Here is a 241274-nt window from a genome sequence, read left to right on the forward strand (position 1 = left end):
GTATCCCCTGCATCGGCAGGCGGACTCTCAACCACTGCGCCACCAGGGAGGCCCACTGCAGTCTATTAACTGTGCAATAACATGACATCTAATGCTGCAACGAAGATCCTGAATGCGGCAACGAAGATCCCGCGTGCTACAACTAAGACCCGGCACAGCTAAATAAATAAATAAATAAATAATTTTAAAAATTGTACATACCTTAATTAAAAAGTACTTTATTGTCAAAAGATGCCAACCATCATCTGAGCCTTCAGCGAGTTGTAATCTTCTTGCAATAGTAACATCAAAGATCACTGATCATAGATCATAATAACAAATAGAAAAAGTTTGAAATATTGCGAGAATTACCAAAATGTGACACAGAGACACAAAGTGAGCAAATGTTGTTGGAAAAATGGTGCCAGTAGATTCGTCTGAAGCAAACAAAACTTCAATTGATAAAACATGCAGTATATGCAAAGCACAATAAAAGCAGGTCTGCCTGTATATAGATTTCATGTTGAAATGATAGCATTTTGGGTCAAAGAAAATACACCATTAAAATTAATTTCACCACCTTCTTTTTACTGAATTTTAATGTGGCTGCTAGTAAATTTAAAATTACATATGTGGCTTGTATTGTATTTCTATTGGACAGTGCTGCCCTAAGCACTGAAGCTAGAACAGTGAACAAAGCAGACAAAATGTCCTGCCCTCATGGAACTTAAATTTTAATGTAGAAGACAGACGACAAACAAAATAACTATGTAAATACATATATAGCACATCAAATGGTGATAGTGCTTTGGAGAAAAATAAAGAAGGGTAAGTTAGATAGGAGGGAGGGTTACCGTTTTAAACAAGGAGGTCAAGGGAGGCCTAACTGAGAAGGTGACGCTGGGCACGATCCAAAGGAGTGAGGGAGTAAAGCAATGAAGCTATGTGGGGAGGAGCCTTCCAGGTAGAGGGAATAATAAGTGATGAAGCTCTGATGATGGGCAATGCCTGCCATTTCAAGAAATCACAAGGAGGCCTGGCTCCATCATAGAGTACAAGGGGGAGGATTAGCAGGAGATGAGATCAGAGAGTTATGGGAAAGGAGATGTAGTAGGACAGGTGGTCTAGACTGTGACAGGCAGCTTCTGACATGGCCCCCAATGGTCCCCACCTCCTGGTGCTAACGCCCTTGTGTAACCCTTTCCCTTGATTGTGGGCTGGATCTAATGAATAGAAGCCAGCAAAACTGAAGGTGTGTCACTTCCAAGATTAGGTTCTTAAAGGCTGTGGCTTCTACTTGCTGGTAGTCTCTTGTTCTCTCATTGGCTCACTTTGATGAAGCCAGCTTCCATGTTATAAATGCCCTATGGACAAGCCCATGTGGCAAGGAGCTGAAGGCAGCCTGTGGCCAACTGCCAGCGAGGAACTGAGGCCTTCAGTCAAGCAACTTGTGAGGATCCAGATCCTGCAAATAACCACTGATCGAGCTTAGCAAGAGATCCTGACCCACTTGAACCTTGAGATGAGTGAGACCTCAACCAATGCCCCGATCACAGCCTAGTGAGAGATCCTGATCTGGGGGACCCAGCTAAGCCATGCTCAGATTTCTGATCCACAGAAAATGTGAGATAACAAGTGTGTGTTATCTTAAGGGGCCACACTTGGGGGTAATTTGTTACACGGCAAGAGATAAGTAATACTTTGGATCTTGTAGGTCACTCTAACCACAAACTGGGCGGGGGGACTGATTAGAATCACTGGCTGGTATGTTACAAATAGATTGTAGCAGGGCAAGGGGGAATGCGGGGGTGGGGGTGGGGTGTCAATTGAGAGGCCACTGAAATAATCTAGGCAAGAGATGCTGGTGGCTGGGACTAGGGTGGTATTGGTAGAGATGGGAGAAGTCTTTGGACCTTGAAAGTTTTTTTTTTTTTTTTTTTGGCCACACTGCGGGGCATGCAGGATTTTAGTTCCCCGACCAGGGATCAAACCCGTGTCCCCTGCAGTGGAAGCGCAGAGCCCTAACCACTGGACTGCCAGGGAATTCCCTCTTGAATGTATTTGGAAGGCAGAGTCAACAGGATTCACTGTTAGATTAGATGTGGGGTGTGTAAGAAATAAGAGACGACTCTAAGGTTTTTGGCCTGAGCAACTAGAAAAGAACTATCATATACTGAGATAGAGGAAATTATAGAAGGAGTAGATTTGCAGAGAAAGAATAGGAGTTAGGTTTTGGGCATGCTTAATTGAGGTATCTATTAGACATCCATGTAGGGATGATGAATTAGATATACAAGTCTGGGGTTGAAGCTGGAAATATAAATTTGAGAGTCTGCAGCATTTAGATGATAAAATGTGAAAGTCCTCTTGCTCTCCACTCCCATGTCCCACCCATAAGCCCCCTCCCCCCGGTTAGCTCATGTGTAGGGATATAGATACACATACACAAATATTATTTTTTTCCACAAGTAGAATTGTTCTGCAACTTGCTTTTTATCAGTATTTTTTGGAGTTTTTCCATGTAAGTACATCCATATATATCTCATTCTTTCTTAATAGCTGTAGAGAATTCCTTAATATGAATGAATCATGTTATATCCATGCATTCATTCATTCACTCACAAATATTTTTTGAGCACCTACTATGTGCCAGGCACTGATCTAGAAATTGAGGATAAAGTAGTCCCTTATGGATGGTATTTAGGTTGTTTCTAATAGTTTGCTATTATTAACATTGCTACAATGAGTATCTTTATGCAGGCATCTCAGTTCACATGTGAGAGTTTTTATTTGGCATTGATTCACAGAAGTGGAATTTCTAGGTCAAAGAGCTCTATGGCATTTCTAATACTTGAATCTCAAGTTCAATTAGGATAGGGTTAACATTAAATTAAATTAAATTAAACATTAGGATAGGTAAATTTGTGATGAAATCAAAGATATTTAACAAATGTGGAAAAGAAATCACCCAATAAAATGCTCTGTTGGAAGCTGTAGGATTGCCTCTACAATTTCCCTTTACTATGTGAGTGTAGTCATGTCCAAATCCCACTCAGCTTCAAGGTCAAACTCAAACGCCCCCTCCTACAGGAAGCCTTCAGTAGGCCCTAATCAGATGTGATTTTGTGATCTCCCACTTTACCTCAAGTATGGTCTTTATCACATACTTCCTTGTATCATAAATACATTCTCTATAGGACTCTTTTTTTCCTGAAGGGAATGGACAGTGTATTTAATTCATCCTACATCGTCCCTCGGTGCATAGCACAACGCTCAATGTTTATGTAATTAAACAGAAGCCTTAAAGCAAAAAAAGTGAAACCTACAGTCTCAAGAATAAGCATGGAGCCTACTAATGACCAGATGGTGTTTGCATACCATCCGTGTGACATGTGCTTCCGATGGCTCACAAGGCTCTGTAGAAATTGCCTTCTTCTCCGATTCCATCTCCTACTACTTCTCTTCCCTCTATGCTTCAACCATGCTGGCCCTTTTTTTTTTTTCTGGCTTTGAACACACTAAGTCTGCCCCCATCTCCACACCTTTGTACCTGTCATTCCTTCTACCTGGAGTGCACTACCTCCTGATCTCTGCTGGCTGCTTCTTTTCCTTCAAGACTCACTCAATTTTCACCTCCTCCAAGAAGACTTCCTTGACCTTCTCTTCTAAATTAGGTCTCCAACTCCAAGTACTCTCTATCCTATCACCCTAACTTAATCCTCCACATAGTATTTCTCGCTTTCTGAAATTAACATGTTCATTTGCTTGCACTAGAACGTAAGCTCCACCAGATGAGCGACCTTGCCTGTCTTGTTCAACCCTGTGTACTTTTAATGGCTACAATAGAGTATGTAGTAGTAAAGATGCTTTTGGCTGAAAGAAACAGAATATTCAACTAAAAGTTGCATAAACTATAAGGGTTTACTTTTCTCAGAGGTAGGCAGTACTAGGTAGGGTTGGTTCAATGGTTCAATGCTGTCTGAATTCTGGATTGGCCCCTCTGCGATGGTCCTGGACTTCCCTTGTGGTTGCAAAATGGCTGCCAAGGGCAGATGCGTCACCAGAAAAGACCCCTCTCAGGGAGGAGGGGGAGCAGAGGTCTCTCTGCACAGCTCTTTTTTAAAAGGTGGAGAAACTCAGGAGCTCTCCTCCCACACTTCTCTTTTCTATCGCATGGGCCCAAACTGAATGGAGTTAAGACCATTCCTCTAGTAGAGTGAGATTATCATGATTTTCTTTTTAACCAGTCATAATTCATCACCTGCAGCTGGGTCTGTCTTCCCTAAGCCCCCTGGCTCTGCTCCATGCCAGAAGCAAATCTGGGCTCTCTTAGCAAGGAAAAAGTGTTATGGCTTTTCTGGAGGTAACCAACAGGGCGGGCCACACAGGCACTCATGGAAGTGAGGCGTGAATTCGGGCTGATCCACCTACATTCAACAATTAACACATTTTATATACATACGCTCTGTGCAGAGCCAAGATGGGTGATACATGGCTTCTGCCTTCAGAGGACTTCCGGGTCCCAAGCCCTCTGGAACCTTTGTCTGTGCTTTACTGGGATTAATGTGATGGCTGCTGAAATAGACATGCTGCTAAGAGATTTGGCCTTTTCTGGATTCACAGAAACCATCAACCATGCCCTTGTTTTCATAACAAAGTCCTATACATAGGTGTGACTGCTTGGTCTTTGAAGATGGTAAAAAGTGGGCAAAGTGCCCTCATGGCAGTGGTAGGAACCCGCTTAGAAGGGCTGCATGGCTCCCCAGAAATTTTTGGCCATTTTCAAACTCTTAACACATTAAGTAACCAGACAGAAAATTCCCGCGGTTAGCAGAGCCTCTCACTTTGCACTTGGGGAGGTTTTACAGGGTCACTAGTACTTCAAGATTCACATCCTTATTTCTGTCTTAAGCACGTTTATTTTACATCTAGTTAGAAGATGTTCTTTGATTCTTGGGAAACAATTTCTTGGAAGGTGAAGAGGATAAGGAAAGGAGTAGGAAATGGAGAGGCGATAGCAGGATGTGTAAAAGCTTCTAGAAGACCGGTAAATCCTCCAGACTCCAGGTAATGGCCTTCCCAACCCGCCTGCCCCCGCCCCGCCCAGTCTCTACAGAACTAGACAACCTGCCACAGGCTCAGGCCCCACCACCCAGCTCTCTCCTGCCCTGCTGGGGGTGGAGGGGTGGGCTCGCCCACAGCAAGTTTCCAGTCCCAGAAGCCCGCTCCCTCCTGGGGTTTCCCCCCCCGACCCTTCCCACGTGAGGAGGATCGATGGGTAAGAAAACAGTGTGGGCAGCAGAGGACCCAGGCGAGTCGCTTCGGCCGGAAAACCCGCTCTCCCTCCTTCGACAGTGACATCGGCTCGACCCCTCGCGGGCGGAGCACACAATAGGCGGCTGCTCCACGTTGTTGCGCAGCCCCTCGCCGCCCCGGTCCTGGGGGCTTGCGGGGTCGGGGGACGCGAGAGTTCCCCAGCCCTCCTGCGGGCACTGCAGCCTCCGGGGCGGGAAAGGAGCGCTGGGGTAGAGCGCGCCGCACACTTGGAGACATTTCGTGTCGTTCCCCCCTCCCCGCCCCCAAATACACACAAACGAAAATGAAGCAACCAGACCTCCCCTCCCGGAGGCGGCTGCACCAGCAATATCAGCTGCGGGCGGAGCCCGAGCGGTTGCCACTTCCCCCCTCTTCCCTCGTGACCCTCGTCCCCCCTCCAGTGCTCCCTCCCCCTCCACACACCCTTCCTCGCCAGACACACCCTCCTCCTCGGGCTGCTCGCGAACGGAGCACGGGCTCTCTAGGGGAGGGAGCGGCCGCCGCCGTGGGGCTGGACGGCGAGCGAGCGAGGAAGGGAAGGAGGGAAAGAGGGAGGGGCAGCGGAGGGCGGGAGGGAGGAGCAGCGGGAGACGCGCCGCCGCCAAGCTGCGATGTGGCCGGCCGGCGTGTAAACACTTGGAGCAGCAGCGGCCGCGGCCGCCCCGGCCCGGGGCAGTGAACACGCCAGCCGAGACCTTCCCGCCGCTGCCATGGCCGAAGTGCGCAAATTCACCAAGCGGCTCAGCAAGCCCGGCACGGCGGCCGAGCTCCGGCAGAGCGTGTCGGAGGCCGTGCGGGGCTCCGTAGTGCTGGTGAGTGGCCGGGGGACGGGGCGTCCCGGGGGACGCGCTCCGGGCGAGAGCGACCGGGTGGCTTCCCGCGCGCGCGTGCGCGGGGCCGGGACGGGGACGGCGTCGGCGGCGGCCGGCCGGTGCGCTCCGCGCTCTTTCTCCGTTTCAGTAAGTTTTCGCCTCGGCCGCCGCTCGCCGGGGTCCGAGTCCCAGGCGCCCGCTGACAGCGCCGCGGCTGCCCAGCTGCCCCGCACGGGCTGGACGCCGACGGGCCGTCGGGGGCTCGGAACCGGGGCCCCGGCCGGGGGTGTGAGTTCGGGAGCGGCCCCGCGCTGCCCTAGACCCGGCACAAAGAGCCGGCGACCCGGGCGCGACGAGCTCCAGAGTCCCCGCTGCCCGCACCTGAGGCAGCCTAGGCGGAAGGATGCGATGCCCGTTTCGCACATACACACAATCGCGCGCGCACACACACACACCGTGTACACAAAAAAAGAACCCCACCCAAAAAGCCCCGGGTGCCCAAGCTCCGGCGGGCGGTGAGAACAGAGGAAGCACAGCGACTTCCTCCTGCTACTGGGGAGAGGGTGGTGATGGGTGTAGAAAGGGGTGCAGCTGCCGCCGCCGCCGCGCTGCTGCTGCGGAGGGAGGGTATTGGAGACAACGGGTTTCCGGGGCGTGTGGGCGCGGGGTCTGCAGCCGCAGGGCGAGGGTGTCCCCTGCGACCCGAGAGCGCCCCAGAGGCAAGGAGATGGGGCTATGGGGGTTTGGGGGAAGATGGTGTGCACCAGTCCAGGGATGGAGGACCTGGGCTCAGAGCCCCACCGCTCACGGCTGGGGGATGGGCATTGGAAAGCGCGCTGACCTCCTGGGAGCCTTTCCATCGCACCCTCAGCCTCATTCGGATTGTCTGACTCTGGAGCGCAACGGACGGGTCCTAACGGGCACTTGCCCCTTCTCCTGTTTCCAAGACACTCGTTGCCAATTTCCTGGACCAGTAGTCAAAACCTAAATAAGCAGTCAGACTGGTTAATTAGCATTTGTTTTGTTGCTTTGGTTTTTTTGTTTGTTCGTTTTTGTCTCTCTCCATGCTCTCTACCTTACGGCGAGTCGTCTGCTGCGTTTAAATTTCACCATTAAGAGTGAGCTCTTTTTGTTAAAACAACTTATCATCGGAAGGGAACTTCACAGCTTTTCCTTGTAATTTTTCTGTTGATCTTGTAGAATCTGCGATAAAACCAACATTAAAGGGAGGCCAGGGGCCTGATCTCAACAGTGGAGAAAGTTGACATTAGTGGGAGTTCTGGAGGAGGATCAAAGGTAAAATATGTACCTTTGAGATAAAGACCTGATCCCTAATAGCTACAACTGTGCAAAGCCAAATGACTTTAAAGAAATCTCTCTATCGTAGCTGGACCCTTGGAAGTTTAATCCTGCTGTTTAGCAGAGCTAAAACCCCAGACCTTTAATGTTGTTTTAATGGACTTGGCTTATTGTGTGTCTCACTGATTTTAGAATGAGGTCCTGTTGGGGTCAGATTGGAATCTCGATTGTCATCACAGCCAGTTAGGAGAGGAAGGCAAGCTGTGGGTAGGGAATTTATACCAGGGCTCTCATCTCGGGTGATTGTTAACAACTGATTCAGTCTCCCTAGCACAGGAAACACTTTCCTAAATTCAGGAAGAAAGAAAACCTCGCTTAGCAGGGGTGCCTGGCCCTCCCTCTACCACCTCGTGTGAAGGGAGCCTGTGAATTGGACAGATGGTCTCAAGAGAATAAATGGGACTCAGCAAACCTCCACTGGGATTTGACCAGCATTTGACCTGCCACCCTCAGCAGCGTAAAGTTGACAGTAGCGTTCTTGTCCAGGGTTTTGGGTTTGAAAAAGAATTTGGGGTAACACAGGTGCCTTCCTAATCATTGACTCTCTGGCACAAAAAAATGTTAGTGGGAGGAGACTCTTCTGAGAGATACCGCCAACCTAGCTTACTTGGGACCAAGGCCACAGATTTTTTTTACCAGGCAAGGCACAGGAATGATATTTATTTACTACTCTGGTATGTAGTCCACACTGAGATTTTGGGAGGTGGGGAGAACCGATTCTAGGAATCTGAATCTATATCTGTTGAGCCCCTGCAACGTGCAAGGCACAATCCTAGATGCCCTAAAATTATGAGTGAGTGTGGATGACTTTATCTTCATTTGTTTCCATTAGTTCCAACCTGGGTTGGGTCTGTGTGTATGTGTTTGTCAAGAGGACTCCCAGATTATGTACATAAATCAGTTTTAGCTTATTCATAGCACCTTACTGAATGCTATTTTGAAGCAGTTCAGTCAATTAAGAGATAAGGAAATAGTCTTAAATGGAGTGTACTCTCCTAAATGGCTCTCTTTCTTGGCCCCTGCTTTTCTGAGAGCTCGTCAACCAAAGTTAGCAAAGCCATGGGTGGCTGGAGAGTGAGTGGACCACATCGCAGCTGCCATCATAACGTCTGATTCAAGACCCAAAATGTTTATTAGGGACAGCTGAGGTAGGATTTACACTTGCTGCTGTAAACCCAGGACATTCAAGTTAGAGCTTCAATATGGAGTCGCATTTTCATTAGATTTCAATATGGAGTCATTCCTGCCACAGAGCAAGCTTTCCTGTGGTGTATCTTTCACTAGAACTTGGAAAACCCACCAAGCTGAACAAATATACAGAATTTCCTGTTTAGGTGGTTTCTTTTTTAACAATATACCCTTTTTGGCATGTTGCTAACATCATTCAGTTTTGTTCACTGTTTGAAAAATTCAGAAGGCCTGGGCTATATATAGCATGTAGTTGTGTATTCAAACCTTCATTCAGCTATCAGTACTTCCTCAAATCTATTAACTATATAATGGAGCAGATAGAGAAAGACCGTTTTGTTGCTGCATTTTTTTTTAATGAAAGACAGTTTTAACCCAGGCAAAGGGGTAATTACAGAATTAACCACTGGCAGAGATTTCTCAAGAGAGACTTGGGGAGGAATATTATAACCTGAGAGTGTCTGTGATTAACTGAGAAGTGCTTACATCTATACGCATTTTAAAATGCAGAGTTTCAGCGCTGTTTTTGTTATAATTCAGGATGTAGCTCTTCGTGCCTCTGGGGGAACAAAGGCATTTGATAAACCCGTTGTATTCTGGCTGCCCTTGGGAGGAGTCCTTGTGTCAGCCTGGGAAGGTCGCCTAGTAGGTGTTTAAATACCGTTGGCTTGCTGCTGCTGAATTTACCCTCAATTCCTTGTGCGCCAAAGGATCAGGAAAGAGTGGCTAGATATTACGGGTTGTAGCCCCTTGAGGCAGGGCGATGCATGCACGGCCCCCTGGCTGGCGCCTGGCCAGACGGCATATAACAAAGCCAGTGGAGAAAAGCTCTCCAAGAGCTGAGAATGGCCGAACAGGGTCTTCAGCTGTTGACACCCCCCCACCCCGCAACACTACCACCTCTGCAAGGAGTGTTCCTTAGGTTTGCATTTCGGGAAGGCCTGAAAATGAATCGGCTCCCCTGCTCCCACTTCGCAGGGGAATTTGTGGAAAGTACTTAATGGAGGACAAAACAACTTACACGGTAGAATAAAGCCAGTTGCAACGGGCTTTGCCCGCGAGTCTGCAGTTCAGAGACTTAGCTGGGCTCTGCATGCACTGACCCAGAGTGTGGGCGACTAAGCATGAAATAGTCTTACTGCTCCCGTTGGCTCCTCCAGGTTTGGAGAAGGAAGGATCTGTCAGCCAGCCCAGTGCAGAGGTTGCTGTGAAGCCGGAGAGGCCTCCTTGCCCAACCCTCTTTGAAGCACCAAATAGTACTGAATAGAATTTGTTTTCCAAGCCGAGCATGTTAAACAAATTTATCATACAAACTTGTAAATAATTATTTCACTTAGCCATATCTTATGAACATTTCTTCACGTCAGTGATACAAATCTGCATAATCATGTTTAACGACTGCCAAAAGTTCCACTGTGGGTGGACCATAGGTTAATCATCCTTTATTGTTTGATGTCTTGAGAAGTTCTAATTTTGAGGAGTTATAAACATGAGCTCTCCAGTACAGTAGCTACTGGCCACCTGTGGCTATTTACATTTACGTTTGAATTAATTAAAAATTAAAATTAATTTAAAAAATTTAAAAATCAGCTCCTAAATTGCCCTTGCCACAGTTCAAGTGCCCAAGAGCCACGTGTGCCTAGTGGCTGGCCCGCATAGGACAGCCCAGAGACAACATTTCCATCACTGCAGAAAGTTCTTCAGGACAGCTCTGGTATAAACATGAATTTGAATGAACATCTCTGAGCAGGCGTTTTCAAACATGCTAGACTGTCCCTCTAGGATAAATTTCTAGCATTGGAATTGCTTTGCTCAAACATTAGACACATTCTTAGCATTAACAGTTCCTTTAAACCTGCTGTTAAATTGCTCTGCAGAAAGTTATTGACATTTGCCCTTCCGTCACCAGAAAGTGTGAGTGTTCCTTTTGCCCCCTCCCATGCCAACACCGGTAATTAATATTTTTTAACCTTTGCAATCTGGTAGGCAGTAAACGGCATATCACCGTTCTAATTTGCATTCCTTTGATTAGTCTTGAAGTTGACCAGGTTGGCATACGTTGATTAGCCATTTGTATTTCTTCTTTTGAGGATTTGAGTGAACCTTCTTACAGACTTATTTCCTGGTTTGTAATTCTCACACTAACGGTCTCTACCCCTAAGATTCTGTTTCGATAAGTCTGGGTTGGGGCCAGGCATCTGTATTTTTAAAAACAACCCAAGGTGACTTTGATGTGCACAGAAACGCAGATCTAGACCACTTGCCTACTCAAGGCAGGAATGTCCCCCCTACCAGCCCTGACAAACGATGCCTAGCTTCTCCTTAAACGCTCTCCGCCCAATAGAGGGCTGGGTTAGAAACGGCTCTTGCGCTGAAATTTGTTCTCTCTAAGTTCCACCACTAGGCTAGGCCAAGCTCTGCCATTTGGAGCCGCACAGAATATGTTTGCTTCCTCTTTCACATGGCAACCCTTCAAATATTTGGAGACAGCCACCATGGCATTTTAAAATGCACTCTTCCCAAAGCCAAAGAGCCTTCATTTCTTTCCTTCCTTCCTCATGTGACTTGGTTTCAAGATGCTTCACCATCACGATCATCTTGTTTGGGCTCCTTGCCAAGGTTTCAGTGTCCTCCTTAAAATGTGGGAGCCAGAGCCCAGGCTCAAGAGTCAGACCTGGGCTTGACTCCGCCCTCTGTCACCGGCTTGCATTGTGAACCGAAGCAAGTAACGAGATCTTGTTTTCCCCATCTGTGAAATGGGGATAATAAATAGTTGTACTGACCTTGTGGAGTTCTCGTGGGGGTCAAAGAAGGTAATATTTGGAAAGCGTCTGATGTATAAGTGATTCATAAAAGTTAAGGAGAGATCTAGTAAAAAAAAAAGTATTCTAGAAGGGTCTATCACAGATTACAGTGAAGAAGGGGGCAATATTTCATACCCATTCTGAATATGAGCCAAGAAGGCAGGGGCTGTGTGTTCCTGTCTATTCCCAGTGCCGCTCACAGCGGGAAATACATGGAAACAATATATAGGATGGACCAGGTGTTGGGTGCCTGGAGACCAGGTAACTGGGTAAAATATAGCTATATGGTTCCGGAGAGGGACAACAGTGGCTTAGCTGAGTCAGTGACAATGGAGATAAGGCGGAAGAAGTAGGAGAAGTGATAAAATCAGCAGGATTTAGTGATCCTTGAAGAGGGAGTAGAGGGGGGAAGGAAGAATTGGGAGGAAGGTGGGGGGAGGTGGAGTCAAGATGACTGAGGTTTGTCAGCCCAGGTGACCAGGAGGGTCAGTGTGTTCCACGAGAGGGGAAGGGAGAAGCAAATGGACGGCCTCTCCTAGAGAGGGTCGTCAGGGCAAAGCCAAGTTACAGTTAGGGCGGTGGAGAGAACATTCCGGGGAAAGGCTGAGCCCCTAGTGTTGTGTTTTGGCAAAAGACTAGGGTTCTTGAGGGCAGAGAAGAAAGCGTTCCAGATGGGATCAGGAGGGGGCGGAAGAGCCAGGGCTGAGCAGCCGGGCAGGCGAGGCGAGATTAGCTGATTGAAGAGCTTTGCACCTTTGGGGGTCGTTAGGGAAGTGGGAGGCAGGGCGGGGGGTGGGGGTGGGGGAGGAACGGCCTCCCCAGGCAGGCTTCATGGGAAGTTAGGTCACCCCCTGGGCAGCTTCCCGTCCCAGGGTTCAGCCTGACCAGCCTCCTTCCCCAGGTGCCTGAAGAGGCTGGCTAGCGTGTTTCCTGCCCTTGAGGGACTCACAAGCCTGGAAGGGAGATGGGATGTATGCAAATGAGTGTGAAATAGAGACGATGGGAGCGGCAGGAGGCTAGTGATTGGTGCTGCTTCTATCTTCAGTTAGTTACATCATTTCTGCCCGGCCCCCGCCCCCTCATGGTCTTTTTTGTGGTCCTTAACGTTTTCTCAAGACGTTGGTCCTTTCTGGGTTCAACAATGTTAAATGAGGCCTTTGGCATTTCCCTCATTTACTGGGCTACAGAGGCCTTTTTTTTTTTTTTATGGGAATGGGGAAAGTAAATGACAGCGCCTGACACTCTGAGAAATTCACATACAGTGTACATGTGTAACTCCCCTTGACATTCCTTGACCTGACCTCTGTGGGCTGCTGCCTTCCCAGACCCCCAGAGCTGCACCTCGGGAGCCGCCCCGCCCCCCAGGCTTGTTTGCAGGAATTCCGTTCAGAGGAGTCATTCACCTCCCTGCTTTTGCTTTCTTCTGAGACATAAAATGATCAGTAGGCATGTTGAAAAATTATTAGTTTTTTTGTTTGTTTTCTTTTTTCTTTTCTTCCTTTTTTTTTTTTTTTTAAACACAGAGGGAAGGGCCAGAAACCACAGGCGGGAGAAAGCACGAGAGCTGTTTCCCCTTTTCTGTAAATCCTAATGGTAGTTTTATGATACCTCTCTGGGGTTTAGATATCTTAGTTTCCTTTAGCTTTTGTCAGGAGTGCAGAGGGGTCCATGCGTAATGTTGACCTGTCGCTTATATCAACCCAGAGCCAGATGCCTTTCTGATTCTTGCAGGGCCACACCCTGGAGGCTCCCAGAGCAGGAACTGGGGCAAAGGGACAGTCTCATTCAGCTCCGTTGTCTGTGACTCGAGCTTGGTAGAGCACACTGGGCTCTGGAAACTCACTGCCCGGGTTCAAAGTCCAGCTCAGCTGCTTACTAACTGGGTGACCTTGGGCCAGTTATTTCACCTTCTGTGCCTCGATAACCCTCTCGTGGGTTTGCGGAAAGGCTTCCACGAGTTGCATGCAAAGCACTGGGGACCGGGGCTTGGCCCGCGGAAGGCACTGGACAACTGTTAGCTCGTATGCTTATTCCCGGGCTTGATGGTGTGCAGAAGTCTTCTGTGTATGTGTGACACATCAACCGACAAAAGTAGACGGGTAGAAGGGAAGCAGGTACCATTGCTTTTTTATTTCCCTGCTCCAGATCATGCCCCAAGTGGGGAGCCACATACATGGCTGAGCCAAGAATCATACCCTTCTTGGCAGAATAAGCTGGCTGCCCATGAGGTCCTGGGGAGCAGCCATTCCCAGGCGGACTGGATCATATCGAAGAGCCCAGTGGATGTGAGCTGGGGCTCTGGGTCTTTGGCAGTTCTTGCCTTCAGACTAGTCAGATGAGTGAGTGGGAAGACTAGTCGTCTAGTGGGGAGGAACACCCCATCCTGTGCCTGGGAGGAGGTCCTCTGGTCTGGGGAACTTATGACAGTCTGTTCAGCGTGGTTTCTCCAAAAGCATGCATAGAGGAGCATTGGGCTCTGTATGGAAGAATAGAACTTGAACGCTCTTTCTTTTCCCTCTCAAAACTTTATTGACATGCCTTTTACTCATTAATCCTTCCTTTAAAAAGAATCAAATGACTGTTGACATTCAAGTGCCTTTTTAAAGATGTATTTTGGAAACATGTATTTTAGTGGGAACATTTTGAGCTTACAGGTCTTCTAAGAAATTAATATACTTCTCTGTCCAGCTATCCTGGTTTTGTGGTAGCAGGATGAGTCCAATTAGGAATAGTGTGTGCAGGTTTCCAGTGTAGTTAGTACCGTGGAAAATATGCCAACTGTTCCAGGGACATGAGGTTGACCTACTATCTACGCACAGCGTCGCACAATCACGCCAAAATTTGCTATTAATGATTTCCTGCCATTCTTTAACACCTTATTTTTATTGCTCATCGAGTTTATTGTTGACAGGAAGTTGTATTTTGGCCTTTCTCGACAGCTTATGTTGGACTGTATATGTTTCAAGCTGCAGAGAAATGTTTGAAGGTATTCTGATACTTCAGCTTTCCCCTCCTGTTGCTTTCCATAGTGACTAAAAGATTTGACTGGGTGAGATTTAACTAAGAAGTCAAATGTTCTTCTGAGCTTCTGAGACAGAACATCTTTATTTGAAGTGCTTCAACAAAGTGTGTCAGGAGGCTGGGGAATGCCTTTGTACGAAATGGTGGTTGGACAATGACAAGACCTTGTATTTTTACAGCCCCGATCTTATGATGAGTTAAAGATGCTGTTATGCCTCTGACCTCGCATGTTCTACCAGGTCACTGTGAAACGCATCCTGCATTGTCATCACCTGTCTCCCTTCAGTGGGGAAACAGAGGCACGGTTTCAAGTGAGGCAGGCTGTAGACCACCCAAGTTTGCTAAATGACAGAACAGGTAATGAACTCCGGGTGTCTCAATTTCTTTGGCATAATCAGGTAAAGAAGCACTAGCTCCTGGGCTAGATTCCACAATAGAAGGAGGAAGCTCTCTTTGTGTGGTTTTGGTGATGATCTCCTCCTATTGGGAAACAGTGTTTATTTCTAAACAAGCTTAGGTCTCTGTAGCGGGAAAGTAGGAGGTGAGGACAGAAGAAAAGAGGGGTGGGGTTGTCATTGAGAAATGTGGGCAAGATCAGTATAGATTCTTCCTTGCCAAAGTCAGCCTAAGGATTTTGAGAACTGTTGGCAATTGGCCGTCCTTCCTTTCTTTGCTATTTGACTAGCTATATGGGGGAAAAAGTCTCCAGAACACTGGCTCTGCCAAGGTACCTGGGATCATTTTCAGGGAACTGTTTTTATGATTTTTTTCAAGCAGGTTAGTGCCGTCCAAAAATAACAACATATATATTTCTCTCCATGCCTTTTATATTAGCCGTGTAGTTTTCCCACTTGAGAAACTGCCAGCTTTATGTCTTACAGGACCTGTTGTCAATGTTCATGGCGTGAGTGGAACAGTGTGGTTGGCAAAACCAGTTTATTTTCATAGGTTAACAAGTTCCGAGGGCTTCGGTCCATTAAATGGTTTCCTAGAGACCAGAAGGAGGGAATACCACCTTCTAAGTTGACTAACTTACCACCAAGAAAGCACTTAAATCCAGGAGGGCTCTCAATCAACTGTTGCGAAAGTTGAACAAAACGGTTATTTGAAAGCTCATAGGCGCCCGCAGCTCTCCTTCTGGCCAGAAGAGTGTTTAGATCATGCTCTATTGCCTGTGGAGCTAAGAAGGTTCTCCCTGCTAACCTGACCCCAAGGGAGAATCGCTCCTCCACTGCTAGTGACCTGCGTGACTGCTTACAGAGGAGCTCTGCCTCTGTCTTCGCCTTCCAAACAAAGTGAAACGGGGTCTGGCAGAATTCTCACCGGGAGAGCCGGAGGAGAATTCCATAGGGCTTTGTCACCTCAGTTCTGCGATAGAGACCCAGCTCCCCCCCCCCGCCCCCCCACCGGCTTCCTCTGCTAGCCCGGCACCGCCCCAGGCCCAGAGACTAGTCAGGGCCTAAGCAGGGGACATCAGAAGACTCGTATTCAGAGCTGCGGATCTGGGCCTTAAGTCCCCTAGGCTACTGGTTCTGCCCGGTCTGTAAAATCCATTTCCGGTCACTGGGTTTTATCTTCTTCCTTGTCCCCTCGTGTCACTGTCCCAGTCACTGTGTCCTTGTCTTGACCCCCTACCCCATATCTAACCCTCTGCCTTGGTTTGCCGGCCAATTGCCCAGCTCCTTTAGGAGAGTTCTCGTCTTGTTGCTGGTCCTGAGGAGGACTGTCCTACACTCACCATGACTGCACAGCAGCTTGAGCTTAACACGCTGGGTGTCTGCTTAGAGAACTCAGAAAAGGCAGAGTACTTGAGATGAGGAGTTCCAGCAGTGACCCTGCTGAGAATTGCACTAGATGCATGGCCTGTTAGTTTCCTGTGGCCACTATAACACATTGCCGCAAACTTAGTGTCTCAAAACAACACAGATTTACTAAACTCACAGTTCTGGAGGTTGGAAGTCTGAAACGGTTTTAAGTGGGCTAACGCCAAGGTGTCTGTAAGTCCTCACTCCCTCCCAGAAGCTCTAGGGGAGAATCTGTTACCGTGCATTTTACAGCTTCTAGAGGCTGCCTGCATTCCTTGGCCTGTGGCCCCTTCCTCCATCTTCAAGCCAGCAATGTCTGGTCAAGTCTTTCTCACATCGTATCATACTGACACTGCTTCTGTCATCACATCTCCTTCTCTGATTCTGACTCTTCTGCCTTCCTTCCTTCCTCCCTCCCTCACTTAGAAGGACTCTTATGATTGATTACCTTGGTCCCACCAGGATAATTAGTTAGGATAATCTCCCCATCTCAAAATCCTTAACTTGATTACATCTGCAAAATCCCTTTGCTATGTAATATAACGTAGTCACAAATTCCAGGGATTAAGAAGTGGACAGCTTTGGGAAACCATTGCTGGAGGTTGAAGAACGGTGGAATTCTAGGGTCACATGGCTTTCCAGCATGGATACTGACCTTGTGGTGGAGGAGGAACACGGGTCTGATAGACTGGCAAACTGTGAGCCAGGTGCAAAAGTCTTCACAGAATAAGAATGAGGAAGCACAAACCCTTTTGAGAATTTTGGCTGAAAGAAAGCAATATAAGTTTGCAGTCTGCAGTTTCAATTTGGATGTTTTCTTAAATTCTTCATGATTAAAAAAATTTTTTCCCACACAAAAGTCCCTCAGTCTGGAGTTCTTGTAAGTGGGCACTGCTTTCAGACTTGAGGTGTTTCAAGATACAAGCTGGCCAGACACTTGGCAGGCACTTAGCCAGTTCAGGCCTATGGAATTTTCCACCCTCAGCTAAAGAGTAAAGAGGTAAGGGGGTGGGTGTGTGTATTGAAAAGAGAAAAGGATGGTTTCACATCAGAGAGGATAACTCTTTGGCTGACAAGCCCCAAGACACCTCTCATGTGTCCTGTGTGAGAGACACTTCACCCATCCTGAAGGTCAGGTTAGACTGGGCATGGCCCTCCTGCATTTTCAAGGTAATTGGCAGACCCTTTCCCAGAAATGGGTTTCTAAAACACATGATTCAAGAAGCAGAGAGAAGGACTGGAAAAGCTCTCTGATTCCTTCTGTCTTCATGATGATTTCAATTGAGAGAGAAATTGAAACTTCCTGTCTCATTCACCAAGTTCAGTCACTGCCATCTTAGAGACACACACCACAAAAGCTTGCTGGCTGATCACATCTGCACCAGCCCTCCTCACGCTGGCCATGACAATATCCATGATAAGCTGATGGCACAGAGCCTACTGCCCTGAAGAAGCACTCTATCATCGATGTGGATTGCATTTTCTATTTTTACATCACTTCTAATTGGCCATGGCTATATTTCTCCGAGGCCGGGCGTATCTTTTTCCGGACCCTTGGATAACTGGCTGAAATGTAGTGAAAAACATTTTGTAAAAGGTTGGGAACTCCCCAGATTTTGTTTAAAAATCTGTACTGACAAAATATACATTAACCATCTTCACTTTCTCCTGTTCCAGTCTTCCTTTCTTTTCTCCTCAATAGGAAAATAGTTCCAATTCTCCTTATAAGCCAACTCAATTAAAAAATTCAGATGTTTGCAGTGGAATTATCTTAAAATTTTTTCTAATGTATTTAGATACTACTAATCTCTAGGATGTGAAAAGGTATTAACTGTAATCCTATTTAAATCTTCTTTAGAAACTGATGTTCATTTTCTTTAAAAAATTTTTTTAAATATTTTTTACATCTTTATTGGAGTATAATTGCTTCACAATGGTGTGTTAGCTTCTGCTTTATTACAAAGTGAATCAGTTATACATATACATATGTCCCCATATCTCTTCCCTCTTGCGTCTCCCTCTCACCCACCCTCCCTATCCCACCCCTCTAGGTGGTCACAAAGCACCAAGCTGCATTTTCTTTATGTTACAGGCTCTTGCCCTTCAACCTGGCTTATTTTGTTACAGTTTATTTCATATTATTTTACTGAGTTACTCCTTTCTGGTTTGAGGTTTTTCCTTTTTCACTGGCCCTCATCTGAACTTCATGGCTCAGGGATAGTAGGCATTGGATCAATGACCTTCGTGACAGAGTTGATGCCTCAGGACTCTGGAACCTCTGGGAGTGTGGTATATACCAGAAGAAACTAGAAAGCAAATGTCTTTGAGAGTGAGCTAGAAGAGAGAGAGAGAGAGAGAGAGAGAGAGAGAGAGAGAGAGAGAGAGAGAGGTGGGGGGAGGGGAGAGGCATGCTGAGCTATGGGAGATAGCAAGCTGCCTTAGCTGAAGGAAAAGAGAAATACTTTCCTTCGGGTCATGCTAAAATCCCAAGGGAAATGCTTTTAGAACTGTTGCTTGAATTGAAGCAAAGAATCTATTTCTACTGATTTCTTTTTAATACATTGGATCTACTTAGGGCAAGGATGGGGGTGGGGTGGGGGAAGGGAAGACAAGGACTTAATCTGAGGAAACTAAAGGATAAAAATAAGTTAAGATGGAAGGAAGGGATTTTTCCCCCTCATTATAATAGACCAAGAGACCAGAGATGAAAACATTAACAGTATTTAATGAGGGTAGCAGTATAGTTTTAGATTCAGACAGGAAGAAATCCACCCCTGTAGAAATTGTGCTAGGTAAATGGAACAGTTTTGTGTGGGATGGTGGCAGTGCACCCTGTCAACTCGCATAACTCAAGACCCCAAATTAATTAGTTAAGGAATGTGGAGGACACTTCTGTGTAGTTCTCTACCATATGTGTTAGTTGGAACCCAATTCTCCGACTTGGGGGTTTAAGACTTGGGACCACCGGAAACCTGTAGAGGCCAGATTTCTTTTGGGACTCAAGGGTTGGCCAGCCCTCACTTCTTCCATCTTTCTGGTAGAAGAAGGGCAACAGTTCACACCTATTCCAGATCCGTATTTCTCAAGGCAGCAAACCCTGCTAGACAGGCATGGGGGCCGTGGAGGCTGCCCCTCCAAGGCCTCAAGACTTGCTCTGAGCAAGGCACCCACTGGGGCAGGATTCCTTTAGCTGACTTTGTGCTCTCCCTACCAAATTTCTTTCTTTCTCTTTCCACCTTCCACTGACCCCTGACTGTTCTCCCCTCATTCTGATCGTCCTCACCTGCTGCCCCTGGTGGCCCTCACCTCTCTGCACTGTGACCTTCCAGGAAAAGCTTCTGCATATTTGGCTCCAGTGTCACCAGCCCTGTGCTCTGGAAACTTCCTTCCATGGTGGGCACTCTCTCACTCACCCCTTCTCATCTTTTTCTCACCTCTCCCTTCCCTCTCTCCTCTGTGTTTGGTCATAAAGTGTTCTCTGGGGGACAGGGCCGTCACTGTGTTTATTGTTTTAAACCTTTTCTTTAGACAAGGATGGAAAATTCCAGAGGCCTGAGCTAGTGATGGCTGGGTGCCTTTTCTGGAAATCCAATGGCCTGGATGCTAAGGGAATGTTGTGGAGCTACACATCTGGCAAGGTTGTCCCCTAAAATGTCCTGGCTTTGTATTTAGTTCCAACTAAGAGAAGCGGAGATTCTGTCTGTGGAATAAGAATGAAGAGTTTAAGAAATGATATAATTACCGCTCCAGAGCCCAGTATACGTCACTTTGTGTGTGTGTGTGTGTGTGTGTGTGTGTGTGTGTGTGTGTGTGTGTGCTGGGTTTTATTGGGAAAGAGTGGCCTTTGGCTTAGTAGACCTTTCAAAAGTGAAACCTTCCTCAGGAGAGACAAGCAAAGTTCCTGCGGCTCAACTTAATGGAGGATTTTGCTTTCTTGGGGTGATGAGTTGGCAGAGGCTGTGCACATTTCAGAGCAACCAGGGACATTTCAGAGTGTCTCCTGGGGGGCACGAGTGTCCTCCCAGTTGACACCAGGTGGAATGGAATAGGTCTACCTCACTGTTACGTTCTTGCCCCACCCTGGAGAAATCATTTAGGCACAATCTTGTCCACATGTCCCCAGGGGTATGACATATCAGAGTGGACCATCTTGACAGTAAGCAAAGCAGTTATTGTCTTGAAATAGCTAGAAACTGACCCACCATTCTGCTGCCTCTCAGGAAAGGATGAGGGAAAATCACAAAATCCCCAAACCCATAAAAATACCAATTCTATCTGCACTGGCTCCACATTACTGGAAATGAGCACCCAGATTTCCTAGCAGGCCTTCCTGTTCCTTCCTGTCTACCAGGAGGCCCATCCCATTTTTGAATTCTCTTCTCCCACCACATTCCTTCCTGTCACCTGTTCTCTAGCTGTGCCGGACCATTACTGCTCCCCAAACACACTCTAAACTTTCTCATCTCCATGCCTTCGCACATGCTGACTCCTCTTCCTAGAATGCCCTTCCAGCCCCTTGCCTGCTAAAGGGAACCCTGTCTGTCCTGCAGGGCTTAGGTCAAATGGCCATCCCTCACCCCCCCCACATTTGGAGCAAGTTGCTCCTTCTATAGGCCCATAGCCTCCTGCTACTTGTATTGCTTTCCTGTGACTGTCATAAAAAATGACCACCAACTCGGTGGCTTAAAAACCACGAATTGATTCTCTTATAGTTCTGGAGGCCGGAAGTCCAAAATCAGTATCAGTGGGCCACATTCCCTCTGGAGGATTTAGGGCAAGTTCCGTTCCTTGCCTCTCTCAGCTCTGGTCGCTGCCAGCATTCCCTGGCTTGTGGCTGCATCACTCTAGTCTCTGCCTCTGTGAGTCGCATGGCCCGCTATTTGGTCGTGTCAAATCTCCCTCTGCCTTTTTCTTATAAGGACATATGTGATGACGTTTAGGGCCCACCTCGATAATCCAGGATGATCTCTTCATCTTGAGATCCTTATGAACTCGATCACATGTTAAAGACCCTTTTGCCATAAGGTATCATTTGCAGGTTCCAGGGATTAGGATGGGGACATGTCTTGGGGGGGGCATTTTTCAGCCTACCATTCCAGTTCTCCAGTTTTACAGAGGATTGATTTCATTCCGCCTCAGAACTATGGTTGACAACTTCTCTCATCCATTAGCATGTAAATGCCTTAAGGAGTGGGCAGGAAAGTAGAAGGAGCTAATGCATAGGCATCAGAGTGACAGAAAGGCCCAGTGATTCACTGACCCTCTCTGTTACCTTGGACAGGCTATTTAACTTTGTGGAACCCCCTTGTGCTCATTTGTAAAATGGAGCTAATATCAACCTCAATGGGCCTTGCCAAGTTGTTTATAATAGCAAAACAACAACTGCCCCCCTCCCCAGGCTTAAACAACCTGAATGTTCAAAAGTAAGGGATTGGGCAAAATGTACATCCATACACCAGAAAACCATCCAGTCATTAAAATGACATGTGTATTAATTATTGACATGGGAAAAAGTTTAGGTTATGAAACACCATGCAAATTATGATCATATTTTTGTAAAATAATGCTTATGTGATATATGTGACTTTAGTTACTTAACCACTCTCTGCCTCAGTTTTCCCATCTGTAAAACGGAGATGACGATAGATAGTACCGACTTCACAAGGTTGATGTAAGGACTGAGTAAAATAATACAGTAATACACTTAGAATAATGCCTAGAACATAGGAAGTGCTGAATAAATGTTAGCTGTTAGTATTATTGTTATATTCAAAGAAAACATTCTCAAAGGGAATGCCTGTGTTTATAATATATAGAATATTAACAGTGCGTGTCTCTGGGTGGTGGGATTATGAGTAAATTTTAATCTTGCTTTACATTTTGTTGTTTTTTTGTTTGTTTATTATTATTATTATTTTTGTGGTACGTGGGCCTCTCACTGTTGCGGCCTCTCCCGCTGCGGAGCACAGGCTCCAGACATGCAGGCTCAGTGGCCATGGCTTACGGGCCCAGCCGCTCCGCGGCATGTGGGATCCTCCTGGACCGGGGCACGAACCCGTGTCCCCTGCATCAGTAGGCGGACTCCCAACCACTGCGCCACTAGGGAAGCCCACATTTTCTGTTTTTAAAATGTATTATTTCTGTAATCCGAAAAAATAGAATTTAGGAAAAGCTCCACACTTACTTTTCAGGCTTGCTATATTTCTCTGATATATATAAATGCATATGTATGTGACATATAGTATCTATATAGTAATTAGCCTGGTGCTGTTATTATTAAAATAATTTCTCCTATAATCCTGCAGCTCCTTGCCCGTTGCTTTGCACGTCTCACATTCTCTGTGTCTTGAATCAATAAAATTAGGATGGCCTAGAAATTAGAGACTTCAATTCCCATTTGCTTTTCATTCGTATCTGCTTAAGTATTCCTCCAATTTTGATCATAATGGGTTCTCTATAAAGTGAACTTTCAAAGGGTTTATGTATATGTATATACACTCACACACAGTATATGTGCCTGTATGCCTACGTCTATGTAATGTTTCATATTATCTTCACACTTTTTGAGAGGTGGAAATGCTGACCCTGAATTTTCTGAAATGTAAATTAAAATTGGTCTCATCTTTCTTGCACGTGACCTGTGTCTTAGGTTGTCGAAACTGTAGGCATCCTTTGCTGCCATTAATATGGTCAATTACAAGAGGGACTTAAATTTCAAGTATAGCTAATTAATAGGTGATATGCATTGATATTGCAGGGATTTCTGGTTGCCATTTTCCTGAGTTCGAAATTGCTGTATCTTTGTTCTTTTATTTAAAAATAATCTTAGATTTTTTGTGGATTTAAAACAAATGGATAGGAGAATTATGGATGAATTTGGAATTATGGATGAAATGGAAGGTCTTGCCTCTGACATTTCCGATAATTAGATTATGCTGCAGATCTTGGTAAGCAGGGTCTCTTTTCCCCTCTGTACTGTGTGCCCTTTTCTTTCCCCCATCAGCATGTACATCCTTGAGTTCATTTCTTTTTCTTTGCCTTTGTCCTTCTGTCTTGTCTTTTCCCCACCACATTTCTTCCTCCATTTTCTCTCCAGCACACCCACTCTGATCATAATATAAAACTGATATATGAAAATCGATCTGTTGTATTTAAACTGAGTTTTGAATATTTTCGTAGCTTAAAAAGCAGCAGAGAGGGAGGCATGAATAGGGCGAGCACAGAGGAATTTTAAAGCAGTGAAACTATTCTGTATGGTACTCTGATGGGAGATACGTGTTATTATATATTTGTCAAAATCCATAGAAGGTACAACACCAAGAGTGAACCCTAGTGTAAGCTCTGGACTTCGGGTGATTAAGAGGGTCAGTGATGGTTCATCACTTGTAACAAATGTATCTCTGTGATGGGGGATGTTGATATGGGGGAGGCTGTGCTGTGCACGTGGGTGGGGGTACTTGGGAACTGAACTCTGTACTTTCTTTTTTATTTTTTTTAAAATTAATTAATTTATTTATTTTGGGCTGTATTGGGTCTTCGTTGCTGCAGGCGGGCTTTCTTTAGTTGCGGTGAGCGGGGGCTACTCTTCGTTGCAGTGCGAGGGCTTCTCTCATTGTGGTGGCTTCTCTTGTTGCAGAGCATGGGCTCTAGGCACGCGGGCTTCAGTAGTTGCGGCTGATGGGCTCTAGAGCGCAGCCTAAGTAGTTGTGGCGCACAGGCTTAGTTGCTCTTCAGCATGTGGGATCTTCTCGGACCAGGGCTTGAACCCATGTCCCCTGCATTGGCAGGTGGGTTCTTAACCACTGCGCCACCAGGGAAGCCCTCTCTGTACTTTCAGTTTGGCTGTGAACCTAAAACTGATTGAAAAATTACAGTCTATTTTTAAAAAATACCATGCATGAAATATTTCATGATTGGAAAAAAATAAACTTAAACATAGTTCTTTTGTGCTTATGTGGACCTTTACTTGTTTTGCCTGTTAATGGTGCTAATTTTTTTTCCCCATCCCTGGTAGTTTGGAAGGTGGCATTCCCAGCTTTCTTGCCAACTTGTTTGGCATAATTATGAAGACTAACAAATGTGGATTGAATACTTTGAAGACTTTGGGTGAAGAGTGCTAGGTAAAAAGCAAAGTGATTTTATTGTTAGAGTGGGGGAATTGTGAGTCAGAAATTGTAAGGTCAACTCCTCACTGTACGACCTTGGAGGCAATGAAATGGGTATAAGAACCACTGAAGTCGTGGTGAAGAGGTACCTGTAATTAAATTCAGCCTTTGGTACAGCTGTGTTTGCTCAATGAAGCCCATGTGCAAATCCAATCATTCAGCATACATTAGGGGAATCTGATTTTTGAATAAATTTGATTGGAACCCTTTGGCAAAGCAAAGAATCCTTTTGTAATGCAAATGGACACCCGCTAATTTATGTCTTTTGTAAGGTAGGATTTAATGCTTTAAGCTTATACAATTCCTGTGCCATTTATAAAATCAGATTGTTTTGGTGCCCTGGAGAGAAGAATTGCTCTGGGAAGTTGCATTAACTCCTTCAGCCCTGAGGAAACCATTTAGTCAATTATTGTTTCTGGGAACTAAATAATACCCGTGTCACCTGAAAGATTTAAAATAGCCTTTGTAAGTGGCTCCTTAGTCTCTGAAAGAACATGACTCATTTCTTCATTGTAACCTGAAAGAAATCCAAGTGTCAGAAGACACTGGGAAATGGACTTAAGTTATACTTCTAAACATCGCTACTAGAGGTTTTAAATGTTAGGAAACCAATATGATATGGGTTAAAAGTTGATGGTTGGAGCCACTATATTAGGATGTGGCTGAAAGGGCAAGGGGTGGATTGAGAGTCCTTTCTAGAATATTCCTTGGGAAATTCTTGCTGGCGGCATTAAGAGTCTTGTGCTCTAGCTGAATTCGATTTACCATGGGTTGTCTTATTCTTTTGCCCAGGGAGACCACCTTGACCCCCTGCGTTTCTGACTGCCCCATGTTTATACATGGCTCCATAACGTTCCTTCTGCCAGCCTTACTTAGGGTTACTTCCTCCTCAAGCAGCCTTTGGATCCTTCTTCTGCACATGACCAGTGAAAGGAAACTAAGTGTATTAGAACAAGTCTTGTGTTAGTGCTGGGAGATAGATTGCATTCCCGTACCTCTTAAAACGCATGTTCTTGACAATGTAAAATGGGGCTGTGGAGGGTGAGATTGTCCAAGTCTGGGTTAGTCATTGCCTTTCACTGACCTCAGTGGATGCTGCTTAATGGAAAGATATGATCAGGGTTCACCCTATGGAATCATTGCTTAATATTGTAGATGACTCATTGGAACTAGTGTGTTAGAAAATCACTTCCAGATGTGTCACAGAAACTTTTCCAAAAGGGAGAACTAAACTCTGGAAAACTGCGTTAGTTTTCTTTTTTCTTTTTATGCTCTTAGCGCCAGAATCAAATCTTCCTGTAGAGGGTTAGTCAACATATATTTGGAGTTCTAAGGTAGTATGATCCTGTTCACTTACTGTGAGACTGGGACCCATCTTCTCTCAATGATGAATGGTCTGGAAGCCTTACCTAGTCCCTGCGGCGCTGGCCTCATTCTTTATTGTTATCAGCAAACATCTATGGAGCATTCCTATGTGAAGGCTCATTGCTAGGTCTTGTGAAGGGTGGAGGAAATAACTAGTTGAAGAGCAGTAGAAGTACGGGTGATACAGCAACGTGACTGAGAATGTGAGCTCTGGTGTCAGCGTCTGGGTTGAAATGCCACTCTGGTTGGAGAGTGTTGAGAAAGTTACTTAACTTTCTAAATAAGTCTCAGCTTCTTGGTCTATAAAATAAGAGTGACAGTGATAATAATACCTACTTCATGAGGTGAGCCGGAGGCCTAAATGACACAATTCATGGTAAACGCTTGGCATTGGCTACATAAGTGTTAGCTATTATTATTCATCTGCTTTGTCCCCATGTGTAGTTTGGGTGTGTTCGTGTGTGAAAGAACATGAAACATGAGTTGTTGACCGATGCCTTCCAAGAAGCAACTCCAGTGTATGCTTTTGTGAGTTTCTCTTTAACTTGATCTCACTCCAGCAGAGAATTCGCTGGCCTCTCCTAGTCAGTGAATTTTGAGTTGGGCTGTATGAAAAGAGATAATGGGTTGTCATCTCTTCAGAGGCACAGGATGACAGATCTTGCAGATTATGCAATGATCAGAAGGAAAGTATTCATAAGTAGCGCAGCCTGGAGCCCTTGTAAAAGCCCAGCCTGCTTCAACAAGGTGCCGTTGGTAAATAAAATCTTATGATTTCCAGCCTACTTATTTTTTCACAACTTACCTGTTATCATGTTGCATTCGAGCAGTTTTCTGTTGAATGTGTATTCTTCCCCCAGATGTCAAATCAATATGTGTGTTTCTATACTAGAATGTGATCAAAACATTTTTAAAACTTGCAAACTGCATCAGAAGAGGAAAAGATCATACCCATAACTGTTAAGTAGAAATTGGTGTCTCTACTCATTTTGAAGAATTAAACATGGTTAGGAATTTGTGAAACTGCCACTGAAACTACTGTAGTGGTTAAGAACATTCATGCCAGAGTTAAACAGCCCTGGCTTTGAATCCTGAATGAATGAGTTTTCTATTGCTGCATAGCAAATGACCACAAACTCAGCAGCTTAAAATAACACACACTTCTTATTTCAGTTTCTCTGGGTCAGAAGTATGGGCAGGGCGCAGCTGGAGTCTGTACTCAGGGTTTCACAGGTGTTGGCAGGACTGTGATCTCATCTGGAAGCCCAGGGGCCTATTCCAAGCTCCTTCAAGTTGGCACAGTTCAGTTCCTTGTGGTTGTAGGACTGATTGGACCCGTTTTCTTGCTGGCTGGCAGCTGGGGGTGGCTGTCAGTTCCTAGAGGACAGCCTCAGGTCTAGCCCCATGGACCTCTCATAACACTTCTGTCTCCTTCTTTAAGGCCAGTGGGTGAATCTCCCTCTCCAGGAAGGGCCCAGTTCCTCTCCCAGGGTTCACCTGATTAGGCCAGGGCCACCCAGGATAATCTCCCCTTTGATGACCTTGGAGTCAATTTATTACTAACCTGATCAGGGGAGTGATATCTCATAATATTCACAGGTCCGGCTTACAATCAAGGGGAGGGAATTATACAGGGTGAGTAGACTGGGGGCAGACCTCTTAGGGGGCATCATAGAATTCTGCCTACCATCCCTGCCCAACCTCCCTTAGTCTCAGTTTTCCCATTGATAAAGTGTGAGCAATGATAGTATTTTCTGCCTCACAGGATAATTGCGCGAATGAAATAACACGCGTAATGCATTTAGCACAGCACCTGGTGCTTAGCAAGCTTTCAATAAATGTTAGAATGGTAGAGAAGAGCTTCTTTTCTTCCTCCCCTCTTACCTTTTCTCTCACCCCAGCCATCCCATAATGTGATGGCTTTGAAGGTAGAGCATGTGAGCATAGGCTAAAGGAGTTGAAGGTTTTTTTTTTCTAACGATTTAAGTACAAAAAAGGATTTCCTAAGAGTAAAGGTGAAATTTCTAAGACAGTTGTTTTGGAATGTCTAGGTGGAGGCCTTCCTACAGATATCCTTCTAATTTGATTCTTTGCTAAATGAATGCATGTACAGTATTCAATTCACACCCTGGGGTATGAGATATCTAGTTAAGGGAAAGGTTTCAGATAGTCTCCTTATGAAAAACTGGTTTGGTGGATCAGTGATCTATAATTGAGAATACCTTTGATAACACATGCTTACTTTGTAGAGCAGGAAATATCAATTTACAGGACCTGCAGTGGGTTTCTAACCTTTAGTCTTAGAGATATTCAACAGTTTAGCCTCACAATAGTCCTGAAATTTAGACTTAATTTATTCACATTCCAGGGGATTTGAGTGTGGTTCCATGGTCATCCCTAGAAGAAAATGCGTATGTGGTGCTTCTTCTGATTGCCTGTAGAAACTGATTAGACTTCAAAAATACTTGGAAAATAAATTCCCACGTGACAAAGAGTTGTTTCGAAAGCCCCATTTTGCCGATAGGAGTAGGGAGGCAGAGAGGGAGGAGGGAGGAGAAAAGAAGTGAGGGGCAGAGGCATACAAAAGGCAATGCCTGAAGTTTACAAACAGAGAGAGTCACTTCCTGGGAGTTTGAGTCTTCAAAAGGGAGCTGAACTTGGGTGTCACTTTTCACAGTAACGACTTAAAACAGTCCATTCCATTAAGCAGTAACAAATCTGCGTGTTGATCTTGCACGTGAGAAGTTTGGAAGTTGGAGTGTGTATAGTCAAGAACCAGCGAGAGAAGGGGTTAGGGTGAAACGTCTGCCTGGTGGAACTGGGGAACCTTAAAATTCTTCCAGGATCCCATGTCCCCACCATCCTGACCATCCCCATTGGTCTCACCTACCACACCCAGCTTGAGTTCCCTTTCTGGGGCTCTTGCTAGCATACAAGTGTCCTACAGCACTAGCTGCCTAGGAAGGAGCCAAGTTGGGGGAGGAGTTATGAGTTGTTACCTCATAGAGAAGATCTGAATTCTTGTTCCTTTTCCCTTGAAAAGGAAGTCTACAGAGAGGTATGAGGATTCCCGTCCCCGTCTATACTTTATTTTTTTAATTTTTTAATTTTTAAAAAATTTATTTATTTTATTTATTTATTTTTGGCTGCGTTGGGTCTTCGTTGCTGCACATGGGCTTTCTCTAGTTGTGTCGACCGGCTTCTCATTCCGGTGGCTTCTCTTGTTGTGGAGCACGGGCTCTAGGCGCACAGGCTTCTGTAGTTGTGGTGCCTGGGCTTAGTTGCTCTGCGGCATGTGGGATCTTCCCGGACTAGGGCTCGAACCCATGTCCCCTGCATTGGCAGGCGGATTCTTAACCACTGCGCCACCAGGGAGGCCCCCTGTCTATACTTTAGGCTGTCTGCCTATCCCCTAAAAATTTTACCTGTACTTTCTTTAAAAAATAAAGTTGCAAAAAAAGAAAAAAAGAAAAGGTCTTCCCTGGTGGCGCAGTGGTTGAGAGTCCGCCTGCCGATGCAGGGGACACGGGTTCGTGCCCCGGTCCGGGAAGATCCCACATGCCGTGGAGTGGCTGGGTCCGTGAGCCATGGCCGCTGAGCCTGCGCATCCGGAGCCTGTGCTCCGCAACGGGAGAGGCCACAACAGTGAGAAGCCCGCGTACCACAAAAAAAATAAATAAATAAAGTTGATTAAGAACTTTTGTGCATCAGAGGGCACTATCAAGAGAATGAAAAGGCAACCCACAGAATGGGAGAAGGTATTTGCATAGTGTATACCTGATAAAGGATTAATATCCAGAATATATGGAGAACTCCTATGACTCAACAATGAAAAAACAAACAACTCGATTTAAAAATGAGCCAAGAACTTGAGTAGACATTTCTCCAAAGAAGATAAACAAATGGCCAATAAACACATGGAAAGATGCTCAACATCACTAATCTTTAGGGAAATGCAAATCAAAACCACAATGAGATACCTCTTCACACCTATCAGGATGGCTGTTATCAAAAAAGTGGAAAATAACAAATGTTGCAGAAGATGAGAAATTGGAACCCTTGTGCATTACTGGTGGGAATGCAAAATGGTGCAGCCACTGTGGAAAACTGCTTGGCAGTTCCTCAGAAAGCTAAATACAGAATCACCATACGATCCAGCAATCCCACTTCTAGGTTATAAACCCAAAAGAACTGAAAGCAGGGGCTCATACAGATACTTGTACACAGTGTTCCTATCAACACATCCTATTAGTGTTTGTATCATATTATTCACAATAGTCAGAAGGTGGAAACAACCCAAATGTCCATCAACAGGTAAACAAAACATAGTACATATGTACAGTGGAATCATATTCAGCCTTTAAAAGGAATGAAATTCTGACATGAGCTGCCACATGGATGAACCTTGAAAATATCACGCTAAGTGAAATCAGCCAGACACAAAAGGACAATTATTGTATGATTCTACTTATATGAGGTACCTACAATAGGCAAATTCATAGAGACAGAAAGTAGATTAGAGGTTCCTGGGGGTTGTGGAGAAGGGGGAGTTAAGGTTTAATGAGTACAGAGTTTCTGTTTGGGATGATGAAAAAATTTGGACATGGGTAAACGGTGGTGTTGCAGAGCAGTATAAATGTACTTAATGCCACTGAAGTGTACACTTAAAAATGGATAAAACAGGGCTTCCCTGGTGGCGCAGTGGTTGAGAGTCCGCCTGCCGATGCAGTGGACGCGGGTTCGTGCCCCGGTCCGGGAGGATCCCACGTGCTGCGGAGCGGCTGGGCCCGTGAGCCATGGCCGCTGAGCCTGCGCATCCAGAGCCTGTGCTCTGCAACGGGAGAGGCCACAACAGTGAGAGGCCCGTGTACCGCAAAACAAACAAACAAACAAACAAAGGATAAAATGGTGAATTTCATGTTATGTATATTTTACTGTAATAAAAAAAGCTAATAAAATTGATTTTATGTTTTTGGATTATAATAGCAATACAGGTTTGTGCTAGAAAAATTGGGGGAAAAGCAGAAAAAGAAGAAAAAAATCACCTATAATCCCATCACTCAGAATACAGAAATCTTTAATGTTTTCATTTGACCGTATTTACTTTTTACTACTCTCCTCTTGTCAGTAAAATGATACTCACTTTCTACCACTTCCTGTATAGGTAGTACAGTAGCGCCTACTTATTCCCCCATGAAATTTTGGTGCCTTAAACAATCCCCAAACAGAAAAGAAATAGTAGTGAAAGAAGGAGCCGCCGTGGCAGGCGTCCTGTCTCAAAGCTGTTGAGCACATCATGGGGACTTAATAGGGTCAGCAAGTCTGGCTTCCAGCTGCAGTTCTATGAAAAGTGTATAAAAGGGCTTTAAGGTCTTTGGTCTTTCTCATGCTACACACTGAGCCCTGGAGCAGCATCACTTTTAGCCACGAATTCAATTCCCCCTTAGACAGAATGTGGCTCTTGCTTTAAGAGAAGGTGAGGGCTCTTAACTCTTGCAGTCCACTGGCTGCCTCAGGGCCTTCCGAAAGGAGCTCTGGCCATGGGCCCCGAGGGAGAGAAAGATGCTGAGGCACTGCAGCTGGCCGCCTCGGCCTGCTTGCCCGATGGCCACTTCACTTACAGCCTGCAGGTGGCTGCTGTCAGGTTGAGGTATTGACAAGAAAGCAGGGCCGAGCCTTTGACCTGGCCAGAGGCTGTGGCTTCACCAGTCGATGCCAGTGTGTTCCAGGAAACTATTGCAGGGTCAGGCCTGGAGTGCTCCCTCAGAGAGGCCTCCAACGGTCAGAGGAAGGAGGAAAAGCCTCAATGGCTTAGCGAGGGACGGGATGGCTGATAGAGAAAGCTCTGAAGCATTTCACTGGGCTTGGCCTTGAATTCTTGCAAGAGACTTATTTGCTTTCCTGCTTGAAAATGGGATAGTGTTTAAATACGGGATGAAAAGTGCAGTGCAGGGAGTGGACTTGAAATGGTAAGAAATCTTGCAGTTGGCTCATCCTCTGCCTATATATATTTAAAGCAAAGAAGCACGAATTCTGTTTTTCCACAATTATCTTGATTGTGAAATGTGTAAGCAGTGGCGGTGAAATAATTACACTCCTTAAACACAGCAGAATTCCACAAGCAAACAAGCGCTGTCCTTTGAACAGTCACCACCATAGGAGACTGCACAATGATTCCCTGATGTCATTGCTCAAAACACAGGGAATTTCCCTCAGAATGAGTTTATGAGTCGTGTGAGATGATCCGGGCCTTTACTATGTAGTCGCATCTCGTGTATTTTGTTTTATCACCTATTTTTTTAATATCATTAGGTGAGAGTCCACATTTTGGTAATAAAGGAGAACCGTCATTTAAAAAACAAAGTCTGACTTCTAGTGGTTTGTGTTTCTCCAAGTCTATAATTACATCATTGTTGCCACCTGACCCCCCCTTTTTTTCTGGTTGATATAGGTCCAGTCATTTTAAGCTAAAATGTTCTCTTTCTTAGGCTGGAACTTCACACAGCCTATTGAAATCCCTAGAACTTTTAAACACCTAGTGTGAGAACTTGGATAAGGGTTTACTCTTGACTTTTGGAGTGGTATGTCATACATATAGCAGGTGCTCAAGAAATATTTGTTGGTAGATGCGCTTGGAAATCAAAGGGATTTGTGAACACGGGTCCCAAATGCTTTGTACTCTGAAGTTTCTCTTATATTATTTGGAACACTGTAACTATCAAAAATCCACAGTATGAATCCAATTTAGAAGGAGACAAAAATTGAAAAGAGATCGAGAAACATCAAAATGGTCACTAACAGTGATCCTCTATGGATGATGAGATTCTGAGGAACTTTCATTTTCTTTTTTACATTTTTAGATTAAAGACTCTTCAGTGAACATGTATTGCTTTATAACGACACAAAACCAGTAAGTCTTATAAAAAGAATGCAATCTGTTTGTATGAAGTTAGTAAGGCAGTAGGATCTTAGCCTTTCTTGGGTCACACACTCCTTTGAGGTTCTGGAAAGCTCTGGATCCTTTTCCTGTAAAGGTGTACATACAACATTTTCCATATAATTTCAGACTTTCACAGATCCCACGTAGCCCATCCAAGGATCACTTAGGACCCCAGATTAGGAACCAAATTAGGAATGGAGAAAGTGGCACCCAGAAAGGAGTTGACGGCCAAATAAATGTGGCAGTATACAGGGTTATATGAAATTTGTTAACGTCAGCGTGGGGACATCAGATTCAGTAGAATAGCCCTTGCAGCAAGCTATGCAAGTCAACCCGGACGCCATTGTAAGAGAGGGGATTTTCCGTTTGTGAAACCTCAAGTGTCCTGTTCTCTTTCAGGTCGTGGGGAGCTGACAAGGAGTAAGTAAAAGCCTTGAGGGTGGGACTGAGAGCCCAACTGAGCCTATAGGATTTGTATCCCTGTAAATGAAGGCCTTGAGCACTCAGTCAGGCTATTCTCCTGCAGCAGCAAAGACAGGCAAGCAGAGGGTCTGATCTAGGGCTGGGGAGTGGCCATGGATGTGGTTCCGAATGACAAGGGACTAGTGACAGGGCTATCGGCCATGGGGTCCAGGTTGAAATGAAAATGAGCACAAGACAGGAATGCACTGTAACGTGGAGAGAATGGGCAAGGGTGATGTTAGCCTAGTTGGAGATTGTCCTGGGGAGAAGGTGTGGAGAGTCTTTTCTAGGAAAGACATAGTTTTGCCATTATGACAGTGGTTCAGCCACACAATATAGGTAGAGGCTTGTAGAGGCTTGTTCTAAGTCTGAGGTCTTGCAGTGGCATTGCACCGGATGAGGAACGTTGCAAAACGGGGATGCTTAGATAAGGGTGTGGGGAGTGCTTCTTGCTAGTGCTTCTGCGCATGTGTGGCGTGATGCATTTTGGATTACTTTTAGGGAAGGAAGCCAGAAAACATACCCGTAGTCACATTCAGCGCACAGTAAATGTGAGCTCAAGGGAAGGGAGGGATGGGGAGAGAGAGGTTGTTCAGGAGGAAGTTTGGCAATGGGAGAACTGTTAACAGCACAAAATGAGTTTTGCTGGAGTCATCACCTTTCTCTCAAGGTTAATTCAAATGCCCAACCAACACGATTTTCTACCTCCTGACACTTTACATTTCTTCATGTAGGTATGCCTAGTTCTATGAAAACTTCATATATGATGTTGTGAATTTACCAGAAGAGAAATGAATGAGTGATGATTCACATTATTAAAGTGTTCAGTAGCCTGGCTCCTTTGGACAGCTACCCTAATGTGTGTATTTCAGTGAGCATTTTGTAGATGGTGATCATCTTGAAAAATTGGAAGAGGCAGGAAATCTTAATGTTGAGGGTTAGAAAGATAATGACAGCACAGGGAGATCAGCTCGGTGCTTTGTGACCACCTAGAGGGGTGGGATAGCGAGGGTGGGAGGGAGACGCAAGAGGGAGGGGATATGAGGATGTATGTATACGTATAGCTGATTCACTTTGTTATACAGCAGAAACTAACACACCATTGTAAAGCAATTATACTCCAATAAAGATGTTAAAAAAAGAAAGAAAGAGAAAGAAAGAAAGAAGGAAAGAAAGAAAGAAAGAAAGAAAGAAAGAAAAATAATGACAGTGGATTCATAGTTTGCTCATTCAGTCATTCAACATAAAATTTGGGGGTGCTGGGGATAGAGCCGTGAATAAGACAAAGGCTCTTGAATCACAGAGCTTTCATTCTAGTGAGGGGAGAGGCAGAAAAGGAAATGGGCACCTCAGCACTTCATCATGGGACTGGGATGGGGAAGGAAGTTCAGGCACTAGATCTGGGTTTGAGGAGGTGGGTAGCAGTGGGTAGGAGGGAGTGGCCATTTGCACCTAGAAAGATGGGCAGCTTCATGGAGTCTTGCAGTGGGGCTGGGGGAAGAACTGGCAGAGGAGCAGCAAAGGTGGGGTAACAGGGGCCATTAGGAGATCTGCCCACGGGGGTTGGAGGGCCTGGGCCGGAGGCGGGGGGTGGAGGCCAGATCTTATAAGCCTTGCTAAACGGTTCAAGCTTTTTTTCTGCAGGCTATGTTTTAAATTTTAATTAAGAAAATTTATTATTAATTATATTAGTATATTATGCATTCTCCAGGAGAATGTAGTGACTTTCCCATTTTTACCCCAACATTTTTCTCTGCTTCACAAATCACCAACTCTGCAGGCTATGTTGAACCATTAAAGGGGTTTAAACAAAGGAGTACTGTGATCCAACTTATGTTTCATCGAAAATTTAATCATTCTGAATCAAATTAGCCACTGAAAAGGTGTTGGAAACAAATTAAGTGCAGATTGGCAGTTGATCTTTTCAAAATAAAATGTTCAGGCGAATTTAATCTCTGTCACAAGGAAGATGCAAGCAAGTATTTCTCTTTATTTCTCTGTTAAAGAAAAGCTCTTCACAGAAACAGAGCCCTCACTTTATTTTCCTCAATAGTTTCGTATGCAACTCTAATGAGTAGTTTTCCATAATTCAGTGTATTGCTCCTGGAAAATGTAGACAATGGGGCAAATTTTCAGCCTATGCTGTCATTTTATGGATTAATTTCCATTAGCGCTGACCTTCTGGCTTGCAGTGCATAAATATGAGTAAAACATCTGTTCATGTCATTCCCCTGCTTAAAAAGCTCTGCTGGCTGCCCATCGCCTACTCTAGGAAACAGTCCAATCTCATGGCCTTGTCATCTGTGGCCCTCCGTAAACGTGCCTGTCCAGCTCTTCCTGGCCATTTCTCCTTATTCTCTGCATCCCCGACTCCTTGAACACATGCTTTTCATCCTCGTCTATTACTTCCACTCTCATCTTTGCCTGCAATGCCTTTCTTCACCTTGCCTGCCATGGGCGTTTTTATTCAGTCCTTCAAGGCTCAGCGCACATGCTACCTCCTCTCTGAGCTTCCTTCACCCGTGGAATTAATCTGCATCCCCACAGCACTCTCTGTGTCCCCATGTCCCAGCTCTCATCCCATCGTGGTTTTTTTTTTTTTTTTTTTTTTTTTTTTGCGGTACGCGGGCCTCTCACTGTTGTGGCCTCTCCCGTTGCGGAGCACAGGCTCCGGACGCGCAGGCTCAGCGGCCGTGGCTCACGGGCCCAGCCGCTCCGTGGCATGTGGGATCTTCCCGGACCGGGGCACGAACCCACGTCCCCTGCATTGGCAGGCAGACTCTCAACCACTGCGCCACCAGGGAAGCCCTCCCTAGCTTTCTTAATAGCTTTGTTGAGATGTAATTTGCATACCATACAACTCACCCATTTAAAGTGTCTGTGTCAGTGGTTTTTAATATATTCACAGATATGTGCCACCATCACATCGATTTTATAACATTTTAGTCACCTCAAGGATATTAACTTAAGAACTTCAAAAAACCTTTCATAGGGGTCAACCCCTAAGACTCTCCTATCAAGTGGTATCTCTGATGATACAGGTTTGTCATAGGGAGGGAATTGGCCTAAAGAAGGAAACAAAGGTTATATACAGGCATTTTTTAAGAAGAAGTTGTGTAGAAAAGCTGAATAGCCAAGGGACGGTTAAGCAAGGGATGCTGGTCTGATTTAACACCCTTTCCTAAGAGTTGAGAGAGGCCAAGCTCTAGGAGCTGTACCCCAGTGAGACCCCATGAGGCTGGATAATGTGGACAGGAAAGTGAGAGAAGAGTTTCTGGATGGACAAGACCTGGGGAGATAATTGAGACTTATTAACAGGAGAGTAGGTTTTGAGCTTGATTATACTCTGCTAGAGCAACATGGGAGTGATTGTAGACTGAACACTGAGCACAGCCTGCCCAGGATGCATTAGGGCTGGAAGGACAGTAAAACATGGAGCATGACCAGGAAGATCATCTGTAGATTCCTGCCTCAAGTCACCAAAAGGCAGAGCCTACTGGAAGAAGGTCTGCCTATTTAATCACAAGCGGGTAGATAGGATAAACATGGCTCAGGTCACCATATACTGGAATATTATACCAAGACATAGGGCATCTCCAGATATTTTAAAGAGGTAAACTTAAGAAAAATCAAAGGAGCTCTCTATTTATTTCAAATAGCTTTTAGGATGTATTATCTCATGAAGTGGTATAAACTGAAAATACTGGTAAGGTTCAAAAAAGGCAAAGAGAATTTCAGTTAATGGATAGATCCAATATGACCGATTATGGAAAACGAAAATATTTGTAGAAAAGTGCGTTTTTGCCCCTGTCAAGGTTGGTTTTCAAAATGGGGCCCATCAGTTTTCTTTACTCCATTGTCAGGAGCAAATTAATGGGATGGATAGACCAGTGGTTGGATCCAGTGTGGAAAATGATGTGTGGCTGGCTGATTTATAGATTACTGAGCTTTTGTAACGCAATAGGCTTGTCCTGCTGTTTTCAGATGACACAGACAGGACCTTTGGGTTTTTATGTTTTCATGGAATGTAAGTAATCTAGCTGGCTAAATCCACATACATATAGAACATCAGTGTACTTTACATTTTGTTCTGCTTAAGAATGCAAGGTATGTTATGATTCTGTTTGTCAAACTCAGGAAAAAGTCAACAAGATTTCTTTTCTATCATTACTGGAGTGGGAACGAAGATCCAAGGCAGGTTATAAATTAGTTGATGGGCACACAATCTAATTTCTCCTTACTTGAATGAATTATCTGTAATAATTTTGTATGTCGATGTGAACTTGTTAAATTCTTTAATTTGTTAGAAAGAAAGCCATTATGTGTAACCAAGGTGCATTTTCTTTCTTTCTGTCAGTAATGGCTTGCTAAAGAATAGAAACAGGGTTCTTCTAGTTTCAAAAAGCTACTTTGCCATTCTCTCAATTTATTCAATCCTTTCTTTTCATTTTTACCTCTTTTTGTCTTATCTTTTTTTTTTTTTTTTTTGTGGTACACGGGCCTCTCACTGCTGTGGCCTCTCCCGTTGCGGAGCACAGGCTCCGGACGCGCAGGCTCAGCGGCCATGGCTCACGGGCCCAGCCGCTCCGCGGCATGTGGGATCTTCCCGGACCGGGGCACAAACCCGTGTCCCCTGCATCGGCAGGCAGACTCTCAACCACTGCGCCACCAGGGAAGCCCTTGTCTTATCTTTGAGTCATTTAAATACTAGCAGAAAGTGGACACAAAACCTAAGCAGTGATTGAATTCAAGTCGGTTTTCCTACCTGTCAGCCAGCATATTGAGTAAACATAATTATCAGTTAAAGTGAAGTTTGGGGGTATAGAGTTCATCGAAATTCTATTTATTCATTTGTAGATAATCTAGATTATTTGCATAATATTTGAGTTGGCTGTAATGAAAAACACTTGTTAACCGAGTTTGATTTAATCATTAGTACATATGAGACTTGTTTATTTTGTGATTTTAAAAAATAATATAAATTCTTTGTAGGTTTTTAAAAATAGTTCTTGAGTTTATATAAATAGCCGAATAGACTTAGAAAAGGGAAGTAATTTTGCATTTAAAAAGAATTCCTCCCTACGTGAAAACTCTAAACAGGGAAAAAAATGAGTTTTATTTTTCCTCAGTTAGATTTAAATACCTTTAGAACCTCATTTTGCTGATTTTTTGGAATCAGAAGTTAAATTCAAGCTGGGATCTGAAAATGAATTCTGAAAGCCTTAGCTAATTAATGACTTGTCCCTCTCTCCTTGTGTGCTGCCATTTTGGCTTGGAAGGCATACATGTAGGATCAGTCTCTTTGTATTATTCAGCCGGTTATCCCTCATGCACCACAAAAGCTTCTGGCTTTGTAGTTCTCACGGCTGTCTTCTAGGTTCGGTCTGTGGAGGATACCGAGGTGAATTAGACACGGTCCCTTGACAATATCTTACTGTTGTTTTTTTGTAATCTGATTCTTACCCACTTGAAGTCAAATCTGCCAACTCCTTTCCCCAAAGTAAAAGACCTAAGGTGCTAATCCCTACTCATGGATGGCAAATGCTACATTGGAAGCAACAGCTAAGAAATGTAAAACTCCTTATCCAATTACATTACAAGCTCTGTAAGCCAGTCATGCTCAGCATCATCAGGGTGATGAGAAGGCAAGATCTCACTTTGGTAAAAATGATGGTGTAGCTCACGTAAGCGCTAGCAAATCCTAAAATGTCAAGTCCATCCAAGGAAATTAAACATGGTAGGAGTGAGGGTGGGGAAATGTTTTGTTTTTGTTTATGTGTATTATGGTTAGGGGTACTGGCACTGGAGTCCATCAGATATAGATTTGAACCCCAGCTCCACTAATGTGTGACATTGGACCTGCCTGAGCCTCAGTTTGCTCATCTGAAAACGGGCACAATAAAAGAACCTCCCTTGCAGGGTTTTTGAAGGAATTAAGTGAGATAATAGAAAATGCTTAGCTTGGTGTATATTAATACTCAGTGTAAAGGTCAGCAAATGTACAAGGCACTGTTTCCCCCTCCAGGTGTTTACAGTCCCGCTAAGGAGATGAATATGCAAAGTACCCACAATGCAATTACAGCTATATGTGAGAAAATGCCACAGTGGTTAGGAAGGACATTATGAGCTGTGGGTGAGAGGTTGGAGATTGGGCTGTCACAGGAATGATGTGAGAGCCAAGGTGTAAATTAGGAATAAGCATGACCCAGTGGTCTCATGAAAATTATGATTTTCCCTTTAGCTCTTAGCTTTAAGAAAGGTCAGTGTCTTCAATGTGATTTGTATGTGGGTTTTTGTGCCAACATTTGTCCTGAAAAACAACCTTTATTAAAATGTGTTTGTGTCGGGCTTCCCTGGTGGTGCAGTGGTCAAGAACCCTCCTGCCAACGCAGGAGACACAGGTTCAAGCCCTGGTCTGGGAAGATCCCACATGCCGTGGAGCAACTAAGCCCGTGTGCCACAACTACTGACCCTGTGCTCTAGAGCCTGTGAGCCACAGCTACTGAGCCCGTGCACCTAGAGCCCATGCTCCACAACAAGAGAAGCCACTGCAATGAGAAGCCCGCGCACCGCAACGAAGAGTAGCCCCCGCTCGCTGCAACTAAAGAAAGCCTGTGTGCAGCAACGAAGACCCAACACAGACAAAAATAAAAATAAATAAATTTATAAAATAAAATAAAATATGTTCATGTCTATTTTGCCAAGTCAGTTGTACTAACTGAAAAGATGGCCTTCCCTCCCCTAGCATCATCATCAGATTATATTAATTCAAAGCTTCTTCAGTTCTTGAGTTCCTTTTGGGAAAGAGGGAAAGAAATGAGCTGGTGAAAGGTAATCATACGATTGAGGAAAGACAAGGTCATAACAAAGTGAAATACTCTTGACATGAAACTTATGAAAAAGTTCCTTACAGTTATGGTTTCTTTGTTGCCATGCTGTGTAGGGTCCCCCTCTAGAAATCTCTAGTCTGCAGTGGTGACGTTTCTCATTTCTTACAGAATTTATCAACTAAAGTAGAAGACAAGATGAAATGATCCGAGACCACATACAGGGAAATTCTTCTGATATAAATGTAAATAGATGGGCTTGCACACTTTAATGTGCAAGAACACTTGTGCAGTCGCTTTGTTGGAAGAAGATGTGGTATCAGAGGGTCTGACAGATGCATGGAAGCCAAGTGGTGCTTCAAGTTATAACAGCTTCTGTGATCAACTTAAACGTCTTGGGTTTATCCGCCTCCCGCTCTAGAACGTGAGCTTCTCAAGGGCCAGCACACAGCCTGGACCTTAGCAGGGACTTGATAAGCGTGCTCTACCACCAAACCCACTTTCTTTTCTGCGTTGCCGGAAGCAGCATGTCCCTAGTGGCCATCTTGAGCGCAAAGTGTTATTTTGAGATCTCTGGAGAAAGCGCTCCAAACCCTGCTCCAAATGTCTGAAACAAAAGGGGAGCTAAATCCCTTAGGGGGTCTGGAGACATTCCCAAGGGAGGGAGGTGGGGGAAGGATGGGAAGGAGAGACTTGCGGAGTAACCCCCTCTTTTTGAGTCGGTTCCTTCTTTTCTAAGATGGTTGTCATTTTCAATAAGATTATGTTCAGATGCCATTGAAACAGTCTGATCACAATACTGCAAAAATCAGCTTCTAACTTTTGGGCTAAATCATTCTCCTTTTTAAACCAGTCGTTGCCGTGCTCCGTCTGGCACCAAAACTTAATGTGGAGAAGCGGGTGGCAGTGGGAGATTTTTGAACTGGCTCCGTGCCCCACTGCTAAGCCTTCTGCCTGCTCTGCTCTCCCTCCCAGTGTGATACAGAAGGGATTCTGTGAAGCCACTGTTCACTTCAGACTTGCAGAAGAGACATTCTTAGAATTCTTAAGAAGAACTAGTTTCTAAAAGTCGAAAATTTACCAGCAAACGAGGGACCTTTGGTGTAATATCTAAGCAAAAGCAACCCAGGCTGATTTTGCACTGTTGACAAGGAAATATTACGCGATTATGATTCCTTTTTTTTTTTTTTTTGCGGTACGCGGGCCTCTCACTGTTGTGGCCTCTCCCGTTGCGGAGCACAGGCTCCGGACGTGCAGGCTCAGCGGCCATGGCTCACGGGCCCAGCCGCTCTGCGGCGTGTGGGATCTTCCCGGACCGGGGCACGAACCCGCCCTGCGTCACGTCCCCTGCATCGGCAGGCGGACTCTCAACCACTGCGCCACCAGGGAAGCCCTATGATTGCTTTTTAAAAATGCAATTGAAATGATATGGTTAAGTTTCTAATGAGAGCATAAACCGGCTTACTAGTAATGTGCGCTTGAAAATACATGAGTGGTTGGAGGGTTGACTGTATACCTGCATATACATATTTACATATCATTTTAGGGTCACAAGCTTGGTTTTACATTTATACATACATAGTTAAAATGATGAAAGATCAGTCATCCTGTACAGTGGATGTACAGGGACCACCACAAAATCATAAAGTCTTAAAGTGTTTGATGCTGTAGTGACTCCCGGTAAGAATCCATTGCTTCCTCTCTTTGTACCCAGAAGCAGACTGTAACCGAATCTGTACTGATGAGTTCCCTTTTTCAGTCTCTGTCCTTTCACTCTATGTTAGACATCAGAAAGTAATCTCCATTTGCGGAATTGTGCATTTCTTCACAATCTGAGGGTTTACACATGGAAGTCTATTTAGATTTGGTCCGAGTGGCCTAAGTCTGGAAGAGTGTACTGTGTGCTGAACCATGGCACAAAGGTTGACATTTAAAAGTTGATTTTTCTAGGGATTAGGAGAATATTGACTTATTTTCCTTTGGGGGGCTAATATAAAGCTTACTGTTTCAATAAATGTATTTCAATGAAAAAGAGATTTGATTTGAAGAAAAATATGAAGTATATGATAGTGCAGAAGTTGTGGCAGAAATCTTGAAGATTGTACCATGAGTAAGTCGAGTTTGGGAGACACTTAAGAACAGAAAAAGGATCAGTAGTTGGAAGACCTGGATTTGAATCCTGATTCTCCCGCTAGATGTAGATAGCTGATCTTAAGCCTCCGAGCCAGTTTCTTCATGTACGAAGTTGAAATGATAGTATTTTCCTTGTCTATTTGATGGGTTTTGGTTAAGAAACGGGTAGAATATATATTGAAAGTGTTTTCTTAAGACTGCAGAGTCATCTTGGAGTGAAGCAACCACCAAAAACCCTAATAATATGAGCAGCAAGTTATTTCAAGAGAGCTCAGGAATCAGTGAATGAGAACTTTCAAAGGCAAACCTTTTTTTTTTTTCCCTCCTGCATGGTGAAAACTGAGTAGGTTCCAAATTTAGGCTGACGGTTTTCCTGTCACTACTTAGGAAGAGAAGACTGAGACATATGCTCGCTTCTCTCCAGATTATATAAATGCTTTTGCCTTTTACTTAACGCTGCTACAGAACTTATAGAAGGATGCAGTGGGACCTTGCTATTATTTGGGTGTTTATAAACTACTGATGATTATTATTATTATTTTAAATAAATTTATTTATTTATTTATTTTTGGCTGCATTGGGTCTTTGTTGCTGTGCATGGGCTTTTTCTAGTTGCGGCGAGCGGGGGCTACTCTTCGTTGCGCTGTGCATGCTTCTCATTGTGGTGGCTTCTCTTGTTGCGGAGCACGGGCTCTAGGCACACGGGCTCAGTAGTTGTGGCTCGCGGGCTTAGTTGCTCCGTGGTGTGTGGGATCTTCCCACACCAGGGCTCGAATCCGTGTCTCCTGCATTGCCAGGCGGATTCTTAACCACTGTGCCACTGGGGAAGCCCTAAACTACTGATTATTATAACGCAGTTTTCTTGCGTTAGGAAAAAGCACCTTTTCAGGCCAGTCAGTGCACGAACTGGCAGGAAGGCAGTACCCAAACCTGAGAGAAAGACCCTTTTTGTGTGTGAAGGAAGCTTTATTTCGGGTAACCCTGTAAGTCTGATAATCAAATCATAAAGCCGAATAGGAAAGTTAGATAAGGGTTATGTTCTAGACCGCCGGGCAGAGCTGCCATTAAATCATGGTAATTCTAAAAGTCAAAGGTTTTCCTTGTCTCTGATGCCAACAGAGTTACAGCTGAATCCTACTGACAGCTCAAATTGTGCTTTTAATTCCGGGGAGAGGGCTGGAGAAACAAATGGGGATGGGAGGGGGCCCTTAATCCTTCTCTTTTTGTAAAAATGAAGCCTGATTCACAGGCCTAGATCTTCTTCTAGGGGAAGGTTTGTGGGACCCAGAATAGCCACCCCAGCTTCTTCTGCAGTTGAGCTACCCCTGACAAAGGAGTAGGAGTGAAGACCGAGAATGCTTAGTTGAATCAGTTTTCTATGAAAAGTGAAACCTCATTTTCTGTAACATGAATATGTGGCCTTTGAAACACAGCAAGAGCTGGAAGTTTCATTTTTAGAAGGCATATACTGTACATTTAAACAAGTGATTCATTTTGACGTATCCTTTAGCATAGTAATTTGACAACTAGGTTAGAAAGCTGAAGGAGGATTTTCTTTTGCAAAGTTACTTGGAGCAGGTACCTGTGAAGTGATTGTGCAGAGAAGATTAACAGATGCTAATTCAACAGGTTAAACAATGAAATTGGAGGACTGTTTTTGCACTCTGTATTGGGAAGATAGTTGGCACCGAAAGCAAAACTTTGAAATTATTTTCCGTTTCTGAGGCTTGCCTTCTTTTTTTCTGTTTTTAATCGGGGTAGTTGTTTTACAGCGTTGTTAGTTTCTACTGTACAGCAAAGTGAAGTAGAGTTCCCTGTGCTATACAGCAGGTTCTCATTAGTTATCTATTTTATACATAGTAGTGTATATATGTCAGTCCCAATCTCCCAAGGCTTGCCTTCTTAGATGGGGCTTTATTCACTTAACTTCTCTGAGAAATTGATCACAGACTCTAAGTGTTAGGGCTCAAGCTGCAGTCACAGTGTCCTTTCACTTGGGTCCACGAAACATGGTAGATATGGGACAAGGGGGTCAAATGTTCCTATCAGAAAAATCTCTGAGTTCACAAAATAGGAGTTTTTTTTCTTTTATTTCAACTCGTTTTGCACAGGTATCCATAGACATGATAGGGATGATCTGCTTGATTTGATCTCATGGGTCAATAAATCCAAATTTAAGACTTGGAATGAAATATATCTTTGTTAGGATCTTTTTTCCCCCAGATTTATTGAGATATAATTGAAAAATAAAAGTATATATTTAGAATGTATAGCGATTTAATATACATATACCTTGGGAAATGATTACCACAATCAAATTAATTAACACATCTGTCACCTCACACGGTTACCTTTTTTGTGTGTGTGAGGATGCTTAAGATATACTCTCTTAGCAAATTTCAAGTATGTAATACAGTATTGTTAGCTATAGTCACCATGCTGTACATTAGATCCTCAGAACTCACTCAACTTAAAACTGAAAGTTTGTACCCTTTGACCAACATCTCCCCGTTTTCCCTCACCCCCCTGCCCTTGTCAACCACCATTCTACTTTTTTTTAGATTCTACATATAAGTGATACCATACTGTATTTGTCTTTGTCTTTGTCTGGCTTATTTCACTTAGCATAATGCCTTCAAGATTTATTCATGTTGTCGCAAGCAGCGGAATTCCTTCTTCTCTATGACTGAACAATATTTCATTGTATATGTGTATACGTCACGTTTTTAAAATCCATTCCTCTCTTGATGGATACCTAGGTTGTTTCCATGTTTGGGCTATGGTAAATAATGCTGCAGTGAACATGGGAGTGTGGATATTTCTTTGAGATAATGATTTCTTTTCCTTCAGGTATGTACCCAGAAGTGGGATTGCTGGATCATATGGTAGTTCTATTTTTAACTTCTTGAGGCATCTCTATACTGTTTTTGTTAGGATCTTTTAGACTTGTTGAACACTGATTCTCATTCGTTAGAGTGGTTTACTCTCACTAACTAATCTTACAGAGGAAACTCTGTGACGCCCTTCAGGTATGGAACTGCGATATAGCTGTGACCATGTATAAAAACGGTTCTCAAAGGATTGTTTGGATACCGTATACTGGAGACTGCCTCAAATACTATGTACACAAATACAAATATAACCCCTATTCCATCATGCTGTTAAGTTTTAATATATCTTAAATTCAAGTTTTCTTCATACAGTTTTCATTATAAAATTATTAAGAAAAATAATTTAAGTAAAACGTTATTACTAGAAATCAATAATATATACCCGCCTGGGTTTACAATAGTGTGTTGAGACATGGCTCTGGTAGAATCTGAATATCTCCAAGTTCATTCGACACTAATAACTGGATGTCTACTGAGTGCCAAGTACTGTTAGGTGCTAGGGTTATAGTGGTGAACAGATGAAGGGAAGTCCCTGCCCTTAAACAGGCAGAGACGTAAAATAGTGTATCAGATCAGGGTAAATTCAGTGAAGGAATAGATGATAGGAAGGTAGGTGATGGGATCCTATTCCAAGTTCAGTACCTTGAACTTTAGTATCTTGCTGTATTTCTCAGGGGAGGAAAGGCTATATGAGGTGGAAAGAACAGAGCTTTGGAGTCACAGACTCAGGTTTGAATTCCAGCTCTGAAGGTGGGCAAGTTACTTAACCTGTTTTGAGTCCAGGATTTCTTCATCTGTAAAATGGGGACAAAGATTTAATCTATTTCATAGGGTCATTATGAGTCTTATGTGAAAAAATGTAGATAAAGCACTTGGCACGGTGCCTGGTATCTAGAAAAGGCTCAGTAAATGCTGTTATCACTCTTATTAAGTCAGTCACATCCTGGATTTCTCAGGGTCACTAACCCTGCTCCTTGTAACCTTGGCCTCGGGCTGTGGCCCTATGATCAATGGCCGGGTCACCTGGAAGTCCCACAGGGATCCCCTGACTTTGCCACTTGGAACCTCATCCTTTCATGCCCTGCCCATTGGATCAAGCATCTCCAGTACCCATGCCTGCCCCAGCTATTTGGAAACTTGAGACATCCTTTGGACAGCGTGCCTGGTACCAAGTAGGCACAGGAATGTTGATACTTTCTCGCCTTTAGTTACCCAGTGAATAGTGCATACTCAGTAAACATCAACTGACGGGTTTCCATATATGCCACTTTTTGTTTTGCCTTAAATTCAATAAATTGTTGGGAGGCACACAGATAAGCAGAGTATAGGGCTGTCTCTCCTGAACTCTTGTGTTTAGCAGAGAGATCTGTGTTTATATGTATGTATTTGGTGTGTGGGTCTAATTATGGAGAATATTTCCCTCATAGAAGCGTCTCCTTTAATTGCTGAGTATCAATAATCCCTTCTTTGGTGAAATAATGTATCTTTGACACATGACGAGGAGGAAGTACTCTCTCGTGAGTTTGACGGTATTAACTTTCTTTTCGTCTCTCATTAAGGAAAAGACCAAAGTTGTTGAGCCCTTGGACTATGAGAATGTTATCACCCAAAGAAAAACCCAGATTTACAGCGACCCCCTCCGAGATCTGCTTATGTTTCCCATGGAAGATATATCTGTGAGTTCACAAGCACTTCTTTAAAGAACAAAACTGCATTTTTTCAAGGCGGTTCGTAGAGCGAGGATGTTCTTTGTCTTCTAGATCTCGGTGATAAGTCGTCAACGCAGAACGATGCAGTCCACTGTACCGGAAGACGGTGAGAAGAGGGCCCAGAGTTTGTTTGTCAAAGAGGTAAGAGGCTCAAAGGCCACAGAAGAAAATTCATCATTCATTCATTTTAAATATACTGTATTTAAAATACTCTTTCCTGGGGATATCTGTATGTGTATGGCTGATTCATTTTGCTCTGCAGTGGAGGCTAACACAACATTGTAAAGCAACCATACTCCAATAAAATTAATTTAAAAATTAAAAAAGTAAAATACTCTTTCTTTAGTGTAAATGGAAAATAAAATGACAAGAACTTAACTGACCTACATAACAAGTCTATATGATGTGATATAGAGGATACAATTTAAATACTTTCACAAGTAGCTTGTATTCATAGTCTTTTTTTTAGAAGGCAAAGGACATTGTTTACTTTTATTTATTTGTTTATTTATTTATGTGGCTGCGCCGGGTCTTAGTTGCTGGCATGCAGGATCTTTCTTGCGGCATGCGGGATCTGTAGTTGCGGCATGCGCGCTCTTAGTTGCGGCATGTGGGATCTAGTTCCCTGACCAGGGATCGAACCCGGGCCCCCTGCATTGGGAGCGTGAAGTCTTAACCACTGGACCACCAGGGAAGTCCTCTTAGTCTTTTTTTTTTTATTTGAATACTCTTTGGACTTGGAGTCAGAGTGTCCAAGAGAACATGTGAATTGGTATTTATTGCCACCAACTGGTTTAGGAAGACACGGTTAATCCCCAAAGGAAGATCCCACTACCAACATTCCCCAAATGATTTTTAAAAGTCTGTCAGCCTATTACCAGACATAAAAAAAGCAGATATACATGTACTTTTCCTACATTTCAAATTAAAGATTCTTATTTTCTTTCAGTGTATTAAAACTTATAGCACAGATTGGCATGTGGTAAACTACAAGTATGAAGACTTCTCTGGGGACTTTCGAATGTTGCCATGGTAAGTTTAGAATTTAAGGGAAACTTTCAAGAGGAGAGTTATTAAACATTTTACCTTTTTTCAAACCATTTGTGAAGCTTCTCCATTATAACATATAATAAAGCAAAACCTCAAACACCCAGCATGTTTGGTAAATGTATTTTGGGTAATTGGATATATTTTAACTTTGCTCATTGAAATTTTTTCCAAAATGGACGAGTTCACTTTTTGGCTTTGGTACATCTATATTGACCGTAAAATCGTCTTTCTTTGATTCTGGATAATGTAGTGAGCATTTTCTAGTGCTGTCAGTGAAAAAGCTAGAAGACATTTGGCTCAGTTTGATGGCCCCAGACATCTCTTGACAAAAGTACATCTCATCAGCTCGGTGCTTTGTGACCGCCTGGAGGGGTGGGATAGGGAGGGTGGGAGGGAGGGAGACACAAGAGGGAAGGGATGTGGTAACAGATGTATATGTATGACTGATTCACTTTGTTATAAAGCAGAAACTAATAAAAAAAAAAGAAAAGAAAAGTACATCTCTTTGAGTTGCGTTGAAGGGCAGCCGTGAGCACCCTGGCCCAAGACCCAGACTGTCAGGGTTCAAATCGTATTTCTACCACTTCCTAGCTGGATGACCTTGGGCTAGTCACTCAGTCGCTTGAGCCCTCACTTTTCTCCCCATAATACTATTAACCTCACAGGATATCATACAGGAGATGTTTTAGAGAAATAAGACTTGATGTAGCCTTTTGTAGTTTTCAAGGCACTTTCCCAGACGAGAAAACTGAGTCTTGAAGATGTCCTCTAAAGCTGAGTCCTAAGATGATCACTCCAGGGTCATACAGCAAACAGACGGAAGAGCCCGAATGACCTGATGTTGCTTTTAGGCCTGGGAAAGATAAGGTCCCACCACCAGTGACAGCTCTGGCACACATTCCTTGCAATTTCTGCAATTTGGGCTTAGTTACATCTTTGCTGCTGGCTGCACATGTGGGAGTCCTTTTACAAAAGGTAATGCAAGTTTAGTCAGAGGGGAGAATCTGACTTTGGAAAGGAGAAAACAATTTCTCCTTCTTATGTCTTGGCGTTTCCTTGGTTGTGAAAGAGAGAAGTCTACTCATCTTGCTTTTTTTTTGGTCTGTTCTGCTTAGTGTCTAAGATAACTCTCTTGTATTTTCAGCAAATCTCTGCGACCAGAAAAGATTCCCAATCATGTATTTGAGATTGATGAGGACTGTGAGAAGGATGAGGTAAAGATGGGGGCAACTGTGCTGGTTTCTTCAAGATCACTTCTGCTGAGAGATTTCCCTGAGAAAAGATGAGGGAAAGAATTGTTTTTGAATGATCTGGGGCCAGCTTTCAAGCTGACGAGTGTCTTTAAAAAATTTTTTTTAATTGTTGCATTTCCAAATGGAGCTTAGGAAAAATCAAGTGAAATGGGCTGTGATGTGTGTATAAACATGTTTTCCCACCTGTGGGACGTGCTTGTAGAGTTGCTTTTCCCGCACTGGGCATGTGGCATGGTGATTCATCTGGACTCTCCTGCCTGATAGATCCCTCTTGGGACAGATGGCCCGGATGTCTGTGACATTTTGAGGTGCAGTTTGACTGTTTATGTAATGCAGAAAACTTTCCCAGAAGACAGTCCATACGATCCAGTAAATACTGAGTGCCTACTGTGTGCACGGCACAGAGCCTTTCATCCTGTAGTTAACAATTTCAAGTTTAATCAGGCATCTTCACGGTAGGGGGCGGGGGTAGGGGGAACTTTATGCTTTGGAAAGTGAGGCAGGGCCTAGTTCGTGCCCCCCAACTGTTTGATTAGATGCCAGGCCAGCTGCTGTTTTACTGATGGTTTTCGCTCTATTTCAGGATTCCTCATCTTTATGTTCTCAGAAGGGCGGTGTGATAAAACAAGGCTGGTTGCATAAAGCCAATGTAAATAGCACCATCACGGTTACCATGAAGGTAAGAAGTAGTTATTATATTATTTCATCATTTTAAGGATATTGCCATGACTAGCCTGTCTGGAAACAATATTTCTTCTTCAGAATTCCTTACAAGGAGCCCTAGCAAAAAAAAAAAAAAATCTTTAGTGAGAGGATTCTCACAAATGTATGGAATTTAAGAACTCTGAAACCTCAGGATAAATTTAGAAGTACACCTTTTTAAAGAAATGTAATTATTATCTTCTGAATCAGGATGTTTCAAAAGGAGGCTGTCAGTTGAATGAAGAAAATAGCTTTGAAACAAAAAAGGCATCCAAGGTTCCTGTGTGGAAATGAATGTTAATGAGTAGAAAAATAGGGTACTCTCTTTCTTTAGCAGATATTAATTAGGTGCTTATTATACGCTGTTCACTGTGGGGAGCATATGGCCCGCCAAGATGGGATCCCTGGCCTCCAAAAGCCTCCAGACTAGATAAGAAACATACCAAATTAACTACTATACCAAGCGTTACCTTAGTGCTGTCAGAACTAGAGACTTCTGTAGTTTGGCCAGAATAGCGAGTTTGTGTAGGGGGTTTGTGCGTGGCCTTGAGTGCCTCGGACATGAGGTTGGCTTTTGTTCGGGAGGCTGTGGAGAGCTATTAAAATCCGAAGGTAAAACTAACAAGCTACTTGAAGATTCTGAGCAGAAAACCAAATTATTCTCTGATACCAAATATAACTGTCCTTTCAGATATTCAGTAGAACATCATGTGGTTTGCCGAAGATGATTCACACTTCCATTAAGTATTAAAGGTCATGCTATCTTTCACACAGCCTGCAAGCAGAAACCATGGTTGTCTACCAAGGGGAGACTCAAATTTTACCTTAATTTAATATTTTGCCTGCTGCTTTCCATTTAGTGGTCATGTCCTGTTCTCACTTTCATTTTCAAGCCCTGAAAATAACGAATCCAAGTGGTAGGATGCTTCCTATATGTCTCCTGCACCTAAGCCTGGGCCTTGGCACGTGGTGAGGATAAGAAAATCCACTTACTGATGACTTAATATGTGCCAGGCACCATGCAGAATGTTTCATATTCTGTATCTCTCTTTTTTTTTTTTTTTTTTTTTTTTTTGCGGTACATGGGCCTCTCACCTTGTGGCCTCTCCCGTTGCGGAGCACAGGCCCCGGATGCGCAGGCTCAGCGGCCATGGCCCACGGGCCCAGCCGCTCCGCGGTACGTGGGATCCTCCCGGACTGGGGCACGAACCCACGTCCCCTGCATCGGCAGGCGGACTCTCAACCACTGCGCCACCAGGGAAGCCCATATTCTGTATCTCTTTTAATCCTCACGGCAGCCCTAAGACACAGGTATTATTATTATTCTTGGTTGACAAATGTGGAAAGTGAGGCACAAAGAAATTCAGTGATTAACCCAAGGTCGTATAGCTTCGAGTTTTCAGAGGTGGGATTTGAACCGAGGAAGGCTGATGCCTGAGCCTATGATCTTAATCAGCACACTGTTGATGCTTCCTAGCTGAGTGAGTGAGACTCAAGCGTTTATCGTATTACCTATCAGAGTTATCGGGTTCCGAAGTGCATGTGTGAAGGTGAAAATTCTGGGCAGTTTGTTAGAAAATGCTTCTGTGGTTTTTGACTGCACTCCCTTCCCCTAACCTTCTCAAAATATTAAAATGCTTTACCCATACTTAAGTTTTAGTTCAACATTAAGTAAATATAATGTATGGCAATCAGGATTCCTAAAGCAAGACATTAGGAAGTTAATATCTTTACAAAACAATTCACAGGATTCCTTCCAATAGTGAGTTATTCTAATGACTTTAAATTATAATTTGCTTTACATATAACTTTTTGAGGAGTTCATATATTATAAATCAAAATACAGTTGTCTGTAAAAAGTGCATGCTTTAAATTTTCTTTCATAATTTGTGAACTACAGATTGGTTAATACAGTAGGCAGAATAAAGACCCCCATGCAAAGGTGTCCATTCCTAATCCCGGGAATCTGTAAATGTTCCCTTACATGGCAAAGGGGAGTTAAAATCACTAATCAGCTGGTGGGGAGGTTAGCCTGGATTATCCAATGTAATCATCACGGTCCTTTTAAACCGGAAGACGGAAGCAGAAGAGCAGAGTTGGGGAAAGAGATGTGAGGTCAGAAGCAGGGTCAGAGAGAGACGCTGTGTTAGCGGCTTTGAAGATGGAGAAAGGGCCAAGAAATGGAAGCTGGAAAAGACAAGGAAGTGGATTCTCCCCTAGAGCCCCCGGGAAGGAACACAGCTCTGCTCTAACCTTGATTTTAGCCCAGTGAGATCCATGTCAGACTTCTAACCTCCAGAACTGTCAGATAATACATTTATGTTGTTTTCAGCCTCTAAGTTTGTGGTAATTTGTTACAACAGAAATAGAAAAGCAATTCAATCAGTTAGTCAAAGATTGATTGTTTAGCTTTTGTATTGTCTACCCCTGAGACTGCAAACTCCACTGCTTACAAAGGCCAGGCAGGAACCATAAATTCATGAATTGGGGGGTGGGGGGGTGGGTCCGAGGCAACCTGGTGACCACGTGGCCTGGCTGAAGGGGACAGCTGCTGCTTGTTTCCAGCTAATCGTTGCTCTGCTGCTGCTGAGCTAGGCTCTTTGCTTTTCCTCTTTTTTATCCCCAGCTGTTCATATTTTGGCCGCTTCTTTCTTCTTTTTTTTTAAAGTGACATATAATTCACATAACATAAAAACACTTATTTCTTTTAAAACCTCTACCAAACAGAAGGCAGAGGAAGGAGAAGAGTAAGCCAGTTTGGTCACGTGTGCTACACAGTTCTTTAAAAAAAATGTGTGAGGAATAATTTGAAATATAAAGGCCGTTAATGAGCTTTGGGAATTGTCTCTGGTGATGGATTTCATTTATCCCAGCTATTCTTTATTATGGATTGTGGCTCTCCATTTTGGATTTCTGGGAGCTGAAAATACACCCTATGTTCTTCTGGTATTACCTCCAGGAGGTCCAGCCAGATTCAGTTAAAGGCGTCAGGGATTTTGCCAGGATATTTTTTTTCCTATAAGAACTATGTTTTAACTCTTACTTAGTTGAGCATCGTTGAAATTTGTGGAAACTTGCAGCGTTTACTGTGCTATCTCTCCCTATATAAACAGAGGGCATGTGAGTATGGAGCATGGCAGGGGGAGGATTGGGCATGGGTGGCAGTTTCGTAGTTGTCAGGCTGGAGATTGGAGCGAGGGCCAAAGCAGAAATCCAGGCCCATGAACTGAGGTGCACTGGAGGCCTCAGGCTTGTATCCCTAGGTGCCCTGCACAGGATGGGGGATCGTACACATTCTTCCTGCTTCAGGCCTGGATTGGCTCAGGCATAGACAGAAGAACTGCAGTAAAGGGCTGCAAAGTTCAGCAGACATTCTGAAAGGAAAAATTCTGCATATCTGTTTCTGCCATGTAAGTCTTTGAAGTGAAGCGTATTAATGCCTCTCCTAAGCAAATGGGAAGATGATTCACGTATGCTGTTGGCTGAGTCACTTTCCTGATCGTGGTGGCAGTTTTACCTTTGGTGCATCCAGAGTTCCCTGCCTGCAAGGAACTCCAGCCCACACTGATGACAAGCTTTGCTGGCTTCAACAATGAGCACCACAGGGCTAGAGCTCACAGAGTTGAGAGCAAAGAACCGTTTCTATTCGGAAATTCAAGTGTTGACAGCCCCTGCAAATACACAGCAGACTAACCGGAAAGCTACAGCAGAAGGATCTGGGTATTAATCATGACTCATTGGCAAGTAACGGCCTACGGGAGCCATGTGCCTTCCCTCCTATTTTATCTGCACTTCTTTGATGCGCTATGGTTTGACACCGGCCTGCAGATCCTTCTGGGGATGACAGGATTAAAGCAGGGCAGCTCAGTGTCTTTTAGAGTGAGGTGTAAGTTTACAGATCTTTATTCACTTAAAAATTTCTGGATTTTCAAAACTATGTAGAATCAGTCCTTTGGAAAGTTTGAAATCATGCATGACCACTTTACACTGTTTTTTATCAACAAGTCTGAATCCTTTTCCTGGCCCTTTTGACTCTCAGAAATAAGGCAATCTAATAGCCAGGAAGGAAGAGAGAGAATCATGAGAGGTTAGAAAGAAAAAAATGGAGGAAAGGGGGTTAGAAAAGACTCCACAATGTCCAGCAGATAAAAGGAAATCAGAAGACTCCTACCCTATAAGTTCTTTTGAGAAAGCAACCACATGCCCTGTGATGCGATGTGAATAATGTAGCCAGAGTAATTTGTATTTGGGCTGCTTTAGAAAGTTCAACCTCCCTAACTACCTGCCAGACAGTTTGCAAGAACATTCAAGTCGATGGTGACGGGAAAAGGGGCTGGAGAAGGAACTAAGCTGAGTTCTTCATATTGGAAGATTGGAAGACCCCATATTTATGGAATAAACCTTTGTATTTTCCCCACCAGCTAGGTCAGTTTAGATATAGTCTGCACCGTTTTCTGCAGTTGTCATTATTTTCCCAGAAGTGCTTGCTGAGCTTCCCCATTACTGGCTGAGAACTCGCCGCAAGGAACCCAGGCTACAGGAGAGCTGCTAATGATGTGTGTCACTCTCCAAGTCACAGTTCTCAGTGCCCGAGCATGTCCTTTCACGGCAGTGGCTGTTGGCCACACGCAGTTCTCGCAGAAGCTCTGTTGGTTGTCTGGGCACGGTGACCAGCTTACTCAGCTCATAATTGCTTTGTTCTTGGCGTTCATGTTAAAACAAGACAAGCCTTGTCATAGGTGATTAATTTCCCCAATTTGTACCTTCTAGATAATGAGAACACGCCCCACTGCCACTCTTCAGCTCCTGGGAAAGTCTTAGAGAGAAGTTTTAGATAGCATAGAGAATAAACGGTCCCTCAGGCAGAAACTCCAGTCCTAAAAGAAACCTCCATGCTCTCTTTCCCAAGTAGCTGCTAGAGACATCTGCTTTTCTCAGCTTCTCTCCATATCCGTGAAGGAATGTAGTGTGGACTAGATAGCTCTGATATTGGACATGACCTTCCCGTGGTATTTAGAACTGTTTTTCCTAAGGGGTATAGTGATGTATGGAGTATGGAAGAATCTGATCTTGACTGTGGTTTTTCATTTAAAAAAAAATCTGCTATAGATTCTTGGCCAACCCATTGGGACACCCACCTTTATGCATCTTCTTGGCTCAATTTGGTCACATTCCTCAAGCTCCCTCCTCTCCGTTCTTAGCAATTAAACACTGAAGTGTCTGGGTATGTTATCAGGGTTGCAAGTTCAACTGCTTGATGTATGGCTCACTTCTGGTGCCCTACTCTCCTGCCTCCCTCCCTCCCTCCCTCCCTTCCCTCCTTCCTTCCCTCCTTTCTTTCCTTCTTTCTCTTTCTTTCTCTCTCCTCCTTTCTTTTTTCTTTTTTTCTTCTTTGCACAAAATAGAGCCATTTGTTATGTATCCAGAGTCTAAAAGTTCTCACTTATTCTTTGACTGTTACGGAAGGGGTTTTGGCCTTCTGCAGTTGGGAGAACAACAAATCAAGAGAGGATTTTACCTAAGAAATCACAGATGATATGAAAATAATTGCTGGGAGGCCAAGGTCACTATGTTTACTGGAACAAAGAGAAGAGGAAATCTTTTATTTTTGATATATGAATACACTGTATGCTCAAGTCTCCTAGTCCATCTCTCACAGCTAACAAACGGATTGCACTCATTTTACCGGGTAAGGGATTTCTCACTAATTTGCTTTTTTTATGTTTACTTTTCCCTCATTCATTGGTGACTGTTTAAAACCGTTTATTAGGGGCTTCTTATGGGCCAGACAATATTAGGAATCAGTGAGTTCATCATCACCAAATATATCTTGAATACCTTATTAGTACAAGGTGTTGGCACTGTGGAGGGTAGAGAGAAAGAGAGGTGTAACATGTAGAGTTTAAACCTGTTTGGGGAGATGAGACACACAATGATAATGTATTGTTTCAAGGTGGTACAGAGACCCAGTGCTATATGAGTCCAGATCACTGTGATCTGGAGTCAGAGAAGGCTTCTTGAAGGAGGTGGGGCCTCCAAGGAAGGGAATCAGAAAGGAGGTGAGTGTGGCAGGCAGTGTGTACAGGACAAGTGTGTTAGGTTTAGTTGGGTAGTCATGGGAGATGGAGTTGATTTGGTCCTTTGGTATTGCCCCGTGCCTCAGTTTCTCCTCTGTAGCATGGAGATGATAACAGTAATTACCACACGAGGTCATTATGAGGATTCACTGATGTAATATGAGAAAAGCACTTAGCCAGAAACTGTAACGTAGTAGGCACTCCACAGATGTCACAGATTGTTATTATTTTATATTATTAGTAGGATTGTGAGAGCACCTTGAATACCAGATCAGGCATGGGAGCCTCACCATGTGGGTAACTGAGGGTCATTGGGAATTTGAGCAGGACCATGACATGCTCTAAGAAAGATAAATTAATTTGTCTCTAATGAGAAGGGTGGATTGTAGACCCCTCCTTTTAGGCTTTGCTTCAAACTAAATAGTTAAAAAATCTCCAGTGCCTAGGTATGATAGAATTATCAAAGAAAAGCTATTTGATTTTTAACCAGTCTCCCAGACAGTAGACCTATATAATATATTAAAACTTGGTAGGACTGTAATATGATACAGTGGAGAGTGATGAGTGATATATTAGGTTGCCATCCTACTGGTAGGGGTATTCAGCAGGATGACGTTCCTGACATTCTGGTATAATTAACTGCAGTTCAATTTTCTGATAAGTCATGGGGTTTTCTTCCCCCATTGTTTCTTTCATGTTTGCTTCGAACAGCTCTGAGACCCAGTGTGTCTCCTGCTCTCCTGCTTTCTCCTTTTCCTCGCTGCCTCTTTTTTCCTGTTCTGTCTGAGACATGTCACGTACGTTTCCCCCGCCCCATTTCTACATTACTCCTGGCCCACCTACTTTGCCAAAGCCTTCAGACCATCCTTTCTCAGGGCTCCTGGTTCATAGAATTTAGCAGTAAATAATTACCCTCTAGGGAACACACGTAGGTAAACACCTTTGAGATTTGTTATATAAAATGATAAAAGGCTGTCCTCATTTTGAGGATGCTAGGCGCTCAAACTTTCTGGCCTTCCATCTTTGATTCAGCCGAGTGACAAAAGGCCTTTGTTCCTGCTCCAGAAAGGGTCATATGGTAAGTGTTCAAAAGGTTGTCATCCAGACAGCTCAGGACCTTCAGGAGACTTGGCAGGACCCGTTCCCAGAGAATTATCTCCTTTGGCTAACTCTCTATTTTATTCTTCTGGGTGGTCTGAGTGGGCCACTCATTAGGAAGCATGCCTCCCACTGAGTACGGTGGGGAATTTTCAGCTGTGTTCACCATCTAGGAGAAATAATAAAGGTGTGGAGGAGGAAAAAGAATATGGGCGTTACAGAGAAACACCCTTCTACTCGATGAAACCGCTGGAGAATCTGTACTGGAGAATGAATTATTCATTCATTCCTCGTTCATTTTGCAAAATTTTATTGCTTTCCAGGCGCTGTTACAGGTACTGGGGCTACAGCAACAGTGGATGAGACTTGGACCTTAACGGTTTAAAAGAGGCAGACAGCAAATAAATAAATAGATAGATGAATAAGATATATTTGGATAGTGATCATTCTATGAAAAAGATAAAATAAGGTGCCGCCATGAGGGCAGGTAGTCATAGAAGGCTTCTCGGAGGAGGTAAAATTCAAGTGAAGACCTGAAAGAAGCTGTGGATAAGTGGGGCAAGAGGCTTCCAGGCCAAGGGGACATGAAGTGCAAAGGCCTGAAGAGGTTTTTTGTTTGAGGAACAGCAGGTAAGCCAGTATAGCTGGAGCAGCATAATTAGAAATAAAATCCAAGAGATAATCCAAGGCCAGAGCCTGCACATCATCCCAGGCTATGGGGGAAGGATTTTGGGTCTTATTCTAACCTTAATGGGAAGCCATTGCAAGGTTTGGGCAAGATTCTCTTTGTCATTGTCCTGTGATTCTGATTCCAGTTCTACCATCGACTTGTCTGTGTGAACTTGAGTGAGGTCTTGGCCTCTCAGTTTGCTGTTAGGTAAAATGTGGATAATAATGCTTATCGTCAAGTGACATTAAAAGAATTAGCTCTTGGTTACAAAGGACTTGAGGCCTTCAGATGAAAGGTATGATACAAGGTAATTACCACTGTTCTATATAGTCATTATTTTAACAGTTGTCTTCTTCTCGAAATGGAAAAAAACAACGTAGACTGGTACCCTAAATAGCAACATTAAAAAAAGTCCTGTTTCTGACTTCCCTTTTTGGTTCCATATGAGATTTAGGATACTCCTTCTTCTTTGAAAAGTACCTTAAAACTTCCCAGAAGTGGAAACCCAACATATATCATAGAATATTAGAATGAGAAGACGTCTTCGAGATCTTACAGATCTGTCGTTGGGGCAGAGTCTGCTGTCTCTAGAAATGATTTTTTTTAAAATGTCCTTACTGTGCAAACTGAGTGCTTTAAGCCTGTAGGAAATCGCTTGGGGAGTGTGGCCCCCAGCTGGGAAGGCTGCTGTGTTATTTGTTCATTTTCAATAAAATTATTTGTAGATCATGAAAAAAAAGAGGATCTTACAGATCATTTGATCTGATCCCATCATTTTACAAGTGAGGAAACAGAGAGAAGCCGAGTCTTGAGGACAGTTTCGCTGCTGGGGAGCAGGAATGCTGGGTGAGAATCAAGATCGTATGACTTTCAGGCATCTGCTCTCTCCCCAGATTCACGAGCTACCTTATCTCAGTGTCACATTTAGACATAATTGCAATGTTACAGGAAGTGATTTACTGTAATTTCAGATCCCTTTCCATCTCTATTGTGATGATCGTGCTTTGCTAATATTGGCAATGGCGGCTGCCACAAAACATCTTTGCTTGGTGAGGGAGCTGTACATAAAAAAATTCTGCAGGCTATAATTTGACTCTGTGCCACAGATGTTTTGCTCTGTGTTTTCCCTTCCTCTGTTGCTGGCTAAGGACTCTGCCAATGGAGTCTACAGACTGTACCACTGAATCTATGAACTTTGAGTTTTAGATTTGATCATGGTTCAGATTCTAATCTGGTTGTGATTTTTTTTATGTTAACTTTTGCCTGGAAAATGTATTTTAATTTTTGTCATACATAAGTATTGTGATAACTTCTAAAAAGTGGTGTTTTGTTCATTTGAAATCAGCTCATTATGTCATTTTAGGTCTTCTGGTTCCATTAATTTAATAACAGATATGAACCACTGTCATGAAAATAGGCAAACAAATATATATATATATATATACACACACATATATATGATCACCGTTATGATTAACATTTTCCTTATATATGAATCTAGATTTCTTCATTATAGTTGCAGTAAACTTAAATGTGGGTAAAATGAGATCACACACACACACACACACACACACACACTTTCTGTGTCTTTGTATACTGATGCAGTAATGTTTACTTGATTGGCATTGAAAAACAAAGTGGTATTTTCTTCTTGGGCTTCTTTCTGTTGATACCATATAGCCCACAGGGCCCCTCCCTAAAATAGAAGCAGTAAGCATTTACCAGTCTAACCTGTTAGGGTGTTCCTCACACTGGTATATATATATATATATATATATATATATATATATATATATTTTTTTTTTTTTTTTTTTTTTTTTTTTTTTTTTTGCGGTATGTGGGCCTCTCACTGTTGTGGCTTCTCCCGTTGTGGAGCACAGGCTCCAGACACGCAGGCTCAGCGGCCATGGCTCACGGGCCCAGCCACTCTGTGGCATGTGGGATCTTCCTGGACCGGGGCACGAACCCATGTCCCCTGCATCGGCAAGCGGACTCTCAACCACTGCGCCACCAGGGAAGCCCCATCACACTGGTATATTTTTGTCATTCATTCTAAAATCAGTGATATTTGAACAAGTCAAAAATAACTACAAGCGTATGATTTCTTTTTACTGGTTTTCCTTAAAAGAAATGCCCCTTAACCTATTTCTATATTTTGCTTACTCTCCTGCCATGGAGAAGTGAATTGTTGATATTTTAGATACTTTGCCAGGAGCTAAGTAGTTTTCAAGAATAATCTTGCCAAATAATACTCTTTCCATAATTAAAGTTCTTAAAATAGTCAGAGATCATACTGGGTTATCAGATGGGTGATTGAAAATGGCTAGCTTAGGTCTTAAAGCTGACTTCTGTAAGTAAGACAAGATGCATAGGAATGCATTTCTTCAATATGATCCCCAAGAGGCTATTTCCTAGTCTGTCTTCCCATTCCCACCCTGAAATGATTTTAGATCTCTTAACCAGGGGAGTTTTACTATAACAAATGCTGAACACAGCTTGCAGTCTGTGGCTTACTGAAAGAAGCATAGATTCATCAGAGATCTCTGAATCCTAACCCTAACCCTTTTTCCACTTCCTTCATCAGGTCCAAGAGTCTTTTTTTTTTTTTTTCGGTACATGGGCCTCTCACTGTTGCGGCCTCTCCCCTTGCGGAGCACAGGCTCCGGACACGCAGGCTCAGCGGCCATGGCTCACGGGCCCAGACGCTCCGCGGCATGTGGGATCTTCCCAGACCGGGGCATGAACCCACGTCCCCTGCATCGGGAGGCGGACTCTCTACCACTGCACCACCAGGGAAGCCCCAAGAGTCTTTTAAGGGAGAGTAGAGGGGCAGAATAAATGAATCAGGCTGTCTTTTCCTCCTTTTCCCCATTCCTGTGGGCTTTGCTGTGAGTTGTAGCAACAGGCTACTCCTTAACTGTTGTGAATCCCTGATTTCAAATGCGTGGCCCAATCACATTGGGCCTTTTGACTCAAATCTCAGCACACAGGGCGCTGAACAGCAACTGGTGGCATCTAATTGCTCTCAGTATTTCCCTGTGAGTGTGTTATAAGCTGGACTCTCGGGAGTGGGGACACTGGAGCAGCATAGATGAGTGCAATAAGATGAGCAGGTGAGATGTAACCATATGACAGAGGGTGTGTGTGTGTGTGTGTGTGTGTGTGTGTGTGTGTGTGTATACACCCTTAGATTTGTGGTGAGATGAACGAAATTATAAGAATCCAGTCATGGTTTGCAATTAAACAGGAGAAGGATGCTGTAGCGAAATGGATAGTGATTCAGATACAAAAGTGCTTTATGAACTTTAAAGTGTTAAAACTTCTTCTCCAGATATTTGACTGAGAGTACACCACTTGACTTCAAGCTCTCCATCTTAAAACAAAATCAAGATAATGGTCATTCCTAATGACTTCCCCAAGTTGTCTGAAGATTGTCCAGATATAATGTGTGTGGCAAGCCCTTCAAGGTTTTTTGTTCAAATGCAATGTATACATAACAAATGTGTCACTGCTGGGTTTTCCCCCATAGGTGTTCAAGAGACGGTATTTTTACTTAACTCAGCTTCCTGATGGTTCGTATATTCTCAATTCCTATAAAGATGAGAAAAATTCAAAAGAATCTAAAGGTTGCATCTACTTGGACGCCTGCATTGATGTTGTTCAGGTAGGGTTATTGATCAACTATTAAGAACCTCAGTATTTTTCTGCCTTGGTTAATGACATCTGCATCCACCAAAACATTCATACTAGCAATTCAGAATCCTCTTCAGACTTCCCACTCTCCCTCTGTGCCACTATTCAAGTGCTTACCCAGTCCTTTGGAGTCTGCTCCAGGGTGCCTCTTGAATCTCTTACCTTCTTTCCATTCTCACTGTCTTCCTCTGGTCCCCCCTTTTATTCTCTCTTGCCTAGAGTCTCACCTTCCTGCTTTCTGATGTGTCATCCGGCTTCCTAAGACGTAGATGGGGTCCTTCACTGGGGTAGGTAGGGTGGGAGGGAGGGAGACGCAAGAGGAAAGAGATATGGGAACATATGTGTATGTATAACTGATTCACTTTGTTATAAAGCAGAAACTAACACACCATTGTAAAGCAATTATACTCCAATAAAGATGTTAAAAAAAAACCAAAAAAAAACCCTTTTGGCTCTTGATTTATTGTCTTGCAGAGTGAGCTCGAAATCTCTTACCAGGGCACTGCAGGCCTGCAGTGATTTGACCTTACTCTCCTTCTAACCCCATCCCCCCGGCATCCCCAAACACATTCTGTGCTCTGGTCACACCAGGCTAAGCACTCCACTGAGTTTCACGCCTATGTGCCTTTCTTACATTTGCTTCTCGGCTTGGCATATACTTCCCCTTCTGTTCCTGTTTGAATCTTATCTTTTAAGACTTGGCTCAAATGGGACTTGTGGCGTGAAACATTTTTTGTGTTCTTCTTCACCCTCATGGAATTAAGCTCCACCTCCCCTGTGCTACCACTGTACTTAGCTCTGCACGTTCCTTTTTGGATTACAGGGACCACGTCATATTCATGTCTGGGTCCCTTATAGTGATTAGCAGAGTTGTACATACACTAGGGGCTTAACAAATGTTTGCTGATTTGAGTTACTGAGGAGGCAGGGACATTAGGGTTAGCACTGATGGGGTGGGAAGCAGAGGGTAGAGAGATGATTAAATAGGAAGTTGATTGACCGTGTGATAGGAGCCATTACTACAGAGCCGGGGTGGCCTGGTCGACAGGAAGGAGCACTGCATTGAGTGGAAGGCAGGAGTTGTTGCTTCAACACCCTCAACCTACCTGAATCTTAGTTTTCAGAACTGTAAAGTGGGATTAATAATATCTACTCGCTTTATCAAATGAGATTGTCATGAGGAGCAAGTGAAGAAACACTTTAAAACATAAAATATGAAAGATATAAAGATCTATGTGAATAGAAGTTGCCTTCTTTTATATATATATATATATATATATATATATATATATATATATATATATGACAGCTTTCTTATCTACTGAAAGGAAGAAGGCACATACAATTCCCAGATTTTCTCAATTAGCTCTAGTCCGGACTGACCTCCTTTTCTGGTGCTCCCAGACTCTGCTTTCCCCTCTATTTACGACTCCCTCCTCCCAAATATTTTCAAATATATAAATCTTTATGACTTGCTACAGCAGTTTCATTTCATTCTTTACTATGCTTTGAAGATGAGAAGGAGGAACTTTCCTTGGTTCCTTCTTGAATGATGACCATGCACTGGAAAATTATTGATTCATGAGCCTTTCTTGAAATTAATGCTGAGGTATTTGGGAAGGGGGGAGAGTGTGTCATTTCTTTTGTCATGACAGAGAAGGTGGTAATATAAAAGAGGTGTCATCGTGTTTGAGGAAAGGAAGAGGCTTTTATTTTCCTTGTAGCTAGTATTCAGCCTGGGCCATTTCCATCATTTTTATGGAGAGCCACAATCTAATATGAACCAACTACAGTCTTCTTGTATGCTACTGTGATGCATTTCATATTCTGCATGGCAGAGTGAATGAGATAGTGATATTGCATTTTATGGTGTGATATAAAGCAAGTACCAGGTTTATTTCAGGTCACATTTAAGCTTGTTTTTAAGGGCTGATTTTGAAAATCTATGAATATGCCAGGAAAACTTTACGCAGGGTGGAAATAGTAAAGCATTTGCTTATTTTTATGGTGATAGTTTGATTATCCAAATGTGGAGGTTGTCAGAAGGCCTGAAATGATAATACTCACTCAACGTGTAGTATTTTATGCCAACTTTGTGCATATACTGCTGTGCTCAGTACTGAGGGGAATAAATAAGATGTTTGACATGGTCATTCATCGTCTTGGAATTTCTATTCCTTGTTGAAAGAAGCAATTCTTTCATGAAAGTATTGACGTACATATGTGCTGAGCTGAGGTAAAAGTAAATAAACTAATGAAATCTAGTATTAAAAGGGCAACTAAACTAACTGAACACGTCTTTTTTTTTCCCCCTCCAGTGCCCCAAAATGCGCCGTCATGCTTTTGAACTCAAGATGTTAGATAAGTATAGCCATTATCTGGCTGCTGAAACTGAGCAGGAAATGGAGGAATGGTTGATAACTTTGAAAAAGATTATTCAGATCAATACCGACAGTTTAGTGCAAGAGAAAAAGGAGACGGTAGAGACAGCACAAGGTCAGAATTTTTAAATGATTCATTATTGAGGTAAAGCCCTTGTCTTTAATCCATGGGAATGTCCTTTGTGTAGCGTGAATATAGCACTCTTAATCTTGAAGGTTGACCTGCTTCTTCATTAAAAGTGACTATGGAGGTTGATAGGGTTTTCTTTTCTTTCTTTCTTTTTTTTTTAAGAGTTGATGCTACATGGGCTCTGACATATGAAATATAACCAGACTGAAACAGATAGGGAATTCATGGCAGATTTTCAAAAGCCATTAGAGTTTTCCCTGTGCTTTCATAATCAAAATTCTTTGCAATAAATCTAGTAGGAGAGGTTGGGGTGGGAGAGAGAGATAGTTAGGATATTCCGCTTAGGTGATTAGTAATGGTCTGCATGGTTTAGAACATCTGCTTTTAATGAATTCGCAGATGATGAAACTAGCAGCCAAGGAAAAGCCGAGAACATCATGGCCAGTTTGGAACGGAGCATGCATCCGGAACTGATGAAGGTACATCTTTCTGATGGCAACTTGCCTTCAACTGAGACAATGCAGGATTAGCTATTAAAGTTTGAATGCTGGATTCCATGTGGCAATGTCATTTCTAAGTTAAAAACCACAACAAATGAGTGAAACAGGTAGAGATGGTAAAAGAAAAGTTACACTCCTAAAGCTGGACCTGTAAGTGCCAACTAACAGTTTGGAAAATGTTATTTTTTTTCCAAGATGCCGAGAAGTACTTCTAGACCTTTGTGACTTTATTGATTTTATCTGCTACTTATTCAGTTCAGTTACTGTATGCCATTCATACACTAACTATTCTTCATTCAAGGGGCTCTTGATGAAGATTGAACATGATATTCAATCTAATGATTTGTATATGTTAATTTTGTATGAAAATCATAGTCTTTCTATATGTGCATGCCTATGTATATGTATATGAATAATTTCATCAGATAAAGATTTTGGTTAACAGACAAAGTTTGTGTTAGTTACTTTGCTCTCTGGTGTTTGAAGTGAGCCAGTTTTGAAAGTGTAGAGGTGATTATCATACCTATCTTAGTAGGTTACATATATTACTCTGTGGCCTCTCTACTATAATAGATTAGAAGGTTATGACCCACTTCTTCATTTAAATCCTTGCCAAACCTATTTATATTTTTACTTTATTCCTCTTCCTGAACTATTAAGTTACACAGGTTTAGATGTTACTTTTTTCTATTTTAAATTTACCGTTCTCTTAAGCTTCAAAGCTGTTTTCCAGAATTTAGGAACACACTCATGATCCCCTGTAGATTTTAATGTATCCCCTCTGAGTCTTTGTCATTCCAGACCGTAGAGCCCATTATGTTTTTCCTAAAGTGATGGAATCAGAATTGTATATAATATTCCATGGCTAGCACCATGGATATATAAAAGATAGTGTTTTCTCTCGTTTATTCTCTTTTACATCCAGAGTCTCTTGTATTTCTTTTTTGTACTATGGGTTGAACAGTATTCTTGGTATTATAAAAGGCATATAGAAAGTATAAGAAGCTGATCTATAGCTTATTTATGGGTCATGGTGACTGTGACTCTCTGCCCAGCAAGCATTCTTTATCCACCTTAAGTGCTTGGAAATGGAGAATAGTATATATATATATATGTTTTTTGTTTGTTTGTTTGTTTGTTTTGCGGTACGCGGGCCTCTCAGTGTTGTGGCCTCTCCCGTTGCGGAGCACAGGCTCTGGACGCGCAGGCTCAGCGGCCATGGCTCATGGGCCCAGCCACTTCCGCGGCATGTGGGATCTTCCCAGACTGGGGCACGAACCCGTGTCCCCTGCATTGGCAGGTGGACTCTCAACCACTGCGCCACCAGGGAAGCCCGAGAATAGTATATTTTTGAAGCTGTGGCAGATTGCTAGTTTCACATAAACTAGATAATTAAATGGTATTTAATACTGTTTTGAAGGAAATGAAGTAATGTTTCGTATTTGTGTGTGTGTGTGTGTACATATATGTTTGTTTTAATTTTAGTATGGAAGAGAAACTGAACAGCTGAACAAACTCAGTAGAGGAGATGGAAGACAGAACCTCTTTTCTTTTGACTCGGAAGTTCAGGTATTAATGATATATTTCTTTAAATAATCCTAGAATAGTTGCTTATTCAGATAAACAATGTCTGAAATGTTGAAATCACTGATTTTTGCACTACTGGGCATATCTATTGCTTTATACTTGTCTTGCTTACTTTGGACAAGTAGCTTAACAGCTAACTTCACTAAGAGGACTAGTGTATATACAAATAGTTTGGGACAACATATATATATATATATATATATTTTCTCTCAGTTCTTTATATTCTTTTCACTTCATCTCACTCCTCAAAATGGACAAATTAAAGAGTCCTTAACAATGGTTTCAGTGCTTTTAACCCATTAAATACAATTGTGATCCAGTAGCAGTGAATATCTACAGTATAAGGAACACCAAGTCATATGAGACGTGTTTGTTTTCCACTTTTGATGTAGGTCTGTAGAACTGGGATAATTTTCATGTATCTCACTTTAAATGGAAAGCGGTGCAGGGAAGTGCAGGTTTATGTGCACATGTGTATTTTAATCTCTTTCATGAGAGTGAGGCACTTTTTGTACTAAGATATATAGGTAGTTAATATTTAATTCCATGATATTTTCTTTTTTTTACCTTTTTAAAAAATGTTTATTTTATATTGGCGTATAATTGATTAATAATGTTGTATTAGTTTCAGGTATATAGCACAGTGATTCAGTTATACATATACATGTATCTATTCTTTTTCATATTCTTTTCCCATTTAGGTAATTCCATGATATTTTCTAATTAAATTGCTGATTTTTTAAAATGGACAAATTCTGCAGTATATAAGTATTACAAATATTTTTCCTAATGGAAACTATTTCACAAGAAAATGAAATTATTTGAGGGAAGATGAATATTTTGGTTTTCTTTTCAATTTTTCTACATGAGATTTCTAATTAAAATCTGTGGGATTTTTTTAATAGAAAAGTATGTATTATATAAGCATTACAGTTTTTTCCTCAGTGAAAATATGTCAATACAATATAAAATAATTTGGGGAAGACTGATTTTGTTTTCATTTCTTTTTGCTTCATACAGTTTTGTTTCTTTTTTTTTAAAGAGGAGCCTCCTCTGATCTTTTTTTTTAAATAAATTTATTTATTTTATTTATTTATTTTTGGCTCCATTGGGTCTTCGTTGCTGTGTGAGGGCTTTCTCTAGTTGCAGCGAGCGGGGGTTACTCTTCGTTGTGGTGCACGGGCTTCTCATTGAGGTGGCTTCTGTTGTTGCGGAGCATGGGCTCTAGGTGCGTGGGCTTCAGTAGTTGTGGCACGTGGTCTCAGTAGTTGTGGCTCGCGGGCTCTAGAGTGCAGGCTCGGTAGTTGTGTGCCACAGGCTTAGTTTCTCCACGGCATGTGGGATCTTCCCAGACCAGGGCTCGAACCCATGTCCCCTGCACTGGCAGGTGGATTCTTAACCACTGCACCGCCAGGGAAGCCCCCACTTCATACAGTTTTCTAACTAAAAGTTTTTAGTCTGAAATGGAAAAAGTATATAGTGTATAAATAATGCAAAAGTTTTTCCTTAATAAAATACCACATGAGAAAATAAAATTATCTGGGGAGAATTTGTTTTAAATGTTTCCTCTCCCTTTTTCTCCATAGCACTATTATATTATTTGTGTAAGTTGTATGAATTAAAAGAAAAAAGGGGTATAGTAGGCCTTGGGAATGTTAGTTCTAAGATATTCATTCAGAAATTTACTCATTCCAAGCATGTCTGAGCCTTTGATCCCACCCCTCACCATCATGATTGGGCTCTAATTGAACATGTCAGACTCTTTGATTGTATACAAAGAAGCCAATTGACTGTGGTTGAAACTCAATCTAGTGTCTTTAAAAAATCTGTGGTGTAGTGTTTTTGTGGTCATGGAACTGAACTGATTTTATGTTTGAGTTGTTTATCAGTGAGCTACAGTGAGAGAAAAATTCACAGTTGCAATGAAAGTTTGGCAGAAAATTGACTTCAGTGTTGGTTATGGAAGGCGGTTTCACTACAGAGAAATCCAGGTTGTGTGTGTCGAGTACTTTTCTAGGTAGGCAGTGTCATCCTATAATATCGGCTGTCACTTTTGGCCAGAGTTCAGTGTTTAGAGACGTGTTTTCTTCCACTGACCGTAGAGAATAAAGAAACACTGAGGAATTCCCTGGCGATCCAGTGGTTAAGACTCCGTGTTTCCAATGCAGGGGGCACGGGTTCGATCCCTCATTGGGAAACTAAGATCCCACATTCCAAGTGGAGCGGCCAAAAAAATAAAAAATGTACACGCCTAATATGCATCCCCCAAAGAAGAGACAGACAAAAAATTTTTAAAAACACAAAAAACAAAAGAAAAGAAACACTGACTGAAGGGGGTGGCTCCGACTTTGAACTACTGAGGATGGCCACATGTCCCAACATTTGCACTCTTAGGCCTCAGAAGGGAAAGGATTTGGGGGCTGGGGGGCTTTAGTCCAGCTTCTCTTCACATTCCACTGTCTGAGTAAGCTAGAAAGGAGAGCAGATAAATGGGCGGAAATTAGAATTGATCTCCATGGCAATGACTTGCCTGCGCTGGCTCCACAGATAGATAAGTGTTCAAGAGGGAGCTGTCTAGTCCCACACGTTTGTAGATAAATAGACTCTGGGGGGAAAATCTTGCTTTTAGGTACTAATATTATATTTTAGGCCCTTTTAAGGAGAATTTTGTCAGTGATGTAGGCAAGGTCAGAACAGCTATAATTATCCAAGACTCTTCAGTCACAATACCTGCTTTGGCTTGAAATACTCAGGCAATTGAGAAAAATTCTTATGTTTCTTGGCTTGAGTTTTCCATACTGGCAGTATACTCTGCTCGGATTCATCCAGTCATTTCCCATCTACCCTGTCTCTGGTCTTATCGAAAGTATATAGTAAGTTGTCCCACAGTCTATACTTTTCCTCCCATTTGTGCACAGAATGTGAGTCTGTTCAGACCATTGGAATGAACAGATGAACTCAGGTCGCCTGAGCCGCGTGAGCTGAGGAGGAGGATTCTGTGAGAGGAATTCTTTGACTCCCAATATCTTTTTTTTTTCTTTTTTTTTTTTTTTTTTTTTTTTGCGGTATGCGGGCCTCTCACTGTTGTGGCCTCTCCCGTTGCGGGGCACAGGCTCCGGATGCGCAGGCCCAGCGGCCATGGCTCACGGGCCCAGCCGCTCCGCGGCATATGGGATCCTCCCAGACCGGGCCACGAACCCGTATCCCCTGCATCGGCAGGCGGACTCTCAACCACTGCGCCACCAGGGAGGCCCCCAATATCTTTTTTTTAAACTTTATTTTGAGATACCAATAATTTTTAAAAATTTATCTCTGTGGCAGCCAAGGTTCATCTCCCAGCTCTGTTAGAAGCTGAGCTCAGGGATTTTCAGTTTCCTAAGCACATGCCTTTCCCTCTGCTCATCATTTCAATGTAGGTGGTCCCCAGAGGTCCGGCCTTGTCCTCCTCACCCTGGTTACCACTGATTCCCAAATCCACATCTCCAACCCACACCTCTCCTATTTCTCCAACCAATTACCTTGCATCACCTCAAACTCAACACATCCCAAGCTGAACTCATCATCTCTGTTCACCCTCCCCCTATACCTGCTATTCATTTTTATTTCACATCTAAGTTTATAACATCACAGTCTACTGAATCTTCCAAGTTAGAGGCCATTGTGTTATTCTTGCCTTCCATATCCATTCATGTCAAATTTGTCTCCTGCACAGCTCATGAAAGAAACAAAATTCCTACCATCCTGGAACATAATATTTTGTGGGGAAGTCAAACAATAAACAACCAAATAAATATTAAAAATAATGTTAGAAAACGAAATTAAAGAAAGAGAGTAGAGACTTTCAGAGAGTATATAGTTTTATATAGGGAATTAAGGAAGGTCTTTCTGTGGAAATGCCAACTGATTGGACACTTGAATGAAATGAAGCCTCACCCTGGTGAGGCTCACCTTGGTAAATAAGCCTTGCATTTATCTTGGGGGAAGAAGGTTCCTGACAGAACACCAAGTGCAAAGGTCCTGAGGTGGGAGTATACTTGGTGTGCTGGAGAAATAACCAAGGAGGCCAATGGGGCTGAACAGAGGTGGAGGGGAGGATAGGAGATGAAGTCAGGAGTGGGGTGGAGGGTGAGGTCGGGATTTCTCTCTATCTGTGTTTGAACCTTACTATAAGAGCTCTACAAAGGCTTGTTGAATAAAAAAATAAGAGTTCAAATGAAGAATGGACAGAGAACTGTTGGATTTTGCAATTTTTACGCATAGATCTATATTCATGTAATATCTATTTTGGGGGGAAATGATTCATATTATGTATTTTGTAGAGGTTGGACTTTTCAGGAATTGAACCTGATATAAAGCCATTTGAGGAAAAGTGCAATAAACGTTTCCTGGTAAATTGCCATGATTTAACGTTCAATATCTTGGGTCAAGTTGGAGACAATGCAAAAGGATCACCCACAAACGTATGTATGAATTTTCCTTCTACCTCCATTAAACCAGTGCATTAAGGAAACTTCTTCCTTATTTTTTTAAGATTTTTAATTTTGTTCTGAGAACTAATTTACTGCATGCAAATTCCATTGCTACATGTTACGATAAATTTGACATGGAAGAATTTCATACATGTCTTTCTTTTGCCAGAATAGGAATGTGTTTTCATCTTGAGAGGATTCATGAAAGTCTTACGTATTCAAAATAGCAGGTAGAGTAGGTAGGCTCTTTACATTCAAGAGGGACATGTCTCCAGAACCTGGAAAGTCCTCAAATTTGTAAATTCTACTAGAGAATATGACTTCTGTGAAATTGACTCATAGCCATGAGTAAGGAACACCAAAGCCATGGAGGAACACAGATGCTGTGCAGTCAGCTCCACCTCACTCACTATTCTCATAGGGTAAATTCATTCTGTTCTTAACAGAAAATTCTAATTATTAGCTGTCACGCATCATTTGAGCTGCTTAGGAATACTTGAAACTGTGAATGTAAAATCGCCAAAGAGACTGCATTTTATGTTCATCTTTTTGGGGGTTCTACTTTGTCTTTGAAAAATATCCACAGTGATGATTTATTCTCTTACAAAGTAGCTGAGATGCACTAGCAGACTTTCGGTGTGTAAAGGGTTAATATTTATGCCATCTGGCATGAAATTTCTCTTTGTGACCAGCTTTCAAATGCCATCTGTGGAGAGGAATCATGTCTTCCAAAATTGCTGATAGGGCAAAGCTTCTGTCAAGTAATTTGATGTTGACTGATATTAGCTCTTATTAAATGTATAATCCAATAAGCTGTAACATAGCAAAAGGGAAGATTTATTTCTGCTCTGTAATACCGGCATTATTTTTGGGTAATTTCAATAAGCCTATGGAGAATTAAAATTTATTCATAGAACAGTTGAAGTTCTTTAAATATGGCTTCTGATTTCTACTCATCATTTTAAAAAATTTATAACTTGTGAAATTATACCTGACAGAAGTTAAAGTTTGATAGTCTGTTATTTAGAATGCTCTTTCTTATATGCAAATGAGCCACAATGCAGTTTTAGCTAAATGTTAAACTCAGAAAGGAACTGTAATCAGAGAAACTTGAGGAATTAAAAAAAATTATTTTGTAATTTGTCCCTCCCCCCACCCCACCTAAAATAAAAGTCATAGTTTAAAAACGTAATGGTTTTCGTTCCCAGGTTGAACCCTTTTTTATAAATCTTGCCTTATTTGATGTGAAGAACAATTGTAAGATTTCAGCTGACTTCCACGTAGACCTGAATCCCGCATCTGTCCGTGAAATGCTGTGGAGCCCTTCAACCCAACTGGCTAGTGATGGAAACCCAAGAGGCTCTTCACCGGAGTCTTTCATTCATGGAATTGCTGAATCTCAGTTACGCTACATAAGGCAGGTAAGGAATGATCTTTTAGCCTTGGTAGTGCATTCAGAATAAGAAACAGAAACACCCTTGGGTTCCTTCATAGTTTCAGGCCAGTGTTTTCATGGGCATTCCATCTCTTGTAGCGTCTGTGTATAGATGTTTTTCTGGTGACTGAAGCTGGAGGGGAAAAAAAGGAAACCAGCAAATATGCTAATAATACACTGGTGAAGTGGGACCGTGATGTGAATCTCAAAGGAAGTATTTTGTGAGATGGAATGCAGATGACACAGACACACCCCTGTACCCCTGTGCATACTTTTGAGCAAGGCAATAAGTACCTGTAAGACTCGTTTCTTTGAAGAAAAAGTTGACCCTACAATAACCTTCCCTCCCTAACTCCCATTCCCATTCTGAGTAGGTGGTTGTTTTTTTTTTTTGCGGTACGCGGGCCTCTCACTGTTGTGGCCTCTCCCGTTGTGGAGCACAGGCTCTGGACGCGCAGGCCCAGTGGCCATGGCTCACGGGCCCAGCCGCTCCATGGCATGTGGGATCCTCCCGGACCGGGGCATGAACCTGTGTCCCCTGCATCGGCAGGTGGACTCTCAACCACTGCGCCACCAGCGAAACTACCTGAGTAGGTAGTTTTAATGGAGCATAAACTCTCTTTATTCAGGGAGTTCTTGTGTCACAGCTGTAATGCTACGCTCCCCTGTCCTATCTGAGGCAAAGAATGCCCTTTGGAAGGAGCCTAACAGTTCCCTGGCATTTTGACCTCTGACCAGACTGGACGCCATAAGAGGTTAGGCAGAGCAGAATTGATGGTCTGCCTTCTAGACTTTTGTAACTGAAAGGAAACTAGAGTGTGGCAGAGAATTAAAGTGGGAAGAAGCAGAACAAAGCAGCTCGCATTGTAAGGAGATTTCTTTTACCCTAAATAAAAATGTTGTTCCTTTTTCTTCTGATTATAAAAATAAATACATTATCATGTAGAACATTCGAACAATACAAAAAGTAATAAAGAAGAAAGTAAAAATCACCACCCATAGATGATAACTATTAACATTTTGGCAAACATCTTTCTAGATGTCTCTGTTGTGTATATATAAACACATACACATTATGTATACTCTTGTACAGACTATATCATAGTCATGCTGTTTTATACCTACTGTATTTATTCAGCATCATGTTTATCACCCTGTATCACTATCTGGATCAGTCACATTAAAGGCTAATCTGTTATTCCACTGATTTAGCTCATTAGGATATTTCTAATTTGGGGATATCATAAAAAACACTGCATTATTGCATCCTTGTGCTTACATGTTAGCTCACTTGTTGAATTATCTCCTTAGAATAAATTTCAAGCATTGGGGTTTTCAGGGTCAAAGATTATGCTCATTGATACAGATTGCCCAATGGTAGGGGACTTGACATGTGCTGTCACTCCCCTCTGGGCTGTGGATCTGTGGTCGTTTTTCCCCATGTTGCTCTTCATTCCCTTACATCCTCTTAGTTTGTTACTCAGTCTGTGGTTGTCACATACTTGAACATTCCACTGTGACGGCCTATGCTTCTAAAAGAGAGATTGAGCAAGACAGTATTACAGGTATTTGAGAACCTGCTATTGAATTATATGTTTAAAATTGTCCACACAATGTCAAATAAGTCCTTCTAAGCCAATGATGTATTTGCTGCATTAGTTCAATGTGCTCAGCTGTCTGTTCAATACAAGAAGTTTAAATTGTGGTTTCAGGTGTCATCCCACTTATAACCTAGGTCAGGAAGAAAATCAGCATTTTTTGCATATCTCTTGTGTGCCAGGATTTTCCATTGGTGTCTCATGTAAACACCATTGTCTTGTGAAACAGGATGATTATTGCTGTTTTGCAGATGAGGAAACTGCTGATCAGGGAGGCTAAGTAAGCTGCCCATCATGACATGGCTGGTAGTGGTGAAGGTGGGATTTGAGCCTAGGTCTGTTTGAAAGACCTCAGTCAACAACATTAGGCAGTATGTAATTAAGTGCTGACGTGTATAACACAATGGGAGTGGAGGAGTTTGGAATGTGAGGAGGGGTCAAGGGTCAGGAGTTGACTTAGAAGACTGCGTAGAAGATGTGGGACGTGAGAGAGCCTTCAAAGGAATAGATGAGAGCTGGAGAGGTGAGAACGATGGGCAGTGGCCTCAAATGGCTTTATCATTTTGCACCCTTGTTCCAGATCAACTAAAGATACCAGGAAGCGGTCATTTGCTCCAATATTCGAACATTTTCTTTTGAAGAAGGCTTTTTCTTCATCTTCCTCCCATTTAGGACTAGGATGCAGTACTGTGTAGGGAGAGACTGGATGTTAGCAGATCTGAACGCTAATCTCAGCTCATCAAATTTTTTCAGCAATTATTTTTTCAATATTTCTCTAGGTACTTTATCTGTATAAAGTCATTTAATTCTTACCACACCCCCAGTAAAGAAGGTAGGTCCTATTCCTATCCCCATTTTATAGATGAGGAAACTGAGGCACAGAGCAATCAGGTGGCTTACTCAAGGTCATAGAGCTACTAAGATGAGGAGCAGGACCTGAGCCTGGGTCTAGCAGGCTCCAAAGCCCAGCTTTCCCCCCTCTACTGTACTGCTTCCCTGTCACCCTAGAGATGGGGAAACAGCCTGGTTCCCCAGCATTCCTGGAAAGGGCTGTCTGGCAACCCCGTCACCTCCACCAAGGCTGTTCAAGGGGTGGCATGATCTATAGAAAGAGGCCACTCCAGGGCTTGGTGGACAGTGGGGGCTTGCGGGCCATTCTAGGCCCTCCCCATCTGCTCCTTGGAGCAGCAAGGTGACCACAGGAAAAGGAGGAAGCTGGATCCGTTGAGTAGTTTTGCCTTCCTGACATCAAACAGCCACTGTGACCAGTTACTCTCAGCTGCCTGGCAGTTCCTTCCCAGATGCCCTGAGAGAGCTCAGTCCCCCGTGTCCCCCAAACTGACCTGTGGCTTCTGGGCTCCCCGCTGGGGGGCAGCAGGTGTCGGGCGCTAGTGAAAAGGGGGCAGTCTGCTGTCACATGCCCTGCCATGCCCTGGGGGCTAAGTGCTGCGGACTGGGCTGGGGGGACCTGGCCCGTTCTTTAGAGGGAGGGGACAGTGAAGTGGGCGAGAGTCACCCTCCGGCGGGGGCAGGCCCATCCATGCCTCCTTGGTGGGACAGGAGGGAAGGGCCAGAGGCCTTGTCCTAAAGAGCCAGACTCCCAGCCCACACAGGATTCCTGGGTGCTCTCTGGTTACCCTTCTGTGTTCTGGGGACGGGATAGAGCTCGAAGGTGGTGGGACAAAAGGCGAAGCAGCCGCAGAGAGTCTCCCCCTGGACCAGAATCCTGGTCAGTTGAACAGTGAGCATCTCTGTGCCTCAGCATCCTCATCTGTAAACTGGAGGTAACCATAGTATCTGCATCCGGGGTGACTGTGAGGCTCAGATAACGTGTGCTGTCCCTAGAAAGCACTCGGCCCTGTACCGGGCCCGCCGAGTTGGCTCAGTAAGACATGGCTGCTTTTAAGAGCAGTAGTAACAGTGATAACAGATAAACGAGTGAAAGCAGCTTCCTCTTATCAGTTGTCAAATCCTTTTAAATGATAATATTCGTTGCTCGCATCAGTGTGGGGATCAGTGTGGGGAAACGGCAGTGTGGGGAAACTGGCTGGAGTCCTGGGCATGGGGAACAATAGGCGCTCAGTGAATGTTAGCCAGGGCAGTAATTGGTGTTACTGTTCTCGTTAAGCCATATCGCATGAGATGTTGGAAGCCTAGGTCAAGAGGCTGAGAAGCTGTGTATCGTCTGGAAGCCCTGGCTGCAATCTTCACCCACTTACTGCACGAACATCTCTAAGCCTCAGTTTCTTAATCTGTAAAATGTGTATATCGTAGTGCCTGCGTTCAAGGGTTTTTATGAAGACTGAGGGAGATGGTGCACGAAAACTATCTAGCACAGTTATGTGACAATCAGAAAGCATGCGATTGCACTCAAGGCGCACTGCTCAGCCTACCTTCTGTGGGAGCCGCTCGAGCAGTCTGCCAGCTGCGTGTCCCAGCCCGGGCAGCACGCTCCTGGCAGAACCAAAAATCAAGTTCTGTGATCTTGAGACACTTTGGGTTACTCTGGCAATAGCCAGGTACCTAATGTGCATTACTTCATTTAATCCACTCAAGAAGATTAGAAGAGCGCTCTTACTCTCATCATCCCCCATTTCATAGATGGGAAATCTGAGATGTAGAGAGGATACGACTTGCCTAAAGCCATAAATGGCGGGGTCAGCATTTGAACCCAGGAAATTGGACTCCCCGAACAGTTTTTAACCGCTTTCTTCCATGCTTGCTGCTTGGGAATTCAAAGCTAAATCAGCCATAATCTGGGACCCTTAGAAGCTGCTGGATTGGGGGGAATTACTTGGCGTCCTACACTCGGTTTTCCCTTCTTTCCTGTCTACCTCAGAGGGTTCTTTCTGGAACAGATGAGCTACCGTGTCTGAAATGCTTTGAAAACTGGAACACACTATCTTAACACAGTTGGTAACATAGCAAGCAGAAAAATAAAACTTGGTAGAGTCCCAGTGATGGATTTTTACACTTGAATTCATTTGTGTGGTGCTCCTTTAAGCAACGGACATAACCAACGAACAGGCTATTTGGAAGACATTATATTTGGAAGGAGCTGAACTGGAACAGGAGATGATATGGTTGTTCCACATGCCCTCAAAGAGAACTCATGGAACTTGGGTTGCATCTATGTTAGTACCTGAGATAAAGTGTTTGGGAACAAAAGGAGTTCTGGAGCCTCTGTCCTCTACCTTTACGTTGAGAGCACCAGAGCTCTTTAACTGCAACGAAGGAATGTTTTCTATAGGATGATTTAGTTTTTATGTTCTACAGAGCAGTAGAGTATTTTCTTCCTTCTTAGCTACCATCAGGAGTAGTTAAGTGTGAGTGAATTGCCCTGGAGTTACAGGCAGTTACGTTTAAAAATGCATATCCGGTTCCACTTCAGAAATGCACGCTATTTTTGCACATGCCGCTTAAGCCAAACAATGCACGCTGTACTGATAAGGCCTAAGGATGCACCTCACAAACACTGCCGAACACAAGCGGCTAAGCAGCCAGGGTGACACCTGTGCTTTGGGGACTAATACACGTGAAATTGGTGACAAAATAGAAAATCCATTTTGAAAGGAAGATTGGGAGCCTGGGAAACTGTATGAAAGGAAATGCTATCTATTGCCAGGGCCCTGGACATGATCCTGTGTTGAATATCAGCATTCTGTGCTAAACACACCCCCTAGGAATCACTAACCAAACAACTGTATACATGAGGTTACAGTCAAGAAAAGTCTAACGGAAGGAATTTTTTCCAGGGAATTTTCTCAGTGACGAATCCACATCCTGAAATTTTCCTGGTTGCGAGAATTGAAAAGGTGCTCCAGGGAAACATCACGCACTGTGCAGAACCCTACATCAAAAATTCCGACCCGGCAAAGGTATTTATAAAGATCGTTTGTGAGCATTTCAGCCTGATGTAGAATTTGCCTTTTATTGATATTTTAAACGGTATCATCAATAATTCCTCCCCAAAGAAAACAAAAAACAAAAAAACCCCCACAACTTTCTCGCAGCATGCAGTATTTTCTGAAAATGTTGTATACTATGTGAGTATGCATGCTAAGGCTTGAACGTGACTTTTCCCCCTTTTCCTTTATGTCCTTTTTACATGACGATCTGATTTTTGCTTGTTTATCAAAGTAAGAGCTAAAGGCTTTTAGGCAACACCTGTTCATTGATACCGTGTCCTTGGCAATAGCTACCCTTTCTTTACTCCCAGCCCTGCAGTACAGGCTTAGAATGTCAGAGCTGGGAGGATAAAAATGACCCAGTCCTGCAGTTTCCAAATGCCATTCTATACTCAAATTTACTCCTATCTGTGATGAAATGAGAAAAGAAAGACAAGATAGCGAGCCATTCATGAAACGTCAATGTATTTTATTCGAAGGGCTGTCCTTTATTCTGAGATTTTTGCCCTTCCTACTTTTTAAACATTACACCTGTCTATCTTTCCTGAAATGTTGGCGTATGAAATGGCAGGGATTGTTTTTTACCATCCAAGGGCTTTAAATGGCAGCCTTCAAAGTCAGCTACCCATATAATCATCCAAATTTCTGGATCATGAATTCCAAACTTTTGGAAATTATTGCTCTAATTCTCTCGTCTCATTTTATAAATGAGAAAAGTGAGGCCCAGAGAGGGAAAGCATTTGTGGCACAGTTCATTAGCGGCACTCCAGCTGCTGAGTATTTATAAGAGTCGATCTGTTATATGTAGCATTTAGCTGTGTGTCCAAATAGTGTCTATTAAGTGGGAGATGCTGAGGAGACCTATGACTAATTTGTGGGAAAAGAAACTCTGAACAGTATAGATAAAAGCCTCTAGCATTCTGTATCCCTAGGGGTGAGCATACAGCCAGCATTTTCACAGCCTGTTTAGACTCTATAGGCAGTTAATCTCCTTTGCCATCTCCCAGTGCCTGTGCAAACAGCAATTCCTGCCCATGCTAAACTAATTGCATTGATTCTTGGTCATTTGGCTTTTATCTTGGGGGTAAAAAGGTCAGCGGTACCCAGAACAAACTTCTCCCAAGAATGATGAGTGTCTGCCTGCTCATGTTGTGAAAGGAAATACACATTAAAACTGCTTAAATTTTCCCAGTAGTGGTCTTTGGTGCAAAACATGCCCTACACCTATTTTGTCTGTCTTCTGATATCTCGATGAGGGCTTTGTTGATGAGAAAACACAGAACCTTTAGGAAATACTTTCATCTTGAAAAGTGGGTGGCTGATGTGTGTTGTGTTTTACTTGTAGCTATTTCTATATTTTGTTTTCCTAGATTTTGATGTTTTATATCAGTAAGTTGGGGCAATTATTTTTCTGGGTGAGTCCCTGGTAGTTTGAACAAATATGATCTTGTCTTCTTATTTCTGCCCTTAGACAGCCCAGAAGGTGCACAGGACAGCTAAGCAAGTGTGTAGCCGCCTTGGACAATACAGAATGCCCTTTGCTTGGGCTGCCAGGTTTGTACAAATATAATCCTGACCCATCTATTCACACTCATATGTAAAGTTGAGGGCTGTCATCTTTCCCAGTAGCATTTGGAAGTCTGTTTCTGACAAGCCAGTTACATCTTGGGACACTTGGGATGTGTCTCAGTCCATTTGGACTGCTATAATGAATTATTATAGACTGGGTGGCTTAAACAACAGACATTTATTTCGTACCCAGAGGTTAGAATTCCGAGATCAGGGTGCCAGCATGGTTGGGTTCTGGTGAGGACTGTCTTCCAGGTTTTAGATAACCAACTTCTCCTTGTATCCTCACATGGTGGAACGAGGGCGGGCTAGCTCTCTGGCCTCTTATAAGGGCACTAATCCCATTTTTGAGGTCTCCATCCTCATGACTGAATCATCTCCCAAAGGCCCTACCTCCAAATATCACCTTGGGGATTAGATTTCAACAAATGAACTTTGGCGGCATGGGGCCGGGTGGGGGGAACGATACAAACATTCAGTCTGTAACAGGATATAAGAATTCTTTCTCTTAGAATTTGCTGTGCCTCAAAGACCTTTCATTTTTTCAAATGTCTTGCTTCAGGGAAATTTTCTTTGGCTTGGGTTACTGATCTGACTGACACCACTTAATTTTATTGCATTTTAAAGCAGAGCTTATTTGCTAAAGTGATGGAATTTTTTTCCAGAAAACCAGAAATTGTAGTGAATTATGTACAGTGTGCCCACTATTTCAGAGTTGGCTGGGCTTATGCTTTGAAAAGCCATCATAGAGTAATTCTGAAAAACATACTAAAAATGAGAAGGCAAAGAATGCTGTTGTTAAGTGCAAGTGTGTAATTACTTAATAGATTTTCTTGCTTTCTGATGACAAATTTTGCAACCCCCTCAGGGCTAGTCTATTAGGAAGTGTATTATCTATACCACATATCTGATGGTGGGTTACATGTTTTTTCTCCGGATCTTGCAAGTCTACCTACAGTGATGACTTAAAACGTGCTTCTTGCTTATTCCCCCTTTGAAGTACAAGTTCACTGGCTTGTTTGTGGTACAGCCTGTACAGCTCACTGGAACTTCTGGGGAAAGGGCACCATGTTCTGAATAATTCAGTCAGTTATGTTCAGTGGGTGCTGAGGAGTAGCATAAGGATAGGAGATTCTAAGTTAATTAAGTCTTCTGTCACTATTTATAATCATTTCATTTGGGGGAAGGTCTCAAAATGCATTGTATGTTGGTAGATGAAAAGGCACCTTGGCCTTGTTTCGCAGACTGGTAAGAATGATAGCCAAGGATAGGTCAAGGGCAAAGAGTAGTGGAGGGTGGTATATTTAGGCATTATAGAAGGTGAAATATGGCCTGTAAATATAAGCATACTTAGTGATGCTCCAGCTGCTGCTGCTGTTATTATTTATAGGAATTGAGTGCTCAGTGTATAAGTCAGAGGTCTAAGTGTTTAATGTATACTTCCTTAAGAGGTAGGTATTGGGACTTCCCTGGTGCTCCAGTGGGTAAGACTCTGCGCTCCCAATGCAGGGGTCTCGGGTTCGATCCCTGGTCAGGGAACTAGATCCCGCATGCCGCAACTAAAAAAAAAAAAAGATCCTGAATGCGGCAACAAAGATCCTGCATGCCGCAACTAAGACCTGGCGCAGCCAAACAAACAAACAAACAAATAAATAAATACATACATACACACATACATACATACCCCCCAAAAAAAAGAGGTGGGTAGTATTCTCTCCCATCTTAGATATGAGGAAATTGAGTCACTGAAGTAAAAAAAAAAAATCCTTGCCCAAGTTCACATGGCATGTGTGTGAATAGGGCTCAGCGCTCATGGCATCTGAGTTCAGAGCCCACTCTGGACACCTTTGCCAGTAGAAAAATAAATTTTAAAATCTTCAAAGTTAGAAGCTTTGATCCTCAGTTCTGATGTGGAATTATGCTGTTTTTTTCTGCCTGAATTATTTTGGTTGTCAGTAGTAGCAGGAACTCACTCTAAAGGCTTGGCTGGGGTATTTAAAAGATGTGTGATAAACCCCTGTTTACTGAAAATAAAGGAGGTATGCTTAGAAGTAGGAACAATAGTTAATGCCTATAACCACATTTTCAGAGGTTCTGCCAGGGGGAATTGTGCTTCTGGTCATAGCTGCTTCCAGTGTGTTGGGTACTTGTACATTACTTCCCGATTTAGCAGTAAAATAGCTGCTTGAAAAATGGAAGAAGGGGAGGGGGAGGGAATAATTCCAATTCATATTGGAAACTTTACATATATATTGTAGACTCTATAAATTGATCTTAAATATCTAATTCAATTTTTATCAACTTTATTGAGAGATAATTTACCTTTGATTAAAATTCACATTTTATATGTCCAACTTGATGAATTTTCACAGATATTTACAGTCATAAAACTACCACCCCAACCAAGATATAGAACATGTCTATCACTCCAGAGAGTTTCCTCATATTCCTGTCCAGTCAGCCATCCCACCCATACCCAGGCAACCACTGACCTTAGATGACTTTTACCTATTCTAGACTATCATATAAGTGGAATCATGCAGTATGTACTCTTGCATTTGGTTTTTTTAAAGACTTTTTTTTCTTTGATGTGGACCATTTTTAAAGTCTTTATTGAATTTGTTACCGTATTGCTTCTGTTTCATGTTTTGGTTTTTTGGCCACGAGGCATGTGGGATCTTAGCTCCCTGACCAGGGATGGAACCCGCACTCCCTGTATTGGAAGGAGAAGTGTTAACCACTGGACCACCAGGGAAATCCCTTGCATTTGGTTTCTTGTGCTCAATCTGTTTTTGAGTTTCATCCATAATGTTGTATCAGTTGTTCATTTTGAGTAGTAGTCCATTGTAAGAATATACCACGATTTGTTTATTCACCTGTTGATGAATATCTGGGTGGTTGCCAGTTTGGGGCTATAACAAATAAATCTGCTGAGAACGTTCAAGTACCATGTGGAAATATGCCTAGGAGTGGAATTGCAGGATCAGAGGGTAGGTGTATGCTTAACTTCGGGAGAAACTGCCAAATTATGTTCCAAAATAGTTTCACCATTTTATACTCCCACCACCACTATTTTATCTTAATTTATCAATACTTTCGAGTTAAAAAACCCCTTCTGTTCCTGTTTTAGACCCATTTTCAAAGATATTCAAGGTTCTCTGGACCTGGATGGGAGATTTTCTCCTTTGTATAAACAAGACAGTAGCAAGCTTTCAAATGAAGACATTCTCAAGTTGCTCTCAGAATACAAGAAGTAAGTGTTTTGGAGTTACTGCAGTAAATCAGTATAATAGATGAATTATAATTTCTTCAAATTCTGAATGTGAGTCATATATGGGAAAAATCAACTGCTTCGGAGCATTTGGATTTGGAAGCATTTGGAAGTTTGGATAAAGTGTAACCAATGCACTTCTTAATCATATTTTTAAGTATAAAATATTCTTATTTTACATCTAGGCCAGAGAAGACCAAATTGCAGATTATTCCTGGGCAGCTAAACATCACAGTAGAATGTGTTCCTGTGGATTTATCAAGTAAGAACTTACATATTGCAAATAAGCCTACAGAGCTATGCTTGAATCTCAGGTTTTTATCTTCTAAGTGTTTTTCTTGGGGTTTACATGGTATATTAGTTTCCTAGGGCTGCTGTAAGAAAGTATTACAAAGTGGGTGGCTTAAAACGACAAATTTATTCTGTGGTTCTAGAGGCTAGAAGTCAAAATCAGGGTGTCAGCAGGGCCATGCTCCCTCTGGATGCTCTAAGGAAGAATCATTCCTCGCCTCTTCCCAGCTTCTAGTGGCTGCTGACTATCCTTGGCATCCTTTGGCTTGTAGCTGCATCACTCCAATCTCTGCCTCTGTCCTCACATGGCCTTCTATTAAGAGCACTAGTCATTGGATTTAGGGCCCACCTTAATCCATTATGATCTCATCCTAACTAATTACATCTGCCAAGACCCTGTTTCCAAATAAGGTCACATTCTGAGCTTCTAGTGGACATGGATTTTGGTGGGACACTGTTCAACCCAGGACACATGGTAAATAGTTACAGATTAGGAAGTGAATTAAGTTGATTTTATCAGGTGCTGTTTCATGTATTACATATGATGCTGTGAGTGTGCTCCAGCGAGTTTCTGCTCCTTTTGCCTTGGATAAGTTTCATCAACGAAGGGATCCAAAAGGAGGAGAATCTCTTTTCTTGTCTAAAGAATCTATGATCTCAGGAGACACAAAAGACAATTTGCAGGAAATAAAATGACTTGTAAATATTTTTAAAATGTCCAATCTCAGTAATTATGCCACTAACACAAAGGTAAACATTTAAGCATTGTGATGTTTTTGTTCATCTATCAGATTTACAAAAATGAGGTGGGACTGTCTAATGCTGGCTAGGTTTTGGCCAGGCACCGTCCCCCATCATGAGTAGGAATACAGTTTGGCAGTAGATATCCATGAATGTCCGTAACTAAGGCATTCCATTTCTGAGATTCTATCTAGCCATTTATTCACCGAATAAGCATTTATTGAGTAAACTTTATTGAATACTTACCAGATGCTTTGAAAGTATGGAGATTACAGTCTAGACGGAATGACAGACATTAAACAAGAAAACAAATAAATGAATAATTTCAGTCTGTGGTTGGGCAGGCTGCTTTAAAAAGGGTGGCCAGTGAAAGCTCACCATGTGACCCAGCCAGCATGTGGTGATTGTGACTGTACATTCTGCTCTGAGGGTGTCACATATGTAAAGACCTTGAGGTGGGGGCTAGCTTGGTTTGTATGAACAGAAACGGAGCCAACGTGGCTCTAGTGTAGTGTGTGACGGGCACAAGGGAGAGTAGGAGATGAAGTAGGAGAAGTAGGAAAAATCACGTCATGTAGAGAACTGTAAAGACCATGGTAACTCCTTAAAAGACTGAATTTCATTCCAAGTACCATGAGAAGTCACGAAAAGATTGAAGTAGGAGAGTGGCAATTGACATTTTAAAACATCTAAGAGTACAATGGATTATTTTTTTCCTAAAGAAATAATTTGAAGTGTAGACAGGAGTTTATGCATAAAGGTGTTCATTGCAGTGTTGTTTATGTGGGGTGGGGGGATTTGGAAACAACCAGAGCCCAACACTGTTAAGGCAATTATGGTATCTAGATACCATGAAACTTTATGCAGCTATGAAAAATGATGTTTACAAAGAATTCATGAAATAAGACATCAGATGAAACGCCAAAAAAACCCAGGATAAAGTTCTGTATACAGTGGGATTTTTGTGTTGTTATATAAAACATGCATAGGAAGAAGACTAGAAGAAAATATGCCAAAATATTAGTAGTAGTTATCTCTGGGTCGTGAAATGATCACTTGTTTCTTTGTACCTTTACTCTATACCTCCAGATATTCTGTTGTAAGTATCGCTATAATAGAAAGCCATACCCAATGAAAAATATTGTGTCCTCAGGTCTGACTCTCCAGGGTCTTCCTTCTCCATCAGTATTGCTCTGCAGCAAGGACCAGCGGTCTTAGAGCCCCTTAAGTGTATGAATAACCTTTACTACAAGGGGCTACCTCAATAACGTGTGCTGCTGCTACACCTCTCTGAGGCTTTGTGTTTTCCACTTTCGGGAGGATTGAATTTATTATTGGTAACACATCATAAGATTCGTAGTTTCCAAAGGCTGCCATTATTTCTTAAGTGAAAATTTGCACCTGCACCAAGTTAACTTTTTAAGCGTGACTAGCCATGAGCTAATTGGCATAAATTTACTGTTACTTCCCTGATACCAATAGACATTTGCAGTGAGAGCTAAATTGCAGTCACAGGAGGAGAAATGTAATGGATTTCTCTGCAGAGTTTAAATTTGTCAAAATTATGATGTGTTACATTTGGCAAATCACTCTACGTTGAGAATGAAATAGCAATCCACGTCTGGTTTGAAGGGTTTCACGAAAATCAGCATCAGGCTACTTACTCCTCCTTGTTCTTCTGGGTTCTTAAAGTGCTTGTATAACTTTTTGTCAATCACTAAGAATTCTATTTGTTAAACTGCTCTTTGAGAACACAAATCATGTATATTTTTTATAAATGCAGGAATGTGTTCATGATTGTTATATCTTTGCCTGTTCTTTTTTCTGCTATAGACTGTATTACGTCTTCATATGTGCCCCTGAAGCCTTTTGAAAAGACTTGTCAACATATTGCTGTGGAAGTTGAAGAGTTTGTTCCAGAAATGACAAAATATTGTTATCCATTTACTGTTTACAAAAACCATCTATATGTGTATCCCTTGCAGTTAAAATACGATAGCCAGAAAACATTTGCCAAGGTACACGGTGTAAACTATACCTTTTGGGGTGGAAAACGTTATTTATAATTTTGTGTTGTCACTCATTTTGAATGATGAATCATTTTAGGCAAGGAACATCGCGGTCTGTGTGGAATTCCGGGATTCGGATGAAAGTGATGCTAGCGCTCTAAAGGTTTGTTTGTGATATTGACAAGCATGCGTTTTTAGTAGAGATAGAGATTTTGGTACTCGGTAGTTCCGTATGCTACGTTTAATGTGTTTAAATGTCAAAGAAAATGTACTAATGCGACAAATGTTATATCATCTTCTCTACTCTTACACATTAACTATAAGAATGCGTTGAATACTAAGAAATAACAAAATCAGTTAGGAGCATATATAGCTTTCAAAATGGGTAAGCTTCATATGCCAGATTTTTGCCTTTGCTCCACTTTGATTTTGCATTGCTCCAATGCCCAGTCACAAGGTCGTTTTCTCCTATGACCTGACAGCTTATAACGGTACCATCAGGGGAGTTTAAACTCCTTTCTCCTTGAAACCTGAACGGGCTTCGAGCTGACAGAAGCTTTGATCTGAGATATGACTTCTAGTCTGTGGCTGGCCACATGGTGCCTCCAAACTTGAATTAGTGATCTACGAAAAGCATCTCAGCATTACCTGATACCACAGTCCTTACATACCTGTCACTTCACAGTGCCCTTACGTTTTCACCTTTTATAGCCGCTTTTTACTTTTGGCTCTTTAGCCCATTAATCAGAGGCCTGAGAGAGAAGTCAGACCGTCTAGCCATCACAAAGTGTTTATCTGGCTTCCCAACTTCTCTAGCTTGAGCCTAAATCAGACAGATGGATGGCAAATCTTCCACTTAAATCACCTTGGGATAGAGGCTAGAATAGCCCCAGTTAAGTCATTGAATGTTTAATAGCTCTGACCTTTGAAAAGAGAGTTTTTCCACAGAGAAAGCTAAGTTAAATTAAGAATTAGCTGGCTCAAATTAGGTGTATGTTCTCTGATTCTTCCTTCAGTGGAGATGAGAATAACTTTTTCTTCGCCCCCATGTGGTATCCTTTTGGTTTTTTTTACATCTTTATTGGAGTATAATTGCTTTACAGTGGTGTGTTAGTTTCTGCTTTATAACAAAATGAATCAGTTATACATATACATATGTTCCCATATCTCTTCCCTCTTGCGTCTCCCTCCCTCCCACCCTCCCTATCCCACCACTCTAGGTGGTCACAAAGCACTGAGCTGATCTCCCTGTGCTATGAGGCTGCTTCCTACTAGCTATCTATTTTACGTTTGGTAGTGTATATATGTCCATGCCACTCTCTCACTTTGTCACAGCTTACCCTTCCCCCTCCCCATATCCTCAAGTCCATTCTCTAGTAGGTCCGTGTCTTTATTCCCATCTTACCCCTTAGGTTCTTCATGACATTTTGTTTTTCTCAGATTCCATGTATATGTGTTAGCATACGGCATTTGTCTTTCTCTTTCTGACTTCACTCTGTATGACAGACTCTAGGTCCATCCACCTCACTACAAATAACTCAATTTCGTTTCTTTTTATGGCTGAGTAATATTCCATCGTATATATGTGCCACATCTTCTTTATCCATTCATCCAATATCCTTTTTGTATACTTAAAGATTCTTAGGTTACCTCTCCGAAGTGCCTGCAAATTGCCTTCATGACCATATTTAAGGAGAGCTGGCGTTGCACTCACGTGGAGTGTCACTTTCATTTCTTAGCTGGCCCGGAGGCTAGCTCTGAAGTACCCGAGTGAGGCAGTTAGGACCTTGGCACAGTGACTCCATATATTCATCCTTGAACTTATTAGGCCCATGGAAGTGAAAAGCTCACACTAGAAATGAAATCGGATCTTTCCATGGAACCATAGAAAGCCTTCCATTAATTTTATTGGTGTAACAGCAAGCCGGTGACTCTTAAACTGTGGCTCATAAAGTGAGAGAACAGTAAGCTAGTCTGTAGCTTAATGGACATTCAATTTCTAATTCCTCGAGGCTAGGAATGGATCTGCTGTTGGTTCTGTTTTGTTAACTCCTCGCCTTACCCACTGCACAGCGAGCATTCAGCAAATGTTGCTGACTGACTGAGGGGGAGCTTCTCATATTAAGAAGTGCAGATAGCACGAGAGAAGTAAGCTTTCCAGGTCTGGTTGGAGAGTGTTTCCCTTCCAAATGATTAGAAGTGTTCAGCCTCTTACTGTCGGCTAGGTTGGAATTCTATTTCTCAGATGGCCGGAAATTCAGAAGTATCCATGCAAGCCAAGTAAGGCGATGTCTGGGGTGGTGTCTGGAGTGACTCTAAATGATTTGGAATTTACAGGTTCATGGTGAGAGCTGGGTGGGCTTGGCCGTGACCCTGGGCTCACAGATGCCTCTAACTGTATGTGGTTCCCTAGCATCATGTTTAAAGAGTGGTGACTCTGTTTCCTTCTTTTACAGTGTATTTATGGAAAACCTGCGGGGCCTGTTTTTACCACAAACGCTTATGCTGTTGTCTTGCATCACAACCAAAATCCAGAGTTCTATGATGAGGTAAAGCGCGTTATTTTGACATTTACAAAACCCAGTGGTGGCTCTTCTTTTTCTCTTTGAATCATTTCCAATACTGTGTCTGCACTTTCACTCCCTGAATGTTTTGTCCCATGAAAATAGAAAATGTCACATCAGAACGAGGGGCCACTGCCTGCTTGGTGCCCTTTGGTGACAGTGGAAGATTGGCCCACAAATTGAAGGGGCTCTGGCGTGAGATAATGTAGGGAACAGACACCACACTGGAAAGGGGATTCTAGCCCTTACTTTGACAACAACTGGCTCCGTGATCTTGAGCAAGTCACTTCCTCTTTCTGAGTCTCCATTTCCAAAGCTTTAAAATTAAAATAAGAAATTTAGAAGGGATTTTCTGAAGGCCCTTTTAGCTGTTTCTTCCTGTGGTTCTGCGTGGGAGGGTGCAGCCTCTCTGTAAGTGAAATGCTCCAAGAGACACAGGCATGGCTGGGTCCCCAGAATCCCATTGGCTGCACTAAATGCCTCAGCGCAATGTAGACAGAGGGGGCTGGTGCGGTCTCCCGGCCTCTGAGCGCCCTTCCTCAGTCTGCCTTTCTGACCCTGTCCCTGGCTCTCTTTCCTTCTTCCCACTTCTCTATCTCTATGTCTCTGTGTCCTTGCCAGTGTCTCTCTTAGTGTCTCTGTCACAGCCTCTTCTCGTCTGTGTGTAGCCAGCTTATCCAAATCCGCAGACTGCTTTTGATGGCTACATGTCTCCATGGAACCCAGACGTGCATCCCAGGCCAGAAGCTCTGCTGTTTCTGTTTCTCAGGTTCCACGTCTCTATCCCTGGCTTGGTCTGAAACCATCCCCTCTGCTGTCCTGATTTCCCCAGGCCCAGCTGCTGTTGTATGGAGGCCTTAAACCCCAGCCCAAGGCTCACTCATTCCTTCGCAGTCCAGTGCCCCTACTTTCTCTGGGGATGGAGAGGAGGGTAGTGGGACTTTGCATTTTCGCCACCCAGGGAGGGCGTATGTCCATATTGATGTGCAGCAGAGCATTAGATACCCAGATGGTCTGGATGCTGTGAATAGGCATATTCTGTGGTGAAATATACCTACAACAGAAATTAATTATAACACCAAAACCATGCCTTGTGTGAATGATAATTAGGCCAGATGTCCCATCACCAAGCTGTTTAATACATCCCTCTCTATAACCAATGTCAGTCACTAGAGAAAACTTGTTCATGTAGTAAGTAGTCCACATTATCTTCAGGAAGTCAGAAATGGACTTTTCAAGCATTCACTATATATTAACCAGGAAAGTGAGTGTGAGCGTGTGTGTGTGTTTGCATGTGTTCCTGTGCAGGTCCACGTATGTGTGTTAAATCAATTAAATCTGTAATCTGTCTCCCATATACTTCCCAGGAGGCATTACAAACAGGCAGTTGGGTTCTGACTGGAAAAGTACTTGCAATGCTTGTACTAAAGTATTAATTTTTAGTATTAAATTCGTGTGTCAGGATGATACTTTTTATTTACTCAAGAGTAAGATTGTGTTTTTCTTCTAAAGAAATTTATATAAACTGTAATTTGTGGATCCCATAATACCACAATGACTTTTTGCATGTTTATTTGTAAAGACTTAATTTTTAATTCATGCAGAGGAGGGCAGTGATTTCGAAAAAAGCAGCCTTTCAAATTCAATGCACATTGTAGATGGATTGAATTCACTGACTCACATTGAGTTACAGAGTTTCCCTGGGCTGTAAGGATGTGGTTTTGATCCAGTGTTTCAGAAAATCCTGCTGCAAAGTTGAATCCAGGAGAATCCACTGGACTCTCCAGCAAAAGTAATAAATCAGCCCTCACAACCCAAGAGAATATTGTTGTCAAACTGTGAAACTGACCAGAAAAGCATTTGGAATATATTTAAATCATATCTATTATTTGACCACTTGGCCTGTGACTTAGAAAAGTATGTCATTGGAAAAGTATGATGAAACAGAGCTAAACGTCTGACAGTCCAGCTTGACAATGAAAACAAAACTCTATGTGTAATTTTGCTTTCATTTCAGATTAAAATTGAGCTTCCCATTCACCTGCATCAAAAACATCATTTGCTTTTCACTTTTTATCATGTAAGTTGTGAAATTAACACAAAGGGAACAACCAAAAAGCAGGATACAGTTGAAACTCCAGGTACGTGTGCTCTTTAAATGTCTCTCTCTAGAGCTATTTGAAATGGAGGTGTCTTGGCTATATATAACCTCTTTTCATCGAGGTACAGACCACTTCCCCTCACCAAAAAGTACATTTCTGAGTAAAAAGTTCATTGGTGAAAGATGAATTATATGTTCGTTTTATCATTATTTCTACCCAACGTCATGTCCAAATGCTTGCCAGTGTACTTAGACTACCATAGGCAACGTAAAGTAATATTGCCCCTCTCAGAGAGAAACATATTGTGATACAGTGTTTTTGTCATTTCTTTCACATAGAATAGCCCGGCAACCAGAATTTTCCAGTTCTGCCCACTGAGAAGAGGGATGTGAGCCCAGAGCCATGGGCGTTTTTGAACCTGAGGGAGATTGGGATTCTAGTGAGAGGAGGACAGGTTTAATGAGCTGAGTGAGTTGAATAAGCTTTGGTAGTAAAGCTCCAGTCATGGTCTCATTCAGCAAGGCTTTAGATAAGCCAATGGGAAGCATCCTTAGGAGAACATAGAAGGCCCTAAGAACATGGCCCATGCCACACATACTATATCAATATCAGCATGCCCTGGGATTCAGATCCAAGCTAGCCTGGACCAATCTTTATTTAATTTAATTAATTAATTAATTTTATTTATTATTTTAAACATCTTTATTGGAGTATAATTCCTTTACAATGGTGTGTTGGTTTCTGCTTTATAACAAAGTGACTCAGTTATACATATACATATATCCCAATATCTCTTCCCTCTTTTTATGGCTGAGTAATATTCCATTGTACATACGTGCCACACCTTCTTTATCCATTCATCTGTCGATGGACTCTTAGGTTGCTTCCATGTCCTGGCTATTGTAATCAGAGCTGCAATGAACATTGTGGTACATGACTCTTTTTGAATTATGGTTTTCTCAGGGTATATGTAATCCCAGTAGTGGGATTGCTGGGTCATATGGTAGTTCTATTTTTAGTTTTTTGAGGAACCTCCATACTGTTCTCCCTAGTGGCTGTATCAATTTACATTCCCACCAACAGTGCAAGAGGGTTCCCTTTTCTCCCCAACCTCTCCAGCATTTATTGTTTCTAGATTTCTTGATGATGGCCATTCTGACTGGTGTGAGATGATATCTCATTGTAGTTTTGATTTGCATTTCTCTAATGATTAATGATGTTGAGCATTCTTTCATGTGTTAGTTGGCAATCTGTATGTCGTCTTTGGAGAAATGTCTCTTTAGGTCTTCTGCCCATTTTTGGATTGGGTTGTTTGTTTTTTTGATATTGAGCTGCATGAGCTGCTTTTAAATTTTGGAGATTAATCCTTTATCAGTTGCTTCATTTGCAAATATTTTCTCCCATTCTGAGGGTTGTCTTTTCGTCTTGTTTATGGTTTCCTTTGCTGTGCAAAAGCTTTTAAGTCTCATTAGGTCCCATTTGTTTATTTTTGTTTTTACTTCCATTTCTCTAGGAGGTGGGTCAAAAAGGATCTTGCTGTGACTTAGGTCATAGAGTGTTCTGCCTATGTTTTCCTATAAGAGTTTGATAGTGTCTGGCCTTACATTTAGGCCTTTAATCCATTTTGAGTTTATTTTTGTGTATGCTGTTAGGGAGTATTCTAATTTCATTCTTTTACACGTAGCTGTCCAGTTTTCCCAGCACCACTTATTAAAGAGGCTGTCTTTTCTCCACTGTATATTCTTGCCTCCTTTATCAAAGATAAGGTGACCATATGTGCATGGGTTTATCTCTGGGCTTTTTATCCTGTTCCACTGGTCTATATTACTGTTTTTGTGCCAGTACCATACTGCCTTGATGATTGTAGCTTTGTAGTATAGTCTGAAGTCCGGGAGCCTGATTCCTCCAGCTCCGTTTTTCATTCTCAAGATTGCTTTGGCTATTCGGGGTCTTTTGTGTTTCCATACAAATTGTGAAATTTTTTGTTCTAGTTCTGTGAAGAATGCCAGTGGTAGTTTGATAGGGATTGCATTGAATCTATAGATTGCTTTGGTTAGTATAGTCATTTTCACAGTGTTGATTCTTCCAATCCAAGAACATGGTATATCTCTACATCTGTTTGTACCATCTTTAATTTCTTTCCTCAGTGTCTTATAATTTTCTGCATACAAGTCTTTTGTCTCAATAGATAGGTTTATTCCTAGATCTTTTATTCTTTTTGTTGCAATGGTAAATGGGAGTGTTTTCTTAATTTCACTTTCAGATTTTTCATCATTAGTGTGTAGGAATGCCAGAGATTTCTGTGCATTAATTTTGTATCCTGCTACTCTACCACATTCATTGATTAGCTCTAGTAGTTTTCTGGTGGCATGTTTAGGATTCTCTGTATGTATAGTACCATGTCATCTGCAACAGTGACAGTTTTACTTCTTCTTTTCCGATTTGGATTCCTTTTATTTCTTTTTCTTCTCTGATTGCTATGGCTAAAACTTCCAGAACTCTGTTGAATAATAGTGGTGAGAGTGGACAACCTTGTCTTGTTTCTGATCTTAGTTGAAATGCTTTCAGTTTTTCACCATTGAGGATGATGTTGGCTGTGGGTTTGTCCTATATGGCCTTTATTATGTTGAGGAAAGTTCCCTCTATGCCTACTTTCTGCAGGGTTCTTATCATAAATGGGTGTTGAATTTTGTCAAAAGCTTTCTCTGCATCTATTGAGATGATCATATGGTTTTTCTCCTTCAATTTGTTAATATGGTGTATCACATTGATTGATTTGCATATATTGAAGAATCCTTGCATTCCTGGAAAAAACCCCACTTGATCATGGTGTATGATCCTTTTAATGTGCTGTTGGATTCTGTTTGCTATTATTTTGTTGAGGATTTTTGCATCTATGTTCATCACTGATATTGGCCTATAGTTTTCTTTCTTTGTGACATCCTTGTCTGGTTTTGGTATCAGGGTGATGGTGGCCTCGTAGAATGAGTTTGGGAGTGTTCCTCCCTCTGCTATATTTTGGAAGAGTTTGAGAAGGATGGGTGTTAGCTCTTCTCTAAATGTTTGATAGAATTCGCCTGTGAAGCCATCTGGTCCAGGGCTTTTGTTTGTTGGAAGATTTTTAATCACAGTTTCAATTTCAGTGCTTGTGATTGGTCTGTTCATATTTTCTATTTCTTCCTGATTCAGTCTTGGCAGGTTGTGCATTTCTAAGAATTTGTCCATTTCTTCCAGGTTGTCCATTTTATTGGCATAGAGTTGCTTGTAGTAATCTCTCATGATCCTTTGTATTTCTGCAGTGTCAGTTGTTACTTCTTATTTTTCATTTCTAATTCTGTTGATTTGAGTCTTCTCCCTTCTTTTCTTGATGAGTCTCGATAATGGTTTATCAATTTTGTTTATCTTCTCAAAGAACCAGCTTTGAGTTTTATTGATCATTGCTATTATTTCCTTCATTTCTTTTTCATTTATTTCTGGTCTGATCTTTATGATTTCTTTCCTTCTGCTAACTTTGGGGGTTTTTGTTCTTCTTTCTCTAATTGCTTTAGGTGCAAGTTTAGGTTGTTTATTCAAGATGTTTCCTGTTTCTTAAGGTAGGATTCTGTTGCTATAAACTTCCCTCTTAGAACTGCTTTTGCTGCATCGCATAGGTTTTGGGTCGTCGTGTCTCCATTGTCATTTGTTTCTAGGTATTTTTAAATTTCCTCTTTGATTTCTTCAGTGATCACTTCGTTATTAAGTAGTGTATTGTTTAGCCTCCAATGTGTTTGTAGTTTTTACAGCTCTTTTCCTGTAATTGATATCTAGTCTCATAGCGTTGTGGTCGGAAAAGATACTTGATACAATTTCAATTTTCTTAAATTTACCAAGGCTTGATTTGTGACCCAAGATACGATCTATCCTGGAAAATGTTCCATGAGCACTTGAGACGAATGTGTATTCTGTTGTTTTTGGATGGAATGTCCTATAAATATCAATTAAGTCCATCTTGTTTAATGTATCATTTAAAGCTTGTGTTTCCTTATTTATTTTCATTTTGGATGATCTGTCCATTGGTGAAAGTGGGGTGTTAAAGTCCCCTACTATGATTGTGTTACTATCGATTTCCCCTTTTATGGCTGTTAGCATTTTCCTCATGTATTAAGGTGCTCCTATGTTGGGTGCATAAATATTTACAATTGTTATATCTTCTTCTTGGATTGATCCCTTGATCATTATGTAGTGTCCTTCTTTGCCTCTTGTAATAGTCTTTGTTTTAAAGTCTATTTGTGTGATATGAGAATTGCTACTGCAGCTTTCTTTTGATTTCCATTTGCATGGAATATTTTTCTCCATCCCCTCACTTTCTGTCTGTATGTGTCCCTAGGTCTGAAGTGGGTCTCTTGTAGACAGCATATATACAGGTCTTGTTTTTGTATCCATTCAGCCAGTCTGTGTCTTTTGGTTGGAGCATTTAATCCATTTACATTTGATGTAATTATCGATATGTATGTTCCTATTCCCATTTTCTTAATTGTTTTGGGTTTGTTATTGTAGGTCTTTTCCTTTTCTTGTGTTTCCTGCCTAGAGAAATTGCTTTAGCATTTGTTGTAGAGCTCATTTGGTGGTGCTGAATTCTCTTAGCTTTTGCTTGTCTGTAAAGGTTTTAATTTCTCTGTCAAATCTGAATGAGACCCTTGCTGCATAGAGTAATCTTGGTTGTAGCTTTTTTCTCCTTCATCACTTTAATTATGTCCTGCCTCTCCCTTCTGGCTTGTAGAGTTTCTCTTGAAAGATCAGCTGTTAACCTTATGGGCATTCCCTTGTGTGTTATGTATTGTTTTTCCCTTGCTGCTTTTAATATTTTTTCTCTGTACTTAATTTTTGATAGTTTGATTAATATGTGTCTTGGTGTGTTTCCTCTTGGATTTATCCTGTGTGGGACTCTCTGTGCTTCCTGGACTTGATTAACTATTTGCTTTCCCATATTAGGGAAATTTTCAAATATAATCTCTTCAAATATTTTCTCAGTCCCTTTCTTTTTCTCTTCTTCTTCTGGGACCCGTATAATTCAAATGTTGGCGTGTTTAATGTTGTCCCACAGGTCTCTGAGACTGTCCTCAATTCTTTTCCTTTTTTTTTCTTTATTCTGCTCTGCAGTAATTATTTCCACTATTTTATCTTCCAGGTCACTTATCTGTTCTTCTGCCTCAGTTATTCTGTTATTGATCCCTTCTAGAAATTTTTAAATTTCATTTATTGTGTTGTTCATCACTGTTTGTTTGCTCTTTAGTTCTTCTAGGTCCTTGTTAAAAGTTTCTTGTATTTTCTCCCTTCTATTTCCAAGATTGTGGGTCATCTTTACTATCATTACTCTGAATTCTTTTTCTGGTAGACTGCCTATTTCCTCTTCATTTGTTAGGTCTGGTGGGTTTTTGCATTGCTCCTTCATCTGCTGTGTCTTTTTCTGTCTTCTCATTTTGCTTAACTTACTGTGTTTGGGGTCTCCTTTTCACAGGCTGCAGGTTCTTAGTTCCCTTTGTTTTTGGTGTCTGTCCCAAGTGGCTAAGGTTGGTTCAGTGGGTTGTGTAGGCTTCCTGGTGGAGGGGACTAGTGCCTGTGTTCTGGTGGATGAGGCTGGATCTTGTCTTTCTGGTGGGCAGGTCCACGTCTGGTGGTGTATTTTGGGGTGTCTGTGGCCTTATTATGATTTTAGGCGGCCTCTCTGCTAATGGATGGGGTTGTGTTCCTGTCTTGCTAGTTGTTTGGCATAGGGTGTCCAGCACTGTAGCTTGCTGGTCGTTGAGTGAAGCTGGGTGCTGGTGTTGAGATGGAGATCTCTGGGAGATTTTCGCTGTTTGATATTACGTGGAGCTGGGAGGTCTCTTGTGGACTAATGTCCTGAACTTGGCTCTCCCACCTCAGAGGCGCAGCCCTGACGCCTGGCTGCAGCACCAAGAGCCTGTCATCCACATGGCTCAGAATAAAAGGGAGAAAAAAAGGAAAGAAAGAAAGCAAAAGATAAAATAAAAGTTACTAAATTAAAAATAATTATTAAAAAATTTTAAAAATAATAAAAAAAGAAAGAGGAGAGTAACCAAACCAAAAAACAAATCCACCAGTGATAGCAAGCGATAAAAACTATACTGAAACATACAAGCAAAAAAAAAAAAAAAACAGACAGACAGAACCCTAGGACAAATGGTAAGAGCAAAGCTATACAGACAAAATCACACACAGAAGCATACACATACACACTCAAAAAAGAGGAAAAGGGGAAAAAAATATGTATCGTTGCTCCCAAAGTCCGCCTCCTCAATTTGGGATGATTCGTTGTTTATTCGGGTATTCCACAGATGCAAGGTACATCAAGTTGATTGTGGAGATTTAATCCGCTGCTCCTGAGGCTGCATGGAGAAATTTCCCTTTCTCTTCTTTGTTCGCACAGCCCCTGGGGTTCAGCTTTGGATTTGGACCCGCCTCTGCATGTAGGTCACCCTTTGGCGTCTGTTCTTCATCCAGACAGGAGGGGGGTTAAAGGAGAGGCTGATTAGGGGGCTCTGGCTCACTCAGGCTGGGGGGAGGGAGGCGTATGGATGGCGGGCGAGCCTGCGGCGGCAGAGGGCGGCGTGACGTTGCACCAGCCTGAGGCGCGCCGTGTGTTCTCTCGGGGAAGTTGTCCCTGGATCACGGGACCCTGGCAGTGGCGGGCTGCACAGGCTCCCGGGAGGGGATGTGCGGATAGTGACCTGTGCTCGCACACAGGCTTCTTGGTGACTGCAGCAGCAGCCTTAGCATCTCATGCCCGGCTCTGGGGTCCGCGCTGATAGCTGCGGCTCGCGCCTGTCTCTGGAGCTCGTTTAGGTGGTGCTCTGAATCTCCTCTCCTCGTGCAGCAGGAAACGGAGAGGCAAGAAAAAGTCTCTTGCCTCTTTGGCAGGTCCAGACTTTTTCCCGGACTCCCTCCCGGCCAGCCGTGGCGCACTAATCCCTTCAGGCTGTGTTCTCGCCGCCAACCCCAGTCCTCTCCCTGCGGTCCAACCGAAGCCCGACCCTCAGCCCTGCCCCACCGCGGTTGAGCAGACAAGCCTCTCGGGCTGGTGAGTGCCGGTCGGCACCGATCATCTGTGCGGGAATCTCTCCGCTTTGCCCTCTGCACCCCTGTTGCTGCGCTCTCCTCCGCGGCGCTGAAGCTTTCCCCTTCCACCACCCATAGTCTCCGCCCGCGAAGGGGCTTCTAGTGTGTGGAAACCTTTCCTCCTTCATAGCTCCCTCCCACTGGTGCAGGCCCCGTCCCTATTCTTTTGTCTCTGTTTTTTCTTTTTTCTTTTGCCCTACCCAGGTACGTGGGGAGTTTCTTGCCTTTTGGGAGGTCTGAGGTCTTCTGCCAGCGTTCAGTAGGTTTTCTGTAGGCGTTGTTCCACATGTATATGTATTTCTTAAGTATCTGTGGGGAGGAAGGTGATCTCCACGTCTTACTCTTCTGCCATCTTGAAGCTCCTCTCTATTTATTTATTTTTGGCTGCATTGGGTCTTTGTTGCGCACAGGCTTTGTATAGTTGCGGCGAGTGGGGGCTACTCTTTTTTGTGGTGCACGGGCTTCTCACTGCGGTGGCTTCTCTTGTTGCGGAGCACGGGCTCTAGAGCTCAGGCTCAGTAGCTGTGGTTCGCGGGCTCTAGAGCCCAGGCTCAGTAGTTGTGGCACACGGGCTTAGTTGCTTCGTGGCATGTGGGAGCTTCCCGGACCAGGGAGCGAACCCATGTCCCCTGCACTGGCAGGCGGATTCTTAACCATTGCACCACCAGGGAAGTCCCTGGACCAATCTTAAATTTGTTCATTTGTTCATTCACTCAGCAAATATGTCTGCATATGTATTATGTATAAGATATTATAGGAGGTACTATGGAGAATACAGTGGAGAACCAAGCATAGATCTCATCTTCAGTGAGCACATGATCTTGTAGGGGAAATGAGACCTATGTAGACATTCATAATACAAGATACAAAGTAGTAGTTACCAAGAAAATGGTGCTATGTGATGTCAGAGAAGAGCCAGTTATTACTTCAGCTGGTGGAGGGACAAGTGGCTGGGAATTAGGTAAGGCTTCCAGGAGGAGATGGTGTTTGGGTGAGGCCTTAAAGGGCAGGGTAGAGTTTGATAATGCAGTGATGGCAGGAAGGTAGAGGATTCCAGGATGAAGGAACAGCTGGTCCAGAGGCAGAGTATTGAGGGGTCTGGACAGGGAACCACAAGTAATTCAATAGGATCAAAGCACAGGGTGCTGGGGAGGGAATCACAGGATGCCAGGTTGGAAAGGAAGCGTCAGATGGTGGAAAGCCCTGAATGCCAGGTTGTGGGTTTGATTTTATTCTGTTACCAATAAGGAAGTACTGGAGGGTTGTAAACACCAGTAAGAGCTGTTTTGCAGGAAATCTAATCAGGCAGCATTATAATGGGTGAGGTGAGTTGGAGCAGGAAGAAGGAAGGAAGGAGGAAACACCAGTTATGGGGCTATTTCTGAAGTCCAGGAGAGAAAGGGGGCCGCACTATGGCTGTAACGGGGCGGGTGGAGGAAAAGAGAATTGCAGAGGAATATACTGAACCTGGCAAGTGATTGGCTACTAGAGAGAGAATTCAAAGTTAGCACTAAAGTTTCGAAACTGGAAAGAAGGTATTGCCAGGTAGCAGAATTGTGGGTAGGGATGGTAGATTTTGACTGATGTTGAGTTTGAGGTGCTAGTGAGACATCTGAGTGATGCCCGGCACACAGCAGGACTGAATATTAGGAAGTTCCCTTTGTGGATAGGGTGGTCCTCTTTTATTTTTTTTTATTTTTTTTTTATTAGTTTCTGCTTTATAACAAAGTGAATCAGTCATACACATACATCTGTTCCCACATCCCTTCCCTCATGCATCTCCCTCCCTCCCACCCTCCCCATCCCACCCCTCCAGGCGGTCACAAAGCACCGAGCTGATCTCCCTGTGCCATGCGTCCGCTTCCCTCCATCTATCTACCCCACGTTTGGTAGTGTATATATGTCCATGCCTCTCTTTCGCTTTGTCACAGCTTACCCTTCCCCCTCCCCATATCCTCAAGTAGTCCATTCTCAAGTAGGTCTGTGTCTTTATTCCCGTTTTACCCCTAGGTTCTTCATGCCATTTTTTTTTTAATTCCGTATATGTGTGTTAGCATACGGTATTTGTCTTTCTCTTTCTGACTTACTTCACTCTGTATGACAGACTCTAGGTCTATCCACCTCATTACAAATAGCTCAGTTTCGTTTCTTTTTATGGCTGAGTAATATTCCATTGTATATATGTGCCACATCTTCTTTATCCATTCATCCGATGATGGACACTTAGGTTGTGTCCAGCTCCGGGCTATTGTGAATAGAGCTGCAATGAACATTTTGGTACATGTCTCTTTTTGAATTATGGTTTTCTCAGGGTATATGCCTAGTAGTGGGATTGCTGGGTCATATGGTAGTTCTATTTTTAGTTTTTTAAGGAACCTCCATACTGTTCTCCATAGTGGCTGTACCAATTCACATTCCCACCAGCAGTGCAAGAGTGTTCCCTTTTCTCCACACCCTCTCCAGCATTTATTGTTTCTAGATTTCTTGATGATGGCCATTCTGACTGGTGTGAGATGATATCTCATTGTAGTTTTGATTTGCATTTCTCTGATGATTAATGATGTTGAGCATTCTTTCATGTGTTTGTTGGCAGTCTGTATATCTTCTTTGGAGAAATGCCTATTTAAGTCTTCTGCCCATTTTTGGATTGGGTTGTTTGTTTTTTTGCTATTGAGCTGCATGAGCTGTTTATAAATTTTGGAGATTAATCCTTTGTCAGTTGCTTCATTTGCAAATATTTTCTCCCATTCTGAGGGTTGTCTTTTGGTCTTGTTTATGGTTTCCTTTGCTGTGCAAAAGCTTTGAAGTTTCATTAGGTCCCATTTGTTTATCTTTGTTTTTATTTCCATTTCTGTAGGAGGTGGGTCCAAAAGGATCTTGCTGTGATTTATGTCATAGAGTGTTCTACCTATGTTTTCCTCTAAGAGTTTGATAGTTTCTGGCCTTACATTTAAGTCTTTAATCCATTTTGAGCTTATTTTTGTGTATGGTGTTAGGGAATGATCTAATCTCAAACTTTTACATGTCCTTGTCCAGTTTTCCCAGCACCACTTATTGAAGAGGCTGTCCTTTCTCCACTGTACATTCCTGCCTCCTTTATCAAAGATAAGTTGGCCATATGTGCATGGGTTTATCTCTGGGCTTTCTATCCTGATCCACTGATCTATCTTTCTGTTTTTATGCCAGTACCACACTGTCTTAATTACTGTAGCTTTGTAGTATAGTCTGAAGTCAGGGAGCCTGATTCCTCCAGCTCCGTTTTTCATTCTCAAGATTGCTTTGGCTATTCGGGGTCTTTTGTTTTTCCAAACAAATTTTGAAATTTTTTGTTCTAGTTCTGTGAAAAATGCCAGTGGTAGTTTGATAGGGATTGCATTGAATCTGTAGATTGCTTTGGGTAGTACAGTCATTTTCACAATATTGATTCTTCCAATCCAGGAGCATGGTATATCTCTCCATCTATTTGTATCTTCTTTAATTTCTTTCATCAGTGTCTTATAATTTTCTGCATACAGGTCTTTTGTCTCCTTAGGTAGGTTTATTCCTAGATATTTTATTCTTTTTGTTGCAATGGATCAATGGGAGTGTTTTCTTGATTTCATTTTCAGATTTTTCATCATTAGTGTACAGGAATGCCAGAGATTTCTGTACATTAATTTTGTATCCTGCTACTTTACCAAATTCATTGATTAGCTCTAGTAGTTTTTCGGTAGCATCTTTAGGATTCTCTATGTACAGTATCATGTCATCTGCAAACAGTGACAGCTTTACTTCTTCTTTTCCGATTTGGATTCCTTTTATTTCCTTTTCTTCTCTGATTGCTGTGGCTAAAACTTCCAAAACTATGTTGAATAAGAGTGGTGAGAGTGGGCAACCTTGTCTTGTTCCTGATCTTAGTGGAAATGGTTTCAGTTTTTCACCATTGAGGACAATGTTGGCTGTGGGTTTGTCATATATGGCCTTTATTATGTTGAGGAAAGATCCCTCTATGCCTACTTTCTGCAGGGTTTTTATCATAAATGGGTGTTGAATTTTGTCGAAAGCTTTCTCTGCATCTATTGAGATGATCATATGGTTTTTCTCCTTCAACTTGTTAATATGGTGTATCACATTGATTGATTTGCGTATATTGAAGAATCCTTGCATTCCTGGAATAAACCCCACTTGATCATGGTGTATGATCCTTTTAATATGCTGTTGGATTCTGTTTGCTAGTATTTTATTGAGGATTTTTGCATCTATGTTCATCAGTGATATTGGCCGGGTGGTCCTCTTTTAGATCCCCATAGAAATTGCAGTTCCTTCAGGGGAGGGACGTTGCAGGTTGAGAAGAAATCTGGCAGAATGATGAGAACCTATGGCAGTGCACCTGCTGAGCAACAAATGACTATTTCCTCATCCAAATCCTAGACAGATTGAGCAAGATGCTTAGTGGAGTGTGAGATGGTTGTTCTATGTGCCACTCGTCACTTTTTTTTTTTTTTTTAATGGTACGCGGGCCTCTCACTATTGTGGCCTCTCCCATTGCGAAGCACAGGCTCCGGACGCGCAGGCTCAGCGGCCATGGCTCACGGGCCCAGCCGCTCCACGGCATGTGGGATCTTCCCGGACCGGGGCACGAACCTGTGTCCCCTGCATCGGCAGGCAGACTCTCAACCACTGCGCCACCAGGGAAGCCCCCACTCATCACTTTAAAAAAAATATTTAAAAAAATTTTTTGAAGTGTAGTTGATTTACGATGTTTCAGGTGTACAGCAAAGTGATTCAGTATATACACCTATATATATATATATATATATTCTTTTTCAGATTCTTTTCCATTATAGGTTATTACAATATATTGAATATAGTTCCCTGTGCTATACAGTAGGTCCTAGTTGTTTATCTATTTTATATAGAGTAGTGTGTATCTGTTAATCCCAAACTCCTAATTTATCCCTCCCTCCCCACCACTCATCACTTTTAACCGTCCATCCTTTAAGTGGCTTCACATCTTTGAGCCAGATGGCTTGTGCTTGACATTGTACCTTGATAGCTTCCAAGTGTGCTAGATGAGTTTTGAGTGCAAGACACCCTTGGCCATGCTCTGATTGATTCACAGTACAAAATGTTGCCCAAGAAATTCCATAGAGACAGAAAAGAGATCAGTGGTTGGCCAGGACTGGAAGAAGGGGAAATAGGGTGTGACTTCTAAGGGCATATGGAGTTCCTTTCTGGGGTGATGAAAAAGTTCTGGAATTAGATAGTGGCAATAGATGCACAGCTCTGTGAATATACTAAGAACCATTGAATTGTATATTTTAAATATTCAGTAGATGAATTGTATGGCATCTGAATTATATCCCAGTAAGAATTTCTATAAGGAAAAAAAATGTTGCCTAAGAAGAAGAAATATATTTTCCTTTTCCTACTTTCTGGACTGGAAACCTTTTGTCATTTGTCTAATTTTCAGTTTAACTACTTTGACAGAGTCCTTTTGCATGGTTTTTCTGCTCATGTTACTTTCCTCTGCTTTTTCTAAAAGAAGATCTCTGGGCAGAGCATTTCTGAAGTTGTACTAGTAAGATGCCCTTCAGGCATGTTTCAGCATCTGAGAAAGCCATTCAGTCTGCTTAGAGAAAGCAACATATTAGTCTCTTTAAGAATTAAAGCATTTGCCAAATTAAACACGTGAATGAAAACATTCTAACCAGATTTGTGTTGACTTCTGTGCTCACAGTGTAAACACATGCACGCGTGCACACACAGACACACACACACGCACTCACGCAAAGTATTTCAAAACATCAGAAAGCAATGGCTTTCAAAAGTACTCTCCAGCCAACACCCTCTCTCATATGCCAGAACTCAGTCCAGAGCAAGCTTTTTTACAGCTGAGTTATAAACACTTGAAGCCCAGAGTAATCTCTATAATGGAAATACTGACATCGCTTGACTTGAGCAACACAGATGGCTCTCGCTTTTTTAGCTAGAACATGATGAGTTTTCTAATAGGCAGCCAAGAGGCTCTTTGGGGTAGAACTGTTAAGAAATGTAGAGATTGGGAGGAAAATCTCTCAGTGGATTGCAGTTGTAAGCACTGTGCCCTGGCTGCATTCTCCTACTACCCCTCTTCCTTCTGTAATCAGGAAAACTGCCCAGATAAATACTGCCTTGTATAAGTATGGAATGTAACCTTGACTTGTGACCTGAATTTTCTGCAGTCCTTGCTTACCCTAGGGTTGCTGGAAGCAACAGTGGTGATTGTTGTCTCAGATATGAGACTCTGTAAGGATGGACGAGAGACATCTGAATCCATTTAAAAAATAAGTCTACCAAAAATTCTCCCCCATTGTGTCAAGATAATGAAATTGATGCACTTTAAACGTTTTCAAGTGTTTTGGTATATTAACCCACTTTGGTCTCTCAATCACTCTGTTTGATAGAAGAGCTGTGTGTTGTTGTTCCCGTCATTATAGTCAAGGAGGTAGCATGAATAACCTGTTAGTGGTCAGGCTAGGATTAGGAAGCGATCCAAACTCATTGTGCCTTCCCCAGTACTCGGATGCCCAACACCTGGACTCCCACATACAGACCTGCCCTGCTCCCCAGTGAGCAGACGTTGGTGTAGCTAATTGCATTTGCAATTTCATTTCTCATGGTTGTTTATTGTCTTGGCAGTTGGCTTTGCCTGGGTACCTTTGCTGAAGGATGGTAGAATCATCACATTTGAGCAGCAGCTGCCAGTTTCCGCTAATCTTCCCCCAGGCTACTTGAATCTGAATGATGCCGAATCAAGAAGGGTAAGAAAATATCTGTATTTGTTGAAGTAATCATGATGAAATGCTTTTTTCCCCTCTTTTTAAAAAACTTTATTGAAGTATAGTTGATTTACAGCATTGTGTTAATTTCTGCTGTCCAGCAAAGTGATTCAGTTATACATATATGATGAAATGTTTAAAAAGTAGAATACTGTTGGCATAGTCTGGTCTGGTTGATAGCTACTCAGAGTGTGGTTTGAGGGCCGGTGCTGGTCCACGACAAAGGTAAGTATAGAAAATGAGTGTTGAGAAGCTTGTATAATAGTTTGACAAAGTAACCTCATGTCTGTTGATTCTAATAACGATTTTTAAAATAGGACTTCGATTTTGTGCATCATGAAAAGAATTCATTTATTTAGTAATTTTTATTGTCATTTGGAAAAGTATCAGCCTGCAAAGGATTGGAAATTCAAAATGGTTTAGGATACATTTATTCTAAAGGCAGGTTATTTTATCCAATAATTCCCTATGTACAAAACTAACACATTTGTTTCTGAAAGAAAATGTTGCAATGCATAAAGGCGTTATATGTTGCTCATCTATCCATTGCTATGGTACAGAAACTCATGTGTGTATTTTCTCTTCACAGCAGTCTAATGTGGATATTAAGTGGGTAGATGGTGCAAAGCCTTTGTTGAAGATTAAAAGTCACTTGGAGTCTACCATTTATACTCAAGTAAGTTGCATCACCTGAATTTTGTCAATTTTAATACTTGAGTATATTTCTGGATTAAAATAGACTATATTCGATTCTACAGCCTTAGAGAAGTTGTGGCCTGAAAGACTTTCTCATTAGTAATAACATCATACTTTTTTTTTTTTTTTTTGCGGTACGCGGGCCTCTCACTGTTGTGGCCTCTCCCGTTGCGGAGCACAGGCTCCGGACGCGCAGGCTCAGCGGCCATGGCTCACGGGCCCAGCCGCTCTGCGGCATGTGGGATCTTCCCGGACCAGGACACGAGCCCGTGTCCCCTGCATTGGCAGGCGGACTCCCAACCATTGCGCCACCAGGGAAGCCCTATTCTTAATAATAGCTCAAATTTAAAAATTCTTCTCAAATTACTAAATCCTTTTACCTATTAATGCCCTTTTTCTTGTTTCAGGATTCTATCCAGTATAGCGTGTTACATTTAGTTGTCGTATCTCCTTAGGCTCTTCTTGGCAGTGACAAGTTCTGAGACTTTCATTGTTTTTGGTCACCTTGTCAGTTTTCAGGACTACTGGTATTTTGTAGGATGCCCCTCTGTTGGGATTTGTCTGACATTTTTCTCATGGTTAGACTAGAGTTGAACACAGAAATTTGCAGTCAGTGGATCATGGCTGGCCACTACAGTTTGCTCTTAGCCTCGGCATCCATGAAATTAGGATCAAGTACCTGTGAAACGCCTCAAGCACAGTTTGAAAAATCACGGATGGAGAAGGTGAAGTCCACGCTCTTTGGTGTGGCCTACATGGTCCCTCTCAATTCCCCCCACCCACTTCATCATTTTAGAGGAAAAGAAACCGAGGCTCGCTCGGGTTAGATGATTTACCCCAGGTCACACAGGTAATAATTAGAGGAAGCAGGTCAAAATCCAAATTTCATGATTCTGGTTCCTGATACAGTCCATGCTGTCCACAAGTTCAATATCTGTAGATTCCATACAGGACAGCTGGACACTGGCCGGTGCAGGGCCAGGGTACATTGGGCACTGAATGCCTGGGACTTGTTCTGGTGACTCCCTGCTGCTACGTTTTCTTCACCTGTCAATTCAGACCTCTCTTCCTGCTCGTTTCATTAAAATATAGAAGCAGCCCAACTTCAGAGGCTACACTAGCCAAAAAAGAGATTAAACAAATGTGTGACTACTTGGGCATAAATGGTGACCTACCTGGTGTGCTTAGGTACATGGTGAATGTGCCTGGTTTTGCTGCTTTGTGTGATGGTCGAGAGGACTATGGGACTCATTTAGGAACATGCATGTTGGTAGCTGCAGATGCCAGTCTGGCCATTAGAAGACCCAGGGAAACAGGTTTCCAAGATTCCAGGGTGGCGGGGTGTGGTGCGGGGGCGGAGCCTGTGCTTTGCAGGTGGGACGGAGGGAGACGCAAGAGGGAGGAGGTATGGGGATGTATGTATACATACAGCTGATTCACTTTGTTGTACAGCAGAAACTAACACACCATTGTAGAGCAATTATACTCCAATAAAGATGTTAAAAAATAAAAAAAAATGAATCAAATTTCATATGGCTGTGTCCATCTGTTTTTCAGGATCTACATGTGCACAAATTCTTCCATCATTGCCAGCTGATTCAGTCAGGCTCGAAAGAAGTTCCAGGGGAGCTCATTAAATATTTAAAGGTAAATGAACAGTAGCTTTCTGTGAAAGGTTTGTTTTTCATGTCGTTCGGTTGCCACATTTTTTGACGTGGGGGAAAATAAATCAAACGAACCCTTTAAAAATACTTTTGGCTGTGTATCCTCGAGAGAACACTTTCTATTATGTGCTTTTCCATCAAGGGGCTGTTTAGAAGCAGACCGCAGAATTGCTACATTAGGAAGAAAATGTTTTAGCCAGAATTCGTTGACATATTTTTGAAAATCTCATGAAAATGTTTATTTCAGTTCCATAAATTGATTTTTCCAGGCCTTTTCTCATCTTGCCGATGGCCTGGTAAAGGTGGAGAAAGCTTGGGGAAAAGGGCCAGGAGAAATGGAGTCACTCTTTCTTGGAATGAAATGTGAAATGATTCCTGTGTTCACAGGTGAAAGATTATCAGAAGGGTCAGCTAAAAAAAGAGAACCTAGTTTCTGCATGTTGCATAGGAGGGAGTCATAAGTAACACCATATTTTATCAAATGTATTGAGAATCCAAGACTCCATTTATTCCCTAATGTGGTGGGACAGGGCGCACGTCATGGGACCCAGCTAACAGTGACTTTTCTTTTATCTGCTCCTTCAGTAGATCAGCCATGGCCAGTCTGAGGCATTTTTATTTTAAGTGAAGCCTCTACAGGATTTCCCTTTAAGCATATGTTAATAGTGAATGATATTCTCAGGAAATGAAAAGGTTCATTTCTTTCAGAGAGGTAGTATGACATGAGGTAATACACGTATGGGTTCTGGAATCACAAACTGAATTTGTGTCCCAGGTCTGTCACTTATTAGCTCTGTGATTGACCTTGACCAACTTACTTAACTTCTCCAAGCCTTTGTTTCTTTTTCTCTCACATAAAGATAAAAACCTACTTGTAGTCATGAGAGAAATGCAAATCAAAACTACAGTGAGGTATCACCTCACACCAGTCAGAATGGCCATCATCAAAAACTCTACAAACAATAAATGCTGGAGAGGGTGTGGAGAAAAGGGAACCCTCTTGCACTGTTGGTGGGAATGTAAATTGATACAGCCACTATGGAGAAAACTGTGGAGGTTCCTTAAAAAACTAAAAATAGAACTACCACACGACCCAGCAATCCCACTACTGGGCATATGCCCTGAGAAAACCATAATTCAAAAAGAGTCACGGACCACAGTGTTCATTGCAGCTCTATTTACAATAGCCAGGACATGGAAGCAACCTAAGTGTCCATCAACAGATGAATGGATAAAGAAGATGTGGCACATATACAGTGGAATATTACTCAGCCATAAAAAGAAACGAAATTGTGTTATTTGTAGTGAGGTGGATGGACCTAGAGACTGTCATACAGAGTGAAGTAAGTCAGAAAGAGAAATACAAATACCGTATGCTAACACATATATATGGGATCAAAAAAAAAAGAAAAAAATGGTTATGAAGAACCTAGGGGCAAGATGGGAATAAAGATGCAGACCTACTAGAGAATGGACTTGAGGACACGGGGAGGGGGAAGGGTAAGCTGGGACAAAGTGAGAGAGTGGCATGGACATATATACATATATATATATATACTACCAAATGTAAAATAGATAGCTAGTGGGAAGCAGCCGCATAGCACAGGTGCTTTGTGACCACCTAGAGGGGTGGGATAGGGAGGGTGGGAGGGAGGGAGACGCAAGAGGGAGGAGATATGGGGATATAGGTATATGTATAGCTGATTCACTTTGTTATACAGCAGAAACTAACACACCATTGTAAAGCAATTATACTCCAATAAAGATGTTAAAAAACAAAACAAAACAAAAAAAACAACCCACTTGTAGGGTGGTTACGAGGCCTCAGTGAGATAAGGCATCTGCTATATAGTATTCATTCATTCCACACTTTTTTCTTGAGTGCATCCTATGGGCCAGGCTTCGTTCTAAACATTGGGAGGATAAATGAAAAAAAACAAACAATATCCCTGTTTTCAAGGAGCTTACTTTGTTGTCGAGACAGATGGACAATAAACACATAAACAAATGCACACACACACACACACACACACATACACATACAGTGGTCCCTCTGTATCCTCGGGGGATTGGTTCCAGGACCCTCTATAGATACCAAAGTCCAAAGATGCTCAAGTCCCTTGCAGTCAGCTCTCCGTATCCACAGATGCGGAACGTGTGGATATGGAGGGCCGACTGTGTATGTCATGTCAGGTGGTAATAAGTGCTATAAAGAGAACCAAAACATAGTGAAGGGGGGTAGGAGTGATAAGGAGTCCCTCTTGTAGATAAAGTGTCAGAGAAGAGCTCTCCAGTAAAGTGATGTTTGACAGAGACCTAAAGGAAAGGAGGGTGCCAGCTATGTGGAATTCTGGGGGAGAGCTGGGAATAGCAAGGGCAAAGGCCCTGAGGTGCTTGCTTGGTGTGCTCATGGAACAGCCGGAGTTCCAGTGTGGCTGGAACACAGAATGATAGGCCCTCACATTGGAAAGGTGGCTGGGTTGCTGGTCAGGTCAGGCCTCCTAAGCCATGATGAGGAGTTGGAACTGTACCCTGAATGAGATGGAAAGCCTTGAACAGAGGAGTGACATGATGTGTCTTTGGTTTTAAAGTATCATTCTGCCTACCATACAGAAAATATATTGTTGGAAGGGTAGAATCAGGGAGGTAGCCAATAAATGGTGGCTACGATTCTTAATTATCATTAAGAAGTATAGTAGTCCTCTAACTTCAAATCCTTTTCTTGGGTAATGTCTAGAACTCCTGCTCTACGTATGAATGCATTGTCTGTTGAGATCATTTTCTTTTTCTTCCAGTGGGGAAGCTTCGTAAAAGTTTTAACAGAATTGAGCAGAACACTGTTTTCCTATACTGGTATTCTTAGAATGGAGGAAAAAGAAAGTACTCATATTTGCGTTTTTAAGTGTGTTGAATTTCTGATATTTATGTGACCTATGCTTGCCCTCTAGTGGCAGTGAATGAAATGCCATGTGATTATAGAAAGAGCCAAACTCCTGTATGGAATGTTAGCGCTGAAAGGGATCTTCAGCGATTTTGTTTTACAGATGAGGAAACTGAGGCCCGAGGAGAGTGATTTGCCTGTGGTCATTCTGGTTACTAGCAGAGCTGAGCCAAGCCTGCCTCTTGATGTGTCTCTTGACTCCTAGTCCTGTTTTCTTTCTATCAAACCTTGCTACCTGTTGTCCTTGTAAATGACAGTGTTTCATCACTTCATTTAACCGTCTACATGTTGAGCTCTTGTTATGTGTTCAGTATTTTCCTAGATGCTGTGGGGCTTGCAGAGAAGAATAACTCAGGCTCATTGTCCATAGGGATCTTACAATCAGTCAGAGAGACAGGATCCACTTAAGTCAAATGACAATATAAGTCAGTAGTACAAATGATAGTCCAAAGCAATATGTAGTTAAATGTCAAATGCGTGATACAGGGTATAAATGCTAAGAGTTCACAAAACCGAGGAACCACTGAGACTAGAGGGTTCCCATCTTTATCCCTTTGGTTCCTTATTTTACTCATTTATCCAGTCATCCCTCAAATATTTATTGAGCACCTACTATGGGTCACATATTGTACTGGATGCTGGGACTCTAATGGGAACAGTTTAGACAACATACCTACTCAAGTTGGGGTAGAGAGATTATAAATAAGTCACATTACATAGACGTGAGTGCTGTGAAGAAAATAGAACAGGTTAATGGGCTCTAGCATGACCAGGAGTGCAGTCAAGATGGACTTGTCAGGGAAGGCCTGTCTAGGAGATGACACCATTTCAAGCTGAAAAGAAGCTGATGTGAGGAAGACAGCCATAGGTGATAAAGCTGTGTAAAAGGATGACAGAATATTGCAGCAGGTGTAAACACTTGCAGTGGGATGTGTGGAAAGAAAAAAAGCAAAGACAACGTAGCTAGAGCACATTGAGCAGCAAAGCAGGAGGCTGGCCTCAGATGAGTGGGGAGTGATAGGCAGGGTACATGTAGGATGGGGAGCCCTTCACGACTTTTTGTTCGTGGTGGTTGGTTTTGTTTGTAACAGAGGGAAATGACATTGTGGAATTTGCCTTTCAAAAAGAACCCTCTGGCTGCTGTGTGGAGAATAAATTCTAGAGGAACAGTACTGGTGCAGGGAGGTCACTTCTGCATGGAAGGTCCGTCTCTCTTTTCTACTTGATGTGATCCTACTTACGATCCTTGAACCTTCCTCCTTTCTGAAGCCTCATATGACATTCCCTCCTCACTGACAGACTCGGCTGCTTCTTCCTCTGTATGTTTTGTATATACCGCTGTTGTACTGTTTAGTGTTTGTATCGCAGTGATTTCGTTCCATGTGTTTCCCCCCCATAGTCTGTGAACTGCTTGATGGTAGGAACCATGTTTTTTTGATGTGCTTGGCAATTGAAAGTTCATTCAGTATGCCTTTGTTGAATGAGTGAATGAATGGCTTCACTGAACTGGGGGTTTGAACTTGACTGGGAAGGGTGACGAGGATTTGGCTACAAAGTGTGAACAAAGGTAGCAGTGCATTGATATATTCAAGGAGCAGTCAAGACACCAGTGTGGCCTCGTGAAGAGTGATGAGTGTTAAGGTTAAGAGTGTAAGCTGGGTCTTCAGTAACTTAGACTTAATACCTGGGTCAGAGTTTCTCAAACTTGGCACTATTGACATTTGGGGCAGGATAAGTCTTTGTTGTAAAGGGCTGTCCTGTTCACTGGAGGGTGTTTAGAAGCATCTCTGGCCTATCCACTAGATGTTGGTAGCACCCCCCCACACAATTGTTGACAGCTCAAGAAGTCTCCGGACATTGGGGTTGTGTTGTGGCACATGGTCTCTGGTTGAGAACCACTGCCCTAGGTCATGGGGAAGCATCAAAAGAATCTTGTTGGTGGCACAAGGTGGCCTGATGTAACCCCTATTTGAGGAGGATTAAGTTTTGGAAATGAGAGACATATTGGGAGTGAGGAGAAAGTGTACATAGACCTACGAGAAAATTATTAGACTATTTTGGTTATAGGTTAGAGTTCTGAAAAAGGGCGATGGCTGTAAGGATAGAAGAGAGAGGGCAAAAGGAAGGAAAAACCTGAAGGATAGACCATGGGTTCCCTGAGCTCAGTTTCTTGCTTTATGCATCCGATTGAAGAGAGGCTGCCCGGAAATCTAAGAGGTCCCTGTTGAGATGATTCAAATACAGATGAGAGAAGCCTGAAAAGGGATGGTGAGAGTAAGGATGGCAACATAGAGCAAGAGTAAGGGAGGCTATGAAAGATAAGTGCTGAGTTCCTTAGTATAGAGACTTGTTTTACCCGTGTCTGTGTTTCCCAGGGCGCTCAATATTGAATTGGTGTAGAAGGTGCTCAGTGAGGTTTCTTTGGTTGGCCAGTTGACTCAATGAGTGAGTGAATGAATGAGTGAATAAATGAATGCGGAGAGAAGGGAAGTAAGAAGGAAGACATTTTACATATTTAGCTGCTTGTATCATTTCTATGTATACATGGACATATCTCTTCTTTTTGATGTCAAGATACTGATCTGTAGAGATAGAGTGTCAGCACTTTGAAGAAATGTATTGTGAGATGTTAGAATGCAGAACTGCCTCAGCTTGTGGATGGTGCTAGTTTAAAGCCAATTATATATAGAAACACACTTTATTGAATCCCACGTAACTTCTCACCTCAAAGTAATGGCCCACTTTCCCTTGTAAAACACACAAACTTGGGGGCTGGTAGGCCCGTCTCCATTACCTCCAAACATGCCTGCCCCTCGCCCCGATTGAGTGTTGGTTTACCAAGAGTCTGTTGTCTTTATTCCAAAACCTGTTTATCCCAGTTATACTTACCTTCAATAGAGCATTTAATATTAAATGAACTCACAGAATCTGAGTGCCAAGATAGAGATGTGGCTAAAGTAACCGACAGGGTCCCCTATCCCCTGAAGCTCATGTTTAAAGTGAGCTTATATTCTAGTGAATGTAGTTTTCATTACTTAATTTTTTTGTTGTTTCACCTTTGCAAGTTATGTCATATTTTGGTTTATTTTCATAACTAATAATGACTTATTTTAGTGTTTACATGCCATGGAGATCCAAGTCATGATACAGTTTCTACCTGTAATTCTTATGCAACTCTTCCGAGTCCTCACAAATATGACCCATGAAGATGATGTGCCTATCAACTGCACCATGTGAGTTTCAGTGTCATAATACCCAGAAGCAACTTTTGTTTCCTTTTGCATTTCTTCATTTGAAATATAAATTTATCTTCCAAATGAGAACCCCAAAGTCAGAAATCTAATATCAGTTTTCTCTAGTTTCATACTTTGCAGACCAGGGGACTTATATCCCCAGGGACAGATGATACCAGAAACCATAGGATAAACTTCCTCAACCAGAGGTTCTAAGACTGCTTCATGTTAGAAGCTTTGAAAAATGTCTGTTCCCGGACCATACTTCATACCAATTAAACCAGAATCTCCGAAGGTGGAACTCAGCATCAGTAATTTTTTTTAAGTTTCCCTGATGATTCCCTAATGCAAGGGAGTTTGAGAACCATTGCCCTTGACCAGTCTTGTCCAATAGAACTTTCTCCAATCATGGAAATGTTCTATACCTGTGCTTTCCAATATGGTGGCCATTAGCCACATTTAGCTGTTGAGCACTTGCAATGTGGCTAGTGTAACTGAGGAACTGAAGTTTTAATCGTAGTTAATTTTAATTCATTTAATCGCCACTTGTGACTAGTGGCTCTCACATTGGACAGAGTGGCCCTAGGCCATCAAATTGTACTCGAAAGAATAATGGAGTGTTCTTTTTATATGAAAACAAACAAGGATATATTGTAGAGTAGGATGCAAAATACACCTGAATTTTGAAATTAAAACAGGAGTTTTCCAAAAAATTGTGAGCTCAGTGCTGGCTGTTTCTGGCTTTGCTGCTTCTGCTGTTGCCACTTCTGTTGAGCCTCTCTGGAGCCTCAGGGCTGAAGCTCCACACACCTTCATACTGTTTGCTCTTCTCTGCTGTTGGGCGTAGTCTGGTTGCAAATTTAAAAAGCATTATTCTAGTCCAGTGGTTCTCAAAATGTGGTTCCCAGACCAGCAGCATCAGTATCACCTAGGAGCTTATTAAAAATGCTAATCATTGAACTTCACCCCAGACCTAAAAAATCAGAAACTCTGGGAGAGGGGTGAGCATTCTACCCTCCAGGTGTTTCTGAGGCACGCTAAAGTTGGAGAACCACTGCTGGTCTCATAATTTTAAAACTTTCTATGAATCTTAGGTTTACTTCCAATTTTAGTTCATATCATTATACCTGCTCTGTCTCTCCCTTCCCTTTTCCCCCATCTGTTGTCATGCTTAACATTTTTTTTCTATTCTTTTCCTTTTATTCTCACTAGAGGGGATTTCAATATTTACCTTACTGAAGGGTTTTTTTTTTTTTTTTTTTTTTTTACTATATGGTAGTTATGACCATACTTCAAATGTGGTTTAGAAAGGAGATGAAATATCTGGGTTGCCAAAATAAAATATCCTTCTTTTGAACCAGGAAACATATTTTACAAGACCCTGAGCATGTTAGATGCTGAAATCTCTCTTAGACCCAAACTAAGATGACATTTAATGCAGTCATCTCACCTTTAATTATTTAGGCAGTATTAGGTATTTTTAGGGTTGAGTATGATGGTTTTATCTAACAGTCAAACTATAGTGGTTAATTGTAGCCTGACGTGCTGACTTTTGTGAATGTTGTTTCAGGGTTCTCTTACACATCGTATCAAAGTGCCATGAAGAAGGCTTGGATAACTATTTAAGATCCTTCATAAAGGTCTGTGGAGTAAAGCTTTCTTTCTGAGCAGTTTGTCTTCTGAGAGAATTTTGTCTCACAGCTCGTTTTCTTTGATTGTAGTATAGCTTCCGACCTGAAAAGCCCAGTGCTCCTCAGGCCCAGCTGATACATGAAACTCTGGCTACTACGATGATAGCGGTATTGAAACAGTCTGCAGACTTTTTAGCAATAAACAAACTGCTAAAGGTAAGGGCACAGGACACGGCAGGCAAGAAAAGCAGCCAGAGATATGGTTGCTTGATACCCTCCCATTTCACTTCTAGTCTTTCATCATTTCCTCATGTGACTTTCCTTTTCCTCACCACTTTACCTACACATCCTTTTCCCCCAAGTTCTCCACAGAACCTCCTTCATTCCCTTCACCCTTCCCACCCCATCCTGCCCACAGTCGAATGTGTAATAGAAAGAATTTTGGAGGAGATAGACCTGGGCTAGAATCCTCTATTCACTGCATAATAGTTCTGTGACCCGGAGCCTGTTATTTAGCAGTCCTGAGCCTCCACTTCCTCATTTCTAAAATATAAGCAAAGCATTTAACATGTTGTTTCTGGCACATAGTAGGCACTCAAATGGTGGCTCTTATTATTGTCATGTTTTTACTATTCCTGTTAATAATGGTAGAATTTCAGTTTTTGGTATTTTAGGATGTATCTGCTTGAGGCTTCTCTGTACCCTTCAAATTATACTTACACAAACACCTCTGCTACTTGGGCTGGTCCCAGTGTTGTACCAAGGGCAGGGTTGGGTCCCCCACTGGGTGCAGGCCATAATATGATTCATTGTCTATAGAGAATTTAAAAGCAATACTAAAATAAACTAAAAGTTGGTTTGCTCTTATCACCACATGTAGGCAAATCAAAGCAGTGTCAGTGATAAAATACCCCTCCCCACTGAGTTACACATTCCCACCAAACAGCCTTTGTACATCACCAGCCAGCCCTAAGGTACACTACTACCTTTTTGCCAACACAATTTGAAGGTATCCTGTGGGACTTGGACAATTGCGATCACTTTAAAATGTTACTAAAGTTCAGGGACAAAATCCATAGTGATTCGTCAACCTCTGCTAAGCTTCAAGGATTTGGGTAACTATTAAAGATTGATTTGTATTTATTTGTTTATTTTAGTACTCATGGTTTTTCTTTGAAATTATTGCAAAGTCTATGGCCACATACTTGTTGGAAGAGAATAAAATTAAGGTAAGTAGACTCAAGAATAATATTTAACATAGACAAAGAAGGCTAATCTTATTCACAGGTAGCCGTGACATGCAAATCCTCTTTTATATTTTAAGGGCTCTTAGCCCTTAGCTTTTTCAATTTTGCTTAAAACAAGCAAACAAACAATGGATGTATTGCAAAAATCTGACAGTTCATATGTTTTCAAAGTCTAATCGTCAGAGACTCTTCCACATAGATTGTTTCCTGTGAGGTATTTGCCATGTTAAATGCATTATCTTTGAAGCTTTCCCTTTGTCTTGTGGTTTTAAAATGTCTATGTCAGAGCATTCATTTGGAAGAAGAACAAGTACCAAATAAGAAAGAACCATTCTCTTAGAAAGGTCGAAGGCATGTACAAAGTTAAAAACACTTTATGTAATAATACATGGGTTCCTGGCATGTGCTGTATACATTTAGTCATATTTTTAAACTCTTTCCAAAGTACAAAGAAATTTTCTTAGCTATAGGAATTGAAAGCTAAGATTTGTGAAGTAAAAAATATTCACCTCATACTTATCATTTTTATCAGAATCTTTACAGAGCAGGTTTACTAAAATTGAGATGCATGGATACATGTATACTTTGTGTGTCAGGAAAAACATGGAATGAAAAACAGATGTGTCTGTATCTCAGGAACACGATTCCAAAGTTGGGTCAGAATGACCTACTCTCGTTCATGATTTCAGTCAGTTATGGTATTAGAGGTCCAGATAGTTCCTATAATGATCTAAAGTATACACTGAACTAGCCATGTCATTTTTAGGTTGGGAGAAAAATTAAACTCCAGTTAAAACACATTTTTATACAGAATGTGTCTGAAAATAAAAACAGCAATTGATTTAGATGCTGTTGTTGATTTAGATGATCTTTTGCAACTCTTTTTTCTATGCCTATTTAATTTAAGCTTCCCAGAGGCCAGAGATTTTCTGAGGCATATCATCATGTCTTACATTCATTGCTTCTTGCAATAATTCCTCACGTGACTATTCGCTATGCAGAGATTCCTGATGAGTCCAGAAACGTCAATTATAGTTTGGCTAGCTTCCTGAAGGTGAGTTAAAGGCAGCCAGAACATGGTAAGGAATTATTCTTCACCAATATGGTCTTTAAAGGCAAAGAAAAAATATTACCTACTTTCTAGAGACTCAGCTAGGCTGCTGGAGAAACTTTTGACTGAATTAATCCATCAATTCAGTTAAACAGCCATGTTTGATCCCCCACCCCCAATGGTTAATTAATTAAATCAGAGGTCCCACATAGGTGGCTAAACCAGAAGGTACGTCTTGCTGGTTTTACATGGTGTTTCTCAAAAATATTAATTTGAATGCCTTTAGGTGGGGCATGTACTTTCTAGGTTGCCACAAACCCCACCACTCCTTAATATACCCCGACACTCTTTATACATTTAAATAGCTTCTCTGACCCTGTCAGCCTCTGAGTTTGTAACTCTTGAACTAAAGCACAGTCTACACGTTGCTAATATAATCACCATCTACTTGTTGCTAATACATGTAAATGAAAATTCTTGATTTTGGTCAGTGAGACTATTTTGAGAGATATCAGAAACTCCTATATTTATGAAAGATAGCACATTTCTCGTTGTTGTATTTTGTTATTCTCCGTATGTAAGGGGCAATGCTGGAATGCGATTGTTCTAGAAAGTGGGTAATAATAATATTTGATTTGTTGCAGAGAAGGGGCATGGATTTGTAATGCACATAGTTTTTACTTCTCTCCACTCCCCATCTTCTCACAGCCTTTCATCATGTCTCAACCTTATCTTAAGAACCTCATAGTCAATAATCCACCCAAGCAGTTTTAGTATCTCACATACCCTTGTTTTCTTATTAAAAATTCACAACTAGGTTTCAGATCTCCAGAGCATGATTTTCTGATGTAAGACCTCTCTTTACCAGAATTAAAACAAAGTTTTAACACTATTACATGAGCCCTTTTGTGTATTAAAAACCAAACATCCACATACCTTCTTAAAGTAAAGGTGAGACTATTTGAAATATAAAATCTCCGTTTCTTCCATGGAGTTTAAACTTAAAATTTGCTATGTAAACGGAATAGAACATAGTCAATTTAATAGCAGTATTTACCTCATTCAAGTCAACAAACATTTGTCTGTCTTCTATGTGAGAATCCAAAGATGTGAGAGGCTATCTCTGTAATTATATTCAAATACATATACAAGATCAAGTGTGATGACTGCTATACTGAAAATACAAACAAAATACAATAGGAAAACAAGAAAGGGAGGGATTAGGACCAGGTAGTTTGAACAGAGACTAGAAGAATAGTTCCCCAAGACAGGGTTGAGGGTGTTTCAGGTAGAGGATTCATGAGCAAAGATGAGATATATGCATTCAAGAATTGTTTGGGGCTTCCCTGGTGGCGCAGTGGTTGAGAGTCCGCCTGCCGATGCAGGGGGCCCGGGTTCGTGCCCCGGTCCGGGAGGATCCCACCTGCCATGGAGCGGCTGGGCCCGTGAGCCATGGCCGCTAAGCCTGCGTGTCCGGAGCCTGTGCTTCGCAACAGGAGAGGCCACAACAGTGAGAGGCCCGCGAACCGCAAAAAAAAAAAAAAAAAAAAAAAAAGAATTGTTCGGGGAGGAGCAAGAAAGTCATTGTGCAGAGTTTAGGATGTGTGGAGGTAGAGCTGGAAAGACCATCTGGTGCCAGATGATGAAAGGCCTTGAATGTCAGGCTAAAGGATTTAGATTCTGAGCTATATGCCATGGAGCTATGTATATACCAAAGATTTTGGAAGAGTTGAGGAAAAAGCCAGAGTCAAGGCAACCAGTTAGAAAACCAGTCTTTCCCCCTTGTCTGCCTGGCAGAGTCCATTCCTCTTTTAGGCTCAGCTCTTTCCTAACCTTCCCACACAGGGCTGATCACCCCTTCTGTTGTTTACCCGTCCTTTACATACTTCTATAACTTTTTATTGTGCTGTATTTTAATTATTTGTTTGTTTATTTGTCTTTACCATTAGACAAGACTAAAGACCATATCTTATTCACCTTTGTATTTCTCTCGAATGTAATGCATTGTTTCAAACACAGTAGATCCTCAAAATGTTTTTGGAGGAACAGATAAATATAAGCCTACCTCATTAATCCAGGTGAGAGGTGATGAGGCAGTAGAAGTTGAAAGGAGAGATGAGAAGTGAGATGCACATGGCTGATTAATCAAATATTGAGTTCCTTCTATTTCACAGGGTTACTGTAGGTACCATGGAGAACATAAGAAAAAGAGATCGTTCCTATTGTCCTCTCTAGGCGAAAACAGGAAAATAATAAGGAAAATACAAGCTAGTATAAAGTGTTTAAAGGGCCCTGGACCAAGGTGGTTAATGAAAATGGGCTTCATCATTGAAGAATGGGCAGGATTATGGAGAAGCAGTGATAGAATTGCTAGCTAGACCTGGCATGAGCAGAGACCCGGAGGTGGGAATGCACAGTGCATCTTGAGTGGGTAATAAGTAGATGAGCTGTATTGGGAGATAAAACTGGAAAAGTAGGTTGGGACAAGATTGTGAGTGCCCTTGAATGCCAAGCTAAGGAGTTTGAAATTATATTAGAGGCAGTAGGGAACTGTTGAAAGCTTTTGGGAAGAAAGGTGACATGATTAGGGCTAGGATTTAGAGATTAATCTTGAAGCAGTTGGATGGAAAGATTAATGGCAGGAAGACAGGTTTGGAGGATAACTGCAGTTGTGCAGTTGCAAGGTAATGAAAGCCTTAACCAGGAGAGTGATAGCAGGAAAATATGAACAACTAGTAGGGTTGTCACAGAAGAAGAATGTTTTGTAGGCCAAGACTTCACAGGACCCAAAGAAAAACTTCACTTTTGGCTTGAAATGTTCACATAGGCAAGCCCCGCTAACCACCCTCCAGTTCACTTTGAGCTTTGAGAGTTAACCAAAATGAGGCAGCATAGCTAATAGATTACATATCAATATATATGCGTATATATGTTTATATACATATATGTGTATATATATGTATACATGTATTTGTGTGTGTGTATATCTTAGTTTGAAAATTAGACAGTTGAGTCCCAATTCCAATGATAAGTCATTTGCCCTTTATCTCTCTTTTTTTTAAAAATAAATTTATTTATTTTGTTTATTTATTTCTGGCTGCATTGGGTCTCCATTGCTGCACTCAGGCTCTCTCTAGTTGCGGTGTGCATGCTTCTCATTGCGGTGGCTTCTCGTTGAGCACAGGCTCTAGGTGTGCAGGCTTCAGTAGTTGTGGCACGCAAGCTCAGTAATTGTGACTTGCGGGCTCTAGAGCGCAGGCTCAGTAGTTGTGGCACACGGGCTTAGTTGCTCCGCAGCATGTGGAACCTTCCCGAACCAGGGATTGAACCCATGTCCCCTGCATTGGCAGGCAGATTCGTAACCATTGTGCCACCAGGGAAGTCCCCCTTTATCTCTTTAAGGTCACCTAAATCTCTGAAAGTTTTGCTATTATCTGTAAAAGTGAGAATGTCATCCCCTTAATGTGGAAAAAATTTAAAAAATTTTGAATTTAAAAAACTTGACAGACCTTTAGAATTATGTAACTAACTGTTCATTTTGATTTGGTTTCTATAGCGCTGTCTGACACTAATGGATAGAGGATTTGTTTTCAATTTGATAAATGACTATATATCTGGATTCAGCCCCAAAGATCCTAAGGTAAGTTATAAGGACATAACTGCAGTGGGTGTCAGACATTAGAGTGTGAGAACAATGGTGACATTTATTCTCCTCTGGAGGATTTGGAACTGCTGTTTTCATTTAGGTGCTTTGACTAGAGTTATACCTCAAAGCAGGGAATAATGGATAGTGTTTTGGGGGTCCCCAATACTACCCCATGTTTGATGGTTCACTAGAATGACTCACAGGATGTACTCATGGCTAAGATTCATTACAGTGACACAAAAAGAATGCTCAGTTGGATCAATAAGGGGAAAAGACATCAAGTGGAGTCCTTGGCAATCTACGTGTAGGCTTCCTGAGTGCCCTCCCTCCTCTGAAGGGTCACATAGAGCACATCCTCTCTCCAGCAGTGAAAATTGAGCCACATGTTTGCAACATTTCTCTTTAGGGAAGCCCATTTGAGACTCAGGGCCTAGGGGTTTTGTTGGGGGCTAGTTATGTACTTGAGGCTGGTCAAAATTTCCAGTCTTGGAAAGGACAGGAAAGCAGATGTTCACCATAAATCACATGGTTTGCACAGTGCTGAACAGGCTGGCACAGAAGGCACAGTCTTATCATGTAGGAAATGTTTGTTTCAAGATCTAATTTCCCACACCACAAAACAAACTCACAGGCCAATATCTTTGATGAACATAGACGCAAAAATCCTCAACAAAATATTAGCAAACTGAATTCAACAGTACATTAAAAGTATCATACAACATGATCAAGTGGGATTTATTCCAGGGATACAAGGATGGGTCAACATCCACAAATCAGTCAACCCGATTCATCACATGAATAAAATGAAGGATAAAAATCATATGGTCATTTCAATAGATGCAGAAGAAGCATTTGCTAAAATTTGACATCCATTTATGATAAAAACTCTCAACAGTGGGTATAGAGGGAACATACCTTAACATAATAAAGTCCATATATGACAAACCCATAGCTAACATCATACTCAACAGTGAAAAACTGAAAGCTTTTCCTCTAAGATCAGGAACAAGGGGCTTCCCTGGTGGCACAGTAGTTAAGAATCTGCCTGCCAATGCAGGGGACATGGGTTTGATCCCTGGCCCAGGAAGATTCCACATGCTGTGGAGCAACTAAGCTCATGTGCCACGACTACTGAGCCTGCACTCTAGAGCCCGTGAGCCACAACTACTGAGCCCACGTGCCACAACTACTGAAGCCCGTGTGCCTAGAGCCCGTGCTCCACAAAAAGAGAAGCCACCACAATGAGAAGCCTGTGCACCACAACGAAGAGCAGCGCCTGCTCGCCACAACTAGGGAAAGCCCGCGTGCAGCAACAAAGATCCAACGCAGCCAAAAAAAAAGAAAAAAAAAGATCAGGAACAAGGCAAGGATGCCCACAGGAATTAGGCAAGAAAAAGAAATAAAAGGCATCCAAATTGGAAAGGAAGAAGTAAAACTGTCGCTATTTGCAGATGACATGATAATACATACAGAAAACCCTAAAGACTACACCAAAACTCTGTTAGAACTAATAAATGAATTCAGTAATGTTGTATGATACAAAATCAACATACAGAAATCTGTGGTATTTCTATACACTAATAACAAACTATCAGCGAAATTAAGAAAACAATCCTAATTACAATTGCATCAAAATGAATAAAATACCTAGGAATAAATTTAACCAAGGAGGTGAAAGACCTGTACACTGAAAACTATAAGACACTGATGGATTTTGGACTTCCGGGTAAGATGGCGGAAGAGTAAGACGCGGAGATCACCTTCCTCCCCACGGATACACCAGAAATACAGCTACACGTGGAACAACTCCTACAGAACACCTACTGAACGCTGGCAGAAGACCCCAGACCTCCCAAAAGGCAAGAAACTCCCCACATACCTGGGTAGGGCAAAGCGGAGAGATTCCCGCACAGAGGATCGGTGCCGAGCGGCACTCACCAGCCCGAGAGGCTTGTCTGCTCGCCCGCCGGGGCACGCAGTGCTGGAAGCTGAGGCTCGGGCTTCGGTCAGAGCACAGGGAGAGGACTGGGGCTGGTGGCGAGAACTCAGCCTGAAGGGGGCTAATGTGCCACAGCTAGCCGGGAGGGAGTCCGGGAAAACTCTAGAGCTGCCGAAGAGGCAAGAGACTTTTTCTTCCCTCTTGGTTTCCTGGTGCGCGAGGAGAGGGGATTAAGAGCGCTGCTTAAAGGGGCTCCACGGACGGGCGCGAGTCGCGACTGAAAGCGCGGAGCCCAGTGACGGGCGTGGGACGCTGGGGCTGCTGCTGCCGCCGCCAAGAAGCCTGTGTGCGAGCGCAGGTCACTGCCCACACCGCCCTTCCGGGAGCCTGTGCAGCCCGCCACTGCCGGAGTCCCGGGATCCAGGGGCGGCTTCCCTGGGAGAACGCACGGCGCGCCTCGGGCTGGTGCAACGTCACGCCGACCTCTGCCGCTGCAGGCTCGCCCCGCACTCCGTGCCCCTCCCTCCCTCCTGGCCTGAGTGAGCCAGAGTCCCCAAAGAGGCTGCTCCTTTAACCCTGTCCTATCTGAGCGAAGAACAGACGCCCTCCGGCGACCTACACGCAGAGGCGGGGCCAAATCCAAAGCTGAGACCTAGGAGCTGTGAGAACAAAGAAGAGAAAGGGAAACCTCTCCCAGCAGCCTCAGAAGCAGCGGATTAAAGCTCCACAATCAACTTGATGTACCCTGCATCTGTGGAATACATGAATAGACAACACATCATGCCAAATTGAGGAGCCAGGAGTCAGTGCTGTGCCTCTGAGGTGGGAGAGCCAACTTCAGGACACTGGTCCACAAGAGACCTCCCAGCTCCACATAATATCAAACGACGAAAATCTTCCAGAGATCTCCATCTCAACACCAGCACCCAGCTTCACTCAACGACCAGCAGGCTACAGTGCTGGACACCCTAAGCCAAACAACTAGCAAGACAGGAACACAACGCCACCCATTAGCAGAGAGGTGGCCTAAAATCATAAAAAGTCCACAGACACCCCAAAACACACCACCAGACGTGGACCTGCCCACCAGAAAGACAAGATCCAGCCTCATCCACCAGAACACAGGCACTAGTCCCCTCCACCAGGAAGCCTACACAACCCACTAAACCAACCTTAGCCACTGGGGACAGACACCAAAAACAACAGGAACTACGAACCTGCAGCCTGCAAAAAGGAGACCCCAAACACAGTAACATAAGCAAAATGAGAAGACAGAAAAACACACAGCAGGAGAAGGAGCAAGATAAAAACCCACCAGACCTAACAAATGAAGAGGTAATAGGCACTCTACCTGAAAAAGAATTCAGAATAATGATGGTAAAGATGATCCAAGATTCTATTTCCCAGATCCAAAATCTTGGAAATAGAATAGACAAAATGCAAGAAACAGTTAACAAGGACCTAGAAGAACTAAAGATGAATCAAGCATCGATTAAAAACACAATACATGAAATAAAAAATACTCTAGATGGGATCAATAGCAGAATAACTGAGGCAGAAGAACGGATAAGTGAGGTGGAAGATAAAATAGTGGAAATAACTGCTGCAGAGCAAAATAAAGAAAAAAGAATGAAAAGAACAGAGGACAGTCTCAGAGGCCTCTGGGACAGCATTAAACGCACCAACATTCGAATTATAGGGGTTCCAGAAGAAGAAGAGAAAAAGAAAGGGACTGAGAAAATATTTGAAGAGATTATAGTTGAAAACTTCCCTAATATGGGAAAGGAAATAGTTAATCAAGTCCAGGAGGCACAGAGAGTCCCATACAGAATAAATCCAAGGAGAAATACGCCAAGACACATATTAATCAAACTGTCAAAAATTAAACACAAAGAAATATTAAAAGCAGCAAGGCAAAAACAACAAATAACACACAAGGGAATCCCCATCAGGATAACAGCTGATCTCTCAGCAGAAACTCTACAAGCCAGAAGGGAGTGGCAGGACATACTTAAAGTGATGAAGGAGAAAAACCTGCAACCAAGATTACTCTACCCAGCAAGGATCTCATTCAGATTTGATGGAGAAATTAAAACGTTTACAGACAAGCAAAAGCTGAGAGAGTTCAGCACCACCAAACCAGCTTTACAACAAATGCTAAAGGAACTTCTCTAGGCAAGAAACACAACAGAAGGAAAAGACCTACAATAATGAACCCAAAACAATTAAGAAAATGGGAATAGGAACATACATATCGATAATTACCTTAAATGTAAATGGACTAAATGCTCCCACCAAAAGACACAGAGTGGCTGAATGGATACAAAAACAAGACCCATCTATATGCTGTCTACAAGAGACCCACTTCAGACCTAGAGACACATACAGACTGAAAGTAAGGGGATGGAAAAAGATATTCCATGCAAATGGAAACCAAAAGAAAGCTGGAGTAGCAATTCTCATATCAGACAAAATAGACTTTAAAATAAGGACTACTAGAAGAGACAAAGAAGGACACTACCTAATGATCAAGGGATCGATCCAAGAAGAAGATATAACAATTGTAAATATTTATGCACCCAACATAGGAGCACCTCAATACATAAGGCAAATACTAACAGCCATAAAAGGAGAAATCGACAGTAACACACTCATAGTAGGGGACTTTAACACCCCACTTTCACCAATGGACAGATCATCCAAAATGAAAATAAATAAGGAAACACAAGCTTTAAATGATACATTAAACAAGATGGACTTAATTGATATTTATAGGACATTCCATCCAAAAACAACAGAATACACATTTTTCTCAAGTGCTCATGGAACATTCTCCAGGATAGATCATATCTTGGGTCACAAATCAAGCCTTGGTAAATTTAAGAAAATTGAAATTGTATCAAGTATCTTTTCCGACCACAATGCTATGAGACTAGATATCAATTACAGGAAAAGAGCTGTAAAAAATACAAACACATGGAGGCTAAACAATACACTACTTAATAACGAAGTGATCACTGAAGAAATCAAAGAGGAAATTAAAAAATACCTAGAAACAAATGACAATGGAGACACGACGACCCAAAACCTATGGGATGCAGCAAAAGCAGTTCTAAGAGGGAAGTTTATAGCAATACAATCCCACCTTAAGAAACAGGAAACATCTCGAATAAACAACCTAACCTTGCACCTAAAGCAATTAGAGAAAGAAGAACAAAAACATCCCAAAGTTAGCAGAAGGAAAGAAATCATAAAAATCAGATCGGAAATAAATGAAAAAGAAATGAAGGAAATGAGAGCAAAGATCAATAAAACTAAAAGCTGGTTCTTTGAGAAGATAAACAAACTTGATAAACCATTAGCCAGACTCATCAAGAAAAAAAGGGAGAAGACTCAAATCAATAGAATTAGAAATGAAAAAGGAGAAGTAACAACTGACACTACAGAAATAAAAAAGATCATGAGAGATTACTATAAGCAACTCTATGCCAATAAAATGGACAACCTGGAAGAAATGGACAAATTCTTAGAAATGCACAACCTGCCGAGACTGAATCAGGAAGAAATAGAAAATATGAACAGACCAATCACAAGCACTGAAATTGAAACTGTGATAAAAAATCTTCCAACAAACAAAAGCCCAGGACCAGATGGCTTCACAGGCGAATTCTATCAAGCATTTAGAGAAGAGCTAACACCTGTCCTTCTGAAACTCTTCCAAAATATAGCAGAGGGAGGAACACTCCCAAACTCATTCTACGAGGCCACCATCACCTTGATACCAAAACCAGACAAGGATGTCACAAAGAAAGAAAACTACAGGCCAATATCACTGATGAACATAGATGCAAAAATCCTCAACAAAATCCTAGCAAACAGAATCCAACAGCACATTAAAAGGATCATACACCATGATCAAGTGGGGTTTATTCCAGGAATGCAAGGATTCTTCAATATACGCAAATCAATCAACGTGATACACCATATTAACAAATTGAAGGAGAAAAACCATATGATCATCTCAATAGATGCAGAGAAAGCTTTCGACAAAATTCAACACCCATTTATGATAAAAACCCTGCAGAAAGTAGGCATAGAGGGAAGGTTCCTCAACATAATAAAGGCCATATATGACAAACCCACAGCCAGCATCGTCCTCAATGGTGAAAAACTGAAACCATTTCCACTAAGATCAGGAACTAGACAAGGTTGCCCACTTTCACCACTCTTATTCAACCTAGTTTTGGAAGTTTTAGCCACAGCAATCAGAGAAGAAAAGGAAATAAAAGGAATCCAAATTGGAAAAGAAGAAGTAAAGCTGTCACTGTTTGCAGATGACATGATACTATACATAGAGAATCCTAAAGATGCTACCAGAAAACTACTAGAGTTAATCAATGAATTTGGTAAAGTTGCAGGATACAAAATTAATGCACAGAAATCTCTGGCATTCCTATATACTGATGATGAAAAATCTGAAAGAGAAATCAAGGAAACACTCCCATTTACCATTGCAACAAAAAGAATAAAATATCTAGGAATAAACCTACCTAAGGAGACAAAAGACCTGTATGCAGAAAATTATAAGACACTGATGAAAGAAATTAAAGATGATACAAATAGATGGAGAGATGTACCATGTTCTTGGATTGGAAGAATCAACATTGTGAAAATGACTCTACTACCCAAAGCAATCTACAGGTTCAATGCAATCCCTATCAAACTACCACTGGCATTTTTCAGAGAACTAGAACAAAAAATTTCACAATTTGTATGGAAACACAAAAGACCCCGAATAGCCAAAGCAATCTTGAGAACGAAAAATGGAGCTGGAGGAATCAGGCTCCCTGACTTCAGACTATACTACAAAGCTACAGTAATCAAGACAGTATGGTACTGGCACAAAAACAGAAAGATAGATCAATGGAACAGGATAGAAAGCCCAGAGTTAAACCCACGGACATATGGTCACCTTATCTTTGATAAAGGAGGCAGGAATGTACAGTGGAGAAAGGACAGTCTCTTCAATAAGTGGTGCTGGGAAAACTGGATAGGGACATGTAAAACTATGAGATTAGATCATTCCCTAACACCATACACAAAAATAAGCTCAAAATGGATTAAAGACCTAAATGTAAGGCCAGACACTATCAAACTCTTAGAGGAAAACATAGGCAGAACACTCTATGACATAAATCACAGCAAGATCCTTTTTGACCCACCTCCTAGAGAAATGGAAATAAAGACAAAAATAAACACATGGGACCTAATGAAACTTCAAAGCTTTTGCACAGCAAAGGAAACCATAAACAAGACCAAAAGACAACCCTCAGAATGGGAGAAAATATTTGCAAATGAAGCAACTGACAAAGGATTAATCTCCAAAATTTATAAACAGCTCATGTAGCTCAATAACAAAAAAACAAACAACCCAATCCAAAAATGGGCAGAAGACCTAAATAGACATTTCTCCACAGAAGATATACAGACTGCCAACAAACACATGAAAGGATGCTCAACATCTTTACTCATTAGAGAAATGCAAATCAAAACTACAATGAGATATCATCTCACACCAGTCAGAATGGCCATCATCAAAAAATCTAGAAACAATAAATGCTGGAGAGGGTGTGGAAAAAAGGGAACACTCTTGCACTGCTGGTGGGAATGTGAATTGGTACAGCCGCTATGGAGAACGGTATGGAGGTTCCTTAAAAAACTACAAATAGAACTACCATATGACCCAGCAATCCCACTACTGGGCATATACCCTGAGAAAACCATAATTCAAAAAGAGACATGTACCAAAATGTTCATAGCAGCCCTATTTACAATAGCCCGGAGATGGAAACAACCTAAGTGTCCATCATCGGATGAATGGATAAAGAAGATGTGGCACATATATACAATGGAATATTACTCAGCCATAAAAAGAAATGAAATTGAGCTATTTGTAATGAGGTGGATAGACCTAGAGTCTGTCATACAGAGTGAAGTAAGTCAGAAAGAGAAAGACAAATACTGTATGCTAACACATATATATGGAATTTAAGAAAAAAAAATGTCATGAAGAACATAGGGGTAAGACAGGAATAAAGACACAGACCTACTAGAGAATGGACTTGAGGACATGGGGAGGGGGAAGAGTAAGCTGTGACAAAGTGAAAGAGCGGCATGGACATATATACACTACCAAACGTGAGGTAAATAGCTAGTGGGAAGCAGCCGCATAGCACAGGGAGATCAGCTTGGTACTTTGTGACCACCTGGAGGGGTGGGATAGGGAGGGTGGGAGGGAGACGCAAAAGGGAGGGGATATGGAAACATATGTATATGTATAACTGATTAAATTTGTTATAAAGCAAAAAAATAAAATAAAATAAAATTTAAAAAAAAAAAGACACTGATGAAAGAAACTGAAGAAGCCACAAATAAATGGAAATATTCCATAATCATGGATTGGAAGAATTAATATTGTTAAAATATTCATACAACGCAAAGCAATCTACAGATTCAGTGTATTCCCTATCAAAATTCCAGTGGTATATTTCACAGAACTAGAACAAATAATTCTAAAATTTGTATGAAACCACAAAAGATCCTGAATAGCCAGAACAATCTGAGAAAGAACAGAACTGGAGGTATCATGCTCCCTGATTTCAAACTATACTACAAAGCTATCATAATCAAAACAGTATGGGACTGGCATAAAAACAGATACACAGATCAGCAGATCAAAACTGAGAGCCCAGAAATAAACCCATACATATATGAACAATTAAGTTACAACAAAGGAGCAAAGCACATACAATGGAGAAAAGACAGTCTCTTCAATGAAAGGTGTTGGGAAAACTAAACAGCCACATGTAAAAGAATGAAACTAGACCACTCTCTTACATCATAACACAAAAATTAACTCAAACTGGAGTAAAGACTTGAATGTAAGACCTGAAATCATAAAATTCCTGGAAGAAAACATAGGCAGTAACCTTATTGACATCCATCTTAGTGATGTTTTTGTGGATCTGACTCCAAAGGCAAAGGAAACAAAAGCAAAAATAAGCAAATGGGACTACATCAAACTAAAAAGCTTTTACACAGTGATGGAAACTATCATCAAAATGCAAAGGCAGCCTACTGAATGGGAGAAGATATTTGCAAATCATATATCCATCAAGGGGTTAATATCCAAAATATATAATGAACTAATACAATTCAACAAAAACAATCTGATTTTAAAATGGGCAGAGGATCTGAATAGACATTTTTCTAAAGAAGACATACAGATGGCCAACAGCACATGGAAAGATGTTCAGCATCACTAATTATTGGGAAACACAGATCAAAACCACAATGAGACATCACCTCATAATCTGTTAGAATGGCTATTATTGAAAAGACAAGAAATAACATATGTTAGAGAAGATGTGGAGAAATGGGAACCCTCATACACTGTTTGTGGGACTGTGAATTGCTGTAGCCACTGTGGAAAACAGTATGGAGATTCCTCAAAAAATTAAGGATAGAACTACCATAATATGATCCAACTTTTCCACTTCTGGGTATCTATCCAAAGAACATTAGAACGCTAATTCAAAATGATATGCACCCCTATGTTCACTGTGGCATCATTTACAGTAGCCAAGATATGGAAATAACCTAAACATCCATCGATGGATGAACGGATAAAGAAGATGTGGTATATATGTGTGTAAGTGTGTGTGTGTCTTTGTATGTGTATATATATAAAATGGAATACTACTCAAACATAAAATAAGAATGAAATCCTGCCATTTTACAACGTGGATGGACCTTAAAAGTATTATGCTAAGTGAAATAAGTCAGATGGAAAGACAAATACCATATGATTTCACTCACATGTGGAATCTAAAAAGAGAAATGAACAACAACAAAAAAACCCCAAACAAACTCATAGATACAGAGAACAGATTAGTGATTACCAGAGGGGAAGAGGTTGGGGGGTGGGCAGAATGGTGAAGGGGTTGTAAACTGTATGCTGATGGATGGCAACTAGACTTGTGATGATCACTTTGTAGTGTATACAGATGTCAAATTATAATGTGGTATACCTGAAACTTATATAATTAAAAAAAATCCAATTTCCCAAATGCCAGCCGATGACCAACTGTGCAAGCAGGCCTTTTTAAGGTGAGCAGTCTTAGACCTGCTATGTTAACTCTTTACTGCACAGGTCACATTTTAAGGTATGCCTAAAATACTAAACACTTCTGTTTTGAAATTTAATGCACTGTATTTAATTACTAAAATAGTAAATGACTACTAAATAGGAGTTCTTGTATAATTTCTTTGTGTGTAGGTCCTGGCTGAATACAAGTTTGAATTTCTGCAAACAGTTTGCAATCACGAACATTACATTCCTCTGAATTTGCCAATGGCATTTGCAAAACCTAAACTTCAGCGAGTTCAAGGTATGTATTTGTGTTTTCCATCATTAGGGATTGTGTTTTCCTGTTTTTGGCTAGCGCTAGTATAGTATAACGTTTTCTAGTTAAACCAGTCAATCTAAAGGTAATGTCAGAATTGTTACTATCTGAAGATAGGTTCGTTAATGGTACTCGGCATTTCCTTCATAGTGTCAGTGGTGGTATTCATAGAATGAAGAAATTAGGTGTGTTACATAGATTGCTGCTTAAACACAGATGTCAGATACCAGTTAAATTGCTCTCTGTAGTACTGTTTGGACTCTTATGTGAGACTGAAATAAGAAAAAACCATATAAATACATTTCTGCTGAATGGAACATCAAAAGAGAAGTATAAAGGCAGAGTAAAATAGTGATATGTATGTATTAAATTGATGAAATGCCTTCAGTTATCTCCATTGCTAGTTTTATTGAATGCTTTGTTGTGTAGCACTATTCTTATGTTACTATGTTTTTTATTTGTCCCTTTTCTTTTCATATATTAATTAGATTTTTTTTCATTTGCGGTGGACCGTTTGACTTCAGTAGGTAGGTTTAACTCGGTTCACTCTAAAGTAGTTTGCTGTCTTTAAAAACAATTGATTTCATGAATGGCTAAGATGGATGGGGGCTTTGTTTGCTTTTTAAATCCTCCCTAGCCAAGATGAGGCTTTAGTTAATGTACCCAGAAAACCTAGGAGGTGGTGTATTTGTTAACTCTTAAAATCACCTTGAGTGTTGATTGCTAGAAGAATCAACTTTAAAACACCGTCCTCAGAAAACAAGTTTTGGCTCAAGCCAGCATGGGGGCTAGAGGGTAGCTGTTCTTTAAGTGTGTCTCATCTCTGCCAGGCTTGCCTCCCTTCTCTCTGACCCTGCTTAATGACTGCTTGGTCACAGTTTTGGAGGTTGGCTGAAACTACCTGATTCGATTTATTCAAACCCCTGAAGTAAAAAACCTTACTACCATTGTAAAGTCGACCCAGATAAGGCCACCTGGGTTAGTCCGTACTGGTTCTTGTGCATAGAAAGTGGTTGGGATTCACAAAAGAGCATGACGAATGGCAGAAAGAATATCAGCTATCTTGGTCTCTAGGAGGGTGGCTGCTGAGCACCAGTTTCTGTGCTTGAATGCCAGCCAGTGAAAACGGAGAAAAAATATTTAAAAACCCAAGCACCCCTATTCAACTGCTCCCTTATTAGATTCTGAGCATGTATAGCTCAGATACTTCCCCCAGTATTTATTGATGGCTTGAGGAATTCAGGGAAAAGAAGGGATGAGGATTTAGGATTAAATCTGATTTAGCATTTATTAAGTCCTAACTGAATATATAGCATTAGTTTAAGTGCTGAAGAGGCCACAAAAGAAATGGAAAACATAGCCTTCAGCTTTATGGCCTAACTAAAATTAAAGGGTATGGGAGAGGAAATAAAGATCATAGAAATTTACCGTAGAAATTACTAAACTTGGTCACAGTCCCTTCTGATTGTGACCCAATCCGTTTACAAGGCAAGTCCCAACCAGGATATTAGCAGCTGGGATTTAAAATGGACTGAGGATCTTAAAGGAAGTGAAAGAAATAGTTCGAAGTGGTAATTTTATGAAATAAAAGATTTGTATTCGTGTGATGAATTTGAGTGAGATGAGGCTGTTTTTCTTATTGTTCTTGTTACCCCATTGTATTGGGGCCAATATATAACATTTACTACAACAGTCAGTAGTTAATACTGTTACAGTGATTCAGTTGTCTAGTTTCTCTTCCTTTTCCTACTTTACAAATATAAACAGATAAGTGAATCAAGTATTGCTGTAGAGAATTACTCCAATTTGTACTTGTAACGAAATCTCTTCAGATATGAAGAAATGTGTTAAAACACTGCCAAATACAGTATTCTTTCATTCTAGGTTTTATCCTAAGATTACTAAGATTTGAAAAGCATCTTGAAAAACAAAGAATTCTAGGGACTATCTTACCGACTGAAATTATCATTAAGGCTATCATCTAGCCCCAATGATGAGTGCTTGTATCTTGTAAAATTTTGCATGCTTATTCTATATGATAAAAGAACTGTTCATATTTGTTAATAATAACAATATAGCTCTTGCTAGCATGGTCACATATGACTAAGTAATAAATATAGTGCTTTAATGTTAAAGTAATTTTTGAATATTTTTATAAATGGGTTTTAAATTTCATTATACTGCAGATTCAAATCTTGAATACAGTTTATCAGATGAGTATTGCAAGCATCACTTCTTGGTTGGTCTACTTCTGAGGGAAACCTCCATTGCTCTTCAAGACAATTATGAGATCAGATACACAGCTATCTCTGTCATAAAGAATCTTTTGATAAAACATGCATTTGACACTAGATACCAGCACAAGGTAAGGATGTTCGTATCATCATCAGTATCACATTAGTTAGTTTCTAAGAAGATTTTATGTTCAAGGTGAAGTTTTCAGTAAGGAACATAACAGGAGGATTGATGAAGTTACTTTTACAAATACGTTTTGTTTCCATTTCAAATGATTAGGTTTTAAAAATACTGTTCAGATAACTGTTGAAGAAGAACACTGGTTTTTCAAATCATGTCTAAAGAACAGCACAACTGCTTCATGATTTGTTACATAAACTAGAATTTAAAAAAAAATCATATATGATTATAGCCATATGCACTCTTTCAAATACACACCTTAATATATATCCTTAAATATATCTCCCTAAATAAATGCTATTATTGATTATTAAGTGATTAATAGTGACACATTAAGTATGTCCAATATAAAAGATGTAATATGAAGTTTTTCTTCTTACTGAAAAAATGTAGGTGTGGCTGTAAACCTAACATACATTACACACTGTCTATGTGTGAAGGCCACAGCTGCAGTTGCTTTTTGCCACACCTTTAACTTAATATACGGGGATGGAGGGTATATTCAAATTTTATTAACATTATATCCTATGGGCTTCAAAAAGTAGATGGCAAACTGTATGGATTTAGAATAACCTAACTTACTTACCTGGCTCAAGGTAACATATTGTTTCATAATTAAGAATTTGTCCCTTTGCTTTACATTCAAATTTAAATAAAATTATCATGTCATTTATTATTGTAATTACTTTGGAAAGCTGACTTGGAGATGGATTTTATTCTTTTTCTACAGTATTCCCATTTGTCCTTAAAAAAACAGAAAATGCCTGCCAGCTACATCCAATTATATTTCTTTAATTATGAAGATTTGTTTTACTTACAAATTTTGCTAGTTTTCTTCATATAATTCTATCCTAAAGTAGATTTAAACTCTTTAGCTTTCAGATGTTATTACTTACTGCAGTTTGCATTGTTTTTTCCACACTATAGTTATAATAACATACTCCCATTTAGTGTGGTTTGCTCTATTATGTGCCACTTTTTGTGTGTGTGTGAGTGTTGATATTGACTTAACGTAAGTTAACTGGTATAGTATATCTAAATGAAAAGATATCTTAAAGTCATCCATTCCAACCAAGCTTTGTCAAAGCTTTAAAAATGCCAGTTACCACTGGGCTCTGTTTGTACCTAGTAGTAGCGGAGGAAAATGTCTTTAGCCATGATTTCAAAGAATTTGTGGGAAAAGTACAAAATGAAGTTCCTGTTCTTAAAGCAGGAAGTTGTATTTTTTCCCCTGCCTCCTTAGATGAAAGTGAAGGAATATCGGATTTCACTAGTGTCTTACCTAGAGGTAGAATTTTAAATATTTTATATCACATATTTGCACATTATTTACTTTTTAAAATTCTGAGAGCAGTATATGTACTCACATGCACACACACACATCACTTGTTATCTGTAAATAACACTCTGCCTCTTTGAGTGTTTGAGGTTTTAGACTATGGGAAAGATTGAGATGCCAGCCTCATTACCCTTGCAGTAATTTCTAAAGCCCTTTCTTTGTTCAAAATCTTCTGACAGGTTTTAAGTGTGTATAGGATTCTCCCCAGTAAAACTTTGCTTCATGGACCTGCTTCATTCCCTTTCTCTGTTTGGTCCAAAGACTTCACAGGTGGCCTAAGAGGTCATTTGTCAAATATTGATACATTCACTTAAAACGTGTTCACCATTAATGATGATGCCAAGGTGAGGGCAGAGAGGGGAGCTTTAAGCACCAGTAATTTCCATTGGGTCCCCCAAAGTGACCCCAAATAAAAATACAGTCAAGAAAAAAATTCTTCCTGTGGAAAGGCTGCTTCGAGACTAGATCTCCTAGTCGCCACCACCCCCATTCCAACCATGTTGCCTTCCTCAGCCTCTCCTCTAATGAAATTATGGAGTTGTCACTGGTCCCTATTATGTGCTACTCAAAAACTGCTTTGGGAGCCCCCTAATACCATGAGACATCTTTCCTACTCAGAACAAAAATATCCAACATCTAACATTTATTCTGGGGTCTGTATTAGTTCCTGTACCCACTGCAAGTGATGTTGACACCTAAGAATTGCAATTTCTGCCTGGACTGTGGGCAGATTTTTTTTTCTTTTTTCTTTTTTTTACGGTACTCTTACACACGTTAAAAAAAAGAATCAAAATGCCTCTCTCCCATTCCTTACCTCCATGCCTCAATTCATCTCTCCAGAAGCAACAACTGTTATCAGTTTCATATATAAACTTTTATTTTATGCATGCACAAGCCAATATGCTATATATATGTATATATATAAATATATAATAGAAACCATTATGCATTTTTCTTTTGTCATTTAACAATATAGCCTGAAGATTTGATCTACTGTATTTTAAAAAAATCTGCATAGTATTCCATCATATGGATATACCTTATTCTATTTATCTAAACTGTCTTCTGTTAATAGATTCTTAGATGGTTTTCTGTCTTTTGTGCAGACAAAACTTTTAATATATTTGCCCTGACTGCATGCTTTCCTGTGTTCCTGTTCACCTGAGAAAGGTGTAGTATCTCCTTCCCTAGTGATCACTCACTATCAGAACCAAAATGAATTCCCATCTAGAAGCTATAATATTAATAATAGTAGCTAAAATTTATTGAGGACTCACTATATGCCAGGCACTGTATTAAACATTAGCTTACATGAATTAATGTCACTATTATTATCCCCATCTTACTAAAGAGAAAACTGTGGTTAAGTGACTTGATCACAATCAAGTAACTAGTAACAGGAGAGCTGGAATTCATGTGTCTAAAATTCAAAATCTGTGCTCTTAACTACTAGACTATACTGCCTCTCAAATCTTAGGTGGGACCCTGGAAAATTAGAGAACTGCCGAGAAAGGGTGATGATGATGGTGGAAACTCTTGAAATCAAAGCCATGTGAAGAATAAAGGAAAGTAGTAACAGCTATTTAGCCTTGTGAAGAGTGAATTAAGACAATTTGTGGTAATTGTCTCCAAATATTTAAAAGGTTGCCATGTAAAGTGGAAGTGGACTATAACTAGCAGATAGAACTTACAAACTGCTAAAGGATTTTTCTAACAGAACCTCTGAAAGGGCTGGGGTGTTTAAGAAGTTTAAAAACTAACCATCTGTCAAGGATGCAGGTAAGGGCTGTTCCTGCCTTGAGCAGGAAATTGAACTAGATCAGTGGTTCTCAAACCTCAGTGCACATCAGCACCATCTGGGGCAGATTCCTGGGACCCAGCCCAGACCTACTGAACCAGAATCTCCTAGTGATAGAGACTATTACTGATTAGGGTTGTGTATTAGAAGTAGGTCTGTTAAGAGTTCCTGAAACTCATAAAAGAGGAAGTACAAATGGACAACCAACATATGAAAAATTGTTCAATTTCAAGAATAAATGGAACTATGAGACACTATTGATCTGTATTCTATAGGTTAACCATTGTACCCTAGAGGCCTTATCTAAGTCTACAGAAAAACCTCCCAAAGTCCTAAAATACGGAGGGCAACTCTTGTGCCATCACAACCACTGGTTTGGCTGATTTGAATGTATGTACATATCTGGTGAGGAATGTCTATAGCTGAGAAAAGCAATAAATAAATTTGTGTAAGAGGTACCACATTCATTAAGATGACCAGTGGCCAGCTTCACTTGCATATTTACAAATATATCAATCTCCCAAGTTGTATAATTGATTTAGGGGGCCAAGATCACATTATTTTAATTGCAGCTTTACTCAAAGCAAAGACATATTTCTTGAATGAATACAGTAATTCACCATTTTTTTTACTTCTTCCATCTATTCATTCATTCAGCTAATGTATATTGACCATATCCTATGTGCCCAGGCACTGGGGATGAAGCAGTGAACAAGACAGACAGGATCCCTGCTCTCATCAAACTCAACCCTCGCTGGAGTTAAAGAGCAGGACTAATATGATCTGCTATTAAAAAAAATAAACTTTTGCCTATTATGTAGTGATGTTAGAGGGATGTGCTTCAACTCTATATTGTATATAAATTCAAGTACCAACAAAGTGGTGTGGCAGTTAGTTTTGAGACTATGAGTATAAATAGACTCATGCTTCACTAATTTGTTCTGGATATTAGCTTGCTTTTAGTGTTTAAACGGATAGATGGAGCCAACTTTATTTGTAATATAGGCATATTATATATCTATTAAGTTTTTGATAATTATTTTTCAGAACCAACAAGCCAAAATAGCACAATTGTACCTCCCATTTGTTGGACTGCTTTTGGAAAATATACAGCGATTAGCAGGTCGAGATACCTTGTATTCTTGTGCAGCCATGCCTAATTCCGTAAGTAGTAATGTGTTTCTATTGGCATTTTATCCTGTTTTATTGACTGTATTCAGAATTGGGGTCATACGCTGTATGGTCTCAATAGTGCACCTTTGACAACATTTTAAATTTATACTTTTCCCTGGAACAGTGCTTCTCAAATCTTCATGTGCATATGGATCACCTGGGGAATGAAGACAGAGATTCTAATGTAGTAGCCCTGGGGTGGAGCTTGAGATTATGCGTTTCAAACAGGCTCTTGGCTTTTTCTCGTCTAAGGGCCATACTTTGAGTAACGAGGTCCAAGAGAGCACCAAGAATCCTCTGTGCTCAGTGTTTTAAGATTTGCTGCTGTTACATGCCTTCATACATTTATTCAACCGGAAAACTGAACAAAACATTCACTTTGCAAAATATTAGGCACCAGGGATTAAACTGTATTCCTTTGCTTCTCCCTCTCTTTGACAGCCTCCTTTTAGCACTTCCTGGTGAGTGCCTTTTAACTCATCACAGTTGGTCTGTGCTTTTTTTCTCCCCTTACAATCTTAGAGTTGAAAGGAACTTTGGAGGTGATCAGTCTTCCACTTGGCAAAACAACCTTTTGCCACAGTAGTAATTAAAACTTTCCTTCTCATATTAGATCTACAAGATTTTCTATCCACTGGTCCTAGTTTTGCCTTCTAGTGATACATAGAACACATCCATTTCTACCTCCACGTGATACCCCTTCACACATGTCCCTTCTAAATTTTTCTTCAGGCCAGATATCTCCACTTCATCATTTGTTGTTTCAAACCCTTTACATTTCTTGGTTGGAGTCTTCTGGACATGCTCCATTTTACCAATTGCCATTTTAAAATGTGGTGTATGCTTTACAGTCTGTCCAGTGGGACTAATAACTCCTGCCCCACCCCCACTCCACGTTCTGTCTGGCCCAAGATCACCTTCACATGTTCAGTAGCCAAGTCACATTGTTGGGTGGCAGGTGAAACTGTCCTTTACAGCTTCCTTTGGAAATTCCCCATAATAAATGTCCGTAGATTTGTCAAGCCTACCCTGGGTTCCTGAGAAAGCTGCTTTTAAGCCTCGCTTGATTGCCTGTAGCTCCCAATTATGTAAATCAACTAAATGTGGACGCTATATCACCTACCTGGGTGTCAAGCAAGCCTTTCTTCACAAACACAGTTACTCATGCTTATGCTCACTCCACAACATTTGACAGTGATATTTGGAAATATTTTACTTATCTCTTCTTTCTTTTGCAACTCAAGATCATGTAGGGCTTCTGGTCACACCTCTCCTTCTAGTATTGCCCTTGCTTCAAGGAGGAGAATGGAACCATGTTTAGATCACACCAGTTGCAGCTTTTACCAGCCACCTAGAGTTGTGTCACTTTGCCAGAGGTCATGGTTGTAACAGTGTACCAGGATCCATTTTTAAAAGAGATGTCCCCTAAATACCAATACTGATATGTGATTTAGACTTTCACAGTGAGCTTTGTTTAAAATTAGGGTACCATCTCATTGTTAATTCCGATTTCTTATCCTAGTGTACAAATGTATTTAAATGACAGAGGTATCACACTGTGTTACAGGCATCCAGAGATGAGTTTGCATGTGGCTTCGCTTCACCTACAAGTAGAGGGAGTCTGAGCACTGACAAAGACACCGGTAATTAAAAGTCCTTTAAAGATGATACGTGGCATGGCTGTTTAGAAATGTACCCTATACTTCTCTGTAGTTTTGAAATATTTCATAATAAAAACTATACATAGCACAATCTCTACTAAAGTTTAATTAAAATCTGACTCACATTTGCAGCCACATTTCTTTGCTTAGGTTTCCTTGTCTCAGCTTGTATAAAATTTAGCTTAGTATACTAAGAAAATAAAGGATAATGAGAAAAACACTGGTTTCCAATCCTCTGTCTCCAGTCCTGGACAAGACACTTCCTTTTTCTGGGCCAAACTTTCCTTATCTATAAAATTATCTAATTGTTTGCCTTTATTTTATGACTCGCAAGGAATTTCTTGTAGTTTCATACATGTTAAAGTGTTTCAAGGAAAAAAAATTGCTTTCCCTTTATTTGGCTTCTTATGGTGTTTTGATGTAATATATAAACTTCACATTTTAGATGACCAAGATCTATTTCCTAAAATATGTCTTTACTTAAATTAACCCAGTGCTTAGTTTTAAAAATATTTTTGACAGTTCCTCCTGTTGTTAACAAGGACTTGACTTTTTTCCAGCTTATGGGTCTTTTCAAAATGGACATGGAATTAAGAGGGAAGATTCGAGAGGTTCCCTCATCCCAGAAGGAGCAACAGGATTTCCAGATCAGGGCAGCACTGGTGAAAATGTAAGAACCTAAATATATAGGATAACCCTAGTGATGTGTTAAGCTACAGCAGTCTTTCTTTTTATGCAAATAGGGGTCTCTCTACTCTCCTGTAGTCTGTACTGGATCTGTAAAAAGCATCCCATAATTCTTGGATGTTGTAGCAGTTCCTTCCTATCCTGGCAGCTGCTACTTGGATATTTTAAAACTGTTTATAGAGGATAAGGCATTCATCTTTAAGAGTTCCAACTGTGAATACCTCCTTTAACCCTAGCACTCTGTAAACCTGTTCTAGAGAGGGAAGGTTCAAGTTTAAAATGCCTAATGTACCTTGTCACTTAAATCACTCCCTGGCAGGATTCAGCTTTTTATTCTTTTGTAATAGAGTAATGACATTAACATGGGAGAAGAAAAATTAGGTCCCCAAATTGATGATCTCAGCATCCCAGAATCACTTAATCACAATATATTCTCTAACTCTTCCATCAAATTATTTCAAGCCTGACATTAAAGTTTGGGATATGTCCACCTTGAGACAAGAGAAACCTCACTTTAGACCAGTAAAGCCTTGTCACGCTGCTACGTAAAATCAGAGAATCATAAAATTAGAGTTAGAAGGGTCCATAAAAATAATAAATTCCAACTCTCAATTTACAAATTAAAACTGGGATTGTGATTTAGGACAACCACACAACTATGGCAGGGCCAGGCCTGAACCCAGGTTTTCAAATTCCGGCACTTTTTCTCCTAGATCATGGCATTCTTAGGGTGCATCTGGGGGACTTTATAAAAATGGATAGCTGAGCCTCATCCCCAGAATTTCTGTTTCCGTCAGTCTGGGGGCTTGGTCATTTGTATTTCTAAGTTCCCAGGTGATGCTGATGCTGCTGGTTGGGAACCACCCCTTGAGAACCACTGGACTATATATTCCATTGAGTCTTTGCATAGTTAGTAATTTAATCATAAAGGTTATTATTTCACACCATTTACAATTAAGATGACACTGTCATAGGTAAGGCACATAAAGGACAAAGAGGTTAAATGACTTGCCAGTAGTCACACAGCTAGCAAGCGTTCAGAACCTAGATGTTTTGCTCCAAGTAGAAGTTCTTGGTGAATCCTACATTAGTAAATATATATCCCCAGCCCAGGTTAGCTCAGCTGAAGGTATTGGTTTCTAACAAGGGTACATTCGTTAGGAGATTGTCATTGCTGTATTCATACAAATCCCCAAATAAGTCAGATCTTGTCATGCTTAACTGATATTTTAACAAAAGCCACTAAATAATAGGAACATCACTACTTTGTAGAGGCTCTAATTTTGAAGTATTACTGGGTCCTCCTTAGTAAAATTATCTTGTAATGTCATTAAGCCCCCCCCCTTTTTTTTCCCCTTCCCCTTTTCCTTTCTCCCTTTTTTCAGTACGCGGGCCTCTCACCGCTGTGGCCTCTCCCGTTGCGGAGCACAGGCTCCGGACGCGCAGGCTCAGCGGCCATGGCTCACGGGCCCAGCCGCTCCGCGGCACGTGGGATCTTCCCGGACTGGGGCATGAACCCGCGTCCCCCGCATCGGCAGGCGGACTCCCAACCACTGCGCCACTGGGGAAGCCCAAGCCCCTTTTTTAAGATAGATTTTCTGACCTATTATTTAGACGCTGGATTTTAATAAACTCTAAGGAGAGATTGAAGTTAAAGAGTTTAAAATGCTTCTTATGCTTCGATGTACCTTAGTTAAGTTTCTCCTTGATGTAAAAGCTATTTTTTCCTGGAATAGCCACATATGATTATTCAAAACGTTTTCTTACTGAAACACAGGACCTATGGGAATGAAACATACACAGTATATTCATGGCTATATCTTGATGAAGACTGCAAGGTAATTTCCAGTGATATTATTAGGTACAGTAGCAAAGAAGAGTCAGCCCATTTACCTTCCAAATGTGATATAAAATTTGGATTTATGCTTAGAATTTTCCCAAACAGGACTAATGGTTAAAACAATTATTGAGTTAAAGGCTATGGGAAGCTACAGTACCAATATTGTTTCACAAAAGTCCTATCTTTGTATTACAGACTCGGCAGAGTTCTGCAAGGAGTAGTGTATCTCAGTATAACCGATTGGATCAGTATGAAATCAGAAGCCTCTTGATGTGCTATTTGTATATAGTAAAAATGATTTCTGAAGGTGAGTTACCAGCATATTAATCGTGGACTGTACTCCACCCTCACAGGTTTACAAGTTCATGCAACAGATATTTGACCATCATCTGCATGTAGAACACATGCACATTAGAAACAGAACTTTGAAGACTCTGACCTTAGAATGTTCCTATATTTTAACTTAAAATAGGTTCATTTCGGTCGTACAAGTTTGATTCTTTGAAATAATTTTTTTTTAATTTAAAAATTAGTTTCTAAAGTGAGGCAATAGTTTTAGAAGTGCTAAACATTTTTTTCATGCAGAGCATATAATGCATTAAATGACCACCATAAACAGAAGAAAATAACAATAACCAGTGTCATAGTTAACACGTTAGCTTCTATTTGACCCAGGATTTGGAAAATCAGAAGCAAACAAAAAGACAGGAAGGGTTCTTTGAGGGTAAGGAATGTTGTTGTTATCTTTTGCAGTACCATTATACAGTTTTGCATGGTGTCAGGTTCTTTTCCAGGCTCTGTTCTTTTCTCCTTGGTGTATAATTGTATTATTAACTAGTATTACCATTTCCTCTTTACCTTGTATGATAAACTATAACCAAAGGATTTTCATAAACTGCATGTCCTCTGGAAGTAAAATCAGAAGGTTATCTTATTCCCAATACCACATTTGTTTACACAATTCCCTCCCCTTTCTTCCTTCTCTGTTTTTGCTCAAAAAAAAAAGTAAGCAGGAATGAAGAACATAAAAGCACCTGGGTTCTGATCATCATAATACAGTAGTTAAATTTGACTTATTTTCTATTTTTTAATTTCATTTTTAGTAAATATTAAATCTTTTTTGTAATAATACAGCATATAAAAACATAAAATAAGTTCATAGTTAACTCACTAGAAACATTGAAACAAATAAAAAGCTAGATATGAATGGTTAATTCTGAAGTATATTAATAAAACAGGTTTAAATAACTAGAATCTTCAAGTTCTAAGAATGTATGATTTAGAGTAAACATCAAAGATTACTGAGGCTATGTGATAAGCCTCCATGTTTGGGGAAGGAAAACAGTAAAGGGAAATCATTTTCAACCCTGGTGGTTATTTCATTCCAGGAGGTAATGGATCAGTTAATAACTACAGCCACAGCTCACTGTTTTTGTCTCCCCACAAGGTGAAAAATGGGGGAGTATAGAAAGTGACTGCTAATATGTATGGGTTTCTTTTAGGGTGATGAAAATATTCTAAAACTGTGGTGGTTTTATAAGTTTTTAAATGTACCATAAACTACTGTATTGGGCACTATTTAAATGGTGAGTTTTATGGCACATGAATTCACTCAATAAATTTGTCTTTTTTTTTTTAAGGCCCAAGAGGCAACATGGAAAAAAAAAACTGGAAAGAAAAAGAAAAAAGTAGTTGAATACCACCACAGCCCAGGGAAAGTAAGGAGGAGGGTGGTAGGGGGAGAGAGAGAAGGAAGGAGGAGAGGGAGATGCATCGTTGACTAGTTCTCCTCTCCTCCACCCCAGTACACATGTGCACACACACCCACATGCCCACATGCCACATACAGTGTTAACCAGTGACAAGCCGCTGGCTGCTTTTTTCATGTCATGGGTAAAACCATAACTGCTTTGTTTCTTGAGAACTTCATAGTTCCCCCTCATCTTATAAATGTTGACCTTGCTTGCTAAATATTTGATCTTTGTTAATTAGATTTTTCCTTCTTCTGTTCTTGCTTTTTGATTTTTAAAAGCAAATTTTTTTTATTAGTTTCTGCTTTATAACAAAGTGAATCAGTCATACATATACATCTGTTCCCACATCCCTTCCCTCATGCATCTCCCTCCCTCCCACCCTCCCCATCCCACCCCTCCAGGCGGTCACAAAGCACCGAGCTGATCTCCCTGTGCTCTGCGGCTGCTTCCCACTATCTATCTACCTTACGTTTGGTAGTGTATATATGTCCATGCCTCTCTTTCGCTTTGTCACAGCTTACCCTTCCCCCTCCCCATATCCTCAAGTCCATTCTCAAGTAGGTCTGTGTCTTTATTCCCGTTTTACCCCTAGGTTCTTCATGACATTTTTTTTTTAATTCCGTATATATGTGTTAGCATACGGTATTTGTCTTTCTCTTTCTGACTTACTTCACTCTGTATGACAGACTCTAGGTCTATCCACCTCATTACAAATAGCTCAGTTTCATTTCTTTTTATGGCTGAGTAATATTCCATTGTATATATGTGCCACATCTTCTTTATCCATTCATCCGATGATGGACACTTAGGTTGTTTCCAGCTCCGGGCTATTGTGAATAGAGCTGCAATGAACATTTTGGTACATGTCTCTTTTTGAATTATGGTTTTCTCAGGGTATATGCCCAGTAGTGGGATTGCTGGGTCATATGGTAGTTCTATTTTTAGTTTTTTAAGGAACCTCCATACCGTTCTCCATAGTGGCTGTACCAATTCACATTCCCACCAGCAGTGCAAGAGTGTTCCCTTTTCTCCACACCCTCTCCAGCATTTATTGTTTCTAGATTTCTTGATGATGGCCATTCTGACTGGTGTGAGATGATATCTCATTGTAGTTTTGATTTGCATTTCTCTAATGATTAATGATGTTGAGCATTCTTTCATGTGTTTGTTGGCAGTCTGTATACAGTAATTAAGACAGTGTGGTACTGGCATAAAAACAGAAAGATAGATCAGTGGATCAGGATAGAAAGCCCAGAGATAAACCCACGCACATATGGCCAACTTATCTTTGATAAAGGAGGCAGGAATGTACAGTGGAGAAAGGACAGCCTCTTCAATAAGTGGTGCTGGGAAAACTGGACAGGGACATGTAAAAGTTTGAGATTAGATCATTCCCTAACACCATACACAAAAATAAGCTCAAAATGGATTAAAGACTTAAATGTAAGGCCAGAAACTATCAAACTCTTAGAGGAAAACATAGGTAGAACACTCTATGACATAAATCACAGCAAGATCCTTTTGGACCCACCTCCTAGAGAAATGGAAATAAAAACACAGATAAACAAATGGGACCTAATGAAACTTCAAAGCTTTTGCACAGCAAAGGAAACCATAAACAAGACCAAAAGACAACCCTCAGAATGGGAGAAAATATTTGCAAATGAAGCAACTGACAAAGGATTAATCTCCAAAATTTATAAACAGCTCATGCAGCTCAATAGCAAAAAAACAAACAACCCAATCCAAAAATGGGCAGAAGACTTAAATAGGCATTTCTCCATAAAAGCAAATTTTTAATGACTAGTATACAGTCACATCTCCTCTTTATCTTTTGCAAATGTAAAGTCATGCTGCATGGTATCTGTAAAGTCATATTCATTTTATTCTGAAAAATATCTGCTTCTTGGTCCTTCTCAATGAATGTATTCTAGTTACCTTGTCAAGTCCAGTAAATACTTCACTTTCGTTACTCTATATGCATTTAAATGTTGAACTCTTACAGTCCACGCCCTTTAGGTCTTCTCTTGGCTTTCAGTTTTTTGGGCTTTTTATTGACTCATAAACAGTAGCAACTTAATTTCAGCAAAAAGATGGTAGACCTTACACTTGCATATCAAAGTACAGGGATTCTGAAGAATGAGTTTCCTTCTCTGTAGCTGAAATTTTTTAACTGGCAATAATTCACTGTTTCAAAGTCTTAGTCATTTGCCCAACTTTTGTGTAGGTCTTATTGCTTTGTATATTATATTCTGAGAAGTGTATCAGAGTCAGGGGTTATCAATTACACAGTCTGAATTGACAGCAAGACTGTCCTCTTGGAAAAGAAAAGCAGTCTCCTTAAGAGAGAGGAAGAGGGAAAGCTACCTCCTTCTTCTTGACTGTACCCTGGCTTTTCTCTTTATTGTAGACTGCAAAATGGGACTCTTGGTCTCACCTTGTGGCTTATCAGCACCATACGCTGCACCTGTAGATTCAGTAGTATTCTTCCTCACAGTCAACTCTTCATTGGAAGGTGTCTGGCTACAGCTATCTCTCACCAAAAATCCAGTTTTGTAATGAGCAACAACAGTCACTGATCTTTTCCCACTAGATGTAGAGTCAGAAGAAGATACATGTGAAGGGTACTTTTCCTTACTCTGTGTAAAAGGAGGCAATAAGCTAGTATTACTAGGCATATCTTCCTCTGAAGTTTCAGATACTAATGGAGTAGGTGGGTTTTCTCCCGGAGAAGTACTGGAAGGGCTCCAAGAGAAGTAACTCTGGGCTTCAGGCTTTCGTGTGGAGGTATTCTGTGTGAAGATCGGTTTCTTTATTGTACTGCCAAGACTGTCTTCAGAAAGGCTGAAGTCACCTTGAAATCCGTGCCCTCTTTGAGCATCAGGTGTAGATGTTAAACGAAAACTTACAAGTGACTTGCAGTTGGCACTGCTTCCTGTGGCAGGCTGGCTGCTGTTAGAGGAACTCTCCAGAGGGGCCTCTGGCACCTCAAGGAGGTCCTCACTATAAAATGGAATTGGAAACTGGGAACTCTGTTGCTGTTCCTTTTTGCCTCCAGATTTCATCTGTTCAGTATTTGATTGCTTTACCAGTCTGACGGGCTGATGCATCAGAGATCCGGATGCAGGCTCAGTGACTGAAAAAACTAGCTTGCGGTTTGGAGGGCAAGGAATGAAGTCGTCATCACTATCAGAACTAGAAGGATGAAGCAGTTGCTCCTTCAGTTTTAGTCTTGCAGAAAGCAGTTCATTTTCTTCTTTTAATTTATTCCTTTCTGCTGTGAGCACAGCAATAAACTTCTTATTTTGTTGTTGGATACGGTAAAATTCTTTCTGTAGCGTCTTGATGTACCTTTCGTTCGTTGAACAGCGGTCACATACTTTGGAGCTTAACTTATCTCGCAGGTCACGGATGGTGACATTCAGGATTTTCTGTTGCTCCAACTCTTTAATTTTGGCTGTGGAGCCCTTCTGCGTTCCTTCTGCCAATCGCTCTCTCCTCAGACTGCTTAGTTGCCTCTGGAGACAGAGTAGGTCCCTGTCATGGAGCTCTTCTAGCGTTAGCCAGGCTTTTTTAACAGAGTCAGAAAACAAATCACAGGCCTGCATTTTATCTCTTGCGGGAGCTCTCCGGCCACTTCCCTTGTCTCCTCCACCCACGTTGCCCGCCTGCATCTCGTCTCCCGGACTGGGAAACAGTGGAGACAAACCGCCACCGGCAGAATGGCGGAAGGGCTGCTGACTAGAGCTGGGCCGCGAACGGGACGAGAGTTTCACCCCTTCTACAGACCTGCGAAGAGGCTTCAGAGCACAAGGCGGGTGCGAGGATGGCTCCGGGGTAGACAGAAGGGCCCGGTTTGGCGGCGGAAAGGAGACCCGAGCCTCCTTTTGGCGGGAAAAGCCAGTGCGCAGAAGACGACGCCTTCAAGCCGGCCTGTGACGAGAGGCTGGAGAGACCAGAACCGCAGTGACTTCTGGGAGAGCCATGCTGCACTGAACCAGAAGGGCGCCCGAACGCGGAGGGGGGGTGGGGGTGGGGGTGGACCGGAAGTCAGCGCTCACTTTATTTTTGAAACAAATCTAATTTGACCTTATGTTAGCATCTTTATTCCTGATGATCAGTATTTTATAAACATTGAAAACTATCAATACTCATGGTCTTGAGTAAATTGGGGAAATAAAGTCAAAACCCACACACTCTTCCCTCCCTGTCACCCCTCCGTTTAGCCAACATTACCCAGTTGTCCATCCCTATCTTCAGAGGCTCTCGCGGGGCAGGCCATTACGTCATTGCCTACTTTTGCGATCCCTACCAGGTTTTTAAATTTAGAAGTGGACCTGCTGACACCATTAGCTATATCTGAACAGGATAAAAAAGGAATGGAAGGTTAAGTGAGGGCGTTATTTTTCTTTTTAAAAAAGTCTCCGTGTGTTGGAAGTAAAAAAAAAAGGGGGGGGAACAGCTCTAAAGAGAAGTGTATGTGATAGGTTTAAGGGACTTTTGTATCTGAAATAGTTGTTCCATTAATGTGTGTGTATGTTTGTATATTGCCAGGACTTCATGGTTGATAATCCAAAGGCAAAGAGGAAAAAAAGTTATCAGTCTCTTCCTCTAAAATTTAAAGTTCTCAGACTGTTTGGTTTGCAGAGCCCTTTGAGTAGCAGGTGAAGGTGCTTGACCCTACCTTCCGAAAAATGTACTTAAACGCACCATCTTGTATAAAATTTTAGGAAGCCTATTAAAAACCCCAGGTCTACTTCCCTTCCTCTGTCTTCAGGGATGATAAGCCATCCAAAAGAACATTTATACAATACATAAAAATAATTGTTGAAGTTGAAATAATTACAGATTAAATGGTATATTTGGAATTAATTCAAAAGAATACAGTGTGGGTATTGGGCAGTGAGATGAGATAGGAGGAGAGGATATAGATGAGACAGAATTGGCTGTGAGTTAATGGTTGCTGAAACTAAGTTATTGGTACTTCGGAGTTCACTGCGCTATTTGCCGTAAGATCTATGCTGTCTCAAGATGTAACACTTTATTCATTCCATTTTCAGATACACTCTTAACTTACTGGAATAAAGTATCTCCCCAGGAGCTCATAAACATTCTTATACTTCTAGAGTAAGTTATATTAACTTATTTTCATAAAATTTCCTCTTATTTTTGGGAGCTTAATTTTTATACATAATAAAATATTACCCCTTTTCTGTTTTCAACAGCATGTTTGTTAATAATGTAGGAAATGTTAAACTATTTTGATAGTTTAGAGGCTGACGTGCAGGTTCTTCACACATAGATAGAAGAAAAACATGGAGATGAAATACTTGTGATATTATAGAAAACTCTAGCTAATAATAGTGCATCCTTGCAGACCATCAGGAGTCTTTCTGTGATCTGGAAAACTGGAAGTGGCATCAGCTGTTCTAAATCATTCATTTAGAGCAGATGCTGGCTTAATGGAGCAGCTTAAATGTTGGAATTTAGAATTTGTACTCTTATGAAGAGCTGAGTAATTCCACCTACTTCAGAAATGCATATATATATTTCCATATATATATCTCCATTGCAAGGTCCTTAGGGAAAAACATCTAGCCTTTTTCCTAGGTGGAGGTTGGAAATTGTCCTATATTGTATGCTGAGCTATTTTTATGTCATTATTGAAAGCTAAAAGAAAAATTAGAATGAAATGTAAGAAATTTCTAAATAAATAGTACACATATATGATATCGTGTGTGTCTACCAAAACACAAAGAGGGTAATCTATGCATAAAAACTTAGTAAAGTCTTTCAAAATTTTGCAGAAAATGTCAGCAAATAAAAGTTACGATTAAAAAAACCACTCTAATTATATTGAAATGTTTACTAATGAAAATATATGATGTTGGGGATTTACTTTAAAAAAATAAAGGCGGTAGGGAGTGTGGAGGGAGAGCATGGGACCTGTTTGGGGTATAAGTTAAGAATGGCCATGACTTGATAATTGTTGAAGCTGGTGGGTGCTGGGTATGTGGGATTTAGTTTGCTGTCCTCTCCACTTTTGTATGTGTTTGAGATTTTCCATACTAGAAAGTATTTTAATGCCATTATAAAAAATATAGCAATTGCCCCAATTTTTAGGGCTTAAGAACCTTTTTAGGTGTTACTGACTGTGCTAGAGACCTTTGCTGTGATACACACTATAAAGCACAAGGGATGATTTGCATTGATGGTTTTTTTAAAAATATGTCATTAGAATTGTATATGAAGACATGGAGCTTTTTGGTTTTGATGTAATTGTAGCAAATAAATGTAGAAAGATATAATATGGCAAGTAGTTATTTGTATACCAAAACATATTATTGTAATATGATTTTAAATGGGTCGTTCTTTGTGACACAGGAAATTTTAAAATATTACTTGTTAAATGCAAAGTATGGTAATATCTTACTAACATGCTATTGTTTTTCTTTCTAGAGTATGTTTGTTTCACTTTAGATATATGGGGAAAAGAAACATAGCAAGGTAATTCCCATAGCACTGCAATTTCCACTTTTTTTCTTCTCTTCCAACAGAGGGCAGTCTTAATTATGCCATGTATAACCTAGATGATTTATTTTGAGTTGATGTTAAGATACCCATGATTTATTTAATGCGTCTCAACTCAAAGTTGAAATTAATCTGATGTGAACATTTTTTTAAGTTTTCCAGAGGGTAATAGTTAGACTGATATGCAGAGTTTCTGTTCTAATCCTAGAACAGATGCTTGTCTCTTCTGAAGGATGTGAGAAAGGGCTAGATCAAGGGGAAGGCAGGAAATCGTAAAGTGAGGACAACTGTAAGATCTGTACCTTTATCTACAACCTGTCAATACTCACCTCAGTTACTAACGTGAATAGAAATCCCCAACAGCAATTGGGACATGCACTATATATTATTTATTTCTTTTCACTGTGTAAGTCTTAGTGAAATAGATACTTAAGAAACTGTTTGAGGAACTGTAAGGAAAAGATTACTTGCTTACTTCAATAAGATATATTTCAGGGGTAGAGTTAGTCATTAAAGGAGCTCAAATAGAATTCTTTTTTTAAGTAAATTCCATGGCACTTCCAAAAACTGAAGAGGCTGTTTGGATGGGGTTTATTGCTGAGTCTCTGGAACATCCTAATAATTCATGGGATAATTTCCACTGTCTTCCCAGCACTGGGAACTGGTTTAGAACTGGTATGGTAACTACCACCATGAACCTTAACCTCTAAGATTCTGCTGACCCGCCCTCTGTGTTTATTAGAGGATAGAAAAACTCTTTTTCTTCCTTAATTCCTGTATTACCTGGTTGTAATTTTTTTTAATGAAACCTTAAAATTAAAGGAAAATAAAGAAAAATGTGCAAATAGACATGTTTATAGAGTAAAAATTTCTGCTCCAAGTTTAACTTGGGTCCAGAAACAGATTAGATAGGCACTCATTCTTAAACATCTAACTCCAGGAATTCTTCCACCTTACGTCAACTCCAAGTATCCCTCTCACTGTTTTCTCTGACTCTTGCCTTTCCTTACCTCCTGAGAAAAGACTGGATCTTATTGGAGTGTTGTCTACTTTACTCTGATATTTTTGAGGAGAAGAAGGGAAGTAAGAAACTCTAAATTCATTACTTGTATTCGTATAGTATAAGCTATTTTAAATATACATTAAGCTTCATACAATTTCCAGTGATGCCTCATTTAAGCCAAGTAAATACTGAGCATAACACAGCGTTTATGTGGAAACCTAGTCATTTATTAGTTTAAGAAATCTAACGTTGAGATGTATTCTCAGAGTGCTCCATTTCCTAACTTTAACATTTATTTTAGGGTGCATGATGCCTGGATGTCAAAACACTTTGGAATAGACCGAAAATCGCAAACCATGCCAGCTCTTCGAAACAGATCAGGAATAATGCAGGCCCGGCTTCAGCATCTTAGTAGCCTGGAAAGTTCATTTACACTTAATCACAGTAAGTGAAAAATGTGTGTAGGGTACCCATTTGAAACAGATATTAATACTATTTAATCTTAAAGAAGTACTGGCTTAAATCTCCAGTACAGTTGGTAATCATTTCCCATACATAGATACAATTGCATATCTCTGTTTATGAACAGTCATTTCATCATATGTGAATATGATAAAATATGCATGGATTTTTCAGCAATTTTAGGTAATGATGGGTTTTTTTCTTAGTTCAATATTAAGGAAGTTAATTTTCCCTTTGAATTATTGTTCTTATATTATTTTACATTCGGTATCCTTTATTCCTACTTTAATGCAAATAACGGTATCTTAATATAATAGTATGTATAATATTTGTTTAGAGTTACTATTGTTCATTCAGTGATCTTAAGGGATTATCCATGCTGAGCTGACCGCAGAAATCAAAGAACTGTAAGTAGTATATTGACAAAGATGTATTTCACACAGGTTGAAGTATTGACAAGTCGAATAGGACAAGGAGGAAGCTACAGGGTTATATAAATGGAAACTATCCTCTGAAAAACAAATATTAATAAAAAAGTCAAAGAGTGAGATAAACGTTCATTTCCATATAGTCCTTTGGGGGTTGCATAAAAGGAAGCCAGCAGAACTGGCTTTGCGATAAGGGCTAATAATAAAAACAAATGTCTTGAGCAGATGCACCTGAGCTAATAGAGTCAAGACCTTTAAAAAAATGCAAGTCTTACAGCCTTCAGCTTTGCTCTTTGTCACTTGTAAAAATATCAGTATAATGAACCTATGTATTTCAGTTGGCCCAGATGCTTTGTTTTCCTTCTGATTTAAAAACGTCTCATCCATTGGCATCATTGAAAACATCTGGCCATAGGGTGCCACTGTATGTAATGTAGCTGCATTTCTATGAGTTTCTCATTTTTGCACACATAATTAACAGCACAGCCTAAAATGCCTCCTGCGTTATTTCCTGGTTACATCACCATAGTTCATCACTGAAATCTTGTCTCCAAAGAAGTGGGCACCTAATTATTTGTTGCAGAGCTGTTGATACAGAGCTGAAGTAAAAAATTAGTGGAACTGATTAACCAAGACCATATTTGATTAAGGAGTAAATACGGTGAAACTCATTAAGTCTGCAGGTATTGAAAGCCTGCTTTCTTTGTGTTTGTCTCTCTCTGTGAGTCTTTGGGGGAGAAAATCATTCAAAACTGTTATGTGAATCTCTGTGTTGGGCAGTTTTAATTTTCTTTTTTTTTTAAATCCCAGGTTCTGCAACAACTGAAGCAGACATTTTCCATCAGGCACTTCTTGAAGGCAATACTGCTACTGAAGTTTCCCTAACAGTACTAGATACCATATCATTTTTCACCCAGTGCTTCAAGGTAAACATGAAGAGTTAGAACTCAGTCGGTATCATTGCAAAGAAAATATTATGCAAAAACTAATTAGTCAGACGAAGCTTAGTATAGTATAAAAGCCCCCAGTGAGCAGTCAGGAAACTTGGATGGCAGACCTAGTTTGGCTCCTGTGTGAACTTGGGAAATCACTGAGACTCGTGTGCCACATCCATAAAATGAGAGGATTGGACTAATTTGCCCTGATTTTCCCTTCTCTTTTATTTTCCTGTTTAAAAACAGTTTTCTTTCACACTTTTATGAAAATATCCAGTAACTTTTAGCCCAAATTATGATTGAGTCAGTTTATCCAAACACCCGTTGTGATGAGGTATCTTGTCAAGCCAGATGATGTCCAGGCAGGCCGGCTGGCTGGCTTCCCTCATCAGGTGCCTGGTGGTTTTTCTCAGATGCTTGCCTCTCGATACAAATCATCATTGCTAGGATTAAAAAAAAATAAGAAGAAATTAAAAGCAATTATCTTGCAGGGTTGTTGAAGGTGTAAAATGAGATCATGGACGTGAGAGTGCTTTGAAAAGTAAAGACTGTATAACCATAATGAAGGGTAACAGTAGTGGGAGAACTCAAAAGTGAAAACTCTTGCTGGCTTTTCATCTGAGTTATACAGATTTTTTTTCTTTTCTTCCCCCCTTCTCTAAGTAATTCAGTTAATTGCTTCAGACCTCTGGATTTTCTATGGAAACCTGGCCTGTGCTTTTCAAAGAGGCTTATCAAGGAAAACTGAATTAGATACTAATAAGAAATAGGCTGCAAAATCCCTTTATGAAGTATTAAGTTCTGATTTAAATGCAACCCAAATTCATTTTTTATTGTGCCAGTAAGTAAGACATTTGGTCTCAAGGTTTGCATTGTATTCCTTCCTCCTATGCAAATACTTCTTATTTGTTTAACATGCATCTCTTGGTAGATGTCAGGCACTATTCTTAAGTGCTTTAGAAATATTAACTCACTTTTTTGTTGTGGGTCTGGAGGTGGAAAAGAGGACTGCAAATGGGCACTAAGGACCTTTTTGAGATGATGGGAATGATTGGGTTGTAATGGTTGCAAAACTCTGGAAATTTACCAAAAATAATTGAATCATGTACTTAAAATAGGTAAATTCCGTGGTATGTAAATTATACCTTAATAAACTTAAAAGTACAAATGTGAACTCACCTTTAATCCTCACACTAGCTTCGTGATATAGATACTGTTATTTTTCCCATTTTAAAATGAGGAAACTGAGGCTCACAGGGAAGTTAATGTCACATAGGTGGTTAGTTAGCAGAATCAGGATTCTGATCTAGGCCAGTTATCACAATAGTCCATGCTTCTAACCACTACCCCATGCTTATTAGAAGTAGACTAACAAAGATCAAACACCATTCAGGGATTCTGGCTATCAAGGTTACTATTAAATCTGTTACAGGTTTGCATATGGTTTTGGTTCGTTGTTGTTATTTTTGGTCAAGTTGTAACCTGGTAATTAGTTTCTTGAGGGATAGGAGAGCAGGGCTGGAGGTGTTAACCAATGCATTTTTTTTAAATGTTCACAAACCAATAGATATTTCTCTACAATTTGTTGTTTCTCTTATATCTCTATTTGCAAGGAACATTTAAACAATTTATGTAGTCTGTTCAATTGTGATCCCTGTTATTATCTCTACTCATAGAGGGTTTAATTTGTCACCAGTGGCTAAAGATATCTTATACTAAACATACACTTAAAAACAAATTAGATAATGGACTTTTAAAATGGAATTGATGTTTTCCTTAATTCTTATATTACTTTGTCAGAGAAATACAAAGGCTGGTTACCTTGTATCCATTTTTAATTTACTGATTTCTGAATTGAGGAGCAATATGGTTAGGTTAATAGAAAATACTCTTCCCATACTAGTTCTGTATTTGCTGTGTTATACTGGAAAAAGATTTTTTTTCATCTATTTAAAATTATGGAATTAAGTATAGATGTAGTTTATATAGTATTTTGAGATTTCCAAGTTGAAAGATGGCACAGATGATTTTAGATTATGTTAAACTTTTTATTGTTACTTTTCAAGCAGTGGTTTGATAAACAGGTTGTTGGTAAAGCCCATTCTCTCATTCTAGGGGGAGCGGCATAAACTATTTCTACAAATTTTTTTCATGTTTTGTAGAGCCAACTTTTAAATAATGATGGCCACAACCCGTTAATGAAAAAAGTATTTGATATTCATCTTGCTTTTCTTAAAAATGGGCAATCTGAAGTGTCGCTGAAACATGTCTTTGCCTCACTGCGAGCTTTCATTAGTAAGGTAAGAGCTTTGTGGCTGCGAGTGGCCTTGCTTCATAGCAAGAAGGAAAGGGGGGAACAGGGATCATTGCGAAGACCTCTCCAAACCTCAGATAAGGAAGCCATTAAATCCTGCCTTTGTAAATATTAGAACAGCAAAATACGTAAAGAGAGCCTGACCAGGCATTCCCTAAAATCAGCACGTGCTTTTTATTTTGTCCTGTCATTCCTTTCTGAAGAGTATCATTTTAAAATTACCAACTGCCAGTTTTTCTTCTCTTTTGCTTCTTTTTAAAGTACTGTCATGCTGAAGATATATAAGCTGTGAGGGTACTCATGTATAAGCACCTTGAAAGCAGAGACCAAGTCTTATAACCCCAGGGCCTTGTATGATATCTTGCAAATCGTAGGCACTCAATACATGTTCAGATGAATGAATCCTTCCTTTCAGTACAAATTGTATTGGTGGGCTCTAAATTTTCAGGCTACTTACCTCATCTAAACTAAAACTTCAGACTAGGCTTTTAGGAATAAATATGACTGAAACAGATAGCAAAGATTTATTTCTGGTCTGGTTTTGGTAGCTTTTAAACGTAATTAAAAGCATCAGGAACCAAGATGGAGTTAAAATTATGGAAAGGCACAGTCTAGGCCTCCACTCTGGTATGTGTAACTCCAACAAGACAAATTCAGTTAACCGATTTGTGTAATAGGATAGCTGAGCATGGAAAACTTTTTTGTCATTATTTGTATGGCAACTTACGGGGTTTAACTGATATAGAAATTAGGTGATCTTGAAGGTTTATTTTTAAATTGCCGTCCTTTTTTTAATTTTTGGCTGTGTTGGGTCTTTGTTGCTGCACGCGGGCTTTCTCTAGTTGCAGCAAGCGGGGGCTACTCTTTGTTGCGGTGTGTGGGCTACTCATTGTGGTGGCTTCTCTTGTTGCGGAACATGGGCTCCATGCATGCGGGCTTCAGTAGTTGTGGCACGCAGGCTCAGTAGTTGTGGCTCTCAGGCTCTAGAGCGCAGGCTCAGTAGTTGTGGCACAGGGGCTTAGTTGCTCCGCGGCATGTGGGATCTTCCCAGACCAGGGCTTGAACCCGTGTCCCCTGCATTGGCAGGCAGATTCTTAACCGCTACGCCACCAGGGAAGCCCTAAATTGCCATTCTTTAATACAATTTTTTGAATAAAGAAATAAATGGAAAACTGAGTTCAGTGCAAGCATGTTACGAGAAACTAAGGGAAAGAGATTCAGAAATAATTCATTTAACAAACAGTTACTGGGTAGGTACTTACTGGTGTCAGATATTGTGTCAGGGATACAGTCCGAGGACTTAGTGTCCAGTAGAGGGAAACACACACACATTGATGCACATCCACAAATACCATTAGGCTAAAAGAAGTCTATACAGAGAACTGAGGGTGAACAGGAGAAGGACGGGAAACACTAATTTAGCAAAAGTTTCTCTGCAGCACTGGAGTTAGGATTTAGTATGGACTCAGCAAGAGATGAGACTGAAGAGGTCGATGGGGACCAGATGATTATGTCCTCATCTTAGGAGTTAGACTTCATCTTTTAGGCATCAGGGAGCATGAAAGCACCATAATTAGATTTTTATTAAGAAAACTGTTTCGGGTGGGGGGAAATCTCTTTAAAAAGTAGCCTGGAAGCCTAGTCTCTGCCCTCATGAAGCTTTCAGTGGGCAAGGAGGGTGGGGCAGAAAATAAACAAGTAAGTAAAACAGTAATTGTCACAAGTTCTAGGAAGGAACCAAGGTGTTGAGATAGAGAATAGTGATTTGTGGGAGTTACCTTACTTTAGATAGGTTTGTCACTTTTAAAATGAGACCTGAAATATGAAAAGGTGCCAGCTGTTTGAAAAGTGTAAGGAAGAACATTCTAGGGAGGACAAGCATATGCAAAGGCCTGGAGTTGGGATAGAGCTTGAAATTCTGGAAACTGCAAGGCCCAGTTTAGCTGGAGTGTAGGGAGAAAAACAACATAGAAGGGGATGGAAGAGGAATCTATAGAGGAGATGAGAGGGAGCAGGCACGGAAGCAGGAAGAAAGGCAGGAGAGAAGGATATCATGGAAGCCAAAGGAGAAAAGAGTTTCAGCATTATTATGCAGTACAGAGTGGTCTAATAAGATAAGGTGGAAAGGGAGTCCATTGGAATTGGCAATTACAAGGTCATTGATGATTTTGGTCATTGCCCACTCAGAGAAGTGATGTAGGTAGAAGACTGTTTTTTTTTTTTAAGTCAGGAGATGTCACATTAATGTCTCCTTTTTTAAAAAAAATATTATTTATTTAATTTATTTTTGGCTGCGTTGGGTCTTAGTTGCAGCACACGGACTCTCTAGTTGAGGCACATGAGCTCAGTAGTTGTGGTGCATGGGCTTAGTTGCCCTGCAGCATGTGGAATCCTAGTTCCCTGACCAGGGATCAAACCCACGTCCCCTGCATTGGAAGGCGGATTCTTTATCACTGGACCACCAGGGAAGTTCCAGTAGAAGACTTCTTATAGCGGATTAACTACACTACAGCTATGCTTTCCCTTCCTTTATTTTCGTACTAGAGTATCTTGCCCAACAAGCTTTGGTTTAATCCGGTGAGACTATTGATGAGATCTTTCAATTGCCAACTAGAAAACATTTATTAAACTTTCATTATCTGCATAACATTGCACTTGGTGTTAAGGTGATAAAAAGAAGATAGGTTCCTATAATATGGGTTTAAATTCAATATCCCCAAGAAATAATTTTGAAAGGGTGGCCCTCTAGCTTCACACTCCCTGAAAAACATCCATTGTGTACCCTGGAGCAGCTTACTACTTGCTTGCTTAGACGTGTAAGCATGGAAGATTGTAATAAGCCTATGTTATATGTATAGTTTATTTTCCACAAACAGAGTGAATACATTTCTCAAAGTAGCAGCCACTTGCCTGTTTTGAGAATTAGTCACTTTTTTTACTCTTTTTCTATGCCAACATGTATTTTGATCAACAGTTTATGAATAGAGGATGCACATGTTTATGTTTGTGTGTGTACACTTCATCTATACCTCATTTTGTTTAAAGATCAACTTTATTTGCTGAATAGATTCCTGGTATAATTTTCTCAGCATTTGGAAGTTCATAATATAAGGAACTGTTTAAATATAAAGCAAAAGAGTAAGTAACGCAGATTGTCCGAACCATTTTTAAGGCCCAAATTGAGACCCATCAATCATTCATCATTTCAGTCATTCATTAATTTAATACATATTACTGAGAACCTACTTATCTTCTTTTCCAGACCATTATGAGCTCTTCTTAGATCCGTAGCACTTAGAGTCAGTACCTCACATTTTTGTAGAGACTTGTATACTGACTTGCATTGTTCTGTCATTAATACATGCTGGTCTTTATGTTTTTAACTAGTTTGGGTTCTCCAGAGCGGAGCCCTAGCCTTATGTTGATTTTGTATCCTCAACGCACCCAGCATAGTTTTAGGTGAGAATATAGTAGGCACTTGATAGTTGGTTGACTTTTATGATTGGGTTTTCAGATACTTATTTATGTTTTTCCTGTTCTTTAGTTTCCCTCAGCCTTTTTCAAAGGAAGGGTAAACATGTGTGCTGCATTTTGCTATGAGGTTTTAAAATGCTGCACATCAAAGATTAGCTCAACCAGGAATGAAGCCTCTGCACTTTTGTATCTTCTGATGAGAAACAACTTTGAGTATACCAAAAGGAAAACCTTTTTGAGGACACATCTACAGGTCAGTGAAAACCAAAGCTCCTCTTCTTTCTTCTATTCAATCTTTAGCCTCTATGTCAAGATCTAGAGCTACCCAATCCAATACAATAGCTATTAGCCACAGGTGGCCATTTAGCACTTGAAATGTAGCTAGTCTGAATTCAGATCTCCTCTAAATATAGAATACACATTGGCTTTTGAAGACTAAGTACAAAGAAGTAAAATATCTCAATTGTTTTATATTGACTCTATGTTGAAATGAGATTTTGGATATATTGGGGTAAGTAAAATAAATTAAAATTCACTTGTGTCTTTTTACTTTTTAATGTGGCTACTGGACAATTTAAAATTACACATGTGACTCATATCATATTTCTGTTGGACAGCACTACTCTACAGCATAGGTGTTAAGAGCATAGATTCCAGATTCCAGATTCCAGGACTATCACACACTGTGTGTGACCTTAGCAAAGGCTTCCTTAGTCTCTTGGTGCCTCAGTTGCCTCATATGTAAAATAGTGGTAAATATCCCTACCTACCTCGTACGGTTGTGGTGAGGATTAAACGAGATGATTAAGAAACAAACAAAGCACTTGTATTTTTCATGTTCCAGCATGCCCAGTTAGTAAAAAAATGAGAGAAGTCTCAAGGTTTAGTAGAAAGCATGGACTTTGGAATTGGACCTACCTGGGCTTAAATCATAGCTCTACTTACTTACTTACTTATGTGACCCTAGGCAAGATACTCAATTTGTCTTAACTATTTGCCTCATCTGTAAAATGAGGCCAAGTATGTTTCACCTTGCAGGGTTATCATGAGGGTTAAAAATAAAGTGTGTGTGGTGCCAGGCACAAAATACCTGGCACATAATAGACACTGAGTACGTGGCACTTGTTTTTCAACGTCTCCATGTTTTTTTAGCTTATCTGATGAAACAACTCTGAATTAAACAACAATTGGGACTTCTTGGCTCAGTAGCCCTCTTCGTAATATGGGAAATGCTTGGTCATATTTCTGTCTTCACTGCCATGGTCTGTCCCATTGCAGTTGTTTATTGGAGACTGGATTATAAATGAGGAAACAGCCATAAGCACCTTTTTAGAAACGTCATCAGTGATGGGAAAATCTGATAGAAGTATATGCTTCCTGTAAAAATCTTCTATATAGTTACTTTTGGATACTAGGGCCAGCATCATATGTTAGGGTGTCTAATATTTGCTTTCATAGAGGTGTCACTTGAGTACCACCTTCCCCCAAAACATTTCTGCAATTAGTGTTCTGGTGTATCTGAAATTCCCCAGTAGGGTCCATTCTTCTGGGTTAAAACATCAATTTTTCTCAAGTCCTTTATTCAAATATAAATGAATTAACAAATGTGCAGACTTAGAACCAGGTTCTAAATGGTCAATAAAGTGGTTAAGTAGTAGTATTGTGATTATGATCTCTTTAATCCTCATAACAGCTCTATAAAGTAGGTATTGTTATCATCCCCATATTGCAAATAAGGAAAGTGAGGCACAGGAGGGGTAGTTAACCTTCTCAAACCCACTCAGTGAATAATGGATAAAGTCAAGATTTGAATCTAGAGCAGTTTCACTCAAGAGCCTGCGCTCAGCTCCTACAGTATCTTGCTTCTCCAGATCAGGGGTAAAAGCTTCCAGCCACTAACACCTTAGCCTGAATCATTTAGGCATTCAGCCAAAGGAGCCTGAGAAATTAAAAAGCACCATTATGTTACATTATACTGCTATCATTATGTAATGTATATGCCATAACATATACTGCTATCTAAACTAGGTAGGCCCTAGTCAGAAACAAAGAAGGGAGCTGAGGCGCTGGAGATGGAAGTCCAGCACACTGAATTAGACTAGTGAAAAGAAATGAGAAACCATCAAGAAAAAGGTCATTTATTCCCAACTTTGCCATAGCTACTACGTAGCAGGCATATTGAAAGTAGAGACCTGACCACCATTATATTAGTTCACTAATTATGAAAGCAGTTTTAGATCTAGCTGTGCCATCAGTTTGGAAGGTTTTTCACATCTAACCAAGAAAAGTCCCAATAAAATTTGTAATTAGGAACCTCTGAAGTTGCTATTTCAATAGAAGAGTTTAAACCTCTCATGTACGAAGAAAATAGATTCTGACGGAACTATGTAGGATCTTCAAAAGAAGAATTTCACATGAGTGCTTATGGGTTTGTACAATGATGAAAATAAGCAGCATTTGTGCAAAAGACGTTTGAAAAAATGGTGTTTGCTTCTTCCCACAGATTATCATTGCTGTAAGCCAGCTGATAGCTGATGTAGCACTAAGCGGAGGATCGAGATTTCAGGAGTCTTTATCCATTATCAGTAATTTTGCAAATAGTGACAGACCTATGAAGGTATGTTCTCACTTCAAGTAAAAAATTAGAGCTATGTTCACTGTCAGGGAAGTTTACACTCCTCAAGTTAAACTGTGTGTTGGATTTACAATTTTTATATAGTATAGAGTTTATAGAATCTGAGCTTCACAAGTCAAAGCTTTGTCTTGTACACCACTGCGCCTCTAGCACCTAGAACACTGCCTGGTACACAGCGGATATTCAGTATTATTTGAATGGATGGATCAATGGCTATACTGTGTATACATAGTTATGATAGGATTCGAATTTTTTCTGGGCTTGATTTTTAAACTTGCTCAAAAAAGAAATGGGTCCGTTCTTAACAGTTGTTACCATTTATAAGATTGGTTAATTAAGCATTGAGTTTGAAATTTCACAAAACCTCACTTATTAGAGTAGCTAACAGCTGCCTGATCCTTTCCAACAGATAAGGAGGGGCACAGAAGGGATTCATTATTTGATGATTTTCCGAGTTTAAAGGATCATCTGTTAACTGGGGCTTACCAGAGATACTTATTGCCAAATCCAAGTCCAAGGCTGTCATTCTTAGGCACCAGCTGGCTGAGGCCAAACCCAAGACCCTGACCACCATTCCTCTTTCCGAGCTATATGCTTAAAACCTATAACACTGTGAAAATTCATTTTTTGTTTCGTTGCATGGAGAGCAGGTTCTGATCTTCAGTGATGCATGCGTACAAGGGAAGAAGAATCCTTTGCCAATAGAGAACTTTTCCTCCCCGAGGAATCATCCCCATTCTTGGGAAAAGTCATCTTTCAGCATAATTTGACAATTTGTGTAAAATCTGGGGGAAAAAAAAGCTCACAGTCACAGCATACTTAATGTTTGGGATGTGTCGAATCTTTGTACCAAAAAAACATTCCCGTAGGAATGTTGCTGAAACTGAAAACACCACCGAGTAGTGCCAGCCATTGTCAGGCTGGGAAAGTTTGCTTTTCAGCCAGTTCTGGTTCCTCGGGAGATCAGTATATGCTTCAACTAATCCCATGAGCACAGAAAAAGCTTATGTCATTTAGGATTTTTTTACTTATACCCTAAGAGTTTATTTTTACCAGTTTTTACCATCCTTAATTCCATGTCATGTAAAAGTTGGGTTAGCAACTTTTTCAAAGTAAATGGGGTCTGTTTTAGCCCTCCTTGATGGGAAATCTTTTTTCATGACTCATTTCTGAAATGACTTAGTTTTATTCTGGTAGGGAAGTCATTACCAATAAACTCTAGTACAACAGAGTATAGCTTTCTCCCAGTAAATGGAATCTCTATTAATGTATAAGAGGAGACTTTACATATATAATTATCTTTAAAAGTCATCTTTAAAGAAGTCACTTTTAAAAATAATTTTCTCCACATTTGGTTATATTCACATTGAAAGGCTCCCAAAGCCCTGTACCTGTCCCTTACGCATCTTCTCTGCATCCTACAAATAATTGTGATTACTCCAGTGGGGTTAATAGGAAGCAATAGGACTTCCTTAATAGTGCCCAAGATAAAGAGGAAACTCGAACTTCGTGCTTTTGGGTACAGACAATTTGAGAGAAGTTAATGATCTCTTTAAACTCTTCAGAGTGTTCTGTGATTCATAAACTCTTATTTGCATAACTGGAAATTTTTGCAGTATGGTTTTCACCTTAGTGTATATGGTAGTTGGTAGATGGGATAAGTATGCTTGTCAATATGGAAGAGTGACTAAGATCACTAGCTTTGGAGCCAAACTGCCTGGGTGTAAATCCTGTCTCTACCACTTACCAACTGCAAGACTTTGGCCAAACTACTTAACTGCTGTGTACCTCGGTTTTCCATTGGTAAAATGAATTGTAATAGCACTTAATTCATAAGGTTGTTATAAAATTTAAAACATGTAAAAGCACCTAGGCCACTGCCTGGTGCATAGTAAGCTGTCAATTTTTAGTTACTGTTGTAACTAAAATTACACAATAAAAGTGAATATAGATTACACTCATAGCTGTGGAATTCACGGTGGAGGAGCTGGGGTTCAAAGCCAGGTAGTCTGGCTCCGAAGTCCGTGCTTTTATGTATTATGAACATACTGCCCTCAAACTCATTGCCTTTGAAGCCTGAGCTAGTGGGATATATTTTAAAGAATTAATTTAAAACTCTTTAGGCATGCCACATGCCAAGAACCAAGAACCAAATACCAAGATCTCTAACAAGGGGAAAAAGTTGTGTGTTATTCCCAGGATTGGATGGCTAGGCTTAGAGCACACTGGTAATATTGATAAACATGTCTTTTTTGTTTGTTTTGATATTAGGCAACTGCTTTTCCCACAGAAGTTAAAGACTTGACCAAGAGAATCCGTACTGTTCTTATGGCCACTGCTCAAATGAAGGAGCATGAGAAAGACCCCGAAATGCTAATTGATCTCCAGTATAGCTTAGCCAAGTCCTATGCAAGTACCCCAGAGCTCAGGAAAACCTGGCTTGATAGCATGGCAAAGATCCATATAAAAAATGGAGATTTTTCAGAGGTGACTACTTATGGCTTTGTTCTAAACACAACCCTGCAAAACCCCCGGAGCGCAATCTGACAGTTCTTTCTTTGTCATCCTTTTTCAGGCAGCAATGTGTTACGTCCATGTAGCAGGTTTGGTTGCAGAGTTTCTTCATCGAAAAAGTAAGATATTTCTGTTCTTAGAGATGGGGAGAAATTCAGTTAGCACAAGAATTTTTATCTTTGTAGCTTGCAACTGTGAATGTGATATGATTGAGCTCTGAAAAATATGTTCACCTTTAGCCTTATTCACTGTTAAACAGCAGTTGTTCTAAAAGAAAACTGGATTGTTCATTTGCCTTCTGCTTTCATTAAGAGTACAAGAATAAGTTAAATAGTACAGGGCCAGGCCTGATGCCTAATGTTTATTCTCCAAGACTGTCTCCCTGGAAGACTGCCACAAATTAAATTCTCAGGGCTTATGAGAAGCCCTGGATAATACACACCACTTATTTTCCCCTCTCTGCCTCAACTTTACCAACAACTGCCTACAAATTATATCTCTACAGCCACTTTAGTGCAACAATATCTTGGTATTAAAAGGGAGTTGGCACATCAGCAAGATGGCCCTATAAGATGTCCCTCGTTTGTATACCCATCTCGACAACAATTTGGCATCCATACATGGACGAAAGTGCCTTTGTGGGAGTTATGGGATCCAGCACCACATGCCAAGGGACCTGGGAGGAATTTTACCCACCTATGCATCAGGTAATAGGCAGACAGATCTGTGTCCTGTCTGTGGACCCTGCAGTGGCCTATGAGCTGGCTCCAGCCCCTCTCAGCTGCAGTCCGGGATCCCCTGGAGAACACTGTCTTTAGATAATCACCCACAGATGAGAGAGCCTTGGGGGAAGTCCAGAAGTCCAGTGGAGAAGTTCCAGCATTGCTGTTGGAGCAAAAATTATACAAGTTTGAATACATTGGAGAGGATAAGAGGAACAGTTTGATTTTTACTCGTGTCACCCTTTCCCCAAGGTGGCACAGCTCAGTGCCAAGAGAGACTTTCTCACCGTGATTTCTTCTGCAGGGAAAAGTGAGAGCATGTGAGTGGGTACTGCCTTTCCCAGCAGTGCAGATGTTGCCAAAGAGGCCCATTTCTCTCTTGCCCCATCGAGAGTCCTGAGTCATGAACTGAATGAGTGGGGGGCAGGAAGAGGCTGGGAGAGCAGCAGATAGGACTTAGAGGGCATCACAGGGACATAGATCCTACCAACCACATCACAGACTCCATCAAAAAGCCCACCAACAAATTGCTAGAGATATTTAGCCTGTGGATCCCCCCCAGCTGGCCCACAGGCACCCCTGGTGCTCCATGTGCCTCAACCACATACTGTAGCTGGATCTCTGTGCATGCTCCTGAAGCCAGATGGCTAGTGAGCATGTGCAGAAAGCCAGCCAGAATCGGTGGGCCAGGGAGAGACCGCAAGCTTGAACTTTAGAATCACCCTCGGAAGATCAAATGGGAGGCTGTTAGCACCTGGCCTGGTGTATTGCATGATGGAGAAAAGACATACACGCTTAAGAATTCTGTCATAAGAGGGAGCAAGAACTGTGGAGCAGGTGTATCCATAGCAGGTCTGTGAAAGCCTCAGAATCCCTAGCAGGACAGATGGAAAGTTGTTCTCTCCTAAAATCAGTCAGTAAAGTTGGTTGGAGGTAACTGCTACTTCAAATGTGAAGATAGCAATGGAAGACTTCAAGGAACATGAAAAATGAAGGAATTATGTGTGGTGATAAACACTACTGTGGTAATCATTTCACAATATATACATGTATCAAATCAACACATACACCTTAAACTTACGCAGTGTGAGATATCAATTATGTCTCAGTAGAGCTGGGGCTGGTTGCAGGGGTGGAAGGGGGCCACAAAAAGGAGTCATGGTCTTGAAGGGCTCAGGATCCAGCAAGTCTAATTCAGGAATCTGCCTAAAAGCTTCCCTTTCCAAAATTAGTATTGTTGACTGTTGTAACAACTACTTAAATAGTAAAACAGTTGAGTTAGGTTTAAAAATTCATTGGCAATGGACATTGCAAAGAAATCTCCCGCTATCCATCATAATTGCCAAGCTATTTCCTTGAAGGCAGTCAAATGAGTAACATTTGGGCAAAATGAAACCATCTTGTGGGAGTCACATCGCTGCAGTTTTGGCCCTGAGAACACTACCATGTTTTGTTTTGTTTTTTAATTCCAGAATTCCTACAGTTAACTATGTATCTTTCTTCCCAGAGAGCATGACTAAAATGTAGATTCATTTTACTTATATTTTAAATTTAACACTTCCTGTTTAATACTGAATTTCTTTTGAGCAATCCATATTTTGAAATTGGTATACTCTAGTATTCTCTTTTTAGTACATATGTGGTTTCAAAATGGAGAATGGGATTAATTATCAAAAGAAGGCCTTGTTTGAGGGGTTTTTTCCTACATCACCGGTATGCCTGAGAAATTGCAGTAAAAACAAATATTGAAATTGCACACCTGCAGTTGCAAAAAACTAACAAATATGAGAACCCTAAACATGGTACTAAATAAAGTTTTAGGTGTATCTTTCAGGTATATCAGGTTAATATTATCTCATCTTTTTCATTAGTAGAAATCTGAAATAAGAGATTTTTTGTCTACTGAGTATAAACCCTTTATATATTGAAAATAGTTAAATATATTAAAATATTTCCTTAGAATTTTTTTCACAAGTGCAAAGACCTTAAAACTAAGCAAAAATCAAGAATTATTAATCTCCATTATCAGTTCTTAAGCTTTAGAACTATAACTATAGTATTGGAGAAAATAGCAACTTAAATATTGCTGTGGGGTTTTTTGGACATTAGCTTGAGGCAGCTAGCCTGAACACCAAACAATGTGACATGTTTCAACAAGTGGAAACAGTGCTTTTAACTAGTCATTTAAGTATTTATTTCATAATACCTTCAAGTTTTTTTTTAGAATTTATCCTTCACAGAAATCAAAGAGCCCTTCTCTGAGTAGGAAAAAAATGATGTTTTGGATTTTAAACAAAAAATAATGTTAAAGGGCTTCCCTGGTGGCGCAGTGGTTGAGAGTCCGCCTGCCGATGCAGGGGACACGGGTTCGTGCCCCGGTCCGGGAAGATCCCACATGCCGCGGAGCGGCTGGGCCCGTGAGCCATGGCCACTGAGCCTGCGCGTCCGGAGCCTGTGCTCCGCAACGCGAGAGGCCACAACAGGGAGAGGCCCGCGTACCGCAAAAAAAAAAAAATAATAATAATGTTAAATATAGGAGAGGTTTACATATTTATTTATAGGTGCCATCTATTTTTAAGCCTGGAAAATTCTACTCAAACTAGAAAATCGTATTCTAAAATGGTGGCAGTAGTAAAATCCTCAGGATTTCCTCCCTTAGCTTCAATCATGCCAATGATAGAAAACACCTGATTTTGCTAATTAGCTGATTCAGCTATGATAATTATACCCAGGTAGACCACTGATGTTAAAACAGAAGCTAAAAACTTAATCTGTTAACCTGTCATTCAGTCTGAGAAATCCATGATCTAGATAAGACCTGGATATTCACAGAGTAAATAAAAGGACGTTTGAGTGCAGGACTGAAAAAAAAGTTTTATTTATACTTAAGACACACTTATTTAACAAAAATAATTGAGCAATTGTAGAACCCTGTGTTTTCTATCAAGTGTCCTTGATAATGAAGACAAAATCTCTGACGTATCAATTGCCAAAATTTTTCTGTTTTCTCAAAGTCCTATGCCATTTCTCTTGAAGTCATTATAAAGCTTTCTTTTTCATCAAGATGGAATGAAATGCTACAGCTGACGTATTGGAGACACATGATTTCCTGTTTAGAGTTTTTAAGGAAAAAAATAGTTTGTCTCATTGGGTGGTTGCCTAAGCGAGCGAGGACTTGGGCCCCTGGCCTCCAGAGGTGACCACAGAACACCAGTGAGGGCCCATTTCTAGATCCTTTTTTTCATTTTTCAGGCCCTGAACTGAAAGGGAAAGGGGAAGGAGGTGTGCAGTTCTCCCTGTCCCACCGCCACCCTCAAACGTCTTTCAGGCAGCCAGAGCTCTTGCTCTTTGTACCAGATATCTTAAGGGTCATCATTCTCTTCCCTTTCCCTAAGTTACCTCTAAGTGGTGATACTAGGTGTTAGTTACTCCCACTCCCCAAAATATGTAATAAGAAACAGATCTAAATTTCCTTATTTTTATTTTGTCTGAAAACCTCAAAATGTTCTAGATCTCATTCTCTGGAGACTAGACTTATGTACCTCTTCCTCTTCTCTTCCTGAGAGAGTGCACAACTGTTTTCCCCCAGGGAAGACAAGAATCAAGTCTGCATTCTTACACCACCTCATAGCATCCGAGGTTCAGCAAAGCTTCAGGCCTGTAGAGCTCCTCCAGCACCCCAGGAAAAGGAATTTCATTTCCCATAGAGTCTGTTCTTTTCATGCCTTATAGGATAATGTTCCCTTTGCCAAGTCTCTATACCCAGGTTCTGATAGCTTAAGTTTTGCAAAGCTTTTTCTTTACCAACTTCCTTCCCAATCACAGCTTTTTCCCTTTTTGCCCTCCGCTCTTACCTCCTATCCCTCTTCTGACCAGCAGTCTTACTTCATCAAGGGTTGAACTGCTTTCCCATCGTCCAAATTCCTCCCTACTTTTTTCATGGGACAATTTGTTCTCAAGGTAGTGGTCTCTACTTGGACAGTTTTCATCTTGCTTTCCCTTGGACAGCAATCAGGAATACAGAAGCTATAGCTATGAAGGGCAAAATCAGGAATCCAGGTCACATACCAGAAAGACTCAAAGCAGACCCTCCAAGACCATGTTATTATAATGCTACATAGGGCTACGGGAGAGCCCTCACACACGTGCCTCCCTCTGTTGGGACATATACACTGGCCTAGATTCAGCAACTTGTTTCATCTGAAACAAGACTAAACTAAACAAGACTAAAGGGAATCAGAATTTTCCCTAAGCATTTTAAAGACCCTAACAAACAAGAGAGTCCTCTGATCATTGGATAGTTTGGTGGGTGTTGATAACTTAAGCAAACAAGGGGATATATAGGCTTTTCTAGCTAGAGATAACGTCATCAGGCATAGGACTCAAGATAATACACTTAGCAAGAATAGTGGACTCTGAAGCTGAAAATCCATAATAGTAGTCTTTACACCAGATGATACACACAACAAAGTCCAAAAGAAGGTATTAACCTGTTTGTTTCTGACAAGAACCATAATTTACCCTCCTTCTACTTAAGGTACACACTGGAAGACTCTTTCCCAAGATGCTTTAGTCTCATCTGATCTCAGGCATAGGAGTGTGCCCCTTTTGGTCTTCCCCTAAGTCATGGCCTACTAGAGAAACCCTAGATTTGGGAATCACTTAAAGTAATAATATCCTCAGCGTAGACAGGATTTTTCCCCCAGTCATGGACCTAGCTGCCTGAGGCCTTCAGGGATTGACCCTTTTCTTTGTTAAGGACCACACTATCGCTTCAGTCAAGTTTTGGGGCCCTCTTCCTTAACTGCCTAGCTCTTGACTTCATAAAGGTAATCAAGTGGGACATTTTCTCCTAAATTTCAGAAAGTTCTTCTAATGCACTGCTACTCAGAGTGTCCCACGGACGCAATTGCCAGTCTGAGAACTGTTTCTTACTGGTCCACGACAAGATAAGGAATATTAACCCAAATGTAAATCAACTTATGTCACTGAGCATGATGGTTAGTTCAGCTGAATTTTTTTTTTATAGAAAGACTGTTGAAGAAGGAAGTGATGAATTGATTTACATTCTGGTGCAGCTCCTTATCGTGTTGTGATCCAGCACTTTGAATAGAATTCCCCTAGCAGTCTATATAACAGACCATTTTAGGTGTGCTTATCCTCAGAAATGAAACATGCCATGCTCTATCTTCAGTGCCTTTTATTACCTAATTTCTTTGAACGAAAATGGCCCTAAAGTCCATTGGGTCAAAGTAAATCTTATTTTCATTTCTGCCTCTCCTTTTTCCCTAACAGAAATCCACTGACTACTCCCTATGTGTTTCCCCATTTTTGAAAAAGTGCTTCAGAATAACCCCATCTTCCCTTACCAGAATCCCATCTCTCTCTCTCATAGAAGTGTGATGCTGACTTGATAACTCATTTTCTATCAAGTGTCTTACCAGAAGATGTATGTCTAGTTAGCATTCACTTAGACGAGAAGAGTTGGCAAAATCCAAGCCATGATACATGACCCTTTTTTCCATCAGAATGCTGAGAAATCTCCTCAATGTGAGGTTTGACTTTCTTAAACCTTCCTTCTTCCTTCCCCAACCTCTAACACCAGGAAGCTTACCAAATATTTAGTCGTGAGTAGGTCATCATTTCTAAGCATCACTATTAGAGAGGTGGTAGAACAATAGATTGCAAAAGCTGTCCCCTTTGTGGCCAGCCATTTTCCACTGCCTAGCAGATTCAGTTATAAGGAAGCTGAATTTTCCTTAACTCTAAAATGACAGCCCCCTTAGACAGGGGTAAACGCAGCCAGAGCAGGAGTGTTTGGACAAGTTCCTATGTCCAGAATCTGCAGGGCAACCACGTGACCTTCTATACCCAGACTCTTGCTTGACAGTAGCAATTTGGTCCACAATCCTACAGCAGCTGTTCTCAACTTGAGCTCACTTCCTACTTCCCAGGGGTCCAGCTGCAGAGTCACTTACTATACGAGCTGCTAGCAATTATTTTATCTTGAGAAAGCTAATTTATTTATTGGTAGCTTTGTTTGGTAATAATAATTCATTGCACACTTGTTACATGTTAGGTTCTGTTCTGAACACTTTACATTTCATTGAATTCTTATAAGGTAGCTGCTGTTTCTATTTTACAGATGATGGAACTTTTTACAGTCCTAGAGAGATAAACATGTCTGAAATCACACAATTAATGATAGAGCTGGGTCTATCTAACTCCAAAAGCTCTGGTTCTTCCAGTGCCCCACCCTGTTTCTCTAAGGATGCTTCATCCCTGGCATCTGTTTTATTTCTTGCCTGTCTTTACAAGTCCTAGGCTAGGCTAACAACACACTTTTCCAATTCTCCAGTGAAATGAGGAACTAGAGATGACTACAAAAGCTCATTTGATGTTTACCTGAAAAGTACATGCTCTCTGTGTTTAGGTGACAGACCATAAACGTACACAGGATCAAAGTGTTAATAACAATTCTTAGATCACATTAGGAAAACATTTACTATAGTAGCCATTGAAGATGATGCATAGTCAGAGAATGAAGCTTATTTGTAAGTAACTTGAGCTCACCATTTGGTAAAAAGACTGGTAGGATGTATAGTAGATAGAAATAATTTGTAAAATTCTTTTTTTGTAACTGAAAATTGCACTTATGACTTTGATCCTTACAAAAATATGTGTTTATTTTATTTATTTATTTATTTTTGCGGTACGCGGGCCTCTCACTGCTGTGGCCCCTCCCGTTGTGGAGCACAGGCTCCAGACGCGCAGGCTCAGCGGCCATGGCCCATGGGCCCAGCCACTCCGCGGCATGTGGGATCCTCCCGGACCGGGGCACGAACCCGTGTCCCCTGCATCGGCAGGCGGAATCTCAACCACAGTGCCACCAGGGAAGCCCTATGTGTTTATTTTTAAGGGTAACTAATCCCTGTAAGGCTATCTGTTATTTACAAAACACTTTTTAAAAATAAATTTACTTCACTGGTTTTTATTCACGCAGAGTTATTCCCTAATGGATGTTCAGCCTTCAAGAAAATTACTCCCAATATAGATGAAGAAGGAGCAATGAAAGAAGATGCTGGAATGATGGACGTCCATTATAGTGAAGTAAGACTCCAGGGCCTGCATTGCCAGTTATATAAATTTAACTTCTTAAAATTTATTTACATTAAAAAATTATTACAGCTAAAAAAAACTATTACAGCTCACTTAATTTGGAAGGTAACTAAGGGTTGATGAACTGTAAGCATTAAAACTGCCCAGGGAAAAGATGTCCCTGTGTGGAATGTGGAGCCCTATCTCTGGAACTGTTCTTATTGTCTGGTTTTAGAAACGTACCATGTATCTTCCTCAGATCACCTTCCCAGTAACCAGATCACGGTCAACATACTTTGGAGAAATCTCCGTAAAAAATATAGCTAGCAATGTAACAGCTAAGGAGAGGACGCTTACAAGTATTTTAAAGATGGAAAATTTCTGCTCCAAGCTTCATATGGGTAGCAAACAGCTACAGTTGTCAATCACTCAACAAATATTTGTTGAGCACTGACTTCTGAGCAAGGCTTTGGACTTGGTGATATAGAAGCTATAAAATAATTAGATATGGCTGATCCCTGACCTCTTATGTCTACCTAAAGAGATAATACACCTCCTTGAAATGGAGAAAAGCAAGACAGTGCCATTTGAATAATACAGACAGTATGTTCCATGCAGAGTTGAAAGTGAGAGATGCCTTTGAGCTGAGGTAGAACAGAGGACAGTTAGGATTAGAGAGAGGTTTGAAGCGTGAAGACACCCTGAAGGCATTTTAGCAGAGGGAGGAGGATAACGGGGACAAAAGTTAAGAGGTGGGAAAGTATAAGGCATGTTTGGGGGTACAGTGAATGGATCATTTTCGCTAAGCCATTGGGTTCACATAGAGAAGAGTAGTAGTTGAGGTCAGATTTTGGGAAACTTTGTCTGGACTTCATTGATTAGAATGTTGAATTGCTGTCAAAGGTTTTTGAGCAGGATAATGACAAGATGAAAGCAAGGAAGAGGAAAGGTTAATTTGGCGGTTATGTGGGAAATGTATTAGAGGTAGATGGATAGGGGCTGGAGGCAGAGTCTGGAGGGCGGGCTGCCCTAAGAGTCCAGATGTGAAGCAGCCAGGTCTAAACCCAGGTAGTCACAGGTTCAGGAAACACTGTGAAGAAAAGAGGAAGACTTGCTGGCTGTGGGAGGAGAAGAGTCAAAGGTAGTGCTGAGATTTCAGGTTTGGATATTATAGAAGAATGATGGATGGATGATTTTACAGGGAAGATGATGAAAGCAGTTTTTGATGGGTGTTGAATTTGAAGTAGAAGGTTATTGAAATGGAAATAACATCAAGCCATTAGAAATTCAGAACTGAATCTAAAGAGAGAGATCAGGGTTGGAGAGCCACATCTGGAAGTCGTAGCTGTGTGAGAACCAAAGCACACTGACGATGGGAGATAATACAGCAAGCGAAGACCAGAGAACCAAGGACTGAAGCACATTGATGTTCACAATTAAGGAATGTGAAGACCAAAGAAAGAAAGAAACAACAAAAGTGGAGAGATTTAAGGGGTTGCAGCCCCATAGAAATAATTTTTTTAACATTTTATTAAGAAACATAAGAAGCAGCCAGGTTAAAGTGGCAGAGGCACATTTTATACTTTATGAATTGTTTTTAAAAATATTTTTATTTAATTTTTTAAATTTATTTATTTATTTTTGGCTGCTTTGCTGCGTGCGGGGTTTCTCTAGTTCGGCGAGCGGGGGCTACTCTTCCTTGGAGTGCGCGGGCTTCTCATTGCAGTGGCTTCTCTTGTTGCAGAGCATGGGCTCTAGGTGTGCGAGCTTCAGTAGTCGTGGCACGCGGGTTCAGTAGTTGTGGCTCGTGGGCTCTAGAGTGCAGGCTCAGTAGTTGTGGTGCACGGGCTTAGTTACTCTGCGTTATGTGGGATCTTCCCAGACCAGGGCTTGAACCCATGTCCCCTGCATTGGCAGGCGGATTCTTAACCACTGCGCCACCAGGGAAGTCCTGTTTTTTAAAAAATGTAAGCAATCTCAAGGTAGCTCTAGTTCGTTTAGCTAAAATGATATATGCCTGGAAGCTTTACCTACTACTTCTGTATGGGTCTCTCTCCTCATCAATAAAATAAAGGTGATAATACTATCCTGGCCACTTCACAACAAATGTGAAGGCTCTTTATAAGTCATTAGGTGCTACATAAATATCAGACTTTATCACTGACCAACTTGATAGTAAGGTTTCCTTTTACCTCCAGAACCTAGAAGAGTAGATACTTAAAACATCCTTGTGGAATTAATTAATCATAACAGAGAATCGAGATACTTGAATTTTAATCCAGGTTCATTGCTTGACTGTGAAGCCTTGGGTAAGTTAATTCACTTTTTGGGTTTTTAGTTAGACTTCAATGATTTTTCATCTAAGACTTCCAGTTTGTGCGGCCAGCAGCAGAAAGATTCATGGGAGTTTGTGGGAGATAAATGGTTTAACACAACTGAAGTTACGTCCTTTTTTCCAAACAGCAGCTTCAACTTGGTCATAAAAATGGCCTTGCGCCTGACCCTTTTTTATACTCTCAAGGAGAGCGGTAATATTTCTTATTAGTCAAGAACTGTAATCAGTTTTCTATGTAAACACATTTGTTGGAACTCTTTTGTGTTCTACAGTAATAATTTATACATGCTTTTCATTTGATGTATACAGATAGAATCATGTTCTCCATAGTGCCAGTTTATGTTTCAGTTTATGTAATAGGGCTTCTTCCTCGTGCTCTAGCCAATGGAAAATAACTGCCACCGATTTACAAGTTTTATTGAAATGAAAAATACAAATTGTTGTTCATTTAGTGCCTTATTTAAATAGGTTAGTTAAACCAATAATAATTTGTTTTTAAAACTGCATTTCTGACTTTTGATTTGCAATAGTTTTTAAAGATATAATTAACATACAGTAAAATTCACACATCTTAAGTGGACAGCTTGATGAATTTCCACAGTTGTACACACCCATATAAATTACCACCAGAAACAAGAAATAGGACGTGTCCATTCCCTCAGAAAGCTCCATTGTGCCCATTTCCAGTTAGTCTCCCCACCCCCACTATCTGATTTCTATCCTTATAGATTAGTTTTGCCATATTTTGGTGTCATAAAATGGAATCATTCAGTATGTACCCTTTTGTATCTGCCTACTTTTGCTTAACATAATGTTTTTGAGATACACCCATATTGCTGAGTATATCAGAAGTTCTTTTTCATTGCTAAATATTCCATTATATCGATGTAAGATTTTTAAATCCATTCTCCTGTTGATGGATTTTAGATTGTTTCCAGTTTGGGATTGTTATGAATATAAGGCTACTTTAAGCATTCTTATCTATGACCTTTTGCGGACATATGCTTCCATTTTTCTTAGGTAAATACCTAGGAGTGAAACTGCTGGATCCTGGGGAAGATATACTTAACTTCATAAAAAGTTGCCAGAGTTTTTCAAAGTGGTTGGACCATTTTATATTCCTGCCAGCAATGAATAAGAGTTTCAGCTGCTCCACTTCCTCACCAACATTTGATGTTGCTAATCTTTTTTTATATTTTTACCATTCTGTTAGACATGAATTGGTACCTCGCTGTGTTTTTCACTTGTATTTCCCTAATGACTAATGGTGTTGAGCACTTTTTATGTGCTCCTTTGTCTTTCATATATCTTCTTTTTTTTTTTTTTTTTTTTTTTTGCAGTACGTGGGCCTCTCACTGCCGTGGCCCCTCTCACTGCCGTGGCCCCTCCCACTGCGGAGCACAGGCTCCGGACGCGCAGGCCCAGTGGCCATGGCTCACGGGCCCAGCCACTCCGTGGCATGTGGGATCCCCCCCGGACAGGGGCCACGAACCCATGTCCCTTGCATCGGCAGACAGACTCTCAACCACTGCGCCACAGAGAAGCCCCATATATCTTCTTTTGTGGAATGTTTGTTCAAGTCTTTTGCCCATTTTTAGAAATTACATTATTTTTTTTGTTGACTTAGGGGAGTTCTTTCTATATTCTGGATATAAGTCCATTGTCAAATATATTTGCTGCAGATTTATTTCCCAGTCTTTATTTATTTTCTTAATTGAGTCTTTTATTGAGCAGAAAGTTTTGGTTTTGATGAAGTTCAATTTACTGTTTTTTTGATGGTTTGTTTTTGTGTGTGTGTTTGGTCTGAGAAATCTTTGCTTACCTCAAGACTGAAGATACTGCCTTATATTTTCTTCTATAAACTTTGTTTCTGAGTTTTATGTTTAGGCTGATAATCTATCTAGAATTCATTTTTGAGCATGGAATGAGATAGAGGTCAAGGTTCATTTTTTTCTTTTTTTCTTAAATTAATTTATGTATTTTTGGCTGTTTTGGGTCTTTGTTGCTGCGCACGGGCTTTCTCTAGTTGCAGCGAGTGGGGGCTACTCTTCGTTGGAGTGTGCAGGCTTCTCACTGCGGTGGCTTCTCATTGCAGAGCATGGGCTCTAGGCACGTGGGCTTCAGTAGTTGTGGCATGCGGGCTCAGTAGTTGTGGCTTGTGGGCTCTACAGCACAGGCTCAGTAGTTGTGGCTCACGGGCCTAGTTGCTCCGCGGCATGTGGGATCTTCCCAGACCAGGGCTCGAACCCGTGTCCCCTGCATTGGCAGGCGGATTCTTAACCACTGCGCCACCAGGGAAGCCCTATTTGTCCATCTTGATACCAATATCACACTGTCTTGATTACTATAACTTTATAAGTCTTGGAATCAGGTAGTGTTAGCCCTCCAACTGTATTCTTTTTCAAAGTCATTTGGCTCTTCTGTATCCTTTGAATTTCCATGCAGAATTTCGAATCATTGTTTCTGTTTCCTCAAAACAGCCTGCTGGAAGCTTTGTAGAGATTTTGTTACATTTATATATCACTATATGGAGCATGGAGAGCTTCACAATACTGAGTCTTTCAGTCAGGTCTTATTTAGGTTGTCTTTAATTTCTCCCAGAAATATTTTGTGATTTTTCAGGGTAGAAGTCTTTTCCTGGGTATATATTGTTAGATAATGGATGTTCTGATGCTACTGGAAATAGTATTGCTTGATTTTTTAATCTTAGTTTTCAATTTGTTGTTGCTAGTATATAGAAATACAGTGATTTTATATGTTGATCTTATAATCTGCAACCTTGCTAAATCTGCTTATTAGTTTTAGTAGTTTGCATATTCCTTAGGGTTTTCTACATACACAATCATGTCATCTGCACAGAAAGACAGTTTTACGTTTGCCAATCTCTGCACGCTCTCTCTCTCTCTCTCTTTCTCGCCTTATTACACTGGCTAGGACCTTCAGCATAATGTTGAATAGAAGTGGTAAGAGCAGGGCTTCCCTGGTGGTGCAGTGGTTGAGAATCTGCCTGCCAATGCAGGGGACACGGGTTTAAGCCCTGGTCTGGGAAGATCCCACATGCCGCGGAGCAACTAGGCCCGTGAGCCACAACTACGGAGCCTGAGCGTCTGGAGCCTGTGCTGCACAACAAGAGAGGCTGCGACAGTGAGGGGCCCGCGCACCGCGATGAAGAGTGGCCCCTGCTCGCCACAACTAGATAAAGCCCACGCACAGAAACGAAGACCCAACACAGCCATAAATAAATAAATAAATAAATAAATAAATAAATAAATAAATTTATTTATTTAAAAAAAAAAAAAGAAGTGGTAGGAGCAGACATTCTTGACTTGTTCCCAAATTTAGAAGAGTGTTCAGCCTATAGGTTTTTGGGTTTTAGTAGATGCTCTTTATCAGATTGAGAAAGGTCTCTTCTATTCCCTGTTTCCTGGGGATTCTTTTCTAACATCGTGAAGGGGTGTTGAGTTTTTTCAAATGCTTTTTCTGCATCTGTTGCTTGAGATCAAATTTTTCTCTTTTATTCCGTTTACATGGTTCATTCTGTTTACACTGGACTTATTCCTAATTGTAAACCAACTCTACATTCCTGGGACAAACGTTACTAGTTTGTAATAGATTTTTAACTCCCCCAAAGTTCCTCCTTCCCACAGTTGATAGAAATTTTAATTTGGCTATGAAATGTTAATATATAGATTATTTTTTCAAGTAGCAGCGTTTAATGAACATCTACTGTGTACTGCCGCCATACTGGTGACTGAAGAAACCAATACAATATATTGTCCCTACTCTTGAAGAGTCACAGCCTATTTGGAAAGTCAGATACATAGATAACAGACAAGTATAGTGATAAATATCCACCCAATGAATTATCAGAGTAAGAAAAAAAGGTGTCTTGCTACTCTTTGTTAATCAGGAGAAGACTCCTGGAAGAGGTGATAGCTAAGCTTTCTTAAAGGGTTAACTAAGTGAAAGGGATTAAAGGACAAGAGGGTACAGAATGGACAAAGGCACAAAGTTAAGGCAACACCATGGTGCTTCAGAGGAACTACTAGTAGCTCATCGTTTAAGCATCAAGTACCAGGCTGAGCATGATGCATGATGATATTATAAAAGTACCAGCCAGATCACTGCAAGGCTTGTGTGCCAAATGAAAGAGCTTGTCCTTAGTTCTGCGAATGATGGGAGCCATCATGAGATTTTAAGAAGGGAAGAAGGATGTGGTTTGGTTTGCAGTTTAATCAGAACCCTATGGCAGATTTGTGGAGGATAGATTTGAAAGTGCCAAGGCTGGAAGATCAGTTAGAAAACAACAATGAGGTCTTGAACCTTAGCAATGAGAGCAGAAATGGAGAAGAAGGGTCAGATTTGAGAAATATTTAGGAAGTAAAACTGGCAGAACTTGGTGATGGACTAATTAGAGGATAAGTAAAGAAAGAGAGTGTATTAGTTTCCTAGGGTTGCCATAACAAGGTACACAAACTGGATGGTTTAAAACAACAGAATTTTATTGTCTCACAGTTCTAGAGTCCAGAAGTCTGAAATCAAGGTGTCAGCAGGGCCATGTTCCCTCTGAGACTCTGGGTAGAAGCCTTCCTTGCCTCTTCCTAGCTTCTGGTGGTAGCTGTCGATCTTTGGCGTTCCCTGGCTCGGAGCTCCGTTACTCCAGTCTCTGCCTCTGTAGTCACATGGTGTTCTCCCTGCGTATCTCTGTCATATTGGAGTAAGGGCTCACCCTACTCCAGTATGACTTCGCCTCCACTAATCATATCTGCAATGACCCTATTTCCAAATAAGGTCACATTCTGAGCTACTGGGAGTTAGGGCTTCAACTTATCTTTTTGAGGGGCACAGTTCAACCCATAACAAAGGGTAAAGTCAAAACTGCTCTTAGTTTTCTAGCTGAGAGTTTATAGGGTATGACCACTGGCTAGGTAGGAAACACAAGTGAAAGAGCTAGTTTAGGAAGAAGATGAATTCAAAATTGTCTAGGGGGCATACAGGAAGAGCCGTTTTAGCAGTCAGTTTTATAGGTCTGAAGTTCATCTCTTTAAGATAGAAACAAACTGTTAAGACTTATGGATAGCATGAGTAATTGGCTTCATCTTTTTATTGTTGAGAACATGACGTGATGGTTGTTTTATAGCGGCTGTTATCATTATAGCAAGGTCAGAGATCTCTGTCTTGAGGTATTATACTGTCATTCCCACTAATTTTAGAACCAACAGTGAGGAAGGAAGCACTGTTGACCAAAATCACATCATTTTAATAAACACCTTTGTCACTGATGCAACAGCTTGAAAATTGCCAAATTATCTTAAGACTCTATTAATTGTGTTTAAATATAATTTCAATATAAAGGAAATATAATGGACATTTATAGACTTAGTGGAATTGACCCTGTCAGACATTTAAACATCCTCAGTTTGGAACAATGTATCCCCTTTTAAAAATACTTCTTCTCAATGTGTTACCATTTGTAAGTACAGTTAACATCTTCATTATGCAATAAACAAAGTAAATAGTAGTTTACTATTGTCAATATTAATTTCATACTTTTAAGAATGGTTTCAATTTCAAATATTTCAAGTATGTGATTTAGAAAAATATAGTCACACAACTATACTCCTTCTGTGCATTTCATTAAATTTAGTACATTGTATTCTTTATTAACTTGAAATGGTTCAAAATATATTTGCCCAGAGCTCTAAAACTATCTCAAATTCCTGATTGCATTTTTCTCTCAATGCAGGAAGTTTTGCTGGAGTTGCTAGAACAATGTGTGGATGGCTTATGGAAAGCAGAACGTTATGAAGTAATTTCTGAAATTTCCAAGTTGATCATTCCAATTTATGAGAAACGTCGAGAATTCGAGGTAGGTAATTTAAACATTTGCATCGTTGGCCTATATGTTTTATTTTGGTCTTAAGTTACTATCCTTAAAAAATGCTAGGAGGTCCTGAAATTACAATCCTACCTCATATTCATATAAATTTTCCAAATGAAATTAAGGACCAAACATTTAAGATATAAATTGAAATTTACATTATACCCGTGGTTCGCAAAACATTTTTATCTAGCAATCTCTCCTCCTCCACTCATGGCAGAAAACAATCAATGTTGTCTTCACTAAACCTTCACTAAAAAAAGCTATTGGATTTCCATGTAGCCCGGGAAGAGTGATAGGCATGATTCTATTCTTTGCAATTTGACGGTGAGACTAAAGGTGCTGGCAGATGACAGTAGGGGAGATAATGTCACTAGTAATAACCCTATTGTGAGGAGTTTTTCCAATTTAGTTTGCCAGATAAAGCTGTTGATAAAGGGTAGTTAATAAAGAATAGTAGTATAATGAGCAGCTGTTGCCACCAGCACTGAACAGGAATTTTTTTTTTTTTTTTTTGTGGTACACGGGCCTCTCACTGCTGTGGCCTCTCCCGTTGCGGAGCACAGGATCCAGACGCGCAGGCTCAGCGGCCATGGCTCACGGGCCCAGCCGCTCTGCAGCATGTGGGATCTTCCCGGACTGGGGCACGAACCCGTGTCCCCTGCATCGACAGGTGGACTCTCAACCACTGCGCCACCAGGGAAGCCCAGGAATTTTTTATATTCAAGTCTCTAAGTCCATATCATAATTTTATACCCTTACTATGCTGGGAAGGGATGATTTAGGATTCAAGCCATTTTTTTTAAAGCAAAGCAGTTTATCCTTAAATATAGCAAGTAGTCTTTCATTGTTGAAGAAGCTTCCAAGAGTGAAAACATACATTTAATATCATCTGTGTAGTGTTCTAATCTCTGTTCCAAACTGGCTCCGATCAAACTCACCTTTTCTTCCTAGGTTCTGGGTCTTTCTCTCTTTGCCATGCTTTTGGTGTATATGGGGCATGCCCGAAAAATCATAGCGGAGTTCAAGTGATTATATTAGAAAGCAAGAGTTAAATAATTAAATCTAAGTCATACAGATGACAAAGAATAGCCTATGAGACAAGACAAGAATTGGCTTTGAGCTTTCTATCAAAGCATTACATCCTAAGAACCTTTGTAAAAGTTTCAAAATACCCACTCTCTTACTCTTAGGTTGAAGATCAGGTTATTAGAAACCCAGGGAACATTTTGCTACTCAATTGACTAATAGGGAAAAAAGAAAAATGTATCTTCCCTACACATTAAAGGAAACAATACGTTCTATAGGGGAACCACTCCTATTCCCTTGTAGGGGTGCAAGGGTCTGTATAGATCCCCTAGTGTTCTGCATGAGATGAAGTAATTTTTCAGTGTAGCTTTATGGAATGGGCTGAAAAGTGTCAGAGGTGGCAGCCATAAAGGTAAGGAAAACTCCCCTCAAATTGAGCTCAACTGCAGAAAATAATATGCGAAGAATTTTAGACAAAGAATGTCTGCTTCTGTGCTCCCCTTTTTTTACTAAAGTGAAATTCACTAACATACAATTGACCATATTCTAGTATGCAATTCAGTGGCATTTAGTGCATTCTTAACATTACGCTCTCACCACCTCTCTCTAGTTTCAAAACATTTTTATCACTGCAGAAAAAAACTCCATATCCTTTAGTAATCACTCTCCACCCTATGCCCCACCCTCTGGAAACCACTAACCTGCCTTCTGTCTATGGATTTGCCTATTCTGGATGTGTCATAAAAAAAATTAATACAAGATGTGACCTTTTGTTTCTGGCTTCTTTCACTTAGCATAATATTTAGAGATTCATCCAGGTTGTAGCATGTATCAGAACTTCATTCCTTTTTATGGCTGAACGATATTTCATGGTATGGATATACCACAATTTGTTTATCCATTTGGGTTGTTTCCACATTTTGACTATTATGAATAGTGCTGTTGTAAACAGTTATGTATAAGTTTCTGTATGGGTATGTTTTCTTTTTTATATATAAATTATATATATATATATTTATATTTATATATAATTATTATATTATAATTATTATATATAAATTAATTTATATATAAATTATATATAAATTTATTTATTTATTTCTGGCTGCATTGGGTTTTTGTTGCTGCATGCGGGCTTTCTCTAGTTGCGGCGATCAGGGGCTACTTTTTGTTGCAGTGTGTGGGCTACTTATTGCGGTGGCTTCTCTTGTTGTGGAACATGGGCTCCATGCCTGCAGGCTTCAGTAGTTGTGGCACGTGGGCTCAGTAGTTGTGGCTCACAGGCTCTAGAGCACAGGCTCAGTAGTTGTGGCACAGGGGCTTAGTTGCTCCGCGGCATGTGGGATCTTCCCGGACCAGGGCATGAACCCGTGTCCTCTGCATTGGCAGGCGGATTCTTAACCACTACGCCACCAGGGAAGCCCTGGGTGTGTTTTCATTTATCTTGGATATATACCTAAGAGGGGAATTGCTGGATCATAGGGTAACTCCATGTATAACTTTTCAGTAACTACCAGGTTGTTTTCCCTTTTACACTCCCACCAGCAAGGTACACATTCCACACCCTGATCAACACTTATTTTTGGTTTCTTATTACAGCCATCCTAGTGGCTGTGAAGTGGGGTCACATTGTGGTTTTGATTTGTATTTCCTAATGACCAGTGATTCTGAGCATCTTTTCATGTCCTTCTTGGCCGTTTATATATATTCTTTGGAGAAATGTCTATTCAAGTCCTTTGCACACTTTTAAATTAGGTTATTTGTCTTTTTGTTGTTGAATTATGGGAGTTTTTTATATTTTCTGGATATGAAAACTTATCAGATCTGTGGTTTACAAATATTTTCTCCTGTTCTGTAGGTTGTCTTTTCACATTCTTGATAATGTTCTTAGCACAGCGTGCTCCCTTTTTCTGGATATTTAGAATATATTCTTTTTTTTTTTTTTTTTGTGGTACGCGGGCCTCTCACTGTTGTGGCCTCTCCCGTGGCGGAGCACAGGCTCCGGACACGCAGGCTCAGCAGCCATGGCTCACGGGCCCAGCCGCTCTGCGGCATGTGGGATCATCCCGGACTGGGGCACGAACCCGTGTCCCCTGCATCGGCAGGCAGAGTCTCAACCACTGCGCCACCAGGGAAGCCCTAGAAGAATATATTCTTTGAAAATGTCTGTGACCTTGTATAAAAGGAGTCCAAAACAGCTCATGCAGCTCAATAGCAAAAAAACAAACAACCCAATCCAAAAATGGGCAGAAGACTTAAATAGGCATTTCTCCAAAGAAGATATACAGACTGCCAACAAACACATGAAAGAATGCTCAACATCATTAATCATTAGAGAAATGCAAATCAAAACTACAATGAGATATCATCTCACACCAGTCAGAATGGCCATCATCAAGAAATCTAGAAACAATAAATGCTGGAGAGGGTGTGGAGAAAAGGGAACACTCTTGCACTGCTGGTGGGAATGTGAATTGGTACAGCCACTATGGAGAACGGTATGGAGGTTCCTTAAAAAACTAAAAATAGAACTACCATATGACCCAGCAATTCCACTACTAGGCATATACCCTGAGAAAACCATAATTCAAAAAGAGACATGTACCAAAATGTTCATTGCAGCTCTATTTACAATAGCCCGGAGATGGAAACAACCTAAGTGTCCATCATCGGATGAATGGATAAAGAAGATGTGGCACATATATACAGTGGAATATTACTCACCCATAAAAAGAAACGAAACTGAGCTATTTGTAATGAGGTGGATAGACCTAGAGTCTGTCATACAGAGTGAAGTAAGTCAGAAAGAGAAAGACAAATACCGTATGCTAACACATATATACGGAATTTTAAAAAAAAATGTCATGAAGAACCTAGGGGTAAAACGGGAATAAAGACACAGACCTACTTGAGAATGGACTTGAGGATATGGGGAGGGGGAAGGGTAAGCTGTGACAAAGCGAAAGAGAGGCATGGACACATATACACTACCAAACGTAAGGGAGATAGATAGTGGGAAGCAGCCGCAGAGCACAGGGAGATCAGCTCGGTGCTTTGTGACCGCCTGGAGGGGTGGGATGGGGAGGGTGGGAGGGAGGGAGATGCATGAGGGAAGGGATGTGGGAACAGATGTATATGTATGACTGATTCACTTTGTATAAATAAATAAATAAATAAATAAATAGATTTAAAAAAAAAAAGGAGTCCACACTCAGGCTTATACTATTATTTTTGTGTCTGCATTTTATTTTCTTCTCCAAAATTGTTCGCATGGATTGTTTATTCTCATCTCTCCACCTAAGAGCTCAAGCAAAGCATTTTGCTTATCTTTCAGTTAAAATAATTCAGACATAAGAAAAAAGTAGTCAATAACACAGTATTTTTAAATTATACACAACCATTGAGATATGAATGAAATGAAACATGGTATTTAGAAATACAGTGTTATTTGACCATTTTAAGCTCTACCCTATGACCTAAAGTTGTTAAGGAGTTTTGTCTAATAATGACCATGGGGGAGGGCAGTGTGAATGACCCCACCAAAACCATTTTGAAAAGGAAATAGTGTTGCTTTTTTTTTTCCTGTGCATTTATCTTAGACATTTAGTAACTAACCAAAAGACAAAGCTATTTTGTTTATTCTCATTTTTCAGAAACTTACTCAAGTTTATAGAACTCTTCATGGAGCTTACACAAAAATTTTGGAGGTTATGCACACAAAAAAAAGACTTTTAGGCACTTTCTTCAGAGTTGCCTTTTATGGCCAAGTAAGTATACTTTAGTTCATAAAGTTGTTTTCCTTTTTAAACATTCACCTTTGAATGATTACTGTAGCAGCAGTTATTGGTTCTAGGATTCTGTCTAGATAGAGCACCTGTCACAACAGCAGGAAGCCTCGTTTGTAAGTGTAAAGTTCACTTTGGTTCCCATATCTAAATCCACTAGGCCAGAGTATAACATATAAGATTTGAATGTTTCCTTCAGTTTCATTTTTTGTTAAGCTTCTTAAATGTATATTTAATATCTAGCACTGAAAGCTTTGCAATAAAAATCAGGTAAGTATGCAGGCGATGAAAAAATCGAGTGTGGAAATCTTCAGGCCAATAATATGCTCATATGACTGAGTTTGAAAATTCTCATTTATTTCAGTTAAAATATATGTATGTGACTTTTAGTACTATTATTTAAAATCTATTTCAAATACATTATTGCTAATTATTTAGTAGATTTTCTCTAAATGCTTTGTTTGCTCATATTATTTATAAATTATCATATGTTTAACTTTATAATAGTCTTTTTTTGAAGAAGAGGATGGAAAAGAGTACATCTATAAAGAGCCAAAGCTCACCGGCCTCTCGGAGATTTCCCTGAGACTTGTTAAACTTTATGGTGAAAAATTTGGTACAGAGAATGTCAAAATAATTCAGGATTCAGACAAGGTAACATATTTATTGGTTCCAGGCGTGGTATGTTGCTTCTGACTTTTTCCTTTTTTAGCTAGTGGAGGAGAGGCATGGGAAATAGAGCCTTTCCAGATCGTGAAAGAAAGAACAGGGGCTTTGGAATCAGAAAGAAGGATTCAAATCTCCATTCTCTGCCACTTGCTAGCTGTGTGACCATGGGGAAGTTACTTAACCTCTCTGTGCCTCATTGTTCTCATTAGTAAAATGAAGTTAATAATAGTGCCTTCCTCATGGAGTTGTTGTACGGATTAAATGAGTTAATATATGGAAAGTGATTAGAGTTCCTGGTATGTAAAAAAGCATTCACTAATAATAATAGAAGCTGGCACGCTCAATAAAGGTTAGCTATTATTGTGAATGCTGTTGTGCATCATGATTGTCAATTTCATACTTTATGATTAAAATCATCTTAGGACACACATTTTACTCTAAGATATCCTTAGTTCACTAGTTACATTCGCAGTGATGTAGGTTTAGGAGAGATGCCTTGGGCCTTGACCTAAAGATTATCCATCCCACTAGCCCTGCCAAGGCAAGGATGAGAAAGGTTCCAGCAAGAGAGGCTCTTTCCTAGTAATGCATAGTTCCCTATAGACAGAATTGTGGGAAGGCATAATAAGAATGCCTGACTGTCCTTAGTTATCATGGTTATGTACAGGATGAGAGCTGATTTTTCAGGTAGGAAGGACCTATACAGTGCAGGATCTGTAGGCCCCAGAAATATTTACTGCATGACTATGATGTGCATGGTGCTACGCAAAGCACTTAATAGCTAACAGGCAGCATTGCCAGAGTGAAAAGCCCGTGGCAATAGTAAAGGCACTTCATTTTCTACTATGAAAATGATCTCTTCACTTTGTAGACTTACCTATATCTCATGGAGATGATTTTATCTTAAACATATGCCTTCGACATTTAAAAATAGATGTGCTGATAGGTTCAAAATTCATGAATATTTGGCAGAACCTGTCTACTTCTGATCCGTTTCACTATTTTGTGTTGTTTTATTGAATTAAGACAACAGAAAATTTTATCTCCTTATAGCCAGAAAGTTTTAGGCTTGCTGCCATACTACTGATACTATAAATGGAAAGTTAATAGAAAGCCAGGCTTGCAGAACAACATGCAGTTTCTTACTTTCTTCTGCCTCTGAAAACCTGGCCAACAAGCACTAATGACAGACCACCATCAGGCAGCTGGACTCCTGACATGATTTTTATGCACAACATTTTAGTCATTCTTCATAGGCAACAGATATAATAAGCAGTTGCTACTTTTAAAATCCTTATTTCTTTCTTAATGTGTGAAATCGAAAATTGAAAACACTCTTTTACTTGCCAAAGAACAAAATCTGCTTAAGGGCACAAACAATGTGAAAAACAGTTGGGCGGTATTTTCCAGTATTTTAAATGTATCTTTCCTTGGACCCAATAATTTCACATTTAACATTTTATCTTGTAGATAGATATATACACATAAAGATGTATGTTTAAAGGTGTTTATTGCTGCAAAGTTTATATAACAAAAACCTGGAAACAGTCTAATATCCATATGGTTAAGGAAGTGGTACTACCCCCATATAATGGATATAGTATCCTAAGCGTTAAAAAATTGATGAGTATTGATATACCTATCAAGATATATTATTGAGAGAAAAAAGGTGAGGCACAGAACATCATGGATAGGATGATTACGTTTGTGAAAATTGATATTCACATATACTCACTTGTTTATGCTTAGGAAATTTCTGGAATGATACATACAAAATTGTTAACCATGGTTATCCCTGAGGAGAGAGACTAGAGTCTTATGTGGGAAGAAAGCCTTTTTTTTACTTTTCATATATACCCTCATGTACTGTTTGAATGCTTACCATATACATAGTTTATTTTATAAGGTCAAAATCAGTCTTGACCTCTTTTTTATTTTCCTTCTATGTCTTGTCTTAGCCAGGTAATTAACCTCACCTGAATTTCTCTGGAGAAATCTAGCTTTTTAATGGGAAAGAAAAGAAAGGATTTCTAGATTTAGGCTTTTAGATTTTTATGTAATAACAAGTAGAATGGGTTTGGAGAAGTTTTAAAAGTTGCTAAGAAACTTTCCCTTGCCTATGGTCCTGTAGATGTGGAGGGGAAAAAAAGGATGTAGGGACTGTTTCTTGGGAGGTTTTTGTTGTTTTTTTTGGTTTGTTTCATTTTTTCCTATGCTAAACACAAAAAGGCCTGACTATGATAAATTGCAAAGATATTGACAGCGTCACCGACACCCAAGGCACAAGTCAAATTTAGTTGGGAGAACACTGAAAGAAGAGGGTCCTGGGAATCATCTGGAGTTAATGGAGAGACTGCAGCATAGCTTCTTAACATGGAATTTAGACTCTTTATGAAATGGTCTGTAACTATTATAATTTTATGTCTCTGAAATAGAATCATTCTCTTTCCTGTGGTCCCCTTCCTCCATAGAACAGGCTTAATGCAATCAAGAGTACCCACTCTAACAATGTCAAATACTGCTTGTGGATATACGAATTGTCATCTTTTCTGTAGGGTAGTTGAGTAGTATGTATCAAAATTCCTAAAACCATGTAAATCTTTTAACTACGCAACTTCTCATCTAAAAATTTTTCCTAAGGAATAAATCAGAAAAAAATATACACAGTTTTAAATATAAGGATGTTCATTGGAGCATTATTTATAATAGCAAAATGTTGGAAAACAACCTGAGTCTATTAATGAGGGACTGATCTAATAAATCATGTTTATCCGTATCCATCCATTAAAAGTCATGTCAATGACTATAATATAGAACTGTGATAACTATCTTTTTTATTGTGGTAAAATATACATAACATAACGTTTATATGTTAACCATTTTTAAGTGTACAATTCAGTGGTGCTTCCAACACCATGTTGGGTAGAAGTGGTGAAATGGGCATCCTTGCCTTGTTCCTCATCTCAGAGGAAAAGCTTTCAGCCTTTCACCATTGAATGTGATGTTTGCTATAGGTTTTTCACAGTGGCCCTTGATCAGATTGTAGACATTTCCTTCTATTCCTACTTTATTGAGTGTTTTTATTATGAAAGGGTGTTGAATTTTGTCAAATGCTTTTTCTGCATTGATTGAGATGATCATGTGGGTTTTTTCCCCTTCATTCTGTTAATGCAGTGTATCAATATTACATTGATCAATTTTCATATGTTGAACCATCCTTGCATTCCAGGAATAAATCCCACTTGGTCATCATGTACAATCCTTTTAATATGCTGCTAAATTCAGTTTGCTGGTATTCTGTTGAGAGCTTTTGCATCAGTGTTCATAAGGGATATCGGTCTGTAGTTTTCTTGTGCTGTCTTTGTCTGGCTTTGGTAATCAGAGTATTGCTGACCTCATAGAATAAGTTAGGGAGTATTTCTTTCTCTTCACTGTTTTGGAAAATTTTGAGAACACTTGGTGTTAGTTCTCCTTTAAATATTTGGGAGACTTCACTAGTGAAGATACCAAGTCCAGAGCTTCTCTCTGTCAGGAGATTTTTTATTACTGATTCAGTTTCCTTACTAAAGATCTATTCAGATTTCCCTATTTCTTCATGGTTTAGTCTTGGTAGGCTTTGTGTTTCTAGGAATTTGTTCATTTCACATTTCATCTAGGTTTTCTAATTTGTTGGCATATACTGGCTCATAGTACTCTCTTATAATCCTTTTTATTTCTGTAGGATTGGTAGTAATGTCCTCATTTTCATTTCTGATTTTAGTAATTTGAGTGTTCTCTCTTTTTGTTCTATTTATTTAAAGGGTTGTCAATCTTGTTGATCTTTTCAAAGAGACAACTTTTGGTTTCATCGATTTTCTCTGTTATTTTTCTATTCTCTATTTCATTTATCTGTGCTCTAATCTTTATTATTTCCTTCCTTCTGCTAGCTTTGAGTTTAGTTGTTCTTCTCTTCCTAGTTCCTTAAGTTGTAAAATTAGGTTGTTGATTTGAGACCTTTCCTGTTTTTTAATGTTAAATGTTATAGCTATAAATTCCACCCCCCTCTGCCCCATAGCACTGCTTTTGCTGTGCCCCATAAGTTTTGGTATGTTGTGATTTCATTTTCATTAATACCTAAGTATTTTCAAATTTCCCTTGTGATTTCTTCTTTGATCCATTGATTTCTTTAAAGAATATGTTGTTTAATTTTTTTTTTAATTTTTTGCCTTATAACAAATTTAATCAGTTATACATATACATATGTTTCCATATCCCCTCCCTTTTGCGTCTCCCTCCCACCCTCCCTATCCCACCCCTCCAGGCGGTCACAAAGCACCAAGCTGATCTCCCTGTGCTATGCGGCTGCTTCCCACTAGCTATCTATTTTACGTTTGGTAGTGTATATATGTCCATGCCACTCTTTCGCTTTGTCACAGCTTACCCTTCCCCCTCCCCATATCCTCAAGTCCATTCTCTAGTAGGTCTGTGTCTTTATTCCTGTCTTACCCCTATGTTCTTCATGACATTTTTTTTTCTTAAATTCCATATAGATGTGTTAGCATACAGTATTTGTCTTTCTCTTTCTGACTTACTTCACTCTGTATGACAGACTCTAGGTCTATCCACCTCATTACAAATAGCTCAATTTCATTTCTTTTTATGGCTGAGTAATATTCCATTGTATATATGTGCCACATCTTCTTTATCCATTCATCCGATGATGGACACTTAGGTTGTCTCCATCTCCGGGCTATTGTAAATAGGGCTGCTATGAACATTTTGGTACATGTCTCTTTTTGAATTATGGTTTTCTCGGGGTATATGCCCAGTAGTGGGATTGCTGGGTCATATGGTAGTTCTATTTTTAGTTCTTTAAGGAACCTCCATACCGTTCTCCATAGCGGCTGTACCAATTCACATTCCCACCAGCAGTGCAAGAGTGTTCCCTTTTTTCCACACCCTCTCCAGCATTTATTGTGTCTAGATTTTTTGATGATGGCCATTCTGACTGGTGTGAGGTGATATCTCATTGTAGTTTTGATTTGCATTTCTCTAATGAGTAAAGATGTTGAGCATTCTTTCATGTGTTTGTTGGCAGTCTGTATATCTTCTGTGGAGAAATGCCTATTTAAGTCTTCTGCCCATTTTTGGATTGGGTTGTTTGTTTTTTTGCTATTGAGCTGCATGAGCTGTTTATAAATTTTGGAGATTAATCCTTTGTCAGTTGCTTCATTTGCAAATATTTTCTCCCATTCTGAGGGTTGTCTTTTGGTCTTGTTTATGGTTTCCTTTGCTGTGCAAAAGCTTTTAAGTTTCATTAGGTCCCATGTGTTTATTTTTGTCTTTATTTCCATTTCTCTAGGAGGTGGGTCAAAAAGGATCTTGCTGTGATTTATGTCATAGAGTGTTCTGCCTATGTTTTCCTCTAAGAGTTTGATAGTGTCTGGCCTTACATTTGGGTCTTTAATCCATTTTGAGCTTATTTTTGTGTATGGTGTTAGGGAGTGATCTAATCTCATACTTTTACATGTCCCTATCCAGTTTTCCCAGCACCACTTATTGAAGAGACTGTCCTTTCTCCACTGTACATTCCTGCCTCCTTTATCAAAGATAAGGTGACCATATGTCCATGGGTTTAACTCTGGGCTTTCTATCCTGTTCCATTGATCTATCTTTCTGTTTTTGTGCCAGTACCATACTGTCTTGATTACTGTAGCTTTGTAGTATAGTCTGAAGTCAGGGAGCCTGATTCCTCCAGCTCCATTTTTCGTTCTCAAGATTGCTTTGGCTATTCGGGGTCTTTTGTGTTTCCATACAAATTGTGAAATTTTTTGTTCTAGTTCTGTGAAAAATGCCAGTGGTAGTTTGATAGGGATTGCATTGAATCTGTAGATTGCTATGGGTAGTAGAGTCATTTTCACAATGTTGATTCTTCCAATCCAAGAACACGGTATATCTCTCCATCTATTTGTATCACCTTTAATTTCTTTCATCAGTGTCTTATAATTTTCTGCATACAGGTCTTTTGTCTCCTTAGGTAGGTTTATTCCTAGATATTTTATTCTTTTTGTTGCAGTGGTAAATGGGAGTGTTTCCTTGATTTCACTTTCAGATTTTTCATCATTAGTATATAGGAATGCCAGAGATTTCTGTGCATTAATTTTGTATCCTGCAACTTGACCAAATTCATTGATTAACTCTAGTAGTTTTCTGGTAGCATCTTTAGGATTCTCTATGTATAGTATCATGTCATCTGCAAACAGTGACAGCTTTACTTCTTCTTTTCCGATTTGGATTCCTTTTATTTCCTTTTCTTCTCTGATTGCTGTGGCTAAAACTTCCAAAACTATGTTGAATAAGAGTGGTGAGAGTGGGCAGCCTTGTCTTGTTCCTGATCTTAGTGGAAATGGTTTCAGTTTTTCACCATTGAGGACGATGCTGGCTGTGGGTTTGTCATATATGGCCTTTATTATGTTGAGGAAAGTTCCCTCTATGCCTACTTTCTGCAGGGTTTTTATCATAAATGGGTGTTGAATTTTGTCGAAAGCTTTCTCTGCATCTATTGAGATGATCATATGGTTTTTCTCCTTCAATTTGTTAATATGGTGTATCACGTTGATTGATTTGCGTATATTGAAGAATCCTTGCATTCCTGGAATAAACCCCACTTGATCATGGTGTATGATCCTTTTAATGTGCTGTTGGATTCTGTTTGCTAGTATTTTGTTGAGGATTTTTGCATCTATGTTCATCAGTGATATTGGCCTGTGGTTTTCTTTCTTTGTGACATCCTTGTCTGGTTTTGGTATCAAGGTGATGGTGGCCTCGTAGAATGAGTTTGGGAGTGTTCCTCCCTCTGCTATATTTTGGAAGAGTTTCAGAAGGACAGGTGTTAGCTCTTCTCTAAATGCTTGATAGAATTCGCCTGTGAAGCCATCTGGTCCTGGGCTTTTGTTTGTTGGAAGATTTTTTATCACAGTTTCAATTTCAGTGCTTGTGATTGGTCTGTTCATATTTTCTATTTCTTCCTGATTCAGTCTCGGCAGGTTGTGCATTTCTAAGAATTTGTCCATTTCTTCCAGGTTGTCCATTTTATTGGCATAGAGTTGCTTATAGTAATCTCTCATGATCTTTTGTATTTCTGCAGTGTCAGTTGTTACTTCTCCTTTTTCATTTCTAATTCTATTGATTTGAGTCTTCTCCCTTTTTTTCTTGATGAGTCTGGCTAATGGTTTATCAATTTTGTTTATCTTCTCAAAGAATCAGCTTTTAGTTTTATTGATCTTTGCTATCGTTTCCTTCATTTCTTTTTCATTTATTTCTGATCTGATTTTTATGATTTCTTTCCTTCTGCTAACTTTGGGATGTTTTTGTTCTTCTTTCTCTAATTGCTTTAGGTGCAAGGTTAGGTTGTTTATTCGAGATGTTTCCTGTTTCTTAAAGTGGGATTGTATTGCTATAAACTTCCCTCTTAGAACTGCTTTTGCTGCATCCCATAGGTTTTGGGTCGTCGTGTCTCCATTGTCATTTGTTTCTAGGTATTTTTTAATTTCCTCTTTGATTTCTTCAGTGACCACTTCGTTATTAAGTAGTGTATTGTTTAGCCTCCATGTGTTTGTATTTTTTACAGCTCTTTTCCTGTAATTGATATCTAGTCTCATAGCATTGTGGTCGGAAAAGATACTTGATACAATTTCAATTTTCTTAAATTTACCAAGGCTTGATTTGTGACCCAAGATATGATCTATCCTGGAGAATGTTCCATGAGCACTTGAGAAAAATGTGTATTCTGTTGTTTTTGGATGGAATGTCCTATAAATATCAATTAAGTCCATCTTGTTTAATGTATCATTTAAAGCTTGTGTTTCCTCATTTATTTTCATTTTGGATGATCTGTCCATTGGTGAAAGTGGGGTGTTAAAGTCCCCTACTATGAGTGTGTTACTGTCGATTTCTCCTTTTATGGCTGTTAGTATTTGCCTTATGTATTGAGGTGCTCCTGTGTTTGGTGCATAAATATTTACAATTGTTATATCTTCTTCTTGGATCGATCCCTTGATCATTAGGTAGTGTCCTTCTTTGTCTCTTCTAGTAGTCTTTACTTTAAAGTCTATTTTGTCTGATATGAGAATTGCTACTCCAGCTTTCTTTTGATTTCCATTTGCATGGAATATCTTTTTCCATCCCCTTACTTTCAGTCTGTATGTGTCTCTAGGTCTGAAGTGGGTCTCTTGTAGACAGCATATAGATGGGTCTTGTTTTTGTATCCATTCAGCCAATCTGTGTCTTTTGGTGGGAGCATTTAGTCCATTTACATTTAAGGTAATTATTGATATGTATGTTCCTGTTCCCATTTTCTTAATTGTTTTGGGTTCGTTATTGTAGGTCTTTTACTTCTGTTGTGTTTCTTGCCTAGAGAAGTTCCTTTAGCATTTGTTGTAAAGCTGGTTTGGTGGTGCTGAACTCTCTCAGCTTTTGCTTGTCTGTAAAGGTTTTAATTTCTCCATCAAATCTGAATGAGATCCTTGCTGGGTAGAGTAATCTTGGTTGCAGGTTTTTCTCCTTCATCACTTTAAGTATGTCCTGCCACTCCCTTCTGGCTTGTAGAGTTTCTGCTGAGAGATCAGCTGTTATCCTGATGGGGATTCCCTTGTGTGTTATTTGTTGTTTTTGCCTTGCTGCTTTTAATATGATTTCTTTGTGTTTAATTTTTGACAGTTTGATTAATATGTGTCTTGGCATATTTCTCCTTGGATTTATTCTGTATGGGACTCTCTGTGCCTCCTGGACTTGATTAACTATTTCCTTTCCCATATTAGGGAAGTTTTCAACTATAATCTCTTCAAATATTTTCTCAGTCCCTTTCTTTTTCTCTTCTTCTTCTGGAACCCCTATAATTCGAATGTTGGTGCGTTTAATGTTGTCCCAGAGGTCTCTGAGACTGTCCTCTGTTCTTTTCATTCTTTTTTCTTTATTTTGCTCTGCAGCAGTTATTTCCACTATTTTATCTTCCACCTCACTTATCCGTTCTTCTGCCTCAGTTATTCTGCTATTGATCCCATCTAGAGTATTTTTTATTTCATGTATTGTGTTTTTAATCGATGCTTGATTCATCTTTAGTTCTTCTAGGTCCTTGTTAACTGTTTCTTGCATTTTGTCTATTCTATTTCCAAGATTTTGGATCTGGGAAATAGAATCTTGGATCATCTTTACCATCATTATTCTGAATTCTTTTTCAGGTAGACTGCCTATTACCTCTTCATTTGTTAGATCTGGTGGGTTTTTATCTTGCTCCTTCTCCTGCAGTGTGTTTTTCTGTCTTCTCATTTTGCTTATGTTACTGTGTTTGGGGTCTCCTTTTTGCAGGCTGCAGGTTCGTAGTTCCCGTTGTTTTTGGTGTTTGTCCCCAGTGGCTAAGGTTGGTTTAGTGGGTTGTGTAGGCTTCCTGGTGGAGGGGACTAGTGCCTGTGTTCTGGTGGATGAGGCTGGATCTTGTCTTTCTGGTGGGCAGGTCCACGTCTGGTGGTGTGTTTTGAGGTGTCTGCAGACTTTTTATGAGTTTAGGCCACCTCTCTGCTAATGGGTGGCGTTGTGTTCCTGTCTTGCTAGTTGTTTGGCTTAGGGTGTCCAGCACTGTAGCTTGCTGGTCGTTGAGTGAAGCTGGGTGCTGGTGTTGAGATGGAGATCTCTGGAAGATTTTTGCCGTTTGATATTATGTGGAGCTGGGAGGTCTCTTGTGGACCAGTGTCCTGAAGTTGGCTCTCCCACCTCAGAGGCACAGCACTAACTCCAGGCTCCTCAATTTGGGATGATGTGTTGTCTATTCATGTATTCCACAGATGCAGGGTACAACAAGTTGATTGTGGAGCTTTAATCCACTGCTTCTGAGGCTGCTGGGAGAGGTTTCCCTTTCTCTTCTTTGTTCTCACAGCTCCTGGGTCTCAGCTTTGGATTTGGCCCCGCCTCTGCGTGTAGGTCGCCGGAGGGCGTCTGTTCTTCGCTCAGGCAGGACAGGGTTAAAGGAGCAGCCTCTTCGGGGACTCTGGCTCACTCAGGCCGGGCGGGAGGGAAGGGCACGGAGTGCGGGGCGAGCCTGCAGCGGCAAAGGTCGGCGTGACGTTGCACCAGCCCGAGGCGCGCTGTGCGTTCTCCCAGGGAAGCCGCCCCTGGATCCCGGGACCCCGGCAGTGGTGGGCTGCACAGGCTCCCAGAAGGGCGGTGTGGGCAGTGACCTGCGCTCGCACACAGGCTTCTTGGCGGCGGCGGCAGCTGCCCCAGCGTCCCATGCCCGTCTCTGGGCTCCGCGCTTTCAGTCCCGACTCGCGCCTGTCTGTGGAGCCCTTTTAATCAGCGCTCTTAATCCCCTCTCCTCGCGCACCAGGAAACCAAGAGGGAAGAAAAAGTCTCTTGCCTCTTCGGCAGCTCTAGAGTTTTCCCGGACTCCCTCCCGGCTAGCTGTGGCACATTAGCCCCCTTCAGGCTGAGTTCTCGCCGCCAGCCCCAGTCCTCTCCCTGCGCTCTGACCGAAGCCCGAGCCTCAGCTTCCAGCGCTGCGCGCCCCGGCGGGCGAGCAGACAAGCCTCTCGGGCTGGTGAGTGCCGCTCGGCACCGATCCTCTGTGTGGGGATCTCTCCGCTTTGCCCTACCCAGGTATGTGGGGAGTTTCTTGCCTTTTGGGAGGTCTGGGGTCTTCTGCCAGCGTTCAGTAGGTGTTCTGTAGGAGTTGTTCCACGTGTAGCTGTATTTCTGGTGTATCCGTGGGGAGGAAGGTGATCTCCGCGTCTTACTCTTCCGCCATCTTACCCGGAAGTCCAAGAATATGTTGTTTAATTTCCACCAATTTGTGAAGTTTCCAATTTTACTTCTGTTACTGATTTCTAACTTCATCCCATTGTGGTCAGAGAAGATACTTTGTATGATATCTGTCTTTATAAACCTATTGAGACTTATTTGTGGCTTAACATATAGTCTATCCTGGAAAATGTCCCAAGTGCACTTGAGAAGAATATGTATTCTGTTGTTGGGTAGAGTTTTCTATATATGTCTGTTAGGTCTAGGTAGATTATTGTGTTATTCAAGTCATCTATTTCCTTACTTACCTTCTGCATGGTTGTTCTATCCAGTATTAAGAGTGAGGTATTAAAGTCTCCAACTATTATTGTAGAACTATTTATTATTTCTCCCTTCAGTTCTATCGATTTTTGCTTCATATATTTTGATGATCTGTTATTAGGTGTGTAGATGTTTATAATTGTTTTATCTTCTTGCTGTATTGAACCTTTTATCAATATATAATGTCCTCCTTTGTCTCTTGTAACCTTTTTAAATTTGAAGTCTATTTTTTCCAGTATTAGTATCTTTACCCCTGCTCTCTTTTGATTATTATTTGGATGGGATATCTTTTTCCATTCTTCCACACTCAGCCTTTGTGTGTCTTTGGAGCTAAAGTGAGTCTCTTATAGACAGCATATAGTTGGATCATGTTTGTTTTTTTTTAAATTCCATTCTCCCAATCTCTGTCTTTTGTTTACAGAATTTAACCCATTTATATTTAAATTAATTACTAATTAATAAGGAGGGACTTTACTTCTGTCACTCTGCTATGTTTTCTATGTGCCTTATAGCTTTTTTGTTTCTCATTTCCTGCATTACTATCTTCTTTGCGTTCAGTTGGGTTTTTTGGCAGTGCTTTTTGTTTTCTTTTTAATCACATTCTCTCTCTCTTTTAAAATTTTATTTATTTTTGGCTGCGTTGGGTCTTCATTGCTGTACACGGGCTTTTCTCTAGTTGTGGAGAGCGGGGCCTACTCTTCATTGCAGTGTGTGGGCTTTTCCTTGCGGTGGCTTCTCTTGTTGCAGAGCATGGGCTCTAGGCACACGGGCTTCAGTAGTTGCAGCACACGGGCTCAGTATTTGTGGCATGTGGGCTATAGGGCACACAGGCTTCAGTAGTTGTGGCGCACGGGCTCTGGAGCGCAGGCTCAGTAGTTGTGGTGCACAGGCTTAGTTGCTCCACAGCATGTGGGATCTTCCCGGACCAGGGCTCGAACCCGTTTCCCCTGCATTGGCAGGTGGATTCTTAACCACTGCACAACCAGAGAAGTTGTCCCTCTCCCTCACTTTTTAGGACAGTTTTGCCAGATATAGGATTCTTGGTTGATAGATTTTTTTTCTTTAGCACTTTGAATATATCAGTCCACTGCCTTCTGGCCTCCAAAGTTTCTGATGAGAAATCTGATAATCTTATTGAGGATCCCTTGTGTGTGACAAGTCGTTTATCTCTTGCTTCCTTCCAAATTCTCTTTGTCTTTGTCTTTTGACATTCTGATTTTAATATGTCTCAGTGTGGGTCTCTTTGAGTTACCCTGCTTGGAATTTGTTGAGCTTCCTGTCTTTCATCAGATTTGGGAAGTTTTCACCCATTATTTCTTCAAATATTCTCTCTGTCCTTTTCTCTCTCTTTTCTCCTTTAAGGACTACCACGATGGGTATGTTCGTCTGCTGGATGATGTTCCACAGGTTCCTTAAGGCTCTGTCACTCTTCTTCAGTTTTTTTTCTTTGTGTTACTCTGATTGATAATTTCCATTGTCCTATCTTCAAGTTTACTATTACTTCTGCTTGCTGAAATTTGTCTTTGAATCCCTCCGGTGAATTTTCATTTCAGTTATTATATTTTTCAGCTCTGAAAAAAATTTTTGGTTTCTTTTTAGATTTTCTACCTCTTTATTGATATTGACATTTTGTTCATACATCATTTTCTTGACTTTTTCCATAACTTCCTTTAGTTCTTTTAGCATCAAGACTGTTGTTTTAAAGTCTTTTTCTAGGAGGTCTGCTGTCAAGTCTTTTTCAGGGACAGTTTCTATTGGTTTATTTTTCTCGTTTGAATGGGCCGTACTTTCCTGTTTCTTTGTATGCCTTGTGATTCTTCTTTTATTGAAAACTGAACATTTGAATTTAATAACATCACTCTGGAAATCAGATTCTCTCTCTGTCTCAGAGTTTGCTGGTTTTTGGTTTTGTTTTTAATTGTTGTAAGCTGTCTCTGTGCCAGGGATAAGCCTGAGGTGTAAACTTGGGGACTTATCAGGTCTTTCCCTAGCCTGTGCCTTCCCCTGAGCATGTGCAGTGACTTTCTAGTTTCCTTCATATATGCAGTTGCTTTTGAACGCCCTAGTCTCCAGTGTCTGGCTCCCAAGAGGGGAAAGAGAGGAAAATGAAGGGAGGAGGGGGAGAAAAGGAACTGGTCCTTTAAATACCCTAGAAGTCACTTCAGCCGGAGGGGGAGGGCCTTGCAACAATGGGAAGAGGTGCTACAGTAATGGCCGTGGCCTCTTTGACTGCCCCCCTGTGATCAGAAGCAGCAATCAGCAGTCGTAGCACAGATCCCCAATATTTGGAAGACAGAGTCCTTCTTGTTCATCCTGGCTCCCGCAAGCTGTTCCAAGAACATGTGCACCGCTGCCTGCCATGGTACTTGAGGGGTGAGGTACAGATAGCGGCCATTGTGCCAAGAGCTAAAATAGACCAAAATCAAAATTAAGGTAATTTCCTGTCCAGGTCCTCCCCTGGAAGTTGCAAGTCTTCAATAGACTCCAGAGTTCCAAAATAGTTACATCAGATAGATTCTGCCAGTGTAACTGTTGTCCCTGTAGGAAGATAGATTTCTGGTGCCCTGCCATCTTCTCAGAATCCTCTCTATAATATATATTTTATTGAGGTGGAATTCAGATGTGCAGTTAAGCCACTTTAATATATTTTTAGGAAATCAGATTATAAAACAATGTTCAGCATGATCTCAGGTTTGTAAATACATGTGCATAGAAAAGAGATTGGAAGGAAATATATGAAAATGTGAATAATGGTCATTGCTGAGTGGTAGCATTACAGTTTTTATTTTCTGCCTACATTTCTGTAATCTCCAAATAGGTTTCTGTAACTTCTTAATAATCAGAAGGAAATGATCCTTGAAAAAAGAGCGAAGACCTCTTCCAGGTGTGTATTCAACTCACAGTGTATTCAGCGACAGTGGTCCTCAGTTGATTTCAGAGGAGTTAGTAGCTTACCTGTACCCCCTTTTCCCATATATTGAATAAAACCCAAAACTTTCTTACCTTACAGGTAAATGTCAAAGAGCTTGATCCCAAATATGCTCATATCCAAGTCACTTATGTGAAGCCCTACTTTGATGACAAAGAACTCACAGAAAGAAAAACTGAGTTTGAAAGAAACCATAATATCAACAGATTTGTTTTTGAGGCTCCTTATACATTATCAGGCAAAAAGCAAGGCTGTATAGAAGAACAGTGCAAACGCCGTACGATCTTGACTAGTAAGTGGGACTTGGCGTAACTTCTTTGTTTGACATGGTCATTTTGTTTGTTTGTTTGTTTTTGCGGTACACGGGCCTCTCACTGCTGTGGCCTCTCCCATTGCGGAGCACAGGCTCCGGATGCGCAGGCTCAGCGGCCATGGCTCACGGGCCCAGCCACTCCGTGGCATGTGGGATCTTCCCGGACCGGGGCACGAACCCATGTCCCCTGCATCGGCAGGCGGACTCTCAACCACTGCGCCACCAGGGAAGCCCGACATGGTCATTTTTTGATACACACAAGCAGCAGCTGGTCAGCAGGAAAATGTAACTGAAATTTTAATCATTCATTGTTCTGCTGTTCAGTCACTAGCTTGCACAAACATGGCTATGTTATTAACTATTGGTTTCCCGTATGTAATTCATGATTGCTCTGAGTTGTCTCATAAAGAGAATTTCTCCCTCAATCCTGAAGTAATAAGGTGCCTATCTGGTCCCTAAAGTATTTTCCAGACAAAGCATGGGGAGAATTAAGCACAATAGATTTTTTTCTGTAATTTGCCTGTTTGATTTACTATCTTAAAAACTCATTTGTTCAATCTTAACATTTAATAGCTTCAAACTCGTTTCCATATGTGAAGAAGAGGATCCCTATAAACTATGAACAGCAGATTAATTTAAAGCCAATTGATGTTGCTACTGATGAAATAAAAGATAAAACTGCAGAGCTGCAGAAGCTTTGCTCTTCTGCTGATGTGGACATGATTCAGCTCCAACTTAAATTGCAGGGCTGTGTTTCAGTGCAGGTATGTTGGTTGCTAAACATGTATTAAATGTTTCTTGATATTCCTCTTGCTTTCATAAGGGCACAGAGCAAGCATTAATTGTAATTGTCTGTTATACTCTTACTGAGTGCAAAAACCTGTACATTTTTGATTAAGTTAATAAAGAAATTATGTTCAATTTCTATAAATTTTGTGTTATGTCAGAGGACTTTAACATAAATCCCTCTGACTATAGCCAAGCCCTATATTTACATATCAGAAATCATTAACTAACTTATTAGAATATTATCTTTGCAAATGATTTGCTTTAGTTAATCTTTTTCAAATAAATTTATAGTAAGAATAGTAAATATGTTTCTCACATGTGGATTTTTAACATATTGGTTTTCTTTAAAAAGAGAATTGCAAAAATTACTTTTTGGTTGTATTCTAACAACTCTCTCATTTTTCTCCTTTTGTAATTTAGGTAAATGCAGGTCCATTAGCATATGCAAGGGCTTTCTTAAATGACAGTCAAGCTAGCAAGTATCCACCTAAGAAAGTAAATGAGTTGAAAGACATGTTTAGGTAAGTGCTTTGTAGTTTTCAGATTATTCCTCTATTCTTTTACTCCATTTTCTTCTTAAAAGAAACCAAAATATTCACCAAATGTCCCTCCAAAAAAGGACATTCTCTGTTCTCTTTCACAACATTTAAGTGACCTTCTAATGGTACTTTAAGTAGTAAGGAAATGTGTGATTTCTTTCTTGCTGCAGAACTTTAACAATGTCCTAGTGACCCAAGACATTAAATATGACAACTTACTGTATTGCTTTGGATATTGTGACACAAACACAAGCCTACATTCATTATGTGATGTCCTCCTTTGCCTGACTGACCTTATGTTACAGCTTTTCAGACCATTTAGGGTAGGAAGGGCTGGATAAGCTTGCTTCTATCCATGTCCTTAGTTCCACTTGGATTCTTCCAGTCTAGGGCATGTGATATCTTGTCTGGACTGAGCATCCCTCTAAGCTAGGGCATGTCTGAATGGTCTTGCATTGGAAAAAAATCTGTTTCATATATAAAAAGAGTTTACATTCAGAATAAGAGAGACAACTGAGTAAAATAGACTAAGGAGAAAGATGATAGCTTATCCACTCATTTGCTTCAGACTTACTACATTTACTTTTCCTGTCTCTGTGTTATCAGCTGTTTCAGGTTACAGAGTAACCAGTAGTCATTCATTCGATATTTATTAATGTCTGGCACGTATAAAAAGATTCTACTAGTTGCTATGACAGGGATACAAAACAAGTGGGCAGTGAGGTACTTTGTCCCCTAAGACCTACAGTCTAATTATGGACATTAAACATAAGCACATGAAATGATGGAAAAATGCTTTTATGATAACTCATCAATTCTCTGTCCCCACTCTTACAAGCCCAGGGCAGATACTTCATGCCTATAGCACCCAGCACTGTACTGGGTGCATAGGTAGTACCAAATAAATTATTTTTGAATGAATGACTTTATCTACAGATGTAAATTAATGTTAGCACAACTTTAGCTGATATCATATCAAGTAAATGACTGAGCAAGTAGGCTTCCTAGAAGGTATATGTTTTGAGCTAGATTTTGAAGGAGGTAAGAAACCAGAAGAGAAAGATGGAAAAGAAAAAAAAAGATATTTCAGACTTAGGAGATGGCATTAGCAAAAGCACAGTGAAAATATAGGATTCTAATCTTCCTTGTAGGCAAACCATGGTTAAAGTAAATATTAAATTGTCCATGAGACTTTTGAGGAATAAACAACAAAAACTTTATCTTTGATCTTCATCCACAGGAAGTTCATCCAAGCATGCAGCATTGCACTGGAACTAAACGAGCGGCTAATTAAAGAGGATCAGATTGAGTACCATGAAGGGCTAAAGTCAAATTTCAGAGACATGGTAAAAGAATTGTCTGACATTATTCACGAGCAGGCAAGTATTAGGGTGGTTGAAAACGAAAACGTGATCTGGGGTCCGTAAAGAGTTACTTAACAAATCTATTAGTTTGAAATGTGTTACCTTGAAATTAGTATGTTATTTTAAAATTTGCTTATGTTTTCTTTAATCATTTAAATGATGTAATACAAATGAAATTTGAAGCCATTACTGACAGTTACTTTAGCAGTTGCTTCAGATAATAAATCATTTGGTTCTTTGTGCCACAGAGCCATTAGAAGCGAGTAGCTGAGCAAGTCTGAGTTGATCTCCTATGAACATGGATAAGAATCCCTCAAGAAGGATCCTAGAGAAGTGAAATGATTGGCTCAGTGGCCAAATCCCTAAAGGAATATTCCTGTCTTAGCTGTAAGAAACTAGATACAGGTGGCCCTCCCTGTCTGCAGGTTACACATTCATGGATTCAACCAACTGCAGATCGAAAATATTTGAAAAAAAATTCCAGAAAGTTCCAAAAAGCAAAACTTGAATTTGCTGCACATAGGCAACTATTTACATAGCATTTACATTGTATTAGGTATTATAAACAATCTAAAGATGATTTAAGGTATCGGGGAGGATGTGCATAGGTTATATGCACATACTACGCCATTTTATGTAAGGGACTTGAGCATCCTCAGATTTTAATATCTGTGGGGGGAGGGTGCGGGGGGCAGTGGTCCTGGCACTAATCCTCCAAGGATACCAAGGGACAACTATACCATCATTTAGGTGAGATCCTGAGTGAGTTCCAAAATTTGGGAATCGTCTTAGTACCCATACAGCCAGTTCTATTTTCATAAAACCTAGCATTTTAAGTTATGACTGAGTGTTAATGACAATTACAGCTAACTTAGTAGAACACAATCTGAAAAATATAGAGGCAAAGATCTGCTCACCACTTACAGCCAAATTATGTCACAATCAAGTAGTTATGGCTTTCATATCCCTACTTACCTAAAACCAGAGTACTCCTGAATTGTCCTGGTAAATGTCATTCCTATATTGGGGTCCTGAAATCTGTGTTTACAACCACTCTAGACATGGATTGTCACTCAAGTATTTTAATATCTTCAACACAATTGTAAAAGTCATGGCATGATGGTCTGGTCCCTCAGTGCGTGAGCCTATTAAGCTTATCAAAAAGTCTCCTTAATTTCCTTATGAAGGAAACAGCCAATAAGATAAATATTTGCTTCAGAAACTCTTCAAACTCTCAATTTTTTTTTAAGAAATTAAGGCTCCTTAAAAGAAACAAGGATAACTACAATCCTTTAGAGAACCCATTCTTAACACTGGTTCCAGAAAGGAAAACCTCATCTGTCCTGGTATCTGCATTTCATTGATTGCTTGGCACTCCCCTGTGTGAGACCACCACTCAAAGGGCGTACTTACAAATAGACTTACAAATAGTGGTTAGTTCCCAAAGAACTGCAGTGTAATGATGGGTGAAAGAAGAGATGTTTCGAGGAAAACAAAAGCTGGTTGACTCCAGGCTCTACCTCTCTGAATTTAGCATGTATGCTTTCTCTTAGAAAGGACTATGGGAAATTTAGCCACCATTAGCCCAAGGTTGCACTGAGTGACTAGGAGTCTAATTTTCTAACCATGGTCATCTTCTCAGTATGGAGAAGCCAGTCAGCCAGACGTTCATCATCCCATCTGTTCAATGAGACGAGTCACCCCAGTCTCCTACTCTCCCGTCCTCATGGCTGGGAATTTTGTTGGCCTGAGGGGTCTGGAATCAATGATCTGTTTCTTCTTTTTGCCATCTTTACTTCTGTTAGCCCACTTAGGAGTGAGGGCAAACTGTTCCAAGGCACACCTTTGCTGCTCAGTTTTCAGAGGCCCGTTTTGGCCTCCTTCCCAAAGCAGCCAGGTGATCAGGGCTAGGAAGATAGGGAATAATTCCACTTCCTTTATTGTCTGTATCTTTTTTTTTTTTTTTTTTTTTTTTTTTTTTGCGGTATGCGGGCCTCTCACTGTTGTGGCCTCCCCCGTTGCGGAGCACAGGCTCCGGACGCGCAGGTCCAGCGGCCATGGCTCACGGGCCCAGCCGCTCCGCGGCATATGGGATCCTCCCAGACCGGGGCACGAACCCGCATCCCCTGCATCGGCAGGCGGACTCTCAACCACTGCGCCACCAGGGAGGCCCTATTGTCTGTATCTTAAGCTCAGCCCCTGAGTACAATGGGTACTTCACCATCACTGTTCTGGGGTATACTTGAATCAAATAAGACCACATAATTTATTCCTAGAATCTGTCCAGTTTATGGGGTTTTGTTCTCCATAGTCCATAGGAGAAAACAGCAAAAACTCCTCCTTCACAAAAGATATAAAACAATTACATCATTTTAAGCCAATGTGTATTATATTACAGTTATATAATTTGCATGCAACCGTATGACCTAGCATTGAGCTCTAATTTATTCAAATTGAAAGCAAATCATTCAATTTACTGCTATTACTGTGATCAAGATATTTAGAGTAGTAGTTTTATAGAGTTCTTTTTTCCCGTGTTTAAAAAAACAAAGTTCAACTGAGTAAATTTTAAAGATCTTGGCTTTATTCGGTGATTCATGAGTTGGGCAGCATCCCATCTAGCAGACAGAAAGGAGCTCTGAAGAGTTTTACAAAATGGAAGACTTTTACTGGTAGAACGAGGCAGGACAAGGAAGTTACTCTAGAAAAGAGCTGATTCTTTCAGGCAAGGTCACCTTCCTATGGGGCACAGCAAGGGTCTGTCAGGTGGAGTACCTCACTAGTGCCGACCAGGTAATTCCAGACTGAAAGTAATACACATACTTTTTTGACTGCTTAAGATTACCTGCCTAGAAAAGGCTGAAACTGCAGTTAAGTTAGGTATTAAGTCACAGGTGACGTGGGCTTAGCACAAGTGACTCCATTTTGGGCCTCTCATCTCTTTCTTAACACCCTCAAGTATGGATTTTACAAATCTGCTGTCTTATTTCTCACCTGTCTCTCTCATTTAATTTCCATGAACCATGGCTATTTTGTTTAGTTCTAGGGACCAATATTTTAGACCTTTGATATTATATGTTGATAGCTAACCAAGAAAAATCTTAGTTTCTATTGGTTTATATTTATGCACGCTGTACTGTCATAATGCATCATATTCAGCTGTGCCTTACTTTGGGCAAATGTTGACTTTATAGTGAATTTTTGTAAGTCAGTATTTCCTATTAGATTCTCATATAAAAGAGAGCCTTTTTTTTAGTCATACACTTTGAGACATATTATTTCCCAAAGGAAAACATAATAATACAAAATAAGATAAAATATAGCTGTGCATTGCAATGTGAATTATCTGTGAGCTCCATAAATGATTACTTGACAAAAAGATATGGCCTGGATATCCTTGGCCCTTTTCAATGTAATCTGTTACACTATACTAAAATATAAAGTCCCTTTAAAAACTTCTTCAGGGCTTCCCTGGTGGCACAGTGGTTGAGAGTCTGCCTGCCGATGCAGGGGACACGGGTTCGTGCCCCAGTCCGGGAAGATCCCACATGCCGCGGAGCGGCTGGGACCGTGAGCCATGGTCACTGAGCCTGCGTGTCTGGAGCCTGTGCTCCGCAACGGGAGAGGCCACAACAGTGAGAGGCCCGTGTACCGCAAAAAAAATAAAAATAATAAAAATAAAAACTTATTTAAGCTTTTGACTTTTTAAAAGGGATGTATATCACCTTAAAACTATTAATTGCAGGTCTTAATTAGATAGAGTTGGTGGTGGCCATTGTAGTGTCTGTTTGGTCTGTTTTGTTCATGATGAATGCTCTATTTTCTCGTCACATCTGACAGTTGTGGATAATCAATCATCTCTTAAACCTCTCCTGTGCTTTCAGATTAGTGTCACGAGTTATGATTTTTGTAAGAGAAAATTTCTCTATTATGGACTTTATATAAGACATGATTTGTAGCAACACAAATGATATGACGCATTACTGCCACCAGAAACTAATTTGCAGGCTTAATCCTGAAGTTTCAGAACTAACTTGAAAACCCAGTATTGAAAGCTTGAGACCTAAATTGGGACAGTATAGTAAAGAGGTTGGATGTGATGTGTACGCTATTCTTTTCTTCTATCTAATCCACACATGAGATCTCTGTTGCTTTTGAGCACACAAAATAGTTAATTTGGGGGACTTCACTGGCGGTCCAGGGGTTAAGACTTCACCTTCCAATGCAGGGGGTGCGGGTTTGATCCCTGGTCTGGGAACTAAGATCCCACATGCCTCGCAGCCAAAAAAACAAAACATAAAACAGAAGCAACACTGTAACAAATTCAATGAAGACTTTAAAAATGGTCCATATCAAAAAAAATCTTTAAAAAAAGTGGATAATTTTTAAAACATCTATACTAATATGAATATGTATGTTTATATGTTTATGGGATATAAAATTTATACTTATGAAGTTTATTTCCAAGAAAAGTCTTCTGTATTAATTAGCTTATATAATTATAGTATGTATTTAGAAATGTTCACTTATTTTCTCTTCACTTAATATGACTTCCCAAGTCTCCAGGGAAGGAGCATGGGTATCTGCATGTTTGAAAAGTCCCACAGTGATCCTGAGAACCGCTCTTAGAAGATGATCTATAAACTTGTATCAAAGAGTCCACTGTTTAGGGCTCTTGTTATGACCATCTGTTAAAAAAATTGTTTTAAAGATTGTATTACCTCTCGCTTTCTGTTGAATTTTGCATTTTACAGCCTTCTGTTTTTCTTAATGAGTAACCAGATCTTTTCTGCTTTTTTGATATGCTGCCTTTGTAATACAGCTTTGAAGACTTGAGTCGGTAATGTTTTTCTTTGCTCTTTCTGCTTTATGTCATTTAAAATAGCTAAGTGTCAGTGATAAATTGAAATATGCCTGCGATTTCATATACACATACTTTTTTGGCAGTGGCTGTTTTACTTCATGATAAACACGCAGATTTCTTTCGTTTTAGATATTACAAGAAGACACAATGCATTCTCCCTGGATGAGCAACACATTACATGTATTTTGTGCAATTAGTGGCACGTCGAGTGACAGAGGTTATGGTTCCCCAAGATACGCTGCTGAAATATGAGGACATGCAGATTTAAAGTGATAACAAGAATGAACCTTCTCAGGAATATTTTGAGCTGTGCAAATGTTAAAATTTAAAGATTTGATATACATGGAGTGTTTTCTTCCTGACACCAAAATTTTCATGCTTTCAAACAGGGTGCTTACATATTTGTAAATATTTAAGCAACTTGAAAGTGCCTGGAAAATTGCACCACTGTGCTTGGTTTGTACTTTTTTAGGTAAATCTATATACTGAGAAGTAGAGCTCAAAAACATTAATTCGATTTGCTTGATTGCTGCTTAAAATAATAATGGTACTGTGTAAAATTGTATAATGGAACACAATAAAAGGTAAAACTTATTTGTAATTAGAAGTGAAGGAAATAATACTTTGAACTTAGCATTTTTCTTGACAGGAAGCTAAATTTATTATCATACTAATCCTTGGAGAAAAAAAAATTGATAAAATTTCCATAAAACATGGATACTTCCAGCTGGGGAGATGATTTGAAATCTTGCCTACCAGTGGTCAAGACTGGGCTAAAAGGAGACAAAAGCATTATTTAAAAAGGAAAATTTCACAAAGAAAGGATATATATAGAAATACCAGGGTTACCGATCCTTCAAGTTTTGATCCAGTGATGCTAGGTACTCCAGTTGGTCTCTCTGACATACAAGACAAGGGATTCCTTTGTGGCATAGGTTTCCCTAGCAAGCAGCGTTCGTTGCCAGAGCTTCATCAGCTGAGGCTGTCTATAAAGCTAAACAAAACATCTCTGAGATTTGCAGTCAGTACATACTATGCAACTTCAAAGCTTTAGCAGCAGATTCTGAGGGTAGGGATTTTGTAATGATTATTTTCTTCAGTTTACAAGTTTAACAAGCATTTTGATAGAACTTGATGGTTGCAGCGTTTCTTGGGTCGGTATACATAACCACCACAGATTTAGCAACTGCTAGCTAAGGATTACATCTCTAACTATGAAGAAGCCTCAGACTACCTAAATAATTCAGGAGAAACCAAGATGCGAAGAACTTTTTTAGCTTGAATTATCCATATAATTTTGGCTGCCTTTCATGTAAACTTTAAGTCCTAGACTTATTTTTCTTATGTAGTTTAGCTTATTTTACAGACCAAAAAAAAAGGGAAAACAGACACTGAAATATAAATAGATCGCATGGAGCCTTGGCTTTTTAAATACTTTGTGATCAAGTAAATCTTAGAGATTATGCACCTGGCTTGGCCATTTTTCTTTACATGTCATTTTTAAGCTTTCAGGGGAGCATGAAATTATTTATGAAATGTTAATTTTGTATTTAATAGGGGATTCAGAAATTTCAGAGGCAGTTTGTAATTCCTTAATATCTTGGAGTAACTGGAGAGTTAGTTTCACCTTTAAAGTGATTCTGTGTGGCATGTATATGTAAAGAACCATCACCTAGAGAGAGTGCTGCCTTTTGAGAATGAGGCATCTTGGGGAAACTTCAGTGCTCTTTTTGTCAATGACTAGTCCCTATCATGTCCCCCAGCACAGTATTGTGCCCTGTGGATAATTTTTTAAAGTATAACAAATGACCCCTGCCCTCAAGGAACTTGCAATCTAGTTGAGGAGGCAAGATAGACACAAAATTAAATAAAACAAGAATTAACAATATAAGACAAGAAAAGTTGTATATGAACATTGACAAATGAAGGACATTGCCCATAGCTCGTATCACATTCAAGGAATGAGAGGCCGCTGTGAGTTGTAATGTTCAGGGATGGTTTCATGGGCAAAAGTAAGCCTTGAACAGGCTTTCAAAGGTGAGAGAGTATTCTAGGCAGGAGGAACATCATGAACAAAGGTGCAAAAAGAATTTGCAGAAGTTCAGGGGATGGTGAGACCAGTTTTGTTCAAGGGAGTAGTGGAAAGAAAGTTCAGACCTAGATTTTGGAAGGCCTTGAATACCAGGCTAATAGTATTTGGACTTTAGTCAGTAAATATGGGGGAGCCAGTCAAGGTTTTTGAACAGAGAGATTACTTGATTAAATGCTATTTTTAGTTATGAGTCCATAAACCCATAGATGTGAACAAGAATGGAGAAGAAAGGACAAGTACAAGAGATACTATGTGGAAAGACTGGATAAGACATTGATGGCTAAGGAGAAAAGAGGAAAAGTTAAAGATAATTTTGTGTCCTGTGGCCAGTGAGTTCTCCGGGTCATAGCACAATTTTACTAGATTTTCTTTCACCAACTTTCAGACTGAGGTCAGAAAGCTATATACAGAGAACAAGGTGGGCTAGACTAGAGAAAGCCAGCGAAATGTGTTTTGAAACACTGCATATATTAGGTATTACTGTTTATGTAGTTTAATGATTTCATGAAGTGATTTGGCCTCTACAGATTAATTCACATCAAAGAGTACGTTTCTGCTCTACTGATTATTTTTGCAGTTAAGCTTGAGTCCAATTTCCCCTGGAAGCTCTTGTTTTGATAGTCTTTGACCATATTGTAGAATGTGAATAAAGTCACCATTAGTAGTGTTAGTTTATCACTACAGTGATAACCCGTAGAGAAAGTAAGCAATTCCATGTAGGTTTTCCAAGTAACCAGTGCACCAATGACATCCTGTCTCTAGATGGGATTGTTATTGTTACCATATGATTTGACTGCCTATAATAAATACTGTAAACATCTTTTTAAAAATGAAACAAAGAGCAGCAGTGGTAGCAACAGCCTTGGAACCTTGACCAACCTATCATAGAACTAGAGATGACTCACTGGTTAATTAACAAATGAAATAGGTCAGCATAATAAAAACCTAAGCCTTTGATTACAAATACTGGTTTATCTGAAATGCAGAACCTGAGCAATGTATTGGAATAATAGGAAATTTCCAAACTCTTGAAAATATTAATAATCAGACACATATCTCAGGCTTATGATCCACAAAATGGTGGGCTACCTTCAGTCTTCTTCTAACAGTATACTACTTCAGCTATCAAAACACAGGGGGAAAAAAAACCACAGGGGAAAGGAGTAGAGTAAAAAGGATGGGGATGGGAAGTGTGGGTTTGTGTAGCAAGGCTATTCCCCTATCCTGGGATTTGGCCGGTAAGAGTGCTTTGTTTGTCTGGTTCCAGTTACAATAATGCTTTTTTTCTAGTCCCAAACCACGTAATGGTTACTTGAAGAAAAGTGTATATGTATGTTTATCCAACTCCTGATTGAACCTGTGACTAAATCCTTCAAAGATTTTGCCTCTGTGTATGGCATCTTAAAACTTTTTCCAACATGCTTTTTTCTCTTCTATTTTCCTCTTTATTGAGCTGTAATTCACACACCATACAATTCACCCGTTTGAAATGCACAATTCAAGGGGTTTTAGTATATTCAGAGTTGTGCAACTATCACCACAATTAATTTTAGAAATTTTCATCACTCCAAAAAGAAACCCCCTACACATTAGCAGTCACTCCCCATTGCCCACCAACCAGCCCCCAGCCCCTGACAATCAGTAATCAACTTTCTGTATCTATAGATTTGTATTCTGGACATTTCATGTAAATAGAATCACACAATATGTGGCCTTTTGTGACTAGCTTCTTTCATTTAGCATAATATTCTCAAGGCTCATCCATGTTGTAGCATGTATCAGAATTTCACTCCTTTTTATGGCTGAATAATATTCCTTTTGTATGGATACACCACATTTAATCTGTTCATCAGTCGAGGGACATTTGGGTTATTTTTGCTTTGGGGCTATTATTGATAATGTTGCTATGAACATTCATGTACAAGTTTTTGTGTGGATATGTTTTCATTTGTCTTGGGCATATACCTAGGAGTTGAATTACTGGCTCATATGGTAACTCTACGTTTATCCTTTTGAAGGACTGCCAGACTGTTTTCCGCAGCAGCTGCACCACTTTACAGCCCCGGAAGCAGTAAATAAGGATTCCAATTTCTCAATATTCTCAGCAACACTTGTTATTATCTGCCTCTTTGATTATCACCTTCCTAGTGGGTGTGAAGTGATATCTCATTGGGGTTTTTGTTTGCATGTCCCAAATGGCTAATGAAGTTGAGCATTCTTTCATGTGTTTGTTGACTATTTTTATGTGTTCTTTGGAGATACATCTATTCAGATTCTTTACCCATTTTTAAACATTGGTTTGTCTTTTTATTGTTGAGTTGCAAGAGTTCTTTATATGTTCTAGATGCAGGTTCCTTATCAGATATATGATTTCCATATATTTCTGTGGGTTGCCTTTTCACTTTTGTACTGGTGTCCTTTGAAACAAAAGTTTTTAATTTTGATGAAGTCCAATTTATCTATGTTTTCTTTTTTTTTACATCGTTATTGGAGTATAATTGCTTTACAATGGTGTGTTAGTTTCTGCTTTATAACAAAGTGAATCAGTTATACATATACATATGTTCCCATATCTCTTCCCTCTTGCATCTCCCTCCCTCCCACCCTCCCTATCCCACCCCTCTAGGTGGTCACAAAGCACAGAGCTGATCTCCCTGTGCTATGAGGCTGCTTCCCACTAGCTATCTACTTTAAGTTTGGTACTGTATATATGTCCGTGCCACTCTCTCGCTTTGTCACAGCTTACCCTTCCCCCTCCCCATATCCTCCAGTCCATTCTCTAGTAGGTCTGTGTCTTTATTCCTGTCCTACCCCTAGGTTCTTCATGATATATATATTTTCTTAATATCTATGTTTTCTTTTGTCGCTTGTGCTTTGATATTGTACCTAAGAAGACACTGCCTAATCCAAGGTCATGGAGATTTATACCTACATTTTCTTCAAGTTTGGGAGTTTTAACTCTTACTTTTAGGTCTTTGATCCATTTCAAGCTGGTTTTTGTATATGGTGTGAGATAGGGGTTCAAATTCATTCTTTTGCATGTGGATATCCAGTTGTCTTTGTACCATTTGTTGAAAAGACTATTCTCCCCCATTGAATTGTCTTGGCACCCTTTTCAAAAATCTATTGACCATAAATGTACAGGTTTATTCTAGGCTCTCAGTTCTTTTCCATTGATCTATATGTCTGTCCCTATGCCAGTACTGCATTGTCTTGATTACTGTAGCTTTGTAGTAAGTTTTTAAATTGGGAAGTGCAAGTCCTCCAACTTCATTCTTTTTCAAGACTGTTTTGGATATTCTGGGTCCCTTGCATTTCCATATGAATTTTAGACTCAGATTGTCAATTTTTGCAAAAAAAAAAAAGTAGCTGGGATTTTCATAGAATTTTCTGTGAATCTGTAATTTAATTTGAGGAATATTGCCACCTTAAAAATATTAAGTGTCCTAATCCATGAACGTAGGATGTTTTTCTGTTTGCTTTGGTTGTCTTTAATTTCTTTCAAAAGCATTTTGTGGTTTTCAGTTTAGAAGTCTTACACTTCTTTTGTTAAAGTTATTCCTTAGCATTTTATTCTTTTTAATGCTATTGTAAAGGGAGTTTTTTTTAATTTCATTTTCCTATTGTTCATTGCTAGTTTATAGAAATACAACTGACTTTTGTATATTGACCTTGTATCCTGAAACCTTGCTGAATGCATTTATTAGCTTTAATAGTTTTTTATGGATTCTTTAGTGTTTTCTATATAAGATCATGTCATCTAAAAATACAGATAGTTTTACTTCTTCCTTTCCAATCTTGATTCTTTTTATTTCATGTTCTTACTTGGCACTTGCCTAGAACTTCCAGTAGAATGTTAAATAGCAATGGTGAGAGCAAGACATCCTTGTCTTATTACTGATCTTTGGGAGAAAGCTTTCAGTCTTTCACCTTTAAGTATAGTATTAGCTGTGGGTTTTTCATAGATGCTTTTTATCAGGTTGAGGAAGTTCCCTCCAACATGACTTGCATCTGTTTTCCAATTCAGTTTCCCCTGGTAATCATATGATCCGTGTATGACATATAGGGAAACAGATGAGAAATGGTTAAGAAATGTACTCAAGATACACATCAAATTAGAGATGAAACCAAGGCATCCTAACTCACAGTCCACAGTGTTTTCAACTATTATATACTATTTCCTATAGTCTCCTGCTGCAACTTCCTGCAGCTTTCTACAGAGACCAAAAAATTTCCTCTCTTCGTTTTTACTAAGAAGGTAAGCTCCATAAACGTAGAGTCTGTGTCTAATTTTTCACCTCTGTTTCCCTGAAATCTAAAAGTGCCTGCCACAGAATAAGTACTTGAGCAGTCTCTAGGAAATAAAGCCAGTTTAGATAAGCAGATACTTCTAGGGCTTTTATTATGAGCAAGGCAATGTAGACAATATCCCAGCCCTCAGAGACAGTGTGGTTGAGAAGGTAAGACATAGTCACATAAGGTATGAAGAGGTCTGATAATAGCAAATCAGTGGTAATGGCAAGTGCTTGAATAGGCAGAGCTTTTCTAGATGTAGAACAAAAAAGGCTTCGTGGAGGAGCACAGCCTTGAAGGATGGGTAGGAACTAGCGTGTGTGCATTAAGGAAGTACCTTAGGCAGAGTTTTTAACAAGAAGTTAAAAAATTAACTTCATTTTAATTATTATGTGAACTCTGACCGTTAAAACCAGTCACTATCACAAGGGACATGCAAAGGAAAAATAATAATAGAGTGCATGTAAAATCAAGTAACATTCTCTATCTTGCTTTTCTGACTCCCTTATCCTTTCATCTTAGATTCAAACTGAGTAAATCAGTCTTCTCTTTTTGTCTAGAAGATTTATGCTCTAGTGGCTTCATTCCTATGTTAGAAAACTTTTGCAGCCTACCTCAGTCAAGTTCTGACCAACAAGGCTTGTTCTTTGTGTACTGTAGCATTTTGTAATAATCACTGCTTCAGTAGATCTCCTAGTTGAGAGTCTTAAAAAGCTCTGGACCCCTCATCCTGCATGCCGAGTGTGTGCCTCTGATAGGAAACCAATGGAAGCTATCATATGAGCAGTTCAGGGCTGCAATCTGCGAATTGTAGACCATTCGTCACAATTTTTTGATCTCCCATTGTGAGCCAGGTATATGAATGATCAAGGCAGTATCCAGTGGGCAGATATACAGATGAGAGATTATAATTATAATCTAGTAGTTATTCCAAGGGTAGTCTTTTTCTGTCAATAACTGGACTGGGTCTTCTAAATTCTGTATCCCTGAAGGGAAACATCTTATGTCTCTTTGAGGGATATAAATAATAGTGCCTGGCACTGATATATTTGAACATTTAATATTAAGAAGCAAAAGCAGACCTAAAATAGATGTGGAGTTCTGTTCAATGCAAAGATGAGATCAGGCCCTATAGTGCTTGTGCAGTGAATTATTTCAGAATTCTTCTTTGCCATAGTCAGGATTTGAGATGCTTCCAGAACCACTGTAAATTGTGATGATAGTACTATGCCCTCCCTCCACATCCCAAACTAAATCTAGACACACAAACACACACAAAATGAAAGAGGTCGAGTGAGGGAAAAGGGCTGAGTTGACAAAATTATCCCTATCAGAACAAGTACAGTGAAAATGAAAGACTTCTGGAAGGAAACTTGGCTGCACTTTGTTCCACTGCAGCCCCAAGTAGGTACAAGGTCAGCTGAAGACAATTCAGGTCACATGTAAGAGAAATTATGTTCAGGGAAGTAATTTGGGGGTATTTATGCAGAAAATAAGGTAACCCCACCACCACTACCACCACCTCCTCCTCCTGTGTTATGGAAACAAAACTTAAAGTTCTAGCCCTGGAAGGAGAATCTTCAGGAGGGAAAATTCCAACTCTATCCCCGTTGGTTTAACCATCTTGTGATTATTCTGCTTTCTCTTGGAACTGCCACCACTGTGATGGCCCCAGGGGTGTTTCATGATAACCCTGTGCTTCTAGATGAGCCTTTGACAGGGGATGGACTAGTTAGGGGTCCTCCTAGCCTACCCAGGGGCTTTGTCTGCCCTCTAATGATTATTCTCATTTTGAGAGTTTTGGCATTCCTTCTATATAGCATATGGTGGTTAAGTGCACAGACTCTGAAAGCCAACTGGCTGGGTCAGAATCCCAGCTCTGTCATCTACCAAGCTGTGGGACCTTGGGCATGTTACTTGATCCCTCTATGCCTTCATTTTCTCATCTGTAAAATGGAGGTATTCATTTTACCTACCTCCTAACATTATTGTGAACATTCAATGAAGTAAGGTATGTAAAGCCCAGACAGTGATACCTGGCACATCTATTTGGTTGTTACATCTATATGTGTGTTAGCTAAGAAATGTAGTCTTTACCCCAGAGCATAGCAGAATTTTGCCAGCCACCACACCCTCTATGTCTCTGGACCCATCTCTCCATTCCAGGTGGTGAAAGTGGGGTAGGGACAATGGGTGGGTCAAGGTCTGGCCATTTTTACCACTTGATATTCCACAGATCATCCCTGGCCTCACTAGATCTCGCCATGTGATGGAGAGCTGTGCCCCGTGCAAGGATGTTATTTCCTGTGTGGTATGGGCGCCGACAAACATACACAAGATGCTGGCTGTTAGCAGCAAACACTGCCATACTGGTGCATCCTGGATGAATATCAGCCCTGCCCCTGTGTCTATCTTCCTGAACAGAAGCCGGTGATTTATCTTTATAGCTTCCACACACATCTGAGCATTGACAAGCTGTCCCTTAGGCCCCTGAACTCTAGGACCTTCTGCTTACCTCCTCTGGCTTCCTTCTGCTCTCAGAATTACACAGAAGTGGTTTTGGATTTGCGATTGAACTGGTGGGATTTACTCCCTCAGTATTCCCTCTATAGAGAGTCTCTAAATACACAGCCTCCTTCAAATGAGTTTAATTTATATTTCTCATTTGGATTTCCGCTGTCAGTGTTCACAGATAACCAGCTCTCATGAAAAAGATCAGAAAAGTTTTCAGTTTCCCTTCCCCATTTCCTACCCATTTCTTTGTAGCTATAGAAATCCTTTAGGGGTAGATTTGCCCAACCAATCTTGGTTAAAGACATTTCATCCTCACTTTAGGTGATGGGGCTTGGAGTTGAGGTCTACTGTCCCCGTGCATTGCAGTGAAGCGCCGGCCCCTCCTTCCCAATCCCCTCCTAGACCCTGTCCTCTTCCTCCTTCATCCAAGAGCTTGCCACACTCCTATGCTGTGCGCTCTCCTCACACTAGCTTCTCAGCGATCACTGTCTGAATGAATCAGTTTCCACAACCATGACCCATGACTCCAGCTCATCTCACTTAGGGGCATTTCAGCAAGTTTCTGCAGCCACTGCAACTTGGAGAAACCGACATTTAGTCAGGATCTGACAAGCCTGCATTAGGGAAATGTCTTGAGGTGGAACTGGCTATATTTTCCCTCTCTCCACCCCAAATCTGAAATTTTCCTCATGGATGGATACCTCTCTACCGTCATTCTCCCTCCCTGCCAGGTATTCCCCAGCAAGGATTTCTTCCTTCAGATGGCCGTGAGCAAATCAGTCCCTGCCCCTACTCTGCTTCCTCCCCCTGCTCTGATGTTGGGGCATCCGTAGGAAGTCAGCTACCCGCACCATCCCACCCCATCTACCAGGATGTGGCAGAGTGTGGGTGGTTATCTTGCACTTCCCGTTTCTAGGAGGCCAACTGGCCAAGACTGAATTGCCTAGACCTTAAACTTCACCACCAGCACCCTGCTGGCCGACCTCACATGCTCACTTCTTTGGTTATTCCTTCGCTCTCCAGTCCCTTAGATCTCAGAATGGTGGTTCTTAATTGGGAGTGATGCCTCCTGCCGCCCCCGCCAAAGATATATGGCAACGTCTGGAGACATTTTGGAAGGTGGGGTAGCTACTGGAATCTAGCGTGTAGAGACCAGCATCCTACTGTGCACAGGCAGCCTCCCCTACAAGAAAACTACCTGGCCCCTAATGTCAGCAGGGCACAAGTTGCACTGCTGCCTACCTCACTGGACTCTTTGAAGGCTACTCCACCAGCTGGTTTGTCCTCAAGGACCCTTTTGTTGGCCATCCTACCAATAGTCCACTGGGAGATCTCTCTTCCTGACTGATGACGGTTTTTTACCCTCAACTGCAACTATCTGCCCGCTTGCGTGCCTGCATGCACGAGCAGGAGGGGTCCGCCTGACCTTCATTTCTAACTCGGCACTTGGTCTGCAGATGGGCTATACTCAAGAACCTGAGGCTGCTCAAGGTCTGTTTCACCATCTCCGTAGCTGTCCCTTCCACTTTCTGGTGAAGTCTTTCTCACTACTAGTGACACTCCCAACTCGCTAACTTGGCCAAACAATTCCAATTCTATTGCTGCTGCCACCTATAAAGCAGTTTAATTCCTCTAATAAAACAAAACCCAAGACTTCTATGATATTAGCCGTGAAAGAAAAAAGCATTAGGTCGAGAAGACTATCTACTGAACGACATAAAAATAAAGTCCTGAATCAATGGCGTTGCATACCTTGTCACAATTATAAAGATGTGACTTCTCTGCTAAATATCTAAATTCAATGCCATCCTAATCAAAATCCCTAAAGGATATTTTTAACTTGAAAAAATGATTCTCAAGTTTATCAGAGAGAATAAAGATGAAAAAATAGCGAAGAGAATACCCCAAATAGACGAATAAGAAACAAAGGCTTGCCCCTAGCAGACCTTAAAATGAATAATATACCTAATTAAAACTGGGCATTTACAGAAGAACAACATTGGGAAGACTAATTACCTGACTTCCAGACTTACTGTGAAGCTACAATAATCAAGGCAGTGTGGTATTAGCAAAAGAATAGACAAAGGGATCAATGGGACAGAATAGAGACTCCAGAAATAGACCCCCATAAACATAGTCAATTGATCTTTGACAAAGGAGCAAAGGCAATGCAATGGAGCAAATATAGTCTTTTCAACACATGATACTGGAAGAAATGGACATCCACAGACAAAAAAACAAATCTAGACAGAGACCTTACACCCTTCACAAAAATTAACTGAAAATGGATCACAGATCTAAATGTAAAATGCAAAACTATAAAGCTCCCAGAAGATAATGTAGCAGAAAACCTAGATGACCTTGAGCATAGTGATGCCTTTTTAGATACAACACCAAAGACAGGTCCATGAAAGAACTAATTAATAAGCTGGACTTCATTAAAATTAAAAACTTGTTCTCTGTGAAAGACAATGTCAAGAGAATGAGAAGACAAGCCACAAACTGGGAGAACATATTTGTGAAAAAGAAGTATTTACAAAAATGTTCCACATTATATCTCATCAAGAAAATGCAAATTAAAACAACAATGAGATACCACTACACATCTATTAGACTGGGCTAAAATCTAGAACACTGACAACACCAAATGCTGGCAAGGATATGGAGCAGCAGGAACTCCATTCGTTGCTAATGGGGATGCAAAATGGTATAGTCACTTTGGAAGACAGATTTCTACAAACTAGAAATACTCTTATCATATGATCCAGCTATTTACCCAAAGGAAATGATAACATGTCCACACAAAAACCTGCACAGGAATATTTATAGCAGTTTTATTCACCATTGCCAAAACTTGGAAGCAACCAAGATGTCCTTCTTGGTAGCTGAGTGGATAAATAAACTGAGGTACGTCCAGACAATGGAATATTATTCAGCCCTAAAAAGGAATGAGCTATCAAGCCCTAAAAAGACATGGAGGAACCCTAAATGCATATTACTAAGTGAAAGAAGCCAGTCTGAAAACACTACATACTGTATGACTCCAACTATATGACATTCTAGAAAAGGCAAAACCATGGAAAGACTTCCCTGGTGGTCCAGTGGTTAAGACCCCACGCTTCCACTGCAGGGGGCACAGGTTCAATCCCTGGTCAAGGAACTAGGATCCCACATGACGCAAAGTGCAGCCCAAAAATAGATAAATAAATTCTGAAAAAAAAGTGGACGTCCTTGTTAAAAAAAAAAAAAAAGCAAAACTATGGAGACAATAAAAACATCAGTGATTGCTCTTTGGAAAGTGGGTAGAGGGAGATGAATAGGCAGAGCACAGGGGATTTTTAGGGCAGAGAAAATACTCTGTATGATATTATAATGATGGATATACATCATTATAGATTTGTCCAAACCCATAGAATGTACAGCACCAAGAGTGAACCCTAAGGTAAACTACAGATTTTGGATGATTCTGATGTGTCAGTGTAGCTTCATCCTTGGTAACAAATGCACCCCTCTGGTGGGGGCTGTGGGTAATGGGGGAGGCCGCGCATGTGTGGGAAAGGGGTACATGGGAAATCTCTGCACCTTCCTCTCAATTTTGTTGTGAACCTAAAACTGCTCCAAAAAAAAAAAGTCAATAATTTTTTCTTTAAACCGGGAACTTACTAATATGGAAATAGGCAGGCAGAAGGATGTAACAGAATAATACATATATAAAAATCTATATGACAAAGCTTTAATTTCAAAAAATAAACCAATAAATCATGTTGGTATTATTCAATAAATAGTATTGTAATAATCAGCTAAGTATCTGCACAAAAGTTAAGGGATCACTACCTTACTATTTACACAAAAATCAATTTCAAATTGATCATAGATTTAAATGTTAAAAAACAAGACCTTTAAAGAGCTAGAACTGAACATGTATTGCTATGTGTACAGTCTTGAGGTTGGGAAGGTCTTTCCAACGAAGACTCAGAATTCAGAAGTCGAAAAGGATAAGCAACTGATAAATTCGATCCCCCAAATTGTGTTTATTTTTATTTTTTATTTTATCTTTAATTTTATTTTTTTTGGCCGCACCACAGTGTGCGGGATCTTACTTCCCCAACCAGGGATCGAACCTGTGCTCCCTGCAGTGGAGCGCGGAGTCTTAACCGCTGGACTGCCAGGGAAGTCCCCCCAAAATTTTAAATTAAAAACATTATAAGTAGAGTCAAAAGAAAAATAACTGAGTAAAATATTTTCAGCTCTATGATAGATTACAAATATCCTTAATATAAAAAGCATTCTTACAAATCAATAAGATGAATTTTCTAATAGGAAAATGGGTAAAGAACATGAATAGGCAATTTGCAGGAGGGAAAACACAAATGGTTGATAAATATATGAACAAATGTTCAACTTTCTTATTAAAGAAATGTAAATTAAAACAATAACAGTCAAAGGAGGAAGGAAGGACATCTTTATTAAACTCTAAGGAGGAACAAAAAGGAAGTAAACATCTGAGACATCTAGTCTTTAAAAAGACTGGCACAACTTCAGAGACACCTTAACCTGGGGTCCTCGCTTTTTCTCCCTGCTTCTCACCACCCACAGCCTACTTCTCAGCCCAGGGGGTCCCTCCTAGACACTGTGGCATCTTCCTGGGGAAGATGGAGAGTCAGTGTCCCAATAGATATGCCAATGAAGGTTCTCCTGCCCAGTGCAAGTTGGTTGTTTGTTTTTGCTTTGAGAGACAGGCATCTTACCAAGGTGACCGACACCTGGCATTGACTGATTCAGGTGAGGATTCACCTCTGTGAGGTTCCACATTGAAGAAAAACACAACAACCGCAGCACTCACGAAAGGAAACTCAAGCCTAGGCAGTAATCCAAGTGGGATCATTGCAGGACAGTAAACAATGAGGAAAGGAGAAAAAAGGATGTGGAAGGGAATGATGACATTAATAATAACTCAGACAGTACTTAAATATGTGCCTGGCACTGTTATGAGTGCTTTGCATACAAGAATTCATTTCATTCTCACTACAAATTTGTGAGACAATTACTAATATTACCCACTGTCTTATGACTGGGGAAACTGAGGCACAGTGAAGCTAGATAAGTTGTTTGAGATCACACAATAAGTGGCAGAGCTGGAGTTTGAACCCAGGGAATCTGGTGTAAAAATTCACACTCTGAGCCACCACACTGAGATGAATCAAGGGAAAAAAGAAGAGACATGCTGGAGCATAAAAAGATGAGGAAGGAAGGAAAGAGGAGGAAAGCCTCAGTTTCCTGACGTTGGAAGGCAGTTGCTAGATATATACATATATCCACTCTTTTTTAGATTCTTTTCCCATGTAGGTCATTACAGAGTACTGAGTAGAGTTCCCTGTGCTATACAGTAGGTCCATTTTAGTGATCTATTTTATATATAGTAGTGTGTATATGTCAATCCCAATCTCCCAATTTATCCCCCTCCTCCCTTTTCCCCCCTGGTAACCATAAGTTTGTTCCTACATCTGTGACTCTGTCTTGTAAATAAGTTCATTTGTACCATTTTTTTAGATTCCACATATAAGCGATATCATATTTGTCTTTCTCTGTCTGACTGACTTCACTTACTGTGATAATCTCTAGTTGCATCCATGTTGCTGCAAATGGCATTATTCCATTCTTTTTTATGGCTGAGTCATATTCTAATGTTATTTTCATATTGGGAGAAACAATTGTTTTCAGAAGGAATCCATGTGAATTCAGGAATACCAAAATGCTGCCTTTTGGGTTTGTTTTTCTCCCCTCTGCCGAAGCACAACCTAGAGCAGCAAAATCAAAAGATCTACCTATGTTCCCTCCCACCTCACCATTTAGCTGTAATTTAAACAAGAAAAGGCCTTACATCCTAGGAAGACTGGAGACTAAACTGAAGATAATTCCAGTTCTCAAATAAATTCTTAAAAGCCCTCTAGTCTTCACCTGCACCATGCCACATCTTTAGGGTTCTAAAAGAGATTACAGCTTTATGGCTAAAGCAAACACTGAAATTGAGGAAAAACTGGGAATTCTAAGGCCCCTACCAAAATAGTGGGAAGAGACTGTGGGATTTGGGGCATTTACTTCTGGAGAAGGGGAAGGGCGCCAGTATTCACCAGCTCGGTGTCCTGCCCGGGCCTCTCTCCCAATTTCTAGAGCCTTATACCCAGCTGCTTGCTGGGCTTCTCACCTTGGAGGCCCATGGGCACCTCAGGATCGCCATGCCCCCACCCGACCTCCTCCTCTTCCCTAGAAGCCTGCTCCTCTTCCTGTGTTCCCCGTCTCAGTGATGACATCTCCCATCCAGTCACCCAGGCCACAAACCCATAAGTCATCTAGGTCGGCGTACGTTTTCCATGAAGGGCCAAATAGGAAATATTTGAGGCTTTGCAGGCCATATGGTCTCTGTCACAGCTACTCAACCCTGCCATTGCAGAATGAAAGCAGCCGTAGACAGCATGTAGCAAATGGGTGGGGCTGAGTTCCAATAAATCTGCAGTTAGGTGCACTGCAATATTTTCACATAATTTTCATATGTTACAAAATAGTCTTCTTTTGATTTTTGCCAACTATTTAAAAATGTAAAATCCATTCTTAGGTCATGGGTCGTACAGAAGTAAGTGGGCTGGATTTTGTTGCTCTAGAATCCTCACCTTCCTTCCCACATCTAATCGGGCAAGTCCTACAGAACTCACTTCCTAAATACTTCTCGAATCTGTCCCACCTCTTCATCCATATCTACACCGTTTTAATTCAGGTACTTGTCCATATTGCTTTCTGACATGGACAGTTAAAGTTGAAGACTGCAAAGAAAAATCCTCTATAACTATGGTAGGTGGAAGCACATGTCCCTTCCCAGGTTTTTTAAGTTCCTCATAGTGTGAAGCATAAACTACAGATTAGTTTGCCTCTTCCTTCATCTGGCGCTGGAGAAACAATCTATTAATGTCTGCCACTGTTTCATAAGGTGGCCTGGGAGAGGAGGGTGAATGATGCTCTGTAATCTAGTCCCAGTGAAAGGGACTACGAAGCAGAGAATGGGAGCGAGCACTTGAGTGCATGCTGGCTCTGTCTAACCTCAGGGGCCGGCTGGACTAGGTCTGGCCCTTGTCTCCACTGGTCTCCAGACTGGACATTCAGACCTGCTTTAGCTTGGGGCCAAACCGTCTGCTGGTGGCTAGGACTCAGCTAACCTACCCAAGACATCTGAGGCATTGGTCCTCAATTTCTAGCCCTTTGCCCTATGTTTTCAGTGTGGCATTGGACAGCAGCAGTGTTCTTCTCTGGAGACGAGCCCAGTGGCCAAACATCACGGGAGTTCACCCTGCCTGTATGATGACAGTCACCAAGTCTTGGTGGGAGCAAGAGACGTTAGGCAAATCACTCTCTGATGTCACACCTCCCACATAAATAAAGGGGAAAGCCAATTTAGTTTCTATTTTTTTCACTTTCTGGAATTTAAGAAACATTTTAGATTTTAAAAAATTTTTTATTGAAGTGTAGTTGATTTACAATGTTGGGTTAATTTCTGCTGTACAGCAAAGTGATTCAGTTATACTTACATACATTTTTTTTCATATTCTTTTCCACTATGGTTTATCACAGGATACCGAAAATAGTTCCTTGTGCTATAGAGTAGGACCTTCTTGTTTATCCATTCTCTATGCAATAGTTTGCATCTGCTAATCCCAAACTCCCAGTCCTTCCCTCCCCCACCCCCCTCCCCCTTGGCAACCACAAGTCTGTTCTCTATGTCTGTGAGTCTGTAAGAAACATTTTAGATTTTTGATTGTTTCTTTTTTCTATGTTGTCTAATATGTCCGTTTCTTAAGTAAAGCATCTTTTGGCTTATTTTGGTTAGGATGATTGTAAGTACCTACATGTCTTTTAATGTAAAATGACCTTTTTCCCTCATCATAAAAGTGAGCTACAACAGCAAACTGCTCATTGGATGACGCAAAAGTCCCTCCCACAATGAACACCTAGAAATGTTGTCCAACATACAACATCACAAGTAGATATTTCAGGACTTCCCTGGTGGTGCAGTGGTTAAGAATCTGCCTGCCAGTGCAGGGGACATGGGTTCGAGCCCTGGTCCAGGAAGATCCCACATGCCATGGAGCAACTAAGCCTGTGCACCACAACTACTGAGCCTGCACACCTAGAGCCCATGCTCCACAATAAAGAGAAGCCACTGCAATGAGAAGCCCACATACCACAGTGAAGAGCAGCCTCTGCTCACCACAACTAGAGAAAGCCAGCGTGCAAAGAGCCAACGCAGCCAAAAATAAACAAATAAAAAAATTTATTTAAAAAAATAAAGCAGCATCTTCACTGTCTATTCCTTGATTCTACCTTATAATCCTACTTTGCATAATGTTGCATAATATACTATATTTTAAGAAAAGATATTTCACACCTCTCCCCTCTCCTCAAACCTCCAGTTTTCTCTCTACCATGTCACTGTTAGCAAATGATTTTTCTACTGATTTCACTGAAAAAAAAAAGGAATAAGAAGAGAATGTTCTGGGCTTCCCTGGTGGTGCAGTGGTTAAGAATCCACCTGACAATGCAGGGGACACGGGTTCGAGGCCTGGTCAGGGAAGATCCCACATGCTGCGGAGCAACTAAGCCCATGCGCCACAACTACTGAGCCTGCGCTCTAGAGCCCGCGAGCCACAACTACTGAGCCCACGTGTCACAACTACTGAGCCCGTGTGCCACAACTACTGAAGCCCGTGCACCTAGAGCCCATGCTGCACAACAAGAGAAGCCACCGCAATGAGAAGCCCACGCACCGCAACGAAGAGCAGCCCCCACTCGCCGCAACTAGAGAAAGCCTGAGCACAGCAAAGAAGACCCAACACAGCCAATAAATAAATAAATGAATAAATAAAAAATTTTTAAATTAAATTATATTAAAAAAAAGAAAAACAACCTTCCAATGGCCTCTCTTCTCACTCCAATAAAAGCAAAATCCTTTGAAGCTCTGGCTGATCTGGCACTTTGGAACCTCGGGTGTACTGCTGCTCTCTCTCTCTCCACTTTCCAGCCATGCTCCAGTCACACAGGCCTCCTTGCGGTTCCTTGAACATACCATGTCCACTTCCACCTCAGGGCATTTGCACTGGCTCTTACCTCTGCCTGAAATGCTCTCACCCAAAATAATGTAGGTTTCTTCCTCATTTCATTTAGGTTTCTACCCAAATGTCGGCTTTCCCTGAAATAATAACTGCTCACTCCACTCCCAGCACTCCCCATCCCCTTAGTAAACATGCTTTACTTTTCTCCATCCCAATTCATACCCTCTGACATTATAGTATTGTATTTTCTGGTTTGTTTGTGGTCTGCCTCCTTCAATTAGAATGTAAGCTTCATGAGGGCAGGGCTTTTGCCTTGTTCACTGGTGTAACTCCTGCTCTGAAAACAGTTCCTGTTTCCATAGTAGATGCTCAATAAATATTTATTGAATGACTGTCTGAAAGGCACAGTTGAGAGTACAAGAAAATAAGGTGTCAGAAAGGATGAGAGAACTAAAAACTGTAGTGGTATATGGGTAACTTGTCATCTAATGACTTGAGATTTGACCACTGTGGCCAAGACTGTTATCCCCCAATATCCATTCTCCTCTGTATCTATAACAGAACTCCTAATTTTTAGTTGGACACAGTTACACAGAATAAAGACTACCATGACTAAGTTCTGACCAATGGGATATAAAAGAAAATGTTATTTGGAAGCTACTGAGGATCTTCCTTAAAAGACAGCTGCCATGTCCCTTCTTCTTGACCTCTTACTCTTTTCTGCTGGCTGGAATATACAAGTGAAGGCTAGAGCTGGAGCAGCCATCTTGGACCATGAGGTGACCTGAGATACAGAGACCACATGGACTGGAACAACAAGATAGAAAGAGCCTGGGTACCTGAGAACATGGTAGGGACAAACACTCCATGCTGGCATGGACTGCCTTACTCTGGACTGTTATATGAGACAATTTTTCTCTCACTTATGCCTCTATTATTTTGGAGCTCTGTTGCTCTCAGCGGAACCTAATACTAATCAGTACAATGCACATGCAGAGAGAGGAGCCAAGGCTTTGGAACCAAGAACCTTATATTAGTGTTGGACCATCAATTAGTTATCCCCTCAGTGAAATGGCAAATTAGGAAAAAACCTGTCCACTGGCAGAGGAGACTAAATGAAAGATTGCCTACCTAGGCCTGGGTTCTGGGCAGAAAAATAGAGTTCCTTTGAGAATTCATAACCACTAATAGGGTAAGATTTTTTAAACAATAAAAAGCACAACCGAAAGGGGGAAATGATAAATCTGAGTATATATATATATATATATATATATATATTTTTTTTTTTTTTGCGGTACACAGGCCTCTCATTGTTGTGGCCTCTCCCGTTGCAGAGCACAGGCTCCGGATGCGCAGGCTCAGCGGCCATGGCTCACAGGCCCAGCCACTCCGCGGCATGTGGGATCTTCCCGGACCGAGGCACAAACCCATGTCCCCTGCATCGGCAGGCTGACTCCCAACCACTGTGCCACCAGGGAAGCCCCTTAACCATTTTTAAGTGTACAAATCAGAGACATTAAGTATATTCACATTATTGTACCACCATCACTACTATCCATCTCCAGAACTTTTTCATCATCCCAAACTGAAATGCTGTATGCATTAAGCAATAGCACCCCATTCTCCCCTCCCCACAGCTTCTGGCAACTACCACTGTACTTTCTATCAATCTGATTCTTCTAGATACCTCATATAAGAGGAATAATATAGTATTTGTTCATTTGTTACTGGCTTATTTCACTTAGCATAACGTCTTCAATGTTCATCACTGTTGTAGCATGTCTCAGAATTTCCTTCCTTTTTAAGACGGAATAATATTCTATTGTATGAACACACCACATTTTGCTTCCGTTCATCTGTCTGTGGATACTTGAGTTGCTTCCATGTTTCAGCTATTGTGAATAATGCTGCTATAAACATGGATGTACAAAAATCTGTTCATGTCACTCCTCTCAATTCTTTTGGATATATACCCAGAAGTAGAATTGTTGGATCGCATGACAACTCTATGTTTAACTTTTTGAGGAACTGCTACACTGTCTTCCACAGCAGCTGCACAATTTTATATTCCCAGCAGCAATGCACAAGCATTCTAACTTCTCCACATCCTTGCCAAAACTTGTTTCTTTTCTTTCTTTTTCTAATAATAGCCATCCTAATGGGTGTCATGTGGTACATCACTGTGGTTTTAATTTGCATTTCCCTAATGATTATACCTTATTTTTCATAAATCCTATTATCCAAGAAATACCTTAAGAGATTTAAAAAAACCCTTTACAAAATGAATAATCCCCACATGTAGCTGAGGAAACTAATTGCTGCAATACTTTAAGCATAAATATGGTAGGTCCTGTGCTGGACACTTGTCACAGGTTAAGTTCCCCCAGGAAGTGAACTCTGAGACAGTTCAGAGTGCAGGCTGTTAAGTAAGGAGTGCCCTTGGGATGAACAGCTGTGGGAGAGGGGTCCTCGATAATTTTTAAGAGTTTAAAGGGGTCTGAGATAAAAAAATTTGAGATCCACAGTCTAGAGCATACTAGGTGAGGTAAAACCCCCTCAGAGTCACTTTAAATCAAATATCAGCCATAAAAAAGGAACAGAATTGGGTCATTTGTAGAGATGTGGATGGACCTAGAGACTGTCGTACAGAGTGAAGCAAGTAAGAAAGAGAAAAACAAACATCGTATATTAACGCATATATGTGGAATCTGGAAAAATGGTACAGATGAACCGGTTTGCAGGGCAGAAACAGAGACACAGATGTAGAGAACAAACGTGTGGACACCAAGGGGGGGAAAGCGGGGGGTGGGATGAATTGGGAGATTGGGATTGACACATATACACTAATATGTATGAAATTGATAACTAATAAGAACCTGCTTATAAAAAATAAATTCAAAAAATCAATGAATCAATCAATCAAATATTTACCTGACTACTAAAATTGGAAGACCCTCTCTCCCATTTCCAATCTCTCTGTCTCTCTCTCTCTCTCTCTGACCTTCATTCCTTTTCCCACTTTATCCTAAAACTCTCTCACTTTCCTTGATGTGTTTCAGTCTGCATCCCTGTCTCCAGCATATGTTTATCTCACCTTCTCCTCCAGACCTTTTCTGTGGATTGCAAGAAATTAAACTGCTCCTGTTTCCATGCTGGCAGTAGCCTTCTCTTTGATGAAGATAGATACAATACATTATATATAGTTTGCTGTTTTAGAACTTCTGAATCACAGAGAGGCATTTTGTTATTGTGTATGCTGACAGGGATGTACTGCATTTCATTTACATTGTAAGTTGAAATTGCACTTTTGTAATAAAGAAATTTCAAAAAATACCAACAGCATCTATTTAAAGTTTATTGTGAAGAATAAAAGTATATGCTGAATTGCCAAAAGATTAGACTCTCATATTTCCGTGAGGCCCATTCAAAATATGGATGATCAACACCTCTGCTTATTTCAATCCAAGTACAGAAACCACCAGAGAACCGAAAAATACCCAAAACTCAACCAAGTTCCAATGTTCCTCTGGTGACATAATCTCTCTTGGAAGAATGTCATGCTACAAAGGACACAGAAAAAGTAAAGATCTGAAGTAGGTGGAGTAAGGAATCATCATGGCAATCAAATACGAGATGAGAAGAGGGCTTTCTTTTTGGTCTGGGGAGTTTTTGCTTTTTGGAAACATAATGTGTTGCTTTCTCCAAGCATCACACTCACACACACACAAAGTACATAGCTTGCTAAATTTAGTTGCAGTTCTGTCACAACAATGGTGACAAAATTTTCCTCTGACCACAATGTGTTTGAGTAAAAATGCTTCCTCTTTCCAGGCTCTGGTTAGTACATATGCAAATTCCTAGTGAGGTGACACGCACTGTCCCACAGCAGGACTCCTTCTTGAGAGCAGACAGTGAGGATCCGGCCATCCTCTCTAGGCACAGGTGCAAAGGAATTAAACTGTATCCTAGCTGGTGAGTTCTCTGGCCTTATACCTATTTCACAGAAACTGATGATCGCAGCTGATCCAGTTTCACCATGGCCAGCCAGGAGTGACACACAGATTCGGCCGCATGTCGGGCAGTACCTTTGTCACCTTGTGGAATGGGAATCAGTGGACAAAGCACCACTGTCTCTCCTCCTGCCCCTGCTGTGCCACAGAGCCCCTCCACGCTGACTCTCTTCCCCAAGGGGCTTCGCCACTGCAGCTTGCACGTGGAGCTGGCTTGGGGATGAAAGGGTGAGCAGAAACAGGAAATCAAATGGCAGGAAAGGAGAAATGAAAGAAAAGGGACTGAGAAAAAATGGAATATTGTCAGCAGAAAGGAGAACAACAGAAGTGGAACTGCAAGAGACAAGGCAACCCTACATATGAAAGAGTACTAGAACTTCTAATAATAGTTCCCATTTAGTAGTGCTTACTATGTGTTAGGCGCTGGATAAATATTTTATGTGAGTTTCTTCATCTCATTTAATCCTTACCAAAAAACCTGTGGCAGGCAGTATTATTATGAATATTTTATGAAAAATAAAACATGCTCTTGAAATGAAAAAACAACCCCCCACATACACACAACATTTAAAAGAAGTCAAAAGAGGAGAGGATAAAAAGAAACAGAAAAAAAAGGGACAAACAGAAGGCACAAAATCAGATGGTAGAAATAAGTATAAACATACTAGAGCTAAACTGTACAGTTAAAAGACAAGACTGATACGATTTCAATTTTCTTAAATTTTCTGAGGCTTGATTTGTGACCCAAGATGTTCTGACCACAACGCTATGAGATTGGAAATCAATTACAGGAAAAAAAAAAACTGTAAAAACCACACAAATACATGGAGGCTAAAGAGTGCACTATTAAATAACCAAGAGATGGCTGAAGAAATCAAAGAAGAAATAAAAAAAATACATAGAAACAAATGACAGTGAAAACACAATGACCCAAAACCTATGGGACGCAACAAAAGAAGCTCTAAGAGGGAAGTTTATAGCAATTCAATCTCACCTCAAGAAACAAGAAAAATCTCAAATAAACAATCAAACCCTACACGTAAAACAACTAGAGAAAGAAGAGCAAAGAAAACCCAAAGTCGGTAGAAGGAAAGAAATCATAAAGATAAGAGCAGAAATAAATGAAATAGAAATGAAGAAAACAAGAGCAAAGATCAATAAAATGAAAAGCTGGTTCTTTGAGAAGATAAACAAAACTGATAAACCCTTAGCCAGACTCATCAAGAAAGAAAGGGAGAGGACACACATCAATAAAATTAGAAATGAAAAAGGAGAAATCACAACTGACACTGAAGAAATACAAAGGATTATAAGAGACTCGTACAAACAACTATATGCCAATAAAATGGACAACCACAAAGAAATGGACAAATTCTTGGAAAGGTACAATTTTCCAAGACAGAACCAGGAAGAATTAAAAAATATAAGCAGACCTATCACAAGCAATGAAATTAAAAATCTTCCAACAAACGAAAGTCCAGGACCACATGGCTTCACAGGCGAATTCTATCAAATATTTAGAGAAGAGCTAACACTGGTCCTTCTCAAACTCTTCCAAAAAATTGCAGAGGGAGAAACACTCCCAAATTCATTCTACAAAGCCACCATCACCCTGATACCAAAACCAGAAAAAGATATCACAAAAAAAGAAAATTATAGACCAATACCACTGATGAATATAGATGCAAAAACACTGAACAAAATACTAGCAAACAGAATCCAACAGCACATTAAAAGGATCATACAACATGATCAAGTGAGATTTATCCCAGAGATGCAAGGATTCTTCAATATATGCAAATCAATCAATGTGATACACCACATTAACAAATTAAGGAATAAAAACCATATGATCATCTCAATAGATGCAGAAAAACTTTTGACAAAATTCAACACGTGTTTATGATAAAAACTCTCCAGAAAATGGGCAGAGAGGGAACCTACCTCAACATAATAAAGGCCATATATGACAAACACACAGCAAGCATCATACTCAATGGTGAAAATCTGAAATAATTTCTACTAAGATCAGGAACAAGAGAAGCATGTCCACTCTTGCCACTCTTTTATTTTTTTATTTTAGGCTGCGTTCGGTCTTTGCTGCTGCATGTGGGCTTTTCTTTAGTTGCGGCGGGCGGGGGCTACTCTTCATTGCGGTGCACAGCCTTCTCATTGGGTGGCTTCTCTTGTTGCAGAGCATGGGCTCTAGGCGCGCAGCCTTCAGTAGTTGTGGCACTTGGGCTCAGTAGTTGTGGCTCGGGGACTCTAGCATGCACACTCAGTAGTTGTGGCACATGGGCTTAGTTGCTCCGCAGCATGTGGGATCTTCCTGGAGCAGGGCCCGAACCTGTGTCCCCTGCATTGGCAGGCGGATTCTTAACCACTGCGCCACGAGGGAAGCTTATCGCCACTCTTATTCAACATAGTTTTGGAAGTCCTAGCCACGGCAATCAGAGAAGAAAAAGAAATAAAAGGAATACAAATTGGAAAAGAAGAAGTAAAACTGTCACTCTTTGCAGATGACATGAACTATACATAGAAAATCCTAAAGATGCCACCAGAAAACTACTAGAACTAATCAAAGAATTTGGTAAGGTTACAGGATACAAAATTAATGCAGAGAAGTCTCTGGCATTCGTATACACCAACAACGAAAAATCAGAAAGAGAAATTAAGGAAGCACTCCCATTTACCATTGCAACAAAAAGAATAAAATACTTAGGAATAAACCTACCTAAGGAGACAAAAGACCTGTATGCAGAAAACTATAAGACACTGATGAAAGAAATTAAAGGTGATACAAATGGATGGCAAGATATGCCATGTTCTTGGATTGGAAGAATCAATACTGCGAAAATGACTATACTACCCAAAGCAATCTACAGATTCAATGCAATCCCTATCAAACTACCAATGGCATTCTTTACAGAATTAGAACAAGAAATTTTACAGTTCATATGGAAACACAAAAGACCCCGAATAGCCAAAGCAATCTTGAGAAAGAAAAACGGAGATGGAGGAATCAGGCTCCCTGACTTCGGACTATACCACAAAGCTACAGTAATCAAGACAGTATGGTACTGGCACAAAAACAGAAATATAGATCAGTGGAACAGGATAGAAAGCCCAGAGATAAAACCACATACATATGGGAACCTAATTTATGACAAAGGAGGCAAGAACATACAGTGGAGAAAAGACAGCCTCTTCAATAAGTGGTGCTGGGAAAACTGGGCAGCTACATGTAAAAGAATGAAATTAGAACACTAGGTAACACCATACAAAAAATAAACTCCAAATGGATTAAAGACTTAAATATAAGGCCAGACACTATAAAATTCTTAGAGGAAAACATAGGAGAAACACTCTTTGACATAAACCACAGCAAGATCTTTTTGGACCCACCTCCTAGAGTAACGGAAATAAAAACAAAAATGAACAAATGGGACTTAAACTTAAAAGCTTTTGCACAGCAAAGGAAACCATAAACAAGACAAAAAGACAACCCTCAGAATGGGAGAAAATATTTGCAAGTGAAACAATAGACAAAGGATTAATCTCCAAAATATACAAACAGGTCATGGAGCTCAATATCAAAAAAACAAACAATCCAGTTAAAAAATGGGTGGAAGACTGAAATAGACACTTCATCAAGGAAGACATACAGATGGCCAAGAGGCACATGAAAAGATGCTCAACATCACTAATTATTAGAAAAATGCAAATCAAAACTACAATGAGGTATCACCTTATGCTGGTCAGAATGGCCATTATAAAAAAATCTAGAAACAATAAATGCTGGAGAGGGTGTGGAGAAAAGGGAACCCTCTTGCCCTGTTGGTGGGAATGTAAGTTGATACAACCACTATGGAAAACAGTATGGAGGTTCCTTAAAAAACTAAAAATAGAACTACCATCTGACCCAGCAATCCCACTACTGGGCATATACCCTGAGAAAACCATAAGTCAAAAAGAGACATAGGGGCTTCCCTGGTGGCTCAGTGGTTAAGAATCCGCCTGTCAATGCAGGGGACACGGGTTCAAGCCCTGGTCCGGGAAGATCCCACATGATGTGGAACAACTAAGCCCATGCACCACAACTACTAAGCTTGTGCACCTAGAGCACATGCTCCTCAACAAGAGAAGCCACTGCAATGAGAAGCCCACGCACCGCATCGAAGAGTAGCCCCTGCTTGCCACAACTAGAGAAAGCCCACGCACAGCAATGAAGACCCCACTCAGCCAAAAATAAATAAAGAAATTAATTAATTAAAAAAAAGAGAGACATGTACCATAATGTTCATTGCAGCACTATTTACAATATCCAGGACATGGAAGTGACCTAAGTGTCCATCGACAGATGAATGGATAAAGAAGATGTGGCACATATATACAATGGAATATTACTCAGCCATAAAAAGAAACGAAATTGTGTTATTTGTAGTGAGGTGGATGGACCTAGAGTCTGTCATACAGAGTGAAGTAAGTCAGAAAGAGAAAAATAAATACCATATGCTAATGCACGTATATGGAATCTAAAAAAAAGAATGGTACTGATGAGCCTAGTTGCAAGGCAGGAATAAAGAGGTAGACATAGAGAATGGACTTGCGGACATGGGGTGGGATGGCGAAGCTGGGGCAAAGTGAGAGTAGCATCGACATATATACACTACTGAATGTAAAATAGTTGGCTGGTGGGAAGCAGCAGCATAGCACAGGGAGATCAGCTCGCTACTTTGTGACCACCTAGAGGGGTGGGATAGGGAGGGTGGGAGGGAGGCTCAAGAGGGAGGGGATATGGGGACATGTGTATGCATATGGCTGATTTGCTTTGTTGTGCAACAGAAACTAACCCAGTATTGTGAAGCAATTATACTCCAATAAAGATCTATTTTAAAAAAAGACAATGATTGACTATCAGATAGAAAAGAAACAAATTTGCACTATATGTTGTTTCCAAGAGCACATCTAAAACATAATAGCAGGAACAGGAAAGTAAGGATGCGGGGAAAACGTACGGGGCACATACTACTGGCTACAAGAAAGCTTATGAAGTTATACTAATATTAGTCAGAATAGACCCTGAGGCCAAAAGCATTCATAGATTAATGAAAGTTACTTCATAATGATTATTGACTTGGTTTACTATGAAGCTATAACAGTTCTAGGTTTGCATGCATCTGATGAAATAGCCTCAAAAATACATATATATATAAAGCAAAAATCAACAGAATTATAAGGAGAACTTGACAGATCCACCATCATAGTATCATGGTGGGAGATTTTAACACGTCTCAGTAACAGGTCCAACAGGAGAAAAAAAAAAAAACTCAGCAAGTACATGGATTTGACCAACACAATCCACAAACTTGATATAACGGAGACATGTAGAACATTTGGCCCAATACTTGGAGAATTGTTCCTCAAACACCCATGAAACACTTACAAAAATGAAGTAAACATTGGGTCATAAAGCAAACCTCATCAAATCTGCAAGGCTTGCTACCATCCTGGGAAGTGGGGATGCAGAGAAGTTAAGTTCCGGCCTTTGCCTCCGTGGGTGAGAAGTGGGGAGGATGGCCCAGAATGCACACAGCCACGGATGGCCCAGCTCCAGGAATGCTACCCACTACGTGGTCGTGCTGCAGTCATCCTGCTCTAAGCAGTCCAGTCAGAAAGGGCAATCCAGGTAAAGGGCTGTGGGCGATATGGCATAATTCAGGAACTAAATCGAAATGGGTTTTGCTGCTCCCCCGCCCTCCCCCAAGCCTGGTGTTTTCCAAGTGAAAAGTGAGGCCTCAGTCCCTGAGAGGGAACTGTGCAACAGCCAGGTAGGCAGTGACCTCTGGGGATGTGCAAATTCGAGCACTGATTCCTTAGCCAGTCCTCTGGGAGGCACCATAGACTGAGGCTAGAGGGACTGGACGGTTCTATGTTCAAATGTAAATAGTAACTACCGTACGCATTCAAGACAAACAACGGAGACTTTTCAGGACAAAAAGATGCAGGCAACTAACATGCAAATGATGCATTTGAATCTTTAGACTGAAGAGTCCTGAGTGGTGAGGCGATAGCAGAGACGGGACTGTTGAAAGCTGCGCTTGGCAGTGTGCAAAGATCGGTCCTGCCTGGGCCAGGGAAGGGGCCAGGACCAAATAGGGTCTTACATCCAGGGTGGAGAGGGTACAGTGAGAAGGTTGCAGGAATCCTGGCTGAGATGCTGGGGTAGTGGCCGCAACGACAACACCCCAACCTGAGGCCAAAGGAGGAGCCCCGGATTCCTGACAAGGCACAGAGGCCCTTCCTCCAAGGTGTCAGAAAGCAGAACGGGCCAGCTCCATAGACGGAGGCTTTGTGGTCTGAAGGGAGTGAGGCCACGGGGTCCCTGAAAGGGATATTGAATGCTCTCAAGGGGAGAGAGAGAGAGAGTAGGGGTGCCAGGCCCCAGGGGTATGCTCTTTGCAACACAGCGCCCCAAGTTGTTTGGCCCAGGGAAGAATTGACCTCACAGCCCCGGGCGTCTGATGGTGGAGCCCGCAGTTTGCCTAGAGGCTGACCCTGTCCCTGACCGCCAAGCGTCAAATAGTCTTTCCCTAGCCTTCTTCCCTCTGGGCAAGAACTAAGGAAGTCTTGATGATTCCTCTTAGACCACCAGATCTCCTAAACACCACTTTTATTATGTATGTCACCACCTTGCTGGTAAAAGTCTCCTTATTGCTTCTGAGATCTAGCCTTGAGCTGACTGCTGTTCGCTTATGTGCTCTCTGTCCCTCGCTCCCCCTCCCTCTCCCTCCCTCCCTTTCCCCCCACCCCTTTCCCTAAGTTCTGGTCATCCTTCAAGGTCTAGTTCAACTCCCATCTACTCCAAGAAGCCTTCAAAAGCAATTCCAACCATACTGGTCTGTCTTGCCTTTCTCTGAAACCTGTACCACAAAAGAGCATTTTTGCCATTTATGTTTGTTTGTTCCATTTCCTCTAATTGTTTTATATACCTTTGCATACTTAGGCTGGAAGTTTCCCAAGGGCAACAGCAAGAACTGTTGTCTTTTGTTGGTTGGTTGGTTGGTTGGTATCCCTCATAGCACCTATCAAAGTATAGCTTATTCATTCATTCAAACATATTTATTGAGTATGTACTATGTGTCAGGTACAGTTCTGAGTGCTGGGGATACAGCTGGGGGAAAAAAATCAGGAAAAATTCCCTGCCCTCCTGAAGCTTACATTCGAGTGTTAGAGAGACAGAGTGACCCAGGAAGGGAGATAGGGAGTGTTGGTGGGGTTTGCAATTTTTGATGAGGCGGCCAGAGCAGGCCTCAATGAGCTATCTGAATGAGGTGAGGGAGTGGGGCAAGTAGCAGCAGAAATAGGCAGGGCAAAGGCCCTGAGGCAGGAGTGCGCTTGGCCTGTGTGAGGAACGGCCACAGTGCTGTCACAGGCCTCTTGTGCAAACAGCACTTCCTTGAGTGCACCCTGTGAAACTTCTAGAAGAAAACCACTTGCTGAAGAGCAAGAACCTTTAAGTCAATTAAATCCGGACTGATCATGTTACATTCATCTTCATATTCTCTGTGGTGCCAGACGCTGTCTTCCCTACAGCCACCCCAAATCAACTTATAACCTAAGTCAGAGCAGTGTGCTTGCATGTTGTACACATGGCCTCCAATCAGATTGCTGGCCCTAAGCTCCTCCTAGGTGGAAATCCTGGGGTCACCCTGGAGAGAGTCTCCAGCCTCCAGGAATGTAAATCCAGTGACAGAAACTGACATGCACACAAACCTCTGTATTATTTACTATGGTAGAGGAATTTGTCGAGTGCTACGGGCACACATATAGGAGGGAGTAAAGTATTTCGCATTTGGGGGTTAAAGAAGCTAAAAGAATAAGTGACATTTGAAGAATGGAAAAGCTTTCTGGGCAGCAGAACAGCAAGAGGAAAGGTCTGTAGTGAGAAAATACCAGAGGTGACAAACAAGTAATAAGTAAGGGAAGTAGGCCAGGCCAGGGAGCTTAGGGCCTGTGCAGACAGGAGGCACGTGCCCTCTTGATGAGGTGGCAGCCCTGTTTAGCGCCCTCTGACAGCTGGTACAGTTAAATGCAGGCCCAGTGTTATCAGAACTTCTGGTTTCTTAAGAGAAGCTAAAGATCTGGGGGGTTATGCAAAATCGCCTGTCTATTTTTTTCTTCATTTCTGACATCTACATCTAAATAAATACAAACATGATGTGAACCAAACAAAATTGCCTGCAAGGGACATTCAGCCTGAAGGTGGCCAGCAGCTAGGAGGGCTAGAGCTCCCAGTGACTTGGGGAGTCTGGCTGGACATAAAGCTGGGGAGAGTTTGGGGAATCAGTCACAAAGAAACAAGCCTGCAGGCAAAGGAGTTGGGACTGACTTTTGTGGCATTTGAGGGGAGGGGGTGTCACTGAAGAAGCTTAAGCTGGGCGTGAAATGGTCAGATTTTCACGTTGGGAAGGTCTGTCTCCTGGAGGGTGGATTTGAAGACCATTGTGATCTATAAGGGCAAGACGATAAGGACCTGAACAGAACAGTGGAGGTGAGGAGGGGGAAAGAGTAGATCTGAGAGATGTTTTCCCATCTAAGTGACCTCATGGCTAATTGGTGGGGTGGGCAGACTATGTACACTAGATACAGGGAAGGGAGGTGTCAAGGATAAGTTTTAGCATTAATCTCTCACTGATTTTTGGTGGGCATGAGGACAGTGGCTGGGTAGGGATAAAGTACAAAAGATAACAAAGTACGCTAGCTCAGAATTTCTCAATTATTGTCATTTTGTGCCGGGGAAGTCTGTTCTGGGGGGCCATCCTGTGCATTGTTGGATGTTTCACAGCATCCTTGGCCTCTACCCACTAGATCCCTCAAGTTGTGACTGCCAAAAATGTCTCCAGATTTTGCTTCCCCCGCAGAGGCAAAATCTCCCCTGTTTGGGAACCATCTCTAGTGTCAGGAGGGAAATTCCCTGTTTGCTACTTCCCTTTTTTCTTTGCATTGCAGTGGCGCTGAGGGTCTGTTCTGGTTTCGCTTAGTAAAAGGTAGAAGACCTTTTGTGAGATTTTTGCCTAAGGAGCCAGAATTCTTGACTAAGCCCTTGGTCAGTGCTGGGGTCTGTGTCTTTTTTTTAAAAATTTTATTGATTTTTGGCTGCATTGGGACTTCATTGCTGCGCACGGGCTTTCTCTAGTTGTGGTGAGCGGGGGCTACTCTTCATTGCAGTGCACGGGCTTCTCACTGTGGTGGCTTCTCTTGTTGCGGAGCACGGGCTCTAGGCGTGCAGGCTTCAGTAGTTGTAGCACGTGGGCTCAGTAGTTGTGGCTCGCGAGCTCTAGAGCGCAGGCTCAGTAGTTGTGGCGCATGGGCTTAGCTGCTCCGCGGCATGTGGGATCTTCCCAGACCAGGGCTCGAACTGGTGTCCCCTGCATTGGCAGGTGGATTCTTAACCACTGCGCCACCAGGGAAGCCCGGGCCTGTGTCCTTTATGAACTCAGCAGGGGGCCTCTAGCTGGCTGGAAGGAGATCTGACTTTGGAAAGGGGGACATCATTCTCTCCCCCCAGATACTTCCTTGTTTGTGCCCCTTTCTAACTCCATTTACAGAAAAGAAGAAAGCCTTGGTGAGAAGGGTAAAGATCAAGAAAGCCAACTGGATGGACCAGTCAGCCCAGAACTCAAGCCACGTCCAGCCAAAGCGAAAAGAACTGCAACTGGGAATCTCACACCCAAGTCATCAGGGCTCAATGGATTAAAGGTTAAAGCTAAACTTGATGTTGACTCATCAGGACTTTGATTACACAAAGCCCAAATGAGAGCTCTTTGTTTATTACAGTTCCTGGAAAGCCTTGCATCTGTCTTCATCTTCTTGCACGCGGGGGCAGTGGCCTAACTCAGTCAAGATGTTCTTTGAGTAAAAGTACACAGAGATCACAAATAAAAGTTTGATGTTGAAGAAACAGCATTCCTAACCCTCGCCTAGCCCTATAAAAAAATTCTTTTTTTCAAATGTTGTATGACGTTTAGGGTCTAGAGGAAATGGAACTGACTGTGAGAGTCTTACCCATGACAGCAGGCCAGGACTGTCGAGGCCATGCCACCATGCTTGGTTGTTTTTCCTCACAATGTGCACACTTTCAGGGCCTTTTCTGAAGGCTAATGACAAGTCGTGACCCTTATTTTTCTAATCGTTTGCAGCCATTACTGTTCATTTCATTAAGGACTTGCTCAGTCTATGCCAGGCAGTGCCCACGATGGCACTCAGCCAGTCCCCAGGGGCTCCTGTTCCAACTGGAGACTTCTTAAAAGGCAGATGACATAATCATTTTGGAAACATTATTATAAACTTATTGTATAATGTTTATAGCAAATGTCAACAAGTGTATGTGTGTGGTGATGGGGAAGGGGAGGTCTTAGGTTAGAGAGTGGCTAGCCTATTTGTGGGGCGACTTAGAAATAATAGTAATCTCTCTCAGTTCTGCTGGATTCAATAGTGTACACAGTGTTTTCATAAACATTATTTTGTTTGGTAATATACACAGGCAAGGATTCATTCTGAACTTTGGAGTGCAAGACTCAGTATCTCAAAATTCAGCGCGGGCAGGCCTGCCTTCTAGAAGCCTCTCCTGACTCTGCCCTCCCATAGGTTGTCCCTTCTTTGTGTCCCACAGTTCCCTGTTCTTGCCCTTATGATTGCCCCTCACACTGGCTGCAGCTCTTTGTTGGCAGGGGCTGCTTTTAATGAGTGTCTACTGCAGTTTCTAGAAGGACAATAATATTTATTGAACTTGAGGGCCTTAATTCCAAGAGTGAGGCCTTTGTTTCAGATAGGTTAAACATCCCCAGGCTCTTTGAGTAGGGTCTAGACTAGCTGTATTATCTGCAATTTTATTGTTATATTTTTGCAAAAGATTTCATGTGTGTCCATTGGCTTAATTCAACCAAAATACACCCTAGTTAGTGGGTCTCATCATCCATCCAGATATGACACTTTTCTGGGGAGGATAGTGCCAGAATAATCGCCCCCCAATGGTGTACATGACCTAATCCCAGACAACTGTGAATATGTTTGTTACCTTATATGGCACAAGTGACACTGCAGGTGTGATTAAATCAAGGATTTTTCAAAATTCATTTTTATTGGAGTATAGTTGATTTACAATGTTGTGTTAGTTTCAGGTGTACAGCAAAGTGAATCAGTTATACATATACGTATATCCACTCCTTTTAAGATTCTTTTCCCATATAGGTCATTACAGAATATTGAGTAGAGTTCCCTGTGCTATACAGTAGGTTCTTATTAGTTATTAATCAAGGATTTTGAGATAGGGAGATTATCATGGATTATCTGGTAGGTCCAAATCTATTTTTTTCCTTAAAAATTTTTTTAAAAATTTATTTTTGGCTGCATCAGGTCTTAGTTGCGGCATGCGGGATCTTCGCCGCACACGTGGGCTTCTCTCTAGTTGAGGTGCTTGAACCCAGTAGTTGTGGCGCGCAGCCTTAGTTTCCCCGCAGGGGTGTGGGATCTTAGTTCCCCGACCAGGGATCGAACTTGCGTCCCCTGCACTGGAAGGCGGACTCTTTACCACCGGACCACCAGGGAAATCTCCCACCCCCCAATTTTTTCAAATTTGTGCACAATTTAAAAAGGTTACACTCCGTTTACATCTATTACAGAATATTGGCCATACTCCCCGTGTTGTAGAATACATCCTTATAGCCTATCTACACCCAGTAGTTTGTACCTCCCACTCCCCCACCCCTTTATGGCTCCCCCAACCACTAGTTCCTTCTCTGTATCTGGTAGGTCCAATCAAATCACAAGGGTTTTTATAAATGTAAAAGGAAGGCAGGAAGGTCAGAGTATGTGACAAGGGAAGCCTCAGGGGTCTGAGTGGTACAGGAACGAGCCAAGGAATGTAGGCAGTCTCTAGAAGCTGGAAAAGGCAAGGAAATAGATTCTCCCTTAGAACCTCCAGAAGGAATGCAGCTCTGCCTACACCTAGATTTTAGCCCAGTGAGACTTCTGACTTCCAGAACTCTAATATAATAGAGCTGGGTTGTTTTAAGTCACTAAATTTGTGGTAATTTGTTACAGCAGGCACAGGAAACTAAAGGGTTCCCGTTTTCCTCCACCCTCAGCGTCATTAATCTTCATAGTCACCCACTTTCAACGTATTCAATGTGTATCCTTCCCGCTCACCTTCCGTCTCTCAATATATATCTATCAGAAAGAAAGATGAAGAAAGTTCTTTGTGAGCTTTGAAAAATCAAAGTACATAGTATGGCACCGTCCCTCATATTTAGAATTTTTTCTTTTTTTCTTTTTTTTCTTCGACTCAACATTATGTCTCACCAGCTTTCAAATATACCTTTTGTCCCGTTGACAAAGCACACTCCCGCCAAGTCCCCTCCTTGGTCTTCCAAGTCCTCCCTGTGAGGTCAGGCCTGGGTTCACTAACCCCGGAGTCAGAATTTAGGAAACAAGGGCTCAGAGGCCAACAATTGGAAGCCTCGTCTCCGGACTCCCAGGCCAAGGCTCCTTCCCCGAGACCGCCCTGCCCCGGTGCCCGGCAGGGCACAGCC

The 241274-nt window shown here is 40.9% G+C and overlaps 1 protein-coding gene across 2 annotated transcripts; it reads left to right on the forward strand.

The window, feature by feature from the left end:
- The first annotated feature begins 5885 nt into the window (after positions 1–5885).
- On the forward strand, positions 5886–207275 carry DOCK11 (dedicator of cytokinesis 11). Of its 2 annotated transcripts, XM_082610835.1 has the most exons (54): positions 5886–6107; positions 46627–46743; positions 46828–46917; positions 47726–47808; positions 48971–49040; positions 49663–49758; positions 61156–61290; positions 63638–63815; positions 64230–64309; positions 65816–65899; positions 70237–70377; positions 71595–71807; positions 77175–77297; positions 78799–78881; positions 82027–82149; positions 82353–82429; positions 85033–85217; positions 85306–85371; positions 87665–87757; positions 89790–89913; positions 103651–103772; positions 104380–104466; positions 106044–106133; positions 112206–112324; positions 113895–113964; positions 114046–114171; positions 115113–115184; positions 116110–116256; positions 119810–119893; positions 130177–130288; positions 130792–130830; positions 132490–132668; positions 136903–137019; positions 138596–138671; positions 139250–139359; positions 141412–141523; positions 148031–148097; positions 149430–149477; positions 150806–150948; positions 152205–152320; positions 154492–154629; positions 158188–158370; positions 160621–160734; positions 163024–163239; positions 163328–163385; positions 170992–171098; positions 179168–179290; positions 183985–184098; positions 184624–184770; positions 198887–199097; positions 199692–199882; positions 200328–200428; positions 201687–201825; positions 206804–207275. In XM_082610835.1, the coding sequence occupies exons 1-54, from the start codon at positions 6006–6008 to the stop codon at positions 206924–206926; spliced, it is 6264 nt and encodes a 2087-aa protein (XP_082466961.1). In that variant the 5' UTR covers positions 5886–6005; the 3' UTR covers positions 206927–207275. The 2 variants fall into 2 exon arrangements, with proteins under 2 accessions (XP_082466961.1, XP_082466962.1); XM_082610836.1 differs by lacking the exon at positions 130792–130830.
- The last annotated feature ends 33999 nt before the right edge of the window (positions 207276–241274 follow it).

The sequence above is a fragment of the Mesoplodon mirus genome (assembly GCF_964341445.2).
Source record: "Mesoplodon mirus genome assembly, chromosome: X".
Taxonomy (NCBI): Eukaryota; Metazoa; Chordata; class Mammalia; order Artiodactyla; family Ziphiidae; genus Mesoplodon; species Mesoplodon mirus.

What these genes read in the sequence shown, in the direction of transcription:
- DOCK11 (XM_082610835.1), top strand. Translation starts at nt 6,006, where the DNA reads ATGGCCGAAGTGCGCAAATTCACCAAGCGGCTCAGCAAGCCCGGCACG. An exon ending in GCCAGAAAACATTTGCCAAG is followed by an intron (nt 85,218 to 85,305) that starts GTACACGGTGTA and finishes GAATCATTTTAG; the next exon opens with GCAAGGAACATCGCGGTCTG. An exon ending in TGCGAGCTTTCATTAGTAAG is followed by an intron (nt 154,630 to 158,187) that starts GTAAGAGCTTTG and finishes CCTGTTCTTTAG; the next exon opens with TTTCCCTCAGCCTTTTTCAA.